General features: G+C 39.9%; 12 protein-coding genes, 1 long non-coding RNA gene and 11 other non-coding genes across 37 annotated transcripts in view; 10 read left to right on the top strand and 14 right to left on the bottom strand.

Moving 5' to 3' along the window:
• LOC117234786 (cysteine-rich with EGF-like domain protein 2) overlaps nucleotides 1-294 on the bottom strand; it is a 1,849-nt gene extending 1,555 nt beyond the window's left edge. The window contains exon 1 of the mRNA XM_033496321.1: nucleotides 1-294. This exon is cut by the window's left edge and continues 132 nt beyond it. Within this exon, the coding sequence (XP_033352212.1) occupies nucleotides 1-33 (33 nt within the window). The 5' untranslated portion in view covers nucleotides 34-294.
• A 363-nt stretch (nucleotides 295-657) lies between these two features.
• On the top strand, nucleotides 658-4,823 carry LOC117234785 (coatomer subunit alpha-like). Its single transcript, XM_033496320.1, has 5 exons — nucleotides 658-802; nucleotides 971-2,195; nucleotides 2,272-3,219; nucleotides 3,298-4,452; nucleotides 4,532-4,823. The coding sequence occupies exons 1-5, from the start codon at nucleotides 723-725 to the stop codon at nucleotides 4,766-4,768; spliced, it is 3,645 nt and encodes a 1,214-aa protein (XP_033352211.1). The 5' UTR covers nucleotides 658-722; the 3' UTR covers nucleotides 4,769-4,823.
• Nucleotides 4,824-6,947: 2,124 nt separating this feature from the next.
• Nucleotides 6,948-11,145, top strand: LOC117234849 (coatomer subunit alpha-like). The gene is made up of 5 exons (XM_033496425.1): nucleotides 6,948-7,122; nucleotides 7,291-8,515; nucleotides 8,592-9,539; nucleotides 9,618-10,772; nucleotides 10,852-11,145. Exons 1-5 carry the CDS (start codon nucleotides 7,043-7,045, stop codon nucleotides 11,086-11,088), a joined length of 3,645 nt encoding a protein of 1,214 aa, XP_033352316.1. The 5' UTR covers nucleotides 6,948-7,042; the 3' UTR covers nucleotides 11,089-11,145.
• A 1,772-nt stretch (nucleotides 11,146-12,917) lies between these two features.
• Nucleotides 12,918-25,529, top strand: LOC117234848 (host cell factor). Its single transcript, XM_033496424.1, has 7 exons — nucleotides 12,918-13,557; nucleotides 14,398-15,105; nucleotides 15,163-15,308; nucleotides 15,390-18,293; nucleotides 18,372-18,599; nucleotides 18,673-19,054; nucleotides 19,146-25,529. The coding sequence occupies exons 1-7, from the start codon at nucleotides 13,389-13,391 to the stop codon at nucleotides 19,274-19,276; spliced, it is 4,668 nt and encodes a 1,555-aa protein (XP_033352315.1). The 5' UTR covers nucleotides 12,918-13,388; the 3' UTR covers nucleotides 19,277-25,529.
• A 2,593-nt stretch (nucleotides 25,530-28,122) lies between these two features.
• Nucleotides 28,123-30,992, top strand: LOC117234850 (Golgi membrane protein 1-like). 4 transcript variants are annotated; one of them, XM_033496429.1, is made up of 6 exons: nucleotides 28,123-28,828; nucleotides 29,056-29,356; nucleotides 29,439-29,514; nucleotides 29,837-30,010; nucleotides 30,683-30,751; nucleotides 30,896-30,992. In XM_033496429.1, exons 1-6 carry the CDS (start codon nucleotides 28,662-28,664, stop codon nucleotides 30,988-30,990), a joined length of 882 nt encoding a protein of 293 aa, XP_033352320.1. In that variant the 5' UTR covers nucleotides 28,123-28,661; the 3' UTR covers nucleotides 30,991-30,992. The 4 variants fall into 4 exon arrangements, with proteins under 4 accessions (XP_033352320.1, XP_033352317.1, XP_033352318.1 ...); XM_033496426.1 differs by lacking the exon at nucleotides 30,896-30,992 and having other exon boundaries at nucleotides 29,837-30,073; XM_033496427.1 differs by lacking the exon at nucleotides 30,896-30,992 and having other exon boundaries at nucleotides 29,837-30,081.
• Nucleotides 30,993-36,454: 5,462 nt separating this feature from the next.
• On the bottom strand, nucleotides 36,455-37,148 carry LOC117234811. Its single transcript, XM_033496362.1, has one exon. The coding sequence runs from the start codon at nucleotides 37,096-37,098 to the stop codon at nucleotides 36,649-36,651; it is 450 nt and encodes a 149-aa protein (XP_033352253.1). The 5' UTR covers nucleotides 37,099-37,148; the 3' UTR covers nucleotides 36,455-36,648.
• A 5,015-nt stretch (nucleotides 37,149-42,163) lies between these two features.
• Nucleotides 42,164-45,184, bottom strand: LOC117234801 (GTP-binding protein Rit2-like). The gene is made up of 5 exons (XM_033496341.1): nucleotides 44,598-45,184; nucleotides 44,460-44,516; nucleotides 44,259-44,332; nucleotides 43,961-44,152; nucleotides 42,164-43,894 (listed from the first exon to the last, which is right to left on the bottom strand). Exons 1-5 carry the CDS (start codon nucleotides 44,737-44,739, stop codon nucleotides 43,652-43,654), a joined length of 708 nt encoding a protein of 235 aa, XP_033352232.1. The 5' UTR covers nucleotides 44,740-45,184; the 3' UTR covers nucleotides 42,164-43,651.
• Nucleotides 45,185-46,981: 1,797 nt separating this feature from the next.
• LOC117234802 (protein DENND6A) lies at nucleotides 46,982-51,003 on the top strand. The gene is made up of 9 exons (XM_033496342.1): nucleotides 46,982-47,751; nucleotides 47,847-48,143; nucleotides 48,218-48,490; nucleotides 48,570-48,755; nucleotides 48,821-49,068; nucleotides 49,150-49,340; nucleotides 49,406-49,674; nucleotides 49,748-49,960; nucleotides 50,053-51,003. The coding sequence occupies exons 2-9, from the start codon at nucleotides 47,994-47,996 to the stop codon at nucleotides 50,251-50,253; spliced, it is 1,731 nt and encodes a 576-aa protein (XP_033352233.1). The 5' UTR covers nucleotides 46,982-47,751; nucleotides 47,847-47,993; the 3' UTR covers nucleotides 50,254-51,003.
• A 334-nt stretch (nucleotides 51,004-51,337) lies between these two features.
• Nucleotides 51,338-57,517, top strand: LOC117234815 (kinesin-like protein KIF20A). The gene is made up of 18 exons (XM_033496366.1): nucleotides 51,338-51,483; nucleotides 51,544-51,662; nucleotides 51,747-52,269; nucleotides 52,346-52,967; nucleotides 53,046-53,476; nucleotides 53,540-53,735; nucleotides 53,805-54,237; nucleotides 54,315-54,689; nucleotides 54,768-54,876; nucleotides 54,944-55,413; nucleotides 55,481-55,774; nucleotides 55,856-55,900; nucleotides 55,961-56,044; nucleotides 56,130-56,370; nucleotides 56,448-56,830; nucleotides 56,893-57,056; nucleotides 57,145-57,271; nucleotides 57,347-57,517. The coding sequence occupies exons 3-18, from the start codon at nucleotides 51,747-51,749 to the stop codon at nucleotides 57,404-57,406; spliced, it is 4,557 nt and encodes a 1,518-aa protein (XP_033352257.1). The 5' UTR covers nucleotides 51,338-51,483; nucleotides 51,544-51,662; the 3' UTR covers nucleotides 57,407-57,517.
• A 220-nt stretch (nucleotides 57,518-57,737) lies between these two features.
• Nucleotides 57,738-153,464, bottom strand: LOC117234817 (synapse-associated protein 1-like). 4 transcript variants are annotated; one of them, XM_033496374.1, is made up of 10 exons: nucleotides 153,159-153,463; nucleotides 148,806-149,003; nucleotides 148,521-148,559; nucleotides 147,677-147,762; nucleotides 131,652-131,773; nucleotides 77,160-77,297; nucleotides 75,028-75,167; nucleotides 71,767-71,906; nucleotides 66,447-66,617; nucleotides 57,738-61,170 (listed from the first exon to the last, which is right to left on the bottom strand). In XM_033496374.1, the coding sequence occupies exons 1-10, from the start codon at nucleotides 153,293-153,295 to the stop codon at nucleotides 60,992-60,994; spliced, it is 1,350 nt and encodes a 449-aa protein (XP_033352265.1). In that variant the 5' UTR covers nucleotides 153,296-153,463; the 3' UTR covers nucleotides 57,738-60,991. The 4 variants fall into 4 exon arrangements, with proteins under 4 accessions (XP_033352265.1, XP_033352267.1, XP_033352266.1 ...); XM_033496378.1 differs by lacking the exon at nucleotides 57,738-61,170 and adding an exon at nucleotides 62,594-64,880 and having other exon boundaries at nucleotides 153,159-153,464; XM_033496376.1 differs by lacking the exon at nucleotides 66,447-66,617.
• A 380-nt stretch (nucleotides 153,465-153,844) lies between these two features.
• LOC117234818 (mitochondrial pyruvate carrier 3-like) lies at nucleotides 153,845-157,268 on the bottom strand. 2 transcript variants are annotated; one of them, XM_033496379.1, is made up of 4 exons: nucleotides 156,803-157,123; nucleotides 156,150-156,190; nucleotides 155,181-155,377; nucleotides 153,845-154,866 (listed from the first exon to the last, which is right to left on the bottom strand). In XM_033496379.1, the coding sequence occupies exons 1-4, from the start codon at nucleotides 156,885-156,887 to the stop codon at nucleotides 154,812-154,814; spliced, it is 378 nt and encodes a 125-aa protein (XP_033352270.1). In that variant the 5' UTR covers nucleotides 156,888-157,123; the 3' UTR covers nucleotides 153,845-154,811. The 2 variants fall into 2 exon arrangements, with proteins under 2 accessions (XP_033352270.1, XP_033352271.1); XM_033496380.1 differs by lacking the exon at nucleotides 156,150-156,190 and having other exon boundaries at nucleotides 156,803-157,268.
• A 1,751-nt stretch (nucleotides 157,269-159,019) lies between these two features.
• On the bottom strand, nucleotides 159,020-165,717 carry LOC117234816 (apoptotic protease-activating factor 1). 6 transcript variants are annotated; one of them, XM_033496368.1, is made up of 12 exons: nucleotides 165,597-165,717; nucleotides 164,773-165,029; nucleotides 164,504-164,678; nucleotides 164,174-164,311; nucleotides 163,783-164,097; nucleotides 163,472-163,707; nucleotides 163,259-163,388; nucleotides 162,077-163,162; nucleotides 161,955-162,007; nucleotides 161,000-161,873; nucleotides 160,523-160,921; nucleotides 159,020-160,465 (listed from the first exon to the last, which is right to left on the bottom strand). In XM_033496368.1, the coding sequence occupies exons 2-12, from the start codon at nucleotides 164,958-164,960 to the stop codon at nucleotides 159,953-159,955; spliced, it is 4,107 nt and encodes a 1,368-aa protein (XP_033352259.1). In that variant the 5' UTR covers nucleotides 164,961-165,029; nucleotides 165,597-165,717; the 3' UTR covers nucleotides 159,020-159,952. The 6 variants fall into 6 exon arrangements, with proteins under 6 accessions (XP_033352259.1, XP_033352261.1, XP_033352260.1 ...); XM_033496370.1 differs by having other exon boundaries at nucleotides 164,174-164,302; XM_033496369.1 differs by having other exon boundaries at nucleotides 164,773-165,010.
• A 590-nt stretch (nucleotides 165,718-166,307) lies between these two features.
• Nucleotides 166,308-166,379, bottom strand: Trnag-ccc. Its single transcript has one exon. It is a non-coding gene; the product is annotated as a tRNA-Gly (tRNA).
• An 87-nt stretch (nucleotides 166,380-166,466) lies between these two features.
• Trnag-ucc lies at nucleotides 166,467-166,538 on the bottom strand. Its single transcript has one exon. It is a non-coding gene; the product is annotated as a tRNA-Gly (tRNA).
• Nucleotides 166,539-166,623: 85 nt separating this feature from the next.
• Nucleotides 166,624-166,695, bottom strand: Trnag-ucc. The gene has a single exon. It is a non-coding gene; the product is annotated as a tRNA-Gly (tRNA).
• Nucleotides 166,696-166,962: 267 nt separating this feature from the next.
• Nucleotides 166,963-167,034, bottom strand: Trnag-ucc. Its single transcript has one exon. It is a non-coding gene; the product is annotated as a tRNA-Gly (tRNA).
• Nucleotides 167,035-168,068: 1,034 nt separating this feature from the next.
• Trnag-ucc lies at nucleotides 168,069-168,140 on the bottom strand. The gene has a single exon. It is a non-coding gene; the product is annotated as a tRNA-Gly (tRNA).
• A 261-nt stretch (nucleotides 168,141-168,401) lies between these two features.
• Nucleotides 168,402-168,473, bottom strand: Trnag-ucc. Its single transcript has one exon. It is a non-coding gene; the product is annotated as a tRNA-Gly (tRNA).
• Nucleotides 168,474-198,566: 30,093 nt separating this feature from the next.
• On the top strand, nucleotides 198,567-198,638 carry Trnaa-ugc. The gene has a single exon. It is a non-coding gene; the product is annotated as a tRNA-Ala (tRNA).
• Nucleotides 198,639-205,661: 7,023 nt separating this feature from the next.
• Nucleotides 205,662-205,741, top strand: Trnal-uag. The gene has a single exon. It is a non-coding gene; the product is annotated as a tRNA-Leu (tRNA).
• Nucleotides 205,742-206,291: 550 nt separating this feature from the next.
• Nucleotides 206,292-206,363, bottom strand: Trnaq-cug. The gene has a single exon. It is a non-coding gene; the product is annotated as a tRNA-Gln (tRNA).
• A 432-nt stretch (nucleotides 206,364-206,795) lies between these two features.
• Nucleotides 206,796-206,867, top strand: Trnaa-ugc. The gene has a single exon. It is a non-coding gene; the product is annotated as a tRNA-Ala (tRNA).
• Nucleotides 206,868-207,356: 489 nt separating this feature from the next.
• On the top strand, nucleotides 207,357-216,906 carry LOC117234814. 2 transcript variants are annotated; one of them, XR_004493570.1, is made up of 3 exons: nucleotides 207,357-207,990; nucleotides 215,684-215,780; nucleotides 215,867-216,906. It is a non-coding gene; the product is annotated as an uncharacterized LOC117234814 (long non-coding RNA). The 2 variants fall into 2 exon arrangements; XR_004493571.1 differs by lacking the exon at nucleotides 207,357-207,990 and adding an exon at nucleotides 214,486-214,837.
• Trnal-uaa lies at nucleotides 212,796-212,878 on the bottom strand. The gene has a single exon. It is a non-coding gene; the product is annotated as a tRNA-Leu (tRNA).
• Nucleotides 216,907-288,358: the final 71,452 nt, after the last annotated feature.

The raw sequence follows: 288,358 nt of genomic DNA, 5'->3' as shown, positions 1-288,358 counted from the left end.
GAAAAGAAAAAGAATGACATTGGTTCGTCGCATTATTCTACAGAAACGTACCGGTCACTACCTTCAGTAACACTATTAGCATTTACTTAAAGGCTAATAATAATTACTCTTAAATACAAATCACAAAATGTAATTGATTCTATACTACTTTGTAGAAGATCATTATTTTATTAAATATTTCGATTGTAGTCAATATATGAATAACTATATTATTCCAAACTTTTCAGACAAACAATCCCACGTATAATAATACAACAAATATTTCGTAACTGAACATGCGCGGATCAATCAATATGAAAGTGACACGTTGATTCTTCGCATTGTTTCAATTAATGCACATTTAGTAAATAAGTTTATTTTAATTCAATTTTATTTTATACTTTGATAAATTGGTAGAAAAATATTTTCATACCGCTTATATGATATTCGTAATATTAAGAACTATTAATTAGAAATTATAAGCAATCCAGTCATTAGATAACAAAAAAATATGATTATATTTAAAAAATGTTCACAATTTGAAATAGATAATTTGATGTGACAAAATACAATATTAAATATTATATGACAAAATACAAGTTCCATTACCTATCTATATGTATGTATATATTTCATGGCAGCGCTGGTGACGTCGTGACGTGTCGCGATTCGTGACAAATTTGCAAGGTTTAGAAGCGAGGAATGGTTCTTTAAACATAATTTTGTGAAATACTTACTGAAAGATGTTAACAAAATTTGAGACAAAATCTGCTCGTGTAAAAGGGATCTCTTTTCATCCAAAACGTCCATGGGTGCTTGCAAGGTAAACAATAAATATTCTCCGCGTCGGTTAGCTATTGAGTTATTAAAACAACCACATACAGATGTTTACGTTAGGACTATTAACTCTAATATAATTCGGAAAATTCTGCATTGTTCTTGAACTATTAAGAAACTCAGATTTCCAGAAATATTATGTATTCTGTTACAGTTTACACAATGGTATTATTCAGTTATGGGATTATCGCATGTGCACTTTATTAGATAAATTTGATGAACACGATGGACCAGTTCGTGGAATATGTTTTCACAATCAACAACCATTATTTGTATCTGGTGGTGATGACTATAAGATCAAAGTATGGAATTACAAGCAAAGGAAATGCCTCTTTACTTTATTGGGGCATTTAGATTATATTAGAACAATTGTATTTCATCAAGAATACCCATGGATTTTGAGTGCATCAGACGATCAAACTGTTCGTATCTGGAATTGGCAGAGCCGTGCTTGCATTTGTGTCTTGACTGGGCACAATCACTATGTCATGTGTGCACAGTTTCATCCTACAGAGGATATCATTGTATCTGCTTCTTTAGATCAAACGGTAAGAATATGGGATGTTTCTGGATTAAGAAAGAAAAATGTAGCTCCTGGTCCAGGAGGCTTGGAAGATCATTTAAAAAATCCTGGAGCCACAGATTTATTTGGTCAAGCAGATGCTGTTGTAAGACATATCCTGGACGCACATGATAGAGGTGTTAATTGGGCATGCTTCCATCCAACATTGCCTCTGATTGTTTCTGGAGCAGATGATCGTCAGATTAAAATGTGGAGAATGAATGATGCCAAAGCTTGGGAGGTTGATACTTGTCGGGGACATTATAATAATGTCTCTTGTGTTTTGTTCCATCCTAGACAGGACTTAATTCTCTCAAATTCTGAAGATAAAAGTATCCGCGTTTGGGATATGTCTAAACGTACTTGTTTGCACACATTTAGAAGAGAACACGAGAGATTTTGGGTCATCACAGCACATCCTACATTGAATCTGTTTGCTGCTGGTCATGATTCTGGAATGATTATTTTCAAATTAGAAAGAGAACGTCCTGCATATGCTGTATATGGAAACGTTCTTTATTACGTGAAAGAACGATTTCTTAGAAAATTGGACTTCACTACTTCAAAAGATACATCTATTATGCAAATCCGAGGAGGTGGAAAAACACCTCCTTATAGCATGTCGTATAATCAAGCTGAGAACGCTGTTTTAATCTGTACTAGATCAGCTAATAATGTCGAAAATAGCACTTACGATCTATATTTGATACCGCGCGAAGGTGATCCAAACACTGATGCCGATGCGAAGCGGGCTTCGGGTGTCACTGCCATCTGGGTTGCCAGAAATCGTTTTGCGGTGTTAGATAGGGCGTATTCGGTATGTATTCAGGGTGAAACGTTATCTTCTTTAAAATAACGAAATTTTATAAACATTTTTTGATTATTTATCGCAGTTGGTCATTAAAAATTTGAAGAACGAAATTACAAAAAAGGTGCAGATCCCAAACTGTGACGAAATATTTTACGCTGGTACTGGAATGCTCCTTTTACGTGATGCTGATCAAGTAACGCTCTTTGACGTTCAACAGAAAAGAACATTAGCCGAAGTAAAAATTTCGAAGTGTAAATATGTCGTGTGGTCTAGCGATATGTCTCACGTCGCTTTACTCTCAAAACATAATGTTAACATTTGTAATCGACGTCTGGAATCCTTGTGCTCTGTACACGAAAACACTAGGGTAAAGTCGGGAGCTTGGGACGACTCAGGAGTGTTCATTTACACCACTAGCAATCACATCAAATATGCAATCAACAATGGTGATCATGGTATTATACGCACATTAGACCTCCCGATATATGTAACGCGAGTTAAAGGCAATCAAGTTTATTGCTTGGACAGAGAATGCAGACCAAGGATTCTTCGAATAGATCCAACTGAATATAAATTTAAATTGGCCTTGATCAATAGGAAATACGAAGATGTTTTGCACATGGTTCGTAATGCAAATCTCGTTGGTCAATCTATAATTGCATACTTGCAACAGAAGGGATATCCCGAGGTTGCTTTGCACTTTGTTAAAGATGAAAGAACAAGATTTGGCCTTGCCCTCGAATGCGGAAATATCGAAGTCGCTTTAGAAGCCGCGAGATCGCTTGATGAAAAATCCAATTGGGAAAGCTTGGCCCAGGCTGCCCTGTTACAAGGCAATCATCAAGTTGTCGAAATGTGCTATCAGAGAACTAAGAATTTTGAAAAATTAGCGTTCCTGTATCTTATAACTGGTAATTTAGAGAAATTACGTAAGATGATAAAAATTGCAGAAATTAGGAAAGACGTTTCTGGGCAATATCAGGGTAGCTTGTTACTTGGCGACGTTTATGAACGTGCAAAAATATTGCGTGTGGGTATTTATATAACTCAGTTCATATTCAAATTTTTCTTACTCCCACGATTTATTTTTTACCGTTTTATGTTACAGAATTCTGGTCAAGCTTCGTTAGCTTATGTAACTGAGAAAATTCATGGTATATCATCTCCAGAAGACGACGTTCAATATAGTTCTATGAGTGAAGAACTTTCTGCTCTTGAACAAGGAGCAGAATATCTTCGACCTCCGGTACCGATTCAACAGGCCGAAAACAACTGGCCACTATTAACAGTATCAAAAGGTTTCTTCGAGGGAGCGGTCATGTCGCGTGGAAAGAGTCAGGTAGCTGCTGCGTTGGCTCCGGAAGATGATAACGCTGTACCTGCTGAAGGGTGGGGCAATGACGAAGAGTTAGGAATAGACGAGGAGGAAGTTATCGAAAATGAAAACGTTCCTGAGGGCGAAGAAACTGCAGGATGGGATGTGGAGGACGTAGATTTGCCGCCGGAACTCGAAACTCCTGTGGCTGCGACGGAAGACGGCTATTATTCACCGCCAACTAAGGGAATATCACCAACTCAACATTGGATAAACAATTCGCAATTCGTTGTAGATCATGTACTAGCTGGATCATTAGAAACAGCATTTAGATTGCTAAATGATCAAGTTGGTGTAGTTGAATTTGAAGCATATCAAAGTCTTTTCATGAATACATTCGTACGCGCTAGAACATCATTTGCATCGTTACCCAATATACCTTCTTTATATGGATATCCTCAAAGAAATTTGAAAGATACAAATCCAAAAAGCAGTCTCCCTGCAATCGGATTGCATCTTAGCGATTTAGTTCAACGACTTCAAGTATGCTATCATTTGACAACTGGCGGCAAGTTTCCAGAAGCGATAGAAAAATTGCAAGCGATTCTACTCAGTGTGCCATTATTGGTTGTTGACACGAGGCAAGATATTATAGAAGCACAGGAATTGATTCAAATTTGTAGAGAGTATGTTCTAGGTTTAAAAATGGAGACTGAAAGGAAAAATCTACCTAAAGCTACTTTAGCTGAACAAAAACGAATCTGTGAAATGGCAGCCTACTTTACACATTGTAATTTACAACCTGTTCACCAGATTCTCACTCTAAGGATAGCTGTAAATATGTTCTTCAAATTAAAAAATTACAAAACTGCGGCTTCGTTCGCAAGAAGATTACTTGAATTGGGACCTAAACCTGAATTAGCGCAACAAGTTAGAAAGATTTTGCTGGTATGTATACTTTCGTGTATATTAACCACCTCACATAAAGTACAGGAAAAGATTATTACCGCGTTTCTTTCTTTTTTAGGCTTGCGATAAAAATCCGGTGGATGAACATCAATTAGCGTACGACGAACATAATCCTTTTTCATTATGTGCAAGCACGTTTGTTCCAATTTACAGAGGAAAACCAGAAGTCAAGTGTCCATTATGCGGTGCAAGTTATTTACCTCAATTTAAAGATACAGTATGCAAAGTTTGTGAAGTTGCACTAATCGGAAAACAATGTATCGGGTTAAGGATAAGTCCTGTTCAATTCCGATAAATTTTTGATATTTTTATCGTTACTGTTACAAATAATACAGTATATTGTAATACAATATCGTTGTCTTGTAATTTTTCTATTGTTTTATAGATAAAAGATATGTCATTACAAAAGATATTGTAAACATTATAAGAGATATATATGTACTTAAATTTTTTAAATATTTCCTCCACTACTTTATAGAGAAGAAGTTCATTATCATCATTGTTTACCACTCTTACTATTAACATTATTTCATATTGAAACAGTACATGTAAACTATATTTTAAAAATTAAGAATTTCAGAGAAAGAAATTCCATAATAAAATTAAGAACTAAAAATATTTTTACTCAATTGACTTTTTGTTATTTTTATAAAGAGGGACACAAGCGATTTTCTTATCAATTATAGTATAATTCACACTTTCCATATTGGGCAAGTAGAATTGTATAACGAAGAGAATATGTAAATCATTTAGTAGAGTAACTTGTAACTTCAATAATATCAGTAATCATACTTAAGATGTATAAGCAATAGCTAAACCCTACGAAAGAAAGAATTTTAGTGAGCAATGTATGTAAAATCCCCAAATAAATGTTAGTTGGTAATGTCAGAGATGAAATTAGGAAAATTGCCGATGATCAAAGGAGAAATTCACCCATAAATGCACTTCATTAATTGCCGCTTCTAATGTTCAAACGGTTCAAACTATACGTACACTTTTTTCTCCGGTGCTATTGGTGGGAAAAACGTGTGCACTATGAGAAGGAAAATATGTCTCAGTTCGTACCAGTCCATACGCAGTTGGCTAAAAGTAGGCGCTTAGTGGCAATTCGAAAACAAGTGGCAAAACACTGCGCCACATCACCAACGCTATAAGATTTGGGTCGTCATTTTAATATGAAAAGAGATGTTTTAGTTCTATCGGTCAAACGAAGGAATCAAATTATTGTAAAGTAACAAAATTACGCAAATGATTACACAGAAGATTAACTCATTGTAAAATTGTACAATTATTGTAAACTGATGAAATGAATTGAAGAAAACAATATTATTTTGCAAATAAACAAAGCGTTTAATCATATAAAATCCTTCCAATATCCACATTCCCCAAATAACTTCCAATTTCCATAAGTTCGAGGAATAAGTTAAAAAATATTACGAAAGAGTTTGAGGAATTTGAAAAGTACTAAGAGACTAAAATACCATAAGAAATATAAGAAACTTGTTAAAAGTTCTGTAAAAAACGCCATTTTCGTAGGAAATTCAAGAGTAAAGAAATTTTCGACCAATTTTCCAATTCTGTATTACAGGAACGCGATAACATACAGAGTGGAACAATTTCGGCGATTCTTTTCCAATACGTCAGTTTCGAAGAATTTTGCGAAGTTGAAATTTTCGGAATCTTGAAAATGCTTTTGGTTCACTTTACGATTATATATCAGCAGAACATGATAACATAGGAGGTGGAAAATTCTGCCAATTTGTGGGAATTACCTCATTTTCAAAGAATTTTGGGAAGTTGAAGTTTTCGGGTTCCCGAAAATATTTTTAGCACATTTTGCAATTTTGTATCAAAAGAACACGACAATATAGGAAATAGAGAAATTCTACTGATTATTGGATATTAATTCATCTTCGAGAAATTCCTTATTTGAAATTTCGTGTTTTCGAAAATGTGTTAAGCTCATTTTACAATTTTGTATCAGGAGAACATAATAACATGGGAGGTGGCACAATTTCGCTGATTCTAGGAAATGAAGTCATTTTCAAGAAATTTTGCAAAGTTAAATTTTTTGATTCTTGAAATCTTTTCCGGCCAATTAGGTCCTTTGAAAACATGACAAAATTTGCAATCTTTTCTGTATAATAACTTTCGAGCGGAGAGATTCCTAAACTCAAAACTGCTATCGTTGAACTCTATTCAATAAATACTTCAAATATGTATAACATTAAAAAAATTGGGATTCAGAGGTGAAGGCCAGCCTCTTCTTTCGGTTCATACAATATACGTAATATTAAAAAATATCTATTAGAAATTTTAAGCAGACGATTCATTTAAATACAAAGAAATATAATTATAGTAAAAAAATGTTCAAAATTTGGAATAACATAATTTGATAGGATATATATTATACGATAAAATAAATGTTCCATTCGCTATCTATACATGTGTATGTATTTCATGGCAGCGCTAATGACGTCGTGACGTGTCGCGATTCGTGACAAATTTGCGAGGGTTAGAAGTGAGGAATGGTTCTTTAAACATAATTTTGTGAAATACTTACTGAGAGATGTTAACAAAATTTGAGACAAAATCTGCTCGTGTAAAAGGGATCTCTTTTCATCCAAAACGTCCATGGGTGCTTGTAAGGTAAACAATAAATATTCTCCGTGTCGGTTAGCTATTGAGTTATTAAAACAACCACATACAGATGTTTACATTAGGATTATTAACTCTAATATAATTCGGAAAATTCTGCATTGTTCTTGAACTATTAAGAAACTCAGATTTCCAGAAATATTATGTATTCTGTTACAGTTTACACAATGGTATTATTCAGTTATGGGATTATCGCATGTGCACTTTATTAGATAAATTTGATGAACACGATGGACCAGTTCGTGGAATATGTTTTCACAATCAACAACCATTATTTGTGTCTGGTGGTGATGACTATAAGATCAAAGTATGGAATTACAAGCAAAGGAAATGCCTCTTTACTTTATTGGGGCATTTAGATTATATTAGAACAATTGTATTTCATCAAGAATACCCATGGATTTTGAGTGCATCAGACGATCAAACTGTTCGTATCTGGAATTGGCAGAGCCGTGCTTGCATTTGTGTCTTGACTGGGCACAATCACTATGTCATGTGTGCACAGTTTCATCCTACAGAGGATATCATTGTATCGGCTTCCTTAGATCAAACGGTCAGAGTATGGGATGTTTCTGGATTAAGAAAGAAAAATGTAGCTCCTGGTCCAGGAGGCTTGGAAGATCATTTAAAAAATCCTGGAGCCACAGATTTATTTGGTCAAGCAGATGCTGTTGTAAAACATGTCCTGGATGGACATGATAGAGGTGTTAATTGGGCATGCTTCCATCCAACATTGCCTTTGATTGTTTCTGGAGCAGATGATCGTCAGATTAAAATGTGGAGAATGAATGATGCCAAAGCTTGGGAGGTTGATACTTGTCGGGGACATTATAATAATGTCTCTTGTGTTTTGTTCCATCCTAGACAGGACTTAATTCTCTCAAATTCTGAAGATAAAAGTATCCGCGTTTGGGATATGTCTAAACGTACTTGTTTGCACACATTTAGAAGAGAACACGAGAGATTTTGGGTCATCACAGCACATCCTACATTGAATCTGTTTGCTGCTGGTCATGATTCTGGAATGATTATTTTCAAATTAGAAAGAGAACGTCCTGCATATGCTGTATATGGAAACGTTCTTTATTACGTGAAAGAACGATTTCTTAGAAAATTGGACTTCACTACTTCAAAAGATACATCTATTATGCAAATCCGAGGAGGTGGAAAAACACCTCCTTATAGCATGTCGTATAATCAAGCTGAGAACGCTGTTTTAATCTGTACTAGATCAGCTAATAATGTCGAAAATAGCACTTACGATCTATATTTGATACCGCGCGAAGGTGATCCAAACACTGATGCCGATGCGAAGCGGGCTTCGGGTGTCACTGCCATCTGGGTTGCCAGAAATCGTTTTGCGGTGTTAGATAGGGCGTATTCGGTATGTATTCAGGGTGAAACGTTATCTTCTTTAAAATAACGAAATTTTATAAACATTTTTTGATTATTTATCGCAGTTGGTCATTAAAAATTTGAAGAACGAAATTACAAAAAAGGTGCAGATCCCAAACTGTGACGAAATATTTTACGCTGGTACTGGAATGCTCCTTTTACGTGATGCTGATCAAGTAACGCTCTTTGACGTTCAACAGAAAAGAACATTAGCCGAAGTAAAAATTTCGAAGTGTAAATATGTCGTGTGGTCTAGCGATATGTCTCACGTCGCTTTACTCTCAAAACATAATGTTAACATTTGTAATCGACGTCTGGAATCCTTGTGCTCTGTACACGAAAACACTAGGGTAAAGTCGGGAGCTTGGGACGACTCAGGAGTGTTCATTTACACCACTAGCAATCACATCAAATATGCAATCAACAATGGTGATCATGGTATTATACGCACATTAGACCTCCCGATATATGTAACGCGAGTTAAAGGCAATCAAGTTTATTGCTTGGACAGAGAATGCAGACCAAGGATTCTTCGAATAGATCCAACTGAATATAAATTTAAATTGGCCTTGATCAATAGGAAATACGAAGATGTTTTGCACATGGTTCGTAATGCAAATCTCGTTGGTCAATCTATAATTGCATACTTGCAACAGAAGGGATATCCCGAGGTTGCTTTGCACTTTGTTAAAGATGAAAGAACAAGATTTGGCCTTGCCCTCGAATGCGGAAATATCGAAGTCGCTTTAGAAGCCGCGAGATCGCTTGATGAAAAATCCAATTGGGAAAGCTTGGCCCAGGCTGCCCTGTTACAAGGCAATCATCAAGTTGTCGAAATGTGCTATCAGAGAACTAAGAATTTTGAAAAATTAGCGTTCCTGTATCTTATAACTGGTAATTTAGAGAAATTACGTAAGATGATAAAAATTGCAGAAATTAGGAAAGACGTTTCTGGGCAATATCAGGGTAGCTTGTTACTTGGCGACGTTTATGAACGTGCAAAAATATTGCGTGTGGGTATTTATATAACTCAGTTCATATTCAAATTTTTCTTACTCCCACGATTTATTTTTTACCGTTTTATGTTACAGAATTCTGGTCAAGCTTCGTTAGCTTATGTAACTGAGAAAATTCATGGTATATCATCTCCAGAAGACGACGTTCAATATAGTTCTATGAGTGAAGAACTTTCTGCTCTTGAACAAGGAGCAGAATATCTTCGACCTCCGGTACCGATTCAACAGGCCGAAAACAACTGGCCACTATTAACAGTATCAAAAGGTTTCTTCGAGGGAGCGGTCATGTCGCGTGGAAAGAGTCAGGTAGCTGCTGCGTTGGCTCCGGAAGATGATAACGCTGTACCTGCTGAAGGGTGGGGCAATGACGAAGAGTTAGGAATAGACGAGGAGGAAGTTATCGAAAATGAAAACGTTCCTGAGGGCGAAGAAACTGCAGGATGGGATGTGGAGGACGTAGATTTGCCGCCGGAACTCGAAACTCCTGTGGCTGCGACGGAAGACGGCTATTATTCACCGCCAACTAAGGGAATATCACCAACTCAACATTGGATAAACAATTCGCAATTCGTTGTAGATCATGTACTAGCTGGATCACTAGAAACAGCATTTAGATTGCTAAATGATCAAGTTGGTGTAGTTGAATTTGAAGCATATCAAAGTCTTTTCATGAATACATTCGTACGCGCTAGAACATCATTTGCATCGTTACCCAATATACCTTCTTTATATGGATATCCTCAAAGAAATTTGAAAGATACAAATCCAAAAAGCAATCTCCCTGCAATCGGATTGCATCTTACCGATTTAGTTCAACGACTTCAAGTATGCTATCATTTGACAACTGGCGGCAAGTTTCCAGAAGCGATAGAAAAATTGCAAGCGATTCTACTCAGTGTGCCATTATTGGTTGTTGACACGAGGCAAGATATTATAGAAGCACAGGAATTGATTCAAATTTGTAGAGAGTATGTTCTAGGTTTAAAAATGGAGACTGAAAGGAAAAATCTACCTAAAGCTACTTTAGCTGAACAAAAACGAATCTGTGAAATGGCAGCCTACTTTACACATTGCAATTTACAACCTGTTCACCAGATTCTCACTCTAAGGATAGCTGTAAATATGTTCTTCAAATTAAAAAATTACAAAACTGCGGCTTCGTTCGCAAGAAGATTACTTGAATTGGGACCTAAACCTGAATTAGCGCAACAAGTTAGAAAGATTTTGTTGGTATGTATACTTTCGTGTATATTAACCACCTCACATAAAGTACAGGAAAAGATTATTACCGCGTTTCTTTCTTTTTTAGGCTTGCGATAAAAATCCGGTGGATGAACATCAATTAGCGTACGACGAACATAATCCTTTTTCATTATGTGCAAGCACGTTTGTTCCAATTTACAGAGGAAAACCAGAAGTCAAATGTCCATTATGCGGTGCAAGTTATTTACCTCAATTTAAAGATACAGTATGCAAAGTTTGTGAAGTTGCACTAATCGGAAAACAATGTGTCGGCTTAAGGATAAGTCCTGTTCAATTCCGATAAATTTTTGATATTTTTATCGTTACTGTTACAAATAATACAGTATATTGTAATACAATATCGTTGTCTTGTAATTTTTCAATTGTATTATAGATAAAAAATATGTCATTACAAATGATATTGTAAATATGATGAGAGATAACTTTTAAATATTTCCTCTATTACTTTATAGAGAAAAAGTTTGTGTAACATTATTGTTATTAATAGTATTTCATATTGGAACAGTAGACATGTAAATTACATTTTAAAAATACGCAATAAAAGTAATAACTAGAAATGTTTTTAGTCAATTGCTTTTTATGTTATTTTTATAAAGGGAGATACAAGCAATTTAGTTCTCAATTATAGTATAATTCACATTATCTTTATTGAGCAATTATGGTTGAATGATGAAGAGAATATATTAATTATTTTGTACAGTGCTGTAACTTCAATAATATTAATGGTTATATTTAAGGCGTACAAGCAATAGCTAAATCTTGTTAAATGAACCATTTTATTGAACATATGTAAAATCCTCAAATAAATGCTGGTTGGTAATGTCAGAAATGAGTAGGGTGACCGCCGATGTTCATGGAAGAAATTCAGCCAAACGTGTTTCACAAATTACCTACTCTAGTGGTGAAACAGCCCAATTATACGCACATTTCTTCCTCCAGCATTAATAGTAGGAGAACCGTGCATATGCAGGCAGCTAGTGGCAATTCAAAAACGAGTGATACAACGCTGCGCTATACCATGAGCACTTATAACATTTTGATCGTCATTTTCATATGAAAAGAGCTGTTTTAGCTACATTTTAAGAGCTTTTCGAAATTGAAAATTTTGACGCCCCGAAAGAATTTTTCCTCAAGATATAGGTTTTGTTTCAGAAGAATATAATTTTGTAAGAAGTGATATTATCTCGATAATTCTTGAAATTTGAGATCATTTCTCGAAATTTTCAAAAGTTGTTTCGCGATCTTTTTTTATACTATTCGTCTTTAAATTTCGCGTGTTCTTAATTATTTCCTGATTTCATTTTTTGATTTTTATATGATTGGATAATGAAAACGAAAAGTAACAACATTGTAAAATGCTGTTAAACTACTCTGACTTATGCAAAATCTGTTTAAATACATTTTATATAATTATTTTATAATAATCATTTCCAAGAAGATGGTTGCCGCTGTTATTCTGTGATTATCCTGATTGTTGTTTCTGTAATCAATGCAAAAAAAGCAATTTATTTCTAATATTTCATTAAACTTTTAAGAAATGTTTATTTTTTGTTGGCCTTACCCTTCGCTGATGTGTGGTAGGAATGCACATTTCCCCTCTTGTCGTGAATACGCATGTTTCTCCTATCAAGATCACCGAAGAAGAAATGTGCGTATAGTTTGGCCGCTGGCCGCTAGAAGCCTATATTCCTAGCGAGCATTTTTTGCCCGACTTTTTTAACATTACATCGGCGATCTCTCTAGTCATATCTGGTAATATATGCGATTGTAGGACAAATTCCATACAATAGTGCATTAAATATATAGCGTTCGCTTGTACGAATCACAAAATTATGGACGGTAATATATTCTTACAGTAAATATTACAAATTTCTTATCATATAGTTATCATATCTAACAAATTTGTATTATGATTATCTAGGGAAATCTGGATACATAGGGAATTCTTTTGTTGCGTCGTTTTTTGTTGGTTTGTGAAATCTTTAAAAGTAACGAACAGATAAACTTATTTTACAAATATTATAAGAAACTGTACGGAATAGATTTAGATTAAAATATAACATTAAAAAACCATTATTTAACTATAATAATAATTTAGTAGCGTGAAAAATATATTCGGGGGTGGATCATTGATGAATACTGAGTGAGCACACTAGAAGACATGAAATCAGTGCCGTAAACATCGTGAACGTAAATACACGGTGTGCGTTCTGTGTACGTGTTACGTTACAGACGTCTTCTAAATCGCGTAGAATTTTCATGATTCCCACCGAAAAAAATTCATCTGACTTTATATTTGTATGGACCATTTTGTTAAGTCAAATTAATTAATAAAGAACAATAGCCGAAGGTAGGTTATAATCAAGACGTACGATATTGACAGTGCTAAGAATATCAAGAAGTAGTAAGTTCTCGTTGGGTGTGTGAACCTTCGAAGTTATCCAAACTGTTGTATCGTGGACATCGAAGATAGAAAAGTTTGAAGAAAAGGACACACTATCATCGAAACCATCGGGCGTTGCACTGCTCTAGGGGTAACACGGTGGGTGCATAGCTGCGCGGTATGAAAAAATGATGTGATCGATGGTCATCATGGCGGCACCCATGCTAAAGTGGAAGCGGATCACAAATCCGTCCGGACCCCAGCCAAGACCTAGGCATGGACACAGGGCAGTTGCTCTTAAGGACCTTATGGTCGTTTTCGGCGGTGGAAATGAGGGCATTGTTGACGAGCTTCATGTCTATAACACGAGTAAGTTGCTTCCTTGCTGTGCGTCTTTCGCGCCGTTCTTGATGATTCCCGCGATCCAAGATGGCGGCATACATTGACAAAACGGTCACCGGCCGGATCATCGTGAAAACCATGAATTTTGTTTATGTCAGATGTCTTATTATCATATGTTCCATATACATTAAATGTACCTTCACTATACGTGTCTTTATAAGTCTTGTTTGTTAGACATTGGGTTAATTTCATGCGTAGAATTAGTGCGATCTGTCATTTTTCATGTTTATACGCACGGGAGCGGCCATTGCTGTCTTATACGCCCCACCACGATATGCAACGCGCCGCGTTTCCCGTCATTCCACGTTCACGCTTCACCCTTCCTTTTCTTTTTTCTTTCTGTTCCTATTTCTCCTCCCACTCTTTCATTTTAGGTTTTCACATCTTTACCATATCATGAATGCGTATAGCATTTCTTTTACTATGTTGCCAACAATTATACGCATGCGTACTGTAACGAATATTTTGTACTTAATTTTGAAATGTTTCCCTTAGTGATACTATTCAAGTTACTTATATGACATAAAGATAATAAATATAATAATATACCTTAATAAAAATGTAATTCTAAATATATAAATATAAGATTTTTTATATTATAAATATTTAATAAATTTAACATTATTTCTTAGTTTTTAAGTTGATTAATATCATTCTATGAATTTATTTAAAAGTTTTGTTTACAAATAAAAATTATATAAATTTCTGTAACATATTCAAATAATTAAAGATTTTTTAATTCATTACAAATGTATATCATGTACTGAAAAATTTTTTCCTACTTATACACATTATTACTTTTTGCAGCAACTAATCAATGGTTTGTACCATCGACAAAAGGTGATATTCCACCTGGCTGTGCTGCATATGGATTTGTTGTTGATGGAAGCCGTATTTTGGTTTTTGGTGGTATGGTTGAATATGGAAAGTATTCAGATGAGCTTTATGAACTTCAAGCAGTTAGATGGGAATGGAAAAAATTGAGACCCAGACCACCGGAAAATGATTCCCCACCATGTCCTAGATTAGGACATAGTTTCACCCTTATTGGTAATAGAGTCTTTCTTTTTGGAGGACTGGCTAATGACAGCGAGGATCATAAGAATAATATACCAAGATATTTAAATGACCTATATACCCTTGAACTACTTCCTAATGGGGGAACAGTTTGGGATGTACCACAAACAAATGGGCATGCACCACCACCTAGAGAGTCTCATACTGGAGTGTCTTATACTGATAGTAAGACAGGAAAAACCTGTTTAGTGATTTATGGTGGTATGAGTGGCTGTCGTTTGGGTGATTTATGGTATCTTGATGTTGATTCAATGACTTGGCACAAACCAGTGGTTCATGGACCTATTCCATTACCCCGTTCTCTTCATACTGCCACTTTAATTGGTCATCGAATGTATGTTTTTGGAGGATGGGTACCACTTGTTGTTGATGATGTTAAAGTTGCAACACATGAAAAAGAGTGGAAATGCACAAACACGTTGGCTTGTTTAAATATAGGTAAGTTGATGTTATATTTGTTAATGCATGATTTCGTAATTGACAACATTATTTTAGAAACTTGGACATGGGAACAGTTAACAGTTGATACTTTGGAGGAAAATGTTCCTCGTGCACGTGCTGGTCACTGTGCGATTGGAATGCATAATAAACTTTATGTGTGGTCTGGTCGAGATGGATATCGCAAAGCTTGGAACAATCAGGTTAGGGTTAGTCCTTATAATTTATTTTTAATTCGAGAATGCTTTTATCTGCTATAAAATATGATTTACTTTTATCCTCAGGTTTGTTGTAAAGATTTATGGTACCTCGAAGTCGGTAAACCATCTGCACCATCGAAATTGAATTTAGTTAGGGCTAGTTTGCAAGCACTGGAAATTCAATGGACACCAGTTCCATCTGCACAGTACTACATATTGCAAATACAAAAATGTAAGCCTTCAGCGACAACTGGAACATTTCCTACAGTCAGCACTCCAGCAAACACAGCAACACCTACTACGACATCGGCAATGGTTACTCTTGCAACTGATTCTGCTACATCTTCACCTGTTACTGCTGCCCCTGAGCTTCCACAAACTCCAACCACTATTAGACCGTCCATACCTCCACAAACTCCGGTCCGAGTTCAGTCAACTGTGCAAAGCCCAGTTCAAAAACCAGTACCATCACAAAGCGTAACAAAACCGTCGAGTCCATTGACACCAAGAGTAGCCGGAAATCTTATCAGAATTCGTTCTCCCTTAGTTACAACGACGCCAACAGCAACTACTGCTACTGAACAAGCTCCAACTTCTAATACTACAGTGGCAGGTCAAACACCAGCTGCTATGTCAGGAATTGCTGCCTTAGCAGCAGCAGCTGCTGCTACGCCAAAAATAAGCATGAACAATGTACCAATTCTTCCACAAACTACAGCTAATACAATTAGGATGAAAAATGTACAACCAGGCCAACAAATACGTTTCGCTGCCCCTGGAGCAACAGTATTGAGAACTGCTTCACCACAACAAAGTAAACAAATTATCCTACAAAAACCAGGGCAAAATATATCTGGTCAACCCCAGATAGTACATCTTCTTAAAACAGCACAAGCAATGGTAGCAACTGTGCCTAAAGTAAGCCTCATCCCAGGAAAGACTGTTCAAGCAACAGGTGCAAAGCCACTTAATCAGGGGGCTAAAATATTGAGATTAGTAAATCCGAATACTGTACAGGGATCTAAAATTCTTACAACTATGAAAACATCTAACATCGTTGCAATGAGCAAAGGGCAAAATATTAGCGGTAAACAAACGATAATGATTACCAAACCTGGTGGTAATGGTGGATTAGTTGGCCGTAATCAAATAATAGTAGTTACAACGGGATCTAATTTAAGAACTATACAAGCCGTAACTACATCCCAAGCTGGCAGTGGACAAACGGGTAATATTACCACACCTGTAAATGTTTTACCCTTATCAGCTACTAATCACGTAACAAATCAACAAGGAGTAAAGATGATCGTTGTGTCATCTGGTGCAATGGGTGGTGGCACTACTGGAAAACCGATTACTATTACAGTTCCAGGCCAAGGTGGTGTTCCAAAAACGGTAACTATTACAACTAAAGGAAGCCCACAAGCTATCTTTAATCCTGGAAAGAGTCAGATTGTTACCATGCCACAAATACAGAAAACGCCAGAGACTGTCACAGTATCTGGTAAGCCTGTAACATTACAAATGTCTGGAGGAATAGGTGCAAAAACGGTTACTCTCATGCCTACAAGTAGCACAATAGTGACTACTTCAAGTGCATCAGAGACAATAGATACAAGTAAAATGTTATTTGTCCCATCACAAAAACAACCATCAGCTTCATTAGCATCTACATCTGATGGTCCTGCTACCACTGATGCAGCATTAGCTGCATTAGCTGCAGAGGCAGGTTTAATAGATCCAGTTCAAGAACCTTCTGGTGATTTATCATTCATGGTATCTACAGATGATGGTGGAGCAGGAGATGGTAAAATGGATGAAAGTTGTAATGGTGATGAAACTACCACAGCAGCTGCTTTGGTTTCTCAAATGGGAGCTGGTGAATCAATGCAAATTGATAGAGATGGTAACTTCTTAATTCCTCAAGTTGATGGTCCAGCAGATCTTCTTCTGTCTGATGATGACGAAGAGAACGATAAAATTGATTTAGCGGAAGATCCGGTGTTAGAGAATCAAGAAGATCCACAAGTTGCAGACTCCGTAAGTATGGAGCAAGATACAGATGCAGCACCAGTGGAAGCTGTTCATATGGACGAGTCTTCTATAAAAGATCCAGAAACTTTGTCAGAAGGAGCATCTGAACTTCCTGTTTCTACAAGCGCTGCAGAAGATATTCCAGTAGATCCAGAACCTTCCATTGATGCTCAGCCAGACGAAAATGACATACCTATTGAAGTTTCTAATGAATCAGAACCAGCAAATGAAACTGATATGCAAGATATGAATGATGCATCAGTTGAAGAAGCACAAATAAAACCTGAAATTTCTAGTATGCAAGATCCAATAGAAGCTTCATCAGAGGAAGCATCCATGCCAGATGCTATGGAACTGCCAGAAAATGATGAAAGTGAACAGATTGAAAACAATGATATAAAATTAATGGCAGTAGATACATATGCTTCTGAGTCTGAGAAACCATCTGTTCCTGAACATTTATCACCTGAAGATAGTTTATCACAGCTCTCTCAAGAGGAAACTCAAGTTTTAGAAAAAATTAAAGATGAGGCTGTGGAGCCACCAATGGATCTTCCTGAAGGAACTCCAATGGAAACATTAGAGGACAACGATGAACCAATGGTTACAGATTCTTGTTCAACTTCTACCACTGTTAATATTCCAATCACAACATCCATCATGCAAATAAAATTAGAACAACCTGACGAGCCAATGAAACAAGCAAAGATTCTTGAACCGCCAGCGCCATCTGTCAATAGTATTAGTATTCTTGAGAAGGAAATGGATATTAAAAAACCAGTAATTCCAATGAAAGTGGAAATAAAAGACGAACCTATCAAAAAAGAAAGTTTGAAACAAGAAAAGATGAATGGCACTAGAACAGAAAATGGAGATGATTCCACGGCATTAACTACATTGGCTACAGCTGCCTTAGTTTCGGCAGAACAACCAATAAAAATAAAGGCTGAACAGGTAAAAGTGCATATCTTAGATTACAATTTGCAGCTAACTTTTCTCGTATATAAGTAATTTTTAACGTTTTTTTCGTAGACTGAAAAAGAGAAAAAAGAAGAAGAATGGTATGATGTAGGAGTAACACAGGAATCACGATTTACTGTACAACATTATTACTTACCTAATGACGAACCTTTAGATATAACGCAACCATTAACTATGGATGTTTTTGAAGGAAGAACAAAGGTTCCTTTAGAACAGGGAACCATTTATAAACTTAGAATTGCTGCTGTGAATAGTTGTGGACAAAGTGATTGGAGTGAGGTAAGTAAAACAATTGCAAGTACGGACATTAAAATAAAGATATATAACTTCATGTAACATCTTTTTATTTAAGGTATCGGCGTTCAGAACATATGTCCCGGGATTCCCCGGGGCACCTAGCGCTATAAAAATTAGTAAAACGGCAGACGGTGCTCATATTTCATGGGAACCACCACCTAACAGAAATGATGGACCCATTTTAGAATATTCTGCCTACATAGCAATGGCGAATACCGCACCAAATAATAACGGAGAACCAAAGACAACGGCGTCGAATTCGAACCTAACATTTACAAAATTTTATTGCGGTACAAACAATTCTTGTTCGGTATCTAATAGTTCCCTTAGTGCCGCTTATGTTGATACTACTCGAACACCGGCCATAATATTTAGAATAGCAGCACGAAATGTTAAAGGATATGGGCCAGCCACACAAGTTAGGTGGTTACAACAAGGTTAGTTATATTCTTTTTTCTTGAAACAAACTCGATAATTTTTAGTAATGGTATTTTATTAAAAATTATAAAATATTAATTTTTATACCAGCATCTGTAGCGTCATCGGATCAAACTAATTTTATGGAGAACAACCCTCAAGTGAAGAGACGTGGTGTAAATATACGCTTACAAGCAAGCTCCCCACAGAAGAAGGTGAAACTAAAGAGACCAAGTAGCTAACTTTTCGTGAGCCTGTTTTTCCTTGACCTTTTACAGCCCAAATATCCAAACAGCGCTATTCATTATTTAATTTCCGCTGGTACACACGCCTAACAACGATAATGAAACAGTATATTCTTCGAATAAACGACGTAACATGCGAGCAAATGAAAGAAATGAATGCACGATATAGAGCGATGGAAGAGGTATCCATAGCTATATTGAGGTATAAACATAAGAGTTAAAAAAAAAGTATTTTAAGTGTTCTATATACGAATACAAGGTCTTTCTATACTGCGTTTTCTGACTCACCGTTATTCTCCTATTCCTTCGCGAATGCGCGACATTTTCTGTAAAGATAATACGAGTACTGTTAATAAATGGCAAGGTGGTTATTTTCAAGTTAAATAACTTTTTCCACGTTTATAAATGCGTTCCATAATAAGCGTCGTAACATACCGATGATACTTGCATCAACACTTGCATCACTTTTTATGGTATATAATTTCGTTTAAATATTGACCACCTCCATTTTTATTTTTTAATAGCTGAATTTAATTTAGCTACAAGTTGTAATAAAACAATGATGAAATGAAGTAGTCATTTAATTTGTACGAAAGCTTTGTATTTAACAAATGCTTTGTTCGAATTTATTTTAAATTACTTGTATTTGAAAATCTTTTATTTTTACTCGGATATATGAACGTACAGTTTTTCTAATATGAAGTGGAAGTATAGAAAGCTTCCTATTATGTTTAAATATTTATTGTAAATACTGTAATTGGAAATATTTTCTTTTAATTTTATTTACAATTGTATTTGTTGAAATTTTCTCGAAATTTTGTAGCGCGATGCAAGTATAACGAAAATTTTGTTGATATCATCTTTTTCTGTATAGAATATCGGTGCTACATTTTATTCTCATTACTTTTGTTACTGCCAATCGCAAAAACAAAATATATAATCAACATAAAGAGAAAGGAGCACGTAGTGTAAACTTCTTTTAAATACAAATTTGCTTTGAAATTTTGTTATTTCTTTCAACAATAAAGCAGAGATATTTTATTAAAAAAAAAAAAAAAAAAAGTGGGAAAATATAAGTTCATAGAAATGCACGTATTATTCGTGAAAATTACAACTTGATTTCGAAAGTGTTGATATTTTGAAAAATAAAGAATTTGAACAAAGTTAATATTTTTATATGGCAACAAAATAATTATTTGGATAGTATATCATTATAATATATTATGTCTAATAAGAAGTTTAATCTTTTAAGATATTGCTAAGTCAAGGTATTAGTATAAAAAAAATTTATAGAGAAAATAAATGAAGCAGTCATACATTAATTTGTTTAGGGAAGTCTTCAGTTTTTTTTTTTGAGCATAATATATTTTAACTGAGATACTGAAGTAGCTTTTAAAACAGTGGTTTGTAAAAACCAACGATTAATAGATTACATTAATAATCAATTGATGTGTGGTTCACACACGATTAGGTGGCTTGGGGCTATGTTGAATCTGTAATAATTTAAGCGCACACTTTATTTTTAGATTATCAATACAAACTTTCTGTTATCTGCTTGTAGCTTAAGCATTAACATAGCGTTTTAAATCCCTAATATGTTATGCTAAAAATTTACATTATTAATATTTTATAAACTAGCATATTCAAAATGTGTTAAAAGATTGATAAAACGTTTAGAACTAATAACTTTACATTAATTTGGCGTATTATTTTCATCCATTTTCATTCGATAAATTCCAATCTTACATAATTCATATTATCCAGAGTGTAATCCATTAGGAAACTATATTTGACTATGCGAGATTATCCTCGAGAACTATCCGATAACGTAAACTATTTCTACGAACAATTGATAAAAAGTTATTAGTTCTCTTATCTTGTTTTATAAGTTCTGTTAACGAAAAATGACACTAGACCATATTAAAATATCGGTTCAAAGTTATTATAAATATTCTGAAAATGAAATATTTTGAAATGTATGTATACATGGTATGATATTCTGTTCTATCCAAATGTATTGGAACGATATCCATAATATTCAAATATATTAGAAGAAACTATGAATAAATATAGAAGAAAAAAGTATCTTACATGAAATACTCGTTATTTCACTGTAGCAAACTTTTATAACATGAATGTGTACTTACACTGTAGATACATGCATCTCCAAAACTAACTGTAACTATACTAAAATTACTAAAAAAAAAAGTACGTATTAAACTTCATTTTATTATACTAGTAAGAGTGTTACAATCTATCTGTATTATATACCTTGAACTTGTGTAAGTAAATTTATGAATTATAAATTTTACAGATTCTTCTTCTAAGTTTGGTACAGATAAATTTTAGATATTTTATTCATTATTAATTGGGATGAAATAAAAAATTTACAAATAACGGAAAACGTAATTATACGTAAACTTACACTATAAAAAGTATATTCTATTTCTACCTATATTGTAATATTGCTATAAATAAATTTCAATACGTTATATTTCAATATTATATCTCGCGTGCTGCCTTTCTGTTAATCACTCGTATCTTTTGGCAGTAACGAAAGCGAATATTACATATGCACTGTGTTATCATCCTCCAGAGTTAATTAATTGTAGTAAACAGGTCAAGTGAGTGAATACCATACCAAGACTTTCGGATGTAAATCGCGTACCTTTTTAATAAAACGTTAATGAACTGATAATTACGTTCATTCGAAGCAGGATCTACATCTAAAGATCTTAGATGGTATCGATTGCAAGGACGTGAGAAATCTGAAAGAGATCTAGAAAATAGAGGAAGAAAGATCTATAGTTAAGGAATTACAGATACAAACAACTATAATATTTTCTTTTCTAGCGCATGAAATATGCTTGAACCAGTCTTTGGCTTTTTCGTAAACAAGCAATTGAAAGTAAACTGTAATGAACAAATTTGCTGTACTGTTCTGACATATAAGAAAAGAGAAAAGCAAACGGCAATGTCAGACCACGATTTTACCACAGACTCTTTCTACGTGACTAGATCTGAAAATCACACGACGCGATTGCAACGTGCAAACACGCGTGAAGGATAATCAGGTAGAAAGCGAATTGTACACGTTAGAGAGAAATTGAACGAAAGGACGCTGCAGCGAAGGTTTAAGAGACCTGCACTTTACGGTGAAGTCTTATAGGAATTTAGCGTGATTCACGCTAAAGAAACTAGTACTGCACTCAACCTGCAATCGTACTAAGTAATATATACTTGTATTTTTCGATGGAATTTCGTAGTCTCGAAGCGTAGCCGCGGGACTACGAGAAATTTTAGAACTGTGTTTTAGTGATAAAATTCGCATACGATTAATCGTTACCGTCTAAAGTACCAAAAGTTTTGATTTGGTAATCGAAAACATTGTATACGAGAAGAATAATTCTAAGACTTATATAAACAGTTTCAATTTCAAAGGCCAATATTTAATTAAATAAGAGAAAATTGGAACGCTGTTTCTTCTCGTGCATATCTCTTGAAGATTCGTCGAATTTTGTAATTTACTTATCCGAATAATGTCACACGTTTAAGCTACACTTAAGAAAACAACTTAGCGTGCCTAATCGCAAGGTCAGTAAAAAAGATAAAAAAAAAAGTAAAAGAAAAGACGCTAAACAACGTTTACAGATTGTAATTTTATACCTCGATATAAATTTATATTCGTACCGTCGTTGCGAAACGAGCATCATTAACGATTAAAAGGTCAACACGTGTCATAGACGAGAATATCCTACTTTTTAATATTTAATCGCACCTTTTTATAGGATTCGTTATTCCAAAAGCCAATTTTACACATATTATATCTGGTAAAGTGGTACCAGAATCGACGCGAATAAAGGAATTAGCAACGTGTGATTTTACGATATCAAAAATCGTTTCTTCCATCGATGAACTTTCATATGCATACTCGCACGCGTTTATGTTTTTATGACGTCATAAAGAAAAACGTTCTGACTTCCACTTAAACATTCTAGAAGCTTGATATAATCGGCGACGAAGAACACGCGGGTTCATTTACGTGCTGGTTAGTGCAGTATCTTCTTCCGGTTATATCTTCAACCATCATCCGACATCCGACTTCGAGCGTCCATCGCTTTCTCGTAATTGTACAGCGTTCATTAAATCGATAATAACAGATCTAAATTTTGTATCTGTTAATTAATAGAAATTTAGTTGATCGAAGAACGCAGAAGAGTTCGGTTGGTCTGTTCTTTTTTTTAAACTTTGTAATATCGAGAATAACGGAGAGAGAATGAAAGCGGACAATGCGAGTTTCCGTATAATAATTCTACGGTATGCGCGAACGATTGTGTCGTACGATACATGTTTCTGGTTAATCAGGTGTGCTGCATCTTGTGCAAATAGAACAAGGACGAGTAAATTTTTGAAACGAGCCGAGAAGAGCAATACCGTAGAGACATCCTATATTCCGCTCACTGTATCAACCGATGGAATGATTAAGGATAAAAATAAAACAAAACGTGGTATTTATGTACGCGAGGATCGACATAGAGTTATTCTTAGTAGGTAGCACAGGTGTGATTGCATTCTATATACATATATATAGAAAAACGATACCTTTTGTGATCTTAATTTTCCTTTTGTTGAAGAAAGAAACAAAATTCGTTGTAACTAAACGACGGATAAAAACGTTGACAAGTTACCGATTTTTCGACAATAGTCTAAGGAGGACATTAAATGCAATTCTGTCGAATAGTTTTCACAGAAATTGCAATATTTCGACGTATCTCGATGTTAATTATCACGTGTCTTGAAACACGTGGATCCGTCGTCAGTAGAAATTCGCGCAGACGAGAAATGCTGCGATATTCTTTTCGTTCGATACATGTTAAAGAACTTATTAATCGACAATTATGCTGTTTCGAGAGGAATGCTGTGTAAAATAACGTCGTGGCTTCGAAACACTCCATCAAATCACTAATTCTAATCAAAAAAGAAAAAAGATCTATTGCTCAAATACTCAAGTTCGCACTTCCTTGTGTTCAACTAGATTTTACGTGATACGTGTGTAATACCATTGAAAAATCGATCAAATGGGAATACAGTAAAAAAGAAAACGACAAAGAGAGTGGGAAGAAGGAAAATGGAAAAATCAATCTATTCGTTCGACATCGATTAATTTCGAAGCAGCACGATTTTCGAAAGTTTTAGACTATATGAAAGGAACAATTGAATGGAACGTGTCCCGTGTGTACATGTATGTATGTAAATACGTACGAGTGTGCGGAATACTAACATACGACGTTTGCAACAATAGATTATTTTTCCACGTCTAGCTCGAATGTTTCGAACCTTCGACGAACATCTGTAAAGCTAGATTTAGGACGTAATGAGAAGTTGGTGATCGGCAATTCACATGTTTTGCATAACGATGATATACAGGTGTCCGTGACTGAAATGTCCGGTGGGGCACATATTACATTTATCATATATTTTATTTTCCTTCAGACGTACAGGCGTAGTCACTGAACGTGAGAGAGAACAGTAACGATGTCTATGATAATAATTATAATTTGCGTATATATACATTATGGATCGTTATTTTCTTTTATAATTACGGTCGCTAAGAAATTTATAATTATGATTGTTAGAAAGAAATGAAAAATGCGTACAATTAACGAACGAGACTAGATAATAAAAGGTGATAATACCAACATTGGATGGTTCGTATTTAGTTAAAATTTAATTAGAATAAATCTATTTTAATACTGAATCTATAAGATTAAAAAACTTTTTTATTTTAATCATAACTATATAATTACTAATCAAGTTTCTACGTAAAAAAAAGTAACGATATAAAGTAAACGATCTGAGAGTATACAAGAATTATTGTTAGCAATGGTATATACGTAATTCGTATAAAGATATCGAGTTAATTGTACTGGAAGGAAGTATACCTTAAAATTTTAATATTGGCAATGAATTAACTTACAGGAATCGCATGCTTGTATGATCTTCTCCTTTATGTTATTATACGATCGATCAGTTGAAAATAGTTTTGCCAGTTTCTTGAATCTTTCAGTAAATCGTGTTACGATGAATTTGGACGTCGAGTTTCTGTGAGTGCAATGTCTCTTGGCGTTTCGGTTCATTACGTGATCGCGCTATTTTTCACTCTATTCAGCTATAGATTCTCTTCAATGGTAGGGTTAACTAAACATATATTATATGTAATAAAGAGAACAGAATAAATGTATGTAAACTTGCGTGCCTGTGCACATTTATTCACAACGTCAATCCCGTACTCTTGACTCCGAAATTCTTATTTTTTCTGGATTATCAATTTTACAATATTTACGAAATTTATTTCTTTTTCTTACTGTTAGACGATCAAAATCCCATGAAATACCATGGAATTCTAATTATTCCTCTCTTGATGCTCTTACGGGCTCTCTTAATGCCTCAAACGAGAGCCCGTAATCTTGTAGCCTGATGGAGATAGTAACTTTTTACGACTACCTTGCTATAGCTGTTTTAGATTTGACAGAACAACGAATGATTTTAAAGGCTGACTAGGTAAAAATGAATATCTTAGATTATATTTTATATGACTGATTTTTTTTCATAATATTTTAACTAACTATTTTAACATCTTTTGCACGACAGAGATCAAGAATGAAGATATTGCGAATAAAACTATCAACAAGTTCAGATTCATTGCTACAAAAACCTTGTCAAGAAAATAAAATTGTAAAGGTTACAAAATTACGAAAATTTGTTTAAGATGTGGGAAATATTTATGCGGCAAATGTACATTTGATAATAAGATAATTTGTAAAAAATGCAGCAAAGTTGAATAAGATATATCTCTGTATAAATAAAAGTGTAATTCCGTTTAAGACTATAATTGAAATTAAACAAAAGTAAATTTCGACAAAATTTTATAAAAGTTCATCATTTTATATACATTTAGTTATAAATTAACCATTATTTAAGTTAAATCATAAAAACTATTATTTTTTTAATCACCGGTCATTTTGACCGGCCACGGTAGGAATAGGTATACACGAAGTGTCGGTAGGTTTAGTGTTAAGAGACAAGAAGCTTGTCACAGAAATAAAACAGTACTCGTGCAGTAATTGTGTATATAAGATCAGTGTATTTTTCATGCATCTATTCTCAGACTTAAATCAGGTAGCTTCCTAATAAGTATTTTGTACTGCTTATCTACTTAATACATAGGATGATTTAAGATGTGACTGTGTGTGAATATAAATAAATTTTCATGTATAACATAAATATCTTATTCTAAAGTAAAAGTATTAAATTGAATATCAATAGTAAAAGGGCTATAGATTATGATCTTAAATTATATTATCATTCTCATTTCTAATACAAATTATTAAAGAATATAAAGAAGATTTATTTTATTCCATTATGTTTATAATATTTGCTCTTACATTTTATTCTTGCATTTATACCAACATACATATTAAAAAACATTTTAATATTAAATGCTTTAAATGTATTGTACAATATTTTCTTGTATTTGTATATTTATAGTTATCTATACAATATAATTAAATAAAAAAAAATGTTGCATAAAATTATATTATTACAATGAGTAAAATTAATTTAAGTTTAACTCCGCACATTTATGCGTTCAGAAACAGTTGCCAAAGAAAAGCGTTTACAAAAAAAAATTACAAATGTGATAAGCATAAATGTAATAGCTAAATCGACAGTAACTAATTCAACGAAAATATAATTCCAATAACGGATAATAGATCACGAATTTTATAAATACGAATAAGTTATTCGAGTCGTTATTCACAAATAGAAAATAAATTAATTAGTAGACTGCAAATTTGTATGCATTTATGGGAAACCTGAAGATACAAAAATACGAATTTGCATAAATACATATCCGTAGTATATTAATTAATCATTGTCTGATTTGTGTACGATTTCGAGGACTATTTTTTTACGCATCATATTTTTCTAATGCAAATCCCCAATATTGAGCCAAAAACATCCGTTGGTACCTGAAAAATTCGTTCACAAAAATGTTTCAGGAAAGTGCCGTTTCAAGGGAGAATTGATTGACGGAGGAGGTTCACATGACATCGTTTTAAGAACGAATTTCTCGGGCTACATGATTGTGCAGTCTTCTCTTTTATATTATATACGATCAATTAGTTGAATATAGTTTTGTTACTTTCTTGAACCAGTAATCTTTCAGTCAATCATATTACAATGGATTTGTAAGTCGAGATCCAGTTGGGTTCATTACGCTATTTTTCACTCTATTCAGCTCTAATAGGATTTAGCATATAAAAGTTCCAAATTCCTATCTTTCCGATATCCTTTTGTAAATTTTAATTAAAATATAAATTTTAATAAATCCAAATTTTACACAATTTATAAAATTAATTTTTTAAAATCGTTGTTAAGTAATTGAAAAAAGTATTTATTTATTTTTTTAACTCTCATTTGTAAAATAATTTTCTTCCAAATATTCAAACGAAACATGAACTGGACAAAATGTTATCGAAGTAAATATTATTGTAACTTTCAGTTATGTGAATGTCCTCTAATCGTCGTGTGTCCTTCGATTCCTGGTTACACTGCGAGTTAAGATTATAGGAGACAATCTCATAAGGATATATGAAAATAAAAAAGCGACATCCTGTAAATAGTCGTACCACCTGTTTTACATGTATTCGATAACCTACCAGCCAACTCGTCATTAAATTTAATGAATATATTTTCTATGTATACATATATATATATAAAATATGATCATGCGCTTGGAACATATATATTTGTGCATGTATATATATATGCAATGCATGTGTTGACGTACATGTGTGATTGCGTGGTTAGTATGGTTAGAAGCCTCTCCAGTCGTCACTCTTAGTTATTCCAGCATGATGAATATATCGCATTGATTTTAAATCGTTTTAACGCCGATGTCACGTTTGCCAATAAATAAATGAAGTCATTTAATATTTGGTAAAAATCGCGACTCTCGAACATATAACGTGATTTAGTACTTTTTGTGATAAAATGTACATATACCGTTGTCAATACCGGTAGTGCATAGTAGATACGCCCACAACACGTTAAACGTGTTTATTTCCACGAAAATTTCGTGGATATTTACCAGAAAAAGGTCTAGCCGAGAGAAGAGGTTAAAAAAGCACTATTTTTTTAATCGCTTTGAATTAATCGTAAGTAATGGTCCATGACACTTGATAAGACCATTTACTCCTCTTCATCTCGTTGTTCGAATAAAATACGGCTGACATACAGTGAGAATTGATTTTTCATGCACGTGCAAATTTACAACACACACGTGTGTATCTGTTAAATAAAACATAACATATAATAAGGAATGGGAATTGACAGTATGAGAGTCGGAGGAGGCCGATGTCCTCCCCTCGTTCTTGGCGGACTTCTCACTGCTTGTATAATGCTTATTTGCAACTGGTGGATTTTATCTTCTGAAAATATCGAATTAGTTAGGCAACTCGACGAATTGAATGAACAACTTAGAATTAGGTATTGTTTTATGAAACAATTTTATATCAATCAATGTATTGCATTTTACGAGCTGCACATACTTTCTATTATTTTTTAAAGTTTAAATTTTATTTATAACAAAAGTTTGGAAAACATTATATCTTTATTAATGTTGATTTAACAACTGACATCTGAATCTATAATAATATATGGTTATATTGTGGTGAACTATACCTATTAATATTCGTGTAAAAATTATATTTCAGTGCCGAGGAAAGAGATCAATGTGTTACACTACGCAAAAATTTTGAACAGAGATACAAGAATGCAGAAAATGAGGTGGCATCGCTTCATGTACATTTAGAACAACAAGAAGAGTTAAAGAAAAAAAATGATGACTTAAATGAAAATTTGAATATGTGCAAAAATGAATTGGATTCATTAACCAAGTTAGATGCTACTAAAACTACAACATTGGAAACATTAAGACTTGAAAAAAAAACTGTTAATTCACAGTTGAATATAACAAGAGATGAAAATAAAAGGCTGCAGGAAGACATAGAACAGGTATAACATTAAATGTAGAAAGTTCTAAAATTTTATAACATTTTTATTAAGTTATATATTTGTCATACTCAAATCTTTTTAGCTAAAGGATGATCTTGATAAAATTAAGCTTACATGCAATCTAACTCCTGAAAAGAAAGCTCCACCTACCTTACAACGTAAGTTTTACTTTGTACATTTCTTGTATTCTGTTCTATTTTATATTTTTTCTTATTTGATACTATGTGTATATAAAGTAAAATTAAAATCAAAAAACGATTTGAAATATTTGTAATTTAAATAGTTTGGTTTGATGCTATTCTACTGAAATTATATCTCATTTGTACCTCTTAAAACAGCTTTTTTAATAATAATTCTGTAAATTATTCTGGCATATCGATGATGCTAATAGAAACATTGATGCAGCTCCATTATGTTTAATTTCTGCATATTGTCAATTGATTTAGCTTTATGTGATATTTTGGCGGTTTGTCAATTTAGCTACGAGAGAAGTAATTAACAAGATTCAGTTGGATCCTGTTCCGGAATCAGCTATAAGAATATCGTTAGTTGGTCAGCGTGGTTTGAAATACCATGGAATTCCAATTCTTCCAAAAGATCCACCTGGCACTGTGCGCCTAAGTCCTCGCTTCTCTGTTACAATGCTGAAAGATAGTGATACTTTTCTCTTATCTCAGGAGAGAAGAAGGCGGCCACAGAAATAAAAACACTCATGCAGTAATTGTGTATATAAAATTGTTGTATTTTTGATGCATCTATTGTTAGATTTGAATCAAATGACTTTCTAATAAGTATATTGCACTTTTTATCTACTTAATAGACAGTAATGGCTAAGATGTGAATGTGTGTGAATATAAATAAATTCTCATATATAATATGTTATTCTAAACTAAAAGCATTAAATTGAACATAAATAATAAAGGGATTATAGATTATGATTTTAAATTGTAATACCATTCTCATCTCTAGTATAAGTTATTAAAGAGTATAAAGAAGATTTATTTTATTTGATTATGTTTACAATATTTGATCTTAAATTTTAGTCTTTATATTTATATCGATATGTGAAGAAATAAAAGGTATATCAATATTAAACATTTTAAATACAGTGTGCAATACTTTCATTTATTATTTAGATTTAGTATGCATCATAAAATGCTGTTGCTAATATATATGTATTGATAATATAACTAATTGGTGAGGGTCCACTAATATAGAGCCTATTGAAATATTATTTGTAAAATGAACTGATATTACAAACTCTCATAAATACGTTTATTATTTCATTTCATTTTAGAGTAGTAACTTAGTTTATATGACTTTCAGCTCAAACAAGTCCAAAGAACCACAAGAATAATGATTCAAATGGAGGCATAGAGGACAATGTAGAAGTTGGTAAGTATTTGTTGAATTTGTTATAATACAAACATAAAAGGGTACATAATTTTTTTAATATATATGTATATGATATGAATTTATCCGAAAGTGGTATCTTAAAATGATAGATGAATTATCTTATTTTTGTTATGACTTATATAGAAAATAGCAAAGCAGGAAATATAGAAACCACGGATGGCAATATAGTAGAAAGTGGAAGAGATCAACATACAAATGGAGGAACCACTGAAGATTAATAGCCAATCAAAAAGTATTTCACACAGTGATTAAAAAAAATATGTGTCAAACATTTATTAAATATAATTGAATTATAACTTTTTCCAAAACAAAAAGAGTGTTAAGTACCTTACACAATTTGTAATCATTAGTTTATATGTAATACCAGAAATTTAAAAGCAAACAATATATTTACAATCTTTCATAATACAATTAAATAAATTAAAATATATATATTTTAAGCAAATAATAAAAAATTATTTCTTTGATTGCTTAAGTATTAATTTATTCTACTTATATAGAACATTATACATGGTGGTTGGTAACTGGTGGTACAAGCGGAAAGGGGGTGACTCGACGCGATAAAAGAAGTCAAGACAACGATCTACAGTGAGATCCGTAATAACGAGACGTGATAAAGTGCACGCGTACCGAGCGAAAATTCAAAGTCGATTTTCTCGAAAACAAAGCCTCGAACGAAAAATTTTTATTCTATATTTTCGACTTCTTTTTTCGCGTAGAATCACCCCCTTTCCGCTTGTACCACCAGTTACCAACCACCCTGTATATATATAAAATTTATTATTCGTTAAAATAAAAATTCTATGATATGAAAATTGAGTGTTTATTTGTATGTATGTACAATATAAACGAGAATGATAGGAAAATAGTTGTTAACATTTTTAGTATTCTTTTCGATATTCTTAAGGAACTGAAATGAATGAAATATAATGCGGTTGAAAACGAAAAATAAAACAATTATGTTTGTTTCTTGTAGTTTCATGTTTAATCATTTTAGAAAGTATAGTAAGAAATATAGAGTTGGTTATATATCTGATCCGAGTTGGATTCAAGATAGTGCTGCAATGCAGTTTTTGTATGTACAACCAAATGTCTTAGATCTAAAACATCATGGATCTATCAACACCTGCCACTTGTACGATATATAGCGACACTCGACAGAAACTACAACCGGACGGCGGCAGCGTAGTGGTTAGCGTCTTTGGTTACAAACATTCGGGACCTGTGTTCGAATTCCCGTTAGGCCTCTTTTTCTTCAACGACATGCTAAATAAGAAGAAAACAGCAGTAACCTCACAAGCGACAACACACACACCTACCTACCTCGGCAACAGCAGAGGACTATCACCACTACATATATACACCTGAGATACATTCCCATTCGCCTGATTGTGAAGGATGGTTTGTCTGATCCGAGGTGTACGCAAGATGAATGATAGTACTGCAATGTTTCCTGTATGTACACATCAAATGCCTTAGGTCTTAGGATGCTGTGGAACTAGATCTATCAACACCCTGCTTATCTGCAAGAATGAATCGTTTTATTGGGAGTACAATTTTCGGCATCAGAAAAGCATCTGCAGCGATACATAGCCGCCGACCAGCTACTTGGTATTGTGTACATCCATCAACATTGTTAATTTCTTCGCAAATAAGCCCCTCCGGCAAGTGTTCCCGAATACATGAGAGCGCCGAGCTAAGATTTTTGAACCTCCTCCCACCTCTGGTATTTTCATTATTCTGTTGAAAATTATTCCTACCACCAAATAATTATTAATAGGTATCATATTTGCTTTTTTTTTATTTGGAAGAATTTTAAAATCAATTCTCATTGAGAAGTAGATATCATACGGATATAAAACAACACTTTATAATATACTATGACTCGGCCACTGCCAAAAACGATGCAATTATACAATTTTATTACTATACATATAACTATATTATATGAATATTTTGACGACTTATTTGATTCTCAAAGTTAATGGTGCAGATATTGCTTAATGACATACTAATTCTATAATATAATACCTTTAAATCCTTTCTAAATTTTACTACGAACATTTCGATCTAACCAATACTTTCAGATGAATCATTACATTTCTATACGCTCGATCTTCGGCGAGAAATAGCTGATATTTAAACTACTAGAACTTCGTAATAAGAAAACATAAAACGATCATTCTGGGCTCATTTTAAAGCGTAAGGCCTATACGTTCAGGATCTTTAGCTTCTCCTACAGAGGTACCTGTATCATGTAGCGAAGATGCTTTTTCGTTTTGAACATTTTTCAAATTCGACCGATTCTAGAGATATCAACAAATTTTTTGGATGCCTAAAGTTACCACAAATTTGAAGATTAAAGACTTCCTTTATAATGACACCTGTAGAGTTGATGTACGATATTCTGTCACCGTTTTATTGAACTTTGAATGAAAAGTGTCTCGCCGACATTAGAATAACCCCAAGGTGATATTTCAAGTGGAGGTTGCACGGTTGGATTTGTACCTCGCACTCTTCTACAAAGTGCAGAAACCTCTGTAGGAAAACGTAACCAAAGATTTTGACGGCTTCACAATTGAGCCCGTAATCGTAATAACAGTTTAAATATCATCAATTTTTCGATAAAAATTTAATGTTCCTTTAATTTTGCACTCCAGATTCACCTCCGTTACAATGCTGAAAGATTGTGATACTTTTCTCCTATCTTAATTAACATTAAACCTACCGGCGCGGTCAAATTGACCGCTCTCGCGACTTCTACACAAATTTAACCATATTTAAACTTTATCATATCGCTTCATAATTTCTCACTTTTCCTAAAACATGCATACAATATATTTTTCGGTATTTAATTTTAGTTTGCTCTTTTATTTTCTGAGAAAAATTTGTACTCTGCCTACAGTGTGTGGTCATTTTAACCGCCCGACAAAATATGTTAGTTATTCATAAAATAAATGCAATAAGTACAAAGAAAAGGCCTGATCTCAGGGTCAGATGACAAACAAAATCAGTAATAACAAATAGTAACAGCTGTTACACCTGTAATCTTATCATAAAACAATCCATTCCTCGATCAAGATAGCCACCAGCTGTCAAGACATATGAACTCAGGCCCATAATAATCCTAAGGAACCGCCACAAAATTTAGCATTTTTTACATTGTTACAAACATTTTAAAAGTCGAGAAGTTTCTTAGGGTTATTGCTCATTGCTATGAAACACGGGAAAAGCTTTCCCAACTTCACCCTCGAGTAATCGTTGGTGGAGAACGGTCAATACTCATCAATATTTTCGTATAAATATCACCGTCACAGATCATATTTTTACCTGCCATTGTCTTTTCGACTAGATACATCTCGGTTTGTTAGTCAATTAGTCGACATCTAAACTTGTTATCTCTAAAACTCAGACAGAAAGCATCTCAGAGCGTTTTGTGTAAAGTTGTTATAAAAGGAAAAGTAATGCACATCAAATTTGACAATAATTTTGTATTCCGTACGTGGTATTATTCTGTGATAAATATTTACCCTAGAAATGTCAAGATTTTTCAAAAAAAAATTATAAAAAAAAAATAACATAGAAGACATAGAAGGGACATAGAAGAAGACTGTTCAGTGTGCGATGAACAAGAAACTTCAGCAACTGAAAACGGCATGGAAACACATGAAACGCTATTTACAATCTAATCAGAGCTGAATACTATAAATAAGCGTTTACGTAAATTATTAAAAGAAATTATCGTTGACAGCAGAGAGTGAAACTGGGCCCGATGGAACAGTTTGGAAAGAAATAAATGCAAGTCCCAAACCTGGCAGGACATCAGTTCATAATATTTTTAGGGATACGCTAAACGGCATATAATGAAAGGACAAGTAAAGACGGCATTTTATCTTATCATTAATTATCGTATAAGGGATATAATAAAATGTACGGAAGAAGAAGCGTTTAGAGTATTGGAGACTAAGAGGGAGCTAGATGCAACAAAACTGGATGCATTTATTACTCTGTTATATGCCCGCGGTGCACATCAGGCAAAAAATTTAGATGTCTCATATTTGTGGAATAAAATTTGGAGACCTGCATTTTTTTCAAAAACAATGAGCAGGAATGACTTTGCTGAAATTATGCGGCTTATACGATTTGATAAGAAGAGCGAAAGAAGCCAACGTTTACGAACCAATAAATTTGCAATGGTATCTACAGTATGGAGCCAATTTACAGAGAATTCACAAAATTGTTATAAACTTAGTGCATAGATTACTTTTATATAAAGAATCGCGGGAAACAACCATGCAATAAAACTATCAACAAGTTCAGATTCATTGCTACAAAAAACTTGTCAAGAAAATAAAATTGTAAAGGTTACAAAATTACGAAAATTTGTTTAAGATGCGGGAAATATTTATGCGGCAAATGTACATTTGATAATAAGATAATTTGTAAAAAAATGCAGCAAAGTTGAATAAGATATATCTCTGTATAAATAAAAGTGCAATTCCGTTTAAGACTATAATTGAAATTAAACAAAAGTAAATTTCGACAAAATTTTATAAAAGTTCATCATTTTATATACATTTAGTTATAAATTAACCATTATCTAAGTTAAATCATAAAAACTATTATTTTTTTAATCACCGGTCATTTTGACCGGCCACGGTAAGAATAGGTATACACGAAGTGTCGGTAGGTTTAGTGTTAAGAGACAAGAAGCTTGTCACAGAAATAAAACAGTACTCGTGCAGTAATTGTGTATATAAGATCAGTGTATTTTTCATGCATCTATTCTCAGACTTAAATCAGGTAGCTTCCTAATAAGTATTTTGTACTGCTTATCTACTTAATAGGATGATTATCTACATAGGATGATTTAAGATGTGACTGTGTGTGAATATAAATAAATTTTCATGTATAACATAAATATCTTATTCTAAAGTAAAAGTATTAAATTGAATATCAATAGTAAAAGGGCTATAGATTATGATCTTAAATTATATTATCATTCTCATTTCTAATACAAATTATTAAAGAATATAAAGAAGATTTATTTTATTCCATTATGTTTATAATATTTGCTCTTACATTTTATTCTTGCATTTATACCAACATACATATTAAAAAACATTTTAATATTAAATGCTTTAAATGTATTGTACAATATTTTCTTGTATTTGTATATTTACAGTTATCTATACAATATAATTAAATAAAAAAAAATGTTGCATAAAATTATATTATTACAATGAGTAAAATTAATTTGTTTAATTTCGCACATTTATGCGTTCAGAAACAGTTGCCAAAGAGAAGCGTTTACAAAAAAATTACAAATGTGATAAGCACAAATGTAATAGCTAAATCGACAGTAGCTCGCATTTTTATAGATATTTTTCTGATATGAAAGAGCACGAGGAATCGATTTATATATTAAAATAAATTTTAGTCGTTGAAATAAAACCATATAATGTTATATGAAATATTGTATCATCATTCTTGTCGGTTTATAAAAAAATGTTAAAAAATATTTATATTATGAAAAGAATAATTGTATAAATTATTAATGTTTAGTCATTAAAATAGTACTATATAATTTTATGTAATATATTTTTACATTCGCAATACATTCATTCTTGAAAGATGTCAAAAAATGTTATTTTATTAAAAAATAATAATAATTATGAAAAAAATCAGTCATATAAAATATAATCTAAGATATTCATTTTTACCTAGTCAGCCTTTAAAATCATTCGCTGTTCTGTCAAACTTACAACAGCTATAGCCAAGTAGTCGTAAAAAGTTACTATCTCTATCAGGCTGCAAGATTATTTTACATATAATTTATATCTGTGTTAATTTCGTCAGGTGGTAGAAGCTTCGAGTTAGTTATGTATCTGATCCGAGGTGGATTCGTAATAGTGCTGCAACGTATCCTGTATGTACACACCAAATGCCTTACGTCTAGGCTGTCGTGGATCTATCAACAACTGCCACTTGTACGATACATCACCATCCGGTTGCTTCTGAATGGTGATTCGTACCCTCCTCACTACGCCAAATTTTCCGAAGCTCATCTGCAAAAGTCGTTTTACTGGGATACAATTTTTCACATCCTCCGGTGTCGGGAAAGCATCTGTAGCGATACATAGCGCTGACCAGCTGGCCTTGTATACATCCATCGATATTGTAACCCCTTCGCAAATTAGCCCCTCCGGCATGTGTGCCCGGATACATGAGAGCGCCAAGCTAAGATTTTCAACCTTCACCTTTGGTACTTTCATTATTCTGTTGAAAATTATTCCTACCACCAAATAATTATTAATATGAATCATTACATTTCTATACGCTCGATCTTCGGCGAGAAATAGCTGATATTTAAACTACTAGAACTTCGTAAAAAGAAAACATAAAACGATCATTCTGGGCTCATTTTAAAGCGTAAGGCCTATACGTTCAGGATCTTTAGCTTCTCCTACAGAGATACCTGTATCATGTAGCGAAGATGCTTTTTCGTTTTGAACATTTTTCAAATTCGACCGATTCTGGAGATATCAACAAATTTTTTGGATGCCTAAAGTTACCACAAATTTGAAGATTAAAGACTTCCTTTATAATGACACCTGTAGAGTTGATGTACGATATTCTGTCACCGTTTTATTGAACTTTGAATGAAAAGTGTCTCGCCGACATTAGAATAACCCCAAGGTGATATTTCAAGTGGAGGTTGCACGGTTGGATTTGTACCTCGCACTCTTCTACAAAGTGCAGAAACCTCTGTAGGAAAACGTAACCAAGGATTTTGACGGCTTCACAATTGAGCCCGTAATCGTAATAACAGTTTAAATATCACCAATTTTTTGATAAAAATTTAATATTCCTTTAATTTTGCACATCAATGCATTTTAAATTTTAAATAAAGTAAAAGAACAAAGTTCGATAGACCGATGAATATTTTGGAAACCAATTAAACAATCACCAACTAAGTACTTACTATCGTCCTGTTCTTTTGGGCTGCCGTAATAGTACTAATTGCTTTAGAGCAGCATGAATCTAACCTTTATACAAGTTCTAAATACGTTCGAATTCTAACACATTGCTTGTATATTATGAAAACAATTTTTGTGTCCTGCTCCTACAGTATTCTTCTAGAATTCGAATATTTACATCAGTGTTAGACAAAAGCAACGGCAAAGTTATAGCAAAAAATTCGACAAAAATATAATTCCAATAACGGATAATAGATTACGAATTTTATAAATACGAATAAGTTATTCGAGTCATTATTCACAAATAGAAAATAAATGAATTAGTAGGCTGCAAATTTGTATGCATTTATGGGAAACCTGAAGATACAAAAATACGAATTTGCATAAATACATATCCGTAGTATATTAATTAATCATTGTCTGATTTGTGTACGATTTCGAGGACAATTTTTTTACGCATCATATTTTTCTAATGCAAATCCCCAATATTGAGCCAAAAACATCCGTTGGTACCCAAAAAATTCGTTCACAAAAACTTTTCAGGAAAGTGCCGTTTCAAGGAAGAATTGATTGACGGAAGAGGTTCACATGACATCGTTTTAAGAACGAATTTCTCGGGCCACATGATTGTGTTTATATTATATACGATCGATTAATTGAATATAGTTTTGTTACTTTCTTGAACCAGTAATCTTTCTGTTGTTATTTCTATACTTAGAGGTAGGATCACAATAGTTATTATTTTATTGAATGGATAAATCTATCACACCGTTCTGAGCCAAAAAAAACCTTTATTGCACACTCTTACAAAAACTAGGGATAAAAACAAAAAAGCATCTTAAGTCTATCGATTAAATCTATCGATTGTAACTAGGACTATTTTCTAGTTACTATTTCTTATAACTAACGCAGCTGCATATGGATGGCGAGCACGAACTCACGTTGTTATTTTCAAAACTTTCAGTCAATCATATTACAATGAATTTGAAAGTCGAGATTCAGTTGGGTTCATTACGTGTCGCGCTATTTTTACTCTATTCAGCTCTAATAGGATTTAGCATATAGAAGTTCCAAATTCCTATCTTTCCGATATCCTTTTGTAAATTTTAATTAAAATATAAATTTTAATAAATCCAAATTTTACACAATTTATAAAATTAATTTTTTAAAATCGTTGTTATGTAATTGAAAAAAGTATTTATTTTTTTAACTCTCATTTATAAAATAATTTTCTTCCAAATATTCAAACGAAACATGAACTGGACGAAATGTTATCAAAATAAATATTATTGTAACTTTCATTTATGTGTATGTCATACATACATAATTTTTTTAATATATATGTATATGATATACATTTATCTGAAAGTGGTATCTTAAAATGATGGATGAATCATTTTATTTTTGTTATGACTTATATAGAAAATAGCAAAGCAGGAAATATAGAAACCATGGATGACAATATAGTAGAAAATGGAAGAGATCAACATATAAATGGAGGAACCACTGAAGATTAATAACCGATCAAAAAGTATTTCGCACAGTTATTAAAAAAATACGTGTCAAACATTTATTAAATATAATTGAATTATAACTTTTTCCAAAACAAAAAGAGTTTTGAATACTTTGCACAATTTATAATCATTAGTTTATAAGTAATAATAGAAGTTTAAAAACAAACAATATATTTACAATCTTTCATAATACAATTAAATAAATTAAAATATATATATTTTAAGCAAATAGTAAAAAATTATTTCTTTGATTGCTTAAGTACAAATTTATTCAACTTATATAGAACATTATATATCAAGCTTTCATGACTTAACACATTTGTTCATTACTTCATACTGTTATCATATGATTTTTTATTAAAATGAATGTAAATAAATAAAATGGATGTTTTTTAATATTGTATTTTATATTTATTCTATAAACAGAAATACAATTAAAATTTTGTCACAGTTCACTGAATGTACTCAAGTAATTATCCGAAATGAGCCATTTTTCTATAATAATTATCATATAATTGAGGACCTGTATATAATGCTATTGTAAATTTTTCATGGAGAATACGAAAATTGTCAATTAAGACCATATACTTAAAACAATCACAATTTGTATTTTGTTATCTCCAATTAGTATATCACACAATCACAACTTAAATACATTAATTATACATAAATTTATTTCAATCATATCACAATTATTGCTCAATCTCAAAAGAAGCGTTTTTTAAATTTTGTTTCTATTAAAATTCTTTTGGTAGTACATTATAAATTTACATTTTATTTAATTATTTTACTGTATTGTCATTGTAAAATGTGTTTCTTTTGTATTTCTTAAAATACAGAATTAATTTGAATTTATATTATACTATATATTAACATTATTTATATTATTTCTAGTCCTTAATATTTTTGGGTATTCTTGGTTATATACATATACAATATGATATATTAAGCAAACGATGGACAGACAAAGATACCACTCGCCGCCGTTGTTAGCTTTAAAAATTCCATTTTCATATAAATATATCATTACATTTTTATTGCAATGTATTACATTTCATTGTTTTTCCACGTTTTATACGTGTAGATTCGTTAGTTTATAAACAAATATGAAGAGAAATAAAATATTACATTAATAACTAAAACAGATAAATACTCTCCTTTTATTATTATAAAGTTTTAAAGATTAAACACATTTTACACAGTACATAAATTACACAGATTTTGTATTGTATGTTCAATTGTTACATACAAGTAATTTATATTTATTAATATTTTCTACTGTATCAGTACAAAGCTAGTGTTGATGTAGTTGATTATCAGATTTGACAATAATACTTTGTACTTGTTCTATAAAATGAAATAGTCAGATTTGTTATGTTAGCTAATAAGATGGATTAAATATTAATAATTATGTTCCCTATTAGTAAACTGTTTATAAAATGTTATAACAAATATAATACCAACATGTATAAATATTTATATGATATGATAAATACATATAAATGATCACTTTAAACTGCAATCAAAATTCGTAACTGCGTCTGTAAATTGTAAATTATTGCATGTTTAACAAAATGCAAGACTTGACTAGGAAACATTAAGTAACGACTAGACGTTTAATATACATATAAATATACATTTAACAATTTTTTTTAATGTCTTGACTGTATGCTATTATAGATTGGTTCTATTATCTGGCAACTATATAAAGAACAATAGAACCTCGTTATGCGAACAAGTTAATGCTGAGTCCCTATTAATCGAACTACGCCAAATTGTACATGTACAAACACATATTCTTATAGCGAATATATTAATATATGTGATCATTTGCATTTATACAAAATATGTCAAAGAAGAAACAGTTGAAATCTTAACGGTTAAATCTTAATATTCGAATTATGTATGTGTATACAAAGGTATAATGAACTATTATCGAAACTACTCTGTTATTTGAACCGCCTTATCCTCCGACCTGCCTGTATAAACGAGGTTCTAGTGTATATTATAATTCTATTAATTTATAACTAAACGTAATTGATTTATAATATACATGCACTAAAAAAGAAATCACGTATTCTTAAGCTGCACGAGAATTAAAAGCTTTAATAAATAATGTAAGAAAACGTGAAATTTGAACGCTAGGAGCAGACACCACATGCCTTATTACCTTTGGCTCTAACAAGAGAAAGCGAAGACACTTGGGGGTACGATAAATTGCGGGGTGCGAGCACCAATATTTTTGTAATTTCAACGAATAAGTTACTCTTTTATTCTTCACGCAATCAGCGTGGACGAATATCAAAGAGTATTCTACTCGCATTTTTACTTTTTAAATAAACTTTGGCGATTTGCATAAACTCTGTATTATATTCTTTTTACTCATCAAAATAGAATCTATTAATTATATGTTGGATCATTTTTGTTAATGGCAGAGTCGTAGTATACTATGAAATGTGTCCATATAAAACACATTGATAAAATTATTTGGTGAATAGGAATGATTTTCTACAGGATAATGGAGGTCTATGTAACAGACATGGAGATACAAAATCTATCTGAGATCTTGCATCAGTATTGATGATGATGCCACAGTATATAGAGAAAGAGAAACTAGCCTCTATGTGATATTCATTGGTAATCATTTAGTTACGATAGGAATAATTTTCCACAAGATAATGGTGCTCTACATGCCAAGTATGAAGGTAGAGAACTTTAATTCGGCAACAAAATATATTAAAAATATTTTCTGGATGGCATAAGTGTGGCAAATGTGAAAAAATTACAATTATGACGGAGAATTACCTATATGATCATTAAGGTATTCTATAATAATAGAGTACCTTAACAGAATGATGACTGTAAGCATGTGAAACGGATTTTTCAAATCAGCTTTGAAAGATATGGCACTGTAAGGAAAATACAAAAAATCATCCTCAATGAAAGTAACGGAGTTATGTTTAAGTAGCAGTTGTCAATAATTCCACATGTGTTGACACATCCTACTATGCCGAAAGATAACAGAAAACAAAACAATCCTAAGTTTTCTTATGAATACATAAAATATTCATTACCTAGACGTATATCAACCCGAGATTTTGCGCAATTATTATTTCTATAGTTGGACGCATTGCCAATTGGACATTCCATCACAACAGACAGATAGTGAAAGTAGTGCTCCTAGCGTCCATACCATCATAAAACCAGCAGAGAAGAATCGAGAACATATGACTAAATCTCTTTTACCGAAGACGAAAGAACGCTCCCCACAGCGTGGATTTACTACTCGAAGTTTCTAGAACTCAAACTTAGAGGAAAAGTATTAGTAGTCTATGAACATAAAATTTTGTTGACCTACTATGTAATCAAATACATTACTAGTATTATCTCGTCAATTCTTAAAAATAAAAATATATTTGTGTAAATACTCTTTTTGATTGGAAAATATCGTTTTAAAAATTGTTCACTTTGTGCGATTTCATCAAATAACATTTGTAAACTTTACAAATCATTATAACTTTCGTATACTTTGTAATAATTTAATTCGATATAAAACCATTCCTAATTTTCATTTTTTTCTATAGATAATTAAATTGGTATAAATAAATTTTAGTTTAACTTTATACGACTAATTGTCATAATATAACAATTATTTAGCATTACAAAACTTTCTATTCATCTCACATATACTATATATTCTGCATTTACAAATTTTCATTTAATATTTCATGTAGTATGAAATATCAAATTCTTTGGTCATATAAAATAGTAGTTATAAAACAATAATCAAAATTTTAAATGGAAAGAAAATATTAAATAAAAACTGCAATTATATTAATTTAAAAAAACAAAAGTAAGATACTCCAAATATAATTAGGCCTTAAATTACGGTTATTAGTTATTGTTCCTGATAAGATAATATATTGTAAATAATATTAATAGCCTTTTTTAATAAATAATAATGAAGAAACTAGCGACCTTGGGAACAGAGTTATGGACATCTTGTTACTGTTATATTGAAACTTTTTTAAGAGATCACATTCTTGTTGCTTGTATTATCTCATGTTTGACTTTTTTTTATATAAGTTTTTACATAGCTTCTCAATGTAATAGAAGCTATTAGTGTAAAGTTTATAATAAAAATAATGAACTGCAGTCTATATTTCATGTTTCCATTACTACATTTACAATATAATGGGGTTAAAGATGAGGCAGTGAGATATTAGTGAATTAATCCCTAAATTGAAGGACTGTTATAAAATATAAAAGAAGCATAAAAAATTTTGTTCGTTGTGTAATCTGTAGAATTCCAAACTGTTTATGTTGCCATAATTTGTTAATTTAAAACAAACGCTATCAAAAAGATATCTATGCAAATACGTCGATTAAGGGGAATAATGATGACTATTGACATGTCTTTGCTTCCTTCTAAATATAAAGGCAAGAATTGAACGCAGCCGCCACCAACGACTGTGTTTACGTACCGAATTTCTTGATCTTTCTTTAGCTCGAATTTGTCTGACTAATGAATAAAATGCATCATCTATAAACTGTCTAAGAGCTGCAGATGTTTCATAAAAAGGGCAACCAAGCTGCTCAGCAAGTGCCTTTCCTTCTTCTGTAGTTACCTATAATATGTTTCTCGTGTTAACAAAATCAGTGAAACTCAGTTAGAATGAAAAATTGTGTTTTACCTTTCGCTGATGTTGCAAGTCAAATTTGTTACCAACTAATACCAATGGGATATCTTCATTAGCTCTCACACGTGTTATCAATTTTCGATATTCCAAAGCTTCCTGAAAGCTATGTCTATCAGTTACAGAGTAACATATCATAAAACCCTCTCCACATCTCATATACTGGTCACGCATAGCTGTAAACTCCACCTACACATAAAAAAAATATTACATATAACATTTATGTATATATAAAATTACAATACGACAATACAATTCACTTTCTTATGAAACCATGTTAAGAACAAATTCTGACCTGGCCTGCAGTGTCCAATATATCTAAAAGTGCAGCTTCACCATCTATAACTGCTTGTTGCTGATATGAATCCTCTGTCAAGAAGAAAGAACATTAAATGAAATATTCTTCCAAAAGTTAAGAAATAATAAGAACAAAATTTTACAGACATTTTTCGGAGTTTTCAATTTTCATTACAACATACATGAAATAAACTCTTACCTATAGTTGGATCATGATAATCAAGAAAGCTATGACTGACAAATTGCAATGTGACAGCTGAAAAATTAATTTCCATAATATATATGAGATATAACATGTTTTTTTAATTAAACAATGACAAATAAAACTGGATTATACCTGATTTACCAACACCACCATCGCCCAAAACAACAATCTTGTAAACTCTAAGTCCACCCCTGGTAATGGGTTGCGAGACTACCGGTACGTCATTCTTGCCGTTCAAGGCTACGCTCTTATCCTGCAGGATGTCAGCTGACATCGTTAGGAAATATACTGTTTGTTGGTAACCTAATGTTTGGTACAGCTACAAGCTTGCACTTTTACAAACTGACTGACATACTTGATCACGTATCGGAACACGCGCGTAGACACACCCGTATCGGTTATTAGATCGGGAAAGATACGGTACATGTTTGATCGCGATTGCAAGCCACCGTTTTTTATCTACTAGTTTGGACCTGCACCAAGTGACACTTAATGGCTAAAAGTTATTTTTTACAGTTAGACACAGCATGGCTGATGAGCATAGGCTGACAACCGGGCTTGACAGAATGTGACAGTCGCAAAGATTAAGCACGCGCGGATTCGTGCACCCAGGGGCGTATCCACTTGCTCTATTGTTAGTATAATAGATCCATTTATATATCTACAGGGTGTCTTAGGTTTTAACGACGAAACTTACAGTACGAAACTTACTTATCAGCCTAAGAAAAAAAAAGTTATATAAATATAGGTCGTTTAGCACTTTATTAAAAAGTTATGAGAAAAATATGAAATGCGAAGTAATGGGTTTGCGGTTACTACAATGAAATGTAGGAATAGATCACCAATACTTACGTTTATTTTATTTACGCGAGCTGTGCTTGCTATCTCAGGCCGTCCAAGGTAGTATAATACTTTTAGCACTTCTAAAAGTAACTAATATTTCATCTCAAAATGCAGATAAAAATCCAATGGCATGAGATCAGGCGATCTTGGAAGCCAAGGTATTGGCCCTCTTCGACCTATCAATCTGTGAGGAAAATAATTGTTTAATTCACAAATATTATGTATTTCATAATGTACCGGACAGCTGTCCAGTTGCATCCACATGTTTTGAATTCTTGTATTAGGGAACCCGTTTTGATATTCTCTCACAGCAGTTCAGGTATTTCCATTGCAGAAACAAACGAAATGTATATCTGCATACTCTCGATTTGTAAATGATTGCGGCTTTTTCGTACGAAGTCCACTAACTTACTAACGATTCAATGGTACTAGCAGAAATTATCATGAAATTACCTTCAGAAATTGTTGACGACTTCGACACAGCACGCAAAAATAGACTAACAATAAATGTAAATATTCGTGTTTGATGTTTCTTTTATAACTTCTTAGTAAAGTTTTGAACTATTTATGTTCTTATAACATTCTTTTCTTATTTACACAAGTTTCGTCGTTAAAATCTGGGATACGTTGTAATATATATATATGTATATATTTTAATTTAATTTCAATTTTAATTTAATTTAAAAACATTCTTGTAACTAACTTTACTGTTAATTTTTTGGCAAAGAAGAATAGAAGTTTCGCTTATTGAAATATCTTCGATTTCCAATGAAGTTTGATCGAAATATTAAAGTTAATACAAGAGGTAGAATAAATACTTGCATATCTTGTATTTAATACCAATATTGTGGTCTAACTTTTTATAATAACTTATAATAATAAATTACAATTGAAATGCAAATAACTTATGCAATTGTACAAATAAATTAGAAAATAAATGCAAGGGTAAACTATTATTATTTAAGTACATAGTATTCGTTAGTAAACGGACTTTTTTAAATTATGGATTTGTTACTGTAAAATGAAATTCAGTTTCGTGAAAAATGTTATATAATCTACATATGTATTCAACTATATTTATATTACAATCACGTTACAAATCATAAATTTTTGATCAATATGAAATATACCGGTGCAATATGCATGCGTAGAATAGTGCACGCACATCGATAAAGATTTCCTCTTTGTATAATAGAAATTTATTGATTCATATAAAGAAACATATATATATATTTATTATGTATGCATTAACGAAATTCATTCGTATAATGCCCTATACAATAATACACTTGACAATTAAAACTTTTACTTATTATTTTCTTATGATAGTTTTAATATCTTTATTGTTAGAGGTAAATTAATATATTCTTTCTAATATATATATATATAAAATTTATTATTCGTTAAAATAAAAATTCTATGATATGAAAATTGAATGTTTATGTGTATGTTATGTACAATATAAACGAGAACGATAGGAAAATAGTTCTTAACATTTTTAGTATTCTTTTCGATATTCGTAAGGAACTGAAATGAATGAAATATAATGCGGTTGAAAACGAAAAATAAAACAATTATGTTTGTTTCTTGTAGTTTCATCTTTAAACATTTTAGAAAGTATAAATATTGCAAAAAGCAAATTTGGTATCTATTGAGATTTGTATATAGATATATACATACATCAGTTTATAATTCGAGTTAACAAAGGGTCAGTACTGCTATGGTTGAATATTACTATTAGGGACATAAGGTATAAGCAAATCTCTCATGACTAAAGTGCGAGGTAGAATTGTACTGATTGCAATCTGTTTGTAAGCAATATATCTTTGATTTGATGTTATCTGACAAGATTGACGCGCTCAGATAAATCAAATTTCTGAAAATACGTACATGTTTGATTTGGGAGGTTATGAAACTATTGTTATAGATACTGAGCATTATGAAGACTTTCTCCAATAAAGCGAAACCAAACGTTAAATACGTACATACGGAGATACTTTCATCGAAGAAAAGTACTGGTGTAAACGTTATTCATGAACATTTTCATTGCCACACCATCGTTTTCGAAATCAAATTAACATGTTTGGCAGAATATTATTATTACAAGATGGAAAACACGTGGGCATTTTAACAATTGTGTGTAAATAGTAAAGAATAATGAAATAAGTGTATATGTAATGACCCTCGTGTTTTTGATACCTGAGTTTTTTCATTGTTCAATTAACATTCTTCCCTGACATTTTGATCCTTGTTCTCAATGATAGTAAACAAAGTGCATAAGTGTATTAAATGTTTTTAAATATCATTAAACAGGGTAAAAATATATGTATATATATATGCTGAAGTTAAAAGTAATTATGAGATTATTAAAATAGAAAGAAAAACTATCTAGGAAACAATTTTAATCCAAAAGCACGGAATAATGTGTACCTTAAATAAAGTTGTAAGTTCTTTATTGATGAACATATAAGCTAACATATTGTATAATATAATATATAGCATAAAAGTATAAAATATAATATTTTAATATGTTTTCAGATATCCAAATTCCTTTATAGGAAATATAACACACACATATTAAGTTGTAAATTAAACAGAAGTTTTTAAATTTGTCACTTAATAAGATATCAAGGTGACATGTTCCCTAATATATGCATGTGGTTATGTTAACCAAATTCTTAGAAGATGTCAGTTGCCTCTTGTTCAAGAACTAGGAGAATGGATACTATAAGTAGTCAAGAAGAAATGATATATGAAAAATGGGAACGTTTTCATAATTGGGTACATTGCATGTGTATTGTTACTTTTGATCTTGAATTAGGTCAAGCTATAGAGGTACCCTTTTATTACATTTTATATTTAATTTTTAATACAATTATTTATTTATAAACTGTTTTTCTTTTACACAGGCTATATATCCATCTCATATCAAACTATCTGAACAAGAGAGATCTAATGTTTGTTATCTTGCTTTTCCCGATTCTAACTCTGGTTGTATGGGAGATACACAATATCATGTCAGAATAAGACAGAGTGGAGCTATCCTTCAAGAGACTAAAGCCTTAAAAGAATACGATAGAAAGTCACCTCCATTTTTACAATGTGATAAAGATTATTATTGGGGTTATGTATACTTTCGTCAAGTGAAAGATAAGTCTCTTCCAAGAGGATATTTCCAAAAGGTTTATTTTATATACTAAAATAATAAAGATGTAAATACAGGATCTTGAAGCATAAATAATAACTTTATTTATATGCTAGAGTATTGTTATAATTACAAAACTGCCATTTGTGAATCTCTTTGGTGAATTGTGTGCTTTAATTGCACCTGAATTTTTTGAAATGGGCAATGCAGTGATGGAAGCTATTGTAAGAGAAATTGATCAATGGCCTCCTCCAATACCAGGCCAAGTAGTGCATTTACCACTTATAGGTGTTTTATTTCAGGTAAAAGTTGATACATCGTAATTCGTATTTCCACCATATGTTATTTTTCATTCTTCATATTTTAGACATATATTCCAAATCAAAACTATAAAGCAACTGCACCTACAATTGCTGCCATGGATCATGCGCCAAATTTTCATGCAACTCGAAGACTAATTTTAACATCTGCCAATGAAGGAGATATGTTTAGAAGTTTAGCTAGTGTTGTAAGTTATGTACATTTATTATGGGAATTAGTATTACTTAGTGAACCAATTGTTGTTATGGCTGGTTCACCTACTGGTTGCTCTGAAATGGTCCAAGCACTTATTGCGTGAGTATTTTATTATATTTCTTAAATAGTTAAAAATAATTTTAATAAGAAAATGAAATAAAAAAATACGCTATTTTTTAGGATGATTGCACCACTAAAATATTGTGCTGATCACCGACCTTATTTTACAATTCATGATTCTGAATTTAAAGAATATACTACAGATGCTCCATCACCACCTGCTGTAATATTAGGTGTAACAAATCCATTTTTTGCCAAAACTCTACAGCATTGGCCTCATATTATAAGAATAAGTAATGGAACTAGTAATGGTAAGTTCTATGAAACAGTATATACATATTTTTAATATATTTAATAAATATTTTTTATATTTTAGAGAATCAAAGGTACAAAATAAAGAAATCAGAGAATCTCAAAATATTAGATTCAAAGCCAGGAGTTTATACTCAGTATAAACCTTTCCTTCAGAAGGATAAAACTATATTGAAGAAATTATTTAGAGGTATCCAAACAAAGAGGCCAGGGGAAGTGCAAACAGCTCTTTTAAAACGTCATTTGATAGAATTGACTGAAAGTTTTATGATACCTCTTGAAAGATATATTGCAAGTCTTATGCCATTACAAAAGGACATATCACCTTTTAAAGTAATTATCATTTTGTTTGTTGAATGTTTTAAACAGTTGGAACTATAATATACATATGTTATAATTATTTTAGGCTACACCCATACCTGAATTATTTAATCCAAACGATTTCTTAGCTACTTTAAGTAGTGCTGGGCCACAATTAACCACAGGCATAAAAGGAGATTGGGTAGGATTATATCGACGATTTTTCCGTTCACCTAATTTTTCTGGTTGGTTTCATACTAGATACACAGAATTATCACAAAAGTTACAAGTTATACAACTTGAGGCATTATCACAAGCGGTATGTTCGCGTTCAATATAAAAATTTGATCTGTTTTTAAAAATAAAAATGTTTATTTGTTTTATTTCTTAAACAAATTACCATTATTGTAGGATTTAAAAACCTGGGTGCAAGGAAAACAGGAAGTAGAATTGGTAGATATGATTCTTAGAATTCGGCAGAAATTAGAAAAGACTTACGTTGATGAAGTACCTATAGGTAATTCTGTAAGGGAAAAACTTCAAGAAAGAATAAATGACATCACACATACATTGCCAGATGATTTAAAAGGCATTCTGAATCATGAATCTTGACATTACGATTACTGTATTAATTTTAAAACTCGTTAAATGGTATCTCCATTTAAAAACAATTTAAAGCTATCAACATGTGATGAAAGAATTAGCTTGAAAATATTTCCAACAGTTGACGTTGTTGATACATAATAAAAAATTGACTTGAATGAAAAAAATAATGACTAAAATGTGTAAAAGACATAAAAGACATAAAAATGTAGAAAAATAACTGTGTTGATGTACTTTGGAAAAAGTAATTTATTTTTACTTGTAATTCCATTGTTGATTCAAATGATTAAATACTCTGAAGTGGATATTATAGGATGAAATATTCTTTTTATATGTAACATGAAACGTGATACAAAAGTCAATAATGGTGCGTGAAATATTTCATAGGTGCAACAAAAGACTTATGAGCTCACGTTAGTATTCCTACAATTATAAAATGTTAGGTATATTTATCATGTTTCTTTTGTGTAAATGATTATATTGTTTTCTAATATTTTACAATTTATATCTACGTTGTATAACCATGTCTCTTCCTCTAACCATCGTTTAATTTAAACAGTTTTTAATAATATTGGACTCCTTTTTTGAACGTCCAAAAAATATATTTTTTATTCCAAAAGTTATTATAGATTGTCATCGTATGTGAAGGTAACATAAAAAAGAGAGTACTAACTGCTATATGTACATATGTGTTTAATTTGAGATCTGTAAATATTGATATGAATGATAAATGTAATAAAGATTTATTTTAATAATGTGGTTATGCACATGTTTATTATAATCACCTTATCTAATTAAGAGGAATCATTACTTAATTTCTTACATTTAAACTATTTCTATATATTGCTTATATGTACTATTTTTTTTTAATATAATTGCTTTAACTAAATTTTATATTTTTAAGTACAAGGTAGGTACGTTTTGTCAAATCAGAACACAGTTTTCTATCTTCACTCTTATTGGTCGTTAAAAGTATATCTTGATTTTTATTGGTTATATACTGAGCGCGGTAATAATATGTCCATCGAAAATTGTACCAATCCGAAGAAAGTATTCTCACGACAAGATTTTAAAATAAAATACTAACCGTTTGTTGTGGTTGTGGATTCCCGAGCTTTCTGTGAAAGAAATATGCGTTAATATTTACTTTGTTTTGATTGTTTAAATTTTCATATAGCATGTGAAAGCAGGTATTAATCTAACGTTTCATAAGTGACTACTATAGATATAAAGTAAAAGGTATATATTTAAAATTGTTAACAGGTTATTGGTTTATTTAAAAATAAGATTTGTTTTCAGAAGTATGCAATAAAGGAAGAATTTAATTTTTCCATTCATTAAACAATATTTGTTTAATAAGCGCAAAGATATTTTATTTTTAATGTGACATAATTAATTGAAAGTTTTATCACAAGAAGGTATGAATAAAATTTTGATCGTTTTTTTCCATTACAAGGATTAATATAACAAAAGAATAACATATATTTTTCAAATGTTTGTAGATGAATAACACATTAGATTCTATTAGAACTTCTTATAATAATCCTCCAGATGACATGTCATATTTATTTGGCAGAGATCCTAGTATATTAGCCTATGGAAAGAGACCTTGTGTATTAAAGGAAACTAAGAAAAATTTACTTTCTGTTTATGACACTGAAACTCAAAGTGAAGAATCCAATTATACTGTACAAAGTGGTTCTTTAAATTCAGAATCAGAAACTTTACAAACAGTTAAAGTATATTTACGAATGAAACCATTCCCTAAGAAATTGAAATTATCTGAAGAGCAACAAGATGCATATAAAATTATTAATTCCACTACTTTGTTCACAAGATTGCCTACTTTAGATAATAATACCAGCTGTTTCAAGAGATCCAATAGTACCGATATTGTGTGTAGAAAGTTTACATTTACTAAAACCTTTGGACCAGAAACTACTCAGCTGGAATTGTTTGAACAATCTATAAAGCAACAAATGATAGATTTTCTAAATGGACAGAATTGTACTATCATGACTTATGGTAAATATATTATACAATTAAATTTATATATAATAATTTATATAATGTTCTAAATCATTTTAATATAATTTCATAGGTACTACAAATTCTGGGAAATCTTATACATTACAAGGGACTACCACATCCCCTGGAATAATACCAAGATGCTTAGAATTTGTATTTTCAAACATTACACCAAAGTCTACTCCTTCTTATAAACCTATGAATCACTGTGATATTGTTATTTTGGATCCTCTTGAACGTGCCCAAGAATTAGAGATAAAAACCAAGCTACTAACATTTGCTTCTGTAGATAAATATCAGTTTATTAACGCTTATAAAGACATGCAAAAATTATTGCAAGAGGAATCACCTATTAGACCTAGTCAATGTATTGGTGCACATTATTCTGTTTGGGTTTCTTTCGCTGAAATTTATAATGAAATTGTATATGATCTTTTATCAAATGAGTGTCAGAAAAAGAGAACGCCGCTTAAATTAGCGACAGATGCCCATGGAAGAACATTTATTAAAGGTTTAAAGACTGTTTGTGTGAACTCTGGTTCTGAGGCTTATCAAGTTTTAATGGCAGGACAATATAATTTGAAAGTAGCTGCAACTGCTTTGAATGCAAGAAGTTCAAGATCACATTGTATATTCACCATAAAATTATTGAAATATTATATTGAGAATGATCCCAGTTCTGTTGAAGTTAGCACGTATGTAGAAAATAATCTTTTTTATTTTTATTAGATATTAATTACATGCTTTGTTACTTGTTATTTCTCAAATGATAGGTTTGCATTTTGTGATTTGGCTGGATCAGAACGATTAAAAAAAACCTTAAATATTGGAGACAGATTAAAAGAAGCACAAAATATTAATACAAGTCTCCTAGTATTAGGAAGATGTTTAAAAACCATTCATGATGGACAGTTATCGAAACAGAAAATAGAACATATTGGCCCATTCAGAGAATCAAAATTAACAAGACTATTTCAAAAAGCATTATCTGGAAAAGAGTATATAATTTTAATAGTCAATATTAATCCTATACCAAATTTGTACATAGAAACACAAAATGTGCTCAATTTTTCTGCTATTGCAAAAAAGATAGTTATAGAAAAAGAGAAAGTATGCAAGAAAACTAAATCGAGATTTTCACGAATAGTTACACAAAGCATAAAAACAGAAACTGATTGGGATGCTACAGAACTGGAAAGTGAAGGTATGCCTTGTATTATTAATCTTAATTTACAGTAGAATTTATAATTTTGAATTATCTTTATAGACTGGCAAAATATAGTTGATGATAACTCTGATTATGCTCAGTCAGAAGATTACAATGAGTTAATAAGTGAAAATAAAAGATTGAAAAAAGAACTTGCTACTTTAAAAAGTTCTGCATTGACTCGCGATCTGCAGATACGCGAAGAAATGGCTGACACTTATACATCTATAATGAAAAATCTTGAAACAGAATGGAAGTATGTACTAAATCATTCGTTTTCTCTGTGCTAACATTTTTCATGTAAACTTTGTCAAATATAATTTAGGAATCGTATGAAAGACGTGGAAGAGCAACAAGAAGATGTACTTCACTGGTCTGTAAAACAAGTTGAAGATTTTTATAAGGAAAAATTGGAACAGCTTAATAGTCGTAAAAGAAGACGTTCGTCTGTTTCTATTAATAATTTAGATCTAGATGATGACTCCAAAAACATTCAAGAATTAGAAATTGAAAATTCACACTTAACGTCGAAGATCATCTTGTTAAAAAATAGCGTGAAGGAACTTAAGGAAGCAAATCAAAACTTAATAGCTGAAAAAACTAAAATAACTTTCGAACTCAGTTTGTCAAAAGAAGATCTAAAAAATGCAAACAATTTATTAAATGCAGTTCGAAAGGATGTCTGTTCGGATGAAGATGCAACTTGTTATGTAGAAGAATTAAATTCTCAATTATCTGCCAGGGAGGAACAGGTTAAGGTATGGTAATTATTAATTAATACTATATTTATAATTTTCGCGATATTAAACATATTTTTCGTTGTGTATTATTCCAGAAACTTAAGATATTTTTAAATGAAGCAAAACAAGAATATATTGATATTACTACAAAAGAGAGAGAAAAAGAACGTATAATTAAAGAGCAAGAAGAAGAGTTATATGACAAACAGGAAACAATAGATGATTTAGAAGCAGAACTTGCACATATTAATTTGTGTTTAACAGAAGAAACTAAAACAGTTGATATATTTGAAGAAAAATTAGAAAATCAAAATAAAATTATACTGAATTATGAAAACAAAGTACAAGATTTGGAAGATCAAATACGTAAATTGGAAAATGAGAACTTGTTATTAAATGAATTTAAATTACTTAAAGAAACAGTTGATACTGCAAAGAACATAGAACAAGATTGGGAATATAAAGATAATGTATGTTATTATTTATATTTTTAAAATATACCACTGCATCGATTAAGTGCACTAATAACATAAATCCTTATTTTATAGGAATGTAAAGACATTAAAGGTAGAAATATTGCCATCGAAGAAAATTTATCTTCTGATCTCAAAGTAGAAGTAGTAATAGTGGATTCAAATAATAAACATACACAGACAGGTATGTATACATAATTTTATACGACTTTAAAGTCATGATGTAATTTAACATATTATTAACTTTACAGAACATATATCCGATGCTCAAATGGAAGAAACGGTACTGGCAGTAGGCAAAGAAAATTCTGCTCTGGAAGAAAAATTAGTTCGAAGTACAACTGAAATACAAAGTTTAAAGCAAGAACTGGAGTTTGCCAAAATCAAGTTAAAAGATATATCTGAACAAATATGTAATTTAAGAATGAATAGTACACAATCTAAAAACCGCAATGATGAAAGTGTAAAAGAGAAAGTAACGGTAGAAACAGTAGACATAAGTTGTCAAGCGCACGTAGAATCTAATGAAGCTTCTTTACAAACATCTAAGAACGATGTATTCAATAAAAGTAGTCAAACTATTGAAAATATGATAAAAGAAAAGGCTAGCCAGACAAGTTTTACCGAAGAGACTGATGATTATGAGATTATATTAGATAAATTGACAAAATTAATGGTAAAATACGATGACATTAAGACACAGTATGAAGAAAAATGTCTGGTTGGTAATTAAATGTAATATGATGCTCTTTTTTTCATGCTTGCATAATTCTTTTTTTATTTTCAAGATGAAAGAAGAAGCGGACCAAAAGGTATTAGGTTTAGAAGAAAAAATAGAAAAACTTGTTGAAGAAAATAATGAAAGTAAGGCTAATGTAGAAGAATATAAACAATCGATTGATTTGCTTCAGAAAGAACTTTCTTTAATGAAGCAAGATAAAATGCAGGTCCAAGAGATGTTAAAAAATGCAAATAATATTAAGGTTTTTCTAAAAACAGAAACTAGTGATTACGAACAAGAGAGTAAAGAGAATGATGGGCAGCTTCCTTTCACTAAAAGTGACTGTAGTGAGTGTACGGAAGTAGGTTACTTTTTATTATTCTATAACAACTTTTTATACAAATTTTTATACAAATGTAATAAAAAGATTATATATTTACAGAAATTGAACGCGTTGCAAGCAGAGTTTGATAATCATATTTCAAAGGTATGTATAAGTAATATCACCATTCTTTACAGTAATATAATCTGTTTAATTTTATTTTAGTGTAAAAATGACCATGAAGAAGCAACAAATAAGTTACAAAGAGAACTTTCATCCATGGCAGAAAAGTATAATATCAAATCGCAGGTATTTAATTAAATTCATATAAATATACTATATGTATGTATATATTCTTCAGTGAAATTTAATAATTTTTTTAATAAAACTCTAGTGTCTCGATGCTCATGCCGCTAAAATAGTAGAGCTAGAACGTAATCTTGATAGTATAACTGAGCTTCAGGAAAAAATTCGCGAATTAAATAAGAATTTAGAAACATGTCAAGCTGAAAAAGATCAACTGCAAAAGTTATTGGATGAGAATAATGATAAGCTTTTACAACTTGAAGATCGTTTGGGACAAGCAGAGGAACAAGAGCGAGAGAAAGATGCTGAAATTATTTCTCTTCAGAAAGGTTAGTTCAGTATCTATGGTATGTTATTTTAACAAATGATATTCCCCTTAAAGTTACTACATTGTGCATTTTCACAGAAATGAAATTTATGATACAAAAACACGAAGAAAATAATGACAGAAGCGATAAATTAATGGAAATAGAAATGAAGAGTACAATTAAGAATCTAACAGATACGAAAGAAATGCTTGCTCGAAAGCAAGAATATATCGAACAGTTAGAAATGCGCGTTAAACATAGCGAACAAAATGCCAAAATATTAGATCTTTTAGAACAAACTGCTCAAGAAAGGAAAGAGGAGAACGAAAGGTTAAGAACTGTAAATGATGAACTGAGGAATGGCTTGATCGAGAAAGAGCGTGAAATGGAATCATTTATGAAGAATAGAGATGAAATGGTGGCGAAGTATGAAAGCTTAGTAAAAAGTCAACAAGAAGAGTTGGAAAAGCAAAAGCAAAAGGTATTTTCATTGCAAAATTTAATACAGTTTAATAAGCTTTCTTTAATAACTGCCTTTTGTAGTTAATAAAGAATCGTTCTAAAGATAAAGAGTGTTGTGAAAATACATCTGAAGACGAGGTGATACTTAAAGATCGTCGAGTAAGACGTCCACCAAAGAAGTTTACACCATCGTCTCCAAAACAGGATGAAATTTCAGTGATCGATCTTTCTGGCTCGGATTCGAAGTATATTACACGAAAATGAGATATAGAAGAGTAGTATGTCTTTCTAAGTTAAAAATTTATACTGAAACATATTACTTTTATATTTTAGACGAAGTGTAAAACGCACTACTACTTTACCATCTCGGGAAACAGCTTCGGAAAAGAAGAAAAACACCCGTAAAAAGAAATTGTACATTACAGAAGATGAATCTTTCCAAGATATCGAGCCGCTCGAGGTAAGTTTTTAAAAATTTTTCTATAATCTATCGAATACATCATTTATACATTTTGCATATTGTTTGTTTGTTTAGAGTACATTAACTATCACACCGTCAGTATCAACTCGTAAATTAAGAAGCAGACGAAAATAATATATTCTGCAATATATTATATCGTTTAATGTATTGTAAATAGATTGTGCTAATTAAGGACAAATTAATAAAAAGCAGCAGTATTTTTGTATCTTTAAAATGTATTTCGTAATAAAATACCGTGTTTTTTTTAAAAATATGATGCCTTTTTTATTAATACCATTACACTCTAAAAATATTAAATTATGTAAGCAGTTTTATAAATATAAAAGCATTGACATTACATATTATACCACAACATTAACACTCCACAAGTTTATGTTTTTTGTATTCCTACATAGAAGCTTTGGTATTGGAAGGAACTCTGACAGGTAAAAGATTTGTCAACTTATTTATGGTATTTTTCAATTTATTTTTTACGAGGTACACGACCTTTATTGTTACATTCCGCACTTATATTAATTATTCTCTTAATAATTCCGTAATTAATGCTTATCCTCCTTATATTCTCATTAATATTCATAATATATTATCATACTTTCAATGGAGTCAACAACATATATATATATTTTTTTATTTATTTATATTTTCATATGTATATTATGTATATCATTTTATATATACGTATCGGGTTTACGTTCATTCTTATGAGTGAATGCACTGTACCATAGGATAGTTTTTATTACACAATTCACAGAGTCGTTTTGAAATAGGGGGACTGCCGAAGTACACCATGATGATTCATTTTTTCTTCATACTCATTTTTTTTTTTCATTTTTTTTCTTTTGTTGTTTTGGCCATTGAAGGGAAAGACGTTCATTTATCGACATGTACATATTATTATATATTACTTTCCTGATCCATCGTTCTGGCCGCCCAAAAAGATGAAGGACTCGTCGCGAAAATGTACTTTTCCTCACGTCTCATTGTCAGTCGGGGCAAAGAACACACATAAAACGCGGTCTCTACGGGCGCTTGTAACATGTCGCGCGTACAAGAAATATAACACGAGAATCGCTCCATGAACGGAATCATAGAATACAATAATGTACAACAATTTGTCAACGAAAGACACGTTCAACGTCGCGCCACAATTTGCCTATATCTCTCGCGTTCCTTCGATGTTACCTCGTAAGATAAATCACACGATTACCAAGCGTCTCGGTCTTTAACGTGCCCATATACAATGTTTACGTACAACGCGCGTTTCTGTCTTTCATTAACATTTTGACGAACTTAGGCCCGATTAATTGCGATAGCTTAACGTTAATATATATATCTCGTACAATATACATATATCGACCTAACGACTAGTGCGAATTAAAAACTTCACAGCGAGCTGGGTGAAACACGCGCACACGGTGAACCAGCGTTGAGTTCAGAATCAAGTCTTCCTTAAAGGATTCTACTTCCTTTTTACGAATCTCTAAGCTAAATAAACGTATTTCATTATTTTTCTTTTTCTTCTTTTAAATATTACTCTCAAATGCATCGAATCAGTCGGTCGATGCACGCACATATAGAGGTTAACATAGAAAACGTCTGGGAAGAATTGACGAAAGATCTGGACTCAACATGGCGGCGCACGCAAAACGATCCTCTTCCGAACCGGAAGTGCAACGATTTCATACGAATATGATGCTTACTTCTTTTGACCGTTTCTCTTTTCCTTTTCTCGTTCTTTTTTTCTCCCAAATATACGATCGTTCGTATCATCGTTTCTCTTCTCTCGACCTTAGTTCGCATCGATAGCAAGTTCACCCTTCGCCTTGTACAACAATCGAACGTTCTAATATTTTCTCATCGATCGCAGAGCGTACACGTGACGTTGCGAAGGCGCGCTTTAACGAAGATAAAACATCGTGCCGTGAAACGCTAAACTTGATCCAACGCGACTTTTTTTCTGGTCTACGAACGAGAATTGTTGTTTCGACCCGGTTTGTTCGACGAGGTCGAGGAAATAATTGGACGGCATGTCGCAGAAAATCCTGTCGAGAGATTATTTGTTTCCTATCATCATCGATTCTTGTTAATTAGTGCTATTGGTAACTCGAGCCTTTATACGTCACGCGCTCACTCCAAATCGACGTTAACGCGCGCTCAACGATATTAGCGCGGATATTGCAAACACGTAACACATATTAGGATGAGCTTCAACCTAAAAATACAACGTACGTATTTCTCGTGGCGCAACATTAACAAATGCGCCTCTGTAATAATAGTAATAATGACAATAATGGCAATAATAATGTAATACTAACAAAAACATCAACGTAAGTCAATCTTTATCAATTTCTTTTCTCCATTCGCGATTTCTCGTCGAATCGATTTCATCTTTGGCATACAACATCCACGATCAACGAACAACGACAAGGGATCGTCGCGCGTGAAAGCGCCTGACCATCGTTTCTGGGTTGTTTTTCTCTCTTTTTTGGGGAAAAAATATAGCCGACGATACTCGACGATACTCGTTCGAAACGGTGTCCTTCGGCACACGGCAGTGTAATGTGTCACTTCGGATAGTCGTCGATCCTTCGAACCCGATGAAGAAGCGTTCAACAAATCTTTCTCTTCTTTGATTTTTTTCTTTTTATTTATATATAGATGTATATTTATATATTCCGTAGCACAGTGCATTTCGCGTAACATTACATAATACGCTCGATGTCGAAAGTAACATACGTTTATTTATATTAATTCTTTTCTTTTAAGCAATAAATATAATTAACGATCGATATTACAAAGGGGAAAGCTTGGAATTTGTTTTTCTTTCTTTCAACTTGTTCTTCTGTAAATCTTACATAGTCGCCCTTGTGATCGAGAGCGAGTCGTTTAACAATTGACATAAGTGTAGCGTTAAAGTTCTATCGTCTCGTGTGCACACCCGTTCACCGTTCTACGGTTCACGGATCATCGATGGATGGAATTATCGACGGAGGTTCGAGAAGCGAGAGTGATCGACGAAATAATTCTCTTTTTACAACCACCGTAGTACAACTTATCTTCCCGCGTTTCCTTTTTTCCCCTTTATTCTCTCTCTCTCTCTCTCTCTCTGTTCTTTCTCATCTTCATCGTGCTCGAGGATCGCAAACGTACTCACGCATTGTCGAGGAAAACACCCCGTCGAAGGGGAAACGAGGAACAGGCTCCTCTTCCCCTTCAAACTTTTTTTTCTTCCGCTTTCTCTCCCCCTGCTCTCGCTTACAATCCTTTTAACAAAGAAAGAAAAAAAAACAGAAAAGAAAAAAAAACTCAGACTAAGTTTCATTCCCTCTCGCGTTTCCTTCCTCCCTTGTACACATTATTACATCGTCACATCATTCGACGCAGCATCGACGGTCTCGAACATCATCGACCCACCCCCAAAAAGTCCGTTCCTCCCTTTATGGCGATGTCTGAACGATCGCGAAAAAGGGGCAAAGCTGAAAGCTGAAAGGAAGCGGGAAGAAGACAAGATCCCCCTGTTCCAAGAGTCTTTCATCCTTTGCCCCTCTTCGAACAATCGGAGGAAGATCTCCGCGAAGGAAAGACGCGACAATCCACCCGGTGATCTCACACACTCTCAATCTCCCTTTTCTAACGCAGGATGATCTCGAAACGCGACGAGATCGCCACTATCCGGTCCACCGCGAACAATCTCTCGGCTCACTTGAGGTCCTCGTCGTCCTCGTTGGCCAGCAACTCGTCGATCTGTTTCTCCCAATCGTCCTTATCCAACGCGCCGCTGTTTCTGATCGGCGTCGCGTTGCTGTTCCTCTCCTCGTTACCTGTTACTACCTCGTAATCCTTCAGTTCCGCCTCCAATTCGCGTTCCCAATCTTCTTCTGCGGAGATTCACAAGCAGCGTTGTAGGCTAGTTTCAAGCGGGCCACGCGGCCTCTTGTTCGGCGCGTGTCAGTGTACGTATGCACCGATGAGTCCGCTTGGGTGTAAGCGTGTTCGTGTATGTGTGCCGTTTTTAGTTTCCCTATGTGTTGGTGTCTGTGTATTTCAGTGTTCATGTGTATTAGACGAACGATTTATACGAATACAGTAGTACGTGTGTCTGTGTCTGTGTCTGTGTGTGTGTTCTTCGTGTGTTACAGATGGCAAACGATTTTCCACGCGTACAATCGAGTTGTTTCAAGAGCGTGTGCTCCGGCCGCCCGTTTCTCCGCATCGATCTCGCGACACGCCAGTCCTTGTGCCTCAGTGTATCGGTGTGTCGGAATTTAATCGTGTGCCTGTGTTAGTGTTAGTTAGGACGGGGGCGTAGTAGGTTGAGCGGGAGAAAAGAGGTGGCGAAGGGCGAAGGGGAGTAAAAACTGAAACCACACACAAGAATAGAGAACCGAGAAAAGTGGGGTGAACGCGAAACGGAACCGGATAGACGGGTTTCCGGCGTGTCTCGCTACGCTTTTCCTTTCTTCGTTCGCGGCGTACGCGGCTGCTAATATTCTCCTGCAAGGTTTGACATGACCGCGACCATCCTAGTTCCCGTACACGTTGTATCCAAGATTCTAACGCGAGTAATCTTGTCTTCTGTCGGTCGAAATCACGATAAGCGACGTACGTTCGCCAGAGTTTTAGTTGGAAGAAGGCGAAAAGGGACGCAGTCGGAACCGGAAGCAACCGCGGAACGCGAGAGAAACGCGTCCGACTCGATCGATCCAACCGCGAAGAAACTACGTTTCCCCTTTGACGCGATTAAATCAAATACGCCCACTGGCCGTGGATTCTATCGGGAATTACGTGAAACGCGTCCTGAAATTTCCCACATAATCCGTTCGTCGAAACTTGGTCGATCATCGCGAATCGTCATCCCTCTGTACGAAGACCTCTGTCCGTGCCCAAAAGTTTCACCTTACGAACTGCACCGTGTACGAATTATCGTTATTTCCAGCGTAAATTCGTTCCGGACTGATCGAACGAATTGTTTTCACGCGTCGAACAGAGAAAATTGAGTTAACCAAATTTTTCATCGGAAACTCCATACACGTTCTTTCTTTCTCGCATACACGCTCTGTCTCTATAACTAGCTCTAACAGGCTGTGTGTGTGTATATCGATTCGTCTTTACATGCGCTCTCCATGTCAAATCTAGTTCGACGTTCGATAGCACACCGCGACTACATCGAGGCTTCGCGTTCGTGCCACGGTCGTTTCTATTATTTTTACTCTCTCTCCTTTTCGTCGATTTGTTTCTACCGCGTACTGTTTTTTTTTATTCTTTCCTTCATCTTGTATCTCTTTTCGTTTTCATTTTTACTTTTTTTTTTTTATTCTATTTATTTCGAAATCAGGTGCACCGGTGCACGTGCGGATTTTCTCGCGTGCTCGTTTACGCCGCTTAAGCGTCCGTCCACGTGTAAACAACCTCGCGTATAAATTCATTTATTTCCGCTCTCGTTTCCGCGTTTCACGTTACCTCGTCTCCCTAATCGTTAACGTCGTGACGATTTCCTTCTTTCGTTGCGTTATACGTCTGCCCTTTATCTCCCTCTCTCCCACACACACACTCTATTTTTTAAATTTAAGCGAAACCTCGTTATCCGATGTTTTCCTATTTTTCTTTTTCTGTTTCGATACGCATGGTTTTTGACACTCGTTGGAACGTGGACGCGCGCATAAACGGATTGCCCCCGGCCGGTTGTCTTTTTATCTTTCGCGCGATAACTCTCTGTTAAATTGGTTTAATTGAATCGGAAGGAAAATCACTACGAGGACTACACCCACGAGAGACGAGACGAAAGTTTACACCTCGATCCCCGTTTCATTTATTTATTTTTCTTTTTTTTTTTTTAGGTTTTCTTTTAAAACACGTATTGTCATTCAACGAATTTGTATATTTTTTCTCTTTTTCTTTATTTCGTCTTAATTTTTTTACGGTAACATTTAGTAAATTCTTTCTGTTGCCATCGCTGTCTTTTCTTTTCGTTTAAATATTTTTCCTTTATAAGAAGAAGATACCAACTACGATCGGCAGATATTTTTTTCTTTTATTTGGCTATTTATTTCTTTCGTTCGAGTAACTGCTTGATAGCGCGTTAATTTCGCGAAAGAGCCATTAGCATTATTTCAAGAGTCACAGTTTTCGCGTCGTCCTTCTCCTCTATTCGCGCTACTTTCTCGCCGATCTTTCTCATCTCCCTTCCTTACCTCCTTCTTCTTTCCGTTTTCTTTCCACCTACGTTATGTGTTTAATGTTTTCCTTAACGTTTTACAACACGGAGAGAATCGACAAGAGACAATATTTATTGATTAAGAACGAAGACAGACAGACGACAGACAAACGGACAGACATACAGACATTTAATCAAGTTTTTTTTTTATCTTTGCTTGTGATTTTATTACGATTTTTCACTTTGCGTATATTACGTACCCTTTTCCTCTTTTTTTTTTTGTGTTCTTCTATTCATTTTTTACCAAAGGTTCTTTCGTTTCTTCTTTCTCACCCTCTTTCTGCCACGTTCTTTCCTCGAAAGAATCGTCCTCTCATTCTTTCTCTCCCTCACGCACCTATTACACACGATCTCTCTATCTCTTTCTCTCCCTTTCATTCACGCTCTTACTCTCTCTCTCTTTCTCTCTCTCTCTCTCTCTTGCTCTCCCCTCAGCATGCGTATCATTAATCGCGTGTCACTACATCGCTATCATCGATATTTAACGCGTCGTTTCTTGTCACGTTTCAAATCCGACGTGTCTCCTGAAACGCTGCCTTCTACTCGCGGTTTTCTTATTATAGTCGTCTATTCTCCCCAATCCCTTCCTCTAACATCTCTCTATCTCTTCTTTTCGTGTTCGTCTTTTCTTCTATCTCGAACGAAGTCTCGAGTCGAGCGTCTATCAAAATTAACTATCCTCGGAAAAGAACCGTGTGGAAGGGGGTTGGTCGTCGGTGACTTTGTTCGAATCAAACTGGACGACCAACAGATATCGTCAATTTAATAAATATCGACGGAGTACAGCGACGAAATGATCAACGACGAACACGACGACGATAAGCCACGTTGACGACAGTCGCAGTAAATCACGGCGTTGTAATTATATATATATCTATATGTATATATATATAGAATTACGATCGATCAGAACGAAAACCGCGTGACGTAACCCACCCCTAAATCGTTGATCGTCCGTTACGCGTGGCACGAGATCGCGTCGACGCGTAAGGGTTTTTGGGAAACGATAACGGAAGAAACGACAACGAAAAGAAAAGAACGAGAGGCAGCGAAGGGAGAACGAGAAAGCAAACCGAGGGAAATAAAACGACGAGGATCGTACGTCGCGTGAGAACGTCCCCGTTCGTAGTGTCAAGTTTGGGGGAGCGGGTGGTAGTCTGGGAGCAGTTTAAACTTGATAGCAACGAAAAGTTAGACGAAGGAGAAGAAGAATTCGATACGAAAAATGCGACGGAGGGTTAGAGGAGATGGTGGACAAGAACCGAAAAAGCTCACGTCGGTCTTCGAGACGGGGAAAGAAGCTTGTCGTATTTATTTCTGAGGGGTGTGCTTTGGATAATGCTTTTTTATCGGGGGGATATTCCTCTTCTTAGGCTGTTGACAGAATAGAATGGAAAAGCGGTCGTTTAGTCACATCGGGCATTATAAAACTCTAAGTGAGAGGCGAGCAGGGTTCGTAACACATAGAGAACGAGAAACAGAACGTAAACTCTTTCGAGGAACATACGTAAATCTGATGAATGAATTTAATAAAACATGGACAGGGACAGCTGTATATCCTATACGAGCAATTCCTACGAGTAAGAATGATAAAGCACACTGATAAGGAAAATGTTAAACGCACGAAGAAGGGATAAAAAATAGATTAAAAAAAAAGAGAGAGATAGAGAACAAAGACAGAAACGAGCACATATAGAACTACTGACGTGACGCAACGTGGTTAGCTAGAACGCTGGTGAAGAGAAAGGTGGAACATCGACAGATCGATTATTATTCGAACTTTCAAGTTCATCTATACGAGTATACTCACGAAGAATGTGTTTCTTGGACACCTTGTGTCTTGGGCATAGATCGCTTGATCCAAGAGGAACTTTTCTTTTTTTTTCTCATTTATCTTACGAGTTTATTTTTCTTTCTTTTTCACGGCAAAATGTTCGATGTTCGTTTCCATAGTATAACCGCGATGTGAAAATTTCGTTTACTTTCGCTCGTACGCCGATCAATAGATGCATTCATCGAAATCGCGCACGAGCGAAACAAAAAGGAGAATTCGTTCCTCTTCGAACATATATACGGATACATGTAGCTCTTGTTCAAAAATTTCGTTGGTGGTCGTAATGAAATAACTGGCGCGGCACATCTCGTCGAATATTACGTTCCGGTGGCTAATCGCCAAAGGTGCGTGTACAGAACAATTTCGAATCAACGTGCATCGCGCGAATTCTTGTCAAGGAAGATTCGGTCGAGGACGTTGCGCGAATCAGCAAAGCACCGGCACTTCGTGGCAAATGGCTCATATAATTTCTTCCTATTTTCTATGTTCTCCAATTATTATTACCATATTTTCATTCTCGAAACACTGCAACTACCAAAGGTATAAAATTAAGAAGATCAAGATGAAAAGATGTACGCAAAAAGATACGCGACACAAGGGAAACAAATTTTCACCCATGATATATCGTAAATCAATCATTTTACACTATACGTGTAATACAAATTTATGGACGTACAAAGTAAACGAATTTCTATATATATTTTCAGATTGCTTTCAAATTTGATCAATATAATCACGATAGCCGTGTTTCATTACGGTGTTAATGAAATTTCAAAATATTTTACATAACACGTACGTAAAAGTTTTCTATGACGAGAGATTAAACACTTTCATGAGTCAATGTATTTCCATATTAATCGAGATTTTCCACTATCAAAGTTACCTTTACACCTCGCGTAATTAAACAAAAAAAAAAGAGAGAGAATGAAAAATAACATATGCGTAGCAATTACAAAAAAAACCTTTGGTAGTTGCAGTATTAAATATAATACGAGTAAATATTAGAAGTAATTAACGACCATGCCACGAGTTAGCAAAATCGTGTTCCATGTTCTATACAATTGTTGGCAGAAGGCAGAGTTAACGACGACCAACGATCAACTAACCTTTAGGTGGCTGCATTCCCAGTTTTTTCATGCCTTCCCGGACCTCTTCGAGGTCCGTGTCCGAGACCCTCATGCTATCGGACACGAATTCGTGGCCTGGCGAATCGGCCAACGCGCTGTTACTTCCGGTCATCGCTGTTCCGCTGCTTTCCTGGCCAGTGGTCACTTGAACTGTTCGCAAGACAACACTCACGGCTAAACTAGAAGGGACGGGTACCGCCTAACAGCTAAAAGCCTCTAACAGCTCTACTACGTTCGTTAATATGCTGTTTGCTAATTTTCTAATTACCTATCGATCGAACTAGCTAATTGCTGCTCGTTCGTGCGGTGCGCGTGTCATTTATCGATTTAACTGTACAAAAGCTTGCTGCGCTCTTTAGTCTAATGTAATTCTAGTTTCTCAATAACTAAAAGAAATAAAAATAAAGCTTCTGCTTTAACCCTGTTACCGTCTTTGAACAACACGATGCTTGATATTTTACGTATAATAATATTTCAATGCTTTGAACAAGGAAGATAGTTCGTTAGGTGAATCTGCGTGGTAGAGATAGCGATGAAAAGGTAGCAAGTAATTTTTTGAAATTCAACGATATCAACGAAATGAGAACAACGATATTAAAACGATATAAACATAATTAAATCGATCCTAACGATATTAATAAAATTCGATAACGTAAATCGACTATTTTCGTGAAAATATTTCCCCTTAATACGTAAAGAAAAATCGAAATAAAATCGAGATGAAGCGTCACGCGTATTAACAAGGATTCGTTGATAATTTCTTTGAAATTAATTTTTTAACGATAAAAGAAACCCGATCGCATCGAGGATGACCCAAAGAACGTAGCAGGGTTGACGAAAGGAAAGAAAACCGAGCAAGAAACGAAGCTTTATAAACAGGGAATGTGCACAAATATCAAACTCAATCTCGAACGAACTCTCGACTGCAAGATCATCGAATTTCAAGCGCGACTTAACCAGACGCCAGGGCATTAACATCCTCCTCGCAGCGATTTGACTTCGAACAAACGGAAGTCGTCGTTGGAACCGCGGCGAAGCCGTTGGCCGGGATCGAATTCTCATTTCGCGAAAGAGAAGAGGAAACCGGGCAGATGGAAATGGTCGACAGAAAGCAGAAGGGGTGAACAGCCCCTGAAGATGGCTTCGAATTCTCATTCACGGGCGATCATTCTCAGGATCAGACAGTATTTCACCAAACTATTCACCTTCCTCTCCCAGGGGCTCCTCTCGTATTTCGTTTTATCCGGTTCGTTCACCTCCACTCCGGATGGAATTCCATTGTTTGTACGGATTTCACCTCCTGATTCCGCAATTTCGACTCCGGCCAACGGTTTGCGCTTTCCCGAAAGCCTTTTTTTTATCAACGTGCTGACGAGCTCGATTTTTCCAGTGGATAGAGCGTATTATTTTCGTGGAACATCATCGTCGTTTCATGCTGAATTAACTCGAATTAATGCCACGCTCGTAATTCGAAGTGGCCGATGCACTGATGATATAGATTTTTCGATTTGAATAACTATCGTGGAATTTTTCATCGCGTTATTATCGACTTTACGTATTTTTGCTAATTTATATGTATCATCGGTGGTGTCAAATAATTTATTTGTTCGTTTATTTAGAGATAAACGGTGTAAATCGCCATTAACGTACAATGATAGGAACGAAGTGAAGCACGTAGGAAACAGTACGGACTACAACGGGCGTGTAACAGTCTGTACAAAATTCTGCGAAGCTAGTTTTTCAAGCTATCGATGCTAACGTCGAAGAAATCAAAACAGGGGCGGTAAGAGCTCGCTGTATTATTGTATGCGATTTACTGGGTCCGAATTCACGAGTAAGCATCGATAACGGTATGGGGAGAAAGGATCTCGTGAATCCAAACGATCTGGTCGAGGTATAAAAATTTATAAGTTCAAGAAGCTGGGGGCAAAGAACAACGCTGTCAATAATAGACCCGCAATCGTGGTCGGACCGGAACATACTACTATACGCGACGAATCTCAGAAACTTGTATCGCACCCTTCTATCGAGCTGTTTGTATTGAATTTGATTTTCGGCGCATATTCTAATTGATAACGTAATAACTTTATTCGTATCCTTTTTGAGTGCCAAAAATGTAAATATAGTGTCAATATATTTTGTTGAGATATGTATAATTTTCTGTGCTTAGAGATACTTGTATGTGGGGCCCGGTGAGTCGTTCATACCGGTTTTAGTCGGTTGGAGTCCGACACTACCACGCCGCTTTCCCCAGAAGCGGTCTGGCGTCCGTGCGGATTTCCTCCACGTAAATATAAAAAAAAAGAGATACTTGTATGTGGGTACCAGTGAGTGGAGGTATGTGTGTGCGCGGCGTCTCGAAAACAGATGAATGTAAACTATTCAGTCGGTTGACAGTCGGGTATAGAAGAAAGTGCTGAGACGCGTGCGAATGTGTATCGATGAATATACAAGAAATCGTCCATAAAATAAATATATAACTATTCTAATATTAATCCCAAGTGTAAATTTAGTGTTCCTGTAACATTATTTCGGCTTCAAAGATCCACAATTCTCAACAATATATATTGACAATATACATATTGATCGTGTAAAGGGTCTATCACGTACAATAACGTTGAGAACCTTAAATAACGGAAATAATATTGACCGTCTGAACCTTTTTTCGCATAAGATCTACAATGTCGATGAAAAGTATTTGTACACCCGTAACTTCCTAACGAAGCGTTTTTAAATCAAGTTCTACGATTTCATTCGCACGGTATCATATTTTTGTAATCATACGAAACTACCACTGAACGATACAAAATTTATTACAATTGGGTCTAATCAACCGCACGTACATAAATACACTGACAAATGCAGCGATGTAAAAATACTTTCTGTACATAACACTTTTCTGATATTTAATATATAATACTTCTTTTGTACATATTCATCGTATATAAATGATAAAAAGTTCCACAATATCGTAAAGAACGATGAACCTATAACACGATAAAACAATCATCAGTACGTCATACAAATTTTCCACGCTAGGATATTCACAGCATCGATGCGACTATTCATCTCTTACACGATTCATCAGCACGTTGTTTGTGGCTCGTCGACGAACAGATAAATCTACACGACGCATCAGGCTCGGAAATGTGCCGTGCATGGTGGTCTTTCGGAGAACGTCGAGCCGTCGATCGAACGTGAACGGTGTGCGCACGACACCCATAAACGTTTCCTCTGGTCTCGATCGTGGTCGATAGGTTGATCGCGAAGGATGTCGTTCGCCAGGCGCGGTGGTTCACCTCGACGTCGAACGAGCGAAAAATCCCTTCGCTTCGATCGGAAATTACCGTACTAGTCTTGGAGCGACGAGGAGGACGTCGAGTCAAGCGGCTCGAAATTGCGATGCAAACTAATATAAGAGGCAACGAACGTGCACACACCGAGGAAACGAACGAAAAGGGTTCGCGTGTGCACGCTTTCAAACGTAGCTCGACGATCGACCCTTTACGCAATGTGACGTCGATGGCTGGATATCGAATCGCGATGCTTCGTGTTGTTCTCTCCGTACTTTTGTTATTTTTCATCCGATTCGTTTCCTTTTTTTATTCGCGGTACTTTCGGCGCGTGACTTTTATGCGATCGCGCGAAGCCGTTAAATCGAAAAAGCAACGCCGCTGTATATCCTCTGAAATCGTTCACCGTTTAATCCGACCGGTATATAAAAGCCACGACCAATTTGCCGACTCCGTTTCGTATCGATTTCGATGGTAAAAATTTGATTAGCTAATCCCAGTTACGCGAAATCTATCTCCGGCTATATGAAATATGTATTTCATTTAACTCGCGGCCGATCGAACCTCGACCCCGTTCCTCTGAATTATGCAACGTCTAACCATCATTCTACTCTGCTTTCGTGATTTATTATCTTAAGGTTAACCAAATACGAAGCAGGATATCCGGTTTTGAATTGATAGCCATCGAGCGTAGTGTTTCGTTCGATCTGACCATTTAAAATATCTGCGTTGCTTCAAAGAATTGCATGAAAATGTAAACGACCATTTCACCAAACGTCTATGCATCGATGAGAGTCGATGAAGCGAAATTTAACTTACCTTTGCTCCATCCTCGGAATTGTCTCAATAAAATCGCTCGATCTTATGGAAGAGAAAAATACAGACGAAACGCTACTAACTACTGGCTGTGACCATTTAATGAAACTGATGATTGTTCTTTCGAAAAACAACGCAGATGTTCCAAATGTTCGAGGAACGCGTCGAGCGTTACACAAACGAAACACTTTTGATCGAAAGGGTCGAACGATAGATTCGATGATAATGACGATGATGATATCGTATGATAAAAATAAATTAACCCCTTGACGCATAAATTTTTCTTCCATGTATTAGCGAGAACGATGAAATCTTTCGTAATAAAAACAACGTATGGTTACGGTGGATGCCTGTTACGCGATCAGTTTCGACAAACGAAACAGTCGCTTTTATAAGAATCTGCAACCTCGTTCATGAATATTAAGGCCTCGTAAAAAATATAATAATCAACGTAGAATAACGTGAGTTATCAGAGGAGCGATTAATCAACCGAATTATGTGTTCGTGCAATATAATGATTTGGAATATACAGAAATAATTTGCGGAGATGTTTGCAAGAATCGAATAAAGCTAACGAATTGATGATTATATATGGATACCTAAAATATTTCCATCTAAATCTCACTAAGAGATAATTCCAATTGATTTAATTAGAAAATTCGACGACGTTCGTAAAAAAATTCCAATTTTATTTGTGGAATCATATACAGAATGCATGAAACCGAGGAATAATAGATGCTGTGGAAATTAGTCGAGACGACAATTGAGAAGGGAAATGTATAATTATCGAAGAATAATCGAAAAATAAACGAAGAAAATAAAAGAAAAACAGTCTCTTACCAATTTTTAACAATTATCTCGTCCTCGTTAAGAGTCTTAGCATCGATCAACGAGGGTGTCTATATGTATGCAACTTTAAAAATAGTTGTCGTCAAAACGACAGTTCGTTAGAGCACACATCCACTGTAATCACGGCCTTGCGATGCAAATGGGTCCACGCTATGTTTTTAGAAGACATATAGATATCTCATTATATAAAATATCGCAGCTCGTGAACCCGTAAAGGCCAATGATTAAAATAACCGAGTAAACTAAATGTGCGTTAAGTGGTTAAACGAACGATAATAATGTTATAAACGATAATAATATTGGATAAGCGTGAGAAATGGTTGCACAGAGGTTCGAATTACCTTCAGGTTGATCGACGGTTCCGGCGGAAGTCTGATTGAGGTTGTTCTCCGTCTGGTCGGCCATTGTATTCAGCTCGTGGCTTTGACGGAGAACCGATACTCGGTAGAAGTAGTTCCGCCAGAAATTCTCTTCTGATATTCTGCACGATACAGATGTCGAGTATTAATTTAGGGGCGCGAATTCGTCCAGAGTCTTGCTAGCAGAGAAGCCACACGACTTCCGGTCAACCGTAATCGAATGTCGCTTTGGAAATTGCCAATTAACGCCAGCCACCGTCGACTGATATAATTTAGTCGGTGGGTAAATAACACTGGTCGTGGGTTATCCGCGTTTCCTCGTACGTAGAAACGTGGGAGCTCGAATGCGTATTGATCTTCCGGAGATTGATAGGTGCGTCTTGAAATAACTCGCAATTAGAAACTCGCTTCCTGAGCCACTTCCGCAAATTTGACAAGTTGGAAGAGATATGTCGTAGCTGATAGCGGCAGAGGTATTTTATGGTTGAAGCTCACACGATATAGTTCACAGTTGATATACGCCAGCGATGAAGATTTGATGTTGATCGCTCGATCTTCGTACGTTTGGTTCGCTTTCTCAGTCACGCGATATTGTACACTGCGTAGCGAAACGCGTGCTACGTGTAAGGCAAACGCGTAGGTAAACTCGCGAATGGGAACTTACGTAGAAAGTCTACAAAGAACGAATCTAAATTCTAAAATAAAATCTCCTCGTTTGTATCTTCGTTTGCGAGAAAATCAAGCTTTTGAAGGCTTCGACAAGTGCGATCGTATACGAATGGACAATCGCGACAGATTATTGTACGGAGGAGTAAGTCGAAAATCTGGAATAATATCTTTTCTTTCGAAGCCTTGTTTACGAGGAAATCGAATTTGAAATTTTAACAAATGCACCTTAACTCGATTAATTCTCAATACCTTGCGAGGTGAACGTTGGGTGGGATATTCTACGTACGAAACTAAATAAAAAATGTAGAACAAAATTCACTTGAAGCTTTGTACCGCGCGTCTTGCAATACTCGCAATAGTTTCATTTCGGTAGATACGACAACATTTCCGACTAATAATAAAAATTTCGTATGTTCTATGATGCGAGACGATTGCGAGAGAAGCGAACCCACGTGTTCATGTATTTTTAATGTATTTTTAAGAGAGACGTGTAAACTATAAATCAATTTCCATCGTTAGACGCGATCAACTGAAGCGGAGAATAAATTTACGTACCAACTATGACAACCATCTGAATACTAAAAGTACCTGTGGTTTGCGATGCAACGTAGCCTGTCCGTAAGTTTGGCGATCTCTAGAGGAAAGTCAGAGAGAAGATTCGCAGGGGGAATTCCAGAGGGATTTTGCAGAGATTTTCTCTTTGTAAAGGTTTCAGAATGATTTTGGTTCTAGTTGGTTGAGATGGAATGGAGTTAGAGTGGAATTAGATGTGGAGGGCTCGAGTTAATAGAGGCTTGAATTTGAAATGACGGAGGAATTTCCGTGCCCCGAGTTTGAATATAAAAAGTCTGTTTAATATTGCCGAAGAAATAAGGAGATTTGTATCAAGTTTTTTTTCGACGAATAGTTTTTGTTAATTATCAGGGTGTCTCATTTTATCCTCTTGTACGCGACTCTTTTTGATATTGTTGTACACAGAATTGTTACTTGTTATTTCGTTATATCAAATTATTTAATTCATTAGAGTTAAGTATGTGCAATCATCGTAAATGGAAGTTCAAAAGCACGGGCTTTATTCAATTATGTGCCTGACGTTTCCAACAGTACGTTTTAGCATTTGGCTGAAAATTATTACTGTGCGCGTATGTGTACGATGCACATGTGTACTCTCCAGATACTTTAAACACTATTACGAAAGTGGAACTTGCTATTATTTTAAACAAAATAGACAAATACACTCGTCTTCCTTTGAAATCAAATATTTCCGAACAATGATATTTGTTAGTGAAAATAACTATTTCTGTTATCTCGTATTAATGGAATTGGAGAAAAATAACACCGATTCTTCTAGTATTGAATATATATGTCGGCTTTACATTAGAATCAGGGTTAGGGGCGTGAAACGAATCTTCGTTTGGATTACACGTGTCGCTATGCAATAGAGAAGACTTCGACTAATGCAAATACGATTATCATAGAACTGGACAAGTAACCGTGGTAATTAGATACTCGAGAAACTAATGGCAATGATCTTAGGTTCAATAACGAATCCGCAGTCGACGGGATGATAGATGAACGTGCTCACAAAATCTAAGTCGGACGCGTAATATCCACGGGTCGTAAGGGGTTACTCTTTTCGTCGATGAGATCGCGACAGAGAATGAATTTCCCGTCCCGATGATGCCACAGAGGAAAACTATAACGGGGTCTGTCTAAGGACGCGAGATCATCGGATTCGTCGAGGATAGCCTTCGTTCAGAAGGTGAGGGAATTTGGCGTTGCTGCTAATTGGTCAATCTCCATATCGGTGGTTAGAAAAAGATGCTAGCCGCCCTCGAGGGAAAGTTGCTAGTGGGAGACGCCGCTCGTTGAAAAATAGGTCTCCCCTATTTTCCCGTAGTTGGGACAAAGACTGTTTGTCTATTTGAAGGACTTTAGTTGACTAAATCTTAAAATTTATAACGGGCCCTCGAGCTAGCTGAACATGTACTGCGGAGACGCATCGACATCTGGCAATCATCTTGCTCGAAGAATAGGGTCTGCGTGTGGCGAGCCACGGGACAGAAACCGTTGGAATGTTTACTGTCGCGTGTCGCCACGAATATTTCTTTTAAGGAGAGCTATAGAATTATTCCATACCTTTGTTAGACAAAGCGTTCATCCCGTGACCGCGGCTACGTTCGGCGACTGGCTGTCGCCTCGAGCCCAAGCTCATTATCACAGTTCGCGAACAATTACAATCGGATTGAATAACTAGAATTGTTTAATTACAGCTATAGTAGACTCTAGATTACAATGTTGCGGGATTATCCAAAATTTCAAAGGCTCCGGTGTTCTTTCATCTCCGACATATATATTTTTTTTTAATATTTTAATTGCTTCGACTTCTCCAAAATCTCCTTTTCCTTCGACACTATTCTCGGACATAGTAATATTAATTTCCTTGTGTACATCTAAATTAGCATCTCAAACTTACGGACATAGTTTCAATATCATTTTGCAAAATGTTATCATGGCATAAATGCAATTTCTAAAGTACGATTAGTTGAGTAACAATTTGGTAAAATTACTCACACTTTCGGCACAAGCTGGAACCTCATGTTCTCCAAGTTAGGATCTAGTGCGAGAGTGGCCTGTGCCATTGGTTGCACAGCCTCAAAGTCCCAAGGGAAATCGACTTCCTTTGGTGGGGGTTTCAGGAAGTTACGTTGATCCTGAAATCAACATTCCCAAATTACCGAAATTCCTTTACGCTTTTTCGACCACCACTTTTAAATGGTACGCGAATTAAATCGCCAGTGGATAATCTGAAATTAGACAATTTGTAAATTAAGTTAACGAACCTAATTTAATTTGTTTAGTTTGATTCGATCGAACTGCTTTATTTTGATTTAATAACGTTAAATTAAATTAATTAGCCTTGGTCAATGAATCTTTAATTAAACCTGCTGTTTATAAAAAGATTTATCATACATTTAACGGATCAGCCAAGATCCGTGCAGGATTAACGAAATCGTCGTTCCAAGAAGTCCACTTAAAGAAGAATCGATTCGATTTAATAGAGCAGATACTCTGTTACTCGGGGGGAAGCAATTTCAACTTTAGAGATCGTTATACTAATCGCGACACGATCTCCTCACTGTAATTAACAGTGCCTAATTTTGTCTACAGCGTGACTGTGGATAGATTATGTCTTTTTGTTACGAATTGTACACATGCTGCGGCTCGAATGTATTCAAATATTTGACGATTTTCCGTATCCTATGATTTTCGTTGATTTTCAAAACGCGAACAAAGTCGATTAATTATCGAAAGCAACGGTATATTTTAAATTTATTAATTTTAATATACTATGCATTACATTCTCAATAATCGATTTAAATTTATAATTTGTTAATTGTATAAGAATGTATAATATATAATACAATATATGTATGTCATATACCCCTTTTAGTCTCGAGCTGATTATTAATTTACATACTGTCACAATAAATCAATCAAAATGATCAGCTACTCGTGAGATATGTTTTTTTCAAATTTGCCAATCGACATTGTCATTAATGTATTTTAACAGCATTGTAAATGTTTAATTGGAATTTTATTTAATTCATCTTATTTCTCCCATGAGAGAATCGTATCGGACTCGATCAGTTATGTCATCATAAATTGACACAGTAATTTCGAAGCCTCTATGATACATGGTCACTGCGTTATCATTCATACGTATTATTAAATCATGAATCAAATTAAACATGTGCATATCTATGCCCATCTGTGTATGTCGCTGCGAGATATCAACTGCTCTGTTTCGATCTCGAAACGCAATGCAAGCCAATCTAACTGGGAATCGAAAATCTTTGTCTATAACCCGTTGCACGAGTTCATTAACCCTTTGATTAATACGAGCAACTATACGTGACATTCAAGCCTTTCCGGGACAATTGTAAAATATTAGAGAAATGAAACTAATCAAGTACAAAGTTTGTATGTAATTCTTATACGTTCTATACTTTAATTTCAAAAGAGACAATTACAGCGAAGGAATTAAACCGCACGATTTCTTGACTAAAAAGTAACAGGACACCTACTCTAAGTATCGCTATTTATCGAAACACTCCAACGAATTTTACTTTATTTTATAACAAGATACGATAAAAATCTGCGTTCGCACGAGCAGAATTGATTCGGACAAAGTTTTAGTTAAATCAAACAAATACTCGATGGAAATCCATTTATTCGATTTCCTATTATATAACCGGAAAATCATAGTTGATGAAAACCAATGTTATACGAATTCCATATAAACTATTTGTTCCCCGACAAGTTCGTATAAACGAAATTTCACCGTAGGTAAAAAATAAAACCCGAGAAAAACATTCAATTTGTACTAAACATCAGCGAATGTTCCAATGCTGAATATTTAGTAGAGTACATTAATTCTCATCGAAAAATCTGCATAGCGAAATACACGTCGCGTCCGTCTTAACACGCCAAGACATGTACCCGAAACGCGTGGCAAGAGGTCATTGTTTGCTATGGGAATCCAGTTGCGAATCACTCTCGGCACTTTCGTTTCGTTTTCCCCAAGAACGATCGCGACGCGTATTCCGTGTGTGTGTGTGTGTGTGTGGACTCGAACTGTTCCCTCTTCTCTAGAACGAGAGTATACTAGCAACGAAAATAGGAGACACAGAGGAATTACTCACCGTCGACAGAGATAAGCATTCCTCGCGGAGTATGTCCTCGTTGGGTGCACCGACCCACGGTGCGACGGCCTCACCCTTTTCGGTATGCTTGTTGGCAATGAAAGCCTCCTGTTCTTTGTTCAGCTCAGCGACCAATCTCTGGAACAGCATTAATTCCGCGTTAGAGAGCAGCTGTCACTAGCAATGCTAGTAAGCGCGTTATGTGTGTCTCGTTGGAGGCCACGTTATAGAGAGCAATTATCGCTATCATCGACGAGGACTGTGTCGCGCCGATGGGTAGCTATTTCCACGCCACGCGACGAGTTTCCACGGTAAAAAGCGAGAAGAGCCCGTGACAGGGTTCGTTCACCTCTTGGTTAATTAGATCGTTCTTATCGTATTTTCGTCGATAGCCGCGCGCTGCGGCTAAGATCGTATTGATCACGTCGAGCCACGCTGGATACGTCGTCTCGTTCGTACGCTGGATTTAGCAGTCTCGTGGAAATAGAAATAGATAGCAGAATCAGAGAATAATTAGATTTATTATGCGAACGTCATTTTTGAGATTTCAGATGTCACGTGGAAATTTAACGAAGAAGATAGCACGAGGCTGGAGCTGGAGGCTTGACAATTTGAGTTTGCGTTGGATGATTTAATTGTGATTTGTAATTGAAGAAAGGAATGGTACAATCGGTTCGTTGTTGGATTTCTATCGACGCTTTTCAGATTTGGTATACTCTTTAGGATACCTAATGAAGAAGACAAGCGTTGGAATGGAGATGGAATTGGGACAGCTGTGTTTGTGTGGCAACGTGGTCGTTATTTTTGACATTTGAAATATCTCGCGACATTTAATAAAAATGATAGTAAAATATACGCTGCATACGTAATACAAATTACTTAGGTATAGAAACGTGGAGATTCTATCTGCGAAACAATCGCGTGAGTAACTAGCGTCAATCAGAGCAGCTATATGCGACCTTCCTTCGTTTATTTAATTTCCAAGGAAGCCGGCTAGTAGGAAACGTATGCTGATTTTATAACAGCTTTTCTTCTAAAGGTTGGTTTTATCCGATGGAATGAGTAAATCCGTCTCCTTGATAATTAAAAGCTACTTATTCCGTATTACGGTCGAGGATCTGCATTAAGAGCCGGATAGAAATTCTTCTTTGACGCCCAGAGAATAGCTAGCTGTCTTCCGGTTAAATAAATGAAATTTAAAAAAGAAAAGAAAAAAGGAAAGGAAAGCGCGGTAAGCATGAAATGTGAAGCGACAGCAGGTACAATGAAACGAATGGCAGGGATCCAGCTTAGAACGAAGAAAAATGGATGAGCTCGGATCGTGGAGATACGGAGCAACCGAAAGGATTAAAGGCAGGACGTTCCACTGATGTCGGAGCTAAAACTCCACCGGACAAGTCTTCTTATTATCGCTCTAGTATTCGGGTCAACGAAGATCTTGGCGATCTTTGACTTGATGAACCCGACGTTACCCCGAGACACGTGATATTACGAGTTAGTCTTAAGGCAATCGATGTCGTTTGTGGTTCCGAGGATCAAATTAGCTTTCACTGGTGTACGGTGCCGGGATCAACGAAATTCGTGATACCACAGAGGTAATTCGACGTAAGGGCTTTAATTCGGAACAAAAAGTTAATTTATCAAACCTAAGCTAAACTTTGACCGAAGAAATTTAATACAAACGATTCTTACTATTTAGGTGAATTGTAATTATTTGACTCGATCGAGTATCATATGAGAATCAGTTATACGAATTTCAATTAAAAGTATAATTTATTCCGCGGTAGTTTCGTTGTACAAGACGAACCAGGCTGCGATTCAGTAGACAAATACAAACGATATCCGACATGGTTGCACTAAAAGCGAAAGAACCTGACGATCAACAATTTCTGATTCGAAAATCGAATTGGAAGAATCGCAATGCATCGGGACATCGTGTAGCACCAGGCATCGAGCTTGGTTCGACAAGTCCCCTTATTACGTATTGCGTTCGTATTTGGGTCAACGAAGTCCTTCACTCGGAACAGACAATGCATCATCGTTGCGCATTCTTCATTAACCACAACGCGTCCGCAAGGGATCGATATTTTTGTTTCGAGCTTTAATAAGTTTGACCGTTAAACGCCACCAATCACAACGCTGAATAAACGACTTTTGTCGTTGACAGAAATTGCTATACGGAGATTGAGTGCCATTCTTCTTTGTTTTTTCACCTTGCAGTCGTAATCTCTGATGGCTGTGACCTATTGGTCGTTAAGAGGCAGGTCACCAACAGACAGAACCATCTACCTACGAAATGAAATCGTACAAATTTTCTTGTCGATGCATTTGTCAAAAACTTTCGATTGGAAAAATGAAATATCGGTATAGAGATCTGGCGTTTCTCGGTCCATGCTTCGATTCAAATATTTCTAAATTTTCCGCGAATGTTTTTCAACGACAATTCCATTCGTTCGAAAGTTCAATTTACCGCCAATAATACAATTTTACGGTATAATATAGAATTTATTAAACATCCATCGTGGTAGATTGTAAATCGTATTATAAAGTTGCGATAGAATCTACATATCGATTGAATTTTATTTCATCGAGTTTATACAAATTGAATCCATCTATTCAATTTCCGTATTAATATTTACCGTTCATCTATTATTCTTATTCCCCGAATAGAATATTGCGCTTAACGCGAATAATCATGCCAACGTAAAAGAGGAACGACGTCGCAATTATAATCGTTCTTCCGGCAGAGTGACCATGAACGTTAAAAATTTCTGTTCAACTTTTCACCGGATCGAAACGTACAGCGAACATTTCTATTAGATAAAGTATATTTAAATAAATTTATATCACACTGTTATGAAATTTCTCATTTGCCAAGCAATCCGACGACCTAACGTCCGGAAGGTAATCTTCGATTCAATATTTGCGCCAACTACTACGAAGACGAACAAACTAGCGTAGAGATGAAACCGGATGGTTGTCTCATTGATATCGAATGGTACGGCAGACTGCCGGCGCCACGTGGATTAGTTCTCGGTTACAATTTCTTCAAAATCTGTCAATCTACGTAAGCTGCAAGCTTTGTTCGAAGGAAGATATATATTTTTCCAAAGTTGAACATAGCGTCACGATTTCCGGGCGTCGGATCTAGGAATTGGTGCGCCAGTGGCCCAGAAAACTCGGTTTATTTTTGCTGCACCAGCAGCAGGTCGATAGGTCTACGTCATTCTTTTACAATTGTGTACACGTCCCGTGGCGAATTTTTATAACCGTTGATCACGCGAATATATGACTTCGCCATTAGGACTGCGGATCCGAGTACAATTTCCACGTACGAACAAGTATTTTTCACGGTAATCGGAGACCGTCCTAACACGACAACACGATCTCGGTTTATTATTTATTCTATTTATTACCTGCTCTGACTACTGATCGATACGACAAGTTGTATAAATTGCACGCTTCATAAATCAGGCAAACGAACCTAGTATACTGGGAGCTAAGGATTAACGAGGTGAAAAATGTATTTCCTTCGCTCGTTTAAATGTATTGTCGGGATTGAAGCTATGGAAACGCGAGAAATCTTAGGAACGTACGATATTTAACGTATATTGTTTCCTACTATCGAGGTGAATCCTATAAATCAACTATGTTTGATAGCAATCAAAATCTACGTTTCTTAGAGTACCAAGTTTTTTAAATTTTGCCCCCTGAGAAATATAATTAGAAAATTCCAGTGTCATTCGTTTGCTTCCACGGCCACGATGAATTACGAGAGCCAACTATATTAAAATACCGAAGTTTGTAAAGAATGAATTTCTTTGGCCGGAAAATACACTTAAAAAATTCCCTGGACGCCCATTATTTTCTACTATCAAGATAAACTGTGAGAACCGACTGCCCTCGATGATAATCAACAGCCATACCTCTGAAGACGATAAATTTTTCTAAAAACCCAGTTTTCCTCTGGTTGGGAAATATATTTAAAAAATATCCTTACGTTAGAAACTTCCTAAGAACGACAAAGAATCGTCGCTGTTAGATTTCTCTGACGACACAGAGTCTTATATTAATATATTATTCTTCCAACGCAGAATTCAAAGAGGAAGGGACGAACGCTCGTCGTATTTTCCACGATCTATGAAGAAAGCTGGACGCGGACTCGAATTCAGCGAGAGATCACCGGAAGACGTGCAAGTGTGACGATCGCATCGAATGAAAGGGCAACTCGCGGCTCCAGGATCTCGATCGCTGCAGGGAAATCCAGGGTTAATCCGTCACTGCATTTCATCCCCCTTTATCCTACGCGGGCAGTTTCTCTCTGGAGTTATGCGCTCGCCATGAATTTGATTTGGCGATCCGGTTCGGTGTATCGCGTTCCCGTTCCCGGAAGCCTGCAGTGCTAGGTGGAAACCTGGAGGAACACCATCCGGCGTGGTGGATTGTATCCGATAAATCGATATCTATGGCGAGACAAGCTACAGAAATGAAACAGCGTTTGCGAGAAATTCACTGGCACCTTCTGGACAGAGAGAAGCTTCGGATTCGCGTAAAAGCTTCGAATCTATAAACTTCTTTTTAAATCCGGCCGAGTGACGGAGAAATAGTATACAGAGTGGTGTTCGTAATATTTAGATCTAGGGGCAGTTATGTTTTCGTTTCAAATGGAATTTTGTTTTTTTTTTCTTTAAGATGAGCTTTGCTAAATTCCTGCAATTCGTTCTGTAGGACGTAGAAATAATTTTGGCAGACTGTTCTAGCTTTTAAGGATGCTTAAGCGTGTGGTTGATAATTATGGCACTGGATTAGCGCTATTACGAGAATACATTTACGTCTGAGCTTACGTCGCTAGGTTCTTTCTTTTTCAGTCTTTTTTAATGGTACTTTCAGTGAACGATATATTGGCTAGCGAGTTTGGATGTTTGATCGTGCTCGATTTCTATCTGTCGTATATTCGCTGAATTTTCTACTTCACCGTGGGGACTTGGAGATCTTTCCGTAGTTCTCTATTTTGTATGTGTATGTATATATATATATAGTTTGTATGTATGGTACAAATGAAATTAGATATGCCATATATAAATATTTATTTACGTGGATACTTATTTTTGCGAGAAAAACTTTTTACTATAAATTTTGTATTAAAGAGAAGTATAATTAAAGAGAAGTCAACGTATGAATATACCTGTACGATAATAGAAGTTTAAAATTCCATGGAGAAGTTCATGGGGAATTACCCGTGGTAACCACGAGGATACGTAACGTTCAACGTGACCCCTCACATTTGTTTTCTCATCTGTATCGGAGAGATACAAAGACAAAACAGCTGCGTTTGAAGAACCACAATTTTTTAGCTCTAAGGGTGAATTGATTTCAAAGTGACGCAAACGTATATTGAAAACCGCGGATGAACCGCGCTATGACCTTTCGATTAATCCTCGTACGAAGATTTCTTTATTTTTATTTTATTGTCTTCGTTTGTTTAACTATTTAATTCCTAAAGCAAATAAAAGAATGTTTAGATAATATTAAACCGGTTAACAGCAAAGTATCGTTTCCCCGTAAAAGACAGAAGGCGTGACACAAGCAACAGTAGAATTGTCATTCATAGTCGGACCTCGCAGAATTCCACAGCAAGCTGATCATTATTAATAAATCTATATGTAATTTAATTTATAATTGCACAAGTGTGTGATCAATATAGCTTTTACTAATTTATCTACTATTAATTTATAAATCCTATTATTTTACCACATGTACGATATCTAAACATTCGAGGCATTATATCGCGAAAATAACAAGGCGTCGTGTAATACGATATTTTTACAGGATACACGGGAAAGTGCTCTCATCGTGGTTAAATTCCTGCCGGAAATTTCATTTTAAGTCGTTAACGGACTTTCCGCGACGAGAACCGACGTTCTTAGCGAAAAATGATTTTAATCGTAGACCGATTCTGAGAGGGCGTGCTTATGGTGTTCATGCAGAGTATTACGGTCACGTGATGTCGCGGAACGTGGCTCGAATGTCAGGAATCTTACTCGTGTCAAGTCGTTTCGAAGGTGTGGAATTACCGTCTGGGGATTAAAGCTTGTGGAATGGAAAAAGAATGTGAAGCAGAGCGTGTCGCTGGTCACCGAATCTTCGAAGCTCGAGAATTTCGCACGTGTCGTGCACACTTGATTCGTGTAATATGCAGAGGATTCCGTCCGAGGATTGACACCGACACGCCTGGCAAAAAATATTCGGACACGTGCTTGTTTTTCGACCACTCAATTAGGGAAATGCAGTTGCAAAGGCAGTTTATGATAATCTCGTTATTCTACGCTATTACGATATTTAATAGAACGCTATGAATACCATGAATGAAATTCATGCGATGAAACTGATTTGTCAGAGATAATAAGCGACAATAACAGTAGAATTAGCATTTTTAGTCAGACCTCGAGGAATACTACGGGAAAGTGATCGATATTAATCATTCTTTCGTAATTTAATTCAGTCAGTTCCACGAGAAATACGACCGATGCTCAGACCAACGATATTATTTATTATTAATTTATAAATTCTGATAGATTATTTATTTCACTAGGGAAAGCTGCTGCGCTACAAATTGTCCAAAGCGGCCCGATGCCAACGATCAAAAGTTACGTACAATTTTATAAGATCGCGAGGTTTGCGTTAACAAGAAGACCATAATAAGGACTGATATCCCTAAGCTGCAGGTTAGTACAATTTAATATTATGAAGATTGAACTTGCGGGGGCGTATTAACCCTGCAGCCGCGGGCGAATCTGAAACCGCGTCTACTTATTCCCTCAGTAAGCGTATCTTCTTAGTCTATTAATTTCGAAAAGCTACGGTATTACCACGTCGTTTATCGTTTGTCATTATCGTTTTTTACGTCGCGTTAATAGTGCTTTTGCGATAAATCTATACGAGATAAAAATTTCGTGTTCGCTATTTTTTTACAATATGAAAATTGTCCGCGGTTCAAGTCTTAAGCATCGATATTAAAAACGTACGGAGTCGAGGGACTCGATATCAGGAACAGCAAAGTCATAGAGGTCGATTCTAGATGCTTAGGGGTCGTGAAACTCGATATTAGTTAGAATTGCAGAAGTCGATATAGGAGTCCTCCGGGTCGTGGGACGCGATATCAGGAAGAGCAGTGCCTCGAAAGTCGATATGAGACAGTCACGGGTCATGGAACTCGATATCAAGGTCAATGGAGTTATAATAGTCAATATCAGAAACCTGCTGAATCGACATACCCTGGATTACCTTCGTTATTTTCATGCTACACGACCTTCAATTTTTTGGTTACTTATATCCGCAGGCCTAACAGCTAGAGATCTTATTAATAACTGATACTCGTATAAAAAGAAGAAAAATCATTGGAAAATTAATTTATGTAATTTCGAATTTCTTTTCTCTTTGTCTCTAAAAATGTCAAGGATCTCGAAGGTGGAAAAACTTCAGGAATCGAAGGTTTTAGAAGTGACAAGTACTTCATGGATCTTATTAATCCACGTAATTTGACTGTTTTTTTTTCTTTTTTGTTCCAGAGATTTTCAAGGGTTCGGAGATCCCTACAACTTCTAAAGTTCCAAGAATTTAAAGTTTTAGGAGTAAACAGGCATCTCAGAAATTCCAATTCGTGCAATTTTTAATTCAAGTGTTTCTGAATACTTCAGAGACCTCGAGGGTCTCGGAGACATCGCGAAGTACAAGAATGCTTGGACTTCTTCAATTTCCTATGGGATTTGTCTTAGGAACTTGGACCATTCTTACGCTATTATCGAGGCCTACGAATATTTTATAACTATGCCGGTTCCTATAGTTCAATAACTTTGCTGCTATCGAAACTTCATTATCAGCGATACGTTTCTACTGATATCTACCTTACAAAGATTATCCTATGTATGGTAAGCATATCTATGTATCTCATACTGAGTTTAATCCTCGGTAAGGTTGTTAATAAGGTTTACTGGTTCTGTATATCGTATATTCAGTTTATATTCACCCTAATAATATTATGTGCTTCAATTTTAGCGATTAATAGTCTGTATATCCTACTTAATATGGAATTACTCATTAATAATTTAACGAAAATTTCCAACAGCAAACTACATATACTCACATATAAACTACGTACATTATGATATATATATTCATACATGATCTCAAACAAAGATAACAAAATTTCGATCTTTTTTTTCTTGCAATCTTATCTGTTAAAGTTTTCACGAATGACGTTCTATTATAGATATTCAAATCAGAATATTACGAACATTTGCAAAAGGAGACCACAGCAGTTGAAGTAACATTCGGATGTAACAACGATCGACAATTCGTCTAAAAACTATTACGTCCAGGATAACTTTCTTGGCAGGCCATAGAAAGCCATTGAATCAGCAGGCGATCAGTGGGAGAGCACATTTCCTCTCGACTATCTTATTGCCGGTTATTATCAGAGGTAGATTAAGCCGCACTAGTTCCGACGGAACCGGCCACTTTTATTTATTGTATCCGCTGGAGATGCTTACAGTCTCTAGCTATCGAATTAAGAGCGTAATAGCTTTTATTTTCCTAGTGAAATTTGTAGCACGAGCAAACTTTGATACCAAAGTTTACTTCAACTTCGCCGTAAGATTAATGCCTCATCGAGATAAAATTTTTCATCAGATATAAAATGATTTATAGATAAGAATTATTAAATACGACGCTATGTACATTTACAATATTGTATTTGTTTGTACGAGTATCGTGTTTGTGTTTCTCTTTCTGCAAGCCAAAGCGCTTTTAACGTTTACGTGCTAACTTTCGTTATTTTTATTTACTTCAACATTTGTGAACATTTTATCGATGGAACATTTTTTAAGAAATATACAACGACAGGTATGTAACAATTATCAAATACAATGTTGTTCGTATTTTCAAAATTTAATTTAAAGTTGTACATTCATCGTTATTTCTTTTGTTCGTCTAACTTTATGTTATCGGATTAATCAATTTCTCAATTTTTGTTAATAGTTATTATAGTTGCTGACGTAAGTTGCAAAAGAAATAACGATGAATGTACAATTTGAAATTAAATTTTGAAACCGGTCATTTGACCGGATCTGGTAAGATTAGTATTAATCACACGTCAGGGTGTCACTTGCCTTGCCTCGTCGCTAAACAGTTAATTACTAAGGTGTGTAGATATATGTTTCTAATTTGTATCTCCCTTGCCTCGATTATATCATGAATCCTTTATAGCGTGTCCCACATGCGCACTGCGATATAATGCACTTTGATACTCCCATTATTTTGCCGAAGATCCTGAATCTTTGCCTTCGAAACAGATAATATGGTCACCGAGCACGAAGATACGAATGATTTAAGTAGTCTGTACCGTATTTTCAATGACACTGAACTCCGATAAACCGTCTGGCTATGAAAGTATAAGAATAAAGCACAACTATAAAGAACTCTATAAAACAATGTAATAATATATCAACACTAGAAGCACCACACCATTCGAAATTATTGAGATTATTCGATGTGTAAACAGAGAAACTCGTGGATAAATTGTAAGGTAGAAAATATATTTAAATAGAAGTGTAATTATAAATAAGAATACAATTTGAGCTGATCCAGCTCAAGCTCTGGTCTTTTGTCTACACGCTGTCGATGGCTTCGGTGCATGAGAAAACTAAAAAGACCAGATGTAGAGTTTTCTTAGAAGTGGTGACCACTTCAACAAAAATGACTGGTTTTACAATTTTATTTTAATATTGAAAACCAAAATAACTTTGTATCGCGTCTACTTATACCAATATCGTTCAAAATGACTGGTACTTGTCAAAGTGTAAAAGGCTCCTACAATCCATTTGCCGAACTCGAATTAACCCACGCGTTTTTACAATTTTTTCCGCGTATATTATATTAAATTATAAAAATAAATACTACGCGTACGAATATCTACGTATTGAATAATAACAACTTGTACGTAGCCAAGGGCAATCTTCCGACAAAATCTTGATAAGATTTCCCCATTTTGTCCGAGTCTGTCGACGTTCTCTCGTTCCGCGTGCATTGACAACCTTTCAATCTGGCGATGTTCTCTTCACGGGTCCCTTTCAACGTCTAACGACACGATATCAGGACAGCTGTCAACCGGCGCGTATTATTACGAGACGGCTAACGGCCGGTGTATATCGTCCGAGCAAGAGCGTCGTTAAAAACGACTGGGTCTTTCAATAAGCGTTCTTCGTCGATGTGCTTCGTCCGTCGTTTCAGCGCCGACCTATTTCCCAATGGGAACGAAATCGTCAGAAACGACGAAGCACGTCCCGAAAGGAAAGCCCAGCCGCATCTCCGTGTAACAAAGACGAGTCACGTTTCCTTCGTTCACCCGTCGACTAACACTTTGCAATCCGTAATTCCGCTCGCACGAGCATCGTTACCAAATCGTCGCGTTAGTTATTAAGCCGGAATTCGGGTCGCAGCGTGACTTGGCGAACGCCTCGCGTTGAATTTCCACCAATCGATAGCTTCTTCCAGTTCCGGAGAAACTTTCATATTTCAAAGTCTTACCAGATGCGCGATCGTCGCTGCCAAATAGTCGCGATAATCGTTAAGCCGGAGTTTGATTTGTGACGCGACTTGGCGAACGCAACGGTACACGGTGTTTGAAAACGACCGTCTGACTGGGAATCTTTTAATTTTCATCATTTTTCTTGGGTCACTCGATTCTTGGTTTCTTCGAGTTTCTATATTTCTCGGATTTTTAATTAGAATGTAGGAGATCGTAGAGGAAGATATATAAATGGTCGACAGGTCAAAGGGGTAACGTGGAGCTTTAGCATTTCTCAGAGAAGGGAAATTTACTTTTTAAATATACAACGTTACAAGTTCGTATTTTCTCATATGTCAGAATAAAATATCGTTTCATATTCATTGTTTATTTTATTCCGCGTTAATTCTACCTTTTACTTGTAATCTTAAGTAATATATTGCAGATGAAACAATTAAAAAGAAACGAAACGATTCTTTCGTTGTACACCTTGATTTCTTGTAATCATCTACCGTAGAACTGGGGAAATTTGCACATACAGGAGCATACGAGAAAATGTGAATTTGAAAATTCGTTAAAACTGAAATTAGTATTCCCTCTTTTTCCCGTGTATCGTTCGTATATTTAAGTTTTGCGATGAGAGTACAAAAATTTGATGACATTTTCGAGTAGATGCAGTAACAAATGGTCAATATTCAAGTGTATGTTATTCGTATCTTTAATGTAAGTAAAATTACATGGATTGGTACAGGTTGCAATAGTGTTTGAAAACGACTGACCAGAAAAAATCATTAATTTTGATTATTTTCTACTACGATATATTTCAATTTATATATCTTCTTTAACTTTCTAAATCTTTACGAATTTGGACATTCCACTTACAATTCGAAATTTTATAATCAAATTTTATTATACGAGTTTCGATGTTTTCTCATCGAAAAAATCCTGTTTTTTCGTTTATTAACTAATTTTGTTTTTTTCTTTTCCTACTTAATTCTCTTTAGTATTAAGAGCCGAATTTTATTCCGATAATTTATCCGATAGAAAACAACAAAAACATTAGAAATTTTTCCAACGATAATTACTGAAATAATAGTATCAATAATAATTGAAATAGTGGAACGTTAGGCGACTGCACAACGTGCCATGACTTTTTCACGGTCAGATAGTCGCTTTAACGCATTTTGCGTGGTTGTATTCAATTTCGACCAATCGATAGTTTCTTCGAGTTGCAGTGGAACCTTCCAAGGGAACCTTTCATATTTCAAACTCTTATCGTTCTCGCGAGTTTCACCTGTCCCCGGTGAATTTGAACTCGAAGGAAAATTTACCAGGAAAGTTTCGGCTCGACAATGAAAAGCACCGGCTTGTCGACAGAGTTTACAGGAGCTTTTAGGTTCGAGTAGAGTGTGAGGAAAGGTGACGGAACAAGGTGGAAACGCAGACGGTCGTAAATAATGTCGTTTTCTTCGCAGTTGTGTGCTAAAACGCTGAAAGGCTCTTAATAACGATGACGCGATACAAATTATGAAAGGAGAGATTTATAACAGCCGATTGCCGCTAATTCTATTAATTCGCACGGTTTAAACATGCGATATTGCGATACGAACGCAAGGACTACAGTTTCAGCAAGCTCATACCGACCTTCACCCAAAAACTTGTGTCTATTGGATTCTGTCACAGATGCGTGACGACCTATTTTCCATTCCCAATGCTCAGTGTATCGCCTGGTCTTTTACGTAATGCACTTCTCTTGTGTATAGCCCAATTCGTATGTGTTAGGACACATATGAGAACTCGTAGCAAATAAATCCAATACTTTTTTTAGAAAAATTTCAAAAACCTTTGAGAATGATTATTTCGTTTGAAATATTTATTAGATTATAATAAGTTATATCTTCCACGTTTTATATTTTTACAGAGGGGCAATTTTAAGATACGATACAACTTTATATTAACATTTCTTCTCTTGCTATTTGATTTTGATATTCGATACAAGTAAGTACATACAGGGTGCGGTCGAATAACGTACAACGAATAATACAAGCGGCCACGAGGTGATTTTTCGCGGAAAAATAAGGATAAAATATGGAATATAATTTTTTCATTTAAGGTTTAATTTTCGAGAAAATCCAGTTTCAAAATTTATCAAATATATCTGAACACGGTTAATCCCGGACTGGACTGTACTGAATAATCGATAGGAGGTTGTTCCACGTGTAAAGATGAGTCGAAAATGTAGAGTAAAATTTTTCCGTTCGGGATTTCATTTTCAAGAAAATGAAAAGCGAAAAAAGAAAAGACCGTGTTTAATTAAGAATCGACCTGGTACACGCGTGTGATAAACTTTCAAATTTATTTCTCTTGGAAACAAAGCGTCTAGAGAAAAACGTTATTCTGCATTTTCCATTTATCTTCACACGTAGAACCACCTTTGGTCCAGTCCCAGTATATCTTTACCATTATTTTGGAATATTTTAAAAATTGTGAATGGGAGTATCGCTTATAATTAACGAAATAATTTTGTGTCGGATGCAAACGGAAAAAGAAAAGCCAACGCGGTCGAAGAGCTACGATTTTCCCAAGAGGGACACATAAATGCGTCTACTTCGTTTCTCTGTCGAGAACACTCGACACTGGTTTTGCACTGACAATAGCAGCAAGATGAAGTCAAGTTCAAACACAGAACCACGAAGGGGACAATGACGGAAAACGTAACAAGAAATAGAAGAGCTTTTGTCGTCCTGTAACAATACTATAACGTATCTTCTATATGTACATTTTAAAGTACTGATTTAAATTAAGAGAATCTGTGCAAACAAAGATTCATTCGACGACCACTGAAGCAAATATTCACCGTGTCTTGGAAAGATCGATCAGCGTGATCGATGATCAATCGTATACGAGTTATAACGCGCGTGTTTAACGATAGAAAATGAAACGAAAATTGATATTATAAAATAAATATCACGATACACAGTAGTGAAGATAATACACTAAAGTTTCAAAATATCGATTTAAGTCAAGAAAATACATGAAACGAGCAATCCATTTGATGATTACCGAAGGAAGAAATTTTGTCTTTCGAATAATCAACCGATAAAATCGATGTGAAATTGTACGGTTTTAAGGATAAAAATTGAGAAGAAAAGGGCTTGCAAGGGTGAGATAGTGAAATTGGTTGTTAATTTTTAAAGGGAGAAATTACGAGGCACAGTAGGGAAGGTAATTGCACGTCGTATGAAATATCCAGACAAGTCTCGAGGGAAGTACATGTCCATTTTTGCTGGGTTATAGCCACTTGTGCGTTGAAACGACGTCTAGAGACAACAAGATTGATTCTACCGACAATAAGATCCGCGCTGGCTTGAATAATATTTCTCTTTCATTTGTATTCGAAGCACGAGCATGACAGTTCTGTGAAATTCAATTCGTTCGTGGAAAGGGAATTGTTGGTTTGTTGTAATATTTAGTTGGTTACGTAACCACAAATGTTTATCACTGCCACTGACTCATCCTTTCAATGGAATTTCCTTGCAATGGAATTACACACGAATTATAGTACGAACTATAATAATATTTCGTTTGAGTTTGTATCGAATAAAGTGAAATAATAATTTTGATATGCAATTTAAGATCCTATTACGTTCCTTATAAGTTAGAACAACGATGTAAAACGAATTCGATTATATTCGCGAAGGATAATATTCATTATCTTAGATAACGGTAATTTCGTAGAATTAATAAGAACATTTAAACGTAGTTTAAGTTCGAAATACAAAGAAATGAAGTTATCGCGAGTTTTTCAATTTATACGTTTAAAGAATAGTTGTAACACGCGAGCAAACTACCGCGATATTCCCTTCGCCGTATTTGCTTTTAATTTCAACGGTCAATAGCGTTGCGTCTTGTTTTCTGTTTTGAAAGGTAACACGATGATACGCTGGAAGCTGACAGAAAATGCGTTACACGTTAAATCTACCTTCTGCATGATATGAAAAGTCTTCGCGATATTTTAAATATTACATACACGCGAGAACGACGATGATATAAAACAGCCGTAAGATAATTAATTCAAATAGACTGGAAATAATGAATGCCGCGATTATCGATGATTAAGCAAACGAAGCTTGCAAAGGGAAACGTAAATGAGATATGAAAATCAATGACCTTTAATCAGACAGGCTAATTATTACAAAAACGTATTAACGATATTATAATTCTAAACAAGAATTCCCGTTATCACCAGGACTAAATCATTGATCCAGAAAGAAGAATTACCATTTGAATAATTAACAGTATAATAAATTCTAAATTCGGATATTTGAATAAGCGAGCTTTTACTCTAGCGAATACAATTCACGTAAATTATTTCCGGCCATGTGAGTCACGTAAACGTGCGAGAATGTTTTGCTGAAACGATTAACAGAGAAAGAGCCCCGCAGCTACAAGAACCGCTATTGATCGAAGTGCGAGCCTTGACAGTAATTGACTCGCAATATTACCAAGCCACCTTTAATCATTTTACGTCCATGGCGTTTTTACACTCGCCGCAAGCGCAACGCGTGTTGAAAAACATCGTTTTCAACAGCAGCTGCAGTAACAACGAGCAACAAGGAAAGAAAACCGCACGGAGAAATTTCTAAGCGGACCAGGGAAAATCCGTTACGGCAACGGACCGACTTATTGATCCGTGATGGGCTGTCCAACTTATATTTCTCCACCAAACTTTCGCTACGTTTCATTCGAGATCCACGCCAGTTAAATTACTACAATGTACGCATTCGCGGCTATAAAAGTTTGCAACTGTCCGGGGAACTTCACAAAAAAAAAAGAGGAAAAAAAATTAAAAAGGGAGATGAGAGAAAAAAAATTCTAACTTTTATCTCGGACGCGAATGAAAAAAATGGAAAATTACCAGAAGCGAATTTTACGATACTTTTCGTTCGGTATCGCGAAATGAAGGTACAGTGGCTCGCGAAAATATATGGTCACTCGTAGAAAGTTTTATGTGTGTAGTTGAAAACATTTTGGAATTCCATTAACATTCTGGTGAGATACGATATAATCGCGACAGTGACATTATGCTTCTTCACGATGTTTTACATAACACATACGATATACGTGTATGAAAATTTTCTACTGAAAAGGCTTTCTATACGAGCGTCGAAATACTGTCACCAGTAGACTGCAGATTTGTATGTATTTATGCAAAATTTGAAGACGCAAAAACATACAGAATGTATACGATATGCAAAGATGTACGATATATACATATCTATATACGGAAAACTCGCCATAATTTTTAATAAGTAGAACGAATCTCTCTCTCTATTTAACTGCTATTTTTTTTTTTTTAATTGTGCGAACGAAAATAAAAATCTGCAGAAAAATTCACAGTCTAACCACGAGCCATTCTAGCTATAAATTTTGATCACGATTCTACGTCGAATTTTACTTATTCGTTAAACGCGCAAGATTCCGAAGATCGTGAAACTTTTCCACTGCGAAGAAAACAGCCCTGCTGTGAATAACGATGCTCGAGGATATCTTCAACCGGGACAAACGTCGAAACGACAGCAGGGAGTGTTCTCGCGGGGCGATCGTTGACGAGAGACATTTCCAAGAACAGGCCTATTGATCCGCGAAGCAAGTGCCAAAGAGATGGCGGTACCTCGTCCCTGACGTAATATCCGTCGCTGATAGAGAAAGCTCCATTTACGATTTTCTCCTCGTCTCGAGGGAGAACCGTTTCTCACCCGTTCCCTTCCTCTTTCTCTTCCTTCTTTGTGTGTCACTGTTATGCGCTGGACTCGTATTTCCCTTTTTCTCTGGCGGTACCAGACGACACGGCTCGCCAACTTCACGAACCTCTAGCTTTCTTCTCGTAATCCTGTCGGATAATTTTCTTATGGACCCTCGACAATGTCTCCGTTTTTCATAATTGGCGCGAGAGCCTCGCAGCTGCACCCCCACGGTGAATAATATTACTCGGTTTATCGCGTTTATCCACATCTCATCGTCTCCGGGTCATACAGTTACTGGATCGATTTCTTAACGGAATAAACGCCTGATTAAACTTGTGAATGATTTCCTCTTGCGAGATAAATTGATTAACACGGTCGTTGCGAATCCTTCGTTTTAACCATATTATTGTAGTATTAAATTTACCGTGTAGTTGATTAACGATAGCCGTAAGTGACCTTCTCCGAGTACTTATACTGTCCTGGTTAATTAAACTGTCTTGTCTGTTATATTCGAAGAACTGAAGAAAATTGACATTTTGTTAAATTCGCAGAAAATTAAAACTACGCGAGTTTAACGATACTCTCGTGTTCCTTCGACATCGGAAACTTGTTAACGATGAAAAAACAGGATATAATTAAGAATGATCCAGAAAGACGTATAGTAGAGCGAAACGACACCAACTGAGATAGCTGGAAATTAGCTTTCCGCGTAATTAATTTCTAGAAAATATTTTAAGAAGACAATTTTCCAGAAACAGCAACACCCTATAATCTCTGCTCACTGCCCGTTTTTTTTCCTCCTATGTCTTAATAAAGGAGAATAAATTTTAACGACGCGTGAGCTGAACCCAAATCACGTTATAGATAAACGTAACATACAGCAACCTTTCTGCTACAATAAAATATCATAAAGGTTAAGCAAGCGAAAATCGTACATTTATCCCGAGTTACTGTTCGAAATTGTACGTGGGACGATCAGGGATAACGTACTTGGACTTATGTTTCTTCCAGGAGGACGCCATTAGCCAATACTAACGAGCTATCTAATGAAACACGACGAGTCACACATCGTTAAAGTCCGGCCTATACCCAATGGTTGCGCTACGTGTCATGTAATTACGATTTGTCGAACTATAAACCGAACGATGTGTCGAAATTGAAACTAAGCTAAAACGATAATTTTCTAACAACCTTCGTAATCGATGCGAAGACCAGAAATGAAAACGACCATGTTGATATGATTACGCAAAAGTAAGCTAATAGCGGTAAACAGAAAGTGGAACGTAACTGGCGGCAGTGGTATAGGCCGGACGTAGTCAGACTAGCAAGTTCACTGGAGAAAAATCAATGAGCACGGTCGCGCGTCGTATAACGTTTCACCCTATCGTCGCTTTCTTCGCTTCGTAACGGTAATGGGGTTGGTACCTCGTGTTTGCTTGTTGAATCAATCGCTAGATGCGGCTGAAGTTTATTTTAAACGGTGACATTACTTGTCGTCGGCGTACAACGTTTTAGCTTTCATCTTTTTCGACCTATAGCAGTGTCGCGTTGATTAACTGTGGATCTGACAACGAGCTAGACTTTGTCTGGTTAGTAGTCGAGGGAAATGTAAGTGTAGAGAATTTTAAGTATTCATCGAGTGCATGTGAGATATAGATAAGACGGATTTCAATTAATGCTTGACTAAGCTTTGAACCTTCTAACCCGTATGTTCAAGCAATTAAGTGGAAGCAAGATTAGCGTACTAGATCCTACTATTCTGTGGCATAGTATCGTCGACAAAAATACTTTACCTCGCTTCCCTCTATTAATCTAATTAATCGCGTAGGAATCTTGCATTATAATTAACCGATCGACGATGGAAAATACTTTGAAAATCTATCTGTTTCCTATTTTTTGACGCTGTTTCCATAAATTTTAATCATCACTCAATCATCATTTATTTCCATAAATTTTAAATATCACAGCGATAAAGACGCAACGAAGTCAGTATCGAAAATTATAATAGGGTCAGTGACGGTTAGTTAACACGATTTTTGCGGTGTTCGTACTTATCAATAGGAGAAATACGAGTGAAATTGCAGATGGAGAAATTGTAAATTTGACTCTCACTTTGTTCAGCTCTTACGCTATTACACACAACGGGTAGTTGCTTTGCAGCATTTGAAAAATGTAAAACGAGATTTGCCGGTCGTTAAAAAGTTGAAAAATAACTTTAATTGGAACTTTAGTTCCGTAACAGGTAATTGTATATACAAGTGAGTAAGTAGCAAGAAGCGAAGCGTAGCTGGCAGTAGTAGCAGCCGGTGCATAGTCGGACCTTGCGAACCGTGGCAAATGCGATCACGCAACTATAAGATGTTTCTCGAGCAACATGAATGATAACGACGAAACGTCCGTGGTTTGGCATAGTTTCGACTCAAAGTCGTTCGTAACAAAGACACGATATTTCCTTAGCCCATAAAGTACAGACGTAAAGATGCTTCTAACAAAGTAATCGTTTATCAGCGAGCACGAAACGAAGTATAATAACAACCGTGTATCGGCACGAATATTTCAACTGATTTTAATCTGTGCTGTAACGTGTACATGGATGTCGTATCGACGAGATAAATTCCAATTACTTGTCCGTTTAAATGCATCAATAATTGAGCACCGCTTTGCAAACAATTAGGCCGATCATCTTATGTGAAACATACGAGAACTGTTGAATGCTTCAGTGCTCGAGTACTATTAAACAGCGCTCGCTATAGATCGATTTTTCAATTTCGTCCGCGATACTCGCACGACCAACGATTCGCAACGCGCACAAGCATTCTTCGCGCCACAAACTCGTTATTGGTCCGAATTCCACGCAGTTTTGCTTCATCGATTACCGAAGATCCGCGGTTCGATTCGCCCCCGGAGTTTAACCCAGTTCGAACAACCGTCGTTCTAGTACTACATCTCGTTGAAGAAACGCCTCAAGGCGTAAAGGGCAACAAGAAGGGAAGGAAAGTACAAGAGAGGTGAACTTCGTCTTAGGGCGCAGACAATTTCTGACCTTCTTTGCAACGTTTAACTCGTTCGGGGACTATGCTAATGAACCTTACAAATCGAAATGCGAAGAAACGTGACGATTACGAGGATCGATTTTTTTAATTTACCTTGAAACTCTCGATTATCCGTACTGCCTCGCTGTAACAAATAAATTTACGCGAGTAGATCCTAAGTTTTCTGAAACGTTGAATATTAATCGCACCTGACTTTGGTCAAACTAACGATCCGCTCGTGATGAAATTAGTATTTTTGGATTCTACTCGTCAAACGCTACACCTATAGATAAATTTAGTACGGTGGAAGGTAGAGTTCAAACGAGAAAAAAAAACGGAGAAAAGAGAAGAATGTACAAAGATATAGGTAAGAGCTGGACGAGACTCGAACGAGACGGTGAAGGCGTACAACGAACGAGAAACTCCGGTGGAATAGGACGAGATCTTTTCCCGTGACCCTGGCTGGGAAGTCGAAGCAGCTTCACCGTGGGAATTCCCAGGTCGTGCACCCGCTCCCGGCGTCTGTCAGAGATGCTTGTCGACCAGCAACGTGAAAAATAGCAAGATGGAAGAGCCCCGAGGATATCAGGGGTCGTTCCTCTCTTGTTTATATTACTCTTTGTTCAGCCCTGGGTTTGCTTCCAAATAGCCACGCAGCTGAACGAGAATAATAACGGCCGGCAACGCTTTTGAACGTCGAATTAATTCTATTCAGCGGCGTAGAATGCACCAGAGAAATTGCATCAGTCGCCATCGTTAGCGGCATCGACGAACCATTACCCAAGCACGGAAACTCGATTACCCTGCCAATTCACCGGCAACTTTCCACACGTTGTATCGTCGTATCCGTGTGACAAGTTTGTCGTTGTATGGATCGCGGCGTTCGATGCACTATGAAGCTCCAGTTGTTTGTCTCTGCTGGAGTGTCAACCATCCAAAAGTTCCTTCGATCCGATGCTATTTTCGACTAACTGACCTATCGCGACGAAGCGTGTTTCATACATAAATTGCGTAGCATTTTTGAATGACGTGATCGATGGTAGAACGCGTTCGCGATGGTAGGCGACGATTAAAGGTGCGTGTCGTTGTCGCTGTTGTAGAATGTGGTGCGCGTACAATTTTTCCAATGCATTTGCATGTTGACAAGCGGTAGGTATACGAGTTTTCATGGTTTTTAGTGGCGGTTGTTGAACCGCGATTGACGCGTATAGGCTTTAATTGGTGCAACGATCGAACGCGTGTCTTTGAAATATACAATGGAAAGGCAATAATGAACTTCGTTTATAACCTCGTTTCATAAATGTTTCTCCGTGCAATTGAAATGAAAGCGTTCTTCGTGTATTTATTTATTTCAGCCTGATGGCTTAGAAATATCATTTTACGGTTTACAAACATAAAACAAAGCTAAAACCGAGCTGCCAGTTAAAAGTCAAGTATCTATTCTGTGGTCATCCTTTAAATACTTTATATAAATATTTATCTTTATATAAATATTCCACCCATCGCACTTGATTCGTTTTTTCATTCGTTACATATTTATCTTTTGTTTGCACTTTTCTTCACCTCTGTTAAAACGTTTCTTCTAGCGAATGGTATAATCTTGAAGGAAACATAATATTTTATAAGAAGAGAAGTGGACGTCCATCAGTCGCTTATTTACAAGCACTCGAGTATATCCCGGAAAAGGACCTTTGCATTTTACAAAGAAACATCAATTTTCTATCCATCTTGCAGGAAAATTTTCAAATGTTCGGCTAATAAGATTACGCTCCCCAAAGTCCTCTCCCCATAGGGGAACGATAAAAACAGAAACCTTCAATCGTTCTATTTATTCCGCCTTCTCATCCATTTTCACCCTCCTTCGGTAAATCTTTCCACGTTTCGGAAAGTTCCCGGTCGCGATAATAAACGACCTACTTCTCCGCCATTGCCCGACCATTTTCCATCGTACACATCGTGCATCCGTTGAAAGGATCTCCGCCTCGTCACTTTCTGCTACGTAATGTCGTTCATTTTCCGAGCGTACAAATATCGGCTACAGCCGATCGAACAGTCTATTTGCAAGTTTCAACAGAGAATCACTATTCTCTCCTCGACGAATCTTTCTTTCGATCGTGTCGAGGCCGAATCGTAATAGCGATACGTCGTTTCCGTTTCCAACGTTTCCTTTTGCCCGCCAGACTGACCATATATTATACTGCGTACACGTTGATGTTCGCGAACAGTTTGCAAATTGTTAGAATTCAATCTCGAAATTAAGATTAATAATCTGTGGAAGAAGCAATGTTTGTGTTGAAATAATATTATGTGATATTTATTAAACAAAAATTGCAGGAAATATAAATGAGCGTTGTCGAATGTTGACAGTTGGCTAGTTATCCTCAGATTGACTGACTTAGTGACCCATGGCCCTTGAAAAGATTTTGAACCCCCACTCTCTACGTAGTAAAGAGTGTGACCCGAGTAGATGTCTGTGTGACGTCACATGTGCCACGGAACCTTCTAGTAACTTCTCGACGTGCCCAATGTTCCATCCATATCCTTACGCTTTTTCCGCCGAATTCTCGGAAGAGCATGCACGCGCCAACCGCCGCGGTACATCTAACGAACGTACGCTAATGGGGATATCGCTGGGCAACGAAGGGAAGAATCAATCAGCTCATCTGTATGCGATTAATATCGTTGTATTCCAACACAAACAGACCACGAACTATGATCGTCGATAGTAGGAAGATTTTCATGACTAGTCTTATTGGCAAATAACGAATTTCTACTCTTCTGGTTCGAAAGACGTTGGATCGTATGCTACGATACGAACGAGTCGCAAAATTAATTAGAACGGAAATTACCGTTCACAATTAACGTTTCGAGCGCGAGGACAAGTGAACTGGTAGAAATTGTTGAAAGGATCGTATAAAGGAATTTTCTGGAGGACATTTCTCTCGTTAGCGTGACATGGATCGCTGGTGATCACAAAAGACCGAGCCAGCTTTGAGTTACTTAGCTTCGAAGTATTTAATTTTAATTTGTAGTGTGCATTTCATTTCATAATAAATCTCATTGACGATCTTCATCGCGCGAAGGGTAGAATACGAATTACAATACGATGAACTTTGAAGTTAAAATTCAATGTAGATATGTATAAAAAGATATATATATATAAAATATAGATATTTTTTAGTTTCGCTTGCTGATCGTTCGATTTACGAATAATAATTGATAAAGTAATTACAAACAGTAATCAATGTTTGCGCTTCTTCTATTTCTGAATAAAATACCATTAATCATACGTCGTCGTGTTTTCCTTGCGTGGATCCTCAAAGCAGTATATACATACGGTGGATCTAGAGTTCGTGACATCAGTCATTACCGATAGATTAATTTACGACTTCGCTATATCTCGATCCGTATTATATACCAAAGGCCTTATTCCGACATGTTTGTGTTCCGTTTGCAATCTATTCACGAACTGTTCCAGCATGAACACCGCGCTATTTATATTCGCTATCATTGTACAAGCGACTATTCTCCAACGATATTGTTCAATATAAACGTCGCATTACGTAGCGTTATCTGGTCATGAGACACGCGCAGATGCCATGAAATAATTTAGGCGTAAGATGCGGCTAGAGTGGCGCTTAACGAGAAACTCGCCACTCTCGCAGCTCGTTTACGACGAAAGTTTCGTCTAGACGCAAGGTACGGGCCTCTTTCTTAGTGGAACTTGTATCTCCTTGCTTTAACATGTCACATAAAGATTCCGCTGCAGCTTCTGCCCTGTCTACCACGTTCTTAGAGCTGAAAATATCGTTACGAACGGAACGTTGGAAAATAGCCCGTGGTTTTTTCGACGACCACCGATTACGAGGCTAAAGAGGCTCTCTCTATTCCTTCTTTAGCTATTCGTTATCTCGATATCCCATTAACGTCCCCTCGATGGCCTCTCGAACGTTCGACAATGTGACTACCGGGTTTGACGATCCTTAGGGAAGCGTATGATTCGATTTACATCGACACGCGTCTGCGTGGAATTGATGTTTAGCAAATTTCGTTTCGCATCGAGCGTTAGTGGAGTTTAGGAGTTGATTAGGCGGAAAACTTCGAGGTCGAGGTCGAACTGGACGAGATGTTCGGAATCAGTTTAAATGTAATTTACGCCTGGTATGCTATCCTGTTAACTACCAAACAATCGTGTTAAAACTAAACAAGAGAGATGCAGCAGAGAATTCGTGCGAAATATTCGTTTAAATAGTATCATGGTCTTCGTATTGTGCGTCTCACCGTCATAATATCGAAAGTTTCCCACACAAATTTTTAAAACAGACTGCCGCAATCATAGTGGTCATCCGTTTGATTCTCACAATTGTGACAGTGTCCTTTTAATAGTTCAAACTCTTCCGACACTCGACAAGAGAAGAATGATATTTGATACGATCTTCATTAGCAAAACAACTGAACGTATCGTCGACCGATCCGGATATCATACAGTTGCTGTTCCTCTATGCATCATCTTATGAAGTCATTTATTCTGTCATACACAACAACATCGTACATCGTATGATTACTGTAATTGAATAAATCGTATGATCAATATATAGCACAGTTGACATTCTCTTGAGCGTTTTCAATGACAATATTATGTTGTAGTTTTTCTTTACGCTTTTATACTGTGTATCTGCCTTATTATTTCTTACCTATCTGTTCCCATCTTTTTTCTTTTATTTGTATATTTGCATCATCTGCTATTTATATATTTCCCTTTCTATTTCTTCTCTTCTTTCTTTATTTCCTATCTCCTATGTCGATCTGTCGTATCAAAGGCGTTACCCCGTAAATAAATAAATAAATAAATCTTCCGATACTAGATCGAAAGGATGCTCGTTGTAAGATAGCAAGTACGCAATCATTTCTCTACAAAGAATCGAAAAGAGGCGATTTCGCTGCAATTATTCCTCGATTATTCAGGATACGATAACATTTTCACCAAAGTGCAAAGATCACGCTGACATTTCAAGTGCTCACGATAGACACACTCGCCTCTCTCGTTATTGGAACATTTAATGAGCGACTGAAAACAGAATGTCGACGAAGCAACGACATAATTAAGAGAATTTCAGCCTTGTGGGGCTAATTGGTTACGCAAGCTGCATTTTAACGAACGTGGTAACCAACGAAAAACGCGAACCTCCGGTTGATAACAGGCCTTCGAACGAACAAACTTCCGATATCTCACTGCTGACCAGCCAGAGAACTCGAACTTTCCTCTTGGAAGACTTGAATTAAAACATTCGATTACACCGACGTTGTCGGAAAGAGAAACATTTAGAAAAAGAGGGGACAAAATACAAGCAATAAAAAAGCTGTTGCGAAAAGTTACGACTTCGTTTAAACGAGGATAAAACCCTTGCTTCCGTTTCGTTCAAAGCTTCGCAATTTTTACGGCGACGAATTCTGAGTGGACATCGAGAAAACAGAAGCGCGGAGAAATAGACCACCAGCTACGGAAAGGAGGAGTGCGATCAAAGAGAAAACGCGGCCAAAGCAGGTCGAATTGGTGAATCATTCGTGTCGACACTCGGGCGACCAGTTCGAGGACAAATCGATCACCACACCATTGTAAGACTCCGCGTTCGAACGAGATTACGTTCGTTGGATTAACGCGAAATCAACGAATCGGTAGGTTCTTCCTCGAATATTTCATTAACCTTCCTTTTCCTCGAGAAAACGCCTGTCCAATTCACAGTGATTATTTCGAATTTGCAATCCACTGTGAGAAGCTTACCGACCTAACTATCTCGTTTAACGAATGGAAGATTCACTTGCAAGAACATCGCCGTACGATCGTTCTTTTCCGACGCGGTTCGCTCGCATTGCTACACGATGTAAACCCTAGCCGAACGTGTGTACTATTTCGCATCGTACCGTTCGAGTAAAGTTTACGATGCGTGAAATATTCAAACGGATGCACGTTCCTAGTTCGCCGCCGCTTTATTTCCTTTGGATTTCGATTTATCTCGTCGCTGCTTTTGCCGCCGGCATATCGAATTCTGTTTTTCCTAGCCAACGGCAGAAGCAACAGCAGCGAGGCACCAACGAAAGAGGGTTCTTTGCGTGCGACGTGTGTCCGTATAAGCGTGAAGAAAATTTAACGATTTGGGACGCAGAGAGGGAGGAGAACCGGGCCGGGCGAACTGCACGAGAAGGTGGGTTTTTCGATACCGTCGGCGAGTACGAAAATTTCGCGTCGATGTTTTACATCGATCTAGCAAATGGCGCGCACAAATGGGAGGGACTCGAGAGCAATTAACCGTTGCGTCGTGTGTACACTATTAAACACACGCGTTATAAATCACATGGTGGCCGCAACACCGAGCCACGAATTAGCGCGAATAACTTGAAACGGGTCAACCGAGGACACAGAGGAGCAGAGAGAAATTTGTGGATGAAGGGGAGCGCAGGTCGCGATACAAAGTGAACGTGTTTCAAAGGAATTCCGCGAATTCAATTTCCTGGCTAGGAACGACAACGAAATTTCGGTTTCCTCGAGGAGAAACCAGCCTCTATCGAGGAATCCGCTTCCTGCAGGTTGGTCGGCGCGGAAAACTTGCACGAGAGTAGTTAGGCGAGAGGAAGAGGGGGAAGAAAAGTGAGTCAGAGCGAGTAAGAGAGGTTCGGCTTGACCTGTAACTGGGTCGTAGCCTGTCCTGACCCAGATGAATGTCGTGTGACGTCACGCAACCCCCTTGATCTTCTTGCACCTTCAAGGTGTCGATTACTAAGAGCATCTTCATAATCCCACGCCCCTTTCTCGTCTCCTTGGCCCTCCGATAAACGCTTTCAAGATCAACCACGCCACTCGAAGCACCGGGTTGGCCACTGGCGTGTCGCGTATATCGCGCCAAGTTATATCTCACGTGGCACGCTTTATGCACGACGATGCGCCGCGACAGCGTGTGTGCAAACATACGATCCATGTTTTCCGCCCTTGGCTAGCTAGTTCGACGACTGTTCCGTGTTTAAAGCGCGGCTCGGATTGTTCCTTTGTCCATATTGTTCGCGTGTCTTTTTTACCAACCACCGTCGAGCCATTTCACTGCACAAGGTTATTGTAGAGCGTGCACGGGAAAACGATGACAAATATTTGCGCGGAACGGCTGGTATCGGGGAAGAAAATTTCTCAAATTCTTCCATCAATTTTTTCCCGGTTAGTTCCGTCAAAGAGGATAATTCCTCTCGAAGGAGATATTGCAAGTGGAAAGGAATTTCGAACTGCTATTTCAGTGAATTCTTTTCTCGTAATAACGTGTTCTAGATCAGAAGCCTACGTTTAAACGCGAAGAAATTACCAATTTTTTAATCAAAAGCGTCTACTTAGAATCTATTTTACTCTATTCTATGTACTTCGACTTATTTATAAATAAGATTCACTATATATTCAAATATAATTTTGTTTCGACACTCTGGTCCTAAATTGAAAGGATCGCTGCAATAAGCAGACACCAGCGATATTTGAATTATATTTATAGCAAAAGAAGAAAAAGTATAGATTCCGTACGAAGATTAAACGAAAAAGACGCGATCGATCACGTACCTAAAAGTTTGTCGCGTCAACTTTCGCTCCAATCGTATGAAAGGAAGCGACAGAGTACTTCGATTAGACGCAGCCCGTGACACGGGTGTACAGGAGGTACATGCAAAGAATGCGGTTGGAAGTTGCAAATCCGGCGAGGAAACGCAGTCTATGTACAGCGTGGTGCACGAAATCTACGCAACCTCGGTGTACACGACATAATCGTAGACAATACGTTTAAACGTATCGATGGGGACGACATCCGCAATACGCGAGTTATGTGCTCGACAGTCTTGCGCTTTGGGACACGCGGATAATCGATGTAATTGGAATTAACAATCCTAAGATCGATCCATGTCGTAGTTTGGCTACAATTTGCTTCGACTGTCTTGCGGCGTAGGTTTCAATTGCATCTACGTGTTCCAGTTAAATTCGCGGGGGAAGATGATCTCAACCGGCGATATGATTCACGTTTTGGTATACGCATACAATTGGGGCGAATCGATAATAAGCCACCTTTAACTCGACACGGATTAAGCGTATACCATCGAAGGATATTACATAAATGGTTGGAACACGTTATAACGTGGATCTGTTTGTTATCTCTCGAATGAGATTGCAACGGATACTGTAATTCCTACGGGTACGAGATATCGTCGAAAACCGGTGTTCGATCTATGCGAGGAATCTATTGGATGCGAAAGTGAAGGAGACTGTAATTGCGAAGCGAAGGAAACTGTATCGTCTCGATGCGATTTAAAATTTACGATCGAAGATGTCGAAAAGCTTTGGAACTCGAGAGTAATCGCGATCGTAATTCCCGGTACTTTAATATTCAGCGATGCTTTGCTACATTTAATAACCTAACGATCAGCTCCGTGAACTGCATATTAGAGAAAAGCCATGATATCGTAATTACAAACACTAGCTATTAAAATTAACGTTGAAATTTACAAGCGTATACGCTGCCTCTTTACTCGGCTTAAAGTTCTTTGAATTCAACTGACTCGACTACAAGAGCGTACTTAATGCAACATGAATACGTAAAGTGGCACATGTTGTGAAGTCGACTTAGTTTAAAGAACCGATGTTAACATGTATGAAAGCGAAGATTAACGCGAACTTACCTAGCAACTCGTTCCTTCCGAGTCACGAGATAATCGGAAGGACCTCGATTTCACGTGCAGTTCGTAAGAACATTTCCAACTCGTCAAATGACAGGTGCATTTTAGTAAAATTAACTAACTTGCCTAATCTCCATCTCGATCGTCAACTTAGACGTTAAAATTGAAAAACGCGCAAAGAGCAGAGTCTCGCGATTTACCTTATCTAAGTCGCCTGGACGTCGTCGTTGCCTCCTAAAATCTATACGTTCTTAAAATGAATATCCCATAAAACCAGCCCAAATCTTTTACAGCCGACACACCAGCCACCGACCCCTTTTTATTTGGGTTACCGGTAATCCAGAATATCCGCGTGACATTTCTCCAAGGTGTCACGTGTTCGCGGAACACGTTGGAAAAATAATAAACTGTGTTCTTTCCTTCTCGCTCCAGGTTGTAAAAAGAGGCGGGTCGAGTACCGACGGCCGGATATTTGGCATGATCTCGAGTGTGTGCAGATGGTGATAGCGGTTAAAGTAGTCGTGACCGTCGTGCACAACCATATAGCACCGCTGTGTGGATATTTGCACCGGTTAGCTGCTGGCGCAGTAGTCGTAGCGAAGCTATTGCTCGGCCTCGCTGTTCCCCGCCTTTATTTTACCCTCGCGAGACCTCGACAGATCGAACGTGGCAAACCTACTGGGTGGTCGATACTTTTGGCCCGTTCGTTCGGCCCCGTTCCACGCTTCCGTCTTCGTTCTTTCCGAACTTCCGATGTGATTTTATTAGCCGTTGCCTCGTGATGGAATTCTTCTTCCCGGTTCGTTCGATATCAGAGCGTTTCACGAGGATTAATTACAACAGGTGAGCCAGGAGATCGGCTAACCTCGGTACGCGCCTGGTACAAGCCAAACTGACCTCGACCGCGGTTTCCTGAGAAAGACGAGACACGTTGCATTCCGTGGATCGAGCAGAGGCTTGCTTTGTTAAGGAGCTTCCCGGGCCTGTTGAAGATGGAAGCACGATACACCGAAGGAAGTGAACTATGTGCAGTATGCGTGGATGGAAGAAGGGTGGTTAGTAGATCGGCACAGAGACGAGAGATTTCGTTGTAGTTTCAGGTTTTTGGCAACTTCGGGAGCTTCGTCTTCGCCATTAACATTTTACCAACATTCTGCGCTTGTATCTACGCGAATGCTTGGAATTCCACTCGATCTCAATGTACGCGTGTTCCAACGAACTATCGATTGTGATTGTCCGAGAAAAGTCGGGGCTACGATGTTACAATCAATTAGAACCGTATTTTCTTCGGTCACGTGTCCCTTGTTCTTACACACAAAATATAACCTGAATCGAGCGACAAAAATATCACCTGATCGGATTGCCAGCCGACTGCTCTAACCCGGCGCTGTCCAAGCTAAGTCTCAGAGCTTATGGTGCTTCCTTGTCTCCCTCGACATTGCGTTCTATCGACGTACTAGCGATTGCTACTATATATGTACAGGGTGGTTGGTAACTACATTTTTTTTGAACTTTTTTCTTTTTTTTTTTTAATTTTTCCATCGAGACAACGATCTACAGTGAGATCCGTTATAACGAGACGCGATAAAGTGCACGCGTACCGAGCGAAAATTCAAAGTCGATTTTCTCGAAAACAAAGCCTCGAACGAAAAATTTTTATTCCATATTTTCGACTTCTTTTTTCCGCGTAGAATCACCCCCTTTCCGCTTGTACCACCAGTTACCAACCACCCTGTATATCACATACACAACGAACACCTATTTACTCCCGATAGCCTAACGATCTTTTATTATCTAAAAACAAAATCCACGACGACACGAGGCAGATTAATAATAAGTAGTAAATAATAAATAATAAGGAATAATGGTCGTAGAAAACGTCCAACTCTCCACATTGCGTTCCTAACTTCGACCAAGTAATCTCATCCAATTACTGCGCTGTACGTCACTGACACGAAAGTTTCCACAAAGCTGGTAACATCTTCTAGAAACTAACTCCCGAAAAAGAATCGTCCTTGTGCTGGTTTTCGTTAGTGTCGCGATCGTGGCTCGAAAGTCTCGCGAAACATTCATCTGCGAACGAGTTCGACACGACGGAAATGTTTCATCGAAATCCCGTTAACGTGGTACAACCTTGAAACCGACGACGCTTCCCTGGGCGTTGAGACGACCTCGAGAAAGTTTACCGGGGAACCCGTGTTCTAGGCCGTGTTTTCGTTCCATATTCGGACTACGATGTCACGGTTGCCTGGATGCCTGGTTTCCACAGAGACAGGAGAAGAGCCAGAGGAATGGAAAGAGAGAAATTTAATTAACGCCAAACGAACTGCGATAACGAGCGCCGCACAATAACCAAACTAAACGAAACGCGTATCATGCGCATCAACGCGTTTGAAGTTCAAGGCGAGCTGGCGAGGTTGTGTCTGGCGAATTCGAAGGTCGTCCAGTGGTGTCTGTCGGGATTTTCACTGGATGTTGTGCCTCAATAGTTAATCCTCTTACGTTCTTTGAGCATTATTGATCGGATTGTACTTTTCTCTCTTTAGAAAGCTTCATAAAGCTCGTTTCGATCCGCTGCTAAATACATAATTCTGGATTATAACGTGTATTACGCAGAATATGCATGGAAATTATGGGAAATATATTAACAGATGCTTTGGAACAACGAAATAACTTTAATATTCCTCTATGCCTGAAAATAATACTCCTCGTCGAAAGAATTATTTATAAACAATTTTTCTCCTTTTACAGGTTTAAAGCATTGGAAGTTTTTTTTTTTTTTTTAAACAAAACTTTGTACAAAATTCGAGAATCGCAGTAGAGATAACCGCAGAGAGTATCGAAACCACCCCTTGCAAGCTCTTGAAACTTCTCGATCTGTAATCAGAACGATCGCGAAGCTTTACGTGTACTTCGCACGTCGATTTTTTCTTGCTCGAGTACTTCGACAGGCAAAGACAGACAATTAAGAGGGACAGCTGATGCGATTCACTTGGTAGTGTTATTTACATTTATGTCGGAAAAATGATTCCTGAGCGCTGATTCACATTATTTGACAAATAGAGATATTTCTATTGGCTGATTAGATAGAAACGATGGTACAAGTGTCAGAATTAAAGATCAGTTTAGAATTCCGATTATTCGGCAAATTCGGAACCGAGGCAGATAATTAGACTGAAGCGATAAATGAAATGGAAGAAAATAATTAAAAACCCGACAATGAATAACATCATAATACGATTTATTAATAAAACTAAAATATAAATTCATTCGGTTTGTTCGTCGATCGTTTGGTATCGATGTCGCTGCTGGGGATGCACGCGGCGGTGACTTTTTGTTAGCGTGAAATATAATTTGCTACGGTCGTTGAAAGAATGGTCGGGACCGATTAATCCGCCATTTGGTATAATCTCTATTCTATTATATTTATTGGAATAATGTCAAATCGAAAAAAGAAATTCAGATTTTCCTCCGTTTGATCCGTACTTGATACGTTAACCAACACAAAAGGCTCAAAATATTTTAATGACTGCCAAAAAAAGTATTTTATCTGAATGCGTAATCGAAACGGAAACCAGGTCTACGATCAAAATAGAATGAAAAGTAACGAACCTCGTAAATCTTAAATTCTATGAACGTAAGTTCTTTGGTACGCTTCAGTTCTCTAGGGCACAGCACGTTCGATACAGCGGCGCGACACGGCGTCTAACGAACACGACCCGCAGTTTCCCCTGGGAACCGGATCTGCAGCTGACCACAAAAACTAGTTACCTCGATACTGTGCGCCATTACATATAACGACTGACAAGTGGATGGAAGAGAAATCGAGGCGTTGTTTGCTTTTAGCACCGAAAAATCAGGGATGGAAAGGCAGAAAGGATCGCGGGCCGAGGGTAGAAAACACTTAGCACAGTTCTGTCGATGTTCCTTCTACTTGATTCTATTCTTGCTGCTTGCTATTTACCTTGATAAAATCTCCAAGTTAGATGGAAAGAAGAAACGTTGATCACGAGATGTTGGAAGGTTGTACGCAAAGAGAAAGTGGAAATAGGATGCGAAGTTGAAAAATTTTTCTCATCACGGGCGACCGTGACGATACGCCGGCTGTGTTTGACGATAAATAATTCATAAAACATTCACGGACGCAATCAAAGTCCGGCAAGATCGTTCTATTCGTGGATCGCTTCAGAGTACGCGAACAGCGTATCTACCGAATTTTTATATGCAAATCGCATTTCTGAATTGACCTTTGCAGACGGATGCGCTCTGTCACGTGTTTGCGGCCTATGTATCGATTGGCACTGATACACGATTATCCGTTAATCGGGAATTAATTAAATTCACACCCTGCAATTTCGATCTTCGCGTTCGAGCAGTTCGATCGAAACAATGGGGGAGGAATCGGTTCTTTGGATTCCAGATCACGATTGAAACGGTTGTGTAGAGGGAATTAGAACGTCGATGGAAAAGAACAGGATGCCGAGAATACCAGATACGCGAGTGAAATGAAGGCAAAGGGCAAAAGAATCGGCGCTGTCACCGGCTCGATCGTTCCAGCTTACGGAGGAAAATAGCAATTTGGTCGCAGGTCGTGTCAAGAATTTCATTTTCATCATAATCGGATTCCGTCGGCTCGCGCTTCTTCCTTAATCAGTCATTTAACGCTGGTCATTATTTGATCTTCTTCCTTGAAAGCTCGAGAACGAAGGAAGAAGCGAAGCGATAAGGGAAAGGACCTAAGAGCTGGTAGGTAGTTCCGAGGAGTAGAAAAAAGGAAAGGACGATATTTGGAAGGCGTAAAAAGCTTCGGGCAAAGAGATCGGTTGAAAAGAGACAAAAAGACTAGACGTTGCGTCGCGTCGTCGGTTCTTCAGATTGTCTCCAAGGTAACGAGAAAACTTTCAATCTCGATCAACGATACCGTATAAACGAGCAGTGGCGAAAGATACTAAGCGTTGCGTCGCAAAATTATAATCCAAGTTGCGTTAATTATCGATGTCTTCGTTGTATCTCTTTTACGTAACGTTATATCGCTGATGTTACACCAAGTGCATTTCAGCGTTAACTGTTTGTATACAATTTTGTATGCGAATGCTCAATCCTCTATTATTTTCCAATCTTTTTATCCGTCGAACGTTCGAAGTTGTTGACATTTCCTACAAACGTAACAAAAACCATATTTCATTAACCGAAGGATTTGCTACTGCGACGCAAGCATTGAGGGACGACAGTTTCGATGTTTAAATCGCATTTATCGGAAGAGAAAGGAAGCTAGAAATTTCACGCTCAAAAGTGCGAAAGTTTGTTGCTACAAATATTAGTTGAGCGATATTACGCTATGTGTTTCAAAACGTAATTTGATTTTAATTAATTCCGAGTTGATTTATGTTGGTTCATTCTGGAAAGCGGAGGTGTGTCCTTATTACAACAGCTCCTACAATTCTCAACTTGATATTTACGTTCGAAATTAGCCATTGCATACAGATATACAAGTTTTCTTTCATACAGACGAATCATCGGCGACCTTGCAACCTTGAAGACGACATCGTCTTCGCTTTTTGCTAACAAGCAAACTTCGATGAAAGCGCGAAGCGATGCGTGGAACGACGATGCTAATTATTCTAGATACGTTAATTATCGGTTTTAATTAACTCGTTCTGTGAAAAAGCAACTGGTAACAGAGAGCGATCGTTTCAATTTCCCTGCCTGTCGAATATGGTTCGATTCGAAGATCAGAAGCATAGATTCTACGAATCTGTTTGAGGGATGAAACAATAAGATCGTTCCCAGAGACGTTTCCGGTAAATTTTTACAGTCGTTTTCAGCATCCTTTCGGTTTCTGTTCACCACGCGAGCAACGGTCTAGCCGCTTTTTATACCGGACATCGCGATAACGCTTGAGCCGGCTTGATACCGTATTCAACGCGTGCATCTTGCTCGGACACGTCTCTTTCATTCATTATGGCAGCAGAACGTTTAATTAGGGGCAGCAGCTTGCCCCTGCGGCGTTTCGCGAGACCGTTTTAACGAAGGTCGTTAAGAATTAAACGACGAGTGAGCCTCGTTTAAGGGTGAATTTTATTGGAAAAAGTATCGAGGTTAACAGCGTGAAACTACGTCTTTATAGCTTATGTCTCAATCTGTGACGGCTAAAGACCATTCATTTCCATGTTGTGAAAGTATACATAGATACAAAGTATGGAATTTCAGAAGAAAAAGTTTATCCGACGTTGTTATAAACTTGAGGCCTATTGAATTATTTATACCACTTACTGGTGTTACAGTATAATCTAATTTAGTCAGACTATGGTAGAGACTTTCTCGGAAATGAAAGCAAATTTTGTGGAAAAAGTGGAGTTCCCGTAGAATGGTGGGTACGTGAAACGAACTTTGTACGTCGATTGAAAACACTCGATCAATCGGAAAAGCGAAAAATATTCGATTCCATGGAACTCGGTTGTATAATTCCTGCCGCAGTGTTTGCTCCGTGAATTTCATCGAAATCGTGGTGTAACGGGTCCGTGTTAAGGACCTTTATAAAATTACTTGATTCGAATTGCGGCCAGTTTGATTAATCGCAACGTTTGCCGTGCAAATATTTACGTTTCAATCGAATAAAAATGAAATCATTGACCGAGAGAAAGAGAAAGAGGGAGAGAGAGAGCGACGAACACAAATATTCGTGATAAAAATTTCACGAATCAAATGGTTTGGCGAATCGTTTCGTTATACAGCAACGCTTTTCTCCCGATATTCATTAATCGACCGAGAAAATAAACACGTAGCCGAGGCAGCGACCCAGCGGGCCAATAAACCCGATAAAAATGATTTAAAATGATCTCGATGAGAATACGTTTTTTCAACAAAATTGTTAGGAATAACAAGGCGCGTTGTTACATAGAAAGAATAATTCTCGTTGGAAGATTCATAAGCCACGACGTGAACTTAAACGCGAGGAACTTGTCTCGTCTATCACGATAGTCAGTAGGAAAGCTACTCCGAGTCGTAACCAAGATACACGATCGTCGAGAATTCACGCGAACCGGAGACATCGGACGAATTTAAGAGCGACGGATCTCGAATACGCTCGATGCCGACAGATAGTCGATATTTACGCGAATCCTCTGTTGCTCGCGATATCCGGCTTAGTCAGAAACATTTGGCGCCGCGATGACACACGAATATATGTAGCGGTATTCTTCGTCGTTTAAAATCCGAATGTTTCGACGATCGATGAAGCGACAAGACACGTACACTGTTTGTCAAAAGTTTCGAATCGTTACGTGTTCCATAAAACGTAAGAGTTTAACAGGAATGCAAGTTACGATTATTTTACTTTGGAACGATTATCTTTTAGAATATTTAAAGACTGCATTAAAGCGAAGGTAATTTCTTCCGACATCTTTCTGATATTACTTTCGAATTGCTATAAATTTAATCTACTATGGAAATATTAAAAAAAAAAAAAAAAAAATAGTAAGATATACGTAAGAAAACGCAAAATGAGACTCTCTGTATCTGTGAATGGTCGTAAATATTTTTCGATTTGATTCAATGCAAAAATGTAATAAAATGTCAAGAAAAATACAGTAAACGTGGTAGTAATGTAAAAGTTCACGTCAATTTGTTTTAAATAGGTTTTTTAATTGACTGCCCTTTTTTCCATACTTGAGTAACGTAAATACACGCAACAGTAAAATATTCAATCAATAGCGTACATTCGAAGTCATTTTTTTATTCCTATCGATTCAATCGCGTAAAATTAGAACGGTCAAGTTACATGTTCACATTCTCAGATTTGAAATGCCAGAATTTCATGCACCAAGAAAGAAAGAAAGAAAGACAGAAAGAAAGAAAGGCATCGTAAGCTGGAATACTATTATACTATATTAGCCACGCGTAGGTGTGTTCCATGAATATTTCTCACAACGCCCTCAGAAGGATTAATTCCGTGATTGATCGAAATAACAAGACTAATTTTAAGACCGACACAACTCCTGCCACGTATCGTTTCTCCAGCTATTATCCCGGAAATCATTAACGAACAATTAATTCACTGTTATAGGAACAAACAACGCTTTTGATTCGATCAGAGACGATCATTCGTGTACAATATGAGTCCTGTGTGTAATATGAGTCCAATTAGGATACGATACGTTAGATACATTACGAAAATTGCTTCGAGTTAACGCAAAATTAATCTTGAATGATAAAATATCGAAAAAGTGTAAAATTTTGGATGTTCGACGTTTACGTCAGAATATTTAATATTCGAATTTAAAATTCGAAACTCTATTTGTAGTTTAAATTTGAAATTTTAAATATCAGACGGTGTATGATATAACAATAACTTGTCACTGTTATAGTAAATGTTAAACGATAAATTTCTACGTACGCCTCTTCTATAATAAATCACATTCGCGTAAAACTAACATTGAAACGTCGAATATTCGAATCGCGAGTATCGAATTTTCGAACGTTCGAAAATCTAGAGCTCTGCGTCTCTGGTATCCGAATAAATTTCAATTTTGAATTTCGATTGAGTGTATAGGTGAATTTGAAATTTTCCGTACTTCGATCCCGAATCGAATATGCAGTGTGGAACGGTATAGAAATAAATGAGAACGATGACTCGTAGCCGTGATAATAAATCTCAACAAATATCCAAGATAAACTCCAATAAAGAGTTTAATTCCATCAAATTTATCTATGAACGTGGAAATGAACGACAAACTAAACGCTCTTGACTAATGTACCGGGCGAGCCTAAAGAGAATGAGAGAGTTAGGCCGGGATCGATGAAGCCTGAGGTACACGTGCTGCCCGTAATTACGAGTTAGCGAAATAGCGCAAAGGTACCGAGGAAACGAGGAATCCACAATTCCACGAAAGAAACAGAAGAAAGATAAAGATCGTGCCTGTTGCACGGGAAAACGTTCCAAGGCGAATTTTCCCCGGCAACGATTCCCCGTTCGAATCGGTAATAAATCTTTTCGTTTCGATAAAGCGCATCGAACCGTTCTAAAACGAACATAACCGATTAATTGCTATTGGGATACAACAAATAACGTTGGATTTCCTTGAAAAATGCTCGGATCCCATATACGCTTATATAAACGATACATTCGATACGTAGGAAATGACGCGAACAAAAGTTACATCACGCGTTAACGAGGTCAAGAAGATAAAAGAAGATCGTGGAAATTTATGTCCGGAAATAGCTTATCGTTGGAATTTGTGTAAAGTTACGAACGTTCAAACATTTGTATGAATTGTTTTGACAGTTATAGTAAATGTTCGAAATTTCCTGCTTCTGCAAGAATGCAGCATTCCTAAAGCTGGTCTTCCGTTACTGTCCCATTTTCATAAACCAACTATTTCGCGTGACCCCATAAATAGAAACCCAGGGAAACGAGATCTGGTGACCTAGGAGGCCGACTGGCGCATCGACCGATCCAGCGTTGAGTGAGTTCGGCAATGTATCCAAAATGCATTTGCTGCGATTTCAACAGCGGCAGGAACATTCGTAAGAGTTCGACTGGAATCGAGTGAAATGGAAGCTTGCGTTCTCGCAGAAGGAAGAAATTTCGAACGTTCGTTATAACTATCCGAACCGATTAATACGAGTTTTTGGACGCTCGTAACTCTTCGACGAAGCATTTTCAGTACGCGAGTCTGCATGAACTATCTTTTACCTACTTGGCCTTATTAATACGTGGTTTAAGTTTTGTCGCAACCGTTTCAGACACTCCGTATATAAAGAAATGTGTTTCCCTTGATATTAAAAGGGATTACAATACAACGTTTACTGGCTGAGCCCATATAATAAGATTAATATTACTTCGTGTCTTTGTTTTGCAAATTCGAGTTTATCGCGCTTTGAACATGTGCGCGGAATAAAGCGAAAATAAAAAGCGAACAAACCAGCAAAGAATAAAAGAGGGAATGGAATATTTCATAGGAATTACGTTGCGCGAATAAAGCGACGGAATGAAGAGAAAAAAAAGAACGTATTCGATTATTAGACGCAAAGAAATACGGAAAACCATTTCTTTGGCAAGCTTTGTGATTCGTATTCGTCTTGAGTGCGGCTGTGTACACACCGGGGCTCGATCAGCGTATCAAACGCAAAGAAAAAATAAACGAACGAGCGAAGTGGAAAAAAGAAAGAAGAAAATATAAGAAGAGACGATGAAGAAAGGGTGACGGTCTACAAATATCGTCTAATAACGGGACGACGAATAAAACAGCACAGTCACGGACTGCGATAACAAGAACGAAATGGCAAAGCGAATAAGAATAAAAAATGAAGCGGAAGGAGATAAACAGGATTCACAGTGAGATCCTTGCATACAAAGTGATATTAATCCAGGTTTCTCGAAGGTTTCCTCTCGGGCATTAACTGTAATCCAACTGACACGATCGAACGATTTCGATGCAGCTTCGAAACAACACCCGCAGCTAGATATTAATCCGCGAGAGATCTCTCTGCAGAACGGAGCTGCCTTGAGCGGTGCATCGGGCCAGCCCTACGAAGGTCAAGGCTCGTTATCGATTAGTTCGCCGAGTGTCTGCTCTTGCAGGGTTGGCACGCTTGCTCGCGGCTTCAACGGGTAGAACGCAGCACCGGCCACCTTTCACCCTCTTGTAATATCCTCGTGTATTACGTGAACGACCGACGAAGCCTTTTAAAAACTGATTTACAAGCCGACTGCCGGCGACCACCACGACCAACCTGTCTTCTCCTACGTCTCTGTATGTATACGGAGTATATGGTACAATTATCGCGTGTCTGTGTTGCACACAGAGCCTAAATTCAATATAGTCACACTAGCAAGCTGTGTCGTTAAATTGCCGTCTCTTCTGTGCTCTAACAGTGTACGCTTCCTGGTATAACCGACTCTTTGAACAACCCGATAGCTTTGCTCGTCCACGATGTGCTCTCGATTGTAACGAGGATATACAGAGTGGACGATCTAAAGTTTGGAAAAAGAAAAGAGCGCCTTGCGGTCAGACGTTTGTTAGCTACTGATCCTGTGTAAAGGTTTAAAACCTTAAATCAGAGATTGCTGATGAAAATAACGATCTTCTGTCTGGGACTATGGTTCTATTTGGATTACCACGTATTCGAATTAGAATATACACGGGATGACGAAGAGTTTTTCTTTTTTCTTCACCTTTTTTTTTTTTCTTTTTTTTATTCACTATAGAACGTGCTTATAGACACCGGCTGCGCTCAGTCTTGCAACGTATCGATGAAGTTGACCGGCCTAGAGGCAGAATCGTTTTGTTTCGCGAATCGGCGCGGTAAATATTTGCTCGGATAATGCGAGCTTTCCATTCCATGCCACGTATAAGGGCGCGCCAGAGGATCCTGTCTTTTTGCCCTATGCACGCGTTTAGGCGCAATATTTACAGTTCGTTGGATCATCCGATCGTCGAACGCTATATTCCTTCGTTTTCATATGCGTCGTCTGAATCGTTTTTGCAATGACGTACACTACATTCTCGTAAGTACGCAGATACTAACGAAGAATAAAGTCACTGCAGATCGATTTTATTCGTAATTTCGTAGTTGAAATATATCTCTATTTTTCTACAAATAGGTACTTTTAAACGGTTGTGTACATATTTTATCGAGGATGCGCGCTGATCATATATCGAGTATTGCAGACGAGCAATTTCTTTGAAGAATAAACATAAGAGGAAAAAAGTGGCCGAGTTCTCAGCCAACCTACTGCTTGATATTTTGAAGTTAAAGCGAATGTGAAAAGAGATTTTTCCGCTGAATTATTAAATACATGATTCGTGTTACTTTTCTTTTATGGAATAACAAGTATCAGGGCGTTTAGTACATTTCAATATCTTTTAGTACCTTTTAGTTTGGTAGCAAGTGGAATAAAAAATGTTAAATCAACGTACGTTTGAGGGTAATATTTTTACCGTGAAAATTAATATCGTACTTTTTTCCGTGAATGCTTAATGAAATTAGTTTACTCGTGTATGACAAATAACGCATATAAATTGCGACAAGAACGAGTGGGAGTGGTAGAAAATGTGGAGCAAGGTAGTTTGAAAACGTATCTACGTCGATTAGTATGCGAGTGCGGCATTCAAATTAGAATCTTTTGTTAAGTTGATAGCTATTTATGTTACTTGTAAATATAACATTGCATTTCATTCCAAATAAATTAATTTTAGATTCCACGTTAATCAAATATTTCGTACTCTCTTCGACGAATGCTCTAAGCTCCTTATAATTTTTCATCGTTGTGCTATACATATATAATTAAACCATTAACATTCAACGATTAATCAACATCTCCTACATCGAGCCAAATATTCCGCTTCTTCCGTTTCATAATATTTTTCCATATAACGACTCTATATGGAAACACGATTCTCTATTTGACATTTAAATTAAATCAAGTTAATTAAGTCTTTATACAAACATCTGTCGCTCGTTTATCATTCCAATCACCGACGCAGAAAAATAACCTTAACGTTAAATACAGACGGTGTCACGGAAGATCGCGAAATAAATAGAAAAATACACAAAACAGATAACTCGAAATCAAACGTCAAACATGTAAATTCAAATATATCAGCAGCTGCAGTGATAAAGATTTAAATGGACAAGCCGTCGAAGCGGAGATACACCATGTTAATGAAAGGTATCGAACAGCTCGGAAAATGCGAAAGTAACAACGCATACTGGCTGTCAGCGTGCAAGTAGAGGGGAGATCCGATAATCGATCAGAGAAAGAGTTCCCCCGGGGTCGACAACAATGATCTCTGACCGGGCATTACCACTACGCTGCGCTGTTACGAGCAGGTGTCCATCAACGTCTCTTTGATCTTGCCGTGGAAATCCTATTTCGGTCCTGTGGCCGATATCGATACAGCCACGTTGTAACCACGCTACTTTGGATTGCGGAATTTTCACACTGCCGATGACCGAGTGTTTACCACAACACAGACGATCGGAGATCAAGATCTCGTGAAAATTCAGCGATATCGGTGATACTTTGACCCCCCGAATCGGTCAAACGTCCCGATAAGATTTTTCGCGAAAGAGCAAGATCGTTCCTGTTGTTTTCCATTTGATCAAGCCACAAATTAGCAAATTGAATCCACCGTTGTTTCCACTGTGTTATATTCTTTCTACGCTTTACTCGTTCTAATTTCTCCGGTCATTTACAGCGAATAGTACGATGAGTTCGCAGAGATCCTTGGAAATTCAAAATCTTATGACCGTTTAAGGGCGACGATCGTAAACAGGTGCACATAAAATACGATGGCGATGCATCTTCTTATAAGACGGCGATCTTTAAATCCAGCACGCTGCAAACCGAATACACGTTACCGAAGTAATCATCTATTACCTGATATCGACTATTTGATCGCAGAATTAAATACAAGATTAAAAACTCTCTATTTTCTCGAACAATATAAAACTGCTACAACGTTGGTTACATCGTTGGTTTTATAGATCCCGGCGGATTGAAGCCTTTAAAAGCTTTGCACTCGTATCTCGTATATTTAAATTTCACGAGCTTTAACCAGCGAGTAATACCATGGAAATCACAAAATCACTAAAATATACTTGCTATATATCCATGCTTTTTCTCTGTGGCCTTGCGTATAGCGTGTATTGCTCCATATAATCAGCTGAAACACGCGTGGAAGCTCATGTGCATTGGCTCTCATTTCGAAATAATTTACCGAGATTAAACACGTGCGACCACCTCCCGTGTTTCGATTAATTTGTGTCTAAACTGACCTTGAACCATCCAAAAAGCTAATACGTAGCAGTTGCCGAACAAAAAGCTCTAGCATACAGAGAAAGAAGGAGGGAGAAAGCGAGAGAGAGAGAGAGAGAAAGAGAGAAGTGGAAGTGAGCCAGGGGAAGCTAACGAAAATCGATAATACGAATATCTGCACGAATGGCAAGCTTTTACTCTCTCTCCGATAAATTCGGCGATAATGATAGAGAGGAAGCCGGTTTAGTGGGCATGAGTCGTCGAAACGTAGCCGGAGGCATCAGCTGTTCGGGAACCTTGGGCTGCCAAACGGTTGAAATTCACAGGTGAAAGGAATCGACGTTCGATATACGCAAAATCAAATCCACGCGGACAATCAGGCTGGATATACAGAAACTGGTAGAATGCACTGGAAAATTAATCGATGGCAGAGAAAAGAGGAAAGAGGATAGTGGAACAACAGAGTGTGGAAGGGGACAACAAAATGAAGGAGCAAATAGAGTGGAGAAAGAAGAAGATTCTGTCGCCAATGTGTCTACGGGTGAATAGATAAGATCGTGGTATAGACGTTATTGCTATTTTTTCTCTTTTCTGTCGAAAGTCGATGCACAAACCGGGAAGATGCTCGACGGTGCGAGTTGGCCCGTGCTCGTGTAGTTGGGTCTCGAATGAAGAGGGTGGCGTTTGGATCAATACCAACTGCCCCTATTCTTTGTCCGTGTATGCACGAGCGGTAGTTTGGTCGCGGGACGAGCTCACACAAACATATCGCGCGATTCTGTATCCGTGTTGCTCGGTAAGCACATACATTGTCGATTAAAAAATTGGCATCGCTTTTCTAGTTGCACGTATATAAAAACTCTGTTAATTTCCTGACTAACTTGAAATTAACGATTGAAGAGGTTGCTGCGATAGAGAGACGGCTCTACCTTCTAGTAGTTTGAAGAAAATTCAAGCGTTTTCTGAAATATGATATAAATGTAGAATTCATTAATATTCGTAGTAATAAACTTCTCTAATTGCATTTACATACAACGCTTCCACGAATGTCTTTATTAATTTGAAATTAGCAATTAGAATGGTTGCTGCAATAAGGGGACAGATCACTTTCTGATAGTTTGAGTAAACTAACAAAAACCAACAGAAGATCCTATTGAGATACGTATAATCTTCTGTGCTAGATTAGATCAGCCGCGTAGTAGTGACACACGTATATGAGTATAAGCGTATGGAAGTACGTGTGTGCACAGTGTCTCGAAGAACAGACGAATGCAATTGTTCCGTTGGCAGTGTGGTATAGAAGATGCTGAGTCAAAGAGACTGCAGAGACGCGTGCAAATGTATATCGACGAAGATCCTGTAAATCATTCATTAAATAAATCTAAAACTATTTTAATATAAATTCCAAGTGTAATCTCAGTGTTTCTTTACTTTTATTTCGGCGATTAAGATCCACGGATTAATTCTCAACAGATCCAATCACTTTCTAAAAGTATATTAATTATCCTATAGTATATTAATATTCCTAATACAATAATGCAGTAAGTATAATTTAAATATAGGAGATACCTCAATGCTGCAAATCGTTCGGTTATCGATACAAATTTCCTGCACTTCGATAAATTTCCAATGAAAATATTTTCGAAGATAACAGTATTCCGGGTTCCGAAACTTTTGGTTTCCATGAAACGTTTTCGTTAGTATTGTACGTGTAACTTTTTCGACGTACTGACGCGCACATATATACGCTTTGTATCTATACGTATATGTTTGTGTAAGGATAGAGCTCGTGTGTGAATGTGGCTTTGCAATTGTAAGCATCACAGTGACGACGAGGCATCGCGTGGCTTGGCGATCGTTTCTGCGCTGGAGCGCGTCTGACCATACACGGGCTTGACTACTGCGAAGCGCACGCCAGACCCGACACATGTCGTGGATTGGATCCACTTGTTGGATAACATTAGCGATGATTATCGCCGAGTTAGAGCGCTTTCGCGTTGGCTGCTTTTCACACTGTGTATAGTAATCGCACGATAGTTAGCAAAACGTTATTGTACATCATCGTGTTCATATCAGAGACAGCGACGTTTCGCGCGATTTAACCGAAAACGATTAATTCGTGACTCAAGTTGCCAATCGTTTGGATGTAATAAATTTTCACGCGAAAGAAACAGTTAAAGTAGTCAAAAATAAAACGCGGAAGGACTAAGGACTGATGACTAGTTAAAATTGATTTGTTCTTATCAATACGTAATTGTACGTAACATAAAGATGTCTCTAATTGAAAAACAAACAGGTCAATTCTGTTTATGGCCTTGGAATTTTTATATCTCAACCTCGCTTTCATCTTAACGATCGAAGGGATTTTTAATGTTTTAAGGAAATTTTAATAATTTCAAAAATAATCGGAAGATCGTACTGCGCTTTCATTACACGACAACTCACCAATTACTTCGTATCTATCTTTGTTTCTCCGTATCTGATCCGCGTGTGACGTGAAACTACAAAAATTGCACGCGTCTCTCCTTTCCATCGATATATTCTCGGAAATAAATACCAAGTAACAAGAAATTGCACGAAAATTATGAAAACCGTCCACTTCACATATTCGCTGGCGCGCTTCTCCGCGGTGATATTAAGTCGAAAATGACAAGAACTCGACATATCGTCGTATCTTTTTTACAACGAGTAAAAACGCTCGCAACGCGAAATGATAGACGACAGGAATTGCACTTACAACGCGACAAAATATGTGACTGGTTGGAAATCACGAGCAACAATATGCTAATAATATCTTGTATTGTAATTTTGTCGTTGCGATTCAAAGTTTTTGGAAACGACAATTTTGCAGTGACATTTAGGTATCGCGTATCGAACAACGGTCGATGCTGCGTATTGGAAATTTGGTATTAATTAACGTCAACCGCCTAAATCAATATAGCGACGATGTGTCGGAATACTGTACTGTATGTCGATGTAGTATATCGCGGTGGTTCATGCGACAGATTTTCCTAACAGATCTGGGTTTTCAATTTGTCGCACGCGTGTCGGTTGCCTTATCGCCGTGAATGACAAGCTCTAACGAGCTCACGCAATTTCTCGATTTTCTTCCCGCCGTGTAATTAGCTGTACCGGAACTAATCAACCGTAGTTTAACGCGTCAAGAAATAAAAGGTACGAAATAAACGCGTTGGAATAAAGATCTTTAGATATTGTTTGCTGCTGAGTCACCGAGTTCCTAATACTTGAAATGTATGGCAGTATAGAGCGAGACTGAAATTGTGGAAGAAGTGTGCGTTAGGTGTTGGTTGGATTGAGAATGCTTACGTGGCTTGTCTAAAGTGAGTAAAAGAGGTTGTAGAACGAGGAAAGAGACAATACACCGAGGCTTTTAGAATATATTGCGTGGGAGATGTTACACTGTGCCCGAAATAGTTCTTGAATGGTAGTCGTAGAAGCGTTTTACGTTATATATTTCACTTTTAACGCTGTACAGCAGCATGAAAAACCCTTAGACCTTTTCACGTTGCTGGTTTTACGATGGCAAACTAAACATATTTCTTAGAACAGTTCTCATCTGGTGTTACGTGAAAACGGAGAAAGATATTTTCTCAATGGTATCGCATATTTATGATTTCTTCTAGCTCGCAAATCTTTTGAAGACACTGCGATAAATAGAGACGTCATCAAGGTGTTTTAAAACGTGTTTGCGCGGAAAAGGACATCAGAAACGTGAGTCAGTTTTCAAAAAAAAAAAAAAAAGAGAAAGAAAAAAGAAAGAAAAAAAGTGGATAGAGCGAGAACAAGTATATTCAAGAATTATTCGATTGAATCCTTAAAAGGGAAATAAAATTTAAATAACATCAAGTGTCTCGTCATTCTTGGCTGAAAATAAAATTTCTCTTTGGTAGAGTATCTACCACTTGCTTTTATCCGTATTGTATCTGACCAGATTCCAATTTACTATTGAAACTGTCTCATACTCGTATCCCCTCACCCTCTCAAACATTCCCTAACAAGGATTCCTACACATCATTGATTCTCATTCACACGGATGAAACGCGTAAACGCGTGCTACGTGACGAGACGTATTTGTTCTCCGATAAACGACATCCGCCAACTAGATTATAAAGGATCGTTCAGACAATCAATGTTATTGTCAATGTTATTGTCAATATTCAGAGTTCTCAACATTGTATGAACAACATACAGTATGTTCGTTTTAAACGCACGCGCTTGATTACTTCTCCGAGTATCAGAAATGCGAACAAATCTTTCAGACGAAAGTTGTTTCACCATTTCTTCTGCGTTTTTATCTAAGAACAGTTGAATATCAATGTAACTTTTCTAACTGGATGTTTTTGATTTTCTGCAAAAATGTATTGTAGTATATATAATATTGTATATATTGTATATTGTATATATAGTACTGTAGTAAATATAATAATTAGTTTATCAATGATAAATGGATTAAACAGAAAACAATGGTTATTTAACACGAATTAATCGTAACAACGTATTATAATTAATTAACAACTCTCGTCAACACAGATTCAACTCTCTCTCAACAACGCTAACAACTCTATCTCGACAAGGCAATCCGCACTCTCTGGCTTCTCAACTCGTACTGTCGTTAATTCGTTTATGTCCCTTAGCGACCCTTTGTCCTTTGCCTTAGCCTCGTATCTTTTGTTTAACCCCCATCATGCACATGCTCGGCAACCGCTTGTTTATAATTCGCACGACACCCCCTCAGACCCCTCGTCCACGATACTACAGTATTAATACATTTCGGTCGAAAAATGATTAGTTTCAAAGGGATTTTAACCGTAATCTCGTCAAACTTATCGTACGAAAGACAAAAAAAAATATAAACGACATATCGATCGTCCAGACGATCTCTTAGGCGCGATAATGCCAAGGACCCTGAATATTGACGGCGATATTGATCGTCTGAACGTTCCTTAAGGAATTATCGTGACCGGATGTGATTCGGTGGTGGTAATAATTCATGGAATTTAATATTGCTTCCAAGTGGCGACACTGCAGCGTGTTATTTGACTGGAAGAAGGTTTCCACGTGATCTGACACTGTCAAAAGAATTGCTCCGCATTAATCGGCCGTTTTCACTCCCTCTAGTGTTACTGCTCGACAGACTTTACCACGTCGCTGGTCATATATCATCAGGAAAACGCCGGGTGTACGAACGATGGAAAAGTGCACGATAATACGATGCGCATATATCTCTGCGCGTTATTAGAAGCGACACTTGTCAACTAGCTGGATGTCCAGTCTAACTGTATCGCGTATTTTCATTCGCGTTTCTTGCCAAAACACCGTATATAGGTATTGCAATATGGAATTCGAGGAATTCTTAGGAAGTTGTCAAAACCCTTAAAAATTGTTGGTTCGTGGAATCTGAAACTGTAAACATCACATACGGTCAGTGTGTTATAATGATAAATTTATGAATTTGACGTAATAAAATTAATTTGTTTTCAAGTCTATATTACATATATTAGGTTGTCCGATAAATCTCTTTCTATTACAGACCCGTCTTTTACAACAACTCGTCTTTGTACAAACATGAAACCTAATCTGTCGAAAGTTGTAATTTTTATCTTGATAGAACAAAATGGATGATACGTAATTCGATAAAATAATATAAAACGGAAAATGTCGTGCATCCGCTATTTCCTTGCAAAACGAAAGAAACTTTTCGGATGACCTAATAATATAAAGACACGTCTTTTCGTTACTATGCTATTTCGTTCTAAAAAGACGATCTTATAATCCAGACTCTCGAAATTTCTCGTTTAACTCGCCTCAAACTTTCCCGATAGGATTTCAACCAAGAAATTACATGAGAAGTAACACGCTATTAATTTATCATACGTCTATAACTCTTGCGGATAGTTTTAACGAATATTTCGAACACGATGCGTACATCTGAGATGAATATAAAGTATCTTAAGACGTATGAACGACGGTGTGCATATATGTTGGAGATCTCCTTTGCTTTTCATCTTTGACGGAGCAAAAATTTAGGAAATAAAAAGCGCGATTTTGCTTGCAGAGGATTCAATATCTGCTTAATGGAGAAAAATCTGGTCTTTAGAAAATGGAACGTTCGTCGTCCTTCAAAGTTTTTTTAGAAGATCGCCATTTCCTGTGGAAATTTTTCTCGTGTGCCAAGTGTTCGAGATTCTGTAACCACATTATGCGCTCGAATTACCGTTCGCCCTTTAGACCATCAACTTGGAAATGTACTTCATTCGATCGTCGAACGAAAGTGGCTCGCTCGAATTTAACCGCGGTTAAAAACTAATTTCGAGCATGGCGATTTATTCATCCGCGTGTCGAGTACGTTAATAATTACTCGACGACGGTACACGCGCGTTAACGAGAAACATTTCCACGCAATGACACTTGGCCAAGGGGTTGTTTCCATTTTCGAATCCATTTCCACATAGGATTACCTGTTTGGACCTATAGGATTCAATTATGGGGAACAGCAAGTAATTCCAACATAGAAATTCTTCAACGATTCCAATCAAAAACTATAAGATCCTCGATAGATGCACCTTGATATGTTACCAACCAAACAATACATCGCGACCTCAAGATACCCACAGTCAAAGAAGAAATATTCAAATTCAGTAACAGATATAACAAAAGAGTCAACAACCACCAAAACCCACTAGTTACTCAATTTCTTGACATGTCGGGTCAAATGCGCAGGCTAAAAAGACAATTACCTTTTAGATTTAAATAGTAGATTCAATTAGAATCAAACACACGATAAACACTTATCAAACACGGTATAATACCAGAAAAATTTACTCATAATTCTCAATGAGCATTGATTGTAAAATTCATCCAAATAAAAAAAGAAAACAAAATTTCTACATAGGAAAATTAGGATATACATACGATGTTTGAAAATGGATAAAAAGCTTCACCGTTCACAAATACGTAGAAACTGTTGTGGCGAAATTGTTGCTGCGTTTGGAACCTTAAGATATAAGGGTGGTTGGTAACTGGTGGTACAAGCGAAAAGGGGGTGATTCTACGCGAAAAAAGAAGTCGAAAATATAGAATAAAAATTTTTTTTAATTTTTCCATCGAGACAACGATCTACAGTGAGATCCGTTATGACGTACCGCACGCGTACCGAGCGAAAATTCAAAGTCGATTTTCTCGAAAACAAAGCCTCGAACGAAAAATTTTTACTCTATATTTTCGACTTCTTTTTTCACCTAGAATCACCCCTTTTCCGCTTGTACCACCAGTTACCAACTTTATAATAAAAATCGCGTCAATTACGATATAATACGATTATAAAATCATTTTTTCCATCGCTGATAGATCTTTGACAAATTTCACGCAAACACCTCTGAATTAAAAAAATAAAATTTTATATGAAGAGGAAGCATCGTTAAATCAAACAACCAGTAATAAATAATTCTCAGCATATTTTGAATCGTCGTTTCGCACGAGTACGTAACTCCAACCAATTAAGCGTCTTTTTAATTAATTCCCCTTAGTCGCAATAATTTGGCTGAATTAACAAGTTTCGTACGAATCAGCAGGTAACCCAACGCTTCTAAACGGCGCTGTATTTATCGATCTCTCGTTAATTAAATAAACTGGAGAGTCAAACTTTAGAGGTAAACAGTAAACTCGACGGGTAACTCCTGATCGAAGATGTCCAAGTTCGAAAACAAGTCTAAACTGTCAAGAGCGCATTAGGCGGACAATCGTTGGAACGTTTGGATTCCCTTGAGAAATTGCACGTCACATGCATGCACGACAGACGTCTCACGCAAAAATAGCGAGCTACGAAGATTGCTCGAACTTGGGAAAACACGCGACGTCAAAGATCCTATGGTTCTAAGAGCTACGCTCGGGGATTGCCAGGGATTTCTGATGACGAACGGTTAAAACATAAAATTCAATCCCGCTAGATTCATTAATATTTTTCTGTATTTCTTTTCGCAACAAGGTCGTCGAGCTTCGCTTATCCTTCGTTTCAACCCAGTCAGCAAAATCGAGAGAAGAAGGTACAGCTCTATGAAACACGTTCTAAAAATGAAATCGAATGCTCGAGAGGGACGATTAATAAATTTCGACGATCCGCGTTTTAATAGCAGCCACTTGTCAACCTATCGGTTAAAGCTGAACGACACGTACTGTATAAAATATACACCACGCGTTCCAGTTTTCTTTTTCTTTTTTCCCAATTTCACGAGCCGATGTTATACGTTAAATCTATCTCTACGAAACGTATATTTCTCGTTCGTCATTTTCTTTCGACCATCTTCGTTACTCTTCGTAGAACTAAAAATATTTGGCTATCATTCAGTATTTATTATTATTTTATTTATTTATTCTTAGTCCGTGCCTTTCGGCTTTGGACGACTTTCGGTTTACATCTCTTACAATGCCCTTACATCGCATCTGTTTCTCTTGCTCTAGCTATCATTCAGTAACAGCCGATATAATTTTCCTCGAAAGGTGAAAATCACGGGGAACTTGGAATATTTGAAGATTGTCGAAAAACGAAGAAGTAACGAATAGGATATTTGAATTAAAAAGAATCGTTCGATGAATTTTTACAGAGAAATGGTAAAACTTGGTGGATACAGAGGCGTGAAAACGAAGGTCAAATCTTTTGTCGCTACAAATTGCAAGAGGCACGTTGGTCCGATACGGTTGGCCGCTGTGAACCGCCGGCTGATCGAGCGCGAATCGAATAGATTGCTTTCGAACATTTGCACGCGTGCACGTTTACGTTCGCTGTGCGAGAGCCTGGAAGAGGATTTCCAGAGATATTATTGACAGTAATCTCCCGACGATACATCCAACGAGATCCTTCACCCAGTGGCCCAATTTGTCTGGAACAAAACCCTTGGCGTTATCGAAATTGAAAATGTCGATACAGCCTCGAGAAACGTATAAAATTTTTATGATGCGTTTGAATTTGCTAACGCGACCTTGCGTCTAAAATCTCTTTATGAATTTTACCATATCATATGCGCGCGATGTTGTATAACGCGCGATGCATTTCCACAGGAATCATCAGAAAATTCATTTCGTGAATTTTATTCAGCCGTCTGGTTCCATTAAAGAACGACCTTGCCTTCATATTGCCAATATAAAATACACAACGCTGGAAATCTGAAAGGTAAAACGATATTGTCGAGCGATATTAATACGCCGAATTTAATACGGCGGGCCGACGAGTCTACGGTAATCGAGTTTCGAATATTCAGTGGCTCAGGGAAATATTTGAACGCCCACAGAAACTTTTCATAAATACGTTATATGGTTTATAGGAAACATTTTATGTTGCGTAGCAAAGCATAGTTAATTATTCATTCGCATTAATAAGTCGTAATACATTTAGTAGAACCATTCCCGGCACTAATGCTGTACGACTAGCTTTCCATTAAACACACATTTACAGTAAATAAGCTGTAACTTCCGTATAAACCTTCGGACTGTTTCCAAATTTCACCAATACGATCGTAATAATCGTATTTCGTCGCAATGCTCGTGAAACGTAAAAAAATGTTCTCACACGATACAACTAATACGTTCGTAAAAATTGTCTAATTTCTCTAACAATTTAGTCACCGTATCCATCCGTTGATCGATGCTCGATACCTTTCATGAGATTAAATGGATGTTGGCAACGAGTTTGTTATTTTTATCGGTGAAACACTTAAAAAAAGAAACAAAAATCGCGCAAACAACAGAGTGACAAATATCGTTCCCCCGTTTCATCTTCCATTTCAATCTCCGTTTGGCTAGCGTGCGTAAAATCGTTAAAAAACAAAGTTCAATAACTTCCAATACCTGACGTTCCTGCGACAAAAATTCGCAGAACGCGTTACGAAGGTATGGGATTGCAGCGATTCAAAGAATCCCATTGAATCTCTGTGCGATTGTGCGAGAACGGACGTTGAACTTACGTTTCACGTACGAGCGAGACTCGAGAAGAAGAAACCGCGGTATATAAGTCGAGAAGGCGTATAACGTGATAAAATTATCGGGATACAGAGGGGGGTTGAAGAGGTTGCAGAGGGGTTGAAACTGCAGACACGCGTTTAAGAAAGTGTTCAACGACTTCGTTCTTCTAAAGAATGTCCTGTGTCTCCGTTTCATTCTTCGAGGGCATTGCACCCATTAAAATGACATTTCTATTCGAGAATGGAATTCTCCGACATCTACTACTACTACTACACCTGCTTCTCGCGCGTATCGTATAAATACCAATAAGTAGTAGGGTGTGAAAGAGGCCAATGAACCTGACATGGGAATTTTTAATAAAAAATTTCCACCTGTATTTCGCTGCTGTTTTTTTTTTTTCCAACTTCGTTTCACCTACGTGACGCGTGCAATTTCGCATTTTCGCCTGTTCGTTTCCAGTTATTTCTCGTAAATTGAACTGCTTGAAAGCGTAACAAAATGACAAAAAAAAAATAAAATAAAAAAAATTGGAAAATTAAAATGGTTAAAAATTCGCAAGATTTCTTGTATCTTCGCTAACAGATACGAAACAATATCCAGTTTCCTTTTGTATCTCGCCTTTCACGTTTTTTAAATACCAGTGAAATATTTGCTTTTTATCGAAAGCTACGGTTCATTTAGCGGAATTAATGCCAACTACCAGCTCCTATTTTCTCTTACCTCGGTATATTAATTTACGTTTTACAAGCACGTAATTGGTTGGACTGTGATAAGTCGACGTTATCGTGATTACGATTATTATCGTTGCCGCCTGCACAGGGAAGTAATTAACCAACAAACCGGTCAACCTGTTAATTTCAATTGATTATAGCGTGCGCGTACGCGTAACAGAGGTTTATAAATAAATTGATGTTGCACGTAATCGAGCGGGTTATCGATGACCTCGCGATTTTATCGTGTTTCGGTCCGATTCGATATTGACGGATTAATTATCTGACAAGCAAATTATCGTTCTTATACGGGAACGCGTTAACACGATCGCTCTTGCAATTATTTATACCTGTACGGTACAAGAGAGAAAAGATGCCCGAAGGATTTTTTAGTCCTGGCTTGTTCTGACAGCTCGACACGCGGAAATTATTTCCTTCTTGGAAAGAAATTTATTCGCCGAGCGGAAATAAGACGAGAAGCTTTTTCCAATTACTATGGTTCAATGACAGCTAGTCGGGGGTCGTGAAACTTTACTGAATTAATTCCGGATAACGTGCGGCAGAAGGATAAAGAGGAAATGAACAAAAGAAAGTAGCGGAAAAATAGCTTGTTTCTGAACGAACGATTTTTAACCGCGACAATGTTGTAAATCCAATTATCGGAAAAATTCACGTTTGAAAAAACTGCGCGAAAGTAAACCCGTCATTCGTCCCTGGCGACGTGCACAACTGAAAAGTCGACGATTTGCATTTTTGCCTCTAAAACGGACGCGGTAGATCGCTGGTCTTTTTTCACTTCGTCGTCCTTTTGTTTCGGTTTTTCCGACGATAACGTTCCATTCGATTAATTTCAACGGCCAAGAACACCGGGGCCTCGTGAGCGGAGCACCGAGGAATTTTTCTTTTTTATCATCCTCTGTTATTAAACTCCGTGGCGAGACTCGGATTCAAAGGATCTTTTTCGCAAATTGTGATCAAAAAGTACGCGGTATAATGTAAAAGCCTTGCGATAAATTCTTTTATAACTTCCGACATCGAAGCGACACGTCATTGAAAATCGATAATATTCAATTTATCAAAACCCTGCTTCACTATGACCTTACCCTATGCTTTGATATTTCGCGTATAAATTATCCTTTATTCTACTTCGAATAAAGGAAAGGAAGCGATAAAAATATCACTCCCATAACGTCCCACTTATGCCTGGACCATAACTATGGAAATTTTCAGCTTTTCGCCGACCGACACCGAATTTCCTTTTATTTTTCCTTTCCATGTTTCTTTCCGTGTTTCCTTTCTATTCTCGACGATATACAGTAAAATGTTAAATATTATAAAACGCATGTATAACAACGATGATCATCCCTAGGATTACTTTACCATTTTACGTTCAATTGTGAATTTTTATTACGTATCGAACTGCACATTCATAATTCTGGCACAGGGGAGACAACACGAGCGATTCAGAAAGTAAACTGAACAACTACATTTCCTGAAAATTTCTTAAATTAATTCTCGTGTCAGACCATACGATTGCTATCTTAAATCTTCAGAAACGTTTATCGATTAACAATAATGAAATAATAGAACCGTTCAATTTATCTTCTTTATATCTCATATATTGTTAATTGCTCCCTAAATCCTCGTATGAGTCGTTCAAAAGTCGCAACTGATCAACTCCATAGATTGAAAAGTAAAACAGTAAAAAGTAGAACAGAACAGAACAAAAAGTAGAACAGAACAGAACAAAAAGTAGAACAGAAAACAGTAAACAGAAAAGCGACGATATCGATGATATCACAGACGTTATTTTCTAAATTTATTTCACAATGTATCGTTACTTATGTCGGTTTATTGCGAGAGAAGAATGGAGTCGATCAGTTTGACTCCCGAGAGGATAACGCAAATAACAATTCGAAACAATTTACCATATACAACGACAAGGAAACGAAAATTAGAAAATAATAGTAGACGAAAAGATACGACGTAAAACATCGATGTAACTCACGTTCTCCTCGACCGTCTTCTTGATCTTTGCTCCAGCCTCGACCACGGTTTTTCCAGCCTTGTTCACGGCGCTGTACAAAAATCCTCCCAGAGTTTTAGCACCTGCCAGTGCCTTCGTTGAAACTACGGCAGAAAGAGAGAAGGAAGAAAATAATGAGCGAGTCGGTGATACGTTATCCAACCGGGTGGAATTTAATGGAGACCGGTCGGCGGAAAAACGTCCGCCGGAAAACGCGAACAGACTACCTTTCGCTGTCATCCCAACCCCCGTGAAAACGTTGCACAAACGCGAGAAACCCAGATACGTCAGTCGAATTTCTCGCACTTCGGGATCTCTGCCGGGTATTCCAGCGTTTATCAGCGTGAGCGACGAAAATTAAGCACCTTGGCGAGTGAGAACGTTCGAGCTAAAAAAAAATTAGCTGATGACGGGATATTATTTCACGCGGCGAAATGGCGATAAAGAAGACTTGTGCAAATTAAAAAAAAATGGTCGAGTTTTAGAGTTTTTATTTCTTTGTATTTCCGCTTCTTTCTTTTCTCTCGTTATATTTTCTGTATTTTTTTTTTCTTCTTTTTTCGATTCAGATACAGATCAGAGAAAAGTGTGGAAATCGTTAACCAATCATCCGCAGGTCTTTTTGCGATCATCGTCAGGTATTTTGTAAAATTTTTGCATACCGCAGTAGCTATCGTTTATCGTTGTTCATATGAGCAAGAGAAAATATTTATATTGCACGAGAGAAATTTTGTTTAAAAAATAATGTAAACGGAAACATTGAATGCGAAACAATTCGTGTGCCAATGTGGCACAAGCTCCATATCGATAAGCTTTTCATTGAAAATCTAAGGGTAAATATCGAGAACGAAATTAACGTATTTATTTATATTGTACGTATATTTAACGATTAAATCACTTCCTTGTCGATAGACTAAACAACGCTCTGAAAAGGTCTAATAATAACGGTTTAATGTACCGTAGCTGTTTTGTTAATTAAATCGTGTATCGAAACTCATTGAAATTCGAAACTTTTGTTTTAGTTAAGCTATAATTAACTGCCTGTTTCAAACCGCCGTATTGCGCGATTTCCACATGCATTTGGCAATACCAAAGTAATTAAATGTATACGGGCAAAAGATCGAGATGAATATCATCGACATCGTTTCTGCAAATCATCTGTCCATTATACGTCTTTCGGTATATTTGAGCAAACCTCATGGTGACCGGTCAACGGTTACTAATTAATAGGCATGTTGCTTGACACATTTAGATTTCAGGATCAAGTCACCCCCCATCCCCACCCCCTTGTGTCCGGTGTAAAGGACGTGTATCCGAATATCAACCGCTATTCGTCGTGCGTTATATCAGTTCGCGCGATGACTTTCAACGATGTCGATTAATTCGCGTAATCGTTTTAAAATATACGTGTACGTAACGAAAGAGCATAGCAATTCTAATATTTGTCTAATCAAACTTTGTATTGTTCCTTCAATTGGTCAATTAGTCAATGAGTAATCAATATTTAATTAATCTTGCTGTGTGTAACTGCAATACCATACACAAGTATCGTTCGACACATACATTGAATAATTTATTTCGCGATATATACCGTGACCCATGTACAACGAAACGAACGAAATTTTCCGACTGTTTTAATCAACCAAAATTTTGCTAAGAGCCTTAAAACTGGCGAAATTTGAACAACAATCGGTTTACCGCACCTTTTGCCACATCTCCGAGACAAAATTTCCTTGCTCCATCATGGTCGAGTATCTGGCGTCCAAATTGCCAGCTGACGGAATAGCTGACAGTCCTCGGGATCATATTACCCTAATCTGGACAGTCAGCCGGCGAATCTCGAAACACGATGCTTCTTTTAATGCATTTATCTCGGCTTATCCCGCGTTATTCAACGAATCTTATTTTCAAAAGAAATTCGTAGTGGTAGGTTTACGATGGAAAGAGCAGCTTAGAAAGTTGATGGAAAATTAGCCGCTACGCAGCGAAGCAGTGGCGCGTTAACGCGAATAAACCATGGGCGTTGCTTGTGTTATTTGGTCGGAGTAACTTGGTTCTGGACGTAAATCGAGGCCAATTTAATCAACCAAATTGAGCCACTTCGATTCACGTTGCTGCATCCTCGTCTTTCTTCCTCGACCTTCCTCTCTCCACTCGTCTTTCCATCTTTTTTATTCCGCCCTCGTTCTACCTAACGCTCTTTCCTTTCCAATTTTTCTATTTCTTCGTTTCATCCGACTAAACGAAGGCTCAATGCAGGAAATTCAGAGGATCGAGGTGACTCGACAAACCGCGTTTGCACAATAATTCCGGTGTTACGCGATTAAATTGACGGTGGACCGAGTCGGCCGACGACGAGACGGATAAAATAAAAAGACGGGGATGAAAAACGAAAGGAGAATCAACGCGGCACTTTCGTCGTTGCTGGCACGGCACCAACGATCGCCAAACAGGTGCCAAGTTTCGTACGGATCTCGCATCGTGTAAGGGTTACGCCGTGTGATTTGTTACCTGGCAAGATCAACCCTCGGACTAATATATTCCGGATAATTTACCACGGTCGCGTATTTAACAGCGACAATAATAAGAAATATTACGACACTGTAACCCTGTTAATCGCTGATAAATCGATAGAATGCAGCAGTCCGGGTCACAAGCGACGCGCCATCGAGGTTACTGAAATTTTCCTCTGGAACAACCTCGAGATTGGATTCGCACGCGATAACCAAGTCGATACGTTAACATCATCCACGTCTTTGCACTCTCGACGTACGAGTTTACGGTGACTTTCGCGATGTTCTTGATATTTTTCCTTTTTTATTTTTTTTTACGTGATAAAGTTACTACGTCGAAAATCTTCCTGAGAGAGCGTCTTTCGGTTTGACGCAGGAACGATAAGGCGGGGACCGCTCTTTTCGAGGAGGTCTCGACGTCGATGGAAAAATTCAGGGAAAAATGCCGAGTACGTGACGCGCAATTCTTCGCCAGACGATGATCTACTGAGCTTCAGACCTGCTGCTGCTCACTGTAAAGAACAGAGGAGGGGGAAAAGCCATACGAAGATCGACGATACGCGACGTATAAACGGCTCGCGATAACTCCGTGCCACGATCTCTGGTTATTAAGCGTAAAACCTACGCACCGTATTTATCCAGCGAAATCCGGTTTAAGGTCATTCGAATTTCGAGAAATAGAAGCAACTTGACCGTGGGTGGAAGAAGCTTAAAGGGTGAGAGTTACGTTTCACGGGGAGAAACGGAGTTCGATGAGATTACGCTTTCAAACTGTGTAAAACGAAATTTTCAGAAGGCCAAGTTGTTTCCAAACTCTATATCGATGAGGCAAGCTCTTGGTGGCTGGATTATCGATTATCGGGACAGTTATTTCCAGAGAGTTTTCAAGGAGAGGTCGATAATCTTCTTTGCATTAAAGATTATTCGAAAGTGGAGATCCACGCGGTGTAATGCAAATCGGATACGATTTAGGTTACGATGTCCCTTCTCAGCCCTTCGTGTTCCATCTGAAATTATGCCGCAGCACGAAGAAAATTTGATTTCTTAATAAAATAATCCAACTTCCTCGCTCTAGTGATTCTTTATGAGCGCGACACGATACGAACGTACGAATCTCGAGAGAACGATCTTAATTCAAACTCGCGACACCCACCCCTCGGGCTATCCTCGTCTCCTTGGATCTGCTTTTAGTCTCTCTGCACGACCCATTCGTATCTTTTACATCAGCCGCTACGACACTCGCTCGTAGAATATCCTAGCCCTCATCGATCCTCCGCGCTTTTATTCGCTGATCTCGTTCACAATAGAAGCAAAAGCTCGGCGAGTCGAACCGGTGCCCTCATTGGACGCGGAACGCGGCGTTAAAGGGTCTGAGTTTTGGCGATTGTCAACTGGCGTTTAATCAAACGTCGACCTTGCGCCTCCATCGTGTTAACCTCGTGCCAGTTTAGTTAGCGGGAAATCAAAGAGCACCAGGGGAGCGAAGAAGGAAAAGCCTGAGAAGAGAGAGAAAAACGCCAGACACATCGAGGTGGGTTGGTTCGAGAGACAAAGAATTTCTGCGGAAAAGAAAAGAGCGCTTAAATAGCGTTTTTGCTGGCGTGCAGAGACCGTGCCGCCGAGGCTACGTGTCACGCCATCCTTTAAAAATACCTCGTAGGCTCGCTTGCTATTCCCAAGGGAGAACGTCGGCGTTCGATCCTGAGGAACGCGGCGGGAATATATACGTCGACAGGCCGGATGCAACGGTAAATAAAATTACTGGCTTCCTTACTGCGCTACCGGCTCGATGATTTAATAATCCTACCTACGACGACTTTAGCCGAGCAGAAGTGGATTTAACGTTTGACTCGGCCGGCAGGGATCCTCGGGTTACCAGCCTCCCTTCTTCTTCGTTTCCTCTTTTCCAAGCCCCGATCCTGTTCGATTTATCACCACTCTGAAAGTCGTTGCGCCCTGTCCTCGGTGCATTGAACTTCCAACGACAGTCAGGTCGGAAAATCTTTCGGCGTATTCGCGTGGAAACACGAGCTCGCAGAGAACAGGATGCCCGGATTGCAGGGCCGATATTTGTTGTTTTCGAGCGAACTCGGCCACTCGAACAACCGCTTTGTCTCTCTTTCGCAAAATCTCTCTTTGGCGCGATAAATGCGAGTTCGTTCGCTTGGAAAACTGGAAACGCGATACAAGAATTCAGCGATTCTCAAATTTCAATTACTCCACTCGCGTAGAGTATCGCAGTGAAGAGGACAGCGTAGAAGAGGCTTCGAAAGCCAATGGAACTTCGGTGTCATCGAACTCTGAACATCTTCCGGAAGGTCGGTCAAAGAACCTGGCTCTACCTTTCTGTCCTGTTTCTTGTTCTTCCGGCAAATGGTCAACGATAGCGACTCGTGTAGAGATTCGAGAAGCTGAATTCCCAGAGTGTGTATCGGGTTACGATATAAATTCACCCCTGTTTTTTCATCTATTATACAAGCAGAGAAAACAAGGAAACAGAGAACAGCTCGCAGCTGAATGGTATGCGTTAAAACGAGTAAATAAGTGTGGATAACTCGAGTGCAAATATCGATGGTAGACTGTAGATATTTATCCATTTATGGAAGATTCAAACGAGGAAAAATTTACGATATTTATATGATACGCAAAGGCATATAATACATTCGAATATTCGATGTAAAGTACTCGATGTAAAATTTAGCGAATGAAACGAATCTTCGTGTAGGTACCCGCTTGTTCAATTACGTTCATAGAAATATGAATTTGCATAAACATCCGCAGTGTAATTATTGCCTCTGAGAACAGCGTATATTCAACACGACCTATGTCCATTTCAATACGCGTTCTCCAGTGCGTTTTATCGCGAGAGTCCGTGTGCGTCGACAGATCGCCGGATTTTGTTTTATCTCTCGACAATATGAAATAACATTTTCCACGCGCTGTCTCAATTTATAACTCAACACTTTGAAAACCGTATGCTTTGACAAGCGCGTAGCCTCAATTCTCGCGTAATTTTGGAACGATCGAAAAAGAAAAGATTCAGAAGGTGGCTGGGAAAGTCCGTTTAGATTTACATTTAGATTTGGTATACGTTTATCGAATTATATAGGTGTCATTTCGTTCCGCGATCTTTCTCCCTCTGGCGCAACACGAATATTCCAACCCTCCGGAAGCTCGCAAATTTTTCGGCGAAAAACTTCTCGACAAGATTTTCTACGTCGATCAAATTCCTTCAAAATCGCAACGAACTTTCCGAGCAGCATTTAACAGGTGTAATATTTTAACGAAGATCGAAGAGCACGTTCAAAGGTACTTCTAGTAATGCTCGAAAACAATTTTTCGAAATTTATTATTCTAACATTTATTATTTTATCAAATTCTTCAGAGATCGCAACGAACTTTCCCAGCAACCAATATCGTATCTAACATATCGACGACGTTTTCATTTAAATTATTAAATCATACAACGTAAAGGCACATTCATAACATTTTGTTTATATCATCCGTTGCTTGTTTCTACCGTTTTCATTAACAGTAACGTTAACATTTTTACGTGATACGCAAACTTGTACTTCGAAGGAAGCGTAAGAGGTTCGTCGTGCACGACACCTTTAGAACGTTTCCATAAATAAAATTCCAGCGAATCTAAATCCCACGAACGCGATAGCCACGGGGTATAGAAATTGCTATAAATATTGTCGCCAACTGGTAGATGAAAATATCTCCCAACTCCGAAAATAATAATATACTCATCCGCGCTTAAGTCGTGCTTTGTTCGTAACATCCTTAAGGTCCGACCACGTCTTTGCGAAATACCTTTCGCGTAACTTCCAAAGAGATAAGGTCAAATAACGAGGACGAAATTCCTGCTTTCCGCGTTCTTCGGTCGGCGAGTTCGACGTTCCATCGACCGATCCTCTGAGTCGCGAAGCTTCTTTATCTCTCTTTGGCTGCATCCCTTTCTTTGTGGCTTGGCTGCCTCCAGCAGGTTTCGTGCACGTCACCGCATCCTATCAATCCCGAAGGGGTAACACTCTCCAACGACTGGCTTTGTTTGAGCACATCGACGAAACAGCCGTGGAAAAGTGCACCGGTGGTGTTACGGCCGTCCGTAATTAATTCTAGTGGCAGCTGTTGGATACCGGCTCGTTAGCATCTTCGATCTGACCGCTGAAGCAACGGTGATCTCTTTCGTAACGGAAAGCTCTCTTTAGACGGAGGCGAAGCGTAAAGGGGATCAAATAAGAGTAGCTAATTCCCGTGTGGAAAGCGGAAAAGAAGGTCGGCCAACGACGGTCAATGTTCCAAGATCTTGAAGTACATGCGACAAGCTAGAAAACTCAAAGAACCGACAGATTTATAGGAAGCGCAAGGTCGAGATATAAACTCGCGTTTGTAATTGACAGGACGCTTGAAGATGACGACGGATATCATCGAACGTTAGTGGATTTTATTTATGGAAAATTTAAAGCCTCGCGCACGCACAGGATGTAACATGTCTGGTATCTTAAAGTCTGTTTATGATTTTTATTTGTTGTTTCTCGAGAATGAAATACAATAGATTTCTATCGAACTGTTTTTTGGTTAGTTGTATTTGTTGCGTCTAGACAAAGATTAATCGTCAAAGGTAATCCGATTATTATCAAGCTACTAACGGAACTATTTATATCTGAGAAATATAATCTTCTTTAAAATGTTGGATGGAAGTAGATAGAGTACCGAAGAAACAAACGAAAATCTATAATTAGTAATAATTGAATTAGTTAAAAAAATAAATTCACTCTTATAATTTGATAGAATAATAACGCGTAATCGTGGCTGAGAAAGTAATAAACGCGAAGCCTCGGTCTAAGACGAAATTAACTCAGCTTTCGCAGCCAGAGAGTTCAAACCGAGCGACAATTCGCTCTTTCTTTGTCTCTCTAAGTTTACTTGACAGAATAATTAGTGCGTGCAATTAGTCCAGCTTGGAGGCAGGCTCGATGAAAATTGCACGATTTAACAATTGTTTGCCAGAAGCCGACACAATCTCCCGGAACCGGGATAAATGTCTCTCCGGGGACCTCGTTTAAGTATGCAGGCTCCATTATAGAAAAGGATCGATGCCAACTCCTAGAGCTTGGCCTGGTTAAGTATTCCTGGAATCTTTCTCTAGCTTTGAAGGCAACAAGACCTAACTGACTCCAATCTCCAAATTCTTTTATATTGGTAAAAAAGGAAGGTAAAAAAAAAAAAAAATAATAACGACAGAACTAAAAAACGGGAAAAAGAAAAACGAAGCAAACCGCAGCAACGCGAGGAAGAATAGCGCGGTCGCGATTCATTCGATACGAAGGGAGTGCAAAAAAATGGGAAGGATAACAAAAAAAAAAAAAAGCTACGAAACAGGCGACCAAAAAATGAAAAAAGAAGAAGGGGGAAAAGTTTCGTGGCGGTCCGAAACGTCGCGTCGTTCGTTATATTTCTACGATGTGGCATCAGTCAACCCAGATTCGCGGCGTTGAAAGCGCATCGGTAGCAACCTTGACCCAGCGAAGCGCAAACCACGAGCGGAAAAATTCGTGAAAGCGGTGGCGAGACCCGTGCACCGCTGCTGCTCTGTCCGGATCCGCCAGCGCGAATAATTTCACGCGGTTTCAACTGCGTAGGTGCGTCCGCGAGATTTTAGAAATACGAAACCCAGCTGCGAGCTAACCACCGCGCCGCCGGCCTCCATCTGACAGACACGCGTATCAGCTTCGCATTTCGTCGGTGGAAATTTCTGCCCGTTTTTTCGATCGTTCGTGTCTGTCTCTCGTTCTCTTCGGCTTCCCTCTCTTTGACCACGACAAAACACAGCCTTGACCGTTTAACGCGTTTCCGCTGCCGTTAAATCCGACGAAAAATCTGCAGAAGGCAACGTCGACCGGTGGAAAAATCGCCGCCGTTCGAACTAAGCTCCCGGGGTTTTACACAACTTTCCTCGTTTAGTTTTCGTTACGGTGTTACGTATATGGGGCGGGCTTTTCAGAGGAGTCTGAGATTTCTCGATGCGTTTATTTCCATCTCTCCTTTTCCCTTTCCATCTCCGCGTTCACATCGATGACCGAGTTCTGTTTAATTTGCCTCTGGGAAACGGAATTACGTTCTACGACGAAAGAACTACATTTCGCCCTCGCCAGACAAGAACGATACTTATGAATTTGTGTCACGTTCTCTCCGCAACGGGTCTCGCGTATTTCTCGTTTCATTGACACGAACCAAAGGCGACGAATATGACGAAAACTAATTTCTTTCACAAACTGCAATCTACCCTCTGATAAATCAATTTCGCTAAGAGAAAGCGACGAAAAGGCGAAAGAGGAAGCGCGGTGCGACGAAAAACAGGCGCAAAGCTTCCGCGCTAACAACGCTAACTTCCGGCGTGTCGACGTCGCAGCCAGCAATTTCGGCGAGAGAAGATTCGCTCGGGCGGTTGTATCGATCGACGAACATGGGTCCAACCGCTCCACACGAAGGACATTTACTTGCCGACTGAATTTAGTTATGTCGGCAGCGAAATTCCTGATGAAATTCCTGGTAAACGTTATTCCCCGAATCCACCGATCTATCGTTGCTCAGCCACGCGGTAAATCACTATACGTACACGTACGAGACTGGCGAGAAAATTCAGAGAAAGAAAATCTACGTGTCTCCCATCTCGGTTATGTTCTTCAAGGTGCTTTATCGGGTTTCGATACTGTCCAATGACGTATCTAGGTGATCCATACCCCAGGACAAGGACGAATCTGTTAACCCTGTGCAGGAGATCCTGTTTCTCTTTCGCCATCGCCGTGGCTCTCCCTATTTTTTTAAACGCTTTTTCGCTCAGACTGCGTTACTCGGCTTGTTGATTCTCGCCAGTTTCGCGTACAAATACCTGCTTGTACTTGAATATTCCGAGCACTTAAAGACTACGATCCTGTATAAAAAGCGTGTATCCTCCCCTTGAAGGATACAACATTGTCGTTACTTCCACCACATTACGTTCCCGAATTTACACGGTCGTGCTGCGTTAGCTGGTCGATACTCTGCTTCGTTAACTCTGCCGTCGCTATCCTCGCCAGTTCCTCCGACTTATTTTTTACCCTGACTCTCTGGTGTCACGTATACGATCGATATATAATCGACGGAAAACGAACAGCGAGTCGTACAATCGATCGCACGTTGTATATTTTAACGTATACGATCGTTATAATTCGACTACTCTAAAACGAGTATCTTCTATCGTTTTAAGGGGCACACAGAAGACGTTAACACTTTACTGACCCCTAGTGATCCAACAGCGTACGCGCTCAGGCGCAGATTCTCCCTGGCGCCGGCTCCGTTTCGATTTAGACTCTCCAATACCATTCTTTTCGCTCATCGCGAACGGTAAGTTTTTCAAATTGGTATAAAACCGTGGAAGCTTACAAAGCAACGCAACTGACGCAACTGACGGTACTGAAGTACCTTGGAATTTTCATAGTTAAGGTCCTTCGGACCAGGCGAATATTTCTTGTCTTAGATTTCCTTTACGTTTATTGTCTACCACGTGTTAGCATAGAAAGTTGGTTTTCTTCGCATCCGGTATGTTCCGTTAGCAACTTTCTCGCGAGGGCGGCTAAAATCCTTCCTGGTCCACCAACCGTCTTATTATCCAAACGGAGACGGTGTCTACTGTCCTCGCTTCCTTAACCAAAATTGTCATCAAATCCGATAGTCCCGTGTCCTTAGACACACCCACCCCTAGCCTTCCTCAGACACGGTATCGTCGGTAAAACTCGCTTATTCTGTATCCTCAGAATAGTCGACATATCTTTACCGGTCTCTACCCTTATAACAGTCGCGTACCTAACGTATCGTCGTAACTAAGTCTTACATAACGTGGTTGGAGTGAATTGTGATTTACGTTGATTCGGTGTGTGTTACATTGTGATTGCTGAATTCGCAATAAAGCTTAATTAAAACAAAATTAATAGTTGTGTTACGACTCAGCTATATTATTTCATCAACCAACCCTTAAGTTTACGTGACATCTTACTCGTACTCGTACAAAAGCTAGAGAGAAGATACTTTCTAGGGATGTATCTCGATAGTCGACTAAGGATGCGAGCAGTGACCAGTCCAGTTAGCGAAGCGCTATGCAGCTTCTTCGCTTCGCCTGGATCTTACCATTTTTCTCCTTTTTCTTACTTCTCTTCCCAGGTCGAGAAAGTTCTGCGCAGCGTCGTAAAGTAACTTCTCGATTGTAGCCGAGGACGTGCTTTATTTCCTGACTCGGCAGCGAGCAGGGATTCGCCACAGGGACGCCTCAGCGACAGCATTATGCAACGGTTGTTTCGTTTCCGCGGCCAAGTTTTCTCTACTCGCGAAAGCTAATGACGTTAGGCAGATTGTTTCCAGTCCGTCGTCACCGTCGCGATCTTCAGCCGAGTTTGCCCGCGAGCGAAAGCAACGTGTACTGTTCGACCAACTGAACGATATATTCCGTGACGGAGACGATATTCGATAGACTTTGTAACTCGAACAACTGCCGACGAACACGTACAACCTTGGTCGACCTTCCAGTTCGTTCGTGCTGATTAAATGCGTTCTGCTAATGTTCGAAACTCTCGTTCCTTTTGGCTTTTACGTTCTCTGACGAGGCTATTTCAGCGACGAGGAACCAACGCAAAGAAAGAAAAAGGATCTCTCGTTTGGCGCGTCTCTTTGCCTCCGCCATCCATTCTTTGCGCGTTTTCTCGTTCGGAGAGTCTCCTAGGTGACGAGAGTGCTAACGACTTGGGACCGCGAAGAAACGAATTTTCCGAGCTTAGGTATCAAGACAGCTGCGATTTCGTCGAGCAAGATTTTACGGAAACGTTAAAGTTGAAAATCGCAAGTTTGTCATTCGTGATTAAAAGAGATGAGAATTTGAAAAGTTCGTTCTCGAGTATTTTAGATATCATGGCTTGCACGGTAACGTTGTTGGAACATCTGGAACACGTTACATATTAGTAGGCTTTCGATTATCCCAACGATGTTTATCTAAACGTTCGGCTCTTTAAATGTCTAGCGAATATGCAAATATTGCAGATATACCAGTAATGTTATTACATCAGCAAGCGGTAATGTATGTATAATGTTAAGGTATGTATAATGTAAAAGCCTCGTGTGTATATTGATTCGTGGCTCAACCATATCGTAAGAGAAATCGATACAAGATATACGACTAATGCATGTGCACACAATGTACCGTGCGAAGGATAAAACGTTGATACGATATAGAAATTATGTAGGTGCAAATGCCTGCTCCTACAAGTATTTACGCGTTTCGTCCAGGAAATATATGTGTACGTGTAGACGAACGCTGGATACGATTCACCGATCGGCCTAAAAGTGGCGTTTGATTTTTTTCACTGTACGCGAATGAACCCAAGAAGGAAAGCACGTTTGAAATTGTACACGGTCGTTGCGCTTTTGAAACAAGAGGATAAAAAAGAGAGCGGTTTTCGATCGCCGCTTTATAACGTATATCCGAGCTTTCGAAATCTAATATCGGGAAAACGCGCTGTCAGCCGCAGACCAACGATTATATCGTTCTTTGTCCGCTTCCAAAAATCTGTACATATCTTGACAATCTCTGTGCAACAGAATAAAAATAGAATAAAAATCGAATAAAAATCAAATAAAGACACGATAAAACATAATATGCAGGGTAAAGAGAAGAAATTTCAATATTCTACGTGCGTCTTTACGTAGATTTATAATAACATCACGTTAAAGAGAAAAACAATTGCTTTCCATCGAGTCTGCGATCGAGTTAAAGAGAGAGAGAGAGAGAGAGAGATCTAGTCGGCTGGCAGCATAAGACGTATAATTTCCAAGTTTCATACCTTTGTCTACCGATGTGGGGGTGGAATCGAGCAGAGATACGTATAGAACCGTGAAATAGGGGAGCACGGTCGATATCGTTCTCGAGGAAAGTTCTCTACGCTTTTCCAGCGTATCTGTAACCTCGTTATGCGCGAAAACAAGCGACTGGGATAAAATTCTGAACGATAGGATTTTATAATGGGTTATACACAAGGTGTTCTAGAAAGGTAGGTACGTGTACTTCAGAGGTGATTCAAGTATACAGAAATAAGAATAAGGCTTTCTACGTAATCGTTTAAAAAGAGCATCTTCGATTCGAACGAAAGAATTTACATGAATTATCGAGTATCTCACCCTTTTTGAAAGAGTGTCGGATGTTTTTCAAGTTTGCCAATGCTCCTCTTGGATACAACATCAGAGCGTAAACTTCAACGTTATCTACTAAAACGTATTAGCTATCGAAGACTCTAAATACTCTCAGAAATTATAGCAAATTATTGCGAAACGAGAGTGGCAAATAATTCGAATTTAACAGACTTTCCAGACCGCTGATTAACGATATGATTAAAAGATATATTATCTTCGGCGATAGTAAAAAGGCGACTCGGTCTATTAATAATAAAATGTAACCGGAAGATATCATATTAGACATCTGAGGAATTAAACGTGGAACTAATTAAAGAAAAGAAGATAATTATCCTTCTCCTGATGGATCTTTTAGATCCACGGCCTGATCACTTCCTCGTAGACAGTATATTAAAGTTTCATCGACTTTCCAATACACGGATCATATTCGTACGAACTGTATTTTATATTTTTAATTAAAAAATGTATTCCCCGAGTAAATGTATTCCTCGAGAAAAATGTATTCGCAAATTTTGAAACGTCCTGTATATACAATAGAATATGCAAAATACGCCGATGAATCGCCGATGAATTTGAACGAACGTGTCAACGACCATTTCGTCGCTCGACACGGTGGCAAATTAAAATTTTGATTCGATATGAAACGACAGGTGGAAACGTTGGACGTTGTTGGCAGCGCGACAAAGGCTTTTAAATATTTCAACGTGATAACAAACGACGCGAACTGCATCATGAGTCGACATTTTCATCAACGGCGCGATATTTCCGTCTGAAAGTAGCAAACAAAGTCATTCGACGCGTACAAATACGCGTTACGAAAATTAAGTGCAGCTTTTATCGTTTCGTTGGCACAGTCTGCGATCGAATCGCGAACAGTCGCGAGCTTCTCCGTGAAAAGCAACGATAAACTTTATCACAATCTTACGTTAAATTTATATTCGATCGTATTTATTTGTAAATCGTACTAGTCAATTTTTCTCTCTGAAACGTTAAAGCGAAATTTGAAACAAGCGATTAATAACGCTAAAAAAAAAAAAAAAAAACACAGTAACGTTCGACGTTAAAATACGGTGCATTCCGTTCGTCCGCATTCTGCAACGTTTCAACTTGAAATCGATAAATAAATAAATTAATTATAACGGCAGAAATAAAAATGTTCCACTCGTGACGAGTATCTGGCAAAATGATCGTAAATTAATTGGTCTCTACCAATGCCCTGTTACTTTGTTTCGCTCCCTGTAGAGTAAAAGAAATATACGACACCGTGTGAACGATCTATCGATCGATCGTCGACGAATGGATTATGCGAATCAACGATAAATTGTATCCACCGTCGCGTTGCCGTATTTCAAGCGACTGTCTCGTGTTTCACGTTGAAAAATATCGCAATAACCGACGCGGGTAAATCTCATCGAGCTGAATGATAATTAACGATATAACGCGTCGTCTCCTTCGTTTCTTCTTTTATTTTTTTCATCCGCTCCACCTATTTCTCTCTTCGCTCGTGCAAGCGTTTTCTACCAGAGAAATATGCACATGACAGAGCGTGATACGATGGAAAGAGAAAAAATATCAGCTACCTCGCATCGCGTTCCCGAGTAAACGTTATCGATGAGATCTGTGCGCGAGAAATTTGGCGCTGTCTCTGCGTACAGACGCGAAAAAATCGCGTTGCCATATACTCCAGAATAGAAACGAACTTCTTTCGAATGCACGAACCGGCAACGGTATAGATTTATCCCGTGGAATAAAATACGAGTCGAGTTAATGGCGAGGAAGAAGAAATAGGAATGAAGCGGAACGAGGAGACAGGAATAAGGAAAGGGAAAAGATAGAGATCGCACGGCTAACGGAGACGAAGTAGAAGGAAAGAGGAAGGACAGAACGGGTTATGAAAGCTAACTTAATAGTTGGGTAACACGATAGCGGTCTCGATATCGAATCGTTAAACTTTATCGACGAAGAGAACTGCATCATTAATCGAACGAGCTGAACGTGGGTGAGCCGAGAGATCGAGACCGCTGATAGTTGCTCGGTTGAATTTTTTACTGGATCGCGTAGCTACCGTACGTCTCGATATGCGCATCGAAACACCGAAGGACATTTGGAAAAATCAAATCTCTGGTATATACGAGGTACGGTTAAGACGCGAAGGTGTGCGTCACGAGTGCGCATACGAAAACGAAAGAAGCTTTCTCGTTTATACGGATAAATGCCGCTCGTGATCGCTAAACCGACAACCAAGAGACGCATAAATCTCTTAGAAAAACGTCGACGATACTGTTGCAGATTTGCTTTGAGGGATTTAACTGCCAACGACGTGAACTGACTAAGGAATTTTTTTATTTAAATCATCGTTGAATAATTTTTAATTTAATTTAAATTATTTCATTTTTGCCCCTCTCTTTGGCTCTCGAAGTTTTTTAACTTTGACGTTCGCGCTAACGATTACGTCGAAGACGTTTTAACTTTCTATCTGGTGCCTGGCTCTTAAGCTTCTAACAAGAAATTACGTTACTTGGCTGGTAATGAGCATTCGTTATTGTCTACCGATGTTTTATCGGCGAATATAATAGCAATAACATGCTCGCCTTAAGGGTAATACGATCGTAAACTGCGTCGTAATTCCCATCCTACTCTGTCTGTCTTTTCCCTTAACTCCACGCAGAAGCACTCGAATCGATCTGTTATCAAAGCCTGTTTACTGATAAACGTACTAGACGAACTTAAATCCTGCTGTCAAGATCCTGCAACTTGTCGTAACATCGGACAGAAGTAACCGACAGGCTGAACGAAAGTGATCCTCGTTTTCGGTTCTTTTTACGATAAGCTACTTTCATCGAAAGGATAAATAGAATTCCTTTTCCCTTGCACTTTCTTATTAACAAGAACCGTTTCCTCGCTCGTAGCAAACATAACTGGCAACGAATCAGTTCCTTGAAAAGTCCTTCCAACTTCTTCATTTCTGCCAACTTGCATCTAATTAAAAGTTTCCTTCGCAGTTATTTTCGCCACTCACCGGCTTAAAATCATTTACCATCGCAAAAGGTAAACGAGTAAGGGCAAATATCCGTTAGAAATGATCGGCGCCGAAACATCGCGGAGTATCAGCATCAAGCGTCGAACAAACAAATTCTTACGACATTCTCTATCGCTCGCACGCCATCCTGCATAACGTTTCGATTTTATTAATACGTAACGTATCCGATTGCCGTTCGTACTCACTCGCCAGAAAGCAGAGAAAACGACGAGAAAAATTTTACGGAGACTCACCTCCACCGAATGCCTGTTGTCCTTCCTTGTCCTCGGATGGAGAACCTTCTAAACTCGCGGGACCACTGTCAGCTCCGCCAGTCGCGCTGTAAATACGACGAGAAAAACACTGAACGAGGAACTACGAGGAAGGTTGCACTTTGTCGTGCAATCAACGCTATCCTACAGCGATTTTCAGAAAGCTTAACGTAGGATGCAGAGATCGAGTATACGTGAAGAAAGAAAATAAATTACGCAGTGCATTAACGTGTCAAGTGAACTTCAATGGCTTCTTAAACGGTGTACAAGCTACCTTGATTTCCAATACCTACGCTTACCTTATCGATCGATTGATCGAATAATTAAAAAAGAAGCGTGTAAATTGTTCTAACAACAGTGGGAGCCATCACAAATGTGCTTGTTAACTCTTTAACTAATCGATCCTTCGCAGTCGCACGCCCAGCTCGACTCAACATTCTATTCTCGCTTCATTCGTTTTCTGCGTATAAAACGTACTCTCGTTCGCGTCAAAGCGCGAGTTTAATCTAGCCAAGCTTAATTTTGTGCATTCCTGGGCGATCTAAATGTGCGGAGATATACAAAATACGCGAGAATATCCAAATTAACGTACTCGTTGTATCATCGTAGAATAAAGCGACAAATCTCTGTTCGGGTTCTATTTCGTCGCGACGATGAAGATACGAATTTGCATAAACATTGACAGTGCGATAACGCGAATCGAGATATAAAACATAGCCAAATCGGAGCTGCCTTAAAGTAACTTTATCGGACAGGATCGCAATAAAATGTCGAATTTCGCTGGAACCGCAAAGGATCGCAGTATCATTTCCAAAAAAAACCTCACCGTGGTACGGTCGAGACTGCTTCTGACAAGTTTGTCCAACTATGGAGAAAGACAGTATCGATTAAACAAACAATTTGTAGGAAATTCACATATATGTATGTATAGCTTACTACGTTCACTATCTTATCTAAAAAGCAGAAAATATATTAATAACTTATTTAGCTTGTGTGTTACGTTTAACTACATCTTCGAAGATACCAAGAAATTCGTATTACGCTTATCGCAGTTACTACCATTTTCCATAGTTGGGCAGAAGAATGGACGAAACGTTTCAAGAGTTCTTACCTGCTGGCGTCGTCGTCTTTCGTCTGTTCGGCTACGGTGCTCTCGGTATTTTGCGCCATTTGGGCTCCGTTCATAGGTTTTCCCGCCTGTGATTCGCCGTCACCTCCCTGTCCAGCACCGCGGCTCAATCCCGGAATTCCTCCGCTGAACCAGCCTGTCATCTGCGATTTTACACCAACCAGCATGCTTCTGGTCGGGCTACGCACAAAAGGAACGACTTTTCTTTAATTTAACGCAGCAACTATGGGATTCGTTCGACATTGTACAGCTACCGTAATACGAAACTAAAAAAGAAAAAAGAAAAAAAAAAAAGAAAGAAATCAGAAACCGATATGTCAAAACAGAAAGTCACACACGAGGGAAGACAGAGGAAAGGAAAGTCGAACGGGAGAGAGCGTTCGCTGCGAACGAGTGTTTTTCTATTTTCGCGCTGGTTTATACAGCGATAATTAGCCCAGTCTATTTACTTTTTCTTCTTCCCTTTTTTTAATCGCGTTATCGTGTAACGTGGCAAAGTTCGAACTGCGAGTTGCAGGTAATAACTTGAACGAGAAAGTTGGAAAAGCGCATCGTCTAGCAACGTCGTTATTAAGAGACGTTAACGCGATACAATTTCACCAGGCATTTATCCTGATCGTCGTACTTATCCTGCTCCATTATTCCTCGTTCGCGTATATAATAATAATTACAGTAGGAGGAAACGCGGGAAATTCGCCGAGTCGACCAGCTTTTTCGCTGAAATTTTGAGAACTGTATAAACATCGTGACGTGCTTCTCATTTTTACTATTTGCCCAAACTCTTCGAGGCTGCCTTCTCGCCATGGTTACCTAACGTTGCAGGGAAACAGGCCAATGGAAGGAGAACGTACTGCAAAGTGTGCTTTCGATTCCTGCCTATTCGCTGTAAATATGTTAGCTGGAAAAACGGGTCAACGTGATCGAGTTAAGTAACAAGGGCAACGAGAAACACTGTGGCAACTGTAACTCGTTTAATAAATAGTACCGCGGCTTTTATAAATGATTTACCGATGTTATAATTTTGTCCAATCGATGGAGAGATCTGTGGCTGAGGATCGTGAAAAATTTCATCTCCCTAGCACCGTTTTTCTTTATTCTTAGCAAATGGTTGAACAACGAACGACCTTTTCCACAGATACGTATCATTTCCTTGCTCTAATTAATTTTTATTGATAACAATGCATCGATTTTCTCGAAAATTTACCGTACTCGATCGGAATCGTAAATAAAGACGAAATAAAAATCATTGTGGGGTAAATCGAGAATTTACGAATTTGGAATAGCCACGTATTTCAACTATTACGAGTATCGTGTCTGTATCATTGTAATTAAATAAATTTCTTTACAACGATAACCAGACGACACGTTTTCTCTGTTTTATGAAAAATATCAGTGGCCCGACTTACACCACTATGCATCGTGTCTGCATCGATGGTTACCATCTTTCATCATGGTTTATTGTAAAAATAATTTGCTAAACATGGAAACTATTAACGCCACTCCTCGGAATTCCGCGTACAAACCTCGAAGAGCCGTATCAATATCGCGGTATGAAATGCGCATCGAGCCGTTGCAATTATTTTCGTTTATCAATAACTCACCGTTCGTCGAAAGAACAAACGTATTTCCCTAAAATATTTTATGATCGAGGAAGAATTAGAAAATTTATCGTCTCTTCGTTCGTCGTTAAACCATGAAATAAGAAAAAAGAAAAAAAAAAGAAGAAGAAGAAAAAGAAGAAAAACCAACGAAAGAGGAAAAAGAAGGAAAAAATATGACAGAGAATAAAAGTAGCAATAAATATTAGAGAAATGGGAGAAAGGAAAAAATTACGAGGTCTCATTACTATTATACGAAATTTAACAGTTTCGTGGGAGGGTGACTGCGGTGGTATCGATTGCGACCTATATAAAAGATTACGACCGCCCCCCACTCCTTTATGGAAACATCGCTGTTTCTTCGTACACGAATGGAGCTCGTTCGAATCCTCGACTACACCATCGTTCAATCACGTATATAGCGTTATATCGCCGACTTCTTAGAAAACATTGCTTCCGATCTTCCAACGGGGAAACAATTTTTCCAAACGAGCAGAATTTCCACGCCGGAAATTCTTCCACGCCTTTGACGAAATTCATGTTCATCAACGATGCATACTGGAACAGTATGTCGAAGATGTGCAGAATATAATCAACCGGGCAACTGTATCGAGAAATTCCCTCTCGTGAAACTGTTTCGTTCGTACGATCGATGAAAACGACCACGATCTTTCGTCTCATTTTCTTTTCCTTTTTCCCACTCTTGGTATTTCTTCCTTTTTTTTTTTTTTTTTTTATTTTTCTCGTTCTCTTCTCCTTTTTTTACGTCTTTCGTAGAAGACGAGTGGCACGGTCGAATCAAGAGGCAGCTCGATAACGTATCTGACTTGGAAAGCTGTGTTCATCGGCAACGTCGTGCTTTTTTCACCTTCACCCAGTCGTCCAAGGAAAAATAGTCGGACGCGATCGAATAAAGGGAATTAAATTAACGGGTGAAACCGTGACTCTTTGGGGGGAAAAAAAAGAGGAGAGAAAAAAGTCTCTCGATGCTCGCAACGCGTATACGGGCGGGTGCAGAGGTGAAAAACAAAAATCGAATTCTCGTCGTAAAGCGGAGAAAGGGAACTGACTTTCTATTGTGAGTCACTTGGCCAACGCGAGGAAACTCATTTCACGTTGTTAAGAATACGCTTAATACGTATAAAGGTATCGTGACTCGTATATTTCGCAAAAATACACTAAAAACCATGGCAACGATAAAATAAAGTAAGAACAGAGAATGGAACACAAGTACAGATTATTTCGATTAAACGTTAAATTTTAGATTGATAAAAAAAGAAATCCATTGAATGGCGCATTGATTTCGGCGCAATGAGCGCTGACACGGGGGTTAACACTAGTACTACCAACCAGGAAGATGCGAAATTCCTACCCAAGAAATCGAAATGGAAAATAGACGAAAAAATATAGATACCAAGAACAAAAAACAAGGCTTTATCCATACGTGTACTTAACGAAAAATCATTCAACTTCCAACAAACGCATTTATATGACATATGAAAAATTACGAATTAGTCATGTCGACTGGTTTGGTAGATTTAGTAATGCGATTTAGTAAACGCATACGTGAGATCGTATTAGGAAATTTGTGATAGCGATTTGTGTAACGCGATGACGTTCCATCGACCCATGCAATCCTATTCCCGAAATCCATTTCTGCCGACATAACTTTTAGGAAATAACTGTATAAACGGGTTTCAATTACCAAGTTATTCGATAACGCCTATGCAAACCGGCGACAAATCTCGCATTTTCCAAGCGAAAAGTATAAACTATATCGCTAGGAATATCGAGGAAAGTTACGGAGGCGAGAAGAGTGTGATGTAACATATAGACGCTTGTAACGTTTAATATCAGATCTCATAAAATGGAAATAGAGAATAATGTATCGTGACGTACGTTTTGTACGAAATGTCGCTTTGAAAATTTGGGATTAAAATTTGGAATTAAAAAAGAAACAGGGAGTTTCTGCTTTCTTGGTGCTTCAAAGAAATTAATTGATACCCTTAGCAGATATGCATGAATCGAGACATGGAATTCTTCATTGGAGTAATTTTGAACGAAAATGAAACCACCGTATGATAGACACGGGGTAATAATAGTAGGGTTTTGTATCTGTCATTAATGCTGTTGTCATTCGATGCAGTTTTACAAATTAAGATGTATTTTCGATATATGGAAAGAAAAAGATAAATGCATATTGTGCAGTTACGCAGTTGTATCTTATTGACATTCAATTTTGAGTTAAGAGAACAGAGATAAACTTATCTAATCCCAATGCTGTCTTACTAGTCTCCTTTTCAGTTGTACTGCATTATATAAATGTATGACCACCGCGTATCTTAACCTCATTCCGCTTTATGAAACGTCATATTGCCGTCCAGTAAGTAATTTATATTAGCAGAGAAATACGAATGTTATCGATCTAATCCGAAAACTATATTCAAGATCGAATGTAAAACTTTTAACGCGTTGTGCAGATGCGCAAAAAGAGCATATACGCGTGTCTGACGTTCGATCATGACTTATGCATTCTCTGTTGAAAATAACTGTATCTACACGACAAATAAAACGTATTTCTACGAAAATTAAAACGCAATACACGATTCTATAAAGGAGGGAATGTTATAGGTACGATTGTTACGAGGTTCGTTTTTACAGAATGTCAGGATGATATTCGTCTGAAAGAGGTTACGACATTCAATAGTAAGACGATAATATAGGTTAATAACGATACCTGTCTTTTCTATCTGGATCTTCTCCTCCTTCAGCACCCGTGGGAAGTTTCGCCTCTTCAGTCGGCAATTCTGTGCCGGCGTCTTCTCCTTTTTTTCCCATCCATGTAGACACCTGATTCGTTAAACCGGTGAACATTTTCAATTACAATGCGACAATTACTTCACTCTTGAATATGAGCGTAATATCTTTGCCTCCTTTCTATCCTCTATGCTAGCACAAACGTTACTGGAAACCCTTGCGGGACCGAATGACGACGAAGACTTATCCGTTTCAACGGTCGCGCAACCACGAACTGCGCGGATCTACGTGCGACAGCGCACTTCACATTGCGCAATGTAATTCGCTCGATCGTAGCGTCTCCCGTATCGAACGGAAAAAGGTGGAACTAATATCGCAATCGATTTCGAAGGGTATCGTGGTACGTCGTGCAAAATACAACCTGTACAATCTAAGTTGTAATTTATACATTGCCGTATAAACAGTGCTTGCAAATTTAAATATTCCTAGATTTTCTAGGGACACTAGTACAATTTTCTCTCAGATAGAGCGTAATTTTTAGCGCCATAGTTTAAATACAAAAAGCAGTGAATAGTATATTTCACAAAATTACATGAATTATAACGATTTACTTTTCTAACGATAAAACTAAACATGAAAAAAATAATATTAGGAAGCAGTTTTTAGAAAAATATATTATTTTATTATATGTATACAAGGCAATGATAACATTATCGAACTTGGTATACAATTTGTACATTTCCTACTTCTTCGAGTGCTTCAGCATCAGTGTTGCGAATCGTTAAGACCAATAAATTGTACATTGTTACTTAAAATTAGAGGTAGATATGTACGTAAGCATGTTCACCTAAATCTATTATATTACTACAGACTAATATACTATAGATTGGTGTCTTAGTTTACAATATATGCCTTCAAGTGTTGTACTGCACATTGAAATTATGTTCTATGTGTTTCATTGGTACATTTGTACTTCGTATAGGATTTAAAATTTGTGCATTGCTAAATGAAATAAAGATACGAACAGTATCTTATGTTCAATATCACAGCTTAATATGAACATTTTATGAAGAATTTTATCCTATTACTGTCCCATTTTTCGTATTCAAACATATTTTATATTAAACAGACTAACATGACAATCTATATCGTTTGCTTCCTGGCCATCAATGTTTAAAATTTTAAAGTTTTGAGTTTTCCAATTATTGGTGTCTCGCGTTCCTGAATGTTGACATTTTTAACGTTTACTTTCGAACATTACGTTTAATCTCTTTTTTTGTAATTGGTCTAATTTATCTAATTCGCAATTGCTTACTTTCGAGATTTTATGATTACTTATATCCGTTATCTCAGTGATTGCTTACGGCTTACGTTGATTAATTCTTTTTTTATACATATAACACCGATTTACTAGAATTTGTAATATTTACAATTTAACTATGAAACTTTCATAGTCACTGGAAGTTCATGATCAATGCAGATTATGAATTCCCCTAACTTTGTGTTTTACTCTTGTTTGAAATTACGTAAAGGTCGAATAAATTCCGCAAGTCACTAAAGTGATTCTAACATTCTAGATATATACATTTAGGTATTTGGATCTCTAGGAATGTACATTGTCCTGACATAGTCACTATTTTTCTTTCGCCAGCGCCGTTTCAGTTAAAGATGCTTGTTCTCTTTGATACCTGCAAAATATATCATTTAATCAGACACGTAAAATATATACATAAGATAGAATCTTGTAATTTAATATCGACTTCTTTGAAATTTATCGCTTATTCATACGTAGTGCATACAACGCATAATATAATGATATTGGTTTAACGTTCATCGAATGAATAGAAAATATATGTTTAAATGGAAAGACATATGTATATGTGTGTATATCAACATATCGATATATCCGCTATAAATAATACATCAGAACAGAAAGATCATTATATGATTATTATTATGCTAACTTAAAGATTCTTGCATAACATATAAAACATAGACTTACATTATTCCTCGACTAACTTGGTACAAAGCCGTTATAGCGACGAAGAGATTTACGCTAAAAAGACTCCAGTTTTTCGGAGTGATCGCTAAAGAGTACCTGGTCCAGATCAAGCCAGTAATGCCCAAGGCAGACGATTGGCTAACAGAGATTTGACTTGCTGGTCTCTGCAGATCACTCAGGCCAGCTATTACAAGTCCCTGTAATTTGCAAACTCCGATTTAACGTAATTAAAATATATACATATGTATTATATTATAAAAAATGAGAAGGAAACGAAGAAGGAAAATAAGGCGCGTATCACGACAGAATGGGGAATAACGAAAGGGTCAACAATGCAGATCATATTCGGATGATTTACTTTAGAAGGCTGACCTATATTCAGCTGGGTAGATTGACCGCGATTTGTTATAAAATATGCACGCACGCACGCGTGATACCTAAGAGACATTATCCGTGAAATTTACATTTGTCTAAGTTACGAGTATGTGACATTTACGCGAGATAATTTTCCTTTATTGTTCTTTAATATTGTGTTAGAAAATAGGTATCGACGATGAATGTATATGGTTGATTCTATGCCCCATTGTGGAAATGTAAAGCCATTACGGAATTATTAAACGTGATGTTGATGGCAATAACGAGATTCATAGTTTCTTTCGTAACAAACGTTACCAGATCAACATCGCATTTGGATCAAGTCCATGAGGATACACGGTCGAGAAATATTTTTATAACGTTTAGCGCAACGAAGGACGTGAAACACGCGTACAATCTATTTCATGTTAAAATTGATTCATTTATACTAGAGAAAGAAATACTATGTATGTATATTTAGATAAGGAAAGATCTTAAAACGTAATTAACGATTTTCTTCTCCTGTCACAATTTGATACGCTGTGTATATGTCAAAAAATATACATATGTATATTAAATACTTCAAGAGACGTTAAAACATCAGATATTACTGACCCATTTAAAAGCTGGTGCCCAGAAGAATATAGTCTGCGGACCTGAAAATAGGTCGAATTGCTGTTATGTATTTCTTTTGTATGTTACTCATATGTAATCGAAAAAAGAAAAAACAAATAAAATACGATCAATTCGTGGTATAGTGATAACGATTGTGTCATATCTCCGAATTCACGTGAATAGTATTTCAAAACGTACACACGTTACTTAATCGCATTCCAACAAGTTCCAAATTCCAATTACAAAAAAGTTAATCTGTCGTAAGCTTTCAGATATTTGTTCAGTGAATATTAATGCGTTATCATTAATACTTTGAACTCGTTGACATTGTATAAATTCGCTAGGCAACATGATAGGAAAAATGCATAAAACTATCCAAGATCTAGCAGATATGCAAGACATTGTGTCACGGAATGGCATTGATTTACATATTCGCAGACATGAATGACGGTCAAGTTTATCTAAATTTATAGTATCGTATGATACGCGAGACAGTAAAAAAGTAAGGTATGCCTAAAGCTTGTATGACGTCACGACATGCTACTTTTTGCTCCTTCGACCGAATGAGAGTGATGCACAGTGACACGAGCGCATATGTTGTACGCACGTGTCACTGCTTGAGAAAACTGGATAATCATTGATAACTTACTAACCAGCTGGGTGATTCCACAGTGGCTGGAACTTCTGTGGCACAAACTTGCCAATCGCATTCATTGTGTTTTTGTAGGCGACCGACATTGTGTTCCACGCGTTCACACGCCAGTAATTGGCAAAAGGCAAACAAAACTTAGAAGATGAATTACTTAAAGATCTGCCACAAAACGAGTGAACGCGGAAAGTACAAGCGGTAAGACGATCCGTACACTGAGACTGAATATCGTGAAGTGCACCGATTGGTAGCCGCGCTGGTGGCACGGGTAGTCTGCTCTTTCCTTTCCCCTCACAGATTTCCGGGACCTAAACCGCTAGTCTAAACGTACTCTGTATCTCTGTATGTGTGGTTTATATTCGCACACACTATCGTAGATTATTTAGGACCATGTTAAACATACATGCACTCATGATCGATCAATATTTACGGATAATAGCGATATAATAATCAACGCGCGATTATTAGCACGTGCAAGTACCCTTCAAGAAATATCGATTCGAATCTATACTTAAAAATAATACAGCACGTGGTAAAATCTCGTTCCTAACCACTTTTGATCAATCAAAGATCTATCAAAATAAAGGAAATATTACACGTATAATATTACAGTTTCGTTTAACAATGTACAAATTTATCTAATTTATCGTTAGATTTGAGCGGTTATATTTAAAATTTCGATGAAATTATCGTATTGTCGTTTGAGGATAAGACTACAACTGATATGATCATGTTATCGTGTAATCTAAATTATACTTATCTGTCACGTCATCTCCAATTAATGGAATTTAGTGATGCGTTTATTAATAGACACATATAGTTATGAATTCAACAAATGCATTCCGAATACTTCTGACACTTCGAAGATATGAATTGTTGCAGTGGTGTATAACTTTTCATAGAGTAAACTTCTAACGTACGATAAGCAAATTAATTCTCTAACTTTACCGATAATGTACTATATCATCTACTAACAATACACATGCCATAATATAAATAGTATTGGCATTGGCCTAGAGAACAAAATTGAACGGCGTGTGCAGTTGCCAAATCGTATGTCGCATGGTCATTCTGTTCTATTAATATATTAACCACGTGTAGAGTTGAGGATCGCAATGCGGTAACACGTTTTAAGAACGCAATTCCGCTCTCGGTACGTTGATCTCGTGGGAACGAAACGAGAATATGTATTTACAAATGTATTTTATTTATGTACATTAAAATGTATATAGCCTTTATAACATCAAGTAAAATGAAAATAAATCGCACATAGTACAATAAATGCTATTAAAAATTGAGCTCAACGAGAGAGAATGCAAACTTTATTTTGGCCGACAAACGTTATGGTTTACTCATGAGCAGCGGTATTGTTCGCATCTCCCATAAATTGCACCACAGTTAACATTGAATACATTGGTCATGTGTATTCCTATATCACAAAATTGATAAATATTTTGACGTCTACATAACTATATATTTGTCATTGCATGCATCGAATGCGTCAGAATTTATGCAACCTGTATAATATATATCTTATTTCATTCTTTTACAATAATTGTACTTTGTAATGTTGACAACTTTCCCTCTATACATTATTGTTCTGTTTGTTATATCTTTAAATATTTATCTTATTAGAATATTTAGTAATACTATAATTGTATAGAACAAAATAAGTTTGCTAAAATTGAAAAAACACTGAGATTAAATGAATGGCATAAAAATTATCTATAATTTTTAAAATTATAGTATAATTTTATCATATTATTATGATACAAATTAGGTATAATTTTTATGCCATGCATTTAGTATATGTTTAGTCTATGTTCAATATATAAAGTAAATGCATAACTTAAGTCTTATTTAAAGGAAATTGCGTCATAAATTGATTGTTAAACATATAACTTAAATATACAAACACGCTAAACATTCGACGTCTTTAAATATACGTATCTATTATACATTTAAGGCACATAGTATAAAATAACGACAGAAAATAGTATTGACTTCGTTGTTCGATGAACGAGCAAAAATCAGACATGAAAGTTTCCCATAATTTATAAAACATTAGAAATTTACTTTATATTTTATATTTGTTGAATGAAATTTGATTTTTTTAAGATATTATGAAAGACTTACTCCCGCACATTTATAATAGTGTATAATAATTATAACATTATTATAATATAATTTATAAATTAATAGAAACTTAAATCGAAATTTCTTCCATATCGTTGACTTACAAATTTAGCACTTTGTAATTTATTCTTAAACAGTACAAAATAAACATCGAAATACAAGATAATAAATTTCCTAATTATATAAAATTATATTCTAGTTTCATTACGTAATATAAATATTTTATGCATTTTTCTAGTATTTATAATAAAAGTTTTGATCGCTAAAAATGAATAATTTCTTTGCGACTTTTTGTGGTAAAATACAATTATCCGTATTTACAAAAATTGTGTATATAATGCCACAATATATTTTATATATTGCAATAATACTTACTTATAAATGATATATTAGCATTTGTATGTACCCTATATGGTACTTGAGTATAATTATCTAAAATATGTAAAAAAGAGCATTTGTACAAGTAATAAATAGAATAAACCTTACAAGCTACATTTACTTGAGTCACCTAAAAATGGGTCTAAAAACTATAAGTGACTCAAAATATATAGCTACTTCTAAGGTCTGTCCAAAAATTGTATTGTCTATAAATTCATTATAAAAAATGTAGTCGGAACTGCAACTATGGCTTTTCTGTGTAATTGTATAAATAAGAGATCTTATAATTTTCTGATAAATGCATGTGGCAGTGATATTAGGATATTGTTAAATAGTTTTCATGTGCCCCATGTGCAGTTTTGAGCATCAATCAATTAGATTGTATAAAAATGCAATAAAATTTTAACACCATCGTTATTATGATCATCAGCATTGATCAGTTTCTTATTTTTCTACTTGTAATGTATTTTATCTCAATATAGTAGTCATATCTACCATTCATAAAACTCAATGCATTGAGCTTATATCGAATTTTTACTTATATGCAAGTAAAATTATTAAAACAAATATAATTTCAATAGACTAATTATAAAATCTTTTTAAATTGATTTATAAAACCATTTAATAAAAATAATTATCATTAATTATATCCACATAATGTAAAAGTACTAACAGATCCATATATATCAACTGTGACAAACTTTGTAAAATCGGTAGATATGCATACTTTAGCAAAAAAATTCGAAGGTAGCTCGACAACACCTAATAAGGCTGGCTTGTTAGGATTTTTACCCTCTTTAAATTTCCAAAATTTAGTTTCTTTATCTATGTCAGACTTAGTATCTTTATCTTCTACCTGATTTTGCATATTGAAGATACACGAGTCTATGCTTTGACTAGTAGACATATTTGGAGTAATATTTCCTTTTATACCAACGGAAGGAGTACTAATGCTGCGATTTATTCGTATCGATGGCCATTTCGGTTTACGTATGTATAGAGCTAAAGCAATGTTCCACCAAACTAATTCGTCGGAACTTACAGAAAGCAAAATTGGGACTTCAATTACAGATGGAGCCCAACGTAACTGAGTAACAGAACTTGTATGAAAACTCAATTTATTTATCTCTTCCGATGTTGATGTATCAATAATCTGAAAAGTAACGATATTGTAATTTAGCTAGGGAAATTGTTTATAATGAATACTTACAGAAATGTCTCCATCTTCGAAACCTATAGCTAAATACTTCTCATTTTGCGAAATTTCGCAGCATGTTAATTTCTGGGTATATTTTTTTCTAAAATATTCAATTATTTTGATATATGCCGGCAAAGACATTGTATTTTGTTGTAATTTATAGAGGACAACATCTCCATTTTCATTTAACACAGTTAGAAAACTTTTGTGGTAACTTAAGCAACTATAAATGCTAACTGAGTCTGGATTTTTTACTATGTCCACTCGCACCCAATTTGTGCCATTAATATTCCAAATTGTAATTATACCATTTCTAGTCACTGTTACTACACATTCTTTATCAACTTTATGAATTGCAATAATATATCCTGCATCTTCAATTAAATACGTTAGTTTTACATTTTCCCACACCTGTAAAAGATAATATATAAATTAAGACAATCTAGAAATATTTTATCATTTCTGATATATAATACAATTTTATTTTACTTTTAAGTTATTATCAGTTCCTCTACAAACGAGTATATCATTGTTGCGATCTCTTTTCATATCTAGAATTTCAACTAACTCCACATTAGATGTGAAGTTTAATACAGGTATATTTTCCTTACTCCTTATGTTAAATATATTGACAATGCCTTTATCAGTGACATAAATTATTTTCTCTGCATAAAGAATTAAGTTATTTATTTTTGCATTAATAGGTTCAGTTTCTGCTATTTTATTATCATCGACTAATGTAATAATAGTATTTGACAGAGTTTCTGTAACAATAGTATCCGGAGCATCACCAAAATTCTGTACTTTTGCATCAAATAAATGTTTCCTTATTGAAGTACTAGTTCCTTCTACTGGAAGTTTCCACTTATGAAGTAATTGATTTTCACTACCGCAAATAATGTGACATTCTTCTTCTCTTAACCAATATGTATCCAAGGAGGAGACACGACTTCTATAAGTAGCTATTGGCTGATGTCCAACATCTGTATTCCATATATTTATAAAACCACTGGAATCAGCTAAGACTATGTACCGACCATCATTAGTCAAAGTAGCACAAACATAAACAGTTTTTTCATTTTCAACACTTGCTCTTGTTTGCTTATTGTAACTGTGTATATGGTTATGTGATCTAAACCATTTTACATATACAGCTTTCTCTTCAGTAACAATGAATAAAGAATTATTTTGTTCTGGCACACTGCAGAAAAGGATAATTTTCTTTTTCTGTAAATCTACATTGTATTGTGATATATATTTAAACTCTTCGCCTTGTTTACAATACGATATTAGGACACCATGTATTTCATCCATTACATGAACCAGATTACTTCCCATTGTAAACGCTATATTTTTAAGGTTACTGCAAAAATTTATGTTTTTATTTTTTATACTACTACCAATATATAAACAATGTATAAACAAACAATTTTATTAAATTTACCTTTGAGGGCTATGGCCATGATCTGATAATATATTTCCACGGCGATCCCAAATCTAAAGAAAAGAATCTTATTTTATTTAATGAAAATATGTTAATAAACTTCTATTTAAATATATTTATACCCTTATCGTTCCTTTGTTTGTACAAGCTGCAACAGAACTACTGTCATGTGCAAATGTCATATCCAATATAATTTCACCAGGAACAGAAAATACTACTGAACTATCATCATGCGGAACTTTACTTGTAAAAATTCCACTCCAAAAAGACTGTTTTTGTCTCGGACTTAATACAGCAACATTATTTTGCTTATAATTTTCGTCATCAAAAAGTCTGAAAAGTTTCACGACACCATGGTCATCTAGCGATAAAAAACAATCTCCTTCATTAGATATGATAATCTTTTTTATGCAACAATTCTTGTCATGTCCAGTGAAAACTTTTTGCCTCTTGTAAAAGATATCCCACAAAAATATTTCACCTCTTCCATTTCCAATTAAAATTAGGTTTGGATCACATGTAAAACATAACGTGTGTACTTTCGTTAATACTTCTTCACTTAATGGCATATCCATGTGCCTTAATTTTTTAGCATGAAATATATATAAATACTTGGATCTTTCTTTTGCAAGTTGAGTGGCAGTATCTTTAACATATCCTTCATAAGGATGACTCAAAGCAATTTGTACTATATCCAAACAATTTTTACGCCTATGTTCTGCTATAACACTTGATTGTTCTTCTAAGAATTTTTCCAAGTCTATAAGACGCATTTCATATACTTGATCATAATCTTTGGTAATATATTTTTTATAATTATTTAAATCGATCAATAAATTATTTAGGCCACTATGAATTATTGCTTGTTGAATAAAATCAAAATCTAAATATATATTAGGAAACTCATCATATAATTTTGCTTGTTCTAAATGGTATCCAATATAGGAATAACTGTAATTATCTGCCGGTAATTTCGAAAAATTACCATTACAATATTTACGATATTTCTCAATCAATGACTTGTGCATTTCTACTAATTCACACTCTGAAAATTTTTTTCGTAAGTGGCAAAGTAATAAATCATGTACGCCATAAATGTAACTTCGTAATTCTGCATTCCACTGTTTAGCAGCAAGCGATTTATGACATAGATCGAGCATCATTTCTTCAACTTGAAAAGGGGATCCTCCCCACAAAATTTCCAATGTCTATAAAGCAAATATATAATGTATACAACAATAATATACAATTTTGAATGTTTTACATACAATTATTAAATGATGTAAGACTAGAAGTTGTATTACCTGCGGTGTTATATTAACATCCTCTCTAAAAATAACTAATTCTTCATAATGTTCTCTCATTTCAAGAGGTAACTGATCTATACACATATTAAAAATGGCTTCTTGTTTCTCCAAGAATTTTTTAATTACTCTAAAAAACATATAAAACATTATTTCATATTATTCCAAGATGAAATTATTTAAATATATACACTTATATGTTTGACATATTACTGATTTTTTTCATCCTTATTTCTTAATGAATCCAAGTAATATCTCCATCTCTTTGAATGTAACTTCATATCATGTTTAAATTCTTCAAATTGCGCAGAAAACATTGCTATTAATAAAGGCATCCCTTTACATTCTTCATTAATTAGTTTCGCTTCTACAGGAAGTTGTTCCACTTCTGTATCTAACACCTTAGCGAACAGACCTAAAGTTTCTGCTTCAGTAAATCCATCATTCATCTGTAAATAAATAATATCCATAGTATGTTTATTAAAACAAATAAATATCACATACAGATAGGAAAAATAATTTACTTCAATGACACAAGGTCTCTTTTCCAATACAACATCAAGATCAGCTGTAATCACTAATGTTTTGCATTCAAAATCAAATGTGTCAATTATTTTTTTATCACAAACATCGTCCAAAATTAACAAAGCATTACAATGTTTTGCTCTACTAAAGTAATCTTGCAAGAAGTGGATCAACGAATCCTTTAAAGATTCTGGTTTATATGAATCTGGTAATATTTCCAGGTTCTTAACAAGGTGATATAGTCTATTAAGTTGAATTAATATATCTTCATCAACTGAACGCTTATATCCAAATTTGATCCAATATACTTCATTCTGGAAGAAATATAACGAATAGCTTAAATTACAGACAAATATTGTGCTTATAATTTTTTAGTGTATGACAACTTACATAAAATATATTTCTTATAAATTTACTATTCTTTAATGTGCTAGCTGTTAAAGACGATTTACCAAAACCTTTCATACCATGGAGTACAATATATTCATTCGGTTGTAATTCTTCTAGGCAATTTTGTAACTGTTTCATCTAAAATTAATAACCATTAGTTTAACATTATAGAAAAATTATCCATAATGAATAACATTGGCATTAACAATTATGTGATAACTTTTCTTTTTAAACTTACATAATTGATTTCCATAAGTGTGCATGCATAATAACAAATATCACAATTAATAATAAATAAATATCTGATGTTTTAATAACATATATACATACCTTTTCCTCTCTTACCACAGTTAATGGTGAAATTGGCGGAAGAGTGGGTGTACCCATATACTTTATATCTGAAAAAGATTTTCCATTTTCTTCAAGTTTATCCATATCATCACTTAACCATTCATAATGATGTCTTAAAGCTTGACGAAAAATATCAAATGCAAGTGGACCACGACTAAAAAATAAAGGGTGATGAAGGAAACTAAACTTCTCAAAAATATCTTGTTACATAAATGTAACAAATTTTATATTCCATATCTAATTTATACCTTGGAAGTATATCTAATAAAATTTCAGCTTTTCTCTGTTTAGAAGCACCTTTTTCAATTTCTTGTATGTGCTGATCTCTTAGTATATATTCTGATTGCAATGGCTTTATAATACCATTATGTACATCCATATCAGCCACTATATTTTCTCGTAGCTTTCTAAGAATATGTTTATGCAATTTTTCCATTTTTATATTTTTGATATTTTGTAAATATGCTTTGTTACATTACATTTGTCCTGTTTTTAATAAAATTATCTATAAATACAAAGAGAAATAAAACTCTAATTCTAACATGAAAATTCTCAGGTAATAAAAGTATATATAGAACGTCATTTTTTATTCCTAAATATAGAGATATCATGGCTTTCAAGCGAAATAAACCTTGACAAAATATCTGTTACCTGTCTACTTTATATATATTTTAAATAATAAATTAAACTAACAGTAAAGGTATGAAATTAGTTATGCTTAGAATGTTCTGTATAATAAATGTTTATATTTTATTTACAAAAGTACTATTTTGAAAGAATTTACAAACGAAAAAATATAATACAACATTCATAAAATATTATCTTTGTTATATATACATATGTACAGACCTAAGTTTTTCTTCAAGATAATCTTGTTACAAGTTTCATTCTTCTATATATCTTGTATAAATAATACACTTTTATAGTAATACAAATTACTTATTTAATGTATCGTTTTCTGTAACTGTAACTTCATAAAATCAAAGGATACTTCGGTCAATGACTTCAAAATTAAATTCGAAGACTTTAATGGTTCGGAAATGTTTAGAAATAATTCTTCATTCAATCTTACCTGATTAATGCTGTTTGTGCTCAAAATGTACAATATTTTGCGTGGCCTTTGTTTGATAAATAAAATAATCGCCTTACCATTCAATGCAACTTCACTTCACCATCTAGAACTAACTGAAGTAAATGACTATTACCGCGTGCCTGAGTCAAGCAGCGTCGTTGCCATTGTTGCCAAATCTACAAATCGAACTCATAGTTACTTGATTGGTTGTTGCTATCACACAATGACAGTTTCCCGCCAATTCTGTTACTTTTCAAAAGTTCTCTCAACGAAAACCATTACGATAGTGTTAAAAAATGTAGATAATAGGAACATTTAAACATTTAAGATGATCAAAAATATGATTGAAATGCAGAAATGTAACGAAAAAGTTAGGAAACACGGTTTTTGTTACACGTGATATATCGCAGAAGTAAAATTTCCATAAGACAATTACAAATATTTTTTTGCTACATTTGTTATTCATAAAAAATGTTCAGTATTACCTCCATATTTTTTTAATCAAATATTTTGTTATAGTATCTTACCGAAATCGAATGTATAGCCTTATTAAAGAAGTTCACAACTTCTTTGAATACGACACATTCGAGGTTAGTAAAATATTCTTATTGCTACAAAATAATTATAATAAACTTTTAGGAAATTATTACGAAGTTCTTGTTATTATTAATACAAAAAATTATACGGTAAAAATCTTCAAAAATAAACCCCTGCGATAGCCGGGAATCGAACCCGGATCAACTGCTTGGGAAGCAACTATGCTGACCATTACACCACCATCGCAGTATAAATACTATTTATTTGAAATATTAAAAAAAAACTATCGTAATTACATAAAATAGAATATCGTACAAAAGTAAAATAAATCCCTGCGATGGCCGGGAATCGAACCCGGATCAACTGCTTGGAAGGCAACTATGCTGACCATTACACCACCATCGCAGTATGAATACTAGTTGTACGGATTATCAGAAAAACTACTGTAAATCCATAAAATAGAAAATCGTTTGAAGGTAAAATAAATCTCTGCGATGGCCGGGAATCGAACCCGGATCAACTGCTTGGAAGGCAACTATGCTGACCATTACACCACCATCGCAGTTGAAAGGTTATTGTTCAAACAAAAAGACACTGGTGGGAATAAACAAACTATTCGAAGAAAAAATATAAGTTTCAAGAATGAAAAACAAACCACTGCGATGGCCGGGAATCAAACCCAGATCGACTGCTTGGAAGGAAACTATGCTGACCATTACAGCACCATCGCACTTGAAACATTGTTGTTTAAATAAAAAGACAATAATGGGAATGAACTAATTATGTATTTGAACAAAAATACAAATTTCAAAAATAAAAAAATAAACCCTGCGATGGCCGGGAATCGAACCCGGATCAACTGCTTGGAAGGCAACTATGCTGACCATTACACCACCATCGCAGTATGAATGCAGTTTATTTGGAATATCAGAAGAACTAATTGTAATTGCATAAAATAAAATATTTATATAGTAGAGTATTGTTTTAATCCTATTTTTCTTTTTATATGGTAGATTATTGGGACATTATTTTGGTCTTGGAGGAGGTTTCTTTCGTCTAAATATAAAAACGCTTCGGGGAGGATGTAACCTGTTGTCAGTGTATTTTTGTAATATGAGTCGTTTGGAAAGAAGTAACCGAAGATTAATCTGTTTTCTTTTATCTTTGCAGCTTGCGCGAAGTGGTTTCTTGTTAGTTTTAAGATGTGACAGTCGATGCGGTGGATATTGGCTAAGTCGTAGATTCTTTTATTTTCCATATATTTTTTGAATCCGCTGTGTTCGGATCTGTAAGTACTCAGGCAAGCCCTGGTGCATTTTCTTTCGAATATGCGAATTTTTTCCATTTGGGAAGCTGATATGTTGTACCAGATTGGGCAGCCATAGTTTATGATCGGTCTGATTAGTGCTGGGTTGCATAGGTTTTTTACTTTGCTGTTGAGATGTTTGGAGTAAAATAATCTTTTTGTTTTCCAGAATTTTGCTGGTTTTGGAAAGTTGAATTTCGATGTGCTGCTTGAAGTTTAATATGTCGTCTATATTTACGCCTAAATATTTTACGCAATTTTTATGTGGTACGAGCTCCCCTTCGTTTGCTTTTTCTCTTAGTTGAAATTTTTTACAGTGTTCTCTTTCTATTGGGCACTTGACTTGGGTCTAAATAGTATGTTTTCGCATTTGTTTGCATTGATTGTTAGTTTTCATGTATAGTAGTAATCGTTAATTTTGTCAAAAAGTTCTTAGAGTTCCGTTCTTATTGTTTTGGTTTTGCGGCCTGCTACGTAGATGATTAAGTCATCTGCGAAGGCTATGGAAAATGACCATTACACCGCCATCGCAGTTGAAACATTGTTGTTTAAATAAAAAGATAATAATGGGAATAAACTAATTATGTATTTAAATAAAGAATACAAATTTAAAAAATAAAAAATAAACCTGCGATGGCCGGGAATCGAACCCGGATCAACTGCTTGGAAGGCAACTATGCTGACCATTACACCACCATCGCAGTTGAAATGTTATCGTTCAAACAAAAAGGCACTGGTAAGGAAAAACGAACTATTCGAAGAAAAAATACAAGTTTCAAAACTAAAAAACAAACCACTGCGATGACCGGGAACCAAACCCGGATTAACTGCTTGGAAGACAACTACGCTCACTATTGCACCACCATCGTAGTTGAAGTCCTACGCTTTTAAGGATATTTACTGCCTGTAGATAAAGCGACTTAAATAAAAAAAATTTAAGCTTGGTGAAAGTAAAATAAACCTGCGATGGCCGGGAATCGAACCCGGATCAACTGCTTGGAAGGCAACTATGCTGGCCATTACACCACCATCGCAGTTGATGGAAGAATTTCACATAGAGAAATTCTATGGGAGCCGTATTTGGAAATTTAATCAAATCAAAGCTTTTACTCTATTTTTCAATCACATAGAAGCTCCGCTCCTCCAGCGGCTTAAACCAAAAGATATATTCAACACGAAAAATGTAAAGCGTCGACACATATTACAGCATGGCTACGTCGTACCGTTGCGTATCGGTACCTTTGCCTAAGATACCATTATATAAATTCACCGTTTATTGTGAACACTATAATTGTATTCAAAATTGTATATTGGGTTTTTAATAAACAGTTAAAAAAAAAAAACTATTTTTCATTTTTCACTTCCAAAAATTCTCTCATACTATGAACACTTATAATCCAAGTTACAGTACCACGCCAAAATAATTTACTTATAATGCTCAATGAGAATTGATTGTAAAAATTCTACCAAATAAAAAAAAAACAAATTCTCTCTTTCGAATTACAGTTGTTAGCTCTGACTGATTCCTACAAGTATATCCCCTTCTACTCTACTTTCTTATTTCTTACGTTCGATGCACATGTTCCTAAAACTTTGGGTAGCTGTAGACTCTTTGTTCATTCGATAACTCAAATACTTGTCGAATCACGATCGGAATCCGGGCCTGAGTCGCTCTCATGGTGAGGGCTTGGGATAGGTAATGATTCTTCACTGGAGCAATCCATCTTTTTACACCACTGAAGGGACGTTTATTGACACAGATAAAAATGTTACAAAGTTGGCGCAGACTCAGGATGGTTAGGTACTTGTGACTCTGGTCTAAGACTCGATAACGCATCCGCGGTCAACGGGTTAGTGGGCTTGTTTCTTCGTCCAAGTCCAAGTTCTAATGGTTACCCAGCAAGACGTTAGTTAACTCGTACAAGAGCGCGTAACAGCGAAAAGTGACTTTCCGTCAGGTGGCGCTGTCGAGGGAAACTATGATGGGGTGTGTCTAAGAGCACGAAATCCTCGGATTCGTGGAGAGATGTCTTCATTTGGAAAGTGAGGGAAATTGACGCTGCTGTTAATTGGTCAATTTGGGACAAAGGCTGCTTGTCCGTTCGAAGAACCTTACTTAACAAAATCCTAAGGTTCATCGCGAGTCCTTAGGATGGCTGAACTAATGCTGTGTAGGTGCATCGACATCTGGTAATCATTTTGTCCGAGGGAACCGTTGAAATATTTTACTATGTTAGACGGAGCGTTCGTCCCGTTGACCGCAGCTACGTTCGGCAACTTGTCGCCTTGAGTCCAAGCTCATTGTCGCAAATCTCAAATAAATACAATTGGGTAGAATAACGGCAAATTGTTTAATTACAGCTGTAAACTTTAATTACAATTTTTATGGATTTTCCCAAAGTTTCGGAGGGGAGGCTCCGGTGTCCTCTCATCTCCGACATACTCTAAACAGCTTGCTTTCATGTGTCTCATCAAGTACCAAGTATTCTTGACACATCTATGAAATTTTTTTTTATTTACAAGTTCTTTACAATCAATTCTCACATTGAGAAAATCTATGGATGAAGACTAAAAAAAAAACAACTCACTGACCTCACTAAAGAAATAAAATAGGCAAACTCGAAGATGGTATCCCACTGGGGGTAGCCACCCACGTGTTATTACCGTTAGTTAGAAAAATTTACCAAATGTCCAGCTGGGCGCATTGTGAAGTACAAATTAAATAATAAAAAAAAAATCCATGGATCTGTTCTTTAATTACCTTTGTATCAATTATCAACTATCTTATTTCACATAAATATTGTCATGCTCTATTCATTTACTATATAGATACATGTTACGAAATTTTACATGGCTACTGTCTTATTTTATTTATCATTTGCTGATAACATGATCTAGGAACTGCAAGCATCTTAAACCTTGTATAAGTAGCATTACTTTCCGAAGAAAAATTCTTTAGAAAACAATACCAATCACTAAAACTTATGGAGATATAACATAAGGATTTCATTTCTGGGTTAAATAATTAAATAATTAATTAAACGTCGCTAGAAAAACTTTAGTTAAATAATACAAAATTGCAATTATCAGTTCAGTTTCAAATATTGAACGTTAGATTCAGCTAGAATCAAACATACGATAATCATTTATTATTCACGTTATAGTACCACGCCAGAATAATTTACTTATAATTCTAAATAAGAATTGATTGCAAACTAATTCCAACTAAAAAAAAAAGAAAAGAAGAATTGAATATTGTATATTAACCCGTTCAAGTGTGCAGGAACGTTCTTAGCGAGCCATGGTTTATGACTGTTCGCTCGAAACCCAGATGTTGGGACACATGGTTTGTGTCAAGGCATTCTACCATAAGGATGTCACTCGTCAAAGAAAATACGGAACAATAGACTGTATTTGTTCCTAACAATTTCCCCTACAAGAGATGAAAAGGCTCGAAGGTCCACTTTCAAACCCGCAAACCGGCCAATGAGAAACACAAAATCTATCTTCTGCGTTACACACATCATGTTAACACGTTCGTCGTGTCACGTAAACTTAAGGGTTGGTTGATGAAATAATATAGCTGAGTCGTAACACAACTATTAATTTTGTTTTAATTAAGCTTTATTGTGAATTTAGCAATCACAATGTAACACACACCGAATCAACGTAAATCACAATTCACTCCAATCACGTTATGTAAGACTTAGTTACGACGATACGTTAGGTACGCGACTGTTATAAGGGTAGAGACCGGTAAAGATATGTCGACTATTCTGAGGATACAGAATAAGCGAGTTTTACCGACGATACCGTGTCTGAGGAAGGCTAAGGGTGGGTGTGTCTAAGGACACGGGACTATCGGATTTGTCGATGACAATTTTGGTTAAGGAAGCGAAGGCAGTAGACACCGTCTCCGTTTGGATAATAAGACGGTTGGTGGACCAGGAAGGATTTTAGCCGCCCTCGCGAGAAAGTTGCTAACGGAACATACCAGATGCGAAGAAAACCAACTTTCTATGCTAACACGTGGTAGACAATAAACGTAAAGGAAATCTAAGACAAGAAATATTCGCTTGGTCCGAAGGACCTTAACTATGAAAATTCCGAGGTACTTGAGACTATCGAGGGTACGCGCCAAGGATGTGCAGACATCTGGGTGCCATCCTGTCCACGGTGTGTGACCTGGTCTCTGATGTGAATTGACGTTACAATCGCCACGTCGCACATATTCGTGCGACGGATATACTTCCGTGGGGGCCCCGTCACCAACGTATGATGACGCTCTTCTTGTTCGAGTTAACAGCACGAAAATGCAGTTCATAAAAATTCGAACGCAGAGAACGTGCAAAGACAGAGAGAATGAAAGTCCGAAAAGAAACGATTACGCCACGCGTCATACTACACGTGCATTTATTAATTTTCTCTGTTAAATATAAAATATGTACATCAATCACGAAAATTATTTATATTTTATGGTCGGTAGTCAAATCTTAGTTACAACATAATTTTTTTGCAATTAATTTCACATAAATCGTCTTCATCGTCGCGAGTGACAGTGATTTATCGCGGGAAATTCGAAAACAGCGTATCGCGGTATACTGGACATTATCCGTGACACGTGCAAAATGGCACGCAACTGCAGACTTTTATCTTTTGAAACTAAAATACGCATGCTTATTGAAACGAGCGATTAGTTGTATAAAAATGAAATCTGCACGATTAATATCAGCGCACGGTAATAACGACGTTTGAATGCCGCAGCTTAATAAGCACACGTGAACCATTGTTCTCCGTTCGTAAATTAAACTGCTTTACCCTTTCAGAATGATGCGTCCATTCTTTAAACTTCGGGAGAACAAACCTTGCTTTATCCCTAAAAATGAAAAAAGTTTGAAATCTGCCGATAGCACGAAATAGCTCTTAGTCGCTTCGGCTGCTTCGACTTCGTAAAATCAACTCCATCGTTATACGCGATTGAATACAAATGCCGTTCATACAAACTTTTACAAACGAAGCATCGTATTATTAATCGATGATTAACATACAACGAGAGAAAGTTTCGTTTATCGTTTTGTCCGCGGTTAAAACATTTGAACGGTTAAACGATATGTACATTTATTGGGACTCGGAATCAAAGTGATATTCTCGAAACTTGGTCCAACACGTTCTCGATATCCTTGCGCGTGACCGCAATAGCTTTGACCAACCAGCGAAATATCAAACTGGAGCCAACGATCGTTGGTTCGTTAAAAGATTAAATCATTCCTGAATAAACGGAGTCGCTGACGTAACCGGTGTCGTTATTGTCCCACGATACGAGATTGCGAAAATGAATTATTCGATTACTATAGCCGTTCATTGGACGCTGACGCGTACAGGCGAGCACGGTGGTTTCCGCTGCATGCGAGACAAGCTGCAAATTCGATTACGTTAGAAACAGCATTTGGCGCTCAGCCCGAATTAGCTGTGCATTGGTTACTTGCCCGATTAATTTGTCGCGGATTCACTGTTGCAACCATGTCGTTAGAAGATACGCATCGCGTCGCTACCATTTTCCCGCCACACGAAACGCCCACGGTACGTACTAACTCTGCGAGGTGATCGATAGACCCTTCCAGTTATTAAGGTGGCAGGTATTTAATTAAAGAGAGAAACGCGCTCGTTCAAGGAAATATGGCGCCACGAGCTGTGCATTGTATAGAGTACACGATTTTAATAACGATCTAAACTCGTTACGACGAGTGTGCCATCATGGGTACTACGCAGCAAAAGGGTCAACAAGTATTATATTTCGTGACAAATGTCATGAAAGTATTTCTCATCACCTGTAGACGGTAATGACAAAGGCGCGACCGATAAACAAAGTAATCTCGATCGTTGCGATAAAATTACGGACCCTGACTAAGATACCGTGTTTATCATGGCAGGTCTATTCTTTAATTATGAAAAGATCTTACTGGAAAAACAGCGAGGTTGTGTGATTTACAGCGTCGAGAGGCGGGTAATCCGCGCATTTGCATATCGCGTGTGCGGGATCGCGTATACTCGTGCGACGAGCCAGTTGCCTAAGCGGAGGCGCAAACACGCTGCGCCGTTCGTCCAGGAAGAATTACACAGGTCGATTATTTGCTTTCCTTCCACTCGATCCAACTGCCGACGATCAAACGACGGAGTTTGTACGGAGGTAGAAGGGGCTGATAGAGGAAGAGAGAGAGAGACTTGCGTTCTTTCGTTTTCGCCCGCGAATTTATATCCCGCCTCGACAACGCGAGATTACTCGAAAGTTATACGGCGTATCTAACATTCGTTCCTTTCCGGTTCAGCCGCGATAGCTTCGCGCACCAGTTTCACAGAACTTCCAGGCAAAACTTGCCAAACGCGAGTTCGTTGCCCTCTCTCTGTCGTTATTTATTTACGTTTTGTTTGTTCGTTATGGCGGGATAGGAATTCGCGTTCGAATATAACTGGGGTGGAGAATCGTAGAGAAAAAGGAGAGACGATAGAAGGGGAGGAAGACGAGTAAACTGAAATAAATATCGTTCGAGTTAATAGGATATTCGGTGTTCGTCCATTGTCTGATCCTCTCTGTTCGCTACTTCTCTCACCCTATTCCTTCTCTTCAAAGACCAGACCGATTGTGAGAGGGTAAATTCGAACCTCTTAGGGGTTGATCGATCGCCACTAGTCTAAGCACTTCAAATAGTGTGATCGTGGTATGCGACTAGGAATGGCAATAACGTTGATAGGATGGTAATATGATTATCACCTGCGCAATAGGACTCGTGGCGGGCGTTACACGAATAATTAGAGATGGGATTGAAGAGGCCCGGATAAGGGTCGTAGGGGAGGGAAGGCGCAAGTATAATGTCATGCAAATACACCTCATCGCCTGGTCCGGCAGGAATAGAGTGCATTAATCCGCTAATGCACATGGGTCCCGTAAAATTAGATTCGGCCAGATTTAGTTGGAAACGCGATATTTCAGTGTCGACTGAATTCCGAACGACTCGCTGCTCTGTACTGCGTCGACTCTCTGCTCGGAACGGTCGTTCCTGGGAGGCACCGCGACCGAACCGTGAAACGTTGTTATTCGAGAAGCAGATTAATGTCGATACACACGTGCGTAACGCTCGATGCCGCGTCACTACGTTCTCGATCGATGCAACGCGCGTCCTTAATGCGGCATTAATTCAAAAATTTACGATCATCCGAGCGCGTTGATCGCGAGCCACGCATTTACAACGCGGATCGCGTTATCCTGCTAGCGCGCAGATATTCCACGCTCGGATTAGTATCGTCGCCGCGATGCCAATTTAATTTAATGGGATCAACGTTTGCACTCGTAAATTCACGATTAATTAATAGCTTACATCGATGCATTACGCGGAGCACAGTTTTGTTCATCCTGTTATACGAAACGCGTCAAATATTTATCTTCAAAGAAAACAAAATCAACGACGTAAGCACAATAAATATCTAGCGGATTATCGTTGACCGACGCATTTTTCTCTCGTCTTTCCTGTTTCGATAAGAACCTTCCTACCGAGACTCGCGCGTTTCCTAGTCACTTTAGCACAGTCGCTTTTAACGATCCTCGAATTCCACGACTTGACCTCTTCGCGCCGTTTCGTGCACCGCAACGGTACGCTGAATTTCCTTGACCGCTCGTTAAAGGATTTCTGCCATTTCGTCCGATGCTCGTTTCAACGCGCGATAAACGCGCCCGTAACTTCACGCGTTCCGCGCGTTTCTTTGTTCGATCCAGAAGGTTCCCCTGCTTCTCCGTTGAGTTGCGAATCCCTGCGGATTTCGTTGCGTCCATCCAGTTTTCCTGACGGACAGGCTCGCGTCTCTTCCCTCGTTCGATGCGTTTAGCACGGCACCCTTTCTTCTCGACTATCGACGGCGTGACGATTAGTTGCGTCCAATTAAATTTAACGAATTTCCACGGCCACGGGCGCGACCTGATTGGTTTCATTAATTACGCATGCACTGTATTCTCTGGACAGAAGCAACGCCTGGTACCGAGCAACAGCGAAATGCAGGCTCGTTCGACCGGTATACGCGTTGCGGGGTTGCGATCGCGTCTCTCGGCCATAGCTCGCAGTCATTCCTCTCGCGTTTCGTTCGCGGCTGTTTCGTTCTGTGCTCCACGTTCCGCGAAATCGAGAGAGTACACGCAGAGAACGATTGAAGCCCGTTTGCTCGGTCGTTCGAGCCGCTATGCCCCGCGGGAATCGACGGCCGGCCGTCCATGCACGAAGCGGTGCGGAGGCCAATGCGTGCCTATATTCAGAATTTGGTAATTAAAGCTCGCAGTCGGTACCGCGGGCCACGTCGATTTACTACGTCGCTAAAACATTGCCACGCGGCGTGAAATTTCTCGTTTCGACGCCGGCTGCCGATCGTTGTAACACGATGTAACACAGTCTGTTTGTTGGACAAACCGACGAAGTCATCGTGCCGGTGTCGAGGGGAAGGGAAAAGAGAAAAGCTCGCGTTCATTTTCGTCACGTTAGAGTTTAAAACTCGCACCGTGCCTCGTTCGAGCGTATCGATCTCGCCAGCGACGCGATCTCGATACGCGGGACGAAAGCAGACGGATGAAAGGCGCGAAAATACGGCGATAAAAAGGATGTCGATGTCGACGAGAGAACGAGGGATGGTTAAGCAGGAAATTAGATGCAAAATGGCCGGGGTATAAATGTAGGAAAAAGATGTTTCCTGGTACGATGGTTCCGAGGCGCCGGCAGAAGTGCACGACGAGCGGCTGACATGCAAGATCCCTATATACGCCTATCGACACGAATATGCTAATGTTTTCGTGGCGCGTTAGTTATGCTAATTCCACTATGATTCACCAGGGCAAACATATGCTGCCTTGCATTTTATACCGACCACCTGCGGAGCTCTAATTGTCGATGAATTATTAATTTACTGGCGAGTTACTTCTTGTTCGCTCTTTTATGCTTTCACTTTTTAAACGTACTTAATGTCCGTTTCACGGGTCACGTGAAACCCCGTATGTACCTTCAACAACGGATGACAACGGTACACCCTGTACTATTATTATGTTCGTTCGCCTTTTGTGTCCATTACCAAAAAAAAAAAATACCATTTTTTTTCTTTACATTTCTACTGTATTATTATAACAAGGAACCTTCGAACGCTTACCATTTTACGTCGCGTTATGCAACGTTAAAGGGATACGATATTATACCTCGTAGGTATTGGCACCTACACGGAATAACGCGACTCTTGAATGGGTATTATTGTGAAATTATTAAAATATCGTTTGAAATGTCGGATCGAGATAGATATGGATTGTGAAATCTTAAGTTAAGCAAAGAATCCATATATTCGATATTGTAATAAAAATCTTATGCAATAATGAGATTAGATATTTTCTCGTTTATGTCCATTGCGTTTCCCGATCATTGTTTCAACCAATCGTGACATCTGGTCTATCGATTCTTCCATCCACGTTCAGATTTTGCTGCAAATTTTCTCTGAATTTTCTAATACATGCAAAATCATTTCAACGAAGTTTCGATCGAAGAATCATTAGGTACAACGTGCAATTCTTAACTTATCATTTCCCCATTGAAGCTTCTACGAATACCTTCCAACAATTCTTACATCGATAAATAGATAGACAAATGCAAAATTCTTGATAATAATCGACTAATCGTTTCCTCGATAACTTGGACCAATTACCACATCCTACGTAGAGTCAGAATATGTCCTAATACGTACGAACAGAGGCGTACTCAGCGTACACGTATTGTCAGTACGCTTCGGATAAAGGCGGATGTACGCTCGTCCTGTTAGCAACTCTACCGCGTAAATCTCCCCGGTGTACATCCTCGACTAGACACCCTCTTGGTTGGCCTTTCTCCGCGACAATGCTAATTAACAATTGGCAATTGGCGAGCGGTGCAGAGAGAAACCGTAAAACGGTACGTTGGCGCGACTTAACAAGGCGTGAAGGGTGATTTAGCGCAGGATGACGTCACGTGATGTACCGAGAATATTCGAGGTTCTCGAGGAACCGACATGGTCGTCGAACAACGAACACACGATCAGAGACAGCCGTCCCACGTATAGCAGCAAGCTACCAGCTTTGGCGAGAAGGGCGGAAAGAGAGACAGATCCCCGCAGGCTCGTAAACTGGCGCAATGGCCCCGAGGAAGGGGAAGGTTTTCGCCGGGGCCAAAAAGCGGACGGAGGTCGTCAATGTTGATGATGCGTGGATCACGATGTACTGACGGCTCCATCATAGCTCGCAGTTCTGCCCACCCCTACGCGTCGATCGGCCTCCTCTTCGCCATTCTATGGGAAGATATACCACCTCGGCGAAGCCTATTCCATTTGCTTTATTGAAATAACTCGGAGCGCCTCGTCGACACGTCGCGGATAGAAAGGGGAGGTTTCGATCCGCTTCGAACGAGTTTCGACCATCTACTTTCGGGGATTGTCTCCTGCTACCGAAAATATCCCCCGCGAATATTCGCGTCGAAGGAACTTTCTGATGGAATTCCGAACGATGTCCGGATCGATGAACACGATTCTGTCAACGTGTTAATTCTGCCACTGTTCTCGATTGTGTCGTTCGTTTCAATTCTGCTCTCATTTTGAGAGATAGAAATGACATGGAGTGTAACGCGTAGCAGAAAGTTGAAACGAGAAATTATTAAGAACGTAACTGTGTAACAATCGTTTCATATTTATCTCGAAGATATCTTTATGTAAGGTATCTTCTAATATTAAAAAAATACGATTAGACGCGAAATAATAGGAAGAACGCGGCAGAGTTAAGAGCCGAACAAAACGATAATGAGTAAGTGTCGCGAGTAAATACGACGGTATGGAAAAATGTAGATAAAGTAGCAGCGTGGAGAATAACAGAGTCGCACAAGCTTTCGCAATTTCGTTTTACGACTACGCTCTTCGAAAACGCAAAATTCGATAACGTAAATCGAGCGCAGACGGAATTACAAATGAAATGTTCGTTTGACGCAACATTGGCCTTTAATGGTTTAACGCGAGACACGCAATTTGTCCGATCCATCGTAAACTTGTCGCAGGACACCCACGGAGACGAACAAGCTCCGAGGTAGAGACATCTTTACTCGCTCAACTCGTTGATAACTCTATCGAGAAATAAAAAACGCACTGTTGTTCTATGCCTGCGAGAGCGTGTGCCTGTCGGTTTTTCTCGACGAAACCAGGTGACACATAGGCGACCAGCGACTGTGAGAGGCTTGTACCCGTACATCCATGTGCGTTCGTTCCCCCCTTACTTAGTGTCGGGCTATTTACGGGCTGACGATGAGAACGAGTTTCACCGCATTACGATCAACCTGGACGTAATTATAATTAACCTTGAACGCGGCTCGAGTATCGGCGAGCTTCCGTGGTCTAGGAAGTACAGCTGCCGTCTCGTTGCATATATACATGCAAAAAGTCGTTAACATCCAGCAGCAGCAGCACCACCACCATCACCACCACCAAGACCGGAAATGTCGTGGAGCGCGTGTTAGCCCGGAATCGTTGCAGTCGCAGGAAAAAAGAACTAGTCGTGTAAACAAACTGCAATAAGTTCGTGACGTGGTAACGCTGCCATCATGGTAATGATATTTGTACGACTCATTGTCGGGCTGTTCGTCGCTCGAAATACGCTATATGTTATAGAAACGGCGGTTTATCGAAGATTACTCGCCGTGTAAATATACCTTACACTCCAAACTCTCCGCATCGTCTGTATAAATACGCGCAGCCATTCGTTTCTTTAATTCCGTTATTTGTATTATAAACGACTAATACTTTACAGTTGGTTCGCGAGATATCGACGGATCGAGAAATTTGCAAATATAAATTAAAATAAGGTATTCCTCTAGGTTTGTGAAAACGAGGCTGGAACGAAAAAAATATATAAAAAAAAAAGAAAAGAACAGAAGATGCTCAGAGCCGTTAGAAACGCATAGAGGATGTAATCGATGGCTTCTAGTCTCGAGGGTTTCTCGTCGACCGAGCCATATCCGACTGCCGTCACGTATTGACGCCTCCACTTTATTCAATTGCTCATCCAACGCAAGGCCCCCGATACTCTAGTCCAGGGTACAAACACGTTTTTTCGCTTTGTTCATTTCCGGGGTGAACGCGCGGCATCCTTTGCAGGTTCCGGCGTTGTTTCGAGTCGAGACGCGTCGATCGTTTCGACGTCGGCGATCTCGTTTGGTCTTTGACCACTGTACGAGGGTGAAAATACCTAGAAAGAACGGCAGACTGGGAGGATAGAAAACAGGCAGGGAAAAAAAAGGAAGAAATCAATCTAACGGAAGGGTAGAGCGTGTTCTGGCAATTTTTCCCTCATCAGGCATCGTTCAAAGATTTTATTGGTAATTAAAAGTCACCGGCCTGTGTGATTGGAATTAATGGTCAAACGGTCGATCCGCCAGGAGGGGAAAACTCAGCTGTAAAATCGCCTACGTCGCTTCGTTCGATCGAGTTGGGACTCTGATGGGACTGGGTTCGATCGCGAGGCGATGAAACGATACTTTATCCACTTTTTTTATTCGTTCGCGCCTTCGCTGATACTTCCGAGAACGTTCGAATCTGGCATCGATTACAGCTAACACAAAAGCGAATTAAAAGGAAAAAGGAACGATGGCTATAAATTCGACCGAAACGAACGTCTTTGTTTGTCGGTGATCGAGTTAGATCCATATAGATACAGAGACCTGCTAATATTTTTATCGATATCGTCGCGAAGGGAAAACTTACAGCCGTCACGAAAGTAGGGCCTTTTAGGACCCGGTAATGGTTATGGAAGCTTCTTCTTCCGCGTCAGATTTTCCGTGAGCCGGTGAGTGCGCGGCTGCCATAATCGCACAGACGAAAATATATAACAATTCCAAAGGCATAACCAAAGGAGAAATACGAAGTGACGTAAACACTGCGAGCCTCGGCCCGGAAATGGAGAGAGTAAAGCGGAGACGATATCGAGGAAACTAGGAAGACGCGCGATCGCCGTCGTAAGTGCCGCTCGACGAACGCCCAGGACCATATGGAATTGTTTATGAACCATGCAACTTTATTTTCTTCCACCCACCCATTTTCCCCTTCCGCTTCTTTCGATATTTCCTCTTTGTCATTCCTTCGCTGTGCTATTGGCGCGTGACGGTTGCATCGTACATTAAGTCCGTATCGCGTACTCGCATCTAACGTACTCTTTTCTTCCGTAAAACGACTCGGAGGATACAAGTTTGGAAATATTTCGCGAAATAAAACGGGACATGCGAGGAACTTTGACACTGCCACGGACGAAAGAATAAGAATCCTGCGAATTCCGCGTTTTGTATAAAACTCGAAGATTAATATTCCCATTCTCCTGGCTAAGACGTAACACGAGAAACTCGCTCGAAAAGTTCATTTCCATCCTGTCCTGTCTCTCAGACCGAAGAAAGAGAGTTCCTTTTGAAGTATACACGAAATATACTTTTTCTTATCTCTATTACGAATCGCAATTCGTTATTTGGTAAACAGGTTCGGTATGCCACGTTAAAAAAGAAAGCAATTGAAAAACGAACGAAACTAAAGATCTTCCCAGCAGTATCGCGAATTAACGTATCGAAATGCGTTAGAATTTACGAACCATCGGCATGCTTACGTCGCAGGAATAAATAAATAGCTGCCTATGGCAGAGTTTACATACAAGATACGATATACCAAAAAACGAGAGTAGTAAACCGAAGTTAAGAAATATTAAACAGACACGGGATATCAAGTTCCGACAGAACGATGTCCGTAACGATATTGAAAAATGAACGGTAACAAGTTAACGAGCCGCGTTGACGTAATCGCGTTTCAAAGAAATTTCCATTGAGCTAAGGGGCGGAGGGACGCCAAGAAACGAGAAAAGTAGATAACTTACTTTTCTCGTCAAATTCATTCTTGTCAGGGTAAAGTGAGTTCGACTCGTGGCAGGGCGAAGGGTATATGCACGTAATATTGATGGACAGTGACTAGGCCGTTATCGAGGCCGAGGGTAGTTTATCATCCGGGAACGAGCGCATTATGGCTCGATTAATCTTCGATATTTATATTAGGGCTTCATTAAATAAAATATTCCAACGGGTCGGTGGTCGCAGGATGCGTCGATCGAGCTTGCTCTTTCGGAAAAACTCGGTCGTTAAGCAACGCGGGAAGAGGGTGAAACTTTTCATTACCCTCGGTCGCGAACTTCTTTCACGGCTCTTCCTTTTATCGAATTCGCCTTACAACCTCTTGCGACAAACTTTTCCTTACCCTTTTTATTTTGTTCCTTTTATAGGTCTGTAGCTGGACGTTATACGTCACTTTTATCTTTCGTCCAGGAAGCAATCCGTAGCTCGCGCAATTTTAAAGCATATTCGATGTAATCTCTCGTTGGAAGAAAATAGAATCTTCTCGAACGGAGGAAAATAAAGCCTCGCATGTCCGGCATTCGGAAGTTTACGTACAATGACTTATGAATACATTTGAATGCCCGGCACACGAAACTTTTACGTATATATTTTATATGTAAAACATTCTCAATTTCACTATCGTTTTACTACTATCGCGATTATATCGGTAATATTCGCAAGCAATCTAAAATTCTATACAAAGGTTACAGGATATTTATCGCGAAGATATATTTAATACAAAATTAGTATACAGCCTAAGTAAACAGGATAATAAGCGTCAGAAATGAATATTCAGATTTATTAACATAACGCGTGATTAATTGTTTGGATACTTTGCGAAACTCGATACTTGCAGTAAATATGTCGTAGCTTTACCGTACATTTTCGCATTTGTTTCAAACTTTGCCAACGGAATCACGATTGTCGGACCTCGTTACAGTGCTAATGGAATTCGACAACATTTCTCATAACATACGCAATGTTATTCGTAAAAGGTTTCTACGAGTGCCCGAACACACGAGACATCGTAGTCGCGGAATACGAGAGATTCGCAAAACGAACGGCACGATAAGCGTTATCGATACACCACGCGTACATGAAAAGTTAGAGAGAGGAGCATCGGTGGTCGCTACGTCCCAATTTCCCGACGACGTCGTCGTCGTCTACTTTTTCGAAAAACCTTCTCCCGTCCGACTAGAGACTCGAACCCGAATATATATCCCATTGATATGCAAACTAAGTCCCGGATCGTAAAATTCGCGTAATATCGCGAAGACTTTGCGATCCGACCACCCTATTCTCCCCCGGTCGCCGAAACTATCTCGTTGGAAAGCGCCTTCCGAGTTACCGGCGGATCGTACGACGCGATTTTATCCCGCGTTATCCTGAATGATACGCCAGTTTAAACTTTAACTTAGCCATGATCACGGTATAAAGCTAAAATACAAACGCCGCTACGTCTGGAACGTCGTTGCACGCGTTCCTTACCTATACATCGATTCGGTGCTTCACCAATCGTATTTCGCGCGTCTGCGTCTTAATTTGTAGCTGGTGGCAGCTAGAAATCCATAACGAGATCTGTGTTTACCTTGGCCGCCGTCGTCGCGGCGCATACTCACTGCCGTGGATTTTAAATGGCGAAACGAGTCATCGCGTATCTCCTGCGGCGATCGCTCTTAAAACGATCGCGTCGCGAGTAATGTAAAGATAACTCGCGATAGCGGCCACCTATAATAAAATCGTTCCACCGTCTTCCGCGATTTTTATCGTTTTATTCGCCATTCGGCAAAGTGCTCGCCCGGGTTTCGTTAAATATCTAAAAATAAAATTTACTCGCTGTTCGTCGAGGTTTAGATACGAAATAAAGCAGAAGACAGTCGAGAATTACAAGAAGAGATCGCTAATTAATAACGTTTAACATTACGTTCAAAGATTTGGCGCGATAGTATTTTTGCAGGGATGGTATCCAACGAAAGACCATCCGGCTAACCCAGACCGTTTTTTTCCCCGTAAAGGAGGATTCGCCTTTGCGCAAAATTCTCACCATTTCTATGCAAATGCACGAGCACGCAACACGATATCGGGCGGTGTTACTACCTGCGATGCCAGAGAACTCGGGTCGACCCACGGTCGAAAAATCACGGCCGCAATTGCGCAACCTCTGACCGTGGAAAGAGTTATCCTGCTTACGAGTTACCACCACCGTATCAGCACCACGGTGGCGATCGAGGTGGTTCGGGGTACAGTTCGTGGCATTGTGTGTTTCCATCCTACGAATTTATACGCGGTTGTGCCGAGAACTAAATGCAGGAAGGAACAAAGAGAGGAGAGGCGAGAGGAGAATAAAAGCAAAGAAAAGAAGAAAGAAGAAGAAGAAGAAAAAAAATTAAAGGTAAGCGTGCTCCGTTACAACGGCGAGGAGGAGGTGTAGAGGAAACGGTCGAGGAGAATCTGTTTTGCATATCGACGAATTTACGAGCCGGTCGAACCCGTCCTGTCGCTCAACCTTCTTCTTCCACTTCTTCTGTCCGTTTCGCTCGGAGGGAAGTTTCAACCCCCGAATCGTGTTTTATGATATCGACGAAAAGTCGTCTCTCTCCGTTGTACTTTCTTCTCTGTTCTCCAAACGGCCAATCGGCGCCCTCGATGCAATACCATCCCTCTTCCCTTGGTCTGCTTTTACGAAGAGAGACAGTCTCTCCACCTTTCCCCATTTCGTATCGACGAATTTATTGCCGGCACCGCTCGGTCCATTGTAACGAAGATTGTTTATGATATTGACTCTTCCTTTTATGTTAATCCCGTGTCCGAATGGTTCTGCTTGGCGTACTTCACACACGACGCTCTAGCTTGCACGCGTAACCAAAACGAAACGCTCGTCGTGTATGTGTTGCGTATACGCGTGTGGAACAATGCACGCGTCTCCATACGGACTGCATGTAAATTCGTGTGCGAACTTCTACGCGTCACGGAGGGTTCGCTGGGGACCAACAACTATGTATCGACGAATTTACGAGGAAACGGACGGTTCCCTGAAACTCACGATGCTCGCTCGTCGCGTTATGTCGTCGCTATGCTAATTGGTGCAATTAGCATAGTAAGTATCGGTAAACGAATACGGGCCATCGCGACGCTGTGACGTACGATATCGACGAGGGGTAGAACGACGATATTTGTCGTGACATCGACCGCAATTAGACCCCGGTACGACTGACAAAAACCATTCTTTTCTTCGACTCTTTGTCGCGTTGCTGACTAACGACGTGCACGATGTAATCCTCTCGTTTGAAAAGGGACAAGTAGAACGAACACCATCGTTCCGTTTGTCACGTGCGTAACTTTACGAACGTCACGCGAGACACTCGTAACGGTGTATTTTAACGAGCAAGAAGACTAAATAAAAAAAGAAGGAAACAGACATCTGGCGAACGTCATGAGAAGATAGAAACGTTTCGCCATTGTAATCCCTGGCCTGTAAAGTCGCTCGTAATTTCGCAACAAGCGAGACACCGTATTTCCAGAGAAGTTGTTCGCTGCCTTTGTTCGAAGACACTCAGGAACAGCGTCGAGTCTCATCGGGATTTTCGTGTGGCCGACATTAGGCAAACTCCACCTACCCCTGATTTACTTAATCGACGGGGATAATTAGCATGGCAACTGGCGCGATAGCACGTCACATTCAGTCGCGAACGATATTCCTCGTCCCTCGATTTTCCCTGGTGGGCGCGTTACACCGAAATCAGGCATTCGTATGTAAACTTTCGACGATCTTCCCGCTCCACGAGCTCGGTCTCGATTTTGTCGATGGTCCGGCGAGCATCGAGGTATCCTCTCGATGGCTGAGAAACGCGTCCACCGAGGGACTTTCCGAGCGGTTTACGAGATATACAGTCGCTCGAACCGCAGTACGAGGCCAACGTAGATTGCATCATGGAATATAGATGGGAGAATAACTTCTCTCTTAAAGGGAGACTGAGAGAGGTCGGAGCAGGGGTTCGCGACGATTCGATACGGAACGTTTTCGGGCCACGAGCGCGTTTAGTTAAGTCATTCGCAGGGATTATGAATCCGACACGGCTCGTGATCCTGACGAGCTTTTTCCTCCGTGGAAAACAAGGGCTGAATGTTGCACGATGACTGGTGAAATCTCGACGGACGAATATCCATTAAAACGATCGAACGATATCTATCCGACTACGTTGCGTTACAAAGTGTAAGTTTAACAAGCTCCGTAGGAAGGGAAAATTTGCCAGACGTTCTCGAGAATTTCATAAAAATAACGAAGGTAAACACGAAGGGAGATTACGCTTGGCTACCGTTACAAGGGAAGTGCTGCTAAATTTTACATGCCCACCTTCGTTCAACTTCCAACCACGTCGCAACACCCTGCCCTCCCACCGGTTCGTATTACATCCAGGTTTTTTCCTAGACTACGCGATATACAGATTGGTTAATTATCCTTGGCCCTCGACGCGCGTGTCGGTGTGTACGCGCGCATCACTCGAAATTACGAATTAAAATTTCACCGTTTACACCGGCGCGAGAGTCGGGGGCTTTTACGAAAAGTGCGTGGACGTTGTGAAATTCCATTTCTCGTGACGGGGAAACACTCGTCATGGAGCTCGTTACCGTTTTACAACGTGCCGTGGAACAGGCGTCGCGTATCGAAAAAAAATGAAACTCGAATGGTCGTAATTTTCGGTGCTACGCTATGCGCTAATGCGTTTCGGGGATGCGCGATCCGCTTGGCCGCGAGGCTGGAATAAATCGCGCGAGATATACACGGGGACACCGGCTGCCGGCCGTCAATAAACAACAAAGTGTAACTGAAAAATAAAATCTGTGTAAAACGCGCGGATATGGCAAGCGCTGTATCCGCGTGATGCCTTGATGGACGGCGGCGAGAGCTGCGCCGATCGAGGACCGGCGCTCCGATTACATGGGGGGACACTTAACAGCGAAGTACCGGTCGAAACAGCGGTCGTTTCATTGCGAAATGCGGTACACCGGTATGCGGCTGCATGCGCGTTACATTGACTGATTGAGTGGCATTGAATTGAATCGAGGGTGGACGTAGGAAGGGAAACTGGCAAATGCCTGCCCGTTGCAGCGTTGCATCGACCTACGGCTACTATCGAATCCCCTGAACCTCGTGTAATACCCGTTCTCTGTCTCTCTCTTTCTTGCCCTGTGTGGGTTTACATGTGTATCAAGCGTACCGTGCGCTCTTTCTTTTTTCGCGCGAATTCGTGTAAGCCCGGGCCGACCGGTACATGGGGTCGGAACGCAATTACACCTGAGTAATTGCGGAAGCGAAAGAGAAAAAGCGGTAGGCTGTAGGAGAAAGGAAGAGAGAGAACGAGTTCGCGGTTACAACACGGCTGCTCTCCTGTGCTTCTAGTTGACGCGTTATCCACGAGCTTCCCGCCGCAGGGGTGAGACGGAGCCGCTTTCCGCGTGTTTGCGTAACGCCGGCTGACGGAAAAATGAAGGGTGAGCCGCTGGTGGAACGCTTTTGTCGGCACGAGGCATTGATCTTTGAGGGAAAGCTCTTTGAGCGAAGGTGTTCGCGGTAGCTTGCGCGTTTGGTCCGCTACGGACCACCGTTATGCGATGAACGTAATAGTTTGATGAATTTGAAACGTTGGAAAAAGGAAGGTTAGACGTAGCAAACACGAGCAACTAAACGTGTACGTGTAAAGAAATAAAGTAAATGTACGAACAAACAGACGAGCAAATGAATCAGGTACGCGTGCTACGTAGGGTACACGTAGCATCGATGATTTACGTACGATTACGAAACGATTCTTCTAATCTAATTTCTTTTTATGAACGAACAAATCGATATCCTTTGCGTTGGAATCGGCCGGTTTATCACCAACGAAACGAGTCGATATTTCAAATGATTACGGGCTTGGAGGCTTCGTGCGAGCAATACACAAAGCTGTGGTAATTAATCACGGCGTTCCGGTGAATACCGTCTAAAATTCAGCGAAACAATCGAGGGAAGTTGCGCCCCTGGTATATGCGCAAGTGCCATCCACAGGCGAGTTGGGGCTTGGAGCGCGGCAGCGGCCTTCCAATCCATCTGTAAACTGTCCACTTTGATGGCACGACAATCACACCCTGTTGTAACGAAGCTCCGCGGCGGTATTGTCTCGTTTGCGCGAAATTGTAGTACCTGGCCGTTCGAATGTATCGGGGCGGGTTGCCCGTTGAAAATAAAGATCACTCGGCGTTGATTGCGCCATTGCGAAGTAATCGAGGCACAGGCTGGCGATGGATACCAGCCTTCGGTCGCCACCCCATCTCTCTATGTTGGTACGCGCGTTCCTACGTCGCTATTTTTTCCTCCCTTTTCCTTGCTCTTGTTGTTGTTGTTGTTGTTGTTGTTTCAGTTTTCCATTTACTTTGTTCCACCCCGTTCCATAGCCGAGGAACGAGGAACGTGGGCGTGGAGCAGAGAGCCCCGGTACTTCGATTAACGACGATATGCTACGAAAATTGCATCAACGAGCGACAGACGCGTGGATGGACAGCGTCGCCGCCCCAAAGCGAGGGCGAGAGCCTCCTACTGGAAAAAAATAATGAAAAAAGATTTCCGACAGTGCATCCGGGAGTCAATTTTGACGCGCTCTTGTAGCCATTTCCCGTTAATTAGAATAATTTAGGAACGTAATGAAATGCTTCTGCACGCACGATCGACTAATAGGAAAGTAAACGGACGATCCGATTCGAGTCGGACGATATACGTCTCTATTATTTCGTTGGTTGCGGTGCCGGCCATCTCTGCCGGTCGAATTCATTTGATTAAAGAGAGAATTAATACGAATGCCGGTCGGCTTCGAACGAACGAAAATAAACGATATATCGCTCGTTAGCCGAGTACCGAGGCTTCATAATCGTATCGGGTTCCTAATGAACGGAAAAACAGCGTTTGCGCGTTTTAGTTCCGAGCCCCGGCCTCTATTTTAACCAAGTTCCCGATATCACTATAATTTTGTCTACTTGTCGACGGCGCTCGATATTTCGCTAATTCGATTCCGACACAAAAGAGAGCGACGGCGGCGGAATGGTGCGCAGGTGTACACAGCCGCGTACCGCGATAATGCAACGCGCATCGCCGAACACGTGATGGCGGGAAATCGGTAAATCAGAATGATCGATACAGCCGATCAGACGAGGCTAGGATTACGGCGACGCGATTTGTTCGCCAAATTATACCGGCAATCACTGACTGTCCCGCTTAATCGAGTCGTTATGGCTTCCTATATAACGCTGAAAGCCAATAAAATCGCGGCCATTCGTTTCGGGGATATATCGTTCGGACGAAACGGGGGGAAAAAAAGGCTCTTACCGATCGTATGACCGACAGACACGAGAGGGGTATAAAAATATTTTTAATTGCGAGTCCTTGGCCGCGTGGAATCGCATTAAACGCAACTCGCCGACGTGACTAACGCGCTTGTCCGGTTGAAAATCGATCGGGCATCGTGCGTAGCCTGGTCAGCGTGATTTTCAAAATGTTCGAATCCACCAAAAACGGTTACAGGAATTTCTTGTGATCGCGTAATATCCCTATAGGTCTTGAGCCGACGCCAGAGCGCAAGGTTTTCCCAACGGGAGCAACAAGTGTCGTATTCCTCTTATTTTTCGCGTCGCATATATAAGAATATATATGTACCTACCTAGAGAAGCTAGTTGAAATTTAGTGGGCAGTAAAACTTTCGGCGTATATCTCGCAAAGTGGCGGCATCCATCTTGGGAATGGCCGGGATGGTACTACGATTGCCACCAGGAGGAAAATGCAAATTGTCGAATATTTATATGCGACGCTGTTCGGGAATGATTTGCATGTCGGGTCGAATTTCTCCACCGTCGTTGCCGTTCTTTATTCCTCGAATACGGAGTGCCATCTAATCGTCGAACCGAGGGAAATCTTTCCACCGTATATTTCCGCTATCTATCATTAAATGGAAATTTCTGCCGACAGAGTGGAATATTTCAAAGAATAGCTCTAATTAGATCATCGTAGGTATCTACTTTGTTTGGTCTTTTACTTTTTTTTTTCTGCTGCAGCCTTCGATCTTGCGATTACATTATCTCCGTAACGATAAGGTATCAGGCTCTTAATTTCAATACGCTATTTCTAGATCAACCGTTTTTTACTTCGTTGCATCGACGCATCGAGTGTAAGAATAGATCGCGTCATTCGAACTATTTTTTCAGTGCTTCGAAAGTATCGTTCAAAGGCCTCCAGTCGAGCAGATATACAAACCCTGACGTCGTTGTTTTAAACCAAGTAAAGATTATCTAAGGTTCACAGAAGGTCGCGTTAAAGACATTTGAAGATTATAGAGGGTTATATAAAGGTACTTTAAAAGGTTATGAAAGGTCGTAAAGTGTCGTACGAGGGATATTTGTAGGCCAAGAGAGATCGTGACCATGTCACGTCAAAGATACTCAGGGACACGTGACCCAAGCGATACGTGTTTCGTACGATCGAGAAAGCTTACGCGACGCCTACTATTTGTACGTAATATTAATATTATACTCTCGAGAATACTGTTATTTCGTCTTAGAAAATTTTTATATTAACCACGAGAATTCCTGATTCGAAACTGACTACGAATTTCCAACGAAGTTTATATTGTTTCACGGCGTACAGTAAAAGCACAGAAGCACGATATGACTTAACGCAGGCAACAGTTGCGTTACCCAGCATACCGAGCGAAACCGAAGGGCAACAACGGTAAGCAGCGAAAGCAACGACGCCGATGTTGTATGTACAACAGCCGCAGCTTTCCCATTTTCCGCGACACCATTTCCGCCGCAATATCGCGCGGCCATACACGCTCCATGCATTATGCAACGAATGATATACACACGATATCGCGCATTATGCGAGCGACAGATGTAACAGTCTGTTGCGCTCGTTGGCCGCGACTTACATTTTCACCGAGACGTACGTAGTCTGAGTTCTACCGCGAACCGCCACCAGTCAACCAGGCTTTTTCGTATTTCCTGCCACTGCTCGTATTCGCTCGCAAGTTTACGAAAGAATCGAGCACGCCAAACAGTCGAGAAAGCTGGAAGAAGTACGATTCGGATTTCAAGCACTTGGTCCAAAAACGCGGAAAGCAGGAGAATTTGCATAGGCTCGCATGACATCGCGTATCGGCTGGTGCAAACAGGTTTGCATATGCAATCGTGCCGTATGTCGCGGTAACTACATATATACACGCGTTACATATGTATCCATAATATATACAGATTTGTATATATATACACATATATATGTACACACACACTCATATATATATATATAACGTCAAGAAACACGGGATCAGCTTGTACATAATTATGGTTGGTACACACGCATCGCCTGTCGATGTCTGCACATAATGTATGTACCTACATATGTATAAATATATGGACAGGAATCGACACACACAGATGCGCAGGCTTGTGGGTGTGTTGTATATGCATAACGATTATATGCCTATTAGAGGAATACAGGGACGTATACATACATACAATATAGACACAGGAAGGAAGAGGAGTGGGATCACGGGGGATAGTACCATTACTGGTATTGATGAGCAACTGACCGGAGGAATTGGTTCAGCATGTGTGATCGATCTAGCTAATCTCCCTTTGCGGCCGGCCAGATGCTAATCTTCGATCGATATCTCGCTGTGATACGATATTGCGTTAGCGCGGGCAAAAAATCTGGAACTGCTGCAAACTGTTAGATACCATATCTGGCAAGCTACTCGATCCGGCTAACTTCGTGCTCGATGGGGTATCGATCGATCTACGATGGCTTCCGCGATGCTGGAAACACTTTGAATCTACTCACGACCGACAACTTTGACCCTATTCGTCGAGGCTATTAACGGCATTCGGGAAATAATTTTACCGAGCGGTAGATGACGACGTGCTTCGGGTCTCGTTTCAAAGAGACGGTCGCCTATCCATAAAGCGTTTGTTATTGCCTTTATACCACCTCTCGATACAATCGTAATGCGTTCCACCGTAAAAATTAGGCGGATTATTAGACACGCGTTACGCGTTACGTTAAAAAGTGACACGGCTCGTTTGTTCGAGATCGTGCGAAATAGAACGTGTCGATTATACCGTTAATATCCACGCGTGACCAACAGCCTCGAATTACTGCTACTAATTAACGCGTGTGATAACCCCTTCGACGAACGTTTGCTACTGGAAGCGCTCCGTATAAACTTTTACGGCAGCCGTTTACACAGTCTACGGTTTCTTTACGACGGTTTCATTACGCTTTTCTCATACGAGAAATTAGAGATCAAGGGTGCATGAAAATTCATCGTGGGCGTCGAGTCGAGACGACCTTGCAAATTCGTGGCAGAAGGCGAGCAACTCGCCTTCGTCGAGAACCAGGAATACCCGTTAATTTTTAATAATAATCGTTCCTCGCTTCCGCCAGCGGTTCGCTTCTGAAAGACGAAACCAGCTAGAAAGTCATTAAGCTTACATCGTCCACGTGCCATCCGCGATCCTTGTGGGGTGAGCGCGTCCTCACCTGGATACGTGGATGCACAGAAGCTTATTATGCAACGGGTGCGTGAAGGATTGCGTCCATTGCGTAGGGTGCACCCCCCTTGCACTTTCGTCGAGCGGAACGGACAAGGTACTTTGCTAAATTAAAGCGCGAACCGCACGCAATTCAGGCTCGCGCATATGCACGCACGCGTCAGACGCACGCACGCACGTACGCACGCATGTTGCGTACGTTTCCACACGTTCGTATTCGCTCGTAGACGCGACCTACCTCGCTCACCTACCGAGAAATTTCGAGCTTGCCGCATCGCATGCTCGTCTCTGTAAATTACGCGGTGCATTCTTCACCTTCTAATCGGAGTTCGCGCGCGGAACGCAGTTACGCGATCGTCAGATAGCGCCAGTAGTTTGTCCGAGGGAAGTATAGATATTTGTCGGGGCAGTTGTTACGTTAAATAGAATCATTAATTAGCAGTCGCGTAGCAAGTATCGTTGAATTTCGTCCGGTTATTTTATCGCGCGAGTTTATCGAGCGAATTGTTCGTACAATTTGCGCGAAGTAACCGGGTTATGGGTTAATTTATCGCCGTATGGGAAAGGTTCTCGAATAATTTGTCCCTAATAGACCATCGAAAGATTTATTAAAAATTCATGTATGCGATCGTTCGTTGGCGTATCATCGATCGTGCTTTTATTGTCGGCTAATGCGGTGTGTGATCGCTGTGGTGAGCACGAAGGGTAGCCGAGGAACAATGAAATGAAAAGCTAGATTTACTTTATTGCGCGCAGGTGTTGTTGTCCGTAAATTATCCTCGGTATATTAATGCCGCGTTGTATACCATCCACGAAAATAAATAATCGTCTTCCCGTGCATCGTCGCTCCAACTATTATCATAATTTTACGGTCGAGTGCGCGTCGAGTGGATCTACGTGTTTCTGAATCGTCACCCGAACGATTCCACGCGCATCGTACACTCCGCAGAACAAATAACGCTATGGTTTAACGGTAATTCGATGTAATCGCGTTTTATCGTTCAGCATTTAAATCGAAATACAGTTTGTTGTCTTTGTGGACTTTTAATCGAATATCAGGCGCCTAGCTCACGATCCCCTTGTAAATCCTGCTCGAATTTTCAACGAGAGGAACGAACTTGCCAATTGTATGGCAATCGATTAAAATATTTTAATTGGGGGTGCCTGCAGTTGGACGTCCTATAACGAATGACTCGTATCAGGGCTGATTGTAAATTAAGCGCGAAACCGCCGTTGATTGGTTTAAAATCAGATCACTACGAATCCGTTCGTCGGTCAGTTGGATGCATCTATCGTTTGTGTGCATCGGCTAGGAGCGAAGAGTGGCAGGAATGCATCGCGCGAGGGAGAGTGCAATAAAGGGTGGCTGCATACAGAGAAACTTCCCTAAAATGAATTACACGGGCGTGGATCCGTTGCCAGGCAACCTTCCTCTCTTTTCCTCTCTCTTTCTTCCCCTTTCTCTCTTTAACCGTAATGCACTCTGCGCTGCCACGGTTTTTGTTTGTATTACAAAATCACCCTGTCACGGACGCATCGTGGCCAGTGATCGGGGAATTTGTAAATTCTGGGTCGAGCCCGGTCAATTGACCCATACCTAAAGCAATCAACCGCGTTAAAAAAAAAAAAGGGTGGGAGGAGGAGCGACGGGGTGCAGTTTTTATATCGACACGTTTTACACGAAACATGGCGAGCACCGTGACACCCAGGAATTTACCACTTGTCGTTCGCATATCATCCGCGATGACATTATGCAATTACGAGGCCGAAATTTATCCCGAACGAAATTTACGTTTTTCATACTATTCGACGAGCTACAGTTTACGTACGGCGGGCGATAAATTCGGCTCGACAAAAGCCCCGTGTCGAGATCGTTTTCACGGCGGCAGGTACGTTTATTTTCCCCTTTCACACAGATTTCGAAGATTTTTGCCATACGTCGAACGAGCAACGGCACGAGAAGAATACTGGAACGTGCGAGGGGTTCGGAATGAATATCCTTTTCGGTTCCGGCTGCACTCGACACCGAGTTCCCACAACTCGCTCCCACCCCCCCGCCCCCCAGTTTCACGGTTGTAACTGCGATTTGCTGTTTCGCGAGCTGGCCTTTAAAGTTTCAACCCTAAAAGTGTTTCACGCTTGGTATCACCCATTCATCGAATTTAAAACTGATGCGTAGCCGAGCTACCCGTTCGGGTGACATCGCTTTGACACCCGGATGTACTGATTTTACAAGCAGGCACGCGGCGGAAACGGATTCTACCAATGAAATTTAGGGTTAAAAAAGAAGAAAGAATGAAAGAAAGAGAGAGAGGGAGAATATACGAATGGAAATTTTCGCAAACAGAGTAGATAGGTTGGAGGGTCTTATTTATCTATTCGCGCAATGTCTGCGACGATAAGCGTGACGAATCGCTAGAAATCGTTTCTCATCCCGCAACGCTGTATCAATTAGTCACGTCGATGTTAATGACGAAACATCGCAAATAATGAAAACAATCGAGATAACGAGCGCATCTCCGAACAAAAGCTTCGAATAATCGCATTATAGCGGTCGGATTAACGAATAGATCTCGTGACGATCAATTAACGATAATGAACAATAAAATCGTTCAAATGCGATATAGCATTGATAACGATCCGGTTTCCAAGATTAATACCCGGAATGGGGAATACAAGCCCGAAAAGGGTTAGTTCAGGGACTTCCGTTGGCGGAGGTGGAACTGGGTTTCCAGGTAAACGCGCTATAGGATTGCGCAATGGCAGACGCGTTCCTGGACTAACGGCGATTTCGTTGAACCGGTCATTTTCGAGAAACGCGAAAGCCTAGTAGAAGGGTAACGGTGTTGCATTTCACCATGGTGTTCCGTAAGAATTCTGCCGAAGCGCACCGATATGTCGGATTCATTGCGCAATTCGACGAACCGAACTGCCATTCTGCCGATCGATACGACGATAATTCCACCGATTCCCATTTCCGAGTTGCTTTTTGGGCTTGGTCCAAGTCTCGTTCGAATAAGAACCATCCATAGAAATCGTGGAAATTGAAACAGTATACCGTCGATAAGACGCATCAATCACCGTGCAAATAACAGGCAAAGCCGATCTGGTTCGCGCAATAAGCAGCGCCAGACCCGCGGCGATAAAACCACGCAATTCGAATAAAACGAAACGAAAGGACCTTAGCGGTTCGACGATTATTCACGCTATGGCCATTTGTTATCGGCAGATTACCCGCGCAACGTATTGACGAATGGATTAACGTCGGGTTTGCTCAACGCAGCAGATAAGGAGCCGATAAGGGACACGTAATTGCGACGAAACGGCTGCCGACACTTGCCACGGTAGGAGGTCTCTATACAGCGGCGTCGTTCTCGGGCTTCTATCGCCATGTCGCCGAATCGTAAAAAGCTCGGCAGCCGCACGCTTTGCATACGGCACGTCCAATCGCAAAATCCGATGTCACGTTTCTACGTTACCCGTTCGAACGTTTTCTTATCGTGCGCAGTGAGGCTGTTCCGGTTGTTAGACACAGACGTTTCGTTTATTTTATTCGGCCGCGTTTTACTTTATTTCCATCGACGGTGAATAGGTTTCCCATCGGGGTTCGGGGATTAAGTAAATCTGGTCACGTTGGACGAAGCAGGCGGAACGAGCGAGTGTGCGCGAGCTGGAGCGATGCCCGCGATGGATACGCGTTATCTCGTATCGAGTCCCCGGCGTTTTATCTTCCGTGTGTAAAGAAGCGACCCCGAGCTGATACCGAATGGAAACTCGAAGACGGACCGTATTTACAGAGAACTTTTCTCGAAGAGAAACGCCCGTACAAAAGAGCCTCTCTCGCCACGGGCGGCCGGCTACTGCAGTTTACTTTCGTGTAAACACCGAGCTCCCGCGAGTCCCAGCCTGTTATCGCAGGATTATTTCTTTCATTCGTTCCCGACTTAAGGATACTAAGAATAAAATATGCACGGACAGGGCACTTTGGGAGCCGCGTTTCTTCAGTACCATTCCCTCGGTCGTTCTTCGATAATTAGCCCTGTTAATTGCGAAATATCGTCTCTCTTTTTCTTCCCGCTTCGCAACCACGCCGCGTATACCGATTTAACGAGTGAGCGAGTGAGAGAGGAGCGGAGAGAAATGGTATTAAAAGAATGTTTACGAGAGACCGGTTCTGGTGTTAAAGTATAATAGGACGCATGCCTCTGGGTCTCTCTCTCTCTCTGTCTTTCTTCTCTAAGGCTGCCGGGATTAATATCGCTAATTGTTAGTCTCAAAGGATGCGAAGTATGTCGGCTCGAAAGTCTGCAGGGGGCTAAGGCAACGACTTGGAAAATTAAGGATTAAGACTTCGGGGCTAATATTGCCTCGTCTTGTATGAAACATGGACGAGCTTGCTGTAGGTGGTAATTCGGAGAACAAAGGGGTTTTTGTTCGGCTTAAGAACGTTCTCGCGAACGGACGTTCGAACAAGTTGATACAAATGTTTATCGCACTAGCGGAAATTCCGTATACGTGTCTTGGGTATAGCATTTCTAGATAGAAATATGTTTCTTAAAAATGAACGAGAGCCAAAAATAAGAGTATGAAATATTTTCATAACGGGAAGGTACGAATGCATGTATATGTATAAATATCGGGAGAGACTTGCGAGATCCGTCATGTTTTTAAGATGCGTCTCGACGTATTGTTTTAAAACACCGCGCTATCATTCTCACATTACTGTTTGCTTTGCCTTTGGACTTCCAAAGAGGGAGATTCTCGGATTTATACGATAAGAATGCTCGTTCTTATTCGTCTGCCTCTAAAATATCACATTTCACGTATCGGGTTACGATTTATCAAGTTTTTAGGCATACAGAAAATTTAAAAGGGGGATATCAGATTGCGAGTTGCCGCGTTGTCAAAAGAATATTGACTTTTTCGAACCAACTACGACACTGAGCGTTAAAAAGTTTGCATTAATTCAAAGACATTAGTATCAGAGTCATGAGTAAATATCGGCAAACGACCATAGATATCAACAGCGCGCGATAATAACATTACTAAATATCTTTATGTTAAATATTATCTAATTTTCCGCTCCAACCGGTTCGAGCCACAACGGTTACGCTTTGCGAAAAATATAATACGATCGTTAAGATGTATCCTGTATACTCGACGCGAAGTCAAGTGTTACAGACTACTGTTACAGACATCAACAGACATAATTAAGAATGTATCAACGCGTAATGGATGGTAGCGCTTATCAAGTTCTTTCAGCCGGTCGAAACAGTCCGGTCGCGTCTGGCTCCGCCAAGAGACTTTCTTTTCTTCTTCTTCTTTCTTCGCTGTAAAACCAGCGTCATTTATTATAATGCCTCCGGTCTGCGCTATACATATAAACATCTTGGCCTTTAGAAAGCACAGGGAACGGTTACTTTCACTTTTACCTATTCTATGTATCCGCGCGTGTACCGTATCGCCTGTGTAATGCATGGATCCATTGAAAAGGTGTCGGACGATCCGGCGAGTGTTATTTCCACGGTCACTTTCCTACCAAGTTTTCTAACTTGTCCCATCTCTGAAAGGAAGGTCTCTCGTATCCGTCGATGGGATTTGTGGCATCTTCCCCGTTGTAAACCTATCGTTTTCCTCGCTACGAAGGTTATAAGTTTCCTTGTACGTCGACCAAAAATGATACTTCGATCAAAGATCCTTGGATATGTTTACAACTTGGGGGCAGGAATAAATGTATGGCGGAAAGATTTCTAAAATTATCAACCTGTCTATGACACACCACGTATGTAATTGCAACGTATACGCGAGAATTGAATTCGTTTTTTAAACGAATAGGAACCGAGGAAGGGAGAAAAAAATGCGGGCGAAAGATAAAAGTAACCGGTGCACCGGGTGATAGATCTTTATTAGAGGTCGGTGGTGCATAAGTCACGCGACGGGGGGTGACTTTTAGCCATCCTCGTAATTCTTTGAGCACGTACGCCAACCCCATGCGAATGCGTTGCAATAATGGGACGCAATTGCGGCAAATGATCATCGGTTTTACCTCAGGGCCGCTCATAATTCGTGGAACAGGTCTTTACGTGGATTATATAGCAGACTGAAAATCATAGTGATGCGAGTTAGCGAACTACTATTTTTCGTACGATAGTGTTTTAGTCCCATTAGTGCAAAGAAATTCAACGGAATTTTGAAAAATATGTCGCGATGCAAAATAAAATTATAACTTAGTCAGATAGTTCCATCAGGGAGTGTACAACGTGAAAAGCTTGTTCGAATTTTGACTTACATGGCTATGATTCTCAGCTCGCCATATGACGTCGTTTAAATTGCACATTGTATTTTTGAACACGATACATCTGTTAATAACATCGGTCTTGCATATTTGCAGAATTAGCTCGGCAAAGACAGCTGGCTCCGTATTCGTAATAATCGGTAATCGAAATGAGTATATACGCATACATTTGAACATCTGTTTCGATGATTTAGGTAATTGCATTAATTTAACGAGAATTGTTTACAAATATATTATAATTATTGTTTGTATATAGCCTTATGGAGTTTGCCAGTATTTCAGGATATAAAATCATTTACAAGTATCGCGGGGATGTAGCTCAGTGGTAGAGCGTTCGCTTTGCATGTGAAAGGCCCCGGGTTCGATCCCCGGCATCTCCAGATTCATTTTTGTCTCCACTACGTATGTTTCTTCTTTTTTTGGTGCTTTTCATTACAGTAATTCGTATCGAGATTTGCCGTACGCTACAATCTTCCATTACAAAAATATATACAAAGTAACTTAAATTGTAAATTAGCGTAATTCTCTATTTATACGTAGGCATAAACACGCGTTGCCAGGATTAATCACAGAGTAAAATCATTGACACAAATGTCATATAGGGAGACAAGAAACACCGTAATTATGGCATTATAGGCAATCTCGGGAATAAGAAATATGTAGGTTATATTTCGAATCTCGCACTTATACTTTGATTTTTGCGCAATTTAATCCTGATTACCAATAAATCAATGGAAGAAAAAGTAGAAGTCGGTGGTTTATGCAGTGAAATCTGATATTCGCGTAAAAAAGCACGGAGTTAAATTGAAATAACAGGAAGCTGCGGAGCACACGTATAATCATCGATTCCCCTCGAGCGTGCGGTCGTCCGGTATCAGCAATCAAAAGTTTCCTCTCCGTTTTTTCCCTTCTTTTCCATTTTTTGCCTCTCTTTTTCTTTCTTTTCGGAAGCCCCGCAACTGCCGTCCATCGACCGGACCGACATTTTACGTTTCACGAAGCCAGAAAATCGCGAAATTCGCAAGGATTTTATTAAGGTTTCCCGATTTAATTTTCCGAGGATACAGGACACTACTATTAAACGACCGGAACACGTTTCCCGACGTCAACGCGAGCCAGTAATACAATAACCGTGTTGTCACGCTGACAGAGAGGCAATTTTAGGATTTCAGTCAACACAGCCCTCGAGAAACTCGCGAAACAAACGTTCTCCACGCGTTCGAAACTAAATTTTAATTACTCTACGTCGCGTGTTTCCGACCAATAGCTCGCCGAGCCACGCTCGCGAACCTACGTAAAGGAAAGTTCTTTTCCCGCGTTCGATTAAATACCGAGGCAAATCGTTCGGACCGTCGCGTTTCTTTCATCGGTGGAAAACAAAGGCGAAACACCAATGGATATATGTTCGTATATCGGAAGGCAAACGGGTTGAGGGATCGCGGAGGATGAATGCCGATCGAGCGCCCCGAAGGGACCGATGCTCGCTTGTTCGTTCTCTTTCGGATGCCTTTTTCCCTTTCCTCTCGCATGTTCGTCTCTCGAACAGGAGAATCGATCACGATATAGTCGGCAATGAAATCGAAAAGAGAGAAAGAAAGAAAGGGGAAAAAGGGGCAAGAAAAAAGAGGAAAGAAACGTTAAAAGGAAGGGTGAAACAGAAAATGCATGTAACTGCAGAATCGTGTTGAACGCAGCGGAATAACGCGGTTTCCAACTTCGACGTTTGAACGTTTCCTAATCCGATTAGCGCAAAAACTGCATCCCATTGCAATGGAGCATTGGCGTTACGAACCGCGTGGCGTCTCTCTGCGCGAAATCGTGTACCACGCAGCCTGCACCGCCTGAAACTCGGCTGTACGCAGACTGCACGCAGACTGCACGCAGACTGCACGCAAGCAAGCCGCGCGGTTCATTTCTCAAGCTAAACGCATTTATCGGTGATGCACCGAGGGAGAAAATCAGAGCCCTCCGCCTCTCGCCGCCGACGTCGTACAGCCATTGTCCTCGCGTACGCGTCGCCGTTGTGTCAGAGAATGCCGTGGCGAGGTGCCGAGCAAGGGGCTGCGTCGGAGGGTTCGGAGTGGAAGGACAGGGAGTAGAGGGTTGCACGCCATTCCTTCGACATTACGTCATACGTCGATTCTCTGGGGATTCCCACGGCGTCAACCCACGCCGAGAAACTTCGTCGACCGCATTCAGCAGGTAATACACCGCCGTTTTCCACTTATCACTGTTATTAGGGATATTAGTCAGCCGGTGGAGTTATGTACACTTTCTTTCTCGTAGGATACCAAGTTTTCTATTTGCTTTCGTCTGACAAGAGTTCTCTGTTGGTTACCTATTGGAAGAAGGAAGAGGTCGCGGTGTTTGTGTACGCGAAGAAAGTAGGTTTGTTGGTAGCGTGTAATACGTACGAAGAAAATGAAAGCTACGAGATCGATTCGCGTTGAACGGAAAAATGGAATGGATTGAACGAACGAGTTGCACGCGTTCGACGCTGGCAATCGTCGGATAAGAGCCATCCTCCCGTAATCGTTTTTCCACGTTCCAACCGAATCGTTGCTGGGTGAAGAAGTTTAAACAAAAAACAAAGCAGAGAGGGAGGAGACAGGGAAACTGTGAAAAAGGGAACAAATAATGGAAATGGTGTCTCGCTTAGGGGTAATCGTCGTCGCGTGCTCGCAGAGTAAAAATGGGGCCGCCGCGGCTGATTAATCATCGGCAATCTCGCGAGAGCGCGTCGAAAGGACGCGGCCATTAAAGGCAAACGACGAGAACTTCGTCACCGGTCGGCGTTCGACGATCGTGTTCCGGGGTTGAACGAGTTATTTTTTTTTCTCTCCCTTCGCGCGACGATACGTGGCAGAAGGAGAAACAGAGACGAACGAGTAATTTAATTGAAATTCCCCAACCGTGCCCTCACCAGCGGTGGCGCAGAAATTGTGGAAAAATCGAGTCATACGATCGCCGGGGCTGCGTGAAAATGGAATTACGGCGGAGAAACGAGGTTTGTCCGATGATGCAGGTGAACGCCGGTTTCACGAGGGATCGAGCAGCCGAACGTACAAAGGGATGAAAAAACATAGACTCGTCGGTCCGCGGAAAGACCGAGGGTTTATAGGGACAAAATTTTTTTACGTTTAAATTTCAGCGTAAATTGGCCTTGCAAAATTACTCTCAATTACTCTACGCGATACTCGCGAGTGCGAGAGCTCGTTCGATCGCAACCATCGTGCGTATACAGAGCGTTCTGGCTGCCTGGCCTCGAGCAGCAAGCGCAACTCGACTGAAAGATATCCTATCTACAGCGTACGTACGAGTTTGCCATACGTGTGTATGTACATATGTGTAAACGCGTATGCACGGTGTACAAATTGGTCGGCGCACAAATTGATCGATAATCTGACCGGTAATCGAGGAGTTTTCCGAAACGTTGCGTTGATGGCTCGTACAGCCGGAAATATTATAGTCGGGCGAAATCAGCCTCGAAATACCGACGGGACGGTGATCAAGGGTCGACCACTTATAGCGCAATTTGTTTTAATTAAAAATCGTCCGTGCCTGCGGTACAATGAAATTCGCATTATACGCGACGATGCACGGCGATATACGAATTTCGTTAGCGAAAACGCAACGTGAGATCGATAGCGATACTGTACCGATATCGCTGTATGGTATAGCGTCTGACGAGTCGATGAGTCGCGATATTAAATGTACTGGCTCGGTGTTAATTATGAATCCATGGGAGCACGCGAATTGAACGATCGTATCGCAACGGAGGCCTCATTTCGATATGCACATTTTAATTAGCGCTTAACCGAAGAAAGGGCGATATCTCGGTGGCGAGACAAACAGAAACACCGTAATTCGATTCGGAAGGTGCAAATATTTGATAAGGTTGTAACGTTGTGTTACCAGAGGTTCGCCAGAGGCGTGGTAGCTTGTAGGCGGAATCGGTGCAATGAAGTGCATATAGACACTTCATCACCGCGCATCCGGAATCGCCGGAGGTCAGTTACGCGAAAATATTCCCCGTTGTAACATCGTGTTTCGGAAAACGGGAAGGCTGCCTTCGGTGCGGAAACACGCAAACTCCGCCTATAGCCTGCTTGTTTCGCCCATCTGAACCGTCTATTTCGAGTTTACAGCGGCGGAAACCCGAATCGAAACGGAGGTCAGTTACGAGAAAATATTGACTGATCGCGCGTAATGGCACACCCGAGCGCCAACAATAGAATCGTGCCTCTGTCTACGTGTACGTAGCTATCGCGATGCGAAGCACGCGTACCTGTACTCGTGCGTATCCATTCTCGTACCTATGCCTATGTACCTGTACATACACGTATACATATACGCAAATTCACGCATCCATACATCGAAACATGCACGCGTTATCGCGTACGAATCGCGAGTAGAGTCGGCTAAGCGTAGAGACGCGCGGCCCGATGTTAAAGCACGGACATTTCCTGGTCCTCATCAATTGTCATTAAACGACATGATTATTGCGCGTGTTGACGATTATTGCGGCGATAGGCCGTTACCGGAATATCCAGCGAAGCCCGCGGTCTCGTAATGATCGATGCTCGATACGTACTCATCGAGTATTTCGTTAATGGCCGGGACATTGTGTCGAGCGATGTGCACGGCCTCGCGAAAATGCCAAAAGCCCTCTCCCATTCACCGTTAACGAGCCGTTTCGAGGAGAGCGCGTTTTATCCAAAGAGTCCCTTTGGTTCCGTTTTCCACATGATGTCACGGCGGTTGTTATCAGGGCGCGACCATCGATCAATGACCCTGCCGATAAATCGCCAATGCGATAACATCCAATCGGATTATTTCGTGGTTCGCTGATTATTTGAAGTTTTCCACGTGATTCTTGCACGACCACGCTGATGAATTCGATCGTTCAGGGAAAGATCGTTTAACGCGCGAAACGATCGTATCGTCCGGTTAATCGTTAGTCGGACGAAAGATGAGTTTGCGTTATCGAAACGAACGAACTGTAAGTCACGAAACGGAGCACCTGTACGTACGTCGAGTATATTATCCGGCTACGAGAGCCTGTTCCCTTCGATAGGTCCGATGATTCGCCGAAAATAATAGATTTATCATCCCCAATTGGCTTCTAGCAGTTTATTTCATGGGAATCCATGGACGATGAACGCCCCCGCGCGAGCCCCTCGTAACGCAATACGCTGATATACGCGCAAGGATTTTCTCTATGATATGCAACATGCGGGACGTAATTCAGTCGGTGCAAGTCATCGGGATCATCTACGTAGGACTACGATCGCCGCTAACGATCCATCATTTACCGCGACAGCCACGAGTATTAGGTTAAAGTGGCGGCGTGATTCTGCTAAACGCGATGCTAAACAGGTACCGCTTCTGTCGCGAACCTTTCCACCGTCAAGGAACGATATCGTCACGTATCGAACTATCAATACGAACACGTTACTCGTCGATATCGACGTCGATCGTAACGAGCGTGCACGCGTAGAGGACGTTAACCGTACGAGGAAACGTTATGAAAATTTGTACAATGTGATTTCTAGAGATCCGGTAGTGCGATAAATAAATGAAAAAAGTGAATATATCCGAGGTAAAAAGGGGCGAGGTTATAAAACATCGGTGTAAAGAATACGAAATCGCGGCATTTATCTTCTATTTTGCAGTATGCTCGTATCTCCAACCCCGTAACGAGGGGATCCTCACTTGCAAAGACCGATTTCGCCTTATCTGTCCGGCTTATCAGCTACAAGAATATTCACGCGAATTTATCGATCTGTCCGCAGTCGTTTCGGCATGGCTGGCGTTTTCTTTCTTTCTCTCTCTAAAGCGTTAGTTTTACGCTCGTCGTCCCCGAGAGACGCGATAAGGAAAAAAAAAGGCGAGGGGAAGGAAGAAGGAGAAAGAAAGAGGAAAAATAAGAAGACTCAAACTCGAAGTCGCGTTATGAGCATGAATTTTTATATTGAGATATTATCGCGCCGCTGCCGGGAAGGGAAAATAAAAACGAAGTTTCGTTTCGCGACCATAATGACGTACGTTCGTGCGTATCATCGCCGATTTCGTCGCTTCTTTTTCTTCCTTTCGTCGAGCTGAATGTGCAAGCGTACCTTTAAGAAAGAACAAAAAAGAAAAAGAAACAGAAACTACACGAGAGAGTAACGACCGTTGAAATCGATCGTAAAAATTTTCGTTCCTCGTGAATTAAGTTTCTCCCCTCTTCTTAACGGTGGTTAGAGCCGTGTTACGCGAAACACGATGCTTCGTTGGATTACGCAACTCGTTTGGCAAGAATAGACGACCCGCGTGTACGCTCCTACACGTATAACACACACTGTCGGCAGAATGCGAGACCACCTCTTTATCATGATGATAACCTGCGACGATCGTCCGTAGGCCGCGATGAAAACGTTTAATCATTGCTTCACGATGGCTACTTCCTGCCTTAATTGCCCGTTTGTTGACTTAATTAATTGTTTCTAGCGCAGGAGAAGTAATTTCTGACGTACAAAAATAGGCTACATCGCGTGTAACGTATTGCTGCGTTTTCCAGACAACGTTCCACGAAGCATAGAGATTTTATAATTACGTTTCTATTTAAGCAAGCTTCAGTAAGAATATAAGTAGAAACGTGATACAAACCTCTTCAAGACATCAAATTTATTTATAAAACTGGAGTAACTATTGTTGGTGGTTTCTAGAACTTACTCTAGTTTTATAAATGAATTACAAGTTTTTAAGAACTTCTAATTACGTTTCTTCTCATTTTTACATTTGCTTTAAGATTCTGCATAGACCAAGGAGCAACCGAGTCGCTCTTAAAATTATTTTAACAACAATCGTGATTAGCCTGCAAATATGCATAGCCTATTATTTACTTAAAAAAATATATTTCGCTTTTCCTATTTAAAAGCTGAGGTGATTATTAAACGTGTCGATTCGTTTAACAAAGATACGAGTGATGAAATCTCTAATATAAATTGTTAATTACTCTACTATTGAACTGTCCGAGAGAGCACCTTCGTCTATTTATAACTACAGTTGTTGTCACGAAAAATTCAAATGTAACTTCGGTTGACGATTATAAATAACGGCAATAATATTTTGTCCGGAGTTTGTTTACTTTTGAACCTAGCAAACCAAAAAAACGTTGGTATTCCAAGGCACAATAATATGAGTCTGTCTCGACTCAAATCTTCCGTTGACCGATGTGCCGCTACAAAGGCATATCGGAATACTAGAGATTATTGAATCAAGATAGCAAATATGATAGATCCTGCTATTGAAATTTGATGTAATGAAAAATGTTTGTTGGGTAGCACGGTAACTCGTGTTATGTAATATATATGGTGGCGTAAACGTCATGTACGGAGATAGGGACGAAAAGTTTTCGAGGCAGCGTGGCCGAGCGGTCTAAGGCGCTGGTTTTAGGCACCAGTCCGTAAGGGCGTGGGTTCGAATCCCACCGCTGTCAATTCCTTTTTTTTTTTCGCTCTTACAATTAATGATAGTCGCCAAAGTGTAAGATGCACACGCAATCTCATTTTTTTTTCATAAATATATCCGATATCGTAAAATTTATGAAATTCACTAACTACAATTTTGTTGGATCTAGGAAGATATGGGTAATCGATAATTCACGATGTCGATCCTTTAGGAGAGGATCATAACGATAAGTAATGCAATTTTACATTGTTATGCCTCAGCGTAGCATACTGAGTATCTGTTAAAGCAATGCACACAATGCAAGTTAGTTTAAGCGTGATATGTAATAACCGTGTAACAGTATAGAGAGAAATGAATACTCTGTTATTAGTATTCATGTCGCAAACATTTGAGTGTTAAATATAAACTTGCATGTATTGTAAAATATAATTTGTTAGTTCGATAAAGCTAAAAAACTAAAAACGTCGTGTAAATTTTAACTTAAGGGAATAAGTTAGTAAAATATCGAAGATATAGTTCGTGTCTATGGTTAAAATGGTTATGGTTAAAAATTTTGGTTAAAAAAGTCCAAAATTCAAAGGTCCCACCGAGATTTGAACTCGGATCGCTGGATTCAGAGTCCAGAGTGATAACCATTACACCATGAGACCTTCGAGAAGGGTTAATAAAAATATAAACCAAATGTGACCTTGAAATTGTAGGTCATTATCATAAATACAGAAACGTCACTGAGACAAGGTCAAGAATCGATTCGATCGTAAGGCAGCACTAAAAACTACAAGACTCTTACTGTATATCCATCTTTCTTTAGAAATCAAATTAATAAACAATTAAATAAATAAAATCGTCAAAATATTTTAAGCACAGATGATCGATGCATGATTCAAAACGCCATGATTGAATCAATTCACTAACGTGTAAAGATATCTTTCTCTAAAAACGACGAAAGATGTATTTATACATTTCGATTAAATCTTAAAACGTGTATGTAATTACGTTAAATAGGAATAAAAATTGTTTCAACAAGATCGATAATAATTATAGATATCTGTTCTTCGATTTGTTCGATTGAATTAAAAAACGGGGATGTAGCTCAGTGGTAGAGCGTTCGCTTTGCATGTGAAAGGCCCCGGGTTCGATCCCCGGCATCTCCAATTTTTTTTTTTTTTTTTACTCTTCACGAAATATTCATTTAGACTTACTTACAATATCCCATTATTGGCAGAGGAGAACACGATATTCTGGAAGTCGCTCGGTATCCAAACATACGGGACGGTCATGTACTTGTCTTGACTACACTTGACGTATCTTGTATCGTTCGAATCTATTTATGTCGGTCGTCGTTCAAAGGTGACGGTCGTATACCTGCTTCGATTATAAGTACGTTGTATATACACATTATCTTATATCGTTGAAATCTAATTCTGGCAGACGTTGCTCGACATTCAAAGGCGACAGTCGTATAGCTGCCCGGATTATATGTACGTTATATATACGCATTATCTTGTATCGTTCTAATCTATAGCGTTCTTTCTTTACTTCTTTACCTATTATCAAAATAATAAATTACTTGTTCTAGTTAATATCGATAAATATTATTAGTATCGTTTAATTAATGATATCGTGAATATTATTTAACTACAAGCATTATACTCGTAGTATTTCGTATTTAATGATGTCGTTATAACGTACGCTTCACCTGTGAATTAAACCAATCGACTTCATCAAGATACATACATAGTACATCGTTCAGTTCCTGACGAGTTAAACTCCAATCATATTGATCGGCTACGGAGATTGAGAAATTTATAAAAAATGGAGTTGATCAGATTGATTTGCGAGTGTTTCGTTTCCCGCGTGCCTCTTTTATCATTATTTCACATGCACGCTACACAATTAAACGTTAACCATGATCAAACACGTTTCGCATAGCGCCTCGAAATGAGCAGCAACTACGCACTTATGGCACGTGATTGACTTCGCGATTGCGAACACGTGCAGTACGATTATCGACGCGATGCAGCGTACACCGATCGCGAGACGAGTCACACACCGAACGAAAATACGAGTAATACGAGTACGAAAAAAAAAAAAAAAAAAAAAGGAGAGAAAGAAGAATAAAGATTAGAGGAATAAAAAAGAATTCATATAAGAAAAGCAAGAGGCAGAAGAATCGCGAGTCGTCGTATTCAACTGGATGGCCATGGCCGTATGTAAAGCGAGAAGCATCGGGGAGATGATAGGATGCAAACGAAGCCGAGCGAAGGAGATTGAATGGTAATAGTCCTCGATTCGTCATATGCAAAAGTTTCGTATAAACGAGTGAAAAGCGGTCCCCGTGGTCGAAGACGGAGAAAGATGGTATCGTTTGAATTGCCGTGCTCATCGCGCGGCCGGATACTTCGTATCTGTTCGTGACGATAAACGCGAAGAGAATAATCGCGTGAAATATACTGTGACAGCTTCTTTTTTTTTCGCCTCTCCTCTCTCTCTCTCTCGCACGTTTCTTTTTTTCTTCGTGCTTCCTTCTCTTCTTTCTTCCTATCGCGGAGTATACAACGTCGCGAACCGGAGAGTATTAATCATCGTACTACGGAGAAACGACGCAGTAAGGCAGAAACATAGCTCGGTTGTAACGTAATAGAACCGCCGATGAGTTGGTACGGTGCAAGAAATACACAGCGATGCGGGAATAAAGGCCTTGATTGATCGGAGGTAAACGTGACCGTTTAAATGTTGCGGCAGTCGGCTAGGAAAGAGGCAAAAGACACGGTCGATCGCGAAAAAAGATACGACCGTGGCGGCGGTGGCGGCACAGCTCGTTTCTTTTTCCATTGTTTCAAGCCAACCATTATCCACCATGCAAATTCATCGGCGTCCACTGTGCCTCTGGCTCTCCGCGTTACGTAAATCTATTTTGCACTGCCGGTGGACGGTCGGTGCATCTCGATGAAAGAAAAAGGAGCGCGAAGTCATCGCGAAACGGTGACGTTTTGTAACTTGTCTTGTGAAACGCGAGGACCTTGAACAGGAATTCTAAAGAGAGGGACAGAGAAAGAGAGAGAAAAAGCTGGAAAATTAGAGAGTAGCGCGTGTCGGATTGCGAACGCTGTGGGACACACGCGAAGAAATCTAATAGAGTCGCCTAAATCAGCCGGCATTCCTCGCGTTATTCCCTCGAAAGGGAAAGAAACGGATCCCCCTTGTCGTTCGACCGTTATAATATTCTGTCCGGCAATCCCGTATCTATTTTATTGTGTCCCCGAGTCGCGGCGTAACTACGTGAAAACAACATAAAGAAAAAGAAGAAAATCACGTCGCATAGAGATATCGAGTTTTGACCCCGATGGGGTCAGCAGTGGAGCGTGTGACCATTTTGTCACCCTCGCGAAAATTTTATTTACGAATATCCGTTGATGTATACGGTGTCCGAGGCTCGCGGATCTACATAAAACCATCCTCCACGTGGAACACGGTTCTTTTTCGTGTTAGGCGTGCTGCAAACTTCCGGCTGAATTTAAATGTCCAATTGAACGGCACGTGGATTTCTCGTCCCTCGATTTGCAGCTGTACACGTTGGGGCGTTCGACGAGACGCGGAAACGTCGTCCTCGACGTGGTATCTCGGGTCGTTGTTCCGTGAATTCGTGTCTCTTCGAGGCAAACAAGAATTCGCGTCACGTAGGTGTCTCCACTTCGCGTGATAAGTCTCCTCGAAGAAATTACGCGTTAATTCGATGCTCTCGCACCGCTGTATTCCTCGTTGTTCGCAACGACGAAAGGGAGAGGGTGCGAGCTGTTCGAGCCTCGATTGAATGGCGAGGGCGAATGAAACAGAGAGGAAAAGAGAGAAAGAAAAGGAAAGGAAAAAGGATTTAAAAGAAAAAGTCAGTCGGGTGTCCAATGGTACGGAGCGCAACGGGAAGTGACGAGCGAGGTGGTTAGAGGTGACTGCAGCAGAAATCCATCAGATGGAAGAGATCACGCCTGTCTCCATGCCCGGGACAATGACGCGGCCCGCAGACGCTTGTTTTTGTATTCCCGCTCTTCTCTCTTCCTCGCTCGTCCTTTCTTTTCCTTTTCTTCCTCTATTTTTTTCTTCGTCCTTTTTTCCCTCTTCCTTATTTTTTTTTCTACCTTCCACCCCGACTCCATCACCACCCCCGGCGCCCGATTCCACGCGGCACAGTGTTCCAAGCCGTGCAACGAACGGCCGAATGGGTAGGGGAGCTTTAAATATTTAGGCGGCTAATTTTCACGGAGGATTTTTAAGCCGACGAAGGAAAGTGAGAATTGAAAAGAAACGCGGTGACGCGGAGCAAGAAGAGGACTGTGGGCGAAATGTCCTCCAGACTGAAATAATAATAAGAGGCGCCAGCGCCTTTAATCACGATATTAAACATTTACGATTGCTATGGCGTCCTGCTCTTAAGACGGCTATTCTTTTCTTCTTTTTTTTAACGCGGCCCCGATCCGATCTTCCCTTCTGCACAAAGACGACCTACTCCTCCCTGCAACCGCCAACGCTCACGCCACCTCTTGTTTATGTTTACGTACCTTCTGATAACCTTACGCGGAGATCAAGTCGATTCACCGAGGCTTCCTTCAAGATGTACACCCCGTGAACGGTGCAACCATACGACCAACACTCGAGATCGTTGCCACACGGACGAAGCGAAGCTCGGGAAGAAGTGGGTGGGTCGGTCTATCGCGGTTGTAACAGAGGGTCGACAGCGAAACGAGAACTCGCTCAAAGAAACCGTCGCTGGGCGTTCGAGAAACGCTTCATTTTTCTTGGCCGTTGCGCCATAAGCCACGAAGATTATGTCCAGGCTGATCCTCGCTGTATCGATGACAATGGCGAAAGGCAGCGGCGAATCGAGCAGACGAGAAGCTTAATCTAGTCCTCAGTTTGTTTTGCTTTGCCGTGCGATTTGTCATCCATTGTCCGACCGAGTACGCTCGGCCCGCCATGAATCGTTATTTATGGTTTTCGCTTGATTAATTTTTGCCTCATCTTCGTGATATCGCGAAATTGTCTGCGTCAAGCGCAGCCTTTCGTGGCTGACGCTCGATTTACGATTTACAAGCGTTTCCATTGTCGCTGGCAATTCTGTTTGTGAAAGTAACGCGGATGGTTGAAAAAATTCCCACGAACGAACAAAATTTTACATCGGCTTTGCAACTAGCGTTCGTTTCAGCCGACCGATTGTTGGAATAAAACCTCGTTGAATTTAGTCGAAGGGATATCGTCGGGCGCGAACATCTCGTTGGGGTGAAATCACATTTTTAAGCTTCGATTAAGGTGACGATAACGCGGGGCGATAGCCTGAGAAGATAGAGATGAATTTAATATTCCGAATCCGGATAACGCGATTTCACCGGACGTCAGGCTTGAAACGCGTAAGTATTACAAGTACGATTTCCCTTTTCTGTTCGTCGAGGGTTGGATTGCTTCGTAGCCGAGGTATTTTCGAGGTTGAACCTGTTTTTCAATTTCTTCCTGTCTCGCTTTCACGCTTCGACGTGTTGCAATCGAATTATCGTGACACCGGTTGGGTCGAACGAGCGGGAAACGAACAACGAACCCTCGATACTCCTCGAAGCATCGATAAGAATTTAACTGCTAACTCAAATTACATAATGCAAAGTGGTCGTCGATCGATGAACGTGGTTACACGAAGAAAGATGGAAGAAAGGAAGTTTGGAACGAGTCAGAAGGGCAACAGGAAAAAAATAATGCGAAGTACCCCGATTCGCGGACACCTACCCAAACTGCTCCATTCCTCCCTGTCGTTCATCCCCTTTTTTTCATAGCAGACCCTTTATACGTCGACCACAGTATCGACAGGAATGGCACCCCTCAGCTAAGGGCTGGATCTTCGAAGCTGCTGCATTGTGCAACGTTCGCGCAAGGGTTGCTTGAAATACGCGCGTCTGATTTTTTTCCTTTCTTTTTCAACGCGATCACCGTCCTCTGCCTCTCCCTCTGCCTCTCCCTCTGCCTCTGTTCCCGGTGATCCTGCAATCGTGCAAGTAACGAAGAAAGTCGAGATATTCGCGTGGTAACGTGAGAATGACAACAGATGCGGTGGAATGAAATTACAAGTGTGCCGGGTTCATAGTGCTCGTGCCGGCAAGTACACAGGAGTTGTGCTTTTTTAGCGAAATTGTTGTGACAAGCATTTCAACGGGCGACTCTTGGCGTTTGCTTTCTTCTCGATGCCGGCACACGGCATCCCCTTTTTGAATAGGGTGGTCTCGTGACACTTTTACGGTGTCAAGTCCTGGTCTTCTGGGAACAGGGCCTGGCCCTGCTGTTCGGTAATCCGATTTAATCGGCTCTTTTTCCTTCCCGGTACGACGATTCGTATGAAACTGTTGGCGAAACTTGGAAACGTCGATAAAACGTTTGACAAGCCTCTACGATTTACAAAAGGGGATGAGCATGCTCGTAAGGCCTCTGAACGTTTCGTCGAATAAGAATTATGCACGTGAAACGAACGATACGATCGTGGAAACGTTGGTAAGTCGTCGGGTTCGCTAAGAAACCCGTACGGTTATGTAAATACACGGAGACGAAAATGGTTGGTACTCGACTCGGTGTAACAGGATTAACGGGCTAAAGTTGCTCGCGCATAGTTCGTTGCCTTATCTCAGTTTCCCTAATTGTCTATGACTATTCATCAAGTCATTTATACTCGGCTCAATTATCGCTGCCATCAGTTACGAGACTCGAGTCACTTCGAATCCGGCTTCGGCGAAAGCCCCGACCATTTATCTTTACGCGGAGATACCCCGTAATTGCAAATCAGCTTCTAGCCCGTCAATTAATGATTTGTTAGCAAAACCATTTCTCTTCTCATTTAAACACCATTTTCTCGTTAAGGAAATATTTCAGATTTTTATTCCGTGACCGAGAAATTGGATATGTAATTTATGAGATATATTTATATGTATATATATTCATTAAATATGAAAATTCTTTAAATAAATCGATTAATTAATTAGAGTTGCTATACGGATGATAAATACGTTTAATTAGTGTTGGTATATAGGACGAAATAAAAAACAAAAAATATTTGCTAAGTGTGGGGTTCGAACCCACGCTCCCAGAGGGAACCAGAACTTAAGTCTGGCGCCTTAGACCGCTCGGCCAACCTAGCATTGGTGAAATGTGCTAGTGTTATATAGGTATATATGGTACTCATCAGTTACTATTAGTTTATAATTTACACTAAATGACAACATATTATATGTGACAAATGCATATTGTATAATTTAAAATGAAATTTAATTTTAACCTATGTTATGCAAATACAAATATCTCTAAACAAATCATACAGTTTAATTTAGCATGATAAATGATGTTAAAAAAGTTATTTGGCACCCACAACTATGATCTAATGGTTTTTTTAAATTCTTATTTAAATTCAACGCCGGACTCCTTGACTGATGCAAATTTATCAATTTACAGAACAATAGATTAATTTACCGTGAAGCGGTAACGAACTTTCCTTTCTTGGGAATCGTAGAAAAATTACGGAAGTTGTAAAAGGCGAAGGGCGATTTGAATAATACAATCATTATTCACCCTCGTTGTTTTCAATGTTGACTAATGATCGACTTAAGAAAATAGCGCGCACTCGTAAAACTCGATTGCTTTCAGATACGAACGTTCTCTCTGTCCCTCTCTTCCCCGCCCCTCTGTCTCCCTATTATACAAGAGCGTACGTTGCGCTTTTATGCACGTTTCCCTGGGGGAACGCGATTGAAATAATTATGATTCAAGACACTTACCGAAACGGTGGATATACTTGGCTCGCTTCATCTTGGTCCGATATAATCTTCTACCTTCTCACGTGAGAAAGTCCAACGACCTGTTTCCATTAGTCGCTTTAACACTTAATACAGTGGTCTGCGGATTTATACGCGTATCATCTACGGTGCTTCACTGATATAACAGTAAGGAATTGTGTACACAACACGATTGTGTGTAAGTCAGTGTATCATACACATATACGTTGGCGTCGTAATAAAACCGAATCGTACTGTCTGGACTATATTTCGTGTCGTAAAAAAACGGTAACTTCCCTGAAAGTAGTCGTGTATCGTTCTATTCGTTGTTAGTATATTTACTAACGGGGTTAGGTTTGATGTCGTGGTTGATGTTGGGATCGCGTGCCACCACTGTCGTACCAGTCTGCACCTATCCCGTCGTTAAAGCATACTTCGCCATGTCATTAACGTAATCACTCTCCGTCACTTTGAGAACTCAACAGAATACTCGATATTTTAAGTAGTCAAAACTTTTCGTTTCACTTCCGACGTGATTGCTCGTGAATTTCCACTCGTGTTCGTGTTGAAGAAGATACGATAAATCGTTTCACGGTCTCAGACACAAATGCATCATGCGGTTGGAGACGCCTAGTGATGGGATCTGAAACACTTCAAATTACATACATATGTACTTCGAAACTGTATATGTACATAATTATGTTTGTATACATATGGCCAAAAAATTGAATCACTTTGAAAATTATACGAAGCTTAAAAGTCTTAAAAGTCCTGAGAGCTTTGATAGGTTTGAAATAAAATAAAATAGAACCGCGCAAAATTTTGTAACAAATGAGCTCTGTTCATGTATATTACTTATTGAATAACGAAATCGAATTTAAAGTTAATATAGTATCGTATATAATGTAATATATTACATATAGCTTAGAGTAATTACATAAAAGTAATTATATTTAAAGTTAAATAAGTTAAAACGTAAATGATAGTAATGCTTTTATTATTTATTTAGTAGCAATATGCAACTGATGTGAAATTAGGATATTCGTTACTAGAGACGCCTATGAACGTTTGAAATATGCGCGGAACCGAAGAGACGCAATATAACATTGTACATTCGGTAGAACGCCAAGCTCCTCAGAGGTCGTGAAATAGGAGAGTGATTAGTTGAAACACGAATTTCTACAAAAACACATGTGTTTTCGAATGTAAACACGACGCCACTGAAACGCAGCTGCTGAATAGATTCCTGTCGTCTGAATTTAGGTTAACATATGCCAAACTTAACTTCTTCAAAGAATTTGGAACCCACGCAGCAGGTTAGCCTAAAGGTATTTATTCTGAAATCACTTGCATTTATATAACTGACATTAGAATTTCGATAATTTACACAGAATTTGATTGCGTTTCGTGCGATATAAAATAGTTCATATAGAAATCTGTACGTATAAAAAAAGCAAATGGCCAATAAATATTAATTGATTAATTATGATTGATCGAACATCGTCCAAATCCCAAAAAGTTCAACTTAAAGGATTGAGTTGGCTTTTTATTAGAAGGCATTGACCGAATTCCTAATGCTTTTCTTTGAAAGCAAAGGTTTACGTGAGCTACAGAAATGAATTTCGTGTGGCGGTCGATGCGCGAGATGTTTTTCTACGAAAACGTAATTGACAGGTTAGGTTATCGAGAAATAATCATAGCATAAGAAACCACAAACCTTGGTAAATGAAGGAAGGGCTTTGTATGCTAAGATTGATAAAGAATTTTGTTTGTAAATACTGATTACATATAAGTATCAACGACACGCGATCGTCCTCAACCTACTGGGTTATCGCGAGAAAGGAACAGCATACCGTTGTGTGATATTTTTTATCCATCTTGATTTTTACGCTATCAAGCTTCGTAAACATTTTTTATCCGTGACGGTATCTTTAAAAACACGCAGTAAAACCTATTCGTTATCGGGATATTATGATATACGATCGACTTTTTTTTATATTGCTGCGTGAAGTTTAAAAATGCGAATAGGAATACGGTATGCTCAACCTAACGGTCGAACAAAAATTAATAGTGTCATGGCGTCGTAACGGTCAAAGTTGGTATTGTTGTAAAGCATTTGATTCGCTGCTGCACTTTTTAAATTTCGAATTAGCTTTGTTCTGGTGGCTTTTCAGCGTTCGCAGACTGCAATGGAAGATGTAAAGCGTGTACGGTTGAAAGTACGATGGGATTTCCGCTTTCTAGAAAATGCAGACGGAGTTCCACAATGATGTACGTATGTAGTCCTTTGACTCTGTGTACGGTTATAGAGAAAAATTAGCTTTTTGAAATAATCCACGTGTGTTATTGGCTAGTAGGGGTCGTTTCATGTTCACCGCTCATTGTTTTCGTCGTACCACGAGGGACTGCTTTTATGTCAATACTTCAAAGTGCTATAACCTACGTGGGGGTATCATACGAGGCAAAAGTTACGTGAACCAGAGTCGCACCATCTTCATTATCATCTTCAGGTGTCTCCGCACGGTAACGTACAATTTACGTATGCCAAAGGGCATCTTTGTATTTAAGACTTTTTTAAGAGCATGCACGAGTCAGTTTCCTTGTTATATGCAGAGATACACAGTCTAGTCTTTGCACTTATTGTGTATATTTAATGAATTAAATATGGTAAAGTAAATTTGAAAGACAAGTGAATAATTTACATGCAAAAAATAGATTTTATTAAAGATTCATTCAAACTTCTTATTTCTAACCTTTACGACGTTCTACCAATCTTTTTTAATATATTTCAGAGTATGTAATAAATGAGAGATAACAAAAATGTTCTGAAATTTAATAGAAAGGACGTCGAACTTCCATTTCATTTTTTATCTGGTCTGTGTATCTCTGCTTTTCATTACAATGTACAATCCCGAGGAAAGCGGAACTTTGTGATGTATACGCGTACCGAACTAAGCATTGGTGGAGAAGAGCACTGTCGATTGCATCCGCCGACAGGAACACTAATCACGGGACTCGCTGTCTTTTAAGATTATTAAAATCGTCAAAGCTTCAACGTCCTCAAAGGGTTAATTACCCTACGGGATATTTATGGCTGGGTTGCTCTCTTCCCTCGCTCGCCAGGGAGCAGAGGCTATTAAAGAAGGAGCACGCGGACAGAGAAGAGGTAGACTGCGAACTGCCGCGGAAAAGAGCCTTTCTCTTCGTGTGTCATTGTCAGGGCTTGTAGATAGATTGCTCAGACGGTAATTGATTTCCTGTGCCGTGTCGAATAATTGAACGCTCAATGTTATACAGTTTTACTTGAAAGAAAATAATATTTGATTTATGTCTATCATTCGCGTTCAACGAATTCTTCAAAACGTTCCAATGTAATTTGGAATTTACAAGCACTAGACTGTCTGTCGTAATTTCCAAGTTGAAAATCGCTTCCTAGATTCTAGTTTAAATATACATGATCTTTCAAAATAACTAAATTTCACATAACAAACAAAGTTTCGTATTTGAAGTTCATTGATGAAGTAGCGTTTAATAGTAGGTAATAACACACGTAATTTCAACCATATTTCATTGAAATAATATCTTTAACAAAAAAAAAAAAAAAATAAGAGAAATAAATTCTTCATAAAGAGAATGCAATCATTAAACTTCAACATACAATAACTTATATTGCGATTAATTGTTTTTGTTCTTGTACTTCACTACAAAAAGAGGTAATGATATTGACTCGATACTCTTGATAAACTGGTATGCAATGGGCCAGGATGCAAGAAGGCGTAATATATAGAAATAGATGCAAAATGTAATGTTGTAACGATATCTCAGACGTATATATTCTGTAGGAAGCGTACTTAGACGAAGTACTTACTCGCAATCGCTTTAAGAGCAAGGACACGCCAACTATGAAAGGTGTTAAGAGGAACCGCGAACAGGCTAGCTGCGATAATGCACTCGTATAAACGACCGTATGCCTCATGCGGATTAACGCTCGAAGAAAAAGGTTCGCTTGCCGATGGGCACCATCGTTACATTTTAAAAGAGTGCTGTCATGCTATTATGCGGCCGGTGATATGATTCGTTTGCATTAAACATTTATACGTGTTCGTATCCGTAAATCGCGAAAAAATAACGGAATACTAAATGCACGAGATTTCAGCTACCAACGAACGGTTTTAGTTGTCCGGGAAGAATGTCGTGTATCGTTCTTGGAATGTCGTGATGGGTTCATATCGTTTCTTGAGAAGTCCTTTAAGAAATTGACCGACTAACGTGGTTGCTTTTAGTACATTACTTACTCACGATTTCATGCGTGTAATTTTTATGAATTTTGTTAATCTAATGCAAGATTCGCATTTAATGCTTAAATGTGCTTTAGTGCTTTTATGTTTCTTTCGCTTTTCTTCTTTAAATTTCCATTGAGTATTGCTACTTTGCATATTTGTCTATTACTTCTATCTATTTGCTTTCCAAAATACGTGATCAAAATTTCGGTCACGCAACTATTTTTCTTCGTTCAAATGGCATCTTGTGTATTAATTTATGCGCTCTCTGGTTAATCGATTCTTGGTTTAATTTCACAGTAGAGCAAGTTATACGATCTCGAGCGACGACATTAACGAGACGACGAATTGTCTCCTATTCTGTAGACGCGTTTCAGTATGTTTAATGCGCCACTAACTTCGGAATGACGTGAATTACACGGGTGACGTTCGTCTGTACAGGATCGTTCACAACGGAATCTAATTTTCGTGTAAAAAGAGAATAACGAAACCAGACGTACGTATTTAAAATCTGGATTTGAAAATACGAAACGCAAATTCGAATATGAAAATTCAAAATCTGAATTTGAATTTAAGAGTATAATAATTAAAATACTGCGGATGCAACAGATTTCTCGAGCCAATAAACAATCTGAATTTAAAAATATAAAACTTAAGATACCACAAATGTGTGGAATTTCAAAATTAATAAATAAACTGGCTTTCTTTTAGATATCGAAGCATATAAATTAAAATACAATGGACATCAGTTTCCAACTCAATAAGCAAACCGAACGTATAACAGCATGGCGCACCATCATTTGCAATGGAAAGTATCGTCGATGACTAACAATACTACCGATAAATTTCTAGCAGCGTACAAATATCTTAACGACACGTATTGCTAAATTATACTCGTATACCTTCCCATTTGCCAAAAGACTAAAAAACACTTTTTTCTCATCACGCGCCTCAATTTGCAGCAACCTGTAAGCGCATATTCAAAGCTGCCATTTCCAAGAAAGGTTTCCCTTATCGCAGCGAGCAAGAGATGCCGGTCGACATAACGTTTGGAACCCTCGTCCGTCGTACTAAACGTTCCTAAATGAATCGTTAATCGTTAACGGCGTGGCGTTACGACTCTCAGGCTCGCTTATAAACCGGAAATTCGTTGGTCGAATGTCCAACTGTCCAAATCGTTCGGCAGCGAAGCTCTTCCGGTCAATAAAGTCAGGCCTCGTTTATTGCTAAAAGAGACCTAGCAGGTCCTGGTTGTTTCTGACCCATCATTAAAGCGTACGTTAAGCGCACTGTTTTTTCATTTCGTTAAATCGTTCCGACCTCTGCCCCCTCGACGCTGCTTCTCTCGCTTCTCTATATGTAATCGTTTCTGGTTCCCGGTTCCACCCAGCGAGACTCGTAGGATCGTCGAAAGGTTGTAAACGGTCGCTCATCCAATACGGAATGTCGACTACGAACGGAATAGCCCGGATTCCTGACTTTATTAAGCCTTCGGTTTATGCGGAACATTTTGAACGTTGACCCACGTGCAGCATCGGAAACAAAGCCTACGCGGCTCGGAGAAGCTACGAGTTCGACTTGGATTTTCACGAGGAGCATAAAAGCGTGCGCGGGGTTGACCCGCGATGATAAAAACGATTACACTCGAGCAAACGGCCTGCTCATTTAATCGTCGTAGTTAACGAGTCTCGCGGTATGGTTTCACGGATGAAATTCGCCGTGACAGACTAACGTTTGTCGGTTAATTCTCCTTTTCTTTTTTCTTGCGTTTGCATATGGTGGAAAAAAGAAAGATAAAATTAGAAAATTACACGGAAACCGCAGAGCGTGACAATTCGATTCATTTGTACGCTTGTGCAACGAAGAAGGGACTTTAATGCTATTTATGAGACACAGAGGTCTCGTAGATTTATAGTATTCTATATTGTACATGATATTTTATGGAATAACGGACAATATGAGTATATTGCGCGACAGGTTTATAGGTTTATTAGCTCTTTTATACTGCAGAAGAAAATTCTAACTCGGTTTTTGCGTCTCCGAACCCCTTGGCTTTTTTGCGCCCTTTCGGCTATCCAGTGGATGCAAGCACATTTAACCCGGTCGCGCCCCAAATAATCGTAAAATTTGATAATTAAATTTAATCGCACCTCTTTAATGGCCCTTCGTCGTTGCCATTGTGTTCGTCCACACAGCGTTTACTGCGATGCTCGATTACACGAAGCTTTGAAACATATGCTTTATATACCTCGTCTTCGAACGATGATACGCCATTACGTTTCTGACACGTCATTAACTTCGTTAGTGCTTACGACGTAAGCCGTTGGAGGAACGCGAACTCGCCTAAATCGAAACCGTTGCTACGCCGCGATAAAAGTTCTCGTAATCGTAACGTTGGAACATTTCTGTTTTTTTCTTTATTTCGTAGCGAATTGAACGCGGTACGGTCTCAACTAACATCTCTTAAAATAGCAGCTATGAGGAACGCAGTTCCTAGTGTACGTTATTAATGTATCATATTATAGTCGGTATTCCATTAGACGGTGTCGGTCGTTGATACAGCGGCAACGTATATTTTCCATGGTATTGGTCATTCGTCTTGAAACACGCGGTCATCGCGCAAGTTGTCGCGACTCGAAGCAGGTTTCGATTAACCGACGCGACGTCTCGTTGATTCTGGCGAAAAATACGATTGAAATTGCGTGTTCGTTTCTTGCATGCTGTTTCACCGTGGCTAGCTGCTTTTTTATGCGGGAAATGAAAGCAGCGTGAAAGGGGATATCCGTTTAAAGCTTGTTGGCAGAAACGAGAAAAGTAAAAGAAAGAGAATAAAGCGAGAGAGAAAAAGAAGGGGAAAAGAAACGATACGTCCGGAACGCAATTTGTACTGTGTCATACAGTCAGGGGTCGTTGTATTAACAACGCGACAGAAAACTTATCGCAACGCTTAAAAGCACTAGCCTGAGTATTAAGCGTCGCGATACTACTCGAGCAATCTTGTCTTGCTAAATGCTAGAGTGCACGTAATTCCATGGAAGATATTGGATAACCCTCGAGTGCATCGTCGACCGTAAACGGGCACCGGGAGGGTTAACTACGTGGAATATATCTTTATCGTCGGTGAAAACGTGCGTATCACGGTGATAGTTCATTTTCGACGTGGAAGAGTGCTTCATCGGGGATCGCCAATTAAAACGTCGTACTGCCAACAATGCCGTAGAATGGAGCCCGCAATTCCGCGCTTCATCGACGTGGGTTTTTGATGGCGGAGACCGCGCCCGCCGTCGAACCTCTGCAACACAACGGGTCCAGGATCACCGTGCGTATATACGCGTGCACACCGATATGGAAACGCAGCGTGTACCAGCGTGACGCGGCGTGTGGTTGTAAGAGTCGGTACAATGGAGCAGAAAACAAGAGACGGTCGGGACTTCAAAGTGCCGGATGTTATGGAGTGAGAACGCTACTGGATCCGGCACAGTCTGATAATCATCTCTACCAAATACTTTGTAATCGTTAATTACGGCGCAGCATCGACGACGCTTTGGGCAAAAGATCAGTCACTCGGTGGTGCGCAGGGGTGGTAAGCAACGAAAGAACGAAGGGTTTTATAGTCTTTTATATCGTAAAGAACGGCACAGATATATGTATATTTCAAGTCCTCTGTAGGCTTCAGATTCGGGTCCTTTTGAGTCGAGCAACCCCTTATTCAGCACTTCGCCTTCTTTAACCGACGGGTATTACCGATTATTTCTCGTGAGTCTACTTTCCCTCTGAATGCACGTTTTCCATTGCGCGATTCTTAATAAGGTGCGCTTTGTATCAAGGGCTCGGAAGCAGCGACTTTTACGCCGGCGATAGGAAAGTTAAATATGTTCAGTTTTGTAAGCGGCGTGATACATTTTTTCCGTTTCAACCATCTTGCGCTCCGTTTATTAATTTTCAAGCTTTCGAAATTTGCTTCGGCGAATTATAACGAGGCAATGGGAGAAACAGGGCAAGTTATCCAAAGTTATATTTCAACTAAAAGCGCAACTTTCGAGTCAGATTTGACGAATGTTTCTTCCAAGCGAGATGAATTATAAAAGCGGTCTGTCACGACTTCGAAACATCCCGTTTATTTTAAACGCATAAATCTTCGTTCGAGCAAAAGATGGTAGTGATTCAAAAGGAAATAGTCGAATTTATCGTGGATGTTTAAATCGTTGGAGCTGTCAAGTCGCGGCAGTGCACGGTACGTCAAGTTGCGAGCCAGGATCAAATGAGGCGTCGGAAGATTTCGCGAAAATTTCTCTCGAACCCCATGAAAACTGTTCCTTTTTTTCCTGCCGAAGGGGCGTAACGCTCGGGTAAATGAAGCGCACTGGAAAAGGAATCGCCGGAGGAGAGAAAGGCTCTGCTAAATATTCGAATGCTCGAGTGCATTCAAAGTGGTGCTTAGACTCGGTACGCGGCTATCATTCTCCGCTATATTTTAAGTCTTTCTATGCGTGCATTGTCTTTTATCACACGTATATTTCAAGCCATTTCTTCGACGTATATGCATCTCCGTGTAAAATGCGAGGAATAAGCATCGTAAGTGCATTTCATTCTCCTTTATGGTAGAACGAATCGTTTCATTAAGTTGACTGATTTAATTACCACTTATCGAACGCGCAACATTCATTACGATGATGTAAAGCGTGAATAATTATACCCTGGTTCTTTGAATGTTTGTGCGTATGAAGTGTAATTTTTAATTGCCTGTAGTTTCTTCGATGTGTCGTACAGTTGATCGGAGTGATTTATTCGTACGTGGTTTTATCAATCAATTTCGCAGCTTCATTTTGCATATCTTTAAGAATTATCTTAGTATCGTGGACAAGGGGCCTGGGGTTGCGGAGCATGTGCGTAGTGGGGCTAAGACAAAAGACACAAGGCTAAAACAAAAGACACGAGGCTAAGACAAAAGACAAGGGGTTGCTAAGAGACGATAAACGAATTAACAACATTGTGAGTTGAGAAGTCAGAGAGTGCGAATTGCGTTGTCGAGATAGTGTTGCTAGCGTTGTCGAGAGAGTGTGGTCCGCGTGAGAGAGAGCATTGGATCCGTGGTAACGAGAGTTGTTAATCAACTATCTAGTTGTCTTAATTATAGTACGTTATTGTGATTAGTTCACGTTAAACAACCATCGTTTCCTGTTTAATCCATTTATTGCAAATAAACTAATTGTAGAAAAGATCCTACATTATTATACAGCTTTAGAATTAAACAATTCCTCTAATATAATCCGATGTTATACAAAAAAATCACACGAACGTTTTCACTATCGAGATATCGAGACTCTGATATATTCGTTATAATTCTTTTAACGCTGAATATACGCGATTTATAACAAATTTCATCTCCTTCGATGCTTTTAATTTTTAAGAGGTAGGAGAAAATTTAATAGACCGCGTTGGATCATCAGATTCTAATTTCTAGTAGACGATACTTTATATGCACGGATCTAGTAAATTTTTAATTTCATCGGTAGAGCTTTCCTTGGAAAAATTCCAATGCACGTAACACGATTCGGTAGAAGAAAACGAACTCCTCGGTAATCTTTATGTTTTCTTGTTTGCCTTTCCAGCTCGGTTATTACTTACCAGCAAGGATAATTATTATGAGTCGGCCCCTTCGAGCATCTCGAAAACGGTGTAACTTGCGGTCGAAGCTTCCGAGTTTCGCGCGTGCGTTAATCGTAATCGCTTCTCGGAAGATTTCGCCCTATGGCCAAGGCGTGTCGTCTTCGTTGCTCGTTTCTTTGTTTCGTATCGTCCATTAACCGCGAGTGGGCTCGTGCCGTGCTGACCGCACCAGGAAATGAAGACGAGTTATCATCATCGTCTGGAAATTACCGTAGTGCGGTGTGTACAACCCTGTCGCTAATAAGAGCAACGTAAAACGGCGGGAAACGGGGTAGAGGGGTAGAGGGGAGAAGGGTGGAATAGGCCGAAGAAACGTCATAAAATCTGAGCAACCACAAAAACCGCAGCGTTGCACCGCTCTAGGTTCAAGTAGCAAGTTCAGTGGCCTTGATAGGCGTTGCAGCAATGTACTCTCTGCGGCTCGTACTCTTTCGAACACGGTATAAGTCGCAGGTGTGTAGGTTTAAAACGAGCCTGTTAATCGCCCGGAAAACTATTAGATGCCTATTTCTTTTAATCCTACTTAAAGATGAGTACTACGCTAATAAATTGCGCGCTTTATTTCGCGTAGCTTTTATCACCAATTAAAACGTGTACTTATCGAGGCATCGTTTCGTAACTCTACCAGTTGTGCACGTTTGGAAACGTGTTCGATATTACGTTCGTGAAAAAAAAAAAAAGAAAGAGAAAGATGAAAAGAAACGAAGGGATCGAGGTGTTTAGCTGGTGTCTTAATGAATGAAAATGTTACGAGGTGAACCGTATCTCCCACGATCGTGGCTATTCTTACGGCCCTGACGCCTTAAGTCACGACGCATGTATGCGTGTCCGGAAGGTGGTTAAAAGCCGTGTACAGGTGTGCGTATGTATTGACTCGCGCGTTAGGGAAATAGAAAGTATATAGCTGCGCCTGTGAACTGGTAAACGATAATATTGATTGCCCCGTAGTCAGTGGTTTTTCCAAGCTCCCGTAGATACGATCGGACCGATTGATTCGATCGCGATTGTGAGAGCTCATGGTCCCGCACGAGTGACGCTGATTGCGTTCTAAAACGTGTATCTAGCGCGAGAAAAAAAAAGGAGGAAAAGAAAAACGATGCCGGTGCCCGGTGATTACCGTCTCTTGTAACAGAGTACGCCCCTGCAGGCTATAGGTCGCTAGATGATTTATTGCGCTCGGTCCACGAATTCTCTTTGTTCAGATTACATTTTCGATATTCGCACGACCGCCCACAGACCGCCAAGTTGTTCAGCGGCCTGGGTTTTCACGCGAATCAGGTCAAAGGTAATTTTCCCTGCTACCAGATAGCGTGCAACGTTTTCTCGTAATCAGGATTCGAGCGCGGTTGATTTGGTTTCCCGCGTAATTAAGTTACTACTATCGCGCAAGCTCGTATACGAATCGATGGCGAGTTTCAGGTAGGGTCGGATATCTAGACGCGTCTAGTGGATGCTAATGGACGTCAGGTGGATCGAGACGCATTATCAACGCGTGCATCCTCTACGGGCTGCGTGCACCGCAGGATGCACGTGCACATTCGCATGCATCGACCTGCCGAACCAGTACGACGCACTACGTCCCACTCATGAAGTTCCCGTGAGCCGCGCTACGGGTTTGCCTGTGAATTAGGGGTAGCTTGCTTTGGATTATTACGTCATAACAGTACGACCACCTGGATGCAATTGCCGGTACTGATGCGACCGAACCTGTCGTCCTATTTATTGGTTGTCCGCGAGCGCCCGTATCACACGAGATCGCATTGAAATCTCGCCTAACTGCTTGTTCACGATTTACGCTCAGGCTGCTGTATTTACTCGTTTTTCCATATTTTCCCTCCAGCCACTGTTTTCTCCTTCACTCTAATAACAGTTGCTGGATTTTCAAGGTTTGCTTGCCGTGCTTATTACGATAATGATCGTTGCTACATTTTGAAACATCGTGACAACCGTGACAACCGTGACATTCGACTCGACACCGTAATCGTCGTCTAGGAAGTTTCCTGCGCGACGTTCATTTTCACGGCCTCTTGCAACTTCTGTAAAACGCGCCGTAGCAAGTAATCGCGTTCACATCGAAGTGCGTCGGCCCGTATGAATCCTCTTTCCGTGCTCGCGTGACCGATTCATCCGTGTTGGTCGATACCAGGATTTTGTAGCGTACTGATAGACACTCGATGTCTCGGTGTTCGTCAAATTAATGCAAAACACAAGGTACAGCTGGATACGCGCCCGTAAAGAGCATGGCTCGTACCACTTCGAAAAAGGAACCATAAAATATGAAATGTATTAGATTGATAAGGCTCCGGGAGTCTTGCCGGGGTGGAAGAAGGGTGGGAGAGAAAGCAGGAAGATAGGAGACGAAGGGAGACGCGAAGAGCATAAACGTATTTACTCTGGCTCAGCATAATATCTCGAGCTTTTATAACCAATAAAAGTTACAGCTGACACTTCTCTCTCTGCAGCGACTGCGATACGCGGACCAATGCACGGACACGCTTCCTTTTTCGCGTATATACGTTCACTCTTACGCGTAGTCTCGTACTCGCGCCACAGCTAAAGGAACAAGGCGATTTATGAGCAACGAGAGACACGGTAACGAGAGTCCCGACCATCGGAACAATCGCGGCATTGTGCTCCCAGATCTCTTTGTGCCTTCCGACTGGTACTGCGCGCGTAACTCGTGACCTACCACTTCTAACGCCTCTTGGTCTTAATTAAATTAAGCCTGATACGCTGAAAGCGCGCGCGTGTCGACCGAGACTCGCTAACGACAAGTTCCTCTGTGCGTTGGAGTTTCGACGTCAGGCATCTTTAACGACTTCGAAAAGGCGTCCGTTGATAGAGTAGCGACCTCACGCAGCGTGGATCAGCGAGTTCCTTTATAACTATGGATTTTATGTCACGATAAAAGTAAACGCGGCGGGTGTCTCGAGGGCGAACGTGTCCTCGCAATTAATAATATTGGACATGTTTCGTGAAAGAAAAGTAAGATACAAGACGATCCTACTGGGGTATATTCCACGCACGATACCCTGAAATCCGTGTTACGATCGTTTCTACGATTCACCATTGGCAGCCGAACTCTAAATACCGCGATAATAAAGATTTTATGAATGTCTATCTCGGTGAGAGGGCTAGCTGGCAATTAGAAATATTCGCTCCGGAGACAGTTAATATCTTCGTTCTACTGGACAACGCGTCCCGACATCCACCGGCGGGAAAAATTTTATCGCCGCGAAAGAAAAATGGAATAAAAGAGTAATAGCCCTGAAACGCGAGCTGACATCGAAATGCGAGTCGTGCAGCTCCGTTAAAATTACGACTTTACCCTTGCTCCTGGTTTCTTCGCTACGAGGAAGAAATCGCTACGATTCCATTCTGTCCCTTACATTGTACATCGTCGAATGTACGTGGAAACGACAAACGGTAGTACCGGAAAACGATCGCTCTCTCTTCTTCCTCGTTCAGACAGGCGGATCAACGTGAAACTGTCGTCACGAAACGCTGGAGAGCTAGTCCGATCGTCCGCGAGTCTACTTCCGTCGCGCTTTTACGCTGCTTTTACTGCTCGGAATTAATCAAATGGAATAAAATAAGGAGAATGAGTCACGTTGCCAAGTCGAGAATGGGATTTATCGTCGTGCAAAGCACCTTCTGTTTATAATTACACCGGTATGGCTTTACTGCTAATGTTTCGCGTGAAATTGCGATCGATCCGTTCGCCAGTTCCCAATGTACACGCTGTTTATCTAGACACGCGGTCGATATCGCGCGACGTGCTTCTGCTCCTTCTCGTTTTATTGGCGCTACCGCGTTGCCTTACAGCGCGTAATAATAATACATAATACAGGTGGCTTTCGCTCAAAGATGCCGGCGATATGGTCGATAAAACGTCCGTCAGCAAGAAACGTGATTTTCTGATAAATATTAATGCCGTCCTGCTACGTCGATGTCCGTGGTTTCGACCGTGAGATAAAGCTCCACGTTGCTATCTAAATCGGGGCGAAATTATCCAACGACATGGTCTGGCTGCGTACGATTTAATAACGAGAATCGTTTCGATCAATTGGAGATGAAATTGTGTTTGATTGCTGGGTATTGCCGCACGAAGAACCAATTAACTATTGGCGATTGAGTTAGTCGACGAAACAGGGAAAGAGTTCTTGTTGCATGCAAAAGCATAAGTACTACTGTTTATAACTATTTCGGCATTTGATTTAATTCGATAAAAATATTGATATTTTCGTCATACGACTCGGATGTATTTGCGGCACCCATTTTCATCCATTTGCGATTCTTCCTGTTTTATTTATACCAATTAACCATTGCTTTTAACGATATCTGTTGACTGAATATGTCTGCCTGAGATAAGATCAGAGTTGAAAATGAGATTAAAGGCATTCGTACACCGGTTAAAGGGATAAGTACACATTTTATATGTACGTGATAATTTGGAAGCGTGGAAATAATTATGGACGATGGTGTAGGTACGTATTTACGTTCCTCTTGCTACGTGCAGTTACAGTTACCTTGGCTAACTATTTCCTATAAGACTATTAACGATGTTCTTTCGTTCCAAAAGCAATTAAACCGTGAAACAACCTTGGCACAGAGTAATGCCGGGAAAGTAACGATAGGAAACACCCGTTGAAGGGTTGATAAAGGCCGGGTCTCGTAGCTGGTTAACGGGAAATGCTTTATATATCCTATACCCTGGAGAATATCCGAAGAAGATAGCGTTTGATATACGATTTCGCGCCGGTATAAATTAACTCCCGGTGACATTTAGATTAATTGTTCGAGTTCGCGTTACCCGGGGGCCCGTTTTTTAGGGTAAGCAATCGTAATCATTATCGCAGCTGCTTTCTGTTAGCTATTAATATCGAGCGTAGAATCGTCTAGCGTTCGCGACGCGGTTACGAATAAATTGCGAACGAGAAATTAGTCGAACGTTTGACTGTACGTTTCTCCTCGTCAAACATGCATACGCCATAATTCGACCGTTACGCAGCTCGTAACAATGGGATTAATTTTCCAATCGCGGCGGGACGATGTAACGCGATGGGTGGTACGGTCAGATATCGGTATTTTGACGTGGCTTCGCTACTTTCGCCTCGTTTCGGAGATTCTCGATTTAATTTCGGGTTTACGTCGGGGGAATACGTATCCCGCGGCTTTCTCGACGATGCACGAGCGTGCAAGACGGTCATTAGGACAAAACGTTCTCTTTGATCTCGTCACGATCACCGTATCCCGCAGCAACGTTTCCCAAACGATGTCCAAACGTTCGGTGGTCGTGTTCTGTTCGACTCTTCTTCCACGCGTTCGCTCCTCTTCCTATCTTTATTGATATTCGACGGTCTTGGGCACGAATAGGGCTGCGGTAAGGCGCCCGCATTGTGTCAACAACCCTCGACAGAAAACCAGAAGCTGCGAATTATGATAGGGGCTGAAGCACCCTGACGTTGTCATTAGTGGTGGGCGAAGGGCACAAGAAGGGCCAGCGACATAACGAATCTCATCGAGCACGTTTTCAAACTTGCGTCACGATTCGGATAATTGTATCCTGCTGTCGTAAAACTTTCGATTCTATGCTCGTCCTTCTTCTTCTCTGTATTTCGCTGAGTTTATAAATTTAACAACTTATTTTAATCACATTACTATATAAAACGGTCTTGCTCGAGAAACTTTCAAATACAGGGAACTTCAATTACGTTCGTAACGTTTCAACTCTCCGCGTATAATTACCTTTCGATTCGTTTAAAAAGTACGAGCAGCCTGGTCGACGGGTCGCTAAAAATTGCTTACCGTCTCTCAGTCGTTTCGTTTTCTTTCTCGTCAGAGAATTCCCAGCCAACCGACGCCGGGGAAGAGCAATTTCCTCCGGCATATCCGGATTTACGGTATCCTCCTCGAGGATATCGAACAAATTTAGCGCGAAACACGTAACGAACGAGCTTCGCAGCGCTGCGAGCTGCCAGGAGGCAGGGGGTGGGTGGTGGCAGGCATATATATCGCGACGGCAGTTGAAAACTTTAACTACCTCACAGCTCATAACCCCGTTATGACCTCCGTGCCCACCATACAGACGCGCGTATCTTTCTCTCATCGCTTATTATTTTCTTGCCCGGGTCAAGACAAATATTGTCTAGACATTAGTGCCCCGGGAGCTCGAAGCATCATCGTCCGTGTTATTTCAAGCGAAATACTTTCTGGATCCGTTGCACGTTGGATACGATGGATAGGAGGGTTGCAGAGTTAAGCTGAATCTCGAGGGCAGGCCAATTTCGTGGTTCTATCGCTTACCAGACGATGGTCACTTTTGTGCCGATTTCACGTGTCGTCCTTTCGTCGACAATCTCTGATCCTTTCCGTAAGCCTCAAAGGAAGAGATGTTATGTCAGGACTCGAGGGTGATCTTCTTCTTCTTCTTCTTCTTCTTCTTCTTATTTCTCTTCTTTCTCGTTGTATCACCCCTCTCAATGGATTCTTCTCTGATCTCTGCTCGGCGCCGCGCAGATTCTCCGCTTGGAAATAACAAGCTTCCACCAGCCGAGAATATCTTCCGTAAATTTATCGACCGACAGAGTGGAACGGGAATGATGCGTTTATTGTGTACCTCTGAGATGATCTCGCACGAGGTCTATCGGTGCACACGTATTATTGTACGACGAACGTATTCATGAGTTAGACGTGGAACGTTTACGATCCATGTGGTACGAACCATATAACACAGGTATACATAGATAACGTAGTAAAGTTTAGTCGAAGACGTTACTATATTTGTTTAGTCTTGTTTACCTTAAGTCGACACGATATCCATTAATCTTGTAAAAGGGTCGGTTCGTTGGATTCGCGTCGAATGTATTTCACGCGACAGCTTTTCTATCTGGTCTTCGGGGTTTAGTCGGGCGAAACAAAACGTTTTAAACGATGATTCAGCTTGAGACTACCGGGAGAAAGAGACACCCTCCGTCAGTCAAGGAAGCGTCAAAAGCTACGATCACCCCTTGACAGCCACTTTAAAATTATACCGATAATGAAATCCAGCCTCGACCCCTAATTCCTAAGCTAAACCCTGCGGACAGACCGAGGAACAGATGCGGGGACAATGGCGAGTCGATCGTCGGTACGAAATGAATTTAAAGTCGGGATTTAAAGGCCTCGGAAACACAAAACATCTCCCCTTTTAGTGTACCAGCGTACAGTCGCAATTATTACAAGCCGATCAGCCGTAAGAGATATTGTTAGTTCTTCGACGTAGGGGCTGATGCTTGGGGATGGAAAGTGTTAAACGGCGATTCGTTACAAGCTTGTTGGTTGATAGATCACACTAAAATTTGATGGGTTGTAACGTAACACACGACCAATTGTGTCGAACTTGTAAACAGTCTTTTATATCGCCAATATCCAATTGCTTTTTACCTGGAGACTATCCTTTTTATTCGATCATTCGTATCTTTTAAATTGTACATTATTATCGATGAATTAGGATGAACTTTACATAACGTCAGAATGTCTTAACATAATAGATTCAGAATTATGTTCAAGTTCTTAAAATTTGGCAATATGATATGTACAAATCGGTGAGACACGGTAATATCGCGCGTAGGTGCGTAGTGTGTGGTACAGTCACCTGTGGATTCAGATACTTCGGTAGAATCCCAGATCCACGAGCCTCTGTAGAATTACGTGCATACAAAATTGTACGTAGACTCGTAGAAATTGGTACAATCGAACCTAAATTTTAACTAAACTTTAAAAACTCTAGATATATCGATATAGCATCTTGAAGTCTTTAGAAGTCCGAGAGACTTGGAATTCTGTAATTCCGCTCTGAAATCCTCGAAGAAAAGTTAGAAAGTTAAGATTCTGAGAAGTTAGGGAACGCCGGAGATTTCGTGGACTCTGATTATTCTAGGAACCTGCGAGTTTTAAACTATTTGAACAACCATAGCGATCGCAACGACTTGAACGACGCTCATCTGGATTCCAGAGATCATTCGAGTATCTCTGTCACCTACAACATATTTAGCGTCATTCGTACCAAGTTTCTCGCGCCGCAAAATCTATTCATCGTTTTCAATTACTTCCAAATCTTTGTCATTTTCATTTCGTTCGAAAGGTGGTCCGTACGAAATCTATTGCGTCCGAAATTCTTCCTCTCGCATGTTTCAAGTACAGATCGATTAACGCTCTCGTTGCTCACTTTGGTACGTGTATTCTTTTCAAGCGTCCCTAGACTATCCTACATCAGTGTCGTGGCAGCGTAAACGGGCCATTAGGTGCTTTTTGCGAGCACATGCATAAAGCCGAACGCGAAGCAACGGTGAATGGCTGAGGAGCGCCGCGATTTCCCAAGTTTCCGCGTAAGTTTGTCCTCTCCCATTTGGCGCGGAAGATTTAACACTTCCACTACGTAGTTTACGATATACAGATATATGTATAGTACCTGCACTGGTTACGAGTGGGAGGAAACTGGTGGTATACTGGTTGTAGCTACATATATACGTACAAGCGAGAGGCGTTATGCATGGGGTGCCATTCCGGCGCGCTTTAACACCCGTATATAAGGGTGAAATTACACCTCCGGCCATTCCTGTATTTTCGGAACTTGATTAACGCCGCCGTCCGAGACGATTATGGCACTACGCGATGGGATTAGTTAGGATCGTCTGGAACTTTACTTCTTCTCCGGTAACGACACGGCTAATTTCACGCGCATCCATTATTTTTCGAATTAATCGCCAATATCTTTTCGTGTACGGCTTGTCGTTGTAAAAATTTCTGTCGATGAAGGTTTATTACGTCGCTGGAAATAATTGGTGGACCGATACTACGAGCGGTTCTATTGCATCGGTCAAACGAACAGAGGCTAAGATGACAGATCATTGGTATAGCAATCAAATAAAACAGTATAGTAGCTACAGTAAACTCTGTTCTATGCTTGTTCTACTACGGTATACCGTGACAAACAGCGCATCGCGTATAATATGTCAATAATACATCAAAGAGCAATTTCAAGTTACAGTTCGTTAAATCTTTGATACACAGCTGTCGAAGAAACGAGGTACAATGAAAAGAGTCAGGATTACTGTCGCGCCAACCGTTCCACGCGCATTCACGATCTTTCACGACAACATAAAATCTTTCATTTCCATTCGAAAATTCGACGTGCGTAAACGGGCGTGCGCATACAGCGTGTGTTGCGCGAAGGTTTTAGCGTTGAGGGGTGCAAGGCGATAAAAATCGCTAAACATTATACAGATTTGTCGGTCGGATTGGTTTTACGATTTTTCTTCGCGCCGTTGGTAGAGAACCGACTGCCACCATGGCCTTCCTCCGTCACTTTTTATTCCCATAATTTAATTATCTCTCGGTTTATAGCACAAGACTAGCTTTAGTGGGTTAGATCCGACGACCATAACGCCCCACATAAATCCAGCCGAGAGATATCGCGTTTGCCTCGAAACTCCTCACGGATATTCCCCATAAAGTACATTCTCGGATCAAGAATAGTGCACGCTAGGTCCTCCATGTTGATCCAATTTCTTTAGCCTCATCGTACGAACGAAGCCGCTATTTCCATTATTCAATTACAAAGTTATTGTGCACTATGCGCGGCCCGAACCTCGCAGCTCGCTATTAATCCCAGCTGTATCGATTTTCGAAATTTCGCTTGGATTAATACACCGATAATCGAATTCTCTTGGCATCAGCTTCTCGGAATTTCAACGAGAAACTCGGTCGTTTCGCTATGCTAGAGATAGTCGGGACTTTCCCCTACATTTAGATTTAGATAGAAGCGTAGCAAACGCGGCTGGCTTCGTTTGACGGATTCTCCCGAGCAAAAATAACGTTACCGCGAACGTGTCGCGTTCCCGGAAATATTCTAAATTAGAAAGACCTCTCCGGTGCACGTTCCGCCAGCATCGGGTATGGTTAACATTAAGGGCCAAGCAGTAAAACGTAAACGTAACATTAGGAAGCATAAACGAAGTAAGTTATTGTTTTCCTAATATCTGACAAACGTGTCGGGATAATAGATACGTTACAAAATCCTATTACGCAAGTCGTAGATACGAAAAGAATCGCTATAATTTGAAAGGAATCTCAATTTCTTCGGATTTTATAAAATCGTTGAATCTACATGGGAAATGGTAAGATAAAAGGAAGAAATGTTGAGCATATTCCTGAAATTCCTCTTCGTAGTTACAATGCCGATCGAATAATAGACAATAATGCAAATCGATCGAGAACAAATTTCAAATACGAAACGTTACGTTTATGCGACTCTGGTTCTTGACGGGTTAAGTTGCAACGGGTGGTGTATCGCTGCACGAATTGCACGGTACTGTTCGACAGTTAATGATCGCAGCACGTGTTCCATACCGCAAAAAAAAAAGAAGAAAGGAGAATAAAAAAGGAATGTAGTTCACCGTGAAAGTTTCGCACGCGACTGGCCCGATTTCGTGTACAAGCTGAAACCGTGTAACCTTCGGTAACAGTATGGTACGATGGTCATCGTTTGCCAGGTGGTCGTCCCGCGCCGGAAGTAGGATTCTGATATCTCGATGAGAGCCTCCCTTTTGGTACGTATAAACGTTATGGAAATAAGGTCAAACCACCGAGCGCATCCGCGTGGGGCTAGGCTGAAGATCGAGGGTGAATAGTTGGGATGGAGGGTGCGTGGGGTGGAAAGGTGAGCGTGGAGAAGACCGTGAACCGCATAATAGGGAATCACCGTGCGCACCCGGGTGCAATCTTTACATATAAACGTGTACACGATGTCGACAGAGGTACGTTTTTCGAGTGTGTATGGAGGGTGCGGTCGCAGGTACAATAAGCACGAGGGATACAGAAGGAAGGGAAAAAAAGCTAACAACATAACGCGACACAATACTCGTCAGGTTCCGCGTCGCAATTTCTCGGGGATCGGTAACAGCAGGGTGGCTCACCGGCAAACGTTCGCTTGGTAATTAGACAGCACGAAGTTGGACGATCGTTGAAAGAGGGAAAACGTGTTTGCTTTTCTTTGATATAGGTTTTTCTACGTACGTTTAGTATAGAAGTATATAAAAAAGACGGGAGAAGATTGCGTGGTCAAGCTTATTCGACTACCGATTCATTCGTCATCCGGCATTTTTCTTCTTTGTCCTGGGAAATCGGAGAAGACTCGTTAGCGGAGTAGTAGTTCCTTTTAGATTAAGCGATGTTGCGCGACGCCATGGTTCACTGTCAGCGTATCCGTGCAGAGCAATTTGTTAATTTGAAGCGGATAAGCATCGGCTATTCCCAAAGGGGAGACCCGCTAGTATTCGGGGTGAAATTGCGTATTTATGCCGCGCATAATCCGACCATTCTCCAAATGGTGGCGAATCTATCAATGCCGTCGCATTACCGCTTTCATTTTCCTACGTCGATGGAGACACACAAAGCCGTAAAAAATAGATTCCGTCCGGCCATTTTCGTAGGTCACCCCCGTTTCACGAGGATATCGTTCAATTTTTTACTTTCGTCTCGCGTCCGAGGCCAGGAAGGTCCGTCGACGTTTATTCGCGTTTTTTCCTTCTCTCTTTCCGGTACATGCGAACCGTCGTATAATTGGAGTTCGATCGGCCAACAAAAATACGGACGAACGTCTCTGCTGACAACTGTGGAACAAAAACTCGAACGATTTCTTTCTAATCGACTTAGGAGTCATACGGGAAAGTTCGTTTCTACGAACAGTTCGCCATTTTTCGTTCATATAATGGGGAGTTAATATTCAGTTTACCTGTACAAAGCCGGAAAATTTCTTTCCGTCTAACGTCAGAGACGCAGAAAATATAGAATATTTCCGCTCAAAATATATGTTTTTATCCAACAAATCATATAATACACGAAGGCAGAGCGAAGTTCCATTTCGATGGAACGGTCTCGCGATTGGTCCTCGATATCAGGAGCGCGTGGCTCATCGTTTAAATTTTATTCGACGATTACCGCCATTGGCTGCTATAGACCCGAGACGGAGATACGATTTCTTTTCAATCAGCAGTCGAATCCTTACGACGCGAAGTTTACGCTATGCAATAAAGTGCTGAGTCTCTCGGTTCTTCGGCAACGCCAGGAAGTCCTGTATCGTCGAGGATGGAACGAAGAGAGGAAGAAGGAGCAGATAGCGAACGGAAAGTGGCGACGAGTAGGCTTGTGAGACGCGGATGATTGCGAGAAATAAAAGTCGCAGGGTGTGACTGATCGTTTATCTTGCGACAGGGACGGAAGGTTAGGCTAGGTAACGCGTACGTGCGAGAGGAAAATGCGGAAAGGAGGAGGGCGGAGGTAGAAATGAAACCGTTACGCGTCAAGGGATATTAGGGTGCTCCGAAGCACCGTACCCTCTCTACCGCACACACGTACCTACACTAAGAAGAAAAAACGTGGAATTTGTACTTCTATGATACTCGTTTCGCGATAACGTTCTCAAGTACCCGTCCCCGCGTTCCAGTCGTTTCATTTCGTCCTTTACGAGACGGCCTCCGATATCGATACCTTGGAACTACTCGCAAAGAAATGTTGTTATTAGGTGGAATTTAATCCTCTTCGGATATTCGTTAGTATCGTAAACTTCGTTTTCCTTTAATCGAACGACAAACTGTGAACGTCAAGGAAGAACGTTCCTTACGTTACAATTTACATGTTACGCTCACTGAAACGTGTAATTTTCTAATATGTAGTTGGTGCGTCTCTAATGCCCCTTATTGCAATTACATTTAATAAAATCACACTGCTTATAAATCATCGCTCGAGTCACGCGTACCAGTTACATTAAGTAATTACTCTTAGTCGTTATTAAATTTCCTTACCGTTGTTGTTTCCTTCCCTCTTCTCTCTTTTTTTTCGCGTGTATCCGATGAGCGCAGAATCTCATGATAATTAGCAGCCGTGACACGGGAGCAATTGCGTTTCGAAATTCTCAGAAGACAAGTACCGTCACTGTGTAATTACCTTACGAGCTAATTAGATTAGCATACGCAGTTGTCGCGAAGTTTTCCATCGCGGCACGAACATATCGGGCATCGGGACACTCTTCGTCCTTATCGGATGGAGTCGTGTGCCACGCGTAATTACACCATTGCGAGAGATAATATGCTAACGAGTCGAGCGCTTTTAATGATATGTGTGAATCCCACTGCAAACGAGTTCTCGCAGCGCCTGACTAGTACAAACGGTTTCATATCGCTGTACGTTTATGAAGAGCGATCTCGCGATCTCCAACAACTACGGCCGCTTAGCGAACTCTCGAGATACTGTCGATACTCGCCTTTCGTTCAAGTGGAACGAATACAATTTTTTTTTTTGTCACTAGCCTAATTTTTATACTTGATTATGTATGCTGGAAATATTTGCGTACCAATATATTAAAATAATTTATGACTTACACGCGAAGTAAAAAATAAATACAATAAATTTATACAGCATTGATAATTGAGCGTATCGAACTTTGGAATTAATGGATTCTTAGTTTGACTAATTAGCGATACTAAACTATTCTAAATTACAAATCAGTCTTATTAAATTATCCGAATTGAAAGTTAACGCTGGAACTATCGATGAGTAAAATACAAAAAGTTAAAGCGTAGAATCGCGGCTGTAGAATCGTCTAGAATCTTCAATCGCGTGTAAACCATCTGGAACCCTAACGTTTCAAACTATTATTACGCTTCCGAGTTTGATAGCTTCTTACAAATTCGCGTTCTAGTCAAGTGTATGGAGCAATCGAGCGGAGTTCCGTGCGACGATCGCGAAATATTCCGGAGACGTTCCCTTCTCAGGAAGAGGCAGCTAATAAAAGTGTCTCCGTGATAATTAGCTTTGGTAGAGAACGGTGGTCCTTTTAATTGTTATCGTTAAAACGGCGAGGAACTCCCGTCGGCGGAAGAAAAAAAAAAGGATACGAGGGTCGAAATAATAGCGAGAGATAAAAGAAGGGCTGCTCTTACTTAAGGGACGTCCGTTTATGATTGAGGCTGTTCGTGCTTTAGTGGCTATTTAAAAACTCTGCTTTATTACGTCCCACCCGCTGGCATAGGAGATTTTTTATAATCATTATCTTTCGTACGCTCGGAAAGACACTTGGATTCTCTAGTTGGAGTCTGTTATTCTAGTCGCGGCCCCTTGTCACGGGGGATACCTCGTAATTTTATGCCTCGTTCGAGTAAATGCCTCGTTCGAAAATATTCTGATACCAGGGTTATTTAGGATTCCCTTCTATCTCGTTCAATTTGATAAAAAAGCTACGAATGACGCGGAACTGGGAGAATAGCAGGTACGATCAACTGACGCAAATTGCTCGCGTGTCCACTCGGTGACCGCGGTAATCAAGGCAAAAAGGGGGAAAAGGGAGAATCGCCCGAGAGTAAATACATACTCGAAAAGCGTGTCGTTATTTCTGCAGCGATGATGGTTCTCGCAACGCGGTAAGAGTCTACGATATTTAAAAGTAACGATTCCACGGAGGGAAATTCCGTGCAACTTATGGTACATACCTTCTCCATGGAGGTCGTCCGACGTATAATAAGGAAGCGACCTCGAAGCTCGTACCCGTGACTCTCGCCGATCCGAAGATACGCGACGCCTGCTCTTCGTCAACGACGTCACGGCAACTTTACATACGTTTGAACTCGACAATGCTCGGGTTAAACGATATTACATACGCATTCAAAGGCTGCGAGGAACGCGAGCCCGCTGGGTTAAAGCGGAGATAAATCAGCGTAACGTTATTACGGCTCATAGAAATCGTAGCCACTTGTGAATCCATTAAGGGCGCCACGATGCGCGCCCGTTGTTATTTCGTCGTGGAATCCTTCGGGCCAGGTGTAAGGAGTTCTAACTCTAGCTTTAGAAGGCGGAAGATACGTCGGATGAAGGAGAAGCAAGAGAAAGAAGCGACAGAGGCGAAAGAGGTCAGTGGAGATCGAGAAGGTTGACTGATCGTGGACGATTCGTCAGAAGATTCCCATGAACGTGTCTAGCAGTTAGCTCGAATCTCCCGAGTCTCCTTACGCTTGTTCGCTGTGCACGGTCTAAGACGAGTTCCACGGGCGTACGTGGAATGAAGGGCCTTTGTCGTAAAGGTGAGTCAACCTGCACGGAATCGGGTCGCCCCTGACAATGGATTGATTTAGTGCACTTGTGTTTGAGGCGGTCTAGGAATGCCTTAGACAGATCTTAGCCAACCCCCGAACCACGCGCGTCTCTCGACATGTATATCGGTACATAGGTGCCTCCTATATAAGGTGCGTCCATGTACACATAGTACACGGTGAAATTCGTGTAACGTAAGTGCGTTTAACCGAACACGTGTACACCAAACACGGCGGTGTTTCGTTCGTCTATTATGTGCGCGGTAGCGCATCGCATCGTGTCGTCGTCCGACGTGCCTGTACCTTCTCTCCGCCTACGTCCTCTTTTCGAGCTTCGCTCGGAAGCTTGGGGATTATCGCGCTATCGGATGCGCGGTCACGCACGTACGTTTATGACGCGCCTCTCGCATGACTCCACCTGCAAATCCGCGCCTCGCTCGGATTTGAAACGCGCTCGTACCTATCGTCCACGGCTGAACCAAGTGGAATCGATTAGCGCCACGTAACTGCGGGGGTTTTATAAGTTACTCGATCCGTAAAGCCGATTTTAGGAGCTGCTGGATCGTTACCGGTAAACCGGTGGCGTATTGTTTTCGAAAAATCAACGTCCACTTTCGCTCATGGTGCTGCCGTTACGCCGTAAAAGTATATCGAGCGTGACGTTTTTTCGATTTGACACGTTTGCTCGATGCTTTCAGTGGCTACTTCATCCGATGTTGTTTTTCGGTTCGCGTTCCTTTGTCGGCTTTCCCGATCCTTTGTCCCGAGGTGACACTTGCAGTTTCTCGTTAACGCCGCGTCGCAGAATTATTAATTGCCATTTCAACGTACAATGCCGGTTTTTGTATTCCGGCGTCGAATTTTCGACGAACCGGGAACGCGCCGGGCCATCGCATTCCACGAACTCGATAGACCGGCGCGAATGAAACTCGGCCATTTGCACGGCTGACGTTTGGAGAACGGCGCGGCGTTGACAGGGACGGGTTGCAAAATTACATCGACGAAAATGCGCACGGTGGATAGATGCCTGCACAACGGTGTCTGCGCGCGATATTTCACGGAAAATTAAATCGAGTCCAATTTAAAATAAAATCAGGAGAAAAAAGGAAAAAAAAAAGGGAGAAAGGAAGAGAAACGAATAGAAAAAAGGGATCAAGAAAACCAATTATTTTATACGTGGTTCGACCAAATACGAACGATAAGTCACACTTCTCGTGTTTTACGGAAAAGCAATTTTAAAATTCATTTTCTTGTCACCTAATTTCATTCCCTTGAATATTTAACGAAACATTAATAGAAGAGTAATTTTACGATTCGATACTTGTTCTACGATATTTTACTTAAAATGTTTCTACCTTAATTTCTTCATCTGCTTCGATTCACGTCTAAACGAAGTAACCAATCGTCGATCTCTACGCAAAGGTTTATAATTCGGATTTGAACGGATGTTTCAAACGATACGATTCTCCCCCTGATTTTGAAGTCGCCCACGAAGCAGTGCACGTACGTTTAAGCAAGCAGGAAGCTAAGGGCGGTCGAGGCGGATTAAGGGGCCGGTGAAGTGGTGCAACTTACGATCAGATTTCACGAATGAGCGCACCGTGGCCCTGGCTGACAGCTGGCGAAAAGTCTGTGCACTTTGCCGCGAAGAGAGGCAGGTTGCACGAAGTTAATCCGTGTTTCGATTCTAAGCAGGACCCTCCTGCGGATCGAGGTCGATGATATTATCCGCCTTGGCTTTATTTCGGGACACGCTGCTGCCGATTAAAATTCAAGTTACGGAGTGTCCTTGACTTTTAACGAAGCACTTCGTGCCTCTTCACCGACTCTGAACGTAACCGAGGACTCTGTGTGTCGTGTCTGTCGAATTTCTTCGAACATATCTCTTCGTCGATGGCTTCGTTGAAAAATTCATTCTCGCTTCAGAGTCTTCGTTTTTCCTCCAGCTCTTTCCTCATTCTCGACTTTCGAGAATTGTTCGAGGAATTATTTACGGAATCGAGTTGCTCAGTTTTTCTCTGCACGAGCTTCGTCGTTTTATTCGTTTTACGAAGAGTCCAAATTTAGGTTGATCTGATACGGTGGATTTCCTTATGAGATCGAACCCCTGACTCGTTAATCCGAAGATTTATACCAATTGTCATATATCGATTGCTAATGAAAAGAAAAATACGTATAAATAAAATATATACGTTATACATAGATTTAAACATATTGTATGTGGAATAAAAAATTCATTTAGTCGAGCGGAAAAGAATAATCAGGAAATGTATCAGTGATCTTTGTGCTGATCAATTATTTTCGGTTCAAAATGTGATTTACCTCTGCTGTATATTAAATTTCATCGGGGAAAGCTGACAATAATTATGAGTTATATCCGTGGCGTCAAAATTAAATTTTAGCAATATAGATCAAATAGATATAGCACGACCAATGACAGAATATTTCACCACCGAGACTTGCCGGGTTAAATAGACAGACAATTGTTCGCAATTTCGATGGAATGAGGAACGCGAGCGGACAGTCGATCGTACATCACCCAGTGACAAAACTCGCCTGTTTTTGGGCGAGTGCCGCGCCCCATGAGGAATGATCTTGCTGCCCCTAGCTATTGAAAAATAAATGGTTCATCGGTGCACTCAGCCGATCGGCTCGAAACACGAATTCGTTGTTTTATCAACGCCGGTTGTTGCTCTTTCGCCATCAGTCGTGCACGGTAACGACGCTGTCGAGAGATACGTTTCGCGTTAAACCGAAAGAAACGAACGTAAACCATTAAGCGCGCATCCGCGTGGACGCGTTGGAACGAGCAGAGAGAAAGGGCGGAATAATTTCAGGAATAAATACGAGAAAGTACGCGTTCGCTGTAACGACTGTGCGAAAGTAACGCGGGTTGTCGGCGCCGACGAGAAACCATGCAGGGCCTGCCAATATTCCGCGCAGTAAAAAATCTCTTTTCAGCCAATGGACGAGAGATAAAAATCGGAGACAAAGTGTACGGCACGGCAAGGCGATGTGATTAGCGGGGGAGAAAAATGCACTACGCTGTGACATTATGCACACATGCGAGCGCGCGTCAATGCCACGCTGCACGCTCGGTGTGAAGCATAAACCGAAGCATAAACCGGCCGGGCGAGCGTAAAGCATAAAACACGAAATGCAACGCAATGCCCGGTGACAGATGCCGTTTATTAACACCGTGCATCGTGAACGTGTCTCTTCTGCTGTACAGTCAACTATGCTCGCGTACGCACGTGCGTACCTACGTATTTTCCCACCGGGTATATCCGACAAGTCGGCACCGAAGTTGTATTTCGTTTAGCGCCGGCTATGAATTTCGTCGTTGCTCGTACTATCGTCGTTCCTTCTTTTCGTTTCTATCCTCCGTAGGTGATTTTGTTATTCATTGCCGACTACGAAACCATGAAAACGTTCAGCCCTATATAGGGACAGGGGATTCTGAGGATCGTCCTATAATCGTCGTAACTTATTCGTCCTCGTTGATCGATCAATTATATCGACAGCTGTTGTCACGCACAGTTTCTTCTTTTCTTCTTTCTCTTCGACGTTGACATTTGGATCGAAGGTTTCATGCAAAGGTGCCTCTAGGAAAGCACTATTGGACGTTTTCTTTGTCGCTCAGGTGCTTCTGTACGTCGTGCGCGATAAGTTTTGGTTCCGTTTGGAACGCGAAGGTTCAAGCAATCGAGACGATTCGTTTCTGTATCGTCGTATCGCCAATCACGATGGCGTTTGAATTTATGTAAGTCTTTGTGTTCGTCGAACTGCACGTCGAATGGACTGAAAGAAGTAGTCCCCTCTAGATTAGCCCTCCAACAGAAGGCAATATGTCCACGAATGGTCTCTTAATGACACAAATTTATGTTTTTCCTTTATGGACTCCCATAAACTTCTTTTCCATCTATTTCGACACGCTTGACTTTTTCTTGAAATATAGAAACAGTTTACCCGCGACCCTTATACTTTCACGAACGTTTCTGAGTTTGTCTGTTTATCGAGTTACTTCTTCTTTGTGCTTGCCATAGAAATTTCAGAGGAAGCATCGTATCTCGCAAACGTTAATCGGTCCCATTACCGTGAAAGGTCTCATTATCGTTGACACGAATTAGCTCTCGAGGCGTTAAATTATGCACAAGAGATCATGGTCCATCTTATACGGAGTGCTTGATCAAAAATTAACTTACCTTCCCGTTAATCGATTCGCGTCTTTCGCTTGTCCACTCGAGAAATGTTTCCTTTGCCCCTTCTTCCACCGCTGTTATCTTCTTTTCCTCGTTGGTCTTACGCTATGGTTATAGCGAATTCCCATCCACAATCATCGATAAGCTTATTAACCTCGTACGAAATTTGACAATCGATCCAAATTACCGTATTGGAATTAAAAATTAAATTGCACGGCAAATGTTTGTGTTCGTCGGTGTTTGATTTGAAAGAGCGACGATTCGTCGAAACGTGCGTCCACCGTAACCATTGTAGTTTTATTCGATGTTGAATAAACCTGGCGGGGCAGAACGATTCAACGGATATTACTTCGCAGCGAAGAATCGGTCAGCGACGTGTATCCATCGTAATGGACACAGCGAAGCGAGTAATAGAATAACGCGGAAATTGTGTTTTAGATAGGAACGATGAACCAGACACTCGAATTTACGAGTGTGAAATCATTGCTAACGGGAGCCGCAGACTCGGAGGGAAGATTTCCGTGATGTCGCCGGGGGTTGGTCCCACCCTCGTTCCTAGGACACGTGAATTAAATGCATTTTACACTCTGTTTCTCCGCCACCCGTGAGAGGGTAGTAGCAGCCGCGACCCTCTAATGTCCGGTGACTCGGCAAAGTGCTAAGATGACCAGGGCATCAATCTTCACGCTTTCTCACTTTTTGTCAAAAGTCGGAGCTAAATCCGGGGGATAAGACTTCCTTCTTCTCTTATGTTAGCGGGAAAGACGCCGTGTTGGCTTCTCTTGCTGAAGTGGCTGAGTTCGTCGAGGAGGGAAAAAAATGAGAGTGTAGCTACTCAGGCCACGAGAACTCGTCGTTCTCGTGGTTTCGAGCGTCCTTCAGGCGTTTCCGGTTTCGAGACGTTGAAAAATCATTCGCTTCCCACCCTTCTTGCTCTCTCCGTACGCTCCGCTTCGAGGCGTGACGAATCAGAAAAAGTAGACGCGTGTGTGTTTCTCGCGTACGCTCTTTAACGTTTTAACAGATAATATCCGTAATATCTAGCCTGTTTCCTAGTCCATTTTCTATTCGTTGGACAATTTCATTCTCGCGGCCACTTCCGCGAAAGTAACACCATAGCGTTCGCGATAAAATTCCGCCATGCCATCTCCGAATTCGTATTCGTTTCTTCGGATTTCCATAGAGTGAAACAGCCGAGACGCACTCTATTCTGGAGAACGAGTGCCACGACGCCCGGAGCTTCTTATTCCCTTGGTTCTCGCGCGGTGTCGCGCATAAAATAAGTATTATGCAGAACACAGCCGAGGGTTTTCGCTGGCTGCTCCGTTCCACCCTTGGCGCGACTGCTGTTTCCCGTAGTCGCTCGGGCCAAAAACTAATAAGATCGAGTGAAATACGCGAGTCTTCCGGGCAATAGCCTCCGAAAGGGGCGACGGTAGTAATCGTGAAGCAAGACGATCTTCGAATTCCTCTGCAAGATCTGCCCACCTCTCTCTCTCTCCCTCTCTCTCTCTCTCTCTACGCCAGTCTGTGTACACGTACCGAGGAACGTTCTTCTTTCTTTTCTTCTCCCTTTTCATACGTGGCGTATAAGAAGGCGCGGTATAGGAAGAAAGGCAAAAAGGCGACATCGTTCATCGACACCATTGCCTTCGTAAGGTCGCGGGTTATGTCGATATGGCAGAGGTATTGCGTTTTTTAGCAGCATAAAAAATCGCGCCACCGACCGCGAACCGAGGCAATAAGTTTCGTTGGTTTATCGTCGCCGCTTCCCTGAAAACAGCAACGTGGAATCGCTGCAGCGACCGCATGTTCACGGCTTGACACGCAACCACCGTGTCGCGTCCTGTGGCATAGGTGCGAAAGACCACGAGGGCCACAGGGCAAGAGACGTTGCGTTACGTCCGAAGCCCACACTGCGCGTTCAACTGCATATATCACTTTACGTTACGCACTATTTGTACTCGAGGATCGACGAATGTTTTTCAAAGTCCGCGACACGGACGAGAAGAAGTAAAAAGGGCAGGAGGGGTTGGTGTCGAGCGCTGCATTCGGATACGGTGCGCCGCAAATCGTACCACTTCGGGATATTCTCTGACGTTTTTATGGCCCTACTTTCGAGAGATTCTCTACGTGTCCTGGGTACGGGCCGCGCACAAGTAACGGCTGTAAATTGAAAATTGCTCTCTTTGCCTCACGAATCCTGGGAATTGGTTTTTGCGGCTACGGCGGCGGCTTGGATTGAAACGAGGGGACAAATATTTACTCTGGAGAGACAGAGCTGGCGGAGGTGAGCGATAAATCTCGAACGATACGAAAGTTCACGCGGAGAATGAAACATTCGAGAGTGGGCCGCCGCCGGGAAGAATTAAGTATGAGCCGTGTGTGTTAGCCGCGCGCATTCGTTCGCTGACGACCGCGACGAGAAGGGGTTGGGCTGGGTTAGTCTGGCGGTTTCGCAAAGCAAATATTTTTCTCGCTTTACTACCGACGGTCGCGTCACTTTCACGAGCTACCAACGTTCGTTCGAGGAAAGAGGAGCAATATCGTAGAATGTAGCCAACAGTTTCGCTCTGTACGTTGCACGCGGGGCTAAGAAACTCGTACGCGTTTCATCTTGACAGAGGATTTATCTCGACTCCTTCCGGCTAGGATCGCGGGGTCGAATCGTAAACCGCCGAAATTGCGGCTTTCAGCCTTTATTGCGAGCCGTATATTAAAATCTTTCTAATTAATTCTATGGGCAGAGAGACAGATAGAGAGGAATATTTCATCGACGACACGCCGATAATAACTCGTAATTCGGTTTCGCCCGGACAAAACTAGGTATCTCCTGTCGGTGGACATGCGCGTCCTCGTGAAACGTTCGTTTCAATTGGAAAATTGTCTGAAATCGTTGCGTGAATCGAAACGAAAGCTTCGATTCTGTCTCAGGGAATCGGCACTCGGACGAACGTTTCTCCGTGGACTGGTTGTCATGGTGTAACGCGTGTTCTCCACGGTGCGTCTTATTGCTCGTTCGTCCTTTCCACGCGGCCGGCGTGCGCGCGCGGCGTCGCAGAAAGAAAAGGATTTGTCGAATAATTAATCGTCGTACGGTTGGAGAAGTGGTCGCGCGAGTATGGCGGTCCGGTCGAAACGTACGGTAGCCGGTAATGCCGGTAGTCCTGACAGGATGAGGGAAGGCTGACCGCAAATTAATCCTCGAGAAAAATTCCGGCTGCTGTAATATTCCCTTTCGGCGGTGCTCGCTTGGTACTCTGCGAGAGCGTGCGAGTAAGACGCGAGTGGACGAGCGACGAGGACGAAAAGTTCACAGAGAGACGCCGACGGAGGCGCGAGGCTTAATCGAAGTCTCGACCTTTAAAGGTGGCGAACGTTGTCCCGCGCCTGCTGCGACATTATTTATTTATTTACGCCACATTCAATTATGGCCGCGAGACCGCAAAACTGATTGCACCGGCCGCGACCAACGGTGCTCGGGATTCGCGACGCTATTTGCATGCAAATTCTTTCGAGACGCGATTCCGCACGCGGAAGAATCCGCACCGTGACGAATCGAGACCGTATGCGAGGGCGAGGCACACCGAGACATCCGTGAGCCGCGACGTTTTACCTCTCCTCACCTTCGACCTCCGTTTCTCCTCAGCTTTCCACCTCGACGTTCCTGTCCTTTATCGTCGGCAACTTGCCACTCTTAGCCCGGTAATCGCGTCTTTTTGAATTATTAACTCCTAACTCTTTACTGCGAGCCATAACTTCGACCCAGCTACAATGCGTCAGGATTGTTTGTTACTTCCGACCGTGCAAATAATTCCCTCTCGGTGAAATACGGCGTACTCTTTTTACTCGCGCGTATCATTACATAATGCAACAGACCGCGCACGTGATTCAACCGCTTCGTTCTGCCGTTCTCTCGATTTCTCGTTTCGAAATCCGCGGTCGTGTAGCGATCGAAGGAAAAGAAAACGGAAGACGCGGAAGAGGGGTGCGAAATGTATGAAACGGGCAAGAGGATCGGAAGGTATTTGAAGAAACGTGAAAGTGATACGTGCTCGAAGCTCGTTTCGGCGGACGAACGTTAGCGTACGTTCGCCTACAAAAGGCACGCCGTGGGCGTACTTCGAGTCCCATCGTCGAATAAAATTGATAGTACAAGGAAAATGTGGTTCGACGGGCCACCACCCGGGGCGCAAGATGCCGCTGACAATAATCTCGTTGTAAACATTTCGTAACAACATAATTGCTTGTTCGGGATCGGGCGTGCGCTCTCCTCTGCTCGGTCTCTGTTCATCATTGCGCTTGGTCGAGAAAGAAGCGCCGGGGGTCCTTTTAAATTGGCGACTTTTTCGGTCAACAATCGACCCTTCCGGAAGGTCGGTGGCAACCGCCCGCCTCGTCTGCTCGATTCTCGGCCGTGAACAGCCCTATAGACACCCTACGGCTATGCTATAATGGTCATGGAGTAAGGGCTGAAAGGAAACCGCCCTCGAACCTCTATACCTATATACATTGTACCGACTCGAGTCGCATATAACGGCGTGCGTCTCCCAATAGAATTTAACTTTCACCGAATCTTCAAAGGGACTCGGATCGTCATGGTTTAAGGTGAGATTCTGCGTTTCTTCGCTTCCCTTTTATACCATCCCTTCTTTCTTTCCTTTTTTCACCAGAGCGGCGATTCTCCAAGAGCTGCTTGTTTGCTACAAATGTACGCGGCTGACTCGATGCTTCTTCTTTTTGCGCGGTTGAGACAATATCAAAGCTCTTTGTCGAGAGAAAGGTTTCTCACAGCTGTACTTGTGCTCTTGTTACGTTCCTATGAACTCGTTCTTCTTTCTTCCCTTTGTAGTCTTTTGATATTTTATGACACGCGACGAAAGGCACCGACGAAAGGCACCGACGAAACGATGCTTCGATCGGTAACGCGTCATCGCGAGAAACGGGAAAGTTGCCAGCTTATGCATGACCCGCACCGCAGCCTGTCGATTTTTGACAGATGGAAGATGGCCAACGCCCTGACTGCAGCACGTGTACTCAACACGTGTCTGTCCGAGGGTGTGAAAGTGAATTTCGATTAACTGCACTGTCACGCGTAATGCGCCACGCTTGTATCCTAGCAAACCAGGGTAAATATCGTTCGAATTGCGTTCAGTCTTACAATACACCCTTAATATCGAGATTGCGATATGTGTACGCGATCCACGAATGGATATTCTTCAAACAAATGGCTGGTTCACGGCCAACGATAACAGAAATTCCTCCGAATCAATTTTTATTTTACGCCCGCCATTCTTCTCGGTAGAAATCTCGTAGGAAAAATTCATTTTCCATGGCGCGAGTAGCTCGCATCGGTCAGGAGCTAAGATCTCCTCGCGCTCGTTCTTCTTGCCGACGTTTTGCCATTTTCCATCGTGCGCGATTGGGACGTGAACGTCTTATCGCGTGCTCGATAAGAGAAAAGACTCACTTCGAACCGTCTCTTCCTTTCTTTTAGCTATTCAGCTGAGTCTCCGTGGGACTCGTGGTGGCACGTACGCGGAACGTCAAATTTTGAAATTTAAATCTCTCCGGAGAAGAAACGGAGCGCGAGAGTTGGTAAAGAGACGAGGAGAGAGCTGATCGAGGTCCGGTGCGATATTATCATGGCCACTCTCTCTCTCTCTCTCTCTCTCCTCTCCTGTTCCCGTATTACTTTTAAACTTCCGACGATATATCACGAGTGGAACGGGCAGCGGTCAGTTTCTGCATGGATATCGCACGGACAGGGGCTCCCTATAAAATACGTCCGAGCCATTAATCCCGAATAGAAGGAAAATATTCAGCTCGACGCTGAACGACCACGCCGCGGACCTTAATATGAATACAAAAGCAATATAATTCCGTGTCTATTATTTATCGTTGTGTCGTTTGCGGGCGCAAAAGCATTTCGAGCGAGACGAAAGAGAGAGAGAGAGAGAGAGAGAAATAGAAGTAACCTGAGAGAACGAAACAGGAATAGCGAGTTTCGTTGTTGGGTTCGAGTCGCATGTAGTGGACGCATTCGGAATGCGTCAAAGGGCCGTTTTGTGCTCACTTTGCCGGTGATGCTGTCGCGAACCGTAAAAGAGATTAACACTTTGCTCGTGTAAACGTCGATCTGTGCTTTATTTCGCGTTTTATCACGCTGCTAGCAATGGCGCTCGCTGCGAGCGTCATTCGCTCGTAATATCGTTGTTTATGCATTCTTTTTGGTAAATTTTGTTCGTGCTTTGTTACACCGTACGTTACATCAAAGTGCGCGCAAATTGAGCGACACGCGAAAAATTCTCCACACCCTGTTCGTCGCCTGTATTCGCTTTTCGTGTGTTTATTTGTCAACGTGTGGCTACCAATGAAATTTTCACCCTCCGATACGATGTGACAAATTCGGCACGATGCATAATGGAGACGTTTTACAGCGTGACGGGCTTGGTGTAACGTTAAAAACATTACACGAATTCGAGTACCGTCGCTTCCCGCAAATTGACGCCAATTCGACGCGAATCAATCTGAAATAATCAGCAGGGGCAGGAGGGTTACAGTTCGATTCATTATCCGCGTTTTCCCATTCTACGGTCTCCTCTCGCGAGAATTAACGTATTATCATAATTTAACACCGAACGTTGTACCAGTCGCGTGCTACAATTATCTCCTACATTTTCGAATTTGGAACTGATTAATGCTGTCATTAATAACGCGTCCGGGATGATAAAAATGACATACGCGATGAAGGTTCGGGATAGATAACGCGGAATATATTGAAACGATAATCGATACAAATACGAGCCGTTCAGCTACCCAATTGATCACCTCCACTTTTTACGAATTCCCAATTTTATTAACTATGTAATAATTAACGCTCTATTCGTAAACACGAATTACTTTATGAACGCTCAATTTCCAGCAATGAATTTATTTTCTAGGTTTAAAAACATAGTATATGTAACATCTGTTTCTTTCCGTTTCTTTGAACGATTGTGCGTCTTCCGAACGATTTACGCAACATATTATTACTTTAATCGAATCGCGCTGTTCAGAATTTATTCGTCATCAACAAATACGACGATAGCCAATGTGACGATCAATACAGATACAAAACTATCGTTCTTTTCGAGTACTATCGTTTCTCCCTGAACGCTTCTCTATTTTCAGCAAAGTTGTTCGCGTGACTAGCGTCGATCGTTCTCGCGAATGACGCCATTTCCGGAACGGGTATCGGTATTATCTCGTCAGATCTGAGCAATAACCATCTTGAGCCATTGTTGGTCACCGATTTTCGTCAGCAGCCATTCCGTCTAGCGCCGGGCTATTCGCGCAATTTTCTTCGCGTAATTACTAGAAGACCGGTCGGTGATTTCGGCAGCCCTCTCGCTCTTTCCCGTCTTTCGTCCTAAATACCAGGCTATGCCTCCCGCCGATACCTACGAGGGTGCTGAAGATAACTAATCCCTGTTACCGTCGGCGTTACGTTTTACGTTGATTGCGTCAACCCTTTCCCCCAGTGTCGTTGGACAGGTCGTCACACTTATCTCCCACAGAGCGAGCGAGGCTGACTCCCGGTGCTTTTAGCCTGGGATATTCGCGCCCAATGGCACAGGGATTGTCGCGCCGGAGTGCTTGTTAACAACATTGTTAATTTCGGTTCGAGGTCACCGCGTCGCTTTAACGCCCGATTCTGATTAGGAGGCTCGCACGCCGCTTGATTACAATCGCCAATTTCGTGAGTCGGTTGGTTTACACGAGTCGCGAAGCAGAGAGGAGATGAGAAGAGTCGGAGCGAATGTGTTTTCGCGCGGTAAGGAGGATCGTGATATTTAGGGCTGGTTTACCAACCATGCGTATATCACGGTGTTTAGCTTGTACGCGGTCGATCGAGTTTTTGGATTAATCGCGGGGAATTAGTTGGGTCGATCGTCGATCGTCAAATAGAGAGCCTTTGTTCCCTAATCGGCCGAAGGCGTTTCAGGTATCCGGAATATCGCGTGTGTGTGCGCGAATGGACACACGTCGCGCCCGAAGGGCGAGCCTGTTTCTGTCACCGGTGTCCAGGCTAATTACCATTTCCATGCTCGAATAAATTAATAAAGTCCAGAGTCGGCTGCCGGCGACACGTCCGTCGATCGCCGCGGAATTATTCGTGCATGTATTAAAAAAAAAAAAAAAAACAGCTTGGTTTCTCTCTCCTTCTCCCTTTCTGTCTATCGCTGTTTGTATGAAATGGCCGGGCAGACGGTCACGTGGCCGTGACTAATGCGGCGAGGCACAATATTGGCAGCATTGATCATGTTAATATGCAAAGCAAATGCACCGACAGCTATTCTCGCGGATCGAATCGCGCGCATTAACATCGAAATCGTTCGGATCGTCCGGGATCTAGCGAAACTATCTTAATCTCGATCCGATGGAATTCAATCGGGAATAGGACGGATGAAAAATGAGCGAGGCCGAGCGAGCCGGTTGGTTTTCCGTCGTTGGAAATACGGCGAAGTGAATCACGGCGAGACAGAAGCCGCGCGTTTGCCCTTCCGGCGATGTCGGGGCATTAATTGGACAGCAATTAATCCGAGAGAAAGAGAGCTCGTGCTAGTCGACGTAACGTTACAAATGACGCATCATTGCGCCACGAGGACGATCCATTAAGCTTTTTCTTGAGCGCCATCGTTAGTTCCAACGCCAGTCTTTATCAAGGCGCTCCTTTTTGCCCGCGTATTACCGCGCTTACCCTCAAATCGTCCGAAAACCCGGAAAACCTCCATTTCGAAAGACAGCGAACCTCTGCTCGTTTCCTTGACTCACGCGCTCCCTTTTGTTCGTGGTATATACACCGTGGATCGTAAATGGTGGCGCGAATGGGGCGAGGAAGATTCTATGGATTTAAAAAAAGAATGGCCGAACGAACTGCATTGAAAGCTTCGTTTTTGGAAAAAATGCGTTTGAACAGCGATGGAGCACGGGTGTACCCGACTGATAACTGGCGTTGTGGACTTTAGTATAGGCTATTGTAACCTTTTGTTCGTTAGATCGAGAATACAATGCAACTAATAGATGAATATTGGTAGAAAATAATCTCCTATATTATACCGTGTATGAATACAATCACAATGGCATTCTTTGTTGCAATTCATAGCGCCGACTATCAGTCGAACTCACGCGTGCTCAGTTGAGTTTTAAATACGTTCTTTTGAAATATGAATTTTCCAATGCCATTTCGCTGCCATAGAACTCTATCTATCTGAACTTTGCAATGTAAACTGGCATTATATGAATTACTTGTACAGTATGATTTCTACTTCCACGTAGTACAGTCTACCCTGTATATTTTTGGGCAATTCTTCCTACCCGAGAATCGTAGTATACGCGACGAAGCAAAGCGACGACCCATCTTCCTCCGTTTCGTTCGTCGCCTCAATATCGTCTTCGTAGATAGTCGTGCGTCGTTTACTCACAGACGAGTTAGCTTCTAAAGCGGGTGAATGTATCCTCGTTGCCTCTTTTCACCCTTCTGTCCTTCCGGTTCTCCGTTTAAGCTTCATCCCGCAGGACATCGTCGTTCGCTTGTTTACTCGCGCGCGTCACTCGACGGTGTGTTGCTTTTCCGGTTGCGTCAAAATGCATTTCGTCTATCATTTTCTCTCCATTTTTCCGCTTCTTCCCTCGTTCTCCGGGCTGAAAAGCGTCGCGCATTCTCAATTCAGTCTCCCGAACACCAACGCTTGGCCGTCTACGAGCGACGAGAACACGAATATAGGTAGAAAGGCGAGACTTTCGCCGAAGGCGGAGCCACGGCAATCCTTTCAAATCCTTTTAACTCCATTCTTCTAATTTTATGCTCACCAGCGCGGATACGTCTTTTACGAGTGTCTCTGGGCATTCGCTACGTCGAGTCCACCGGAATATCTTTCTCGACGACGCTTATTCGATTTATTCACTCTCGTAACTCACGAGACTTCCGCCAGCGACAGACAAACGAACGTTACAACGTTGACACGCCGTTTTTGAGACAAAATTAGGATTTTTATTAAAGCCACGCGGATAAGACGCGACGATGAAACGTTCGAACCTGTCTGCCTACTCTTAAATGATTTACGATAGACTCTCTGGTATTCGGTCTCGCTTTAACATTTTCACTCGTAGAAAGACAATTGATCGGCAGGAAAACAACTGACACATTTCGTATTCCTCGCGCGTCTGTCAATACCATTTATCGTAACGAAGACTTTAATTCAACGGAAGAATACATCGTTCACAGATCGAATTTTAAACGGTCAATAAACTTTCATCGTAATTATTTCATTGTACTTTGCGTCATGTATTCTATAGTTTCCCGTATTATCGCATGCATTATCGAAAAATGTTGCTCGTGTAAGACCCGTGTTTGTGGAGGTTTTCATGGAACCGTCGTTCCTGGAAACAGAATTTCCTGGCGTTTCACGATCCACGTATCGGAAGATTCGTTCTTCACGCGCGGTCGATCGGCGTTTTGCTTCGATCGTAAACGTCAGCGGGCGCGCGTTAATCCGGTTTATTGGTAATTCGGTTCAGATATCACGGGAAAAGTTGCACCCGTTACATTAACGCGTCCTGGTAACGGCATAACGGCGTTACAGAGGTACGTACATCGGAATATTGGCTTTTACACCTGGTGTCTCCTCTCCGCGCGCCGGTCGAATTATTAAATTGATACACGGGGAACGGTCGTGTAATTCACGTGCATCGCCGCCGTCGAATGTAATCGACACCCGGGTGAAATTGTACCCGCGGCGTCGCTCGGCATCGGAACTACATCGAAGGTAATCCAATTAAAGCGAAATTCGCCAAGTAACACCGATAAAATTTTCATCCTGCCGGACCTCTGTAACGCGACGAACCGGCTGAGCGCGGATTCTCCCTCGCCGTGATACTTTAATAGGTATTTAGTTACGCTCGCACGTTCCCTCGGTTTGGATTTTCCCGAAAAATCCAGGGTCGTCCCCCGATGCACGACGGACGCGAATGAATTCGTCATTAGATTCATGGACATCGAACAGGTTTTACTTTAACGCACTTTCCCTTCTCTCTCTCTTTCTCTCTCTCTCTCTCTCTCTATTTTTCTCTCCCCCTCTCTGTCTCTGTCTCTGTATCCCTATTCGTTTAGGATTAGATCAGGTCCATTGGATTTACCGAGTTTTTCCAGCAATCCTGTATCCCATCTAACGATGATTCGATGCAGCACCGTCGCCACTCGGGCTACAACGACTGGTCAATCGTGTTATCATAATATCTTGGCGATTATCCGAGTTCCTGTCTGTTGCAGGATCTTCCCTTCCGGGCTCGATGGCTCGCGAGCAATTATTTTCGAATAAAATTACACCGCCAGGCTATGAGACTTGTACAATCGTGTTATACAAGAGCATTTTCTCGGCTCTGGCGTGGACGATACAGGAAAACAAAAGCGAATCAAACTAGTAGAACGTGTAATGGGCTCGGCTAGTTACGAGCTTATCTTTTTCGCGGAATTAAAACTCGGATAATCGACGAGTAGGTTGTAGCCACGGGATACATGGTACGGGATCGGTAATCAAGGCATCGCGTGGAAATTTATTTTCCACTTTGAGCGAACAAGATCAATCAGGAAAGAAATTATGCCGCGAACACATTCCGCGACTAAAGCTGTTTGCGAGTAGTTTCCTGGCTATATTAATCAAAAGTAGCGTCGTGTGGCATATTAGAGCTTTCGAGTGAAGCACGAGCAGAGGCCTGTGGCGAGTGTGTCTTTTGATGCAGATATTTGGCGGCAAGGGTATATAGCAAAATTGCGAATTAGAATATCGATTAATCACGATGTTGATTGAAATTTCTATATCGCACAATTTTTTGCCTGGCGATCTGAGACGCTGTGGTCGTTTCTTGTTAATTTAGGTATTTTGTTAATCGTCGTTCTTGTACCTGGGATACCTGCTACACTTCCTCTTCTCTCTTTTAACAGGTATTTTTCAACAAAAGGAATATACCTCTTTGGAAAATAGTAATTTTAGTTGACGAATAACATACACAGGAACGTTTAGCCTAACAAAATTGTACGCCAATTGATTCAATTTCTTCGTAACACACGTGCATCGTATGAAAAATAGTTTTGTATTCGCAAATTCGAGCTTCTTACCTTTTCCTACACGTCTCAAATTAATATTCTGCTCGTCGAAACAAGTAAACTTTAACACCTGAGCGATTTTATCGGTCCCATTGTATCTCTTTCACCGAGAGTATCGCTTTCTGAGCGAACGATGTCTCGTATTGCTACACTCGAAGGTATCCACTTTGTCGACAAACATATTGGGTTGACAATTAAGCGATTGCGGATTTTGCCATTACCACCTAATGACAAAATCCGCGATCACTTAGTTGCCAACTCGATAATTCACGATCTGTTCCTTATGCGAGAGACGAAGAAGGAAGAACGTGCACGCGAATTCGCCGAACGAGACGCGTTGATAATGATTCGAGATAATGATCTGGGTGCGGGCCGACGTTCGACGCTGTTTAAAACATTTTCACACGACGACGCCGAGGTCGGCGGTGGCGTTTTGAATTCCTCGAGGGATGATCGCGCTTTGATGAGGGTGAGAACGCCCCGGGGGTTAACTCGTATTTCACGTGAGGCTTGTTGTCGGGTGATAGGCATTAAAATGGCGAACGGCGCATCGATCAAAGGCCTGACAGATTTTAGATTGCTCTCTCGCGCGCACGCGGTGTCAGCCGCGTCGTTTCGACGTTTTCGTGGCTGCGAACCTGCACGCTGGCACACGGACGCCCCGGCGAAGTGACCGGGGAACGCGTTACGAGATTTCATTGCACCGAGAAATTTCCTACTACATCCATCGCCAGAGATATTCGCATGACGGATCGTCGTTCGGCTATTTAAATTCGAGAGAAGCGGAACGGTTTTGCAGCCGCGGCGCGATATCGAGTGGATGAAACTGTCACGATACGCGTCATTTCAAAACAGCAGGAAAATAGAGGAACGAACGAACGCGAGCATAGTCGTTTGCTCGAAGTTGACCAGAGTTGATAGCATGTGAATTTACCACCTTCCCGTTTGATCGTCGCCAACGATGAAAATTCCTTCGCTTCTTTCTTTCCAAGCGAAATTCCATCGATGGATCCGCCTTCTCCGACAGTCGACGATTACGAAAATAGGCTACAGATATTTCCATCTTTGGTTAAAACGTCGCGTCTGTACGTCTGTTGGTGAAGCCAGCCACGAACAGTACTTATTCTTCGGGTATTTTCCAGGCTGAATCAAATTCAATTGCGAGTTGTCAGGCGAGGAAACGCGATAAACGTATTTTACGATGCATACCGGCTTCGAATATGAGAATTCGACGCTGATGGTCCTGGTGGCCGAATCAATTCACCGATTTGGTATTTACTCCTTCCAGACGACCGACCGTTGCGAGTCTGACCGAGGGGTCCGGATGGCATGCTATTATCATGCGTGACTATTGTTGGACAGAGAGTTACCTCAGTCCTTTGAGTGCCGGTCCGATATGAGCATATTTGAACTCACGCACACGGCGACTGGTCTATCGACGCGGCACGCTCTGGCATTCTGCCTACGAGGTGTTTGAATTTAATCAACTCGCTCATGCGTTCGAGATACGTTCGCCGCGCCAACTCGTACTCAAAGCCCGATTAACATCAAATACCATTATGCCAGTAGTTGTCATAGATCGCTGCTTAAGCTCTTCAAGAGATACGTTTGAAGAAGGAAATGCGTTAGGACGTGTACACGCGAGTGATGCAACTTTGTTGCGATATCCTGTCGGCAATGCTACGTGCGATTTTTACGTTTATGATCGTTGAATGACGGATGGAAGAAAAGTAACATGGATTCATCCTTCGTTCGTTTTATTAATCCCTTACAAAGTTTCGTTTCTTCGAATCTTATACGATAACTGTTGCGATTAGGTATAACGGATTTCGACGTCAGCTTTACCAAAAGTATTAATTTTACGCCTACGTAATACATGGACGATGTATTTGCACGATGTATTTACAAATTAAAAAAACGTCAGGGTAGACTTGACTCGCGCGCGACGTATCTATTAAAGAAAATTATGATTGATCCATAGGATAGTGTATCCGAGCAAAATTGAGGAAAAATTCACGGTAGTGTAAAGAATAGCACAGCATCGTTGATTCGGAATGTGAACAACGTTGCATCACTCGTCTGTGTCCTCGCCTTCCTCGAGATATCAGCGAGAAAAGGTAACGATACCAGTTTGTAAAGATTCCATTTAACAACGAAACGTTAACGAACTCGTCCCTTCCACTGACTGTTTAATTTTTCATTGCCAGAACCGGTAATCGTAGCGCGAATTAAAAGTCTCTGGCTCGTTTCCCCTAAGGAAGTATCGCGCTCGGTGACAGATAAGCTTTTTCTATCTTTGCTCCATTGTCGGAGAGCTGCAGCGGAAACATTGACTGATCGGCGAAACACCCTTAGAATATATAATTACCAACCCCCTTACAGAGACCCGGTTTGGAACAGTCAGCCTTCTCTTTCCTTCGTCTTCCTCTGTAACCCGCACAGCTCCGACTTTTGCTACTCCGCTGCTGGTTGCTACAACACCCCACTAATAGGGGATGACTGTAACGTGACGTCATCGGGAGGAATAGAAGGAGAAGAAACGAACGAGGGCGAGAAAGAGAGGAGCGGCGTGATTGATTGGCCCATTCAAATGCTTATGAACGGCCACGGTAAGAGAGTCAGAAGTTCGTTGGTAGCTGATTGGCCCTAGCGAGAGGATCGCTCCTCGATCAGTCTTTCGATTGTCATACGCCGAGATAAATAAATTATTGTCCGAAGATGTCGATCCTAATGGAAGGCGGTTAGGAGGCAACATACGTCATTTCTACTGCCACAAACGAAACTTTACAGACGGCTAACAATCGTTCGAACGATAACGCAGATACAGGGTTGCCATAGAGTTTCAAAATCGTAGGAAGAAACGAGCTTCCCTTTATAGGATTCTCTATGCCGTAGGATTTTTATTAATTTTTGATTCTTCGCTATTTCGCTATTTCGCGTAATTTTATCGTTCGAAGCAATTAGAAAATCGTCGCTGTGAGTGGTTCCATCTGGAGACTAAGGCGGACAGAATGGAAGAAACGTACTCTGATGAAAATTGACTTTAAAACAGCGACTAAAACAATTTTGTAATTGATTTGAACAATGCGTTAAAAAGGCAGGTGCAATCGTGTTCATCAGTGCCGATCATTAGTGTCGAATAGATTTTGAAGTAATTAATACCGATTATTAATGAGGTAGAAACGTAATTACGTACATTTGTATCTGTTTCTTTTAATTACGTCGTTTTGGATATTAATACACGTATCGATGAGTATTATCGATCAAATGGGATTTCAGTTTGTAACTGCCATAAGATGCGATCGGGAAAATGGTTCTTCGACGCGTCCCGCGTTAATGTGTCGTATATTCCATTTGCAGGCGGGGTGATATTATTATTTGGAAAAGCGAGAAGCGCTTATTTTCGCGGATTTGCAATCGTTCATCAGTGTCGATCATGGACGTCGGATAGTTTTTCGAACGTACGCACGCGTGGGTGAAGTGGGAGGGGCTTTGATTAATTAATCCATCTCACGGAGTAGAAACGAGAGCGGGCGAAGCGCGGCTCGGCTGTGCATGGAATTTCGGTTTGAATGCATATTGGTTGCAGCAAACAGTGGGGGTCTTCGGCTTTCATGAAGGGGAATCAATATTCCGTGTCCACGGATTGACGTGAAATATTTTTTGATATTAGCGCTTATTACCTGTAGCCAAACAGGTTTAACCATCGGTGGAAAATGGAAGAGACTCATTCTCGCGCACCCCTTTTTCCGAATGGAGGCTTTTAACGTGTCCAGTCTGACCATTTATCCGGGCCTCGATTATTCTTCTCGTGTCGTACAATGAAGGAACATCCATTGCCGGTATCAGTGACATCCCGTGTAACGAAGAATTATATTTCTTAATGGTTGCAATTGGTAACGAAATTGTTTCTACGCGCGTATAGTGAAACTGTTTGTTTCCATATTCCAAGTACGATAATCTACCCGCGGAATTTTTCAACTTTTTCAAGTTGATTCGTTCGAAAACTATCTTTTTTCGAAGAACTTTCTTTTCACGATAATACATAGTGAAGTTTAACGTTTCCAGATTTGATTTATCCAAGTTTAACTTCAGCCGTAGTTTCCACGAGTTAAAAATTTCGATGCTCGTAGCATTTTCTTCCCAGTCCTTCGCGTATTATCCTAACCGATTGATACTTTGCACCGATTTGTCACGAGCCTTTGGCAATTTCTGCTGGATTAATTCGGTCGTCGAATAAATCAACCGTGGCCCCGATGAAACGCAAAAAACTGTCTCTCTCCCACAGACTCACCTTATCGACTTCTGGAACCCCACGGAGCAGTACGGCCGATAATCTATCTAATCCTTCAAACGGTTTCCCGAGCAGAAAAAGCTTTTTTCGTCCTTGTTCCGGTTGTATCATAAACGGCGTGAAGTTTTCCCGTGAAATTGGGTCGGCCGGGACCTTGTTCACCAGAGGGGAATCGTATTTTATCCCTCGCCCTGTGCTTCCTCTCTTCTTTCTACGATCGTGTAAAAAATGCAATGGACATTGAGCAGTCGTCGGGACGAGCGATGGTTCGCGAACGATGGACGAATGCTCACGGAACCGTGAATGATCGAGGGCCGAACGATCCACGGAACGTGTCCACATTATTCCGAAATTTGGTTACGCGCAATACGATTTTCTCTGGTTCCGTCATTGTTCCTCCATCCAAGGACAGAGATCCTGTTATTTACTTCGGTAATCTCGTATGACGGATCGGCCCACCCTGTCTCCTTTCTTCTATCTCCAGGGGTTGATACGAATTTACTTAGAGGGCTGATTTTCCCGCCAGTAGTTTTCCGTCTCCTGACTGACCGGTCATTTGTCCGGACCTTATCGCACCCCGGGGACTGACCTAAGGATATGCCCGTACAGTTCTTCGTGGCTTGTAGCGGATGTTAGATGCATTTCCAAGTGGCTGTCCTTGCGTCCGCCTCCGGCAAAATAAAACCGGCCGAAGAGAAAACGACACGTCGTTTATGACTTTAAATCTATCGCGTTTGACGAATCGTAAAACGCTTCGAGATTTATACAGCGCTGGTTTACGATCTATTAGCGCGAACGAGGAATTTCAGTCTCGTCGTTTCTCCTCCTTCTTGCTCTTAGTTAGAAAACATCAGACTGAAACTAGATCGTTGAAAGCAAATTACTACGTACAAATCGTGTTTCGCTCTGTATGCGTACGTATACGCGTCTATTTTTCTGCTCAGAATATTTCTATAGGGTCAAGGGTTATTCGTCAATGTTACGGTAAATAGGTGTTAATGCGAAGCATCTTTAACAGGGGTGAGGTTTGAACGAGTACGGGGTGTATCCTGCGACGAGATTGTAAAGGACGGCCATCAGGGCGGACAATGTATTAAGTACCAGAGGGACACCATTCATGGGGGATTACCTTAAACGCACGAGCAGGTCCCATTGTCTAAACTGATGGTCCAATCCAACTGGCGGGGCACTAACTGAATTCGCTGCCACCTTGTCGACTGGAAGACCTATCTTGACCGATTGGATACTCTACACCTCTGCCCTGCCTCCCTCTCTTCGTCTATCCGTCTCTATCCGCTCGAACGAAACGTTCCTCCTTGAGACCTTCGGCTATCAACATAGAAACGCTGTGCTATGTGTACACACTGTTGGTAATCTAGCTTAATGGCGGCTTGCAAATAGTTTCGGATTTAACTGGAATTTTATTGCGTGCGATAATTACGCTGCCGCCTCCGTTAACGACCGGCATAAAACATCTCCGCAGAGCCACGAAGATGTCTTCGTTTGAAGAATCTCGGCGGGAACTGCCGTAACAGTGACGTAAGGAACGCGATGCTTGGCAATAAATTTATCGCCGATTACCGATAGCGCGACGAGCTAACGACGATGCTAATTATGAATTTAATCGATTACGCGCCGATGATCGAATGCTTAAAATAGCCCCTGGTGCGGCAGTACTACGTTGTTTACGTAGTACGACCTACTAATAGCTTGCAAGGAGTATTTTTGTCACACTACGGGAGATGTGGCTTCAACGCGAAGGACAAGATTATTTCGTTTGGATAACACTGTTTGCGTTGTCGCGCGAGTAATAGGATTTATAAACAATTTTTAACGAAGTAGCAGTTTTGTCACACTTTGACACCTCGCGTGATTCGGTCTGCCTATCACGAAACACAAGATTATTTTCTCTCGCCTTGGTAAAACATCGCCTGTATCGTGCGCTACGAGATAAAGTTTATTTCAAATATTTAACGAAACAACGAGTTTCCGTAAGACTTTAAAAGACCGACTTTTCCGCGAGGTACAAGTGTTTGTTTCCTCTTCGTATCGATAATATCTTTCGTGTCGTAATACAAAGTGGAGTTCGGATCGAATGTTCAACGAACCACCAACCTTACGATATGCTGCTTCGCTCAAACGACGTCGATCAATCGCTGTATCGCTGGTGGAACCACTTCCGCGCTTTACGCTTTACGCGAGATTAAACGAGGCAAGAACGCATGGAAAGATAGTTATCTAACCTGCGGACAAGTCGAACTTGAAACGCTTCGGTTAATTCAGTTTATCGGCTTATCCGTGAGATATTGCCGGCAAAGTCAATAACATCCTCTCTGAACGTGCCGATTGAAGCAGTCGTAGACGGTCGGTTAAATAATTACGTACACTCGATTGGAGTTGGTCATTGTCGATTCTTCATGCAAACAACCTCGCCTCCCTCTCCTCGTTTTAAACTCGACGAGGCCTCTATCCGCTCGAGAATCTAATCAAACATTTATGCTAAATCACGAAACAATCCGCACGGAATCAGCAAATAAAAGGGCCCGTAGCCCCATTTCACCGTCCTTAAAGCCCTCGCCTGGTCATTTGACTCTCCTATTTACTCGTGCTCGACGGACAAAAAGTTGATGGACATTCCGCGCCGGACAAAAGGCTCTGGATTGAGCAAGAGAGAGGAAAGGATGGGGTCTGGCCGAGAGGAACCGGAGAGGGCCGGCGGCGGTATGTAAATTCTTAGGGTTAGCCCGCGGCAGACACAGAGCTTGGCTTTGGGGCGAATTTGCATGGGCCGGGCATTTGCGGCGGCAACTACCTTCGCCGAGGTCCTCCTGATTGCCCTCGTTTATTAAGATTAACTTTTCTCTCGTGTAATCTCGACTGTGCTCGGATCTCAGCTCAGTTAATGTCCGTTCTACCATTGTTTCGCGAAGATTCCGATTACGTAGAAATCGCCCTCGGTTGAACTTCCTTTCGGGGCACATCGAATTTCTCATGTATATTGTACACAGCTTTTGAATAGGATCGTAAGAGCGTAATTTTAAGGCGCGCGGAGTTATCAAACGTTAACACGCTGCTGCTTAATAACGTTAATCGAATTTAAACCAAATCTATCTTAAACCGATGTCAGTTGCATTAAAACTAGTAGTTTTGGATTTTACTCGTCAGACATTATTATTATGCGTATGATAGAGAGCATTCTGATCAATGTTATCTCATATACTTTCAATTTCACTGGTCAGGTACGACTAATATTTAACATGTCAAAACGACGAAGGATTTATTTCCACGAATTTATTTATCACAGGTTTGTACTAACAAACAATCGGGAAAATCGACAATTTCAAGATATATTTTTAAAAAATAACGTTTGTCATCGTCATTTTACTTTACGTTCCAATTGATCGATATGGTTTCCAAGCGAGCTGCGTGTTACAAGCAAAACCAACAATTCGGTGTTCTTCGAGGTTTAGCATTGCCTTCGATTTTACCTGCTATTGCTTGAATCGAACGCATACCTTATTCCATAAGCGAACGATCGAAACACGCTCGCCTTATTAACGAGGAATAATTATCCGCCAACGAGAAATACCGTTTTATTGCCGTATGAGAACTAGTTATCGCCGCTAGTACGACCGTATCAAACGCGATACGGAACGTTGAAGCAAAAAGTGATACGGTTCTATCGCGATCCGAACAGAGCACATACAACTATGGCATTAAGCGTTGTAAAAGTGGCCCGTTGTAATAGCTAGTTTTATGCGTGCTTGGATCGACGGTTGTCGAGACTTCTTGCATCATTAACGGGTAATAAGAAAATTGTGCTCAGGTAACCGTACACTCAGCGTGTCTGAAAGCGGCAATTAAGTTCCGACGTTATTGGTCCTCTTTTCAATAATTCTGTACGATACCGGCATATCCCGTCAGAAGTGCGCACGCCATGGACCCAACGATTCTTGTACGTATCGTTCACGCTTTTTCCTGGAAACTTGGAAATTTGCGACTCGACGTAATTGGTACGCGTATGCAGGTTCGATTGCGCTATCGCCTCTCTTCTTGCTAATCGCGCACGATATCGTGTCGAAGATATAACGTTGCATTGAACGCAGCGATGTTAGTCAGAGCTATATTACGATAAATTACAATAAACTACCTCGGTTATGAGGTATTAGATTGTCCGAAAAGCGTCTCTCTTTCGCAAACGTGTTTTTTACAACAGTGCGGTGTTTATCTCGACAGAACAAGATGAATCGTACGTAATTCGACGAAATAATATAAAGGAAAAAACATTGTGCGTCTGTTATTTCCTCGTAAAACGAAAGAAACTTTTCGGACAACCTAATGCAAAAGGAAACACGTATATTCCAAAATTTAGTCTGTGTTGACAATGAGAAGAAACGTATGGTTGCTAATGGTAGACCACAAATTCATATTTTCGCAAGCTTTAATTAAATATTATAACAAATACATTGATTGTTTCGTTTACTTTCCTACATCATACAGGGTGATCGGAAATTAAGCATCACGAAAATTTCATAATAATGTATATTCATAGCGCATTGTAAGAAACGGAAATCGGATCCGTGTTAAATTTCCCACAGCTGCATAAACATCCAATAGTCCATTAACGACGTAAAACCTGCACGGAACAAGAAAAAGTATTTCAGTCTCGCGTATACACCGTGGAACCCGCATAATACGATTTCTTCTTCCGATGCTAGCTCCTTTTTTTTATCGGTATATATACCAGTTTAATTACACGACGAACGGTGAAGCGAGGCATCGCGAAACGAACGACGAGTATCGAACGAGGCGGCGACCCTCTTAATCTGTAAAGTCACCCTGTTATATAATACAACGGTTGATTGCATCGGGCATACTCACACCCCCGGGCAGAAATAGAGTCCGCGTCATTTATCAAATACGATGCCACCCGCTTCTCTCCTTTCACTATCCTCGTCGCGACCGTGAGCGTTGTTTTCGCGCGTTGCAATTTGTATTACGCACCGTTCTCATCCTCGTGCACGCTCGTCGAGGATCGATCCTCCGAACCGATATACGAACGGTGACACCGGGGAGCCGGCAACTGCGAATCTTCCACGAGACATCATCATTCTATTTCCGTGCCGACTCGTCGTCTATCTGTCGTGCTCGGAATTCAGCCACGGTACCGCTACGATCGATCTCCCTCGTGAGATACACGACCCATCGCGCCACGAGAAAATGGAAATTACGTGCGTGGTTACATTTGTTTCTTCGGCTTTCCTTGTTTGCGTCCAACTTCTCGGATTCTTCCGAGAACCACCCTGTCTAACGATCTGTCAAGAATGATGTATGAGTCGTTTTGCCTCTATCACGCACCACACGTCGTTTCTGATTTCGGTCACCTGACATATCGAGTGGTTTCGACTGACAGTTTCGTTCGAGATTCTATCGTCGTCCGTGTTATTTCAGTTTATTTGTATCTTGTCGTTAGAGCGCGGTTGCATTTATCGGGAAATTTCAAACATGTACATATAAGTTATTCAAAGCGCGCATTATGATATTTAAAACGGGCCGATCAAATCTCTGATGGATAGTTGAATTTACAAAAATATTTATAAAAATCGCGCAAACGTTCGTATTTCGTTTATCGTGTTTTCTTTTGCGTATTTCGTACTTGTGGGGTTATTAGCGGTAGCAAATGGCGATTTGATGCAATTACCTAGCAACAAGTAACGTTGTTGATGCGCAACGATTGCGTGTTTCGATCAAACGTTCAAATAGAGACACTTCTAATGAAAGAAGGTGTGTAATTTGTAATGTAATTTGAAAGGAGGGATAGCTGTGTATTAATAACAGCGAATGCGTTAACGCAGAGTGGTTCCACGAAACCGAAAGATAATTATTACCAGCGTCAGAATACAAGTCCGAGGACATCTCTATCCAACACGCTGCAAGTAACGGCCGAGTAATGGGCTGTTCGTCCAACATGTCGTAGCTACACGCTCGTCCACTATTCTAATGGAACGCCGCTTAATAATACCGGTAATTTACTCGTTAAAGAGCCCGCATATTTTTTCCATTTGACGTGTCCTCAATGAAAAATGGACTGATAACGTGATTCCGACAATAACTAACTCTTCAAACCGATCTTCTTCTCTTTTTAACGCCAGTCTATAGCATCGTGCATCAATAAATTCCATATGACTAATTCAGTGAACAAGATGCGCTCTATAACGGTACGTTCGTACTATGTGACGCCCACAGGTGAAAGTCACGATAAGACATTTCCTATTTTTTTACAAGAAAGCAATTTTCAGATTCGCCACGTTGTTCGAATTCTCGTTACATTCGGTTTTACGGCTAACACGTGCTTTTTCATCGTGTCCTAAATTTTCAAAATATCTCACAAAATTTATTTCGCGAATCTATTAAGCTGTTCTTCATTTACATCTTCGAACCCAACAGCTTATCTTTATCTTCATTTGCGTCGTATTAAATCCCGTTTAATCGCAACGTGACACGAAAATCAGAAAGTCAAGAATATACTTATCCTGCATCCTTCTATTGTCATTTTCATATAAAACCAGGATGTGTGTGCTGATAATTAGGAGCGTATGTTTGCACTGTATTACACAAAGCCGACGATGGTTAAGAGACGAACAAGCAACGCATGCCACTCGATCGGTCATTCTTCCGGCAGGGAGCGCGTCCCCTTCCAGAACTCAATCGTGTGTCGGAGTTTTCGAGACAGTGAGTTCCGTAAGCGCATGAAACGACGGAGCGGCGCATCCGAATGCGTTTTAGCGCGGATCAAATGCATTACGCGTATTGCGTATGGAGACCGCAGGCATACACGGAGCTTATAGACTGCATGCGGAAAGGATTACGCACCGGTCGGGAAATTATTGACGCGGCAGCGCGGTGAAAATCTAAACGAACCGCGACAGCGGCTGTACGGTCGCCGATGAAACGATTTAAACTGTCATTACCTGTCGATCAAAGAAAGGGATCCGATCGATGATCGCACTCGTACATCAGATTTGTCAGGAACAATAGGGTGGGACGCGAGTTGAACACGCGCACACAGACGACGGATCAAGACTTAATAACGACTCGACGCGGGATTTCGGCTCTACAACGAAATTTAGGAATAATATCATTCGGTGCTTTTGTACAGCAGAAACAATGGCCCGCGTTTTTACCATCCACGCCGCTCAATTTTTCGTCAAGCTGTCGCTAACTGAGCGAGCGTATCTACAATAGGTCCGGCGTCATACGAAGCCTCGATGCGTCGCTTTTGTCTTCTTTTAATTATTTCCTATTTTCTAGCCTTTTTTCGATCCTGTCCTTTTGTTTGCCTTTTCCAAAATATTGTTTGACCGAAGCTTTTTTTCCGATCGGCACCGAACTTCCTCGCGTTTCTCTCTTCGTCGTCGTATCTTCGTTGGACAGCGGGTTAACGGCGCGTGAAATAGCGCGTCAGACGCTTTTTACTTTTGACGATAAGGTTTATTCACGAAAGTAGCAAGCTTGTACGACCATTTATAGAGAAGAGAATAGACAAAATTGTACGACTATCGTTGGCAGGTAACGATGAAATGGATCGACATGGGATATTTCTTCGAGGTATTTCACTAAAGACTTTGTTCGTAAGAGAGTGAAAGATGAGAGGAGCAAAGAGTTTGGCGAGAAGAAGAAGAAGAAAGAAGGAGACTCGTAAAAATTGGTGAGCTCTCAACAGGGAGGAACCTCAAACGGCCTCGGGTAGGTGCTAAAATCTGGGGCATAAACACTGACCGCGACGTAAAATGGGACTGCAAGTATTGAATCGTCCTTTCGGCCTTCCTTTTTTCCTTTTTCTCTTCATCTCGCCACTCGTTCTCTCGCTGGTCGGCATAAATCACTGCCGCCTTCGTATTTATATTCATAGGCGCGTTGAGGAAGATTGAAGAGCTGCGGGACCGCTGGGAATTGCTCGTAAAATCCGTTAGATTGTAAAATATTGTTGCGACGATCCGAAAGGCCGACCATCTTCCGCCGGATGTAGAAGGTTAGGCGAGGAGTATCGGTTTGGTAATACGCTCGTGTTCACAAGTATCAGCACACACTTTCGGGAAGTGCAGTTAATATAAACCACGATCAGGAAGCTATTAAAACGACCAAGGAAATTATTATCCGCTTGGAAACTTCGGATCAATTCATTGATTCGACGTTATAATAAAAACCTCATTTTCATTGGCGATAACGTTTAATTTCTTCCAGTTTATCACGTTATCAAGTCGATTATCGAGTCATATAATTACGTTATATTATTATTATTATTATTAAATCGTTGCTTTAGAAGCAATTCTGCCACTCGTGTTATTAGTCCGTCTATCGTATTTGCTCTTGTTTAGTTGCAAGTGTCGATTCGTATTTCAGATACGCTTCGCACAGTTTATATCTGATTCGTAAGAAACTTTTTCAATGAAATCGAACGAGGATAGGGAAGAGTAAAACGTATGATTCTTAATTTACCACGTTCCTCTTGTAATTGGAACAGATAGTTTTTTTCAAACATCGAGTCGTTATCTCGCACGATCACAAAATCACGGTTTAATCGCTTTCTCTATAATTTCAACCAATTATCATATTTTATGCGAAATCGGGGGATGCCGTAATACTTATGAACGGGAATGTACACGGCGTAACCAGACTTTCTTCGAACGACACTTCTCGAAACTAATAACTCGAGCCGGGAACGATTACAGAGAGATATATGGTACACTTTAAAGGACATTTTGACACGAAATTTTTACAGCTGGCGTGTCGCGCGACGTATTAAATACTTCATAAAGTACACGTGTGCATCCGCGTTTTGCGGTGAGCCGCTTTTACGTGACGGGGCAGTAAATATTTATCCTCTATGGGCTGCGGTAACGATATTCGGCGTAACGATCTTGGAAGGTCGATTATCGAGAAGGAGAGAAAAGAAAAAGGGAGTCGTTCGGTGGTGTTTCGCCACTGAAACTTTGCATCGTGGCGCATAATGTTGGACCGCGTCTCGTCGTGGCTAGGTCGGCGTTGTTCCACGGTACTGAAACCACAGACTCGTAAGTAACGCTCGTCTGGCGGAAGTCTACGAGCAACATCGATGAGTAATGCGACGTGAATGGCCAGTTATTAATCACCGTTGCGAATCAAGACGAAGGAGCCGCGCGAGAAGCTAACGGATACGCCTCTAGGACGATAGAATGCCGGCGGAATATCGATCGATGATTTGTAGACACCGGCGTCTTGCGCTTAAATTGCACGTCGTATCGGTGGCTGTACATTACATAATAGAACGGTGTATAATAAACCTTGATTGCATAAGATTACTAAGGTACAGGTTGCGATACGATAGAGGGTAATTCGTGGATCGAGAAAAGGGATACGTTTCTTCGATCCGATTGCTATTTCCCGTGTCACAGCCGTTGGGCGGTTGATCTCGAGTCAATGATCGGTTAGTCGAGCGTTAACGGGTAAATATGGTTACAGGGTTTAGAACGTGTGCACCGTGTTGCCTCAATTAAGTCGCATTTCCTAATGTTGCGTGTACAACGGACATATAGCCGGTATTATAATCAGGAAGCTGGATGTGTTGGCATAGATACGCCACGGTACGCAACATCGATGTTTGCACACGTATATTAGACGTTACCGTAAACCGACTACACAGAGACGTCAATTCATTAACCTGTATTCGATTACTGAACGCCATATAGGCCGATAACGTTAGCTACTTACGGTAGCTAATTCCATCTTACGCGTCGGTATAGATCCGACGCTTTTACGCCTGTAACATAGCTCCATTGTGTTACGTTTTCCGATAATAAGTAGCTACTTAGCAGGCCACGGTTACAACCGGATCCCCTCGATTATTTTGAGGCGACGTCACGTTGAACGCGGCGGTCGATTGTAATTAACGCAGTATGGCGCTTTATTTATACTGCCTATATATTATGTAGCTCGCGTTGCGTTCACGGTCATACCTATCTATATACGTATGTATACCGATGTACATATGTAGCTCCGTTGGAACACACACGTGTACATATAAGGACATAGACATCGACACGTGCTACCAGGGTGCAAGAGGGTGTTCGAGTTCGATCCTCCCTTGGTCGTCCTCTTCACTGACGCTACCCGGCCGTACAGAAGAGCAGGACGAGGGGTAGGCGGTGGAAAGGGGTGGTTGACAGTGACAGATGACCGCTGTCCAGAGTCCAATACGTATACCCACTGGACTGGCGGACAGTCCATAGTGTCCTGGAAGCACCTACGTAACATTCCCCCGATACAAGCCGCGTGTGCGTACCCGCGTGCTACACGATAGTAATTCGAGGTTGCACCGGTCACGGATATGCCGCGAAATGTCACGTAGCTATCTTCCTATGTCATAGGTCGCAGCGTTCATCGCCACTGACATTTCACCACTCTTTTCCAGAGGGGCGTCAAATGTTAGCACTCTTTATGAAACGTCGACTAGCCGAGACAGAAACGATGATTAGCCTAGCACCCATAGGACGATGTTGATGGGGATATTCGAAGATATTTCGGAGGTGAGACAAAGCAACGAGCTTGACACGTCGACCGTCGTGAGTGACGTTGATAACCGGCGCTGGACCTGCCAGCGAGGAGATCACCGGAGACCAGCGATGAATTAAAGTGTCTAAATTAGGTTATTCAAATGATATATGACGCGATCCATAGAAAATGATAAAAGTATACGTCGGGAGGAGAAGATTTCGAGGATCGATGCAACCTCTGATATCGGACGCGCGTGCAACGATATAATTCAAGTTTTGTTGATAACGGAATTTGACGAATTACTTAGAGGCGAATTACTTAGGGTGACTGGAATACTCCATCGTTTCTTGTGGAATTGTTCCCAACAGAAAAAATTAAGACAGAGCCACAGGGAGAGGCGAGTCGAAAGGTTAAGGGTCGGTCCTCCGAATTCAATCTGTCTAAAGTGACAAGACAAATGTCTCGGTGCACTTCTTCTCGATCCACCAGTGAAAGCCACGGGTCAATTAGCCAAAAAATTGGGACGGAGAACGAGTGAATACCTAGAAGAAGTAATTCGATTGAAAGGGAGGCAGCTATAGAGATAAGTGAGAGAAGATGCCAGTCATCCCCTGGTAATTAGTCAAGGGTCGCTCGAGTGCCGCTCGGAATTCCGAATCTGGTATCATCCCCGCGTAGAGGAAAGTTGGGGTTGTTTCTTGGACGAAGGATAAGCCCTCGGATCTGTACGCTGATATCGTAGAAAAGTTTCGCGTCTCGGCCGGATTTGATTGATTAGTCGCTGGGCGAATGAAGTGTCGCGATTGTTACCGATATATAAGCTGCCGGAGTCTAGTCCGCTTGGACGAGCGTGCAAGATTGATGAAAATGGTCGATATAAAAATTACAATTTTCCCTCTGGAAGATGTATCTTGGTTTAATGGAAGCCAACAAGACAAATGTCAAATCGCGAACACTTTCAAACTTATACCGTATCGTACGTAGAATATTTCGTTTACTTAGCTCAACCTCGTTTATTAAGTCGAATCTTGTAATGTTAAAGTTTAATTCAAACGATCCTACGATACTGTGCCTATCCTGGAATATAATGGAACCTCGTAACCATTCTAATCCTTTATATTTTCTCATAAAAGTGTGTTACAAAGACCGAAGCCGTGCTTTGGAAAATCCGGTTTCGACCGAGCATAACGTCGAGACTCGTTTCCAGTGGCACGATTTGCCTATACCGGTATTTCGTGCTTTCCTCCCCAAACGTTCGCGCCCTTCTTATTCTTCGAGGACTTTCAATTTAGCATTTTACGATTGTTGATAATAAGGGCGGGGAGGACCCAGGTGGTGAGTTTCACAGACGAACTCGTAGCACGGGGTACCGGCCGACGATTTTCGTACGCGATCCGGTATCGAAGGGCCCTTTGTAAACAGCCCTAATGCCTGGTTACGACTCTGGCTGGCTCGTCCCGCGGCCGCCTCGCACCAACCTTCTTTATGATATTGCTGGATTAGACTGAAATATTTCACACTTGGAAATATCTGCCGTGCTTACGTTTTATTACGCTGCTCGCCCTCTGGCCCCTACCACGTTCCTCACCAACTCTCGTAAACGTACTAACTAGATGTGCTCTCGTTTCATGGAATTCCGCCTTTCAAAGTGGCTGCCGCGTCTTGCTAATCTTCGCTCGGAATTACATTTCCATTCGTTCAAAGTACACCGTGCTCCGAGTAACTAGCTATGCGCGCAACTTTAGTCGTAAAAAATTCCCAGTTAAACTATTAGGATGTCTCCTGAGCTTTGTTGATTTGTTACAAAGTTACCAAATGGAGAAAAGCATTACGAGTAGAGAAACAATTCGTACTTTCCCTCGTTTTCTGTCGCTCGTTTATCAAAGTTCTATGACTTGGAATCTAGATACATTCGTTACCAACTACGAAAACCATCTTTTACTTGTCTTTGCATCTAACGCTTGCGGCGGATCGATCGAATTAGCATTTTCACTTACCACAATTACTTTAATTTTGTTTAATTTATTTGCCGAGTTAGCTTCGGGCGTCCGCCAATTATCGATAGACGTATGTTGTCTACACTTCAAAGTTCTCAACTAAAGGGATCAATAAGTTCGTCAATGCGATATTGTCAATATTTATTGGCAAACCGGACTTTCGTCGAGCCTCTTGAAACTTCGACGATATTATCGATCGTCCGAGGAATACCCTTTCGTGTTTCACCATTTAGTCTTTCACTTGCCATTCTTCCGCCATCTTCTTGTAATTTTCTCCTATTGAAGATCATATACCGACTAAGAAAGTACACAGCTGAAAAATGACGCGGTTTCGATAAGCATAGAACAAAGTACTTGAATCGACGATGAAAAATTAATGGAACTTACCTAACGCTTTAATATTTAACGAAGTTCTATGCAACACACGTGTTATCAAACGTCTCGATCGTTTCTACGTGAATTGCAACCGTATACAGGATGTTTTTCCTTTCTTCCTTCCACCCTATGTTTCCTTGGTTCGTGCTTTCTTCGATTTCTTCGCGAATTCGCAGACGATGCCACACCCACAAAGATCGTGCCGGCGAAATCGTATACGCCGTTAAGGGAGCGGTCGCGAGAAAAATGCTACGTGTCAATGCGGTCTCCGCCTTTGACTGCGCTAATAAGTACGAATTCGTTTCGATTCCCAGCGGAAACGGCGCGCCACGTGATAGCGGTATGAATAATTGCGGCGACAGTCGAGGATAAATAATACATCGAGCGACGTTATCTGACGGCGATGAGTTAGAGCGAAGCGACGGCAGGAGTCTGCCTTTTAGGGGTAGATGTTAATCTGAAAGCAGAACCGCGAAATGAGGAATTGTCTCGAGGTGACGAAGCCGAATTTCGCTGGAAAATCATCCAGCTCGTTTCTTATCTCTTCTCTGGCTCGAATCTTGCAAACCGCTGTTTTCCTCCAACTTTTCGGCAGATTCTCTTATCGCGAAAATTCGGAAACGGGCGCTCGTTTTCTTGAAAGCCCGGTTCCCGTCCGTCGAGAATGTATCGACGCGATTTAGGTGTCGGTCGCTCGATCCCTCTGCCCCCTCGCAGCAAAATCGACCAGCAAAAACGGTCTAATTTGATTGGAGAGCACTAACCTCTTAGGGATGAAAATACGTTTCCGACGAGACAAGTCGAACGCTGTGTTCGTAGCAGTGTTTTCCGGCAGCGGGATTTGAAAAATGCCGAATCCAATTTCCCTGATGATGGTCCCTTGGGATCTCCGACCGATCACCCTCTCTGTCTTTCTCTGTGTTTTCGCCGCGTTCGCGTACCGGGCACACGGCGTTCCCTCCATTGTCGACGGCTAAAAACAAATAGGATAAGAGGGATAATTCGTTTCCGTGACCGATGAGAATCAGCTTCTCTCTCGGACAAAAATCAAAATAAATCTTCCACGCTAGAACAATTCACAGTTTGTCAGAGAAGAAAGTTTTCGTAGATCGGCACGTTGATATTGTTATCTGTATCTGTAAGCATTGAAACGGCACGAATATGCGTAACAGATAGCAGAGACGATGTTTCGTAATGCTATCGTGTAATACCTGGCGTGTCACATTTCTCATGTTCTGGTTCATTTCGATTGACAAATGCGCCATTTTCGATGCTTAATATTCCGCAACACGGTAGCAACATAATAAACTCCGTGCTACGTATTTCAGGTATGTGCGTTCAATCATCAGTCACGAAAGAGTGGCGCGTTCTCCGCGAGGCTTTAACGTTACGCTAACGTGTCATTACAACGCACGATCATTACCAGTCGGTAGAATACACGGTGGAAGTGTATTGCACGTAACTATAAGCCGCTGCTGTCTCGCCTTCGTCGATTCCACGTAAAACGTAAGGTCACGAAATTATATCAACAGAGTTTGACCCGTTTGCACGGTTGTTTCTTATTGTTTAACGTGTAATTTTTGCATACCACTCGCTGACCGTAGCTGTTCGCGTCTTTACTGCGTCTACCCACTTTGAGTTTTATCTCGAACCGTTATTTCATCTTTCCTTCACGACGATTAACCTGATGACTGTGTCGCGAGGAAATATAACGTAACTTGCTAACGTAAATAATCTTTTAAGATCAAATCTGTCTTCTTGTACTTGTGTTTTTGTATGTTCGTGTCTTTAAATGTAAATAAAAAACGATAAATGCGATTTTTATATCAAACTTCAACTAGGATCATATAATATCTCTCGGATTCAAGCGTATTATCTATTATATAAAAGTATTAAAATATAGAATATATCGAATGCTAATCAGATTTTCTACTCCAAGCAGTAATGTATTGTGGTGTCATAGAAAAACCTTTGAGAAAATCCTGACGAACTACAGGTAGAAAACAGTGAAGATGCTGACGGGCTGGGAAGAATAGGAACCCAACGAGTCATATACCTGTGCCCCTTTAGGACAATAAGTGGCAACACAAAAGAACGTTTGGTGTAGAAAATAGACAGTTATCAGTAAGTTGCGACTAGTAACAATGGCTAGTTAGTTGTGAGCTGTCAGTTGTAAGTTGCATAGAACAGCTCCGATTAAATAGTCAGTTTTTTGTTGCAATCGTTACAAATGAATCTATATAATAAATAAAGATCGCTATAACACTGATCTCTATGATATTAACGATGATACAAGATATGGGAAATTTAAATTTTATAAGACGAAATTTTTGTTTCGTCGCTTATTGACGGCAGCTGTATTTAAAGGGCTAGGAAGTTGTTAGAATAGCCAAGGTTGTCATAATGAAACAACCCATCGTCGGATAATTGCAGTAATAAAACGGGTCAAGTAATATTTCCGAGAATGCTACGAGATACAGCGACAATAAACACTTTAACGTCTTATTCGAGTATCCGTCCATCCGTGCAGATTAATTAACAACGTTATGCCTTGCTAAGGCAGTTCCATCCGTAGCACTGACAATGGCTGCTGCTGTATCGTCATCGACAGCATTCTCGCAGTCTTCCACGCTTCCATGGTCATCGTTTCCAAGTCGCACTAATTAAGACTTACGTCGTTATATTCGTAACGCGCATTACCTCCTTGCAGTGTCGTCGATTTGAGCTCGACCGAGCTGTATACGTATAAACGAGATGGGTAAGAGGGCGGTAGCCAACGATGCTCTACGTTTAGAATGGGCTCGTTTCGTCGGCGAACTGCACGAGATATATCGTAGGACATCCTGCCCACAGGAATAATCCTCGCTGCGTTCTCTCGACCCGCAGGAATTGCGTGACATTAAACTCTGTCCGCGAACTTAGCTCGGTTTTCGGAGACGAACAATGAAGTGACAAATATCTTAGTCCACCGTCCGGATCCCCCGTGGTGAACGCTTTCCAGATTTAAGACGGACATCGGTACCATTCGACAGGGGTTTAGGATCGTTGGAACAGTCCTCTTGGGTCGAAATTAATAATCCGATTAAGGCAATATTCTTTGGTACGATACCAAACCCTGAAATGGAATCAATAGCCTAATAATGTAGTATATATTCCTTTATTGTTACAGCCACTATAGCGCTATGTGTTTACGGCCTTCTTTTTTTGAGGGAAAATTAATCTATCGAGCTACCTGAGTGTTGAATTTTGAGAGCTAAGCGCTGCATTGTGTAAAGCGTACTGTCGTCAGAGAGACGCTCTTGTATTTATGACTTCTATCCGGTTGATCTCGAATATAGAGGAATTATAGTCGAACGATAAAAAAGCACAATCATATTTGAGATACTTAAAAATCTAGCCCTTGCTGTTTGCTTGCTAATCCTAAAGATAGTTTAATAGTAGTAAGTTTCACCGACAATTTGTATTATTTGTCCCTTCTGTAAATGCTTGATTCCACTCGGTAACATAGTTGCCGGAGGAACAATGAGGAGACGAATAACGTGCTCCATAGCGACGGAACCCCACGGCGTCTATTTCGTCGACTTAAGCCGGACATCAGTAAGGTCGAAGACTAGGAGGGATTTGTAATAGATCAAGGGTCGTAGTTTAAGAGGACGTTGCCATTTGCCAAGGAAATCGTCTTTACAAAACAAAGTATGAGTTTTTCGAATACGCGGCTACCACGATCGACGTTGTCGATATCGTGGGTAGATAAATCTCGTGGAAGGATGTGTTTGACACGTGTTGTGGACGTGACTGGAACGTGCAATCGGTACAGAGGTGTGCATAGAGAAAAGGCGAAGAAGCGTCGGTGGAGTCGTGACGAGGGCTCAACACCATTCATAAATAGTAATATCTGTCGGTTATCGAAGAGAAGTTGGGTTTGGTAACGAGCCATCAGCGAGCCAGGGCCACATGGGTCCCGATAATCCCAGAAGGGGTTACCGAACCCTTGTCGAATGATTTGCGGAAATTTCAATCCCGCTTCTCCACACTCGCTTCCTCTCCTACCGTTTCGCCGCTAACCTGGATATTATCCATTCTGCCAGTCTCCCTCTTTTTTCTTTTTGTCTCTGTACCACCCCTATCCGTTCGACGTGACAAGCGAACGCAGCCACTTCGCTTCGCTTCTCCGCTCCTCTTCTCGAGTTCTCTTCTTTCTCGCTTCGTCGATCTCTTGAACTCGTTTCACTCGACGGTCTTACTAATGATTTTCGGAAGACGCGAAAGCCGGTTGAACCGAACAAGTCGAGCCGCGAGAGCGACACGATGTTAATTAGAACGGCGTCAGGGAGCGTACCGCAACCCCTAAGAGAGAGAGACTTAGCGACTTGACTTGATTTCGAGGTTTTAGGCTAAATTTGAATTAGGGGTGGCTTCCTGTAAGAGGCGCCCAGAGGCATCCACCGGCAAATCCCGTAGGAAGTTAGCGTGGATTACGGGAAGCATCCATCACCCGTTTCTTTCGTGTTCTGCCGCCTCTCACAACGCCGGCAATAGTATTGTCACGACGTGCAACTCCGTTTTCGATTTACCCCTCTATATCGTAGTTTCGACGTTGCTGCTCTAGACAAAGAGCACACGGATACACGATAAATTGATAACCCACGCTCTTACCAGAATCCCCTCGAAAGACTGCAGGATTATGAATTTCAAATTTCGCTCGATAGGTGACGGTATAGCTGGCATTATCGTCCGAACGTTTCTCCAAAGTTTAAGACATCGTCGGAACTTTTCACGGTAGACTGCTCCCGGGATAGTTCGGAATTTTCGAATTTCCAGCAAGTTGCAACGTCGCCGGTGAACGACCTTCTCCTTTTGTCGAGTAACACCGTCCCCTCGTTGGATATTCTGCCAGGGAAGGGAGTTTAATCGAAAGGACGAAACGTATAAATGCAGAGTCTTTTGTGTACGGTGTCGCGGATGAGATTCACACCGAGGCAGAACGGTCGCCGGTGCTCGGCTAATTGTTTCGTTCTGAATCCGCCACACCATTGTCACCCCGTGTCGAAGGATCGTGTCGAGGTATCGTCGCGATCACCACGTGACATCTAGCCACACGGGGTAGCGAAGACTAGAACGTTGATCTCCTTTTAAAAAGGCATTAAACTCGATCGCGCATGGGGCGCGATCTCGGAATAATATCTCATAATTAAAGCGAAGCCCGTGGCGGACGAGTATCAGTCAGACTTAGCGCGGCGATCTGTCAAGTCGGCCGACGAAAAATCCAGACTGGAAAATCTCAACCCTTTTACGCACGGTCACGTGACCTGACAGGAAGGGCGACATGGTCGACCGACACGTGACCCCCCTTCCCTTCGCCGGTCTCTGTGTTTTAGATACGCGTGTCAAATCCCAAAACGAAGACTCTCATCTCCCTTTCGCCACACCGTCTCCGTTTTCCTCCTCTCGTCCATCTATCGGTCTTTCTAAAATTATATCTTTTTTCATCTCTTCGCCATGCACATTTCCTTGTGTGTACAAACGACTCAGCTGCAGGGGAAGACGTCACGCTGTACGCTTGGAAAGTTCTTTCGATACTTTCCAGCGCGACGAAGCGTTTAATTAAAACCATGTCTAATTAACCGGTTAGCTGTTGCGACTTCTTTGAAAACTTTCGAAGCTGTGCACGTAAAATGTGTCGTGAAAATGTACTCGTCGAGCGGGTGTGGCTGTTACAACGTAGAATTAAGTTTCCGTGAAATGACCGTTTTACTTTTTAATTTTATTACTCGTCATCGAGCAAAATATTCTTCACGGCGAGTATACTCGTCGAAAACAGTTAACCGGTTAAGCGACAGGAATAATTCGAAAATGTATCCTGGAGTAATCCCAGTAATCCCGTGCGGCTTCTTTTCGTATGGAAATCGAGACAAATGGAGCCTTTTGTCGTGGTCGCAGCGTAGACTTTATCGAAGAGTTTATGAAAGAGCTGCAGCTCGGAATGGCGGTGAACAAAGAGAACGACGAGTCTCGCGGTCTACGCACTAATTCTTTTTCTAAGTTTCCTTTCTCCGTTGTCGCTACTCTTTTGTGATGACGTCACAGTGTCCAGTTCACGTTCGGAACGGCGGAAGACAGCCACGTTAATGGCGTCGTAAAAGTTAACGACAATGTTCTCTTACGATTTTCCGCTATCCTTTCTCGGAGCCTGGAAACCCGTGGTCGCACGACTATCCGTTCCGAAAGAGCCGCGTCCGAAATTATTGTCGCCGACGTGGAATTAATTTCCGCCCACGTCCCCTCCTGCGCCGCGGAGGATTGAATTTCCGTGCTGTTTTCTGTACGGGACTTTTCCTCCAGGCTCGTACGTTGGGATTAGAAAAACTCATTGGCTGCAATTCGGAAGTTTTCCCTGGACCTGATTTTACGACCTCTCTGTATGGTTGGCAAGTTTTAATCGAACGCTCGATAACCCGCGGAAACGTTGAACCTTAATTTGCCCTTCTTTCTGAAATATATCGAGTTCTGCAAAAGTCTTATGCTAAGTTTTATAAGTATACTCTTTTTAAGGAATAATATTGGTGTAAAATCGCTTGGTATTGCTTCAACCGTGAAGTTATTTTTTTCAGGAATATTTAGTTCAAATTGATTGATTAATTTGTAACGTCTAAGGATTTGCTTGCAACGGTACAGGAATTCGTGTCCTGGGAATGTTTAGTTGCCACTACAAAACTGTACAATACCAAACACCAGTACTGACCAATACCGTAGATACCAAAAAGAAGGCTGTACAGCTTCCACTTCCTGGTAACTTTTTCCACCCTAAGTTCGTTGACAGTTCCAACGATGGAGCCGTTTATTATTGCCCAAGATCATCATGGGGACGACGCTATTAGAAATCGTAAGTTTCGAGCACGAACTGACGTAGGTCGTAAATCCAACGGGCTAGGAATCTTCGATAATTGGAAGCCCGCTTAGCATATTTCTGGTTCTAATCACAGACACCAGTCAGTAAGTAAGGGCGGTTTAAAGTCTCTGCCGGCAATCTCTCGGTCTGCCTGCGCGCCACCCTCGTTGTACCGAGATAGGGGCTTAGGGGTGAGACCAATCTGCTTACAACCCCCTTAGTCTGAATAATTAACCCGGGGAGAGGAGAATGCGCGCACGACTTTTTGCCTGTGTCATTTATTACGAAATCACCTTGTTCGTTAACTTCGTATTTGAATGTGAATAGGGGCGAAAGAAGAAGAAAGAAGGGTAGAATGGACAGGTAGACGGAACGGACCATAAGGTGCGGCATCCACGTTAATCGATCTCCCGGAATTTGTCATACCTTGAGCAAACAGCTCTGCAATGACGTTGGAACTTTTTTCCACATCTTTTTGTCCTTTCTCCCTATTCTCGTTTTTTTTTTCATTTCATTTTTTTTTTACCCTGCACCCTCTCCAAAGCCCAACCCTTTTTCATTCAGCCGCAATCACCTGAGCGTTCCCAGGTACGTCCCGGGATATCGGTGACGCTCTCAGGTTAATTCTCCGTCATTAGTCACACGTCGGGCGAACCCCGGCCGCGTCCGTGGAAAAATTTATTAGCGTTGTAGAGCACGGGTTTCACGCATAAAAGTGTGTATTTGCATGCGAGCGCCACGGCTTTCATTTGCCTAAGCCGCGGAGATCCGAAACGGTCGGGATTCGTTGAGGCCGATTTCAACCACCGCGATGCGGGATGGGGCACTGGCAGGGACGTCCGGATTAATGGCGATTTTGAATATTTAATTAATGAAAGTTCGCCGACGAAGCCCGCTTTCCAACTCGTTTCTCCCCCTCGTATTTGTGTATATATTTTTGCCCTGTTTTTTTTCACCCTCTCTTCTTGTCTGCTTTCTCCACAAGCCGTGCAGACGTTTATCGGAAAATCTTCAACTCGTTGCATACTCCGTTCCATTGAGACAGACTCGGGACTTAGCAGCCTAGGGTCATTAAATAACCCAAGTAATTAAGAATTTTGATACGTTAAAAATTGATTATCTTGTTCGACATTTGCAAAAAAGCAATAATTCGTTATGAATATGTAACGTTAAAAATATTGTAAAAATAATCAAACTATGAAACGCCCAACGATTATGGCTACATATTAGGTCGTCCGAAAAGCTTCTTTCGTTTCGTAAGGTGACAATAGATGAACAACAATTTCTTTCTTATACTATTTTATTGAATTATCTACGATCCATTTCGTTATATTTCTATTACGTTCTATGTGCGTGCATAATTCAATAAACCAATATAAAAGAAAAAACATTGCGCGTCTATTATTTCCTTATGAAACGAAGGAAACTATTCGGACAACCTAATACATCGCCATCTAAATTGACAAAATTTCTTTGGAAATCGTCTTTTCAAATTGCGAATTATCTTTTTCGAATTATCGAACGCAGTAAATTTGATGCATTTTCGCGAGACAGCGCGTCCCCTAAGTATTTCATCGTTTTAATCGCGTAGGTTTAATGGAATTTTGGCAGAAGGAAATCACTCACGAAATATGCCGGAGTTTCTCGCTGTGATTAAGGGTGTCGCTCGCAATTATCTCGATTTGTCAAGTGAATGGATTATCACGCGAGGTCACTGGAACGTTACTTTTAATAACGTGGGTCGTTAGCCTTTTGACAAATTTCGCGGCATCCGCCTACTTCACGCTTCGGCTGCTGTCAGCCGGCCATCCTCAATAGGAATTCATTTAATCTTTGCTACGATATTAATTAATAACGACCGCCGGCGGAAGATGATATCTCGTAGCGGATTCTAGAGGGTTGATGCTCGCGCGTCGCCGGTATCGGTGCTTTTGACGTATCGATTAATCGCGCTTTGAATCCAGCCAACGCACTGTGAATGATTAGTACGCCTTGTGATTTTCTAGACGTGTATACGGTGCCTTGTTATCGCTGAATCTCCTATTTTATATTTTGCCATTCGTAGATACGCCGTGCCAATATTGCCACCTTTCCGTCGAAGCTGGAAAATATTTTCCGGATGTTTTTCAGACACGTAGAGATAAAAACAAGCGTCGATGGTTGGAAAAAACGAAAAAAAGGAAAGCGCTCGCTTTATACCCGTTTCAAGAGAATTTTTCATGAAAGCTTTCGTCGAAGCTTGAAAATTCTCGAAAACGTTCTGAAATTTTTATTAAAGAGAATAAATAGAGACGATAACTTTCGTTGATAGGTTAGAACAAGGTGAAAGAAGAGATACTTCCCCTCGAAACGAAGGTTAATTTTTATTCGCCAGCAATTTACATCTTATTCGTCGCAACAGCGTCTTTCGTTCCTTGTTTCGTAAAAAGCTTGGAAACTGTACGAAACGTTTAGAGATCGTTTTCAAAGAGACACCAAGAGACGATAACGTGCGTTGATACGTTGGAAAAGAAAAAAGGAGAAGGAAGCGGTACGCCCTTGGAAACGATCGTTAACTCTTGTTCACGATGACCTCGAGCCATTTGCGCTTTACCCGTCGCCCGTGCACGCTGACTGAGTAAGTACAATCGTTTTTAGACCATACTGTATAAACCCCACGGGCAGAAAGGGGTTAGGGAAGATCATTATCAGAGGCTTAACCACGCGAGAATTTTTAATCAGAGGGTGCGTACCCCTTAGGGTAATACCGTTGCTGCCGATAAACGGACAACAATTGTCGGCCGGCTGTATTTAATTTAGGAAATCGCCGTGATCCAACGTCGGACAATATTTAATCGGGGCTTGATTTTCGAGTAGGTGCTACCCCGTAGGATTACTCGGTTCAGGCTAGTCATCGAAACCATGCGGTGACATTAGAAGCGGTCGGTGCGCGAGTTACCACTTTGTATTAGATTCCTTTGACGACGCAAATGCCCCGATAGAAATACTTTCAGCTCGCATAGCTACGCTATTACGCGCAGTCCTTTCGTATTTTTATCACCGCCATCGACAGAGTATCTGGCGAGCAAATTTTCCTAAGCTCGCGTTGTCGTTCCCTCGATACGAGAACGCTTCGAAGAACTTTCCACTCGAGGCGAGATAGTTTGAAATTTTATTCGAAAATTATCGAGAAAATTGGAATACTTGTCGAGTAATTGCTTCCTTTCGATTCCATTTTCTTCGAATGCCAGCCGAATGGCGTTCGGCCGTGTTCGTAGGCGGCATCACTGACTAGAAGCCCGACCCCTTGAAACCACTAAACCAAACGAACCGTGGATACAACCGCGTTCTCGGAGGAGCGCTGATTAGCATCATCTTAAAGGTCGTACACAGCGTCGTAAGTATTCCGTCCCTTTGGTATTCATATGTAAAGCTGACCAGATAGTGACCGTCGATTTACATAACGTTAGATTGACCGTGATTTCATTTAACCAAGGGTCTCGAACTGGTCTCTCGATGGAAACTGCTAAGAGCTTCCTCAGAGGCACCGGCGCAAATTCATGCAAAGTGTCGCGTCGTCTCGAGGAGCGTCGTCGAGCATCGAGCGGACAACTTCGTAATCGAAACGAGAATCGCGTTGTATCTCGGCGAGGTTTCATCGGTTCGACGCGTAGCCCTCGATCGTGGTGGCTTGCCGATTGATTTTAACGTCACCATCGGAACAATTTTCGGGGTTGTTTCACGGCGTTCGTGTCCGGCGAATCGATACGTGCACGCCAGCAATACTTTAGTTAATACGCTTACATTCTGCTAGCAGAGTCGCGGACCCGTGAAACATGGTATTAAGGGATACCACCGATCCCTGATGGTAACAAATGATAGGATCCTTAATGGTCGAGGCACGTACACAGGCTCGATGTATAGACTTGTACACATCGAACGCGTCTCGCCGTGAATCGGCTGCACGGTTGTCCCTTTGATCGATTGCTTTTGTCACTTAGCTACCGTGAAAGGCTTTGCCGCGATTGTGCCTTTTAATTACGGACTTAATTATCTTTCGCGTTCGCCCGCTTTTCTCTCTTTGTACATACGTTGTACATGCAGCGACGTAGTACATGAACGAGGTAGTAGCGAACGAAGGGTGGCTTCGCGAACTTTAAAACCTTATTCCCTATGGATCGCGGCAGTCCACGCGTTATCGTCGCGCGTGATACGCGTCGTTACGAACGTCTCTATACAGGGTGAATGAAATATTCGCGGAAGCCGTGTCTCGTTCCGCAACGCGCGGATCGCTTTGATTTCGTAATGATCTTTTTGTTCGGTTTACGGTTCGCTGGAGGTGCGAAGAAGTAAAAGTGTTGCTCGTAGCCGGGAGAAGGAAAATTGATACCGCTTCTAATGGCTCCATTATGAAATAGTTGGCGCGAACCGTGTAACCCGCTTACACCGAGCAGCCTGCCTTTCTTTCATTCGTTAGGTTGCACGACGTTACGATGTTCGTAAAACGAACGATTCTACGACGGTGGTCGGTCACGATTCGTATGGGAACACCGTGTATATTCGCAGCGGTGTATAGGAGGTACACGCAGGGTGTACGGGATACGGGTTACTAAGGCCTCTATAATGACCACTGCAATCCTGCCCTCACACACAATCCCATAATTAAATCCGTTAATCAAGGCTTACTGCTTGGACTGACCCTATCAACTTGGTTTATTGTGATCTGCGTAATCTATGCTAAATTAAGACGGACCGTCGTCGTCGCGGAATCGCAGGTCTAGTTTGCGTAACTCGTGCTATGTGTTCGGCATTAATTAGACGAGTACTTAGTTTTGATTATAACCAGAATCGTGGAACACCAGACTCCGTATTCACCGAGAATCTTCTTTTACGAGTAACTTGAGCAACGCGAGAAAGAAAATAGAGGGATTCATTAACAAAGTATATCGTAGATGGAAGAGATACAGAGGATAAAATAAACGACCAAGGTTTAAGGTTCATAACACGAAATACATTGTTCCGGAGAATCCGGGGATCCCTGCTATGGATAATTCTAGTATCTTCTAGATTAATATGTTACTTCTACGATATCGCGATAAGAGTTGACTGTAAGATAATCATTGAAGAAGAATATATACATAAACGATGGATGGAGCAGCGAGTATAAAAATGACTGTGACGCGGAAAATGATTGCCTGATTGGGCGGATCGAAACCATAGAACAGGGTATAGGATAAATACGTTCTTGCGTTTTGTTTGCACGTCGAGCGACTGTCAGAATTCGCAGTTGCCCTCCTACGGCAATTCGTTCACCGAAAGCAATATCAGGTACAAACGTTCGTAACACATCTATTCTATCCTTAGCTTGTGGCGTACAAAACCGCCTGACGACGATCACAAAGGAAATAATCCATTGATCTCCCTTTCGATCGTCGAAAGCCACCCCGAAAGCTTCCGCACCTCGTCTGTGCAACGAGATGGGCATTCATCGAGATAAAAAGCGATCCTCCGCGTCAGAAGCGGATCACCGAAGTTTCTTCGTCTTTAGATTCGTCTTAGAATTAATTGTCTGGCTTATCTCTTCGCCCGAGTTCCTCGTCTCACGCTTTATTGCTCAGAACGACAGACGAGAAGGCGGCACGGGGCTTAGCATCGATCGCGAGCAGATCCGTACCGGAGTTGTGCCGCAGAACGCCAGGCCATCTTCCATCCGCCTTGCTTCTCTATCCACCACCCTTGTCTCTCCAACGTTTCGTTGGCTTTGAAATGACAGAAGTCAAGTAGAGCGAAATACGGAGAACGCGGTTGAAGTGTAATTGGCACTCGAGTGTACTCGTCTTGGTTCATTAGAGAAAATATCTTCCCCATTGTCGAGGGGCTTACGTAGCTTCGTCTTTCTTTTCTTCTTTCACCACTGCCACGCCGTATCCCAGCCTCTTCTTTCTTTTCTCTTTTTTTTTTCATTTCTCCTTCCTCTCTCCCGCCTTTCGCGCTCTCTATCCCTTTGCCAGATAGAGACAGAATTATTTTTGTTTCGAGTGGATACGGTCACTCGATGCAACTACCCTCGGGGGTTGCCCTCTTCGGAGGCTACGCGGCCGGCTTATTGTGAAACGTGGAAACGCGGGAAAGCTTGTGACAGTCTAATCTTCTCGAGTATTCCGGAGAATAGAGGCTGATTCTCGAGTGATCTCCAAAGGAATTGACCCGGACGAGGCACCGCCCTTTCAACCGGAATTCCATATTTCGCGTTTCTTCGCAATCCGTAGCTTCTTTGAACTTTCCCATCGACTTCTCGTCGTAGTCTCGTCGTTGATATCGCCGTTGTTGTAGCCGGCACAGCTAATCCAGCGCGTATCACTTTCTTTTGATCCGTTCGCGCAACTTTGATACACTCCCCTATGACCTTGGCCCGTGTTTGTTCGCAGCAATAAGAACGCGTTTGAATGAAACCACCCTTTGCGTTCTTAGCGCTCTTCCGAAGCCAGAAGAGCAAAAGGTACGCTTAGAAAAGACGAATGCCGGTCGCGTAGTACTTCGTGGTGTACAACGCGCCGCTGTGCCTCCAGCGGTATGACAACATCCGAATCGTTGCACGTGAATGGTGTTTCGCGACACTTAAAGTGCACCACGCAAGGGGCAAGGGGTAAAATCTATTACAACCGCAAACTTAACACTCGAGGCACGCCATACAGACCCCTGAAAAACTCGCGAGTTGTTCCCATTATGTAATAAAAACTCGCGTTTAATGGCCACCATGTTTTACCAACAGCTTATTAACCGCAAAACGTTTCCTCACGATGGCCCTTTTCAAATTCCCTTACACGACAGGGAATATGACAATGCGCGTGGCTGCTGCAGATGCAACGGCCAGAACGAGACAGAAGGAAAGCGAGAGAAAAGGAAAGGGGTACACGTCGCACACTTTTCGAGAGAGTCTCTGCGAGCCCTCCAGCCGGAAAGGAGAAATATACGGGCCCGCTTTGTGTACGAGTGGAGTGTTCACGTATAAGAGGTTTTTAAGAGACGAGTGCTTACTTCTGCATACCTGCATACTTCAGGTCTGCGAAAGCACCTGTTGAAACCTATGGGCTTTCAGAGTCTATTCGCTCACTTCGAAGCCGATTCATTGGTCGCTCCAGATCGTTGAGCAGCATCTCGATCCCGTAGCCGTTCAACATCGACCGACGATCGTTAATGGAACCGAGACGTTTCGAAGTAAAATATTTTTCTTGTACGCCCCGTCTCGATACGTCGTTCTGCTCTCTTTCTCTCCCTCTCTTTCTCCGTCGTTTAAACGGTTAGGCTGGCTGTTTCTCAGAGAACCACACGGCTACGCGATCAAAACGAACAAATATTTCTCTCGTCGTTGAACCACGTCTGCCTGCCTCCATTCTATCGAGTAGTATACCGTTTACGGTCGCTGCAGCCAGCCCCTCGACGCGAACGTAACCATATCGCGCGATGGAGCGGCACGAGAGGCAGCCAGTCGTATAAGAGGCGAAACACTGATTATTTATAATCAGGCCGAGGGCACCTGCTAAACGACGTTCCCATGCGAGCTGAAATAGTTCGGTTTACGAAGGGTCTCAACCCTTTTCGATAAAAAGACAAGCACGAGTCGCATCTGACACGTCACAAGGTGGTGTTCGGCGACCGCGCGGCTAAATATAACGAAGATACTACGCGGCCACCGTAGGAAAAAGTCGAAACCACCGTCGCGTAAATATAGAGCCATCTCCCACGACGTTGAAGCGCTAGGTGGATATTTTCTAGGTTTGTTTGGCGTTACGTTCGCACTTTACCTCTCTACCTGAAACACGAGAACCCATTTACGATCGAGTTTAGAATCGTCGACCCGCAGGAAGGTTGAAAGGTGGTAGTCGATCGATGATTGGCAAACACGCTTTAAAGCTTCGCTAATACACGAACAGATCGCGTTTGTATCGACAGAGAGAGAGAGAGAGAGAGTGAGAGTGAGAGTGGAGAAAGAGAGAGAGAGAGAGAGGAGGGGAAGGTGAGTACGAAGAGATACGGAGGATATGCTATAAATCAAACTGGCTGGCTCGGCCGGAACGGCTGTGAATCTGTGACGGGAAGGAATAAGCGGCCGAGTGAAACTCCTCCGTCGACGATGGCCGAGAAATGATGTATTACGTTGGTCCGCTAAAAAAGCAGTCCCCCCATGGGTTCTGATATAGATTTTATTGGGGAGTAAAGCCGGCCTACGTGACGGCTCATTACCCGGTTTCGTGGTGGACAGTCGAACCAGTGACCACCCCATTGCTCTTACCACTCGGCTCGTACATACGTGGGATATCTATACATATACATGAGTGTCTGCGACCTGGAAACCAGCGGACAGAAGCAGCCATGTGTTACGTCTCATCCCACGCGGCCCCCTGGTCAACCATTCGCATTATAAAACCATAAAACGTAGCATTTTCGTGGCCACTGTGCTCGCCCTTTCATAGCTGGGCCATGTGTCCGACACTTTTTCGGAAAAATTGCTGTCATGAAACCGCCGCGAGCGCGATCCCTTTCCCCATCGCGCCACCATTCGATCCTCGTTCATCTTCATAAGGGGAAATAGAATAAAAAATTGTTTTCCACCAGTTCCAACACATCCAGTCGCCTCAATTACCGAGGTGGAGGGCTAACGCGATACAGAGAGAAACGCGCAACGTTTCCGCGGGTTCGATGATTCACCCTTGTCAACGTTGGCTGCTCCGATCTAAAGAAGCGAACACGAGGGAGGACAGAGGGCTGTAATCGATGAATTTTAGAGGGCGCGTTGACGCAAAGCAGACGTTCTAATATCTGCAGGCAACCGTTTTTTTTTCTTCTTTTTTGGATAATATTTTCTGTGCGCTAATGTGACTTCCGAATGAGCGTTTGGCAGTGAAAAGCATCGTCGTTCACGCGTCCGAACAATTTCATTGAAATAAGACGTGTTTGCTTTGCTGCGTTAAGTGGCGCCGCCCTCGAGTACGATATATTTTTGTATGTGCTGTAGCCGACGCGCGAACACCACTTGAACTTTTTCTTCGCACCCACGTGTCAGACATTTATTGTATTTACTTGTGCATAGACCAGCATACGTTCGCCTTCTATATAGGAATACAGTCCTACTCATAAGTTGCTGCTGGACACTTGCTAAGTTTAAATACGATATTTATTAACGCGAGTTTATAATAAAATCTTCGAACGACGAAACAGTTTAATCGTTCTTACGATAAACGGAAGCGTCAACTTCTTCGTCGAATTCAAATGCCCATTTATCTTAGAAACCTAGGCTCATATATCTTAAATGTAGGAGAAACTAGGGGAAAAATGGGACGTTAAGAGTAAAGCTTT

The sequence above is a fragment of the Bombus vosnesenskii genome, unplaced genomic scaffold, assembly GCF_011952255.1.
Source record: "Bombus vosnesenskii isolate JDL3184/JDL3185 unplaced genomic scaffold, Bvos_JDL3184-5_v1.1 scf7180000013309, whole genome shotgun sequence".
NCBI classification, from domain to species: Eukaryota; Metazoa; Arthropoda; class Insecta; order Hymenoptera; family Apidae; genus Bombus; species Bombus vosnesenskii.
Note: the sequence above shows the minus strand (reverse complement) of the source record. Positions and strands in the feature narration are given on the sequence as shown.

What these genes read in the sequence shown, in the direction of transcription:
- LOC117234811 (XM_033496362.1), bottom strand. Translation starts at nt 37,098, where the DNA reads ATGATTCATATTAATAATTATTTGGTGGTAGGAATAATTTTCAACAGA.
- LOC117234818 (XM_033496379.1), bottom strand. Translation starts at nt 156,887, where the DNA reads ATGTCGGTCGCCTACAAAAACACAATGAATGCGATTGGCAAGTTTGTG. An exon ending in GGGCACCAGCTTTTAAATGG is followed by an intron (nt 155,378 to 156,149) that starts GTCAGTAATATC and finishes TGCAAATTACAG; the next exon opens with GGACTTGTAATAGCTGGCCT. An exon ending in CAAGTTAGTCGAGGAATAAT is followed by an intron (nt 154,867 to 155,180) that starts GTAAGTCTATGT and finishes TATATTTTGCAG; the next exon opens with GTATCAAAGAGAACAAGCAT.
- LOC117234817 (XM_033496374.1), bottom strand. Translation starts at nt 153,295, where the DNA reads ATGTTCACCGGTTTAACGAATCAGGTGTCTACATGGATGGGAAAAAAA. An exon ending in AACCGTCGATCAACCTGAAG is followed by an intron (nt 66,618 to 71,766) that starts GTAATTCGAACC and finishes TCTTGCGAACAG; the next exon opens with TTCAAGTGACCACTGGCCAG. An exon ending in GGGAATGCAGCCACCTAAAG is followed by an intron (nt 61,171 to 66,446) that starts GTTAGTTGATCG and finishes GAATCTCCGCAG; the next exon opens with AAGAAGATTGGGAACGCGAA.
- LOC117234801 (XM_033496341.1), bottom strand. Translation starts at nt 44,739, where the DNA reads ATGTCAGCTGACATCCTGCAGGATAAGAGCGTAGCCTTGAACGGCAAG. An exon ending in TTATCATGATCCAACTATAG is followed by an intron (nt 44,333 to 44,459) that starts GTAAGAGTTTAT and finishes TCTTCTTGACAG; the next exon opens with AGGATTCATATCAGCAACAA. An exon ending in TATTGGACACTGCAGGCCAG is followed by an intron (nt 44,153 to 44,258) that starts GTCAGAATTTGT and finishes TTTTATGTGTAG; the next exon opens with GTGGAGTTTACAGCTATGCG.
- LOC117234849 (XM_033496425.1), top strand. Translation starts at nt 7,043, where the DNA reads ATGTTAACAAAATTTGAGACAAAATCTGCTCGTGTAAAAGGGATCTCT. An exon ending in CGTCCATGGGTGCTTGTAAG is followed by an intron (nt 7,123 to 7,290) that starts GTAAACAATAAA and finishes ATTCTGTTACAG; the next exon opens with TTTACACAATGGTATTATTC. An exon ending in AACGTGCAAAAATATTGCGT is followed by an intron (nt 9,540 to 9,617) that starts GTGGGTATTTAT and finishes TTTATGTTACAG; the next exon opens with AATTCTGGTCAAGCTTCGTT.
- LOC117234816 (XM_033496368.1), bottom strand. Translation starts at nt 164,960, where the DNA reads ATGGAAAAATTGCATAAACATATTCTTAGAAAGCTACGAGAAAATATA. An exon ending in CTGTGGTAAGAGAGGAAAAG is followed by an intron (nt 164,312 to 164,503) that starts GTATGTATATAT and finishes TATTAATTTTAG; the next exon opens with ATGAAACAGTTACAAAATTG. An exon ending in AATAAGGATGAAAAAAATCA is followed by an intron (nt 163,389 to 163,471) that starts GTAATATGTCAA and finishes TATGTTTTTTAG; the next exon opens with AGTAATTAAAAAATTCTTGG.
- LOC117234802 (XM_033496342.1), top strand. Translation starts at nt 47,994, where the DNA reads ATGTCAGTTGCCTCTTGTTCAAGAACTAGGAGAATGGATACTATAAGT. An exon ending in TTATAGGTGTTTTATTTCAG is followed by an intron (nt 48,756 to 48,820) that starts GTAAAAGTTGAT and finishes TTCATATTTTAG; the next exon opens with ACATATATTCCAAATCAAAA. An exon ending in AAGTAATGGAACTAGTAATG is followed by an intron (nt 49,341 to 49,405) that starts GTAAGTTCTATG and finishes TTTATATTTTAG; the next exon opens with AGAATCAAAGGTACAAAATA.
- LOC117234850 (XM_033496429.1), top strand. Translation starts at nt 28,662, where the DNA reads ATGGGAATTGACAGTATGAGAGTCGGAGGAGGCCGATGTCCTCCCCTC. An exon ending in AGCTCCACCTACCTTACAAC is followed by an intron (nt 29,515 to 29,836) that starts GTAAGTTTTACT and finishes TTGTCAATTTAG; the next exon opens with CTACGAGAGAAGTAATTAAC. An exon ending in AGAGGACAATGTAGAAGTTG is followed by an intron (nt 30,752 to 30,895) that starts GTAAGTATTTGT and finishes TGACTTATATAG; the next exon opens with AAAATAGCAAAGCAGGAAAT.
- LOC117234815 (XM_033496366.1), top strand. Translation starts at nt 51,747, where the DNA reads ATGAATAACACATTAGATTCTATTAGAACTTCTTATAATAATCCTCCA. An exon ending in AATCTTGAAACAGAATGGAA is followed by an intron (nt 53,736 to 53,804) that starts GTATGTACTAAA and finishes AATATAATTTAG; the next exon opens with GAATCGTATGAAAGACGTGG. An exon ending in TTGATAATCATATTTCAAAG is followed by an intron (nt 55,901 to 55,960) that starts GTATGTATAAGT and finishes ATTTTATTTTAG; the next exon opens with TGTAAAAATGACCATGAAGA.
- LOC117234785 (XM_033496320.1), top strand. Translation starts at nt 723, where the DNA reads ATGTTAACAAAATTTGAGACAAAATCTGCTCGTGTAAAAGGGATCTCT. An exon ending in CGTCCATGGGTGCTTGCAAG is followed by an intron (nt 803 to 970) that starts GTAAACAATAAA and finishes ATTCTGTTACAG; the next exon opens with TTTACACAATGGTATTATTC. An exon ending in AACGTGCAAAAATATTGCGT is followed by an intron (nt 3,220 to 3,297) that starts GTGGGTATTTAT and finishes TTTATGTTACAG; the next exon opens with AATTCTGGTCAAGCTTCGTT.
- LOC117234848 (XM_033496424.1), top strand. Translation starts at nt 13,389, where the DNA reads ATGGTCATCATGGCGGCACCCATGCTAAAGTGGAAGCGGATCACAAAT. An exon ending in GCAAAGCTTGGAACAATCAG is followed by an intron (nt 15,309 to 15,389) that starts GTTAGGGTTAGT and finishes TTTTATCCTCAG; the next exon opens with GTTTGTTGTAAAGATTTATG. An exon ending in AGTTAGGTGGTTACAACAAG is followed by an intron (nt 19,055 to 19,145) that starts GTTAGTTATATT and finishes TTTTTATACCAG; the next exon opens with CATCTGTAGCGTCATCGGAT.